The 273590-nt window shown below is 42.9% G+C and overlaps 5 protein-coding genes across 6 annotated transcripts; 4 read left to right on the top strand and 1 right to left on the bottom strand.

Annotated features, from left to right (window-relative positions):
• Positions 1-20287: 20287 nt before the first annotated feature.
• Positions 20288-22300, top strand: LOC147881554 (uncharacterized). Of its 2 annotated transcripts, none has more exons than XM_087369837.1 (2): positions 20288-21833; positions 21943-22300. In XM_087369837.1, the coding sequence occupies exon 1, from the start codon at positions 20956-20958 to the stop codon at positions 21826-21828; it is 873 nt and encodes a 290-aa protein (XP_087225963.1). In that variant the 5' UTR covers positions 20288-20955; the 3' UTR covers positions 21829-21833; positions 21943-22300. The 2 variants fall into 2 exon arrangements, with proteins under 2 accessions (XP_087225963.1, XP_087225962.1); XM_087369836.1 differs by having other exon boundaries at positions 20290-21833; positions 21946-22300.
• A 15537-nt stretch (positions 22301-37837) lies between these two features.
• Positions 37838-38537, top strand: MBF1C (multiprotein bridging factor 1C). Its single transcript, XM_087369816.1, has one exon. The coding sequence runs from the start codon at positions 37942-37944 to the stop codon at positions 38371-38373; it is 432 nt and encodes a 143-aa protein (XP_087225942.1). The 5' UTR covers positions 37838-37941; the 3' UTR covers positions 38374-38537.
• Positions 38538-46474: 7937 nt separating this feature from the next.
• On the bottom strand, positions 46475-180635 carry LOC147881552 (lon protease homolog, mitochondrial-like). Its single transcript, XM_087402221.1, has 24 exons — positions 179463-180635; positions 157502-157567; positions 155370-155567; positions 114757-114834; positions 114501-114542; positions 114122-114244; positions 113875-113973; positions 107287-107352; positions 107047-107133; positions 87742-87781; positions 87440-87611; positions 87148-87272; positions 69936-70066; positions 69659-69763; positions 69461-69574; positions 61513-61680; positions 61297-61398; positions 60859-61176; positions 48999-49055; positions 48651-48710; positions 48428-48481; positions 48239-48325; positions 47615-48136; positions 46475-47447 (listed from the first exon to the last, which is right to left on the bottom strand). The coding sequence occupies exons 1-24, from the start codon at positions 180120-180122 to the stop codon at positions 47217-47219; spliced, it is 3705 nt and encodes a 1234-aa protein (XP_087258347.1). The 5' UTR covers positions 180123-180635; the 3' UTR covers positions 46475-47216.
• Positions 180636-222767: 42132 nt separating this feature from the next.
• On the top strand, positions 222768-223711 carry LOC147881551 (uncharacterized). Its single transcript, XM_087370195.1, has 2 exons — positions 222768-223130; positions 223233-223711. Exons 1-2 carry the CDS (start codon positions 223002-223004, stop codon positions 223401-223403), a joined length of 300 nt encoding a protein of 99 aa, XP_087226321.1. The 5' UTR covers positions 222768-223001; the 3' UTR covers positions 223404-223711.
• A 29882-nt stretch (positions 223712-253593) lies between these two features.
• LOC147881550 (uncharacterized) lies at positions 253594-254330 on the top strand. The gene is made up of 2 exons (XM_087370248.1): positions 253594-253754; positions 253857-254330. The coding sequence occupies exons 1-2, from the start codon at positions 253626-253628 to the stop codon at positions 254025-254027; spliced, it is 300 nt and encodes a 99-aa protein (XP_087226374.1). The 5' UTR covers positions 253594-253625; the 3' UTR covers positions 254028-254330.
• Positions 254331-273590: the final 19260 nt, after the last annotated feature.

Raw genomic sequence — 273590 nt, 5'->3', positions numbered from 1 at the left:
ATCTGTGTCATTGGCGGCCATGATGAAAACAGTTGCATCTTCAACATGTGCAACAACCCGCCTTGACCTCAACAATACCAAGTGGCACCCATGCCAGTGTACAAGCAACCGACACTTGCATAAGCACCCCTAGCTCCAAGGCTAAATCCTATTCCCATTCGGACACAAGTCTTACAACTACTCAGGAATCCGAATCCATGACCATATCCAAGAGCACCAAATCTAGCACCTCAGGCAATTCCAATACATCAATTACAAGCCAAGGAAGTAGACTCGTCATTTGAGTATGAAATAGAGTACCAAGTGTACTATGTAGAAGGTGCAGAGGGTCTAATACCAATTTATGCAAATCAAGTACGTCCCAACACATATCAAGCACTAATCAAGTGCTACGGTTGTAGCTAAAATCACCAGATCGCAGAGTGCCCTCATCGTGGTAGCCCAGCTATTTTCCAACCACTTTCTACAGATTGTGGCATAGGACATGCCTGTATGGATTGTCCCATGAAAACTAAAGTCCCACAATAAACAAAGGTTAACCCTGACGTCCCAATCGGCATCATTGGGGTGGAGCATCAAAGTCTAGCTCTGGCAAGTATAATATCACAATCTGTAAATGTAATTACACGCCAACAGAAAGAGGCCACCAAGGACCCTAACATTCCATCCAACCAAAGCGACTTCTTAAAAAGAAAGCACAAGAGCCTCCACCTTCGCCAAGCAATGAGTAGCCGACCTCATCCACATCAACTCTCGAGCCTCAAATAAAAGAAGCTCCATACCCAAATGCAGAGGTGGAGAAGGCTCGTTTTTAGGCACTTCAACAATGGGTACAAAAGGAACAAGCTCAATTTGAGGCTGAGAAAGAAGCTCAATTTGAGGCTGAGAAACAAGCTCAAGACCCAATCCATGACTTGGCCCCACAAAGTATTGATACTATACTTGAGCCTCTGTTCCAATAACAGACTCCACAACATCATGTACTGCCACGTCAACTTGAAGGAGCCACACTCTCTAGCATCCTAAGTTGCCCTGTGTCAATTCTTATCGAAATCCTCCTATGAAATTGTTCCAATCTCTGGGAGAGTTTCAAAGGATGGATTGAACTCGCAAATCCCCCTCCACCTATGGATGACATCAAAGATATCCTTGTGCGGATGGGTGAGAGAGATGACATATGCAACATTACTATGCCTTTGATCCATAATGAAGTCTAAGCCATAGTAGATGGTGGAGCAGGTGTAAATGTCCTATCAAAGGAGCTCTACAAAGAATGGGGTCTCCCACCAATGCAAAAGGCTAATTTCAACATATGCCTTGCCGATGATTCACGAGCTAAACCCTTGGGAATAGTGAATGGTGTGTCGACAAAGGTCGCAGGAGTTTGCTTTTCCCTTCAATTCACAATCTTGGATCTCCCCAAAAAATCCTATCAAATCTTACTAAGACGTCCTTGGTTACGGGAAGCATCAGTCCTCCATGAATAGGGAATTGATAGACTGACAATCTAGAATCGCGACACCGCCAGTCAGGGTGAATGAGGGGACAGGCGCTATAAAACCAATTGTGCCTAGAGTGTTGGATGACACATCTTCAACGACAATCTCAAGCAAATCAGCTTCCTTGCAACAACATGCCATAGTGGGCGATTCACAAAGCAATGTTAATAACTGGATACAAACATTGGCAACCATCGACAACTTGCATTCATTAGACCCCATCTTCTCATAGATAGATGCTAAGGTGCTACAGGTAGATCCTCCACTCACACATGAAGAACCAATCGATCTAGAGATGCCATTCTTTATGGTTGACCTCGAGTGGGATAATGAACTTGAAGAAGGTACCCATACCAATGATTACTCAGATTTTCCTTGGGACCTTGAAACACAGGCTAAGAATGCTGAAATTGAAGATCAAATCTTTGATAATGGCTTAGCCATTCTACATGCCCTAATGGTAGCAGTCGAGCTCCCAAAAGTTGAACCTCCAAAGTTGAATAATAGTAGAAGATCTTACAAGAAAGCTGAAGGAGGAAATCACAGAAAAGCCAAGGTCGAACACTTCAATGAATTCGAATGAGTCCCAAACAAGGATCATCGAATTGTACCTTCCAAAGCTAGCTCCCTCAAAATCAGAACCACTACCTCTTAAATGGTCCCCTGAGGGACTGGAAGGAGTATGTGCAGCAAATGAACCCCTACTGGAAACACCTTACCAGTGGAAAAGTTACCCCACAGTTTGCAACATAAGAAGTTTCGAAAATATAAGCCACATGTGCGGATGGATCAAGAGACTTTAGAAAAAGAAAGTCAAGGAGAGCCTAACAAATTGGTAAATGCAACTCTGCCACCCAGTGCACATGGCACATGTCAGGCTAGTTCAACACCATTAGAGGCTGATCTTTGAGAAGTGTCGAAATACTTCAAGAATTACACAAGTGGCAGTGCGCCAATAGCAATGCCAAGACCACTAAGAGAATTTGAACTCCAATCTATGAGGGACCAGCAAAAACATGCATAATAACCCTCACTGTTGAAGCGGAGGAAGAAAAACAGGTTTTCATTGGGAAACAACTTCGACAAGAAGATGAAACCACACTCAAAGCACTCCTAATGGAATACCGTGATTGCCTAGCATGGTCATACAAAAAGATGAAAGGAATTTTCCCAAACATGGTAGTACACATGATGATACCTATAAAGGAAGGTGCTCACCCTAAGGTATGTGGACCTTATCGCACAAATCCTAAGTATGGCACCATGGTTTATGATGACGAGCTGGAAAAACTCCTAGATACCTGATTCATCTACAAGATAGGGCACACTGATTGGGTTTCACCCATCATCATTGTGCCTAAATGCAACAAGAAGCTCAGAATATGCGTAAACTTAAAAAATGTGAATGCTGCCACAATTAGGGATCACTATCCCCTACCCTTAATAGAAACAGTGTTGGAAAAGGTGGTAGGCTCCGAAATATATAGCTTCTTGGATGGCTTCACTGGCTATAACCAAGTGTAGATTGCTCCTAAAGACCAATCTAAAACAACATTTGCTACAAAATGGGGTATTTTTGTATATAGTCATGCCATTTGGCCTTTGTAATGCCTCGACCACATTCCAACGAGTCATGTTCATAGCTTTCAAGTCATTTCTGAATAAGTTTTTATAGGTGTTCTTGGATGATTTGTGCATCCATTGAAACAAAAAAGACCACTTCAAATGTCTTGAAGTAGTACTAATCAAATGCAGGGAGTATGGCATCTCCCTAAATCTAACAAAATGCTAGTTCATGGTCACCCACGGAGTTGTTTTAGAACACATCATCTCTCAACATGGGATTGCAACAACTGACATGGACAAAATCAAAATCATCATGGAATTGCCTCCTCCTACAAATTCCAAAGGTGTACAGGACTTTATGGGACATGCTGGCTATTATAGAAGATTTATATTATGATATGCCATGATAGCTAGACCACTTTACAAATTATTAGTGGAATTCTTATGGACCGAAGAGTGCGACCAAGCCTTTGAGCTTTTAAAGTGGTGCCTAATCACAACACCCATCCTTATATCTCCCAATTGGGATATTGATTTTCATGTTTATACTGATGGATCCAAGTATGCAATTGGGAGTAACCTGGTGAACATAAGAAATACTACCCATTCTACTTCGCCAGTTGACAACTCAATGATGTAGAGATCAACTATACCACCACAGAAAGAGAAGCCCTAGCAATGGTGTATAGTGTAAAAAAATTTCGGCACTATCTACTGGCAAATGATTTTGTCTTCTACACTGACCATCAAGCATTGCTTTATCTTGTGAACCGTCCGTGTACAACAAGAAGAATAACTAGATGGCTCCTTTTGCTTCAAGAATTCAACTTCAAAATAGTGGTCCGCAAAGGTGCCCAACACTACATTGCTGATCACGTCTCGTGTCAAGTCAGGAGAAGAAGCCACTAGTGTTGGATAGAGGCACACATTTTGTCAATGAGGTAATCCAAGAACTCTTGTCTGGCTTTATGGTCATCCATAGAAAAAGCACACCCTACTACCCCCAAGGGAATGGATGGGCCGAATCCACCAACAAAATATTATGCATTATCCTCACCAAGGTAGTAGAACCACAGCGTTCTGATTGGGCAGAGAAATTGAATGTAGCCTTATGGGCATACAGAACCACACTCAAGGTCAGTATAGGGAACACACCTTTTCAATTGGTGTACAGCCTTGAAGCTGTGGTCCCACTAGAATTTGTAATACCAAGCCTATGCATAGCAATACAAGAATGCATGGGAGACCATGAATCCTTGAAAGAAAGACTCTATTAGTTGGAGAAACATACAAAAACAAGACTAGTCACCTACCATGCCATGACAACAGAAAAACACAGAAGAAAGGCATGGTTTGACATAAATCTTAAAGCTAAAGACATCAAGGAAGGTGACTTGGTCCTGCTATACAATGCCAAAGTACACAAGGGGAAACTGAAGTATCTAGGTCAAGGACCCTACTAAGTAAGAAAGATGAATCCCAGTGGAGCTATACTGCTAGAAACATTGGATGGAGTCCAATTCAACACAACAATAAACAGGAGCTGACTGAAGTGCTACTACTTCAACACGCAAGCCACCCCTGACAAAAGTGAAGATTTGGGAAACCAAGTCTTCCTTAGTTAGGATTAGATTGTAACACAAGCACTCACTAACATATGCACATTTTCGTACATATAGTTTGCACTAGATTGTCACCATGTGGAGGGAAAGAGGGGGTGTGTGTGTGTGTGTTCAACCTATATTTCAACTACTATTCTAATCATTCCTATAAACTTATTATTGCAATAATTCAGAATCCATTTCTATATGCCCTCAAATAATTTCCTGCAAAGTTTTTTCTTAAATATCAATTCACTCTTCCTAACTCCAATAGTCACCTTTTCATTTTCTGTAGTTCCTTCCTGAAATTCACCTCATATTTTCACTACTTATCCCAATAATAACAAATCTAGATGTGTATCTCAAAACCATAGTAGACTTATCACTGTGACATCCAAGAAACTAGTGGAGTAAGCATCCATAGATTAGTTGGCATATGGACGTTTTTGCACATTTTGGAAGACCTAATCAATTTTGTATTAGGAATGATTGAGTCTTAGTTTCCCTATTAATTCCCACAAATAAGCATATAGTTGGAAACATCACATGACACACGATTTTGCATAGGCACATAATAGATTGCACCAATAATTAATAGTATCACACACTTTCATTCCATACTCTCAAAGCATGCAATGAATTCACAAGCAGGACAAGAAGCTATCCCAAAACTCAAGATGAATTGGCAAAAGAGTCTGTAGCCTCAGCAACAAGACCCCCGCCAAACATCATAGCCGTCTCCTATATGCAAAAATATTAGACTTGCATACAAACTTATCTACAAGCTTAATGATTCGAGTGCAATCGCATCCAACATGTATGCAAGATAGCAAGAAATGCCAGCCTCAACAATGAGACCCCCGCCAAACCTCTTCCCAAGAAGATTCGATGGTAGAGTCCGCAACCTCAGCAATGAGATCTCCTCTGAAATTCATAGCCATCTACCACTCCTTAAGAGGAGCTAAGCTTTCTGACTATAGACCATAAATTGTATGGTGCAAAAGCATTACAGCAGGAACAACTCACATGCCACAAGCTCAACAGCCACTGGGTTACGCATATGGCATCCCAACTCCAAAATCAAAATAAGACATAACTCGAGGACGGGTAATAAAATGGATCCGGGAGTATGTTGTCTCTGTGACAACATGGACTTAGCTGGAACATAATGTGTGTGCAGGGTAGTGGCAAAGCTCCGCTTGTACTTGCATAAGCCGAGAAATAATCCCTCTTAGAAATCCAACTTACATGTTCTACATGCAAGTTCTACATATGATTTCTACATGCAAGTTCTACATGCGATTTCTACATGCAACACCTACATGCGAGTTCTACATGCAACTCCTACATGCGAGTTCTACATGCGAGTTCTACATGCAACTCCTACATGCGAGTTCTACATGCGAGTTCTACATGCAACTCCTACATGCGAGTTCTACATGTGACTCATACATGCGAGTTCTACATGCGAGTTCTACATGCAACTCCTACATGCAACTCCTACATGCGAGTTCTACATGCAACTTCTACATGCAACTCCTACATGCAACTTCTATATGCAAGTTCTACATGAAGAAAGAGAATGACTTACAATTCCTACATGCAGAGAGAGAGCTCCTTGTATAAATACCCCATAATAGAATAAAGCCCACACTCTTTGGGGCATTGTGTTGAGTTCTACTTTAGTATTCCAAGCAATTGTCTCAAGTGTCCATGATTCCTTGCACTCCACGTCCAAAAGCATGTCCTAACCTTGCAACTCCTCCTCCCCTCTCCTCCAACCTTGTAACCCATCCTCTCCCTCTCCTCCTCCCTCCTCCTCCTCCCTTCTCCTCCTCTATCTTTCTCCTCATCCTCCCTCCTCCTCCTCCTCCTCCCTCTTCCTCCTCCTCCTCTCTCCATCTCCCTTCTCCTCCTCCCTCACCCTCCTCCTCCTCCTCCTCCCTCCTCTCTCTTCTTTCCCCCATGCTCTTACACCTTCTTCCTCTCCCACTCCTATGCTCCCCCTAAACCCTTAGTTCCTCAACCCTTAATCTCCATGATCTACAAGGGAGACGAGTTCTCCACCATGTACTCTACTCTAATCCTTGGAACCTCTTCTAAACTCTGGAACCTCCTTCTAAACCTTGGAACCTCCTTCTAAACCTTAAAGCTCCTTCTAACCTCGGAACCTCTTCTAAACCCTGAACCTCTTTCTAAACCTTGGAACCTCCTTCTAAACCCTGAAACTCCCTCTAACCCTTGAACTCCTCCTAAACCCTACAATCCCCAATGAAGATGAAAGCCTTCATCACCTCAACCATGATGATAACTTTCCTTTTACACATGCATGCACTATGTTTGCTTACCATACTTAAGCCTACGTCTCTCACCGGAACATGACTTGAGGTCCTAAGCTACACGTATACTATAAACGGCAACCTCGATATATCTGTAGGTGACAAAAAGCTGGGGAACCATGCATACTGAGTATACCTTTCTCTTCTTGTGGAAGCCATGGGAAAGAGCCAACATACATGCATTGGCAATGATTGATAACTACAAGACAACACATCCAATGTTGTCAGATGTGGATGCATAGATGATACAGCTAGAACCACCAATCTAGGATGCAGAATTTGAAGTAGTGGAAATACTGATCTTGGCACATGTAGAATGGGATAGTGATCTTAAAGCTACCATAAATGAAGGCTAAAATTTATAGCGATCTTGAAGAGCACATAATAGAAGGCTATGGTGCAGACTTAGATTGGGCCCTTGAACGAAAGCTGAGCCACATTATAAAGTCAAGTCTTTGATAATGATTTGGCAATCCTTCAAGCATAAATGGTAGTGGAGTACCCCGAGCTAGAACCTCTAGTAGTAGCAAATAGTAGATGATCACAAAAAAAGAAGAATGTTGTAAGATGCTAGAAAGATAAAGTGGAAATCACTTCAATGAATATGAAAGAATATAAGCTAGAGTAGTGGAGTTGTACCTAACAAATACCACACAAGAACTTAAGCCACCAAATTTTGAATGGGTTCCAAAGGGATTTGAAGGTTGCATGCACGGTCAAAGAACCACTACTTGGGAACAAAAAGCCTGTTGAAAATCTATCAGCAATCTCACAAAGTGAGAAGTTTCATAATTTTAAACACAATGTGAGAATGAAGATTGAAATAGAGAATAAAATAAAAAAACAAAGCATGGTAACATCCAAGCAATGGATGAATTATCTTCCATAACAATCAATAGTAATAGTAGTCAAGCAAGAACCTGACAGTATTGTGAGGCAGCCTAAGAGAAGCTCCTGACTATTTCAAAAACTATACGAGGGGAGATGTAGCAATAGCAATGCCTATACTAAAAAGATAGTAAAAATTCAAGAAAAAAATATCATAGGGGTAACCCCAATGTATGAGGGGCCATCCAAGACAAGAAAATTGAACCTTTCTTTGTATGAAGAAGAAGGAAAACCTTTGTACATCTATGAACAAATCACACAAGAGGAAGAAAAATAATTGGAAGCATTATTGTTGGAATATAGGGATTTTATGGATTGGCACTACAAAGAAATAGAAGGGACTTCCCCCAAACTTCTAGTGCATACCATAGCTATTATGAAAGGTTCTAAACCTAATATATAGAACAAATCCAAAGTATGTTATCCATACTTATGACGAAATGGACGCCAGTTTCATTTATGAAACCAAGCACACCAAATGGGTGTGATCAATTGTGATTGTGCCAAAGAAGAGAAGCTCAGAATATGTGTGAATCTCAAAGATGTCAATGCATATACAATCAGAGATCACTACCCAATGAATCTTCTAGAGTATCCCCCATGGCACATGAATAATTAGACACACTTGGAATTTTATGGAGGTGGTAGTTCTATTATTATCTTTATCTTATCCATGAAAGTAGCAATCCCATGTCTAGAGACTATGTGTCCAAAGACTACTCCATGTGTGACCAAGAATTGGCATTTAATAGGGTTAAAGGAGATGCCACATTCTCTACATTCTTTTAGTATATCTTTATTTGGACACTTGAAGTGATCTAATTTTTTTAATGGATACACAAGTCATCTAGGAAGACTTTAATTTGTTGAGGAGTGCCTTGAAGGGAGTGTACATGACCCTTTGAAATGTGGTTAGGGCATTACATAGTCCAAATGGCATGAATTTGTATGCAAAAAATTTCCATTCTGTGGAAAAGGCTATCTTTAACTGATCTTTAGGAGCAATTTGTACTTGGTTGTACCTACTGAATCCATCCAAGAAGCTATACTTCTAACCTGATTACCTATTCCCCAACTATTTTTGTCAATGGTAGGGGGTAGTGATCTATGATTTTATATGCATTGACATCTTTACTAACATCACCACCATTCACTATCTAACTTCCACTCATCCTCTTTCCTTTATTTTGCTTTTCTTTCAGTTCTAGCTTAAAATCCTTTCCTAGAATCCCTATTCTATAAACCTCTTCAACATATTCTTCATTTTAGGAGTTTGTATAACATATAATCGCATTCCTCTAGAGGGATGTGATGACTCAAACAAGAGTGCTCCAAATGGCACCAAAAGCTTATTGGGCTCAAACAAACTTCAAATAGAGGCCACAATGCTATGTAATCAATCAAAAGGACTCAAAAAGGGGCTCCTATATAGCTCACAAGAACAAGATGGCATGTCAAAAACATAGTCTGATTAGAATCCAATATAGGTTCCTCTCAAATCAAATATGGAAGTTGCACACGAACATGGTAATACATTGATACTTATTTTGCTAATGCTAACACCCCTAGGATTTTACCTCAACCCCTACTAACCACTCTTTCTTAATAAGTTCACACTTAGATTTTTCTTTTTCCTACTTTTTTTCTTATTCTTCTTTCTTTGAATGGTCACAAGTACTCGGCTTAGATCACTCCACTAAAAGTCTAGCCACTGTAGCCTCTGTAATTGCTCTACCCTAAGGTACCAATGCAACAGATTCACTTTTCAATTCTTCCAACAATACTTCAACAACAAAGGATCAACTACAACCCTATGTAGTAATGTATCCAAGGAAGATTTGCACAAGAGCACAAAAGGAACTCTTTTTCCACATGATCATCATCGACAACATTGCAACCACTAGGACCTTTGCACGATCAAGGGACTGGATCAAGAATTAGAGGGGGGCATGTTAACCAAATAGGTTAACAATGTCACTTGATGGATGATGGCAAGTCTGTGGAGCCAGGATTGTGTCTTGGAGCTAGATGGGGGCCCAAGAGGATGGTAAAATAATGGGGGGAGAGAGTGGTAGAGAGAGATTAGGGTTGGCCCTCCCTTCAAAAGGTGACTTGTATAAAATGCCCAGTTGTTGACTTTGGTCTTCATTATTGGATGCACAAGTTTGGAATACAAGCTGCCTCTTTCCTTCCAAGAGTGTTTTTGGGTGTTCTCTTGTCTCCTTTGTAGTGCCTTTGTGTTTGCCACTCCATCCCCATTCATTTTCCTCTTCTCCTCACCTTCTCCCTCTCTTCTCCCATCTTCCCTTTCCCTCTTCCTCTCATGGTGGAAACACATTGCCACAATTTGGGAGCCGCTTGAGTGACACTTGTAGCAACAAACAGCTTATGCTTTGCATTGCTCTCATAAGGAGTAGCTTGGAGCAGAGGCTCCATTGGCATTCTTTCAAGATCCCCATGACTCGTGAGTCACCATCAAGACTACACACTCTCTCAATGCTATCCCCCTTCTGAACATTGCAACCCCCTTTTGCCCTGTGAACTCCTATGAAGGCAAGAGCCTCCATCCATGATTGTGATCAAGCCCTCTTTCTCACCCATGCATGCATGAGATCTAATTTCCATGCTTTAGCCTACACCTTTGTCTAGAATATGATCCAAGTTCCTATGCTACACTTGTGAACACGTATGCTACAATAAGAAATGACATGGTTGTAGGTGACCAACACCCTCGGAACCTGAACTGGGAGAGAAAATGACAGTAGCAACTCAAAGTTAAACAACAATCTGCAAGCCAAATCAGCCAAGTGAGGATAATGAATAATCACTGAGTTTCATCAATTGGCAAAATCAAAATGGGGATGAGCAAGGAACCTAAGATGATTTGGATAAACAAAGAACTTGTGGCTAAATTCTTCATAGTAACAGAGGTAATCTTCCAAGAGTACAGAGATGTATTTCTTGGGAATACACAGCTTGAAAGCAGTTCCACCAAGATTAATCTAACATTGAATCCCACTCATCCCTAATGTGAAACCCATTCGATGACGATGATAACAAATGAAATGCAACTATGCTAAATTGGTGAAGGTGGAGATAGAATAGGTGCTCAAGGTAGGGTTATATATCAAGTAGACTGAAGTAATTGGTTATTTCCAATCACTATCATGCCCAAGAAAAAATACCATGCAATGAATCTGTGTCAGCCATAGGTGGCTCAACAAGCAAATAATCAAAGACCCATTCTCACTCATATTCATGGATACAATCTTGGACAATATGGCTAGGCACAAAATATATTCGTTCATGGATTGATACTAGTAGATTGCATTGGCTAAAGAAGACTAGGAAAAGATGACATTTATCAATGAATGGTGGCATACTCAAGCAAAGTCATGCCTTTTGTATTGAAGAGAGTGTCAGCAACATTTTAGTGGTTCATAGTGGAGGCATTCTAAGAATGCATTGACGAATTCCTATCAATTTTGCGAGACGACTTCTCAATCTATGGAATGAAACAAGCACACTTGGAGCTCCTACAAAAAATATTCCAAAAATGTATGGAAACAAGGATTTTAGTTAACCCATACAAATGTGTTTTTGTTTTTTCTTAGGAGTATTGTTGGGGCACACAATTTTCAGTGAAGGCATCATGATGAAAAATCCAAGATAGAAGCTATCCAAGAAGATGAAGGATCCATAATGTCAAGCAAATGTGCTCATTTACGAGAGACATAGTCTTTTGATGTTTCATCAAGGAGATTGCAAGGGTTGCAAAACCACTACACTAGTTGACAAGAGTAGACATGAAGTTTGAACAGAGTAGTGAACAAGATGAAGCATTCAAGAAGCTATAAGAAATAGCGGTCAAGGTACTAATCTAGTGAAATCTTGATTGGAACATAAATTTTTATGTGCATATTGAATAATTTCAAAATGGTGATTGTTTCCATTTTGGCTCAACTCGAGGGAGATTGGTTTTGCCCATTTAGAATATGCTCATTAGTAGTAGTAGAAGGTCAAGAGTGAACTAGCCAGACAAGAAGCTCAATACCAATTCTAGCTAAAGGAACTGGTGAGAGGGAGAAGTGCTACCACCCAAAGCATCTTGGAGAAACACCAAAGAAAAGAGCTTCTCACCCATTGACTCGGGCTAAAAGGCAAATTAATTGAGTTAAGTGATGATGAACCAAGAGCACCACCCTCGCCAAGGAGAATGCAACTAACAAGCCCAATGAAAAATGCAAGGGAGGCTGATTACCATTACATCACCCTCTCTCTATCAATCCCCATAAATGCAAAGCAAGTGTTGAGACATGCAATAAAAAAATGGTTTGACAAAGCATGGAAGATTAAAGAGGTGGCCAATAACAATTGACTAGCACTATGGGAGATAATACACACATGCAGTAGGCATTCATCTAATCTCACAATGAAAGAGTCTACATCCTTGAAACACAAAAGCAATGCTAATCTAGGATGGTCATAATATCCATAGTTGAGTCTGATAAAATTTTTAGACTATTGGGCAAACCCAAGGACCCACCGGACAAGGAAGATAGCCACTCATTTCCGTAAACAAATCTCGAAGGTTGAATCCATGAGGATGTAGCTAGAAATAGATTTGGGTGTTGAACCCCAAGGTTCAACTAAAGCCAAAGGAAAAGTCAATTTCCCTAGTCACAAACGAAGACTTGAAGGATGAAGTAATGCCAGGGCAAAGTGACCAATTCATGCTTTTGGCTCACAACATCTTGGAACAAGTGGCTATAGGACTTCGTAAATGTACCAGCATGATGAGCCCTCCTATCAACCTCACCTTTAGGATCCCACTCAAGTAGCAATAAATATGCAAGATGGTGGAAGGGATAAGTCAATGCACAATGGCAGTATGTCAAAGCTAAGTAAAGGGCATGACATAGTAGATAGGTGAATCTCAAAATCCTTGAACTTCTGTGAAGGTGGTGCTTGCCACCTATATGAGAGTCATGATGTTAGAAAGAGGAAGTGAGGTCTAGAAGTTAGGTTTCGACATTCTGAGAGATATGTAAGGCATGCTTTGAGTGTAGCCCTGTGTTGGTGTATCTAGCTGATTGGCCATATGTAATAGAATCTCCTCTTTAAAGCAAACTTTGTATATGTCTTAGTCTTCATTCCTTCCTTCTTTTGTGCAAGTGATCTTTCTAGTCATTGCACTCATGTTGCATTTTCTCAACAAGAGCACTACTCAACCAGTTATGTGGAAATGGCAATCGCTCCATCACCTAGAAGACAAAGGGGCCATGAGACGATACAGTGAGCCCCAGCAAGCATCCACTCTTTTTGGTATTGATAGAAACTACTCTTGTGCAACTTTTCTGCAAGAAAATTTGCATTAGAAGAGTTACAAAGGATGATTTTGAGGTCAAATGCCTAGGTATTTAGAGTAAGATAAGGCCTAGTAATCATAACCATATTCTTCTAGAGTTTTCTTGCATCCTTTGACAAGATCATTAGAGTTTGATACCCATGGTTAAATAGGATAGCCATTTGTAATCTAGGATACCAAAGAGCTTAATTGGACTATCATATGACTACATACATATGACTACATACTAGAGCATTTGGGCAACGATGAAAGACAAAGTGGTTCATAAAATTCATGAACATGCCCAAAAGTGTAAATGATGAAGAACTACCACAAATGCAAACAATATCCTTTAAAGAAAATCCTTGAAGATAATACATTGCCACAATCTCATCTTCAATAAACAATGCTCGATGAAATTCTATTATGCCAACATCATCGCCCTTTGGAATGACAAAGAAGGTTGTGCTAGAAACTATTAATAAACTTAGACAAGATAAAGAAGAAAGCATAATTTCAAGGTCAACCTTATATAAATTTGGCATGGACAATTTTGCAATGTTAAAACATTGTGAAAGTAAAGGACATCAAAATGCAAGATTGTGATGAATTGGAAAATGCCATTGAACATAGTAAATGAAAGCAACTTTGAGGAAGGTATAACCCATTTACATCATGTGCAAGATGCTAGCATGTTGTATTTGAACCCGAGGAAGGAAGCTATTTCAAACATCGATAAGTCCATTTACATTACCATTGATGGTATGGATTAAGACATAGTCACATTGCCAAGGTACAAGCACACCCCACCTCAAATGGAGGTTAAACATGGACTAATAACATACTTTTCTGGAGTATTAGTACATGAATACTGACATTTTGTGATCTATGAATTGATAGCTTGCATGAACCCAATAGTAACCAAGTGTAAACATCATCATGAAGGTAGTATAGAATGTTAAAGATGCACGTGGATTTTTACGTTGCATCTTATATATACAAGTTGATGATTGCTAGAGAGAGAACAAGAATAGATACATGTTTGGTTTGTGCTCTATGCTGGTCAGTTTGAAGAGTGGCACTTCTTTTGGGAATACACATGAAGAAATAGATCAAATATTTAGTGTTATCCCTAAAGGGTTAAAGTAAAGGGATGTTTTGATTTTGGAGTATATGCTAGTTCAAATTACCAAAAAAAAAAAAGGGTTCTCAAAAGGAATAATCAAAAGTGACTACCTTAGAGACAATGGTAAATTGGGGAGCATTCATATTGTTGCATTCAAAGCAAGGAGATGATGTGTTAATAGGCCACAAAAGGCCACACTACTTTTGATTTAACATCAATTATTCCAGTTTAGATGATGCATTAATATGACACATAAAGTCACACTAATTCTCATTTCATCTCTGACAATAGTCTATGCTACAATGGATGCACTATTCTAAGGATGGAGATCATTTATGGAGTGATCCATATGCTATATCAACTCCTCACAAAAGACAAATCCCTTGAGACATATCAATAAAAAACTTTCAAACATCTATTTCACATGTTATGAGTATGATGCAAAAGTATCCTAAGCAGTCACATAAAAATATGGAGATAATCAAGTCACATAAGGCCCTTTATGAATATCTAAAAGGATAAGGAAATTAATGAGTATTGAATACTCTGAATCCTTTTTACTGCAACAAGATGAGTCATAAGGATCTAAATTTGATAGAATTACAACAATAGATATGGAAGAAGCATCGAAATATCTTTTACCTTGAAGATTTTGTGGTAAAAATTTTGACAAGCTATTACTAGATTTCATACCATCTAACAAAATTCAAGAGGGCATATTGTTATAGTGGTCACCTGACCTAGAATCAAACTTGGATGACCAAGGTGGCCCAATTTATGTGGCAAAGATTATTCAGATAGTAAAGGATGAATCCTTGATAGTAGCCAGACATATATTACATATTCATTTGAGTAGAAGCAGAGAGCAAGTTGAGTATCTCCTTATGTTTGCGAGTTGTGTTGTTTATTTTAGAGTTATGGGGAAAAGAATGCATTTTAAAACTCCTACAAAAAAGAGACAGGGAAGGGGCAGGAGAAGCCAAAATGCAATAATAGAATGTGATGACTCCAAACCAACATTGGCTAACTTATTTAATGCCTCGTTCCAAGGAAATGTTATAGCTTTATACTATCTAGTATATGTTTCATGAGGGCTACTTGCAAAGAGATGTGAATGGATTCCAAACCAAGAGGCTTTGATAGAGGTGGAAGTGAGTAGCATTATTCATTACTAGAAATGAAGTCTTAGAAAGAAGCATACCTATGATGCTAAAAAATATATCACAATCCCTGATAGTAGCTACACACATACTTATTTGAGTAGACTCAATCCATGAAGCCAAAATGATACCAAAATTTGATGACTCCAAACAAGATTTGAAACCATGGAATAACATATTCTATGAGTTATTCCAAGCAAATTATGTATCTTTACGCCACATAATATATGTTTGAAACAAATGGTGTATATTAATTCCACCTATATGTTGAATTCAACAACCTTTTTAATTCCATCATTTAAGTCATCATTATAACTCTATGCAAATTTATCATATTTCCACTATCAAATAGTAAAGAAAGGTGTAGAGTTGACTTGCATAGTGTTATAATTGAACTAAACTATGGAGTTTACTAGATTATATTGAGTGGAGGTCACCGCTTATAACTTTTCTGAATTTTTAGTTTTATTAGGCCATAGTAGTGTTGAGGTGACCTAGTTAATGTTGCGAATTCACCCAATTCAAAGTTCACCAACTGACCATTGAGTAGAGGTAACCATTTTGAAAAATGTATGAATGAAGAGAGAAAGTTCAAAATATTGAATAGTGTGTTCATGATAAACTTCCAACTTCCTTCAAATCTAATATTATCCTCCATTAATCACCCCACTAGTTTATCTTAACCACTCCATTTATCAATCCAGATTCTCTTTGTCTTTCGAAATTAGCATTGTCTTCACTAGCACATTTTATTTAGCATATTCTCCCCATGTTCCTGCTAGAGATGGAGGAGTTGCTGAGTCTAGTAGATCAACCATGAGAGTACATCCCCACACTTGGTTGCCTAGCGGCTGAACATTGTGCTAACTTGCAAGACCTATCAAGACTTGTTTGTTTGGCTTTGGTTGACAAATAAAGCTCATGATCAAGGGAGAATGTAGCCTGCATTTGACATGGTGATCGGTTCTTCCATTCGTGTGGTCAAATGCTAGGCTAGAATCCCATCTTTTGTCAACTCTGGGCTAGCATTCAATTGCTAGGGAGCCCAGCTGAGCCAGCTCTCATCCTCCATGGGGACTCTCCAATCACCTGCTAATATTGTTGGGTCAACACCATTAAAGTTTCACCGCGTTAGACATTTGTATGCACGTATTGCCTTAGCTCTACTGTGCACACATTGAGGGTGTGAACTTACGTTTTGTTGTGTACACTTTATGGGTTTGGCCCATTTCATAGCACTTTGTTGCTTTACATACCTTTCTCTGTATATCACTCAATTTGCATTTAACAGTATGCCTTCCTTTTCATTCAGTTCGTCGCAGTTCAACTCCAGACTTTCAAAATAAGTCCCTAGGCTTTCCAAACTACACATGTGACCTTCAACATAATCCTATGGGAAAGTTCGAGCTGAAATTAAAGCCTAATTAAAGGAACATGTGGACTAGTCATAAAATAAGAGCAATGATATATACGAAGTATATGGATATAAAATGAAGCCATCTTCTTTACTAAACACCTTTTGTGTACTAATTTGTGGGAAAAGCTATATGAAATTGTAGATATTGTCCTCTATTTGAATTGCTTGCTTGGGGTCCATTCAAATTCTATAGAATGGAGGTCTCAAATACTTGACTATAATGTCTTATAGGTCCTGTACAATGGTATACTCCTTCCCCTTTTCTTTCCATGGGTTCCAACCCAATGGACAAGCTTGCTTGAACACCCAACGATCAAGCCAGATGCGTAGTGCATTGCCTGCCCACTCCACCATGCCTCCACATGGAGTGTCTCTGCCATTATTGACTCCACATTTGGTAGGCCTTCCACGAATGCCCGTAATGGACCTGAACACTGACTCCCAGGACCTGGCTTTGGCCAAATATCGATGTGGTGCCCTGATCACAACACACAGTATTGGAGATTCCAACTCACAATGTAGCAAATCTTATACCACCACCCGCTTCTATGACATCCTCTACTAACATTGAGAGTCAAAGAGGATAGCCTAGCAGAGGCAAAGGTCAAGCACCAAGGCCTAATAAGGCAGCAATTCTTGATCATGGAGATGGTAAAATGACATGGACCATGGCAGCTATTAGTACACTGTGTATATGCAAGTTTCTATTTGACAAGCGTCACAAAGAGGGAGGGCTCATGCAAAAAATTAAGACTGTTGAGGCACAATGGTAGAGAATTTCTCGAGATTGCAACGAGGCCAGCTTGATAGTAACCAGGGAACAAGCCCGTGACAAACATTCCAAAATATGGTCACAATATCAATGGGTTTGTGACTATGAGGCAAACATCCCTTTAGGAAAATCCTCATACTGCACACTAACCCCAAAGCAACGAGTTACTGAGGGATTGAAGGTTTTGATGATTCACACACGAGCTATGGGATGTCATGCATCCCATGTTCCATAAAGAGCGGTGTGTGGATCTAACTGTTGATGTGTTCGACTCTTCCACATCTAGTATGAGCTCGTTTTTTTACCTAAAATAGCTAGGCATATCTCTCCCCAAACTCTCCAATAAGTTTCAGATATTTGCATGCAGGCCCCGAGGAGTGAACACCACCAAGGTCTCATCCAGATGTGCCCACCTTTGAGGTTGATGATGACCTCGATGCAGAAGGGTACCTCATGGGCTAGGCAAAATCCTTATCCACCACTGGTTTAAGGAAGAAGATAAAGAGACACATGCTTGAGCAATAAATTCAAGAGGGAAATGTGAACGTCAAGAACTCCTTCAAAGAAATGGAGAGTGGATGCAGTAAATGGCATAAGAAGGCAATAGAAGTAAATAAGGAGAGCGTGAGTGTCAATTTACGAATTGGCACTATGTTTACAGGTGCAATGGAGAGGCTTGCAGTAGTTGTAGAGAAGTTTGCCAAGAAGAAATAGCTTGTTGAGGCTTGATTCTTCTAGGATTCTTCTATGTATTGTGCATGCAGAGTCTATATTGAGACATGATTCTTTGATGTTGCCTTGTGTGTATTGCATATACGGTTTTTTATATTCGAAACATTTTTATATATCGTTCGCTCTCCTTTGTATATAAGGTTTTGCATATTAGTAAATATTTTTTATAGTCATGATAAGGTTTTTTATAATGTGCTTGAGTAAAGGTTTTGCATATTCATAAGGTCTTTTATAATGTTGAGCACATGCGGATTGGGATAGGACTAATAAGCTATTGTTAACGCATGCAGGATACTTATGGAAGCAGAAATAGACATGGGAGAGGCTCCATCGATGAAACTAGTTAGGAGCTCATTTTGACTACCATACCATTTGTGTTGTCAAGCTATTGGAACATGTGGGGACTACTCAATCACAGAATCAAATTGAGCAGGAGGATGATGCCATGGAGGAAATGGCTTTGCTCCACCAACAACACATGAGGCAAGTACTAGGCTAGCTTTCCTTGATCCGCCAACTCAATGACCCGACTACGGGGGCATGGTACATCAAACCTCAGTCAACTCATTGATGGAATCACTAGATCTTCTTTGTCCATGCTGATGATTGAGCCTTCCCGTTGGGCTATTTACCAGCCTTTGTGATATGTCATGAGATGATCTCGAACAAGGTCCAATTCCTTCTAGCTTGCAAGATGTAACTGGGCGACTGTTTTCTGTGGAGAGGAAAGTTGCAATTTGCATGCTACGTTTGGCGTCTGGCCATGAGAACAAGTACATATCCGAGCGATTTGGATGTGGAAGGTCTACTGCTTGCCAAATTATCTGGAAGTTCATCAAAGCCTTAAGAGTTTGAGCAACCCATTTATTGTGTTGGCCAGAGACACAGTCAGAGATGGACGAGGTGAAGGAAGGGTTTCTGTGCTCTTTGCAGGTTTCCAAATTATTGCGGGTTAATGAATTGTACACACATCCTTTTAGATCTACCGGCGAAGGAGAATAGTACACATTTGTACGATAAAGACAAGAACTAGGCAAACTACAATAGTACACATTTGTAGGATAAGACAAGAATTATAGTGGATTCAAACATGAGGTTCATGGGCATCATAGCAGGATGGCCAAGTTGTAATAATGACAAGCATGTCTTGGGCAATAGCACGGGCGGGCAAGTATGTAAACACTCTTTTAAGTAGAAGCAGCTGTGTGAGAGCTCTGAAGCCTCTAAAACTATCCTTCGTGAAGCGTTATAGTAAGCAGTAACTATTTTTATACGTCCTTGGTGTGTCACCAAATCTCTACAGATATTCTAAAAAGCGCAGCCATACGTCCTTCCTGTGTCACCAAAGCATGCCCTCTGCATTGACGCCCTCACTTAAGTATTCAAGGCTGTCACCTACCAGTCCTGTAAAATTCGTCACGATATGCTATCGCCCAGCAACTACGTTTGTATCTATAGGCGTGGCAATGTTCAACACCATGCTCTGGTGACCTGTCTTTCTCTTGCTCTGGTGATTTGTCTCTCTCATAGAGTTTTATTTGAGAAGCCATTTGTGGTTGCTGAAAGTTGGGTCCTCTAATGGATGTGGTTCTGTAAAAGGTTCGTCCTTGCTGAGAACTGGGTCCTCTTCCCGTCTCGGCTTGCGTATGGTATAGTATATCCGTTTGTAAAAGGTTCGTCCTTGCTAAGAACTGGGTCCCCTGTCCGTCTCGGCTTACCTATGGTATAGTTTATCCGTTCGTAATAAGATGCAATGTGCAGCTTGAATCAAGATTTAACGTCACAATGATATCCGTGACAGATACAAACAAGCAATGGCGAAGATCAGGCTAGTTTATACATATATATATATATATATATATATATGTATGTGCATTTATATATGGTGTAGGATCTGTGACTTTACTGCAGCTGCCCAACAGAGGTTTCGGTCAAGGAGAGATAGTCGGAGGCAGGGAGATACCTTCAAAATATCTTAGAGCTCTTCAGGAGTGGACGCAGTCGAGCGTGGGTACTATGACTTTTCGTGGCTCCTCTCAGAACGCACAGAGGTTATGACAGATATTTTGTGGAATGACTGCAAGTGTTATGTAAAATCCATTGAGTTTGTCTCACAGTCTCCTTGGGAGCACCAACAAATGCTCCTACGGAAGAGAAGGCGATCCGAGTGCGCGGGCTCATTGCCTTCAATCGAATGGAGCTATCGGGTAAGCTAGGTCCTGACTTGTTGCGGTCCATCAGACTGCAATCGTGTTCATGATTCCATTGCTTTTCACCTGGACAGCACTAGAGTCGTGTTGATGAGCAGGAGAAAGAAGCTCATCCTTAATTTTTAAGGAGTCGCGAGTGCTGAGGTCCGTGACTCTTGCTCTCATGAAGTCGCGTGCATTCCGGGCACTGTGTAGCAATGAGCGCCATCAAATGTCACTATGAAGTGGGTACAGGGTGTCGCCTCACATAGTTTAAGATTGCTCTCAGCAGATAAGAAGATCCATTGCATTTCAATCGATGGAGAGCGTTGAAGTGCTACATCTTGTATTCTCTCGTCTCGACGGCCGTGAATTAGCATTGGCCTGCTGCTGCAACAAACTATGGCGCGACGTCGGAAGCAGCGATCATTTGTGGAAGTCTCTTTGTCGAGAGGCGTGGCCTGGCTGCGAGAAGGTAAATGCGCAAAAGGTGATCCGAGCTATGGGAGGCTTCCGAGTCTTCTTCATGCGCAGGGCTTCAGTGATGAGTTGCCCCGCGAAGCAGTTGCCACCCAGGCCATGGTTGCGCTTGGATCACCTCACATTCTTCGTCGACTTGACATACAAGGGTAGTCCAGTCATCTCAGAAGCTCTCCCTGGAAGAGTAATCGGGCAAGCGCCGTGTTTCGGCGTGCGGATCGACCCTAGTGTGATGACGGATGCGGTGCTCCCGAGGCAGGCCCTCACACCGTTGTTCTATCAAGGCCAGCTCTACTATGAAAAGCCATTTCAAGTGGTACACGCCTCCGAGTACTGGCTGAACTGGAGCGTGGTAAGAAGCACCGACAGCAAAATGGCGTGCCTCTTGCACACTGCTCCAGTTACCGACGGGGAACTACCGTGGGAGCAAGACGGAGAGGATGAGGGAGACGAGTTTTGCTTACCGCTGCTCTTCCAGACGGAGCTGGTCGGAGGAGAAGCGAATTGTGGTTCTTCTTCTGGGCTGTTGAAGCGGTCACCAATGTTGGCATTTGCTTGTCTCGACTGCAGGCCTGTGTGGGGCGACAGCTTGAGCCAGCCCATGCATTTCAGGCTGGTGGAGCTACAGCTGGGAATCTGGAAGCGCAGCGAAAGCTTTGCTCCTCCACTGGACAGCGTCATGTTAGCTCTGCAGCAGTTGGATTGGAAATGAACAAGGTCTCTTCTTCAACTAGCATTTCTTTAACCAGCTCGCTTCGTCCTTTACTGCAACTTTGAACTTGTTTAAATTAAGTACCCTTCAGTCTTTTTCGTCCTCTTTATGTAGCAGAGAACGGCGGGCTTGATCGGTTCACAGTGTTATTCGCGAAATATGATGGTGAATTATGCTACCTGCAAACCAGATATTATGGTGGTGAATTTCTTTCGGCTCTTGTATTAAGGTGACAGAAAGATTGATTTTCTATCACGATCGTGGATGAAGAATGAGGTGTGCACGCACAGAGTCCCTACCACAGAGACACAGAGAGAGAGAGAGAGAGACAGAGAGAGAGAATTGGAGATACAGGCAGCTTAGAGACAGAGAAACAGATGGGTTTTATAATGATCCAAAATTCGGCATTCCTCATCTTAGCTTCAGATAGCCTAGTACGAATCGATTCTTATCACCTGAGTTCCGCTGTCTTATTGTCAAGTAAAGCTCATCTAGCTGGTTTGATAGTGTCAATTTTTCTTTGCAATGTCGTAACTTCCCATGTTTTAAGCATTCCCAATGACGTACTAGATCCCTCTTGGCCATTTAGACTAAAGGGTAGTGCTACTTTTCAAGTAACCCTCAGCTCTTTAGTTCTAATTCTAGCTTTTGTCACAGTTGTCACCGTGGGAGAAACTCAGTACAAAGAACTTTGTATAAACGAATGCTCAATTGTGTGAAGGTTTGAGAGCACGATTTTGTTATGTGGTCTACTACCATTGTTGGGCACTAATGACATCGGTAAGGATATCAAAGAAGGTGCTATTGATTATTGAGTTAATGGTTTTTAACTTTATGGGTGACTGTCGTCAGGTTGAAACTGCACTATTTTGTGCTTAAAGGTGATGACTTTCGGCATAACTGAGAGATGATGACTTTTGACATGGTCCTCTCTCTCTCTCTCTCTATATATATATATATATGGCCGTGGGATGAGGTGAAATGTTTAAACACTCTCTCTCTCTCTCTATATATATATATGGCAGTGGGATTAGGTGAAATGTTTAAGAAAATCCTTTTGATAGATAGTACGACACCCTTCTTTTGTTCATAATAGCAGGGATTTTGAAAATGACCATTTATGTTACAACATTGAAGCCAATTAGAGTTTCCCAGGTTAACTTGATAAAACTTGTGCGTTAGAATCATGTAGCCTTATCACAGGCCTGTGGGGTAATAGTGGTTTTGATAAAAACATGTCTCTATCTCTCTCTCCATCTATAATATATTAAGGATGCGGATCAGTTAGTACCATGGAATCAATAATGGCCCTCTCTCTCTCCATCTATAATATATTAAGGATGCTGATCAGTTAGTACCATGGAATCAATATGGGCCATTAGATTTAAATGGATGCCCTTGGATGCAAATTAGTTATTGACACGTTCTCTATTAAGGAAGCGTGTCGATTGGCTTTTTACAAACAGAGAGTATGTTCTCTTCAAAAAAAAGAAAGTTACCTTGCTTATTACTCATCGCTTGTTTGAACCTCAATCCTTGGAAGGGAAAAGGGGAAACATAGATATAGAGGAAGAGTAAGCACACAGAGCCTCTGGGGTTGCATTGGATATAGATTGATCCTTGACACTAAGAGATGAGAAAGAGAGAGGCTGGGACTCTTGATTTTTTGATCTATCAGTCGCATGAAATAAAAATAAAGAACAATTTGACATTTGTACCTTCATGGAAAATAAGCATTTTGTAGTGGTTTATATAGGCTTTGATATAGCGACCTTTGTACCCTAGTTCTATACCCAATTGAGAAGCTTTCACATTATTCATTCTGGAGAGCTTGTTAGCATCTCTTAAATGTCTTCTTTGTGATGCATTGAGTTCAGGCACCTGGTCATCATCGCCATGGGTTTTTGGTATCGGCGATACACCCTTCTCTTTTATATTATCATGTACATTCCTCTATCTTAGTTGGTCTGCAGGAGGAAGCTTTCTTGTTTTGTATTCCCTTATTGACCATTCATCACTTTGCCTCTCTCTATTCATAACGAACTTTTTGGACCTTGATTAAGTGAGTTGCAAAAGAGAGAGGCAAAGTTCATTACGTAGAGAGATAGGAGGAGAGCTAGGGACATAGGATGAGAGAACAGTCCGTTCGAATTAGAAGAGGAACTGGTTTCTTGTGATGAGAGTGGGAGAGAAAGAAGGAGTCTTACTTGCAGCTTCCTTACATTCACAATGGGGGAATATACACAAAGGGAGGTTGAAAACAGTTTTTCTCTTCTTAGTTGTGAAAGCCAAAAAACTTAGTACAAAAAAATAGGTGAATCTTATATGTGGGTCTCAAACCAAACTCAGCTAACTAAGGTGGCACACTAACTGAGCCACTAACTAGAGTATGTAAAGATAGTTATCATCCAGCTATTATTTATGGGCGATGTACCAATCGCATCTATAGCTTACAAGTCGGTGACAAATGCACAATGGTTAACCTAGCATATCACGAATGGAGCTCGATATCTCAACACTCTCCCTTGAGCTTAGTCCCAATTCTTGTACACCAAGTAACTGAGCCACTAACTAGAGTACATAAAGATAAATGTCATCCAACTATTATTCATGGGCGATGTACCAACTGCATCTACAGCTAACAAGTCAGCGACATAAATGCACAACGGTCACCTTGGCATATCACGTATGGAGCTCTATATTGCAACACTCTCCATCGTGCTCAATCCCAATTCTTGCACACCAAGTAGGTCTCTAAACTTGCGCAGCTTCTTTGTACCCAATGCCTTCGTGAATATGTAAGCTACCTGATTCTCTGTGCTGATATAAACTAGATCAATAAAACTTACTAGAATCTTCTCTCGCACATAGTGATAATGCACCTCAATGTGCCTTGTTTTAGCATGATAGATTGGGTTATTTGTCGATTGTATACTGTCCATATTGTCACAATAAATGACAACTGGACCATTTGTAGACTGATGCATATCATAAAGTAGCTTATGCAACCAAGCTACCTCACATGCAACCATTGCTGTATCCCTGTACTCAACCTTTGTGCTCAACCAGGTAACTACAGGTTGTTTCTTGCTACTCCAAGTGATTGCAGCAGTCCCAAAAGAGAACACATCCACTGGTAGATCGTCTATCAGAAATATTACTAGCCCAATCAGCATCAGTGAATCCATGCAACCGTAATTGAACCCCCGTCTCATAAAATAGTCCATACTGCAATGTGGACTTCACATACCTCAGTATGCATCTAGTTGCATCCAAATGCAGTTTCCTTAGAGCCTGCATAAACTGACTTATCAAATCAACACCATAGCTCAAATCTGGTCTGGTAATAGTCATATAAATTAAACTTCCTACTATGCATCTGTACAGAGTAGGGTCTTCCAGAAGCTCACGTGCATCTGCGCTCAGCTTCACATTTTGCTTCAAAGAAACTGAAATAGGCTTACAGCTTGTCATCCCATATTTGGACAGCATGTTCAATCCATACTGCCTCCGCAAGATTCATATCCCACTTGTGGATTTAGTCACCTTAATGCCCAAGAAGTAACTCAGCTCTCCCAAATCCTTCATCTCAAACTTCTGCTTCAATAGCATTTTCACATGAAGGATATCTTCATTACTATCACCTGTGATGATCAAATCAACATAAATGACAACCATCATAATACCTTTTTCTGTTTTTCTCACATAAATTGAGAAATTTGCCTTGAAAATTTGAAGGTCAATAGTGAGAAGATATTGTCCTATCTTGTCAGACCATGCTCTAGGTGCTTGCTTCAAGCCATACAAGGCTTTCTTCACCCTGCAAACAAACTCAGGATGAACAGCATAAACATAACCTGGTGGCTGCTCCATATAGATCTCTTCTTACAAATCACCATGTAAGAAAGCATTCTTTACATCCATCTAATGTAAAGACCATCCCTTTGATGTAGCCATAGCAATGACTGCTCTTACAGTTGCCATCCTTGCAATCGGACTGAATGTTTCTTCATAATCAATGCCATATGTCTGTGCATACCCCTTGACAACTAATCTTGCCTTGTATCTGTTCACAGAACCATCTGCATTGTGCTTCACCTTATAAACCCACTTGTAGCCAATTGCATTCTTGTCTTTAGGCAAAGGCACTAATTTCCCTGTAGCATTTGCTTCCAAGGCATTCATTTTTTCATCCATGGCTTTCTCCCATTTTTCTTTTCCCATGGCTTGCTCAAAAGAAGTGGGTTTTGGTTCATGTATCATTTTGACCATATAGGCATAGTGAATGGCTGTAAATCCATCATATTTCAGCCTATCCACAGTGTACCTACCTCTGGTAGACATGCATAAAATAGGCTCACTACCAAGTGCTCTCAACACCTCCCTTGTCTTCCTTACTTCAGGTGTAACAACAAAAGGAATACCCAACTCGTCATCAAGGCTCTGTTGTGAGCCATTGGATTCACCATCCACATAAGAGTGACCTGCATTCACATCAACTATGGGCTGATCTACTTTCTCTTTTTCTTTTCATGATACTTGCCCACCACTATCTGCATTGCTTTGAGAAGATCCTCCTAATCTCAATCTGCGTGTCCATGGCGAAGTATGTGAACCACTGCTAGAGGACACTACAGGTCCACTAATATTTTGTGATTGCTGCTGTGAATTCTGTGCAGCATTACCATTTTGTGCATCGACATCATCAATCACATTTACTAGCTTATACCAGTTGCTCATCTCATCAAAAACATCTTTGCTCATTGTAAACTTACGAGTAGAAGGGTTATAGCATCTATATCCTTTCTACTGCAGAGCATAACCAATAAAGATGCACTTCTCAGCTTTTGGATCCAACTTGGATCTCAACTCATCTAGCACATGAACATAGGCAATGCAATCAAAAACTTTCAAATGAGAAATATCTAGTTTCCTACTAGTATATCTCTCCTCTGGTGTCATGCCATATATTGCTGATGTGGGAGTCATGTTCATTATGTAGATTGCTGCAGTAACTACTTCAGCCCAATAATAATATGGCAAGTCTTTTTCGTTAAGCATGGCATGAGATACCTCTTCAATATGCTTGTTTTTTCTTTCTGCAAGTCCATTTTGTTATGGGGTATGACTGCATGAATATTGCTGCTTTATGCCATGCTCCTGTAGGAAGCTTGCAAACTCATTATAGAGATACTCTCGCCTTCCATCTAACCTTAGGCATTTTATTTGCATGCCTGTTTCTTTTTCAACCATAGCTTTAAAAGCTTTGAAATGTCCAAACACTTCACTTTTCTTTTTCATAAAATACAACCAAACTTTTCTGCTGTAGTCATCAATGAAAGTGACAAAATAATGACAGCCTCCAATAGATGCAGCTTTAGTAGTTCACACATAAGAGTGGATTAATTCCAATGGTCTCTGACTCTCTTGAACATGTCTAGGAAATGGTTTCCTTGCTTGTTTTTCAAATCGATTGGCTTCACATACCTTATGCATTTTCGCAACCTTGAACTTAGGCAATCCTACAATAATATTTTTGGCTTACATTAATTTAAGTCGCTGTACATTAACATGACCAATGCGTTTATGCCAGATATCAAAATCTGCAACTATACCGGTCCCATGTGCAAATATTGCTGTACTCAATTCAACCCTTTTTCCCTTTTGCTATCAAGCGACCTTTATTTTTCATATCCTCAACAATGCACCATGAGGATTAAATCTGACCTGCAAGCCCTACTCTACCATTTGACCACCGAAGTATGTTAAATAGTGTTGAATAGCACTAAATGATAAATACTACTAAATGCAAAATAGTGTTAAATGCTAAATAGTGCTAAAACATAGAGTACTAGCAGTGCTAGATAGTGCTAAATAGTACTAAAAGCTAAATGGTTCTATTGAATGCTAAATAGTGCTGAATACTACTGAATGCTAAATAGTGCTAAATAGTACTAAAGTCTAGACAGTGCAAAATGTTAAACATTGCTAAATGCCAAATAGTTCTAAATCCTAAATATTGCTAAATCACATAAATAGTACTATTTAGTACTAAATAACTGACTTTAAATGTTCAACATGTACAATATTATATTACTCTATTGAGTGCAAGCATGGTGCAAAAAGCACATCAATAGTTTTTTGAGAAAATCCAAGCCCACAGAAAACACACCTGCATATTTATTGAAAGGGTAAGTACACACTACTTGTAAGAGGACCCAACTCTAAAAACTAAAACATCGATTTGTACATGAAAGTTAAGAATTTCACCATTCAATATTCACGTTCATAGTCATTGCTGCAGAGCCTGTGGGATGGTGAGTTGGTGCTGGATTCAGAACTCCAGGACCCTAACTTGGAAGCTTCTCAATCAGATGCAGCACATTGCTCAAAAAACTTGAGCTTGCTTTGTAGTGCTCTCCAATGCTGATTCGCACATTCTTTTGTTTTCCTTTTGCTCTCTTTTGAGCTTGTAGCAATCCTTTTTCATGTGGCCTTGCTTGCCACTGAATGTTCTATGCCCTGGATTTGCTAGGAGACTTAACTCTTTCTTGGGACTTCCCCCTAAACTGTGATCTTCCCCTTTGCACATTTAAGGCTACATCCTTCTTGTTTCCATCTATAGACTTTTGTCTAATCTCCTCGACCAACAAGCTACCCACAACATCATCAAACTTACTGCCATGTATTAAATTATCTACTTTACTATGCACCCAACTAAGTGTATGTACAATTGATTCAACTTTTGTGAGGGCTTCGCCCTCAGTTGCAGTAGCAGCCTCAAAATCTGCATATGCAATCTTGCATTCTCCTTTGATACTATACCCTTCCATTCATGCAGTACACTTTCTTGCTCCACGCTAAACTTCCATTGATCCTATAAACTTACAAGCTCTCGTTTTGCTATAGACGTGCCTACATCACTTCGTGCTTGATACACGTGCTATCCAAGCTAGCCGAGCACAGATTCACATCTCTATGTTGGGCAAAGTCATCCCAATCTACATCTACTCCATGAGTAGATGCAACGAATGCTCGCGCCAACACTATACCAACTTCATTGTTTGTGACTGTTTTCGAATTGTAAATCCTATAGTAAATCTTCATAAAATTATTCAGTAATGATTTCTTCAGTCGACCTGTATGAAAGCCACATTGGCTCTCTTTGTCATTGTTTCCCCATATTTCTCGGATCCAAGTGTCCAACTCCATATATGAGTCTGGCTTTGCTCTCAAGAAAAATCTCCATCCAAGACTAACTTCAGTCGGAATTGCTATTGGTTTGCTGTCCTTAGTCTTTAGCTTCTCATTGGTTGGAGTCGGAATAGAAGCCGCTTTGTTGTCTGTAGCCTTTGCCTTCTCTTTGGTTGCAGACTTCCTAGATGGAGTGTTTCTTCTTGGAAAAAGGACATCGGGCTTCTTGGATGCGGGAGATGTGATGCCTTTGGGCTTCCTTGGAGACATGGCGGTCTTCAGCTACTACAAAGAGAGTAACATTTTAGTACTAGGACTCACATTAAGATGAAACAGAGTAAAATAACAAAGAGAGGGAGAGAGAGAGAGAGAGAGAGAGCAACAACAAAAGCAAAAAGTTTGCATGTCAACAAAACGAATGGCAAAAGATAATCGCATGCAGCTCTGAATATTGAATTATTGGGGGAACACATTTAGAGAATGGAGGAAAAGCAAAGAACGAATAGAGAATGGGGGAAAAGAGAAGAACGAATAGAGAGAGAGAGAGAGAGAGAGAGAGAGAGAGAGAGAGAGAGAGAGTACTCATGAGAGAGCGACCCGCGTCAACGTCCTGCCAGAAAATTCGAGGTGGAAACCAGAAGTTCATAAGTTTGAAAGTGGAAGGTGAAAATCAGAAGTTGAGAAGTTTGAAAGTGGAAGTGATAGAGTGCAGGTTCGAAAGTGAAACACCTGTGAGGAGACTCAGTGCATGAAAATGTGTGTATGAGCATGAGAATGCGTACATGAGAATATCTTGTGCATGAGAATCTGTAATCAATAAATATATTACTACACATCAATTTGAGAAATCTCTCCATATCACACACTACTTAGTACTAGTACATACACCATAGCATGCTTTCACCCATCTATTTTTTTTAAAAGGTGGGTACAGTGTTCTATTTTCATGCTATCAACTTAGTAAAATGTACAAGTGTTAGTCGCCCCCCTTTTTTCTAACATGGGTTATGGTTACGGGTTATTTGCACCATAAGGTCATTAATACTTCCCTTACTACTAAGGGATAATTAAACTAATCCATGGTTGAAGCTTGAGTATCTATGTCCATCTAAAAGGATACATGAAGGTGTTTAGATTAGGGACTGTAAAAGTCTAAAGTGGTCTTTCGAAGGCCTAAAGCATGGATGAATCCAAAAGAATAAAGATCCATAGTTAGTCTCATCCCTTATCATCATCCTTTAGTTAGCCTCATCCCTTATCCTCACCGATAATTGAAATACAATACTATTGAGAATAAATGAATTATCACCATCCCTTATCATCATGATGGGTATAGTCTGCCTGTCTTCCATTACTCCCTTCACTATCCAAGGACACCATCATGTTAACACACTGAAGTACAAAGTATTATAGGTAAGGTCATCCATCACAGATGAGACGATCCAAGGGATCTCTTGGGAACATTCACAGTTTTAATCCATATAAATTACCTAACATGTGGTAGAATAATCTGAAGTTATAACTATGTGCCCTAGGTAAGGCCCACAGGTTACCAATTATCGAAGTAATGTACCATGTATTGTATAAATCAAAGTAATGGAAGGATGACCACACTCTTTTCCATGTTTTTCTTTCTATGATTTCCAACTTTCATGATCCAATATGACTTCCTACTTTCATGGCCCATCAGTATGTTGACAAGCCTGAACCACACAAGGGTTCGAAGGGATGTGTGTGTGTGTGAAAATAAAACCTTTTAACAACATGGCACATGAAGGTCAATAAGGGTGGATGAAAAATTTTTCATTATATGGGTGTATATTCAATATTTATAAAATTGGTACAAAAGTGTCGAATCCATCATGTAATTCAGGCTTCGAGGTGAGGGTCCACCTACCTACCACCATCCACATAGACCATATGTTAGAACAATGTAGCTTAATTTTGGAAGACAAGTAATGCCTGTGCTCCCTAGCTTGTTATTGCTTTACCTCTAGGAACAAAGACATCCTTATAGATTTTGAAGAATGACAAAAATAAATAAATTCATAAGGGGGGTAATCCACACCCAAAAGTGAAGGCACATTAAAGAATGAATATATTAATTAAAGCAAAGGGTAATGTGAGGGTAATCTACATCCCTGAATAGTAAATAAGGCCTAAAAGAATTGACAAAAATATCCAATGAAAGTGTAAAACATGGGGGGTATTTCACACCCATGATTAACAAAAATATACAAAGATGGGTCATACATGTATGTATGGTATGGTCAAGAACTTTGCAAAGAAATTGTGATGGCATGCATATACTATAAATGTGTATGTATGCTATAGTCAAGAAACTTTGCAAAGACCTTTCAATGAGTATGTACTCATTTCTAATGACAAATTTTCATAAGGTCTATACATAATTTGTGTGTGGTGGGATATGGACATTTTCAAACATGCACAATGTGTAATTGCAAAAAGTTGTGCATCGGTATGTTGTCTCATATGTAATGTGAGTTTTCTAGTTTTGATGGTAATACAATAATTCACTAATAATTTGGAGTTTTGTTTAGTTCCTAGATAAAGTAATAATAACAAGCTAGGGAGCATAGGCATGACATGTTTACCCAAACCAAGATGGTTTATTTGGATGGCAGCACGTAAGTGAACCCTAACCTTGGAGATCTGTCAACACAAAGGATTTTATGCTTTTATTGCAAATTGGCATTTGATTCACTCATCATAGCTAAACTAACATGAAAATTATTTTGTACCCTTTTAAAAGTCAATTAATGTCTTCTTTTATAATAGGTCTATGTGTGTGGAGTTTTTAAGGGGTTTGAATCTCTCTCTCTCTCTCTCTCTCTCTCACACACACACACACACACACACACACACACACACACACACACACACACACACACACACACACACACATACACACATTTTTTGTTGTTGGTGAAAACCATATGTCATTATATTACAAAAAACTTTGCCAAAGAAAAGGGACAATTTTCTACAAGTGTCAAAAGACCTCATTATATGACAAGAAAGCTGGATAATCTAAGTCCCACGCATGTAGGACCCCCCTCCCCCCCCCAACACACACACACACACACACACACACACACACACACACACACACATGCACACACACACACGCATGCACAATTTTAGAATGGAGGTTTGGTAAATTATTAATTCAGTAAAACAGGCTATAATATGTACAAAGTCTATTGGGTTTGGTTTGCTTGTAAAGGTACATCGCTCAAGGGCCCAAACACTAGGCTAAATATTAGCGATGTAAAAAACTTGATTGAATACCAAGGTATTAGCATGTAGTCAAATAGATCAAGGCTATCATTAAGCTTAAGGAGATTCAATATCAACCTAACTAACTTTAGCAATTCTTTGGTTTAATAAATCATGAAAAGTACTATGAGGTGATCACCTCCACAATCTGCCTTAGCAAATGCAACATCCTTGATTGTAATATATGCACATTCTTGAATATGTCTATGTACATCTTCAAAAATTTATTAATTTACTACAAAACACTAGTGATCACATTTACAAATTCTAGCCATATGTCTCACAATATGTATTCCTAAACTACATGGTGATTCCCCCTAGGACAATACTAGCATAGTTAAACGACAAGATCTGAGGCAATATTTCAAGCCATTCCATGTTCTCCAATTGACTAAGCATTCATGAAGAGGAGTGGGGATTGCCTTTCCTATAGTTTAAGATGAGGCATATTCCATTAGAGACTCCTATTCTCTCTTCTCTCATACTTTATTCTATGAACACAAAGAGAAGACAATAAGAGACTCCTATTCTCTCTTCTCTCATACTTTAGTCTATGAACACAAAGAGAAGACAATAAGTGAGCATTTACTTAGCAAGGAGAAATTACGTTTTTAATATCGTGAACATTTTATTTTAGACAATTAATGTATAACATTAAATAAAAGTGCAACATCACTAGGTAGTAGCATCACATATACGATGGCTCCAATAGTTGACAAGTAGTGCTCCCTGTACCAATTCATCATTGAACAATGGTAGGCTTAAAATTAGCCATGGGTGAAGGTAAGTTGTTGCAAAACATAGGTTTTTTACAGTAATCTAGATCCACCCCAAACCACCCTTAGTGAGCTTAAAGTTGGAACTTGGATAGGGGTGAAGCACAAAAATGGTGGTGCCTTGAAACGTACTTATGTTTTCTATAAAAATAATTCCATTAAAAAATGGTGGAGCCTCTAAACATTTCGAGAACGTGCTTATGGTATCTTGTAGAATTCCTTGGAAATTGCTTCTCAAACTGTTAAAATGGCTCCATAAAAAATGATAAAAAATATACCCTTTGAAAATTGACCAAGAATTGATCCAAGAGTGATTGTTCAAATAGGTTAATAGGATGCAAAGAGTTTATTCAAAATTGTGAATCACATATGGACCAAATTGTTGGGCAAAAAGTAAAAAAACCACTACATTTGATGGCTTATATTTCTCTCCAACCAATAAATAGAAGGCTTGCATGGCTTAACTACATAAAAATCTCTAGATTAGTATAATAATCATTTAATTTTCATATTTATAATCATGTTTTCATGGTATCCTTTTCCTTATTGTGAGAGAACACAAAACACTCTTCAGATCCCATGGCAGTGATTACATCAATTAAAACTATGTGCATGCTTATATTAATCTAATCTCAAAAGAAGCTTTTTGGTGCTCAATCCATCCAATACTTTGGTTCCAGATAAATGGAAGTCCTAGCCATCAAAATTATTGACTTTAACACTTCTCCACTCAACCTTGCCCTAGATCTCTCTCATTTGGGATTAGAATTTTGGAAGTAGTTTTTGCATCCTCTCGCCATATACGCAAGTTGACATTTTAGAGGATCATATATCATATGTTCCATATGGTATTAATATCATATTGCATCATGCTTTAGTGTATATTAAGATATCATATGTTCAACCTCCTTCGGCTTGGCATAATTTTGGGACCCATAGGCTTCACAAAATTGACTTTGCAAAATATGTCCATGTTAGAATCCAAGAGCATGTGCCTAGCGTGCCCCCCGCCAAGACCGCTAGCACCTCACGGAAGTGCACAACCTTCATGGCCACTACGGAGGCTCTGGCATGTGTGTATGGCAGGTCCCCACCCCTGCCATAAGGCACCCTTGCCTAGCCAGCCCTCCAACCTCCACAAAAGGCAAGCTTGGGGGAATTGAAGATAGGAGGGGCAACTTGGACTATTTATGTCCCTTCATCTTCCACACACCTTTGTATGTGGGATAATTCAACCCTTTCTCCTTCTTCTTATCCCCTTTGTCCATGAGAGATTTGCACCTCCAACACCCCCCTCCAATCGATCATGGAGAGAGGTGGCCGGGGATCAGACCCGGGCTCTGATACCATGTTAGAATCCAAGAGCATGTGCCTAGCGTGCCCCCCGCCAAGACCGCTAGCACCTCACGGAAGTGCACAACCTTCATGGCCACTACGGAGGCTCTGGCATGTGTGTATGGCAGGTCCCCACCCCTGCCATAAGGCACCCTTGCCTAGCCAGCCCTCCAACCTCCACAAAAGGCAAGCTTGGGGGAATTGAAGATAGGAGGGGCAACTTGGACTATTTATGTCCCTTCATCTTCCACACACCTTTGTATGTGGGATAATTCAACCCTTTCTCCTTCTTCTTATCCCCTTTGTCCATGAGAGATTTGCACCTCCAACAGTCCAAACACTCCATGTTTATCCGATTAACTTGGTGTCATTGGTCTCTCTTTCTCTACATTCTAAAAAATTTATTAGCCTACAAATTCTAGATAAATAGAAAAGCAAGATAGAGGGTGGAAACCTTGTTTTCTTGAATGAATGGTTCCAAGGTGAGGCCATGGGTAGAGACTTTAACTCTTGCATTCTAGAGGAGGATCCTCATTGCCTTCTAAATTTTAAGGACCAGATCCCTTGACTTTTCCCATTGCACCTTGTCATAAGCTTTGTCAAAATCTACTTTCGTGGAACAAATATCTTGGTGGTTTTTGTTAGCATATTCTAATCCTTCCCACAAGTTAATAATTGCCTCCAAAAGGTATTAGCATCTTTATGAGCCCCTTCTCTTCTTCTCTAATCCGAAATGCCTTAGTAAAGATTTATAAATCTAATCATTATAACTCATAATTCAAAAAATATATGCTCAAGATAAAAGAGACACATATAACCACAAAATCTCAAATTATCTCTTTACCTAAGGAGGATGAAAATAATAATTAATAAAACCCTTGCTTGCATTTAAGAACTATACATCACCAACATCAAATCTTGCAACTATAATCATCAAAGAATGAGTGTATAGGGAATTTTTAAAGTAAGCACGTGTGCATAAGCACGGCATGTGCATAGATGGTGCATCTGTGTATGCATGAGGATGTGGCATGCTTCTTTCATATCTAAGATTAAAGGAGGGACAATCTTCTAACAGATATTCTAGGGAGGATTCTTGGCATAGAAGTTTAACATTTAAAAGAAAATATATCTCTATTTAGAGAGAGAGAGAGAGAGAGAGAGAGAGAGAGAAAGAGAGATGTGGCATGCTTATTTTGTATCTAAGATTAAAGAAGCAAAAATCATCTAAACAAATTCCAAGGAGGATTGATGGCACCGAAGTTCAACATTTCAAAGAAAGCAATCTCTTTAGAAAATGATTGTTAAATGGCTACCTGAGTACCATCTCATTTTTTGAGTGAAAGCACATGCAATGAGATCATTTTAGAGGTAGCACACATGTAATAAGAGAGTAATAAGATGGGTAATTGGGTTGGTCAAACAAGTTATTCTTCAACCAGATCAAAATCTCAACCATGCGATATTTTTGAAAAATGCGGTAAAAGATCTTGAATAGGCAAGGTATAATTGGTAGAAGAGAGGATGCTTTTCGTACGAGAGCCCTATGATAGGAGTTGATGGTACAGGCAACCTTTTGGCCATAATAAACTTTCGGCAAGCACATGAGCTCAATAAACTAAAAATGACGATGTCAACAAGTAACATCCTGGAGCCCCATACTAGATGTAGACAACAAATGAGTGGAGGTAATGCTAAAATGTGGCTATTGAATTATTTGCATGTGCATGACTTTGGAAAAAGAAGGAGACAAGAAGATGCTTCTCGTAGTAGCCCCATACTAGAATGTAGATAACAAATGAGTGGAGGTAATGCTAAATGTGGCTATTGAATTATTTGCATGTGCATGACTTTGGAAAGAACAAGGAGACAAGAAGATGCTTCTCGTAGTAGCCCCATACTAGAACGTAGATAACAAATGAGTGGAGGTAATGCTAAATGTTGCTATTGAATTATTTGCATGTGCATGACTTTGGAAAGAACAAGGAGACAGGAAGTTGCTTCTCTGATGAGTAGGTGGACTTACGTAGAAACATGGCTGCTGATACTTCACTACTATGTGATTGTGAAAGAGGAATGGGGCTTAGAACTTACCACCTCCCCTCTTGCCTTACCTAGAGAGCATATGCTCTCTAAAACTCTACCCTCTCTCTCTACATTTCACCTTCATAAAGTTCTCAAAAATGAGGTTTAAAAAAACTGAAGAAAGTGCAAGTTGCTTGGGAAGTGGAAGGAGAGGCAAATGAACATTTGGTTCCCATCTGGCGATTAAGGGACTAGAGCGGAGAAGGTGGACACACATGTCTATCACTTAGCTATGCACAAAACGAGAGCCTTGACCACTAGGCTAACAAGCCAATAGTGATACTTTCCTCTTCAATGTAAACTATAATCTAAGAACCTTCATTTTGTACCATAATTACAAGGCAAAAACCATGTGCACTCTTCCAAAACCACCTATGCTTCTATCAAGCCATAGCAATGCGTGGGTCCCCAACTAATTATTTATGCGTGTGTCCCCTACTAGTTATTATTTTAAAGAAAAGTTTCCATCATTGTCCTTAAATTGTGCTCCACTTGCTTTCCTTTTGGTCCCACAAAAGGACCATATTGTAGGCAAAACCTTGGAGGGCAAGGCAACTTGAAGTTGGGTCAGAGGGAAAATCTTGGGTCAAAGCTTGGAGGGCAAGGTTAAAAGAAACAAGTTGAACCACGTTGAAGTGGCCTACCGTGAAGAGGACAAGAAATAGTAATTAAGTGGCCAAGAAAAAGGGGGACCGCAATAAAAAAAAGAGAGAAAAGGGGAAGACAAAGGAGCGTGAACAAATCACAAAAAAGGTAGAAATATTCTAAAAATTAGTGAATTTCGCTTCTACAAAAAGTCGTTGCCTAGAAAGGAAAACAAGTTGAATAGGAATCATGAGTGAGGTTGGGGAGAAAATGATGGGACCAAAATAGCAACAAGAGAAAAAGGCATTTTCAAGTCGAATGCCAAGACGTGGAAGATTTAAAAGTTACTCAAAATAGGCTTTTAGCTTCTTACACAAAACCCCATCGCTAAGGCCTACCTAGCCGAGGGGCAGGCCTGAAAGAAAAAAAGAGCTAGAAAACATGAGAAGCTTCTGGATCTCTAGCCTTCCTATATAAGCAAGGAAAGCAACTTATTCTCTTCATTTCTTCCTTCTCCATTTCGATTTCGATCGCTTCTGAACGCCTTGGTATGCTTCAAATCTCCTCGCCTTCTGCAGAATTTCCATCCATTTTCTTCTTCAATGCTTTCGTTGATGAAGTGATCTTCTTTGTTGTCCTCTTGGTTCGCGATTCGTCTTGAGGTTTTCGACGGTGAGCTGCTTTTCTGTGTTTTCTTTTCACAAGAACCCTCCAGGACTTGGCAGCCTCTCATTGTCCTGCTGGCTTTTGTGCGTCTAGGGATCTTCTGTGAGCGCAGTTCGATTCTTCTGTCAGAATTTTTCCTTTGGCGGTTCCGATCTACGACTTCAGCGAAGGAATGCCCACCAGGTCAGCAGGTCCCGTCTCCCAGGACTGGGAGCCCGTCGTTATTCGTGCCAAACCCATAAAGCCGGCAGAGCGACGGGATCCTAAAGCTGTGAACGCTGCCTTGAGAGCGGGTGCCGCGGTGCAGGTGATCAAGAAGCACGATGCGGCTTCGAACAAGAAGGTGGACGTACCTGTGAATACGCGGAAGCTTGACGGAGAAACAGAGCCTGGTACATTAGAGAAGGTGTCAACGGACGTGAGGCAGGCCATGCAGAAAGCCAGGATCGAAAAGAAGTTGACACAGGCGCAGGTAGCTCAAGCGATCAACGAAAGGCCACAGGTGGTTCAAGAGTACGAGGCCGGGAAAGCAATTCCAAACCAGCAAATCCTGGCGAAGATGGAGAGAGTTCTTGGCGTGAAATTGAGGGGCAAGTTGAAATAAGCAGGGAAAGCGAATTGCTTCAAATGTGAATATGGAAGGATCTTGCAAACTCTTAAGTCTTAGAGTATGCCAAATGATCTTGCTAACTCTCAAGTATTGTTTATGTGAATTATGTTTACAGTATGTGGTATTTCAATGTTGATATATGTCTGTCCTCTTGCACAGCGAGCTCCATTTGTAATCATCGTATTTCTTATCATTGTTTATGTCGAAAATGCTATCCAATGTCGTAAAAATTTTGGTTTCCATTATGGAGTAAAACTTATTCTTAATAAAATGCCACTTTCATCACACCCCCAACCCCATGTTGAAAATTCGAAAATTCAATTAATGATGGTTCTAATTCAATTAATTAGTTCAACTCCCTTTGAGGTGTTGGCCTTAATTAACATGATTTAACATAAGATAAAGGTAAATCAGCGCCACTAAAATCATGTTAAAAATAGGTTAAAGGTAAAGGTAAAACATCACCACTAAAAAATTAGAAAATTAACCACGTGAAAAATTAGAAAATTAATCACGTTAAGGTAAAGCAAGGGCGACTAAAAAATTAGAAAATTAAATACGTTAAAATTTTTTTTTGAATTATTTCTTATCGACTAAAAAATTAGGAAATTAGTCACGTTACAAAAGAGGTTTTTTTCTACCATTTCTTATGGTTCTTACTTTGTTAGCTATAGCATCTTGGTCATTGCTTCTCTCTTGAAGTGAATGCATTCTTAATTTATTTGGCACAATTTAGCAAACATCTTAGCCATCACTTCTCTCTTGAAATGATAGCATTCTTGTCTATTTGGCACAATTGACATAAAACACTTGCTCTCTCTTACTCTAGTTCAATAGCATTGTAGCTCTCTCTCTCTCTCTCTCTCTCTCTCTCTATATATATATATATATATATATATATATATATATGCCTTACTACTCTAGTTTAGTAGCATTGTAGGATACAAATATATATGCCTTACTACTCTAGTTTAGTAGCATTGTAGTATACAAAAGTGCCCTTTTGAGGGTATAGAAAAAAGTGCATTGCAATCGCCTTGTTTGAAAACCAAATTGTATTAAATGAAAATGAAAGTACAAAAAGTAAAGATGATTAGCCTCCTTTTTTGTACCAAACAAAGATGAACATATGATTTCTTATTAATCAAAAGTGGTCAATACACTCTCTCGGTCAACACAAGAAATTGGTCTTTTGTATGAAGGTAAGCTTGGTAATGCTTTTTGCAATTCAACGAGAATAGCATTTTTTGGTGCTTGGGCATGCAAGGCACACTTTGCATCGCTACTCTCTTCTGGCACACGGATAGGTATAGTTGTAGGGTCGGGAGAGATGGGGGAGGAGTAGCATCTTCCAGAGGAGCGGAGCTTTCATTCTCTTGGTGTAGCGACTATTACTCTTATTTGCTTCTTTCTCCGCAAGTCATCGTATTTGCTCCAGCAAGCTGTTCTCTCTTGGGCAAGATCATCTACTTTCTTTCTGAGCGAAAGCATGTATCTGTGTCTGAGCTATGAGGATCTTCTGAAGAATGTCAATCTTCTCGTGGTTGCACACACAAATTTAAAAAGACATTAGTAGCATCAATAACATTTGTTGCTTCAGACACCATGAAAACCAAATTGACCAAAGTGCCGAAGCTCGGATGGCATTCCAGTTTGGGGGAGCTCTGCTAGGCATGTCTCCCAGAAGAAGATAAACGTAATTGAGTGGTAGTCTGGCGTGACAAATCTGAGCTGCGGGCCATAAGGTTTAAAGTCTACAATTGAGGAATAGGTGCAGTATATCCTCCTGGGCATTTCTACATCTCTTGCAAATTTTGTCCCCATGTTTGACCCTACGAAATCTTCTAGCTGTCCAGACTCTTTTGTGTAAGATTAGCTAGAGCAGACACGATTGCCTCTCAGAGATATTTTTGTCCCACACCTTTTCAAATCTCTTCACCCAAGTTCCACAAGAGTCAATCCCCTGCCATTTCAGGTTGAGTGACTTTATTATCTCTTCCTACCCTTCCACCCAAATTGGGAATGAAGTTTGTTGGTTTTGCCCAGCCCACCTAAATTCCCTTAGAGATGGTATGAGGGGGCCTCCCATCCACGATAGGCTTTCTCTTCCTTAGAGCACCTGTCTCTCATGTGTTAGTCTTAGATCGAATCTATTGAGTCGATATTTGATTGTCAAGTTTTCGTCTTCCAACCATTTACACGGCTCTCAGTTCCATAAGTCTCCCCAGGTTTGTATCCCCTTCTTGTTGAGTCTGAGAGCTCCTTTCAAGTCCTCATCGCTTATCTATGCATTTGGCCAAATTATTGGGAATCATACTAAATCTGGACTGCAGAAGGTGCCCGTTTTTCTTGAGAAGCCCTTCCACTTGATATATTGTCAAGTTGACTCCCAAGCTTGCCACATTCCCTTCCATAGTTCTGAACCCTTGGCTATACATGTTTCATTACCCAATAGTGCCACCTCAACGGGAATCTGTTTCTAATGTCTATATCTCGAGCTTGAATTTTGTAGATTGCGTAAGATTAGAGTTGCCCAGATTGGATCAGGGTCTAGAAATGGCCTTAGTTATCCATTGGTTCATGAACCTTGACGTCGCCGATCTCTCAATGTTCACTATCCCCAAACCTCCTACATCTTTGGGCATTGTGCACACTTGCCATTTAACCTTGGCCATCTTGTGGTGGTCCGCGTCTTTCCCCCCACAGGAAGGAGCCAAAAAGGCTATTGAGTTTTCCCAAGCTCTTCTTAGTTGGATTCCAGCATGAGATAAAGTATAGAATTGAGGGATAGATGTAGTGATTAAGAACAAAGTTCCTTCTTGCCAGAGTTGGTTGTAGGCCTTGCAACTTATTGAGTTTATCCTTAACTTTATCTATTACCTAGTCCCACCGATCATTTAGTGAGCATCTAAAGCCCATCGGGATTCCAAATAGTCTGAAAATCTCTCCATCCCTTATGACTTTGCATCCATTCACTAAAAGTTTGTCATTGTGTAGAGTCAGGTCGGTATCATCCATAAATTATTGACAAATGATCTGTCTCCCTTCTTTCAGCTGTATTCCTTTCAGGGTTCCACTATCAACCTTGTCCTGGATGAGCCATCCTAGTGAGTCTGGCGCTATTGCAAAAAGAAGGGGAGCTAGTGGGCATCCTTATCTGATAGAGCTCTTTAGTGTGAAGGAAGGAGAACTCTTGCCATTAATCTCAATCTTCCCTCTGGTTTGGGAAAGTAGGAGCTTGGCGTAGGATATGTATCCAGGTCCTATTCCCATATCCTAGAGTGAGGAGAGGATAAAGCCCATTCCACAAAAATACAAAACAATTATATATTAAATTCATTAATTTTGATTTCAATAAAAATATATATACAAACTAATGAAATAAAGATTATGTAAAAACATAAATTATAAACTAAGGTAACATAATTAAATAAAATTATAAACTAACATAAAATAATTAAATTATAAATATAAATCAATTAATAAGCAAGAAATACTGTAAGGAGTAAAGCCTCGATGGTGAAATGGTAGACATCCAAAAAATCCTTCATTCTCTCTCTCTCTCTCTCTTACATACATACACACACACACACACACACACACACACATATAGTGGGCATCCTTGTCTGATAGACCTCTTTAGCATGAGGGAAGGAGAATTCTTGCCATTTATCTCTTTGGCTTGGGAAAGTAAGAGCTCGACGTATGATGTGTTGAGATATCGAGCTCCACTAGTGATATGCCAGGGTGACCATTGTGCATTTATGTTACCGACTTGTTAGCTCCAGATGCGGTTGATACACCGCCCATGAATAATAGCTGGATGACAGGTATCTTTATGCACTCTAGTTAGTGGCTCAGTTAGTATGCCACCTTAGTTAGCTGAGTTTGGTTTGAGACCCACATATAGGGTTCACCTATTCTTTTGTACTTAGAGTTCTTTTGGCTTTCACAACTAAGAAGAGGAAAACTGTTTTCAACCTCCACCTTTGTGTATATTCCCCCATTGTGTATGTGAGAAAGCTGCAAGTGAGACTCCTTCCTTCTCTCCCACTCTCTTCACATGATATATATCGGGGTCCTACTGCCATGTCCTAGAGTGAGGAGAGGATAAAGCCCATTCCATCCTGTCATAAGCTTTGTCAATGTCTACTTTGAGGAAGCAAATATATTGCTTGGTTTCCTCGGCAAGCTCTAATCCTTCCCATAGTGTGAGGATAGCCTCTAGGATGTGCTGTCCCTGGATGAAGCCCTTCTGTTCTTCCCTTATCCACCTTTGCATCTTGATTTTTAACCAGTCAGCTTAAGCCTTGGCAAAAATCTTATAGCTGGTGATCAACATAATCAGTGGCCTCCAGTTTTTTATCTCTTCTTTGGGGCCTCCTTTCGGTATTAGTTTGATCATCCTTGTGTTGACTCTCGAATCTAATGAGCCTTTTCTTCTTTAGTCTTGCCAGAGCTCTAGAAGGTGTGGTCCCACTATGTCCCAGAAGACTTGGTAGAACTCCACTGGGAGTCCATCCTCTCTAGGAGTCTTTCCTTTTGCCATGACGTCAGTTGCTTCTTTTAGCACCTCAAGGATAAGGTCTCTATCTAAATAATGGCAATCAAAATGGGATACCTGCTTAATTCTCGTTTGTCTAAAGCGATCTCTAGCTCTAATTTTTCGGTTGAGAGGATCTCAGTCTCTCCCAGAATAGCTTGGAAGTGGGAGATGACAAGTTCCATAATCTCATTTGGCATGTTTCTTTCAGAGGCTTTTGTACATTTCTTCATTGGCCTTGTCACTTTTTCTTGCCCACCAATCTCGCTCGGGGCTTGAAGACTAACAGGGCCATTCAAGTGCATAATAGGAACATGCAACATGATGGGAGCTTTATTGTCAAGGCCATACCACATTCATCTTTTCCATTTTTGCCTTGCAATCAGCCCTCCAAAAAAGAATGGGATTGAATGGGGGTCTTTGTTTCGATCGCATGCAAACTACAAGATTTAATAAACATTGCCAATTGTAACACTTGACTCCATAAAGAACAAGTAAAATATTAAAAAGAGATTGGGCTCACAAATGTTTTTTGAAATTTTATTTAAACTTAAACAGTACAAAATATGGTGGGATTGCATCCCATAGTTGTCTTTTCATACACAACATGTTTGCTTAACTAGAACTTTACTATTTTTGCAACAATAACTATAAGCAGTCCTACACATTGCGAACTATTACAAATGACATAGAGCAGATAAAAATAATCATGACTACATCAGTACTCACTTATCTATAGATATTCAACACATGCAAGGCAAGCGTAAGGCAATGTGCAAGTAAGGATGTAGAAAAAACACAAACTACAATTCCTATCAAAGAAGATTGACAATAAACAAGCAAGTAGGTGTCATAGATGCACAACGGTGCAGCTCACTCCCTATGCACACAGTAGCAAAATCCCTACTATGCAAAAGACATCAGCACCATATGAAAAGAAATATGCAAGTAACACCTATGATTATGACTCTAGCAAGAAAAGGAGACGCAAATAGTAGCACTCAAAGACAACCACATCAAGTAGAGAGCTGATTCAAGTTAGCCTAATGATCTAAAATAGAGACCCTAACTCAACTAAAGCATCTAGAATAGCCACAGCCAAGAAAGAACAAGCCAACGCCAATGTAAAGCAGCCAAGAAAGGCGTCAAGACTCGACAAAAGACAAAAAACTATGACTACATGCTAGACATAGATGCACAACAGTAGAAACATAAAATGATGTAGAGAAATAAATGAGAAATTCCGATGCCATACAACCACTTCAACGACTTGACGGCATTGAAAATAAAATCCTCCATTTGAGCTCCTGCATAGGCCTCAGGTATGAATCCTCATGGCAGATAGGATACTTCATATTTTAACACCCACCTAGTAGTATAGCTACGCCATCAAGATATGCCCATAGCCACCTCATCAATACCATGTGGTGACAGCCATCTCATCAAGATGTGGTGATAGACACCTCATCAAGATGTGGTGGTTTCCACCTCATCAATGCCATGTGGCACATATAGTGCCACATCAGCACTTGTGCTCCACTAACACACATATTCACAGTAGCATGTACATATAAATTCCACACATCATCATTTTGGCCCTTCTTAATCAAAATTTGGCAATCATAGCCGTACCATTGTATGCAATTAGACATTGTTGATATTGAAGGAATTCAATTGGTAAGGCCTTTGCAATAAATGGCATTAAGCACCTCAACTGTCAATAAGTTCACGAGAGAAGGGTTCTACATTGGGGCTACACAAATGAAGTACATATTAATACACCAAAAGCTATGAAAGAATGTTAAGGAAGAAATAACTAATGTGTCGAGTGAAATTTGGGAGAAAAAAGCTGAACAAGCATTACCACAAACTCTAAGAAACATGCAAAAGATGTATGGGATGAATTAAACACATGGTGTTTGGAGCTAAAGAAAGCAAAGAAGGAAGAAATACATCTCAAGGTTGAGTTCTATGGGCTTTAAATGAGCTTTGATGAATCTTGGCACGATTCGTGGACGACATAAAAAGTATCATGACCCATTTGGATGGCATAGATGTAAAGGTAGGAGAAAGGATGCACTTGCAATTCTCCTAAAGAGTATGCATAAAGAATACATGAGTGACAACAAATTTAAAAAACATTCACGCTCCAACGTTTGAGAAATGTGTGTCATCTCTACTTGAAAAAGAAAGGGATCTAAAGGCAATCACAACAAGTAGCAACAACTATGCAGAACAAGCACTCTTTAACAAGCAACTAAGAAATGTTATGAGTGCAAAAGGATGTGTCATATCAAAGTGAATGAAGATTTAAGAACAAGCTAAAATGTAAAGCATTGCAAGACATCAGGAAGAAGATTGCAAATTCTAGAACCAAAACTACAATTATGCGAAGATTTCATCAAGCAAAGTGGAGAATAGCAACAACAAAATGTTCTAAGAGCCACAAAGACAAACTTTATCACCTTAGGCCATGGTTGTAAGAGGTCACCATATGAGTAGACCTAGTTTTGATTTATCAAACTTGACCACCTTTTCTTTTTTAATTCACATCTTACCACATTGCAAGTAGCCTATATGTTATGGCACCAAGGGGAGGTGTTAAGAGCTGTGGTGCCATGAGCACAGAATAGGAAAAGGTATGACTTCAGCTATGAAGCAAGAGCATGTTGTCACATGGCAAGGAGGCTTTATCCCACATTGAGCAAGCAATGCAAGTATGCAGTCCACTCCTAAAAAAGAAAGTTCACTTTCATGCAATAACATATGCAAGCTCTATCTTGTAATGTAATTGAACCTAAGTCTATGCTTATTTAGACTCTCTTCATCTTGTGTGCAACTAGGATGCATCAATAGTAGATTAGTTCTAGGCACACCATAGACCTTGAGGTACTCATGTTTTCATAACCTTGACCTATCCCACACATTTTGCCAGGGCACCTTGCCACTGCATGTCGTGGATAGTTATGACTATACATTCTACCATTACAATCCAATCATGCATTCATCTTTCGATTCCTCCTAGGGACTATGGTAGCTATGTCCTACCTTTCTTTTTTGGTGCATATACGAGTTAGTGCTGATTAATTTTTTCATCATTGCTAACGATAGTCACTTAACATTTTTGCCTATAAGTTGTACCTTACATTTAACCTTATATATGGCACTTTGCATGCCCGTTGGTTCTCTCATTATAAGTGGTCCATTTGCATCCTATTTATAACTTCATGTATTGTTTTCCATCTTTGAAGGACATAGTAGTAGTCTAGCATGTTTGCACATTTGTCTACAAAGTGTGATGATCCGTTGAACACAAAAATGGGTCTGCTACTACTGTTTAATATCATTATCTCGGATCTTGCACTAACTCTCTATGTAGGGGTTTCTCATATTCCAGCATCAACATTCAAGGTCATCAATTAAACTTTAAAAAGTCAAACTGAGCATATCCAATCCAAAATAGCTCCAAAGTATGTACATGAAAATACGATAATGCCCCCGCCCCCCCCGCCCCCAGGCTGTGGCTTCCTCTTCTCAGTCGCAGCCCTCCCCCTCTCCCTTGCAGGACTGCGCCTCTCCTGAGTCATGCAGCTTGTTCTCTCAGCTTCCAGGTTTGAGGCCTCGCCCTGGGAAACCAATAAATCATGCAAGGCAGTAGAGATTTCAGGCAGCAAACACCTGAGACCATAAGCTTCCCAATCTTCAGTCTTCCGCTTTACCATCTTGTAACATTGACAAAGTTGAGGACACATCAATAATTTGATCATGAATGAAAATGAACGTAGGTATCCTGCTCAACTATAACATTCAAGGTGTACTGTACTGTTGCAGAGTCAAAAAAATCTAGAGAAGATAGAAGCATATCAATAATTTGATCAATATATTTAACGGATTTTGAGTTGAGGAAAGAATACTTCCAAAAGCTTTTGGGACACAAGCATACAAGTGTAAAATCATAGGCCCGGACCTAGACATGAGCCCACATTGCTGGTTAAAATTTTTGATGAAAATCCATCGAGAACCAGCAAATGACCTGGTAAATGTCCACATCCCCCTTTAAATACTACTCTGAAATTTGGGACTTCTAAGACTCCCGCAGAATTATATCAACTCATTCCACTCTATTCTTCAAATGTTATGGTTAATAAATCAGACCATCGAGCTTCCAGTGCCCCCAACAGTGTCCCTTCTGCAACTCTGAAAATTGAAGTCTTCAGATTCAACCAGATGAGAGAAATCATCGTTCCTCTCTATTCTGCTGGAAGGGTTCCAGCTGAAGCTGAAATGGCCAGAATCATGTTTGCACCGTAGTAAGTGGTACCTCATCTGTAGTTCTAATTGATTCATTCGACTCTGGTTCTTCACCAAAAGCTATTTTGAAAATCTCCATATAATCTTCTACAAAATGCACTTCGAGGCCCTCTTTTATGTATGGTAGAAGTTCATCATAATCAGGCTTGTTTGCCTTGGGGAACACTAGAATTTTTACACCACTTCTCCTAGCAGCAATTGTCTTCTCCTTAACCTGCACAGGCAGAAAATAATGTTCAGAATCCTGATGTCAAGTAGTCAGAATATACAGAGTGAAAACATTGAAATAACAATCATAGATGGGATCTGTCCAGAAGGGATGAAATTTATGGGCACAAAATTCAAACATTAATATAAAGAAGTAAGGCTCCATACTCTTACCCCGCCAATTGCAAGAATACGGCCAGTCAAGGTTATTTCCCCAGTCATTGCCACATCCTTTTCTACATGCTTGTTCATAGCAACTGAAAGCAAGGATGTAATCATTGTGCAGCCTGCACTTGGCCCATCTTTGGGTGTGGCTCCAGCAGGCACATGCAGATGTAGTCTTGAATTTGAAAAGAACAAATTGGAAGGATCCTTTCCTCGCAATATTGCCCTTGCAACCGTGTGGGCAATGGAGGCACTTTCCTTCATTACATCACCAAGCTGGCCAGTCAACTGGAGGGCTCCTTTACCATTCTCTTGCTCTATAAGGGTAGTTTCCACATACAGAGTTGAACCTCCCATGGCAGTCCAAGCCAAGCCCATAACCACTCCAACAGGAGTTTGATCATAAATACGGTCACTTTGAAAAACTGCGTTTCCAACATACTCTGCTAAGTTTGAATCATCCACAACAACTTTCTCAACACCTTCAAGAATTTTCTCCATTGAAGGCTCCGCAGTCTTTTCGTCAGTCACCTGTAAACAAATTCTGCTTGAGTTTGAAATCAATTGATAGATAAGACCGCTCTATACATAAGCATCTCCCCTGATTCATACTAAAACGTCAAACCTGGTTACCTTCTCTTCAGTCTTCTCTGTTTGCTCTCCAGAAGACTCCGCTGGTTTTTCCGAATCCCCTTGTTCAAAATTACATTTAGCATCGGTCTGATTAACACATTTAGACACACTAACTATCAGAGAACGACAAGATAAAATATCCAAAATACATCCAGACCATTACAAGTATGATGTATCCAACTCTACTACCTCCTCTCTATTCTCTACTACTATAGAAGGGTCTGCCAATACTTCCTCGCTTATCTGCAAGGGAAAATAGTCCAAGAATATCAGGCCTCAAACTTCTCAGAACTAATGAAAACATCAAAAGCTGAAAAAGGATCAGTTCGCATATCATCCTATAGATCCAATGAGGCTTCCTTTCATCTAGAGCACATATAGACGAAATTTAGCAGAAGGTTGATGCGACTACCTGCTCTGGGCTCCTTTCCAGATGTTCAGTTAATGGCACCACAAGAACTTCCTCCACCGCCTGTAAAAGGGTCCTCGTAAGAGATGCAAATACAGAGCCATGATTTTAGCAAAACTAATCCCCTGATTTTTTTCAGTTTATTATATATATTTTTGCAAAACCAGAATATACCAAATCGTACAAATCCTCACAATGTAAAAGGGTCCTCATAAGAGATGCAAATACACAGCCATAATTTCAACAAAATTGATCCCCTGATCTTTTTCAGTTCATTATTTCAGTTTTAGTTTAACAAATGAGCAAATAGCAGTGGCAGCTTGCAAGAAGCTCAAATCGAACCACAACTACCTGCTCTGGATCTTTTATGTGCTCCAGTGAAGGTTCTACGAGATTATCTTCTGGCACCTGTACCACGAAAATCCCTCACAATTAAATCCTTTTCTATAAACATATAGCTGGAGACATTATTATTTCCAAGCATAATCCCAAAATCCTGAAACTCTCTCAAAGAAGTATATAGCAGCTGCCAAGTTTCACAAAAATTAACCCATACAAAAGATGCAGGCTTCAAGAAAACTGCAGACACATGACTGAGGGGTCAAAAGGGCCCCCCATCCATAACAGAATCTAATAAGATACAAATCACCTTACACAATGTAAAGAAACATTATCTGAAATTGGATACAAGGATCTGGAACTAAGAGAATAGTCTAAAACAATTTCTAGACATACAAACAAATGTAACATAACGGCCTCTTTGCTTTAATCCTTTTTCATAAAGTATGATGAGCTTTGAATTCCATGCACACACATTCTTGACCTTCAACTCACCTCCACAGAAGTTGGACATTCTTGGCCACTAAGAGAATAGTCTAAAACAATTTCTAGACATACAAACAAATGTAACATAACGGCCTCTTTGCTTTAATCCTTTTACATAAAGTATGATGAGCTTTGAATTCCATGCACACACATTCTTGACCTTCAACTCACCTCCACAGAAGTTGGACATTGTAGGCATGTGACAATTTGCGATGCACAACTTGTGATGACATCGCAAATTGTCGCATGCCTACATTCAGATGAAACTCTAACCTTCTCTCCAATAACAATGAGTTGCACCAACAGTATCTTTGCATCAGATATGCCAGAAATCTCATGTAATGTTTTTTCCATTGGAATTTGGAAACGAGGACACTAGGAGAGTAAACAGATGCAATACACTTACTCTTCAAACGGCAATTGGGGGTGAACACATGCAATACATATACTCTTCAAATTCCAATTGGAGGGTTACCATTTTGGACCTTGAACCATAGGTATAGCTGAGTTGGACAACAGCCCTAGGGACTTTTCTTTCTTCAAGGCAGCCTCATGGTGGGGAGTGGGAGGATGGAACTCATTGACATCAACTCAGCATACTATTCATTTCCCACTTTTCATATGATCCCTTCTATCAAGCACAGAAGAAAATTAATGTCTCTGTTCCATGCGTACATATCAATTTGCACCCATGTACAATACATTGACCCTCTCTACGCCCTTGTGCATCTCTATTGTAGACTACCATGTCTTTCTTATAGAAATCTCAGCAAACATGCTTGATGTGGACCATTAAGTCCCATTGCCATTCTTGAAAGCAACAATCCCAGCATCGATGGTCCCATACGCTATGTCTAGGGGCTGGTAACATACTATCTCAGGCGCAGTGAACCTGCTCCTACATGAAGCGTGTCAGCTCCATCTCGCGCTCACGGATATTGGGTACCTCCATCAGCAAGTTCTCCCAAGCCTCTGATGGGTCAGCTCGTCCGTGTCCTGGCTGAAACTGGAAGGGCTGTGGCATAAAAGTGTGAGGATGAGGCTCGAGGCTGGGTGGTGACTGGGTGAGCTGGGTATGATATGGAGATGACAGTGACATGGATGAGGCGATCCCACACGGTGTGGGAGCGTAGGCTGACTGAGAGGCAGAGGGGAGAGAAAGGTTGAGGCGTTATGCAGAGCAGTGTATGACACCTCCGAAGTAGGTGTCATAAGCGGTGAGAGAGCTGTAGCCGGAGAGGGAGGGAGGGAAGCAGCCGACGTCATGGGTATGGGTATGTCACTGGCAGTGGCTGTAGCTGTAGCTGGGGATGTAGAGGCTGTAGATGGACCTGAAGCTGAAACTAAGGCTGAAGTGGAAGCTGAAACTGAAGGTGAGGATGAAGCTGAAGAGGTAGTAGAAACACCCTCGGATCTCATAGTAAACAAGACACCCGAAGATGAAGTGCTCCTTCGTCTCAACCTCCTATATGTCTTTAATGTGCATATGCGCGCACACACACACACACAAAAACACAAACACACACACACAGAGAAAGAGAGAGAGAGAGCGAGAGAGAGAGAGAGAGAGAGAGAGAGAGAGAGAGAGAGAATTTGCCATACAAGTGCAAAGTACATCGTGCGATCTGTTGGACATAGATGAATTCGGTCGTATGATTTGACTGTACAAATTTTCATTTAGTGGAATCTACCGTACGACTGCCGTTTGAACATTGCACACAACTTCATTTCAAATCTGGATCAGTACTTGTCAAACTTCACACAATTTAGGGCATTCTATGTACATTGACAAAATTGCATCACATGCTGCCACTGCAGCCACTTCTGCCATTTCTGGTTCATCTACCACTACTCCCACAGTGCCTGCCACTGCAAACCCTCCAACAACTGAATAGATTCGTTGGGACCAGAGAGATGCTCAGGCACATGCAATGATTGCTCTGAATAGCAAGAGGGATGTTATACATCACACTCGGTCTTGCAAGACAACCAAGGATGCATGGGATACTTTATCAGATTCACAATGAGGCCCGGATTGCCTATTACACACACAACTAGATAATGTTAAGATGAACGAAGGGGATTAAGGATGCCTATCTCACCAAGATTAAGGATATTAGAGAGCAGCTCATCAATCTTGATGAGATTGTGCCAGGGACCCTATAGAAGGTGATTGCCAGCAAAAACGAGCTGTTCTACAACACTATTTCGTGATAAAACTTGTGTTCTTCATAATAGAATTGATCCCCAAGCGTGTGTGAATTGAGGGGATGAGCGTGGGAGCAAGAATAGCATGCTCTGATACCAAATGTGAGTTTGAGTGAACATAAAGCTGAAGGGAGCTGAAATGAGATTGCAGCAACAAGAATGAAGTACAACACTACGGTAGTCATAGAGACAATGCCCTAGGATGGAATCTAACTAGGGTCAAAACATGTGTAGTCATCCAGAAAATCAACCTCTAATTGAGGTAGCAGGGAGAAACCTTATAAAGGGAAAAAGTGCTCCTAGCCCCTTATTACATTGACCACTACCTTAGAGATTAATATTTCTGACAATTTTTCATGACGTGTGCTTCAATGTGGCTGTCTAGTCTCTCCACACATACTATGAGGCATTCTTTCATTTTTGTACCAAAGCCTCAAGTAGAGCTACAAGGGCATCCACTATAGGTAATTTCTTGAACCATTTTCCATACCCTCATAATTTCACCATAGCTTGTTTGTACCAGGTTTTTCACAATCTCATAGACCCATTGGTCTTCCGAAGACTTTAATAAACTTTCTTTCTTTCTTTCTTTCTCCTAGATATACAAGACAAAAACAAACTAGACCAACCAAAACTTCAATAAAAATTCACAAATCCACCCAATTTTGTGTAGAATTTGAAAGTTCAAAGGGTTGGGTTGACAAAGAATCCACCGTCTAACCCAATTTGATAACAATTGTTGCCCTCTTTTGTGTCAAATTTGTGGTGGTTTGATCTGCCTATTCAAGGGTTAGAAAACCCCTTTTTCTTAGGGTGGAGGATCTTGGATTTCGTAGGGGATTGGGGTGATATTTTATGTAGGGACTATATGAGGGAGAAATTTGAGGAATTTAGGGAGTTTTTAAAGAGCATTGGGGCTCGAGGAGTTGACAAAGGGATTGAAGGGTCTGCTACCGGGCGTGAGTGAAAAGAACACTCCTCAATGTTCCCAATCTCTCATAAAAGCAGCTCTCCTAGATCAAGCAAAGCAGGATGAGCCCAAAATCTTTCTCCAAGTAACCATGAGAGTGTGTACAATGTCATGCCATATGATGCAACCAGACTAAGATGGATTTTTCTAGGAGCCCTCCATGGCCTATACATCTGGATCACCAAATTTGCAAGGCTCTCAAACTAGCAATAGTCTCCCATCTTGAGCCTATGAAGAAAGGATGACACCTAAACGGAGAAGAGGCACTGCATCTAGGCAAGTGACCTAGGGGTCTATCATAAGAGCAACTGACCTAGGGGTTTCTACCCCTTCATATACATATGTGGTCCAGACTATATAAGCTAGGCAATTGATCCCCAAGTGACAAATTGCCTCTATTAACGAATCGACCATACAAATCAGCAATCCAAAGGGCACTGGATCATGCGGAAAAGAAAAAACACATAACTGGCTATCATCAAAGACCTACCTCTTTCTAGAGAACCCGGCTCACTACCTAGAGAATCTTTGGAACAGGGGCTAACAACCAGGATGGAGGTCTATACATCAAGCGAATACCTCTCGCGGTGATGACACAAAAAAATACATGCAGGCCCAACCTTGCAAAACACTCCTACCTTTTGGTGGTCTCTCTAGAAACTGAAGTCCCGCGCTCCCAAATGGCAGGCAAGGTATTGATAATATCCTACGAAATGGCGACAAGGGTGGTTGTCGAGGGAGCATGCTGGCCTCCATCACAAAACTACAGCAGGCAACCCAGATGTTCCAAGCAACAATGTTGGACACCGTCTCCCAAACACTGTCCTTTGTCGACGGAGGATGCGGGTAAGGAGGAGGAATCGCATCATATGCCTCTATCCTGAAAATACACTGTCCCTAGGCTAGAGAGGCTTGGTCAATGGCGAAAGCATGGCCTCCCTCCATTAGTCACGCAACCATCCCGCACGTGAAGTCTATATATCTAGATGAATCCGGGAACATGCCCAAACTCATCCTTTAAAAATACAACACGAGTGCATTTTCAATCTCATAATAGTCACTCGTAAGGTTGAAAACCATAAACTCCATCATGCATAGCAAGGGCTAGCTACTATGGCATCCCACATACTTGAGCATCCATTAATACAAAGGTCTTCGTACCGAGTTTCTATCGTCACTCCGGAGGTGAAGGGCAGAGTCAGCCTTGACAAACGCTAGCACTAAAGGAGAAGTCTAATCAAATTGTAATCCACATTCTCTTCAATCGAGCTACACCATCCCCCAAATGAAGTCTCATTGCATCTCTACGTGCTGACCATGATCCGAAGGGCTCCCACCATCAAGATCCTCTATGGTGACGAGCAATCCCAAAGACAATGCAAAATCATCTAGAAAACTTTATACACGCGCCAAAGGGATCTACCATCCACCCACATCTACTCCAACCAAGGGCCAATGAAAAGCCTCCATGCATTACCATCCAGAACAAATACAATATCTTTTGAGATCTGGGATGAGAGGTCCCGCCTACACAGTAGGCACTTGGAAATCTTTTATCAGGCTACCTGAGGATCAAAGACTGCAGTCCGTGAGTCACCTCAGAGGGGTAGCACACAGGATTCAGCAGATAGATGCAGCCATCCCGGTGGAATGGACAGTTGAGCTGCCTATTACTTCCACCACTTGGATGGGGGCTTTTTCGAGGACATTAGTTCCTTTACAGGTGATCGCTCTCCGAGGTCTCGGGGAAGACGCACTGGTCTTTGATGTTGGGGATGGAGGTTTACTTTCTACTTCCAAGGATGGCATTCTTCTTGAGGTTGCCTTTTAGCCTGTCAGGATTGCTGGTTTTGTGGACCATGGAGCGGGCTTGCAGTGGTACTTAGACCCCGACCCTCTGCTTTTGACCTTGGGATCCTGGGGGTTGTGGTTATATGGAGGTGCACCTATCAGGTGCTTGCAGTGGGACCCAGGAGAGTGGGAGTGGATAGATCATGGACACCGAGAGAGGGGGATTTCCTTCTTTTGTTTCACGGTTGGTAATGCCAGGAGGTTTCAGCCGAATAGTAGGGGTTGGATCCCCTCCAAAGCCCCCCATTGGGAAAGCTTCTTCATCACCGTAGATTTGCGTAGAAATTTCTGGAGGAGGCTTTGGAAATCCCTCAGAAATAGAAAGATCACTCTTTTCTTTTGGCTTTCTATTCATGGAGGGATTGCAGTGAACCTGTGGAGATCAAGGTTTGGGGCTGATCCCACTTGTCCTCGATGTCATTTTGCAGAGGAGTCAGTGCGACATTGCCTTTGGGACTGCAGTCAGGCGAGGACTGTTTGGAAAGGGGTTGCTCATATACTCAGCATCTTTCACACTTCCCCTTTCTTCATGACTCGGGGCTCGGTTGCATGGTTATCTATTACCGGGCCCCAGGTGTTTTATGAGGGTGAGCCTTCTTCTTGGGCACTCTCGGTCCGCCGGCAAGTGATAGAGCCCTGCTCTCTGCAGGATGTGCCACTTACACCCTTTAGAGCTTCTGAAGTTTCAGTGGACACCTCTTGGGAGATTTTGGCTAGCATTTCCTCTTGGCACATTTGGAGAGCCAGCTGTACTGAGGCCTTGGATGGCACCTAGATACACCCATCACAGGTGTTCACGGGTATTTGGACCGACACGGTTCATACTTTGATAGCCATATGGGCTAGCATGGAGGGCCCCTCACGGGCAGCCTCTTCTAGAAGGACTATATTTCTTCGAGTTTGGAGGGGTTCTCCCTTTTTCTCGAAGGGTTCTAATGGATTGAGATGGCACTATCAGCCTCAATCCTTTCTTTTTGGCTCTTGAGCTTTTCGTGCATTGCATGATGTATCCCATATGGAGCTTGCTCTAACGGTTTTTCTTTTATACTTAATAGAAGTCTCTTTTTGCAAAAAAGAAACGGTTGGAGGCCTTGGCGCGTGTGGATTACATGTGGCAGATTAGAGGAATTGATCCCATAAGCAATTGTGTGATAAAACGAACCTTGGATATAAAGAGGGGAAGAATCCCTCCCCTTCTTCCCAGCCAGCTCTTTTTGGGTGAAGGGGAGGCTATAGGTGGGGATTGGGACCCGAGACCTGGCGCATCCCTCGGTGACATGTGGTGCTCTGCCATGTTTCCCAACATGGTATCCAAGAAGGGTGGCCCTGCGGGACTGTGCAAATGGTGACACGTGTTCTCTGACATGCGGTGCATCTATGTGGCAACTGCTGTCCTTTTTAGCTACATTTGCTCTTGACTGTGCGTGCTGTGGGATGTGGCAACTCGTGCACGCTTTGACTGGCAGTACGGACTCTGTGGCTTTGTGACTGGACAAGGTGTCTGCACATTTTGTGGGAGGTGATTGCCCACGTGAGTGCTCTGTCTGCAGCATTTGTGTTCAATGAAATTGACAGCCACCTGCTGTTGTTGATTGTGTGACCTGTATACCTGTATGGTACATGTTTGAGTGATCTGGCTCTAGCTCTAGTGAAGTATGAGTATGGTGAGTGGTAATTGGCTGATTTGATCCTTGTGGATGTTTAGCATTTTTTGGCGCTGTGGTTTGGTCTAGTTGACAACTCCTGGTGTTTGGACCATGGAATATGGGGCCTTGGGGTTCTTGTGTGTGTGTGGTCCCAGCCCCCTCGCGGCATCTAGCAAAAACATATGCGGTTAATGGAAATGGAAAGGCTTGAAGGCCCTTGGTGCGTGCGAATGACATGTGGTTGATTGGGGGAATCGACCCCATAAGCAATTGTGTGATATTGGATATAAAGAGAGGAAGAACCCCTCCCCTTCATCCCAATAGGTTCTTTTTAAGTGAAGGGGAGGCTCTATGTGGTTATGGGGTGGAGATTGGGACCCCCACATGTGGTGCATCCCTTGGCAGCGCGCGGCGCTCTGCCACCTTTTCCAACAATCTCAACAACCCACAAAGGTCCCTCGTGGCACATTCACATACTTGGCTGCAACGGTTTTTTTTTCAGCCATATTATGTGTAATTACCTTTGGATGTTACTGATCACAAGAGCCACTCCTGGTATTGATATACTTGGTATTTACTCGTCGTATTGATCTATGTGGTCATACTCAATAGTAGTCTTTTTTATGGGAGAAAATCGGATGTTTCTTGATGTTTGGGGCCAGAAATGATTTGAAAAAGTTTCCAAAACACGCTACTGACCTTGACGTTCCTAAGCTCCATGCAAAATGGGAAAAGATTTTGAACTGTGAAACCAGATAAGACCTCACAGCAGCCTGTGTGTTGGAAATTCCTTACCCCTATTTTCAATAATTGGGCGGGCTCACGATAGACATGGACCATATAGAAGCAGAAAAGGGGAGAAAACAGCCGGTTTTCATTGATATACTTACATCGGGAGTGGGATAGCATGTGCAATATCTGTGAGAAAGACAAAACAAGACAAAACTAATGCCTTATAATTGCAAAGTTTGGTTTCCACAACTCTATATGAGGTGTGGCATGGCAATCTGGAAATTTTTATTTGTCGATGTTCAAATAGCTGCCCTAGCTGAGCATAACCAATGTCAGAATTCAAAAATGACCATTGATTGATTCAGAAAAGACTAAGTAGTACAAAGGTAACACAACTTTTACTACTCTCGCCCATAGACATGACCTAATCCAGGAGATAACTGGCTCTTATGTGTCTCGGTGTATACTACAAGATTTTTCCCTCAAATAGTCTAGCCAAAGTAGCTAGATGAGCACCATAAGGTCATGTTACTGTTCAAGAAAGCAAAGGACAAAACACTAGTGGTCCCCCAGGCTATGTAACCCTATTTGGGATGGAGTGGACAATGGGGGCACCCGTTCTTGAATGATGACTCTGCCGTCCCCATACATGCTCATTTGTTCTTTTCCATTGCCTCCATCACCTTTTCATGCCCTCTTTTTGCTGCTCGATTTGCTTCCCCATACACGCTCATTTGTTCTTTTCCATTGCCTCCATCACCTCTTCATGCCCTCTTTTTGCTGCTTGATTTGCGTTAAGTGTGAAATCTTATTGATTAAGATTTGGGTCCCTTTCACACGTGCCTTCTTAGGCATGTTTTAAACTTTATGATCTGTGTGTTTTTCTTCCCCATCCTTCTCATTCATGTATGTCTTGGCTGTCCCCAAAGGACTTACTCAATTTTCTCTAGCCCCTATTTCTAAGATTAAAAGGCTTATTTTGTAACCTACTTCCTTCACCCAGAGTTTCCTCAATGACTTTATAGGGCTTGTGTTCTTTCAATACTTGTGTCCATAATTGAGCATCCTTCTCCGTTCCTCCCTCTATTATTTCCTCTTCTTCCTCCCCTCTCTTTTCCTCTCTTTTGCGTATGCTTATGCATGAGCTCTCATAAGCATATGCTTATGCTTATGCATCAGCATATGCTCATATGCTTATTCTTATACATGAGCTCATAAGCATATGCTCATATGCTTATGCTTATGCAAGAGCTTATGCTCATCTGATTCTCTTTTCTAATCTTCCTTCTCTTCCTTCTCTTCCTTTTCCCTCTCTTTTCCCCTCTTCCTTCTCCTCTTTTCCTTCTCTTGCATTTACATATGCTTATGCTCATATGCCCATGCATAAGCATAAGCATATGCTTTGTCTCTTCCTCTCTTTTCCTTCTACTCTTTCATCCTCTCTTCTCTCTTCCTCTCTTTCAATCGCTTCCTTCTGTTCTTTTTCCCTCTCTTTTCCCCTCTCTTTCATCTCTTTTTCTCTCTTTTCATAAGCATATGCTTATATGCCAATATGCTCATCCATAAGCATAAGCATATGCTTTCTCTCTTTTCCACTCTTTTCTTATTTTTCCCTCTCCTTTTTCCTTCTCTTTTCCCCTCTTCCTTCTCTCTTCCCCTCTCTTTTTTTCCTCTCTTTTCTTATTTTCCCCTCTTCTTTTCCCCTCTCTTTTTCCCTCTCTTTCCATGTGCAAGCTACATGGTCCCTCTCTTTCCATGTGCAAGCTACATGGCTGGCTATATAGGGGCCTTTCACAGTTGCACATCAAACATGTGTCGGAGAAGCAAAGGGTCTCCAGGAGGACTGTGTAACACCACAAATGGCTAAGATGGAGGAGACATTTTGAATCAAAGTGCTCATTCACGGCAACCCATGCAGGTAAGTAACCTATCCATATCTTTTTCAGAAATGCACATCCAAAGGGCAGACATTTCCAAATGAATGTCAACATTTCAAGATGAAAGGAATGTGTTTGAGTGCAACACTAATCTCCTCCCAGATCTAATAATTGGGAAATGGGACAAATCTTGGATGCAAAGTAGAGAACCCATCGAGGTAACTAAGCTCTTCCATGCATTGGAATGGAGGAGCTAATGCTACCAAAAAAAACTGCATCTAAGATTCAAGTCCCAAAGCCAGACCTCCAAACCATTAGCTTCACCAATAAGGCCTTGTGTTGTTGTACGTCAATCATGTAATCAGTCATTGGGGAGGACTAGGTGAGGCCACAGATCCGTGGCTGCTGGTAATAAGATCGAGGACACGTTTGGAGGGGAGTGATGCTTGCTTGATGGCAACGCCTACAAGCAGATACCCTAACCCTACACAAAAACTGTTTTCGATAATGTGCCTTCCAAGATTGAAGTCCCAAAGTCGAAACTCCAAACTATCAGTTTAGCCAATAAGGCCTTGCTCTATAACTCTAGGTCTAAAATCTGCAAGCAATCAAGCCTCGAGAGAGTCAAGCCATTCAGTGCCACTTTTTCTTTGGAGATATGGCAGCCACCCCTGCCACTGAAGAAGAAGTTCTGCAATAGTCTACATCTCTTAGATGCTAGATGAGTCAAAATGGAGCAACAGATACCACATAATGGCAAGAAGAACTTGGTGAAGAGAAAAAGAAGAATAGCCTATGAGGCCCTTGGCAGTGTGCCTCCATGCATTAAATGTGTCGAATATCTGCAGACCTCCATCAAGCCTAGTATTCCATGCCGCTTTGGCTTTTACTTTGTGGCAGCCATCCCTTTCCCAGTGAAGAAGAAATACCAAAATAGTCTACATGTCTCTAAAGTGCTATACTCATAAAACATGGAGCAAGATACTACATAACATACAGTGGCAACACATAATTCATTTAAGAACAAAGATGTACACTAGAAGGCTAGCTTCCCCATGATACTCTTGAGAATTAGGGTAAACTAGCCCCACTCTGATTCTCCCTACCCCACTCCCTCACCAAGAAACCACGAAACCTTTAGGTAGAGCATGGAGGGACCTTTGAGGACTCACGACTCCAATGGTATGCACGTATCCCTGGTGCTACATAAGTTACATTGAGTGAGATAATCAAAACACGAAGATTTATAAACAAATCAAGAACACACGTAGCACATGAAGGTTGAGATAATGTGTAGAAGCAATCTCTCTCAAAACACTCTTGGTAGAATAGCACACTCTGCGAGTGTCTTGCTGTAGTCTAGCTAAGCATGCTAATCATAGGGATCCATGCATAATGATTGATAGACAAATAACTGAGGGTCCGGCCACTTATATTGCCTCGGCCCTACAGTTAAATTTGGCGGGCCTAAGGGGCTAGTTAATGGTATACACCCATCAAAAACTTGATTGATATATGATCCTAGACAGGTATTCCAATCACAATGATAGAAGATGCCCGTATCTAAGAGCAAAATGACAATAAACTAGAACAGGAAAGCTTTCTCTTTTCTCTAAATAGTTTCATTTTAAACAAATTTATGCTTCATTCCACAAACAAGCTTGCAAAGGTGAATTTAACAATGCTGCACTTGTACTTTGAAAGGAAGGATCGACACAGACTTCCATATCCTGATCAGATGAACTTTCACAAATTTTAAAATTAAGGCTCAATTTCCTCCCATTAGAATTATCCACATAGGTCCCCATGATGAGAATTACGATGAAAATAATATTTTGAAGCTATCCAAAAACAACAACGTCCACAACTCCAAACTGAGAGAAAAAAAAGCTTCTATCTCACATAACCAGAGCTCCTTTATTATGATTAATTGTGTTAGTAGGAAAGTAAGGTTTTGTAACACATATTATATCACAATACTACATGCCAGGGATTCTCGTAAAAGGGACAACATATGACACCGTGGATTCCACTAGAATCTTTCAACAAGAAAGCCATAATGATAACTTCATTGTGTAAGAATAAGTTATGCCTGATTGTACCTCTTCTGCTAGCACTTCATCTTTTGAGCTTTTATGCTGTGTATCCACTATTGCATTGGAGCTGCTTGTTTTCTCTACACAGTCATTTTCCAGCACCTCCTCAAAAACAACATCAATGGGCTCTGCAGACTGAGTTGATTCTTGGCTTTTCTCTTCAATAACCATCAACTCGGAGGGTTTCTTTACTAGGTTATCACAGCCATTGTGAATGTCTGTTTCCACGTGGGTTTCTATTTGTCCATCCAACTCTGTGGGTACATCAACAACCTTCATCTTTTCCCGAATTTCTGCATCTTTAAGGACTAGCTTCAGGGCAATCTGCACGCCATACAACTCTTAAGAAATCACAATCCCACACATTAATTTCACTTTGCATTGATTTAAATGAACATAAATCTACTTTGCATGTGGCTCCGTTGGGCATGGAAGATCGATAACCTTGCGGTATATCTTCTCGATGTGCTTTTGAAGGTTTCGAACTCCCGCTTCACGACAATAGGTCTCGATCAACATATGTAAAGCGCCATCTGTGATTGTAGCCTGTAGGGCAAGTCATAAATTGCAATGACTTCAAGTTATCACTGACAAAAGACACATCCCCAGTATATTTCAAATCAAGCCATGTATATTCCTCATTGGTATACAAGTATATACCTGTTCTGGCTTGACACCACAATTCTGACGTGCAGCAGGCACCAAGTAATCTTGTGCAATGTGCATCTTTTCATCACTAATATAGCCAACTAGCCTGATGATTTCCATACGGTCTAAAAGCGGTCCTGGAATTGTGTCCACCACATTTGCTGTGCAAACAAATAAAACCTGATGCAACCAATCTATATATTATGTATCTCTGCATCCAAGTGGACGCTAGGAAACACGCAAAAGTTACAACCAAAGCTGGCAAAGCATTCGAACATTTTGATGCTGGCTGACCATCTTGAAATATGTAGCTCCACATGAATAGCTGTGAAAATTAAATGTCCCACACACCAACAATACATATACAATACTGTAATGAAAAAATGTTATCCATTCATGTTTCAACATCAGTTATCATTCTGTATGAAAACATCCAATGCTCAATGTTTCACATTGAATAATGACGCACAACTCCAATTCCACATCCGAAAAGTGTTTGGAAATAAAATTTATGGATTCACTAATCAAAACTGCATCAGATTTTATAGCAAGTTAATGAATATGCTAGATGCGATGAGAACAATACACATCATACATGCTGAATGCCATGAGCCCAGCACAAAGAAATAGACACTCTACATGCTCTGAAGTTCAAAGCATGGAAGCAAAAGTCGTGAAAGGAAAACATTCATCTTTCTGATTCTACAGCTGCTGCTGCTGCTCCGCCCTGCCATCCCCTTCATCTCACCCTTCCTGCAGGCTGCTCCCGATCCCTTCCATCTTAGCCACCTGTTGCTGGTCGTGATTCTGCAGGTCATCATTCCAGGACACCTTCCTGCAGGTCGTCCATTTGGTGGCCATTGTCCTTGCTTTAGCCCACCTTCCTGCTGCACTACGACTCCATTTCTCCGTTAGCTTCTGCTTCAAGCCGCCCTTTCCTGCTACATTCACTATGCCCTCCATTCGGCCCTTTCCTGCTGCCCTCCATTGCCCTTTACTGCTCCTTTCCTGCTGCAGGTTTCCCCTTCTTCTGGTGCACCCCGTTCCTGCTTCAAAAACAGGCAGTTTGGATGCAGTTTGTTTGCAGGTAGACGTGAGATTTTCACATGCTGCAAGCTTTTCATTTCATGCTGCGGTATCGCAATTTTGGGCAGACGATTGTAGGCTGAAGACTCTTCGATTGCTGATTGTTGCACACGGTTGCAACTGAAGAGTTCATCTCTTGGAAACCCACGCAGTGCTTGAAGGTCTACATCAGCTCGTGGTAACCTGAGTTTGGGGCTTGTAAATTGTGGGGCAGCAGGGTCAATTATGCAGTAGGCGGAGCATGCAGAAGAGAGTGGTGGCATGTTGTGAGGTCCCTTATGGAGGAGGCGGCAAGTCATTATTTAAGGTCGTCAAGCAAGCGGTCGCACCTCTATGTTGGCAGCAGGTGAGTTGTTGAGCTGTTCACGAAGGCATTACTCTTCATATCTTTTTCCATCTGTTCCCAGCATGAGCTTCTCACTTCAGGTCAGCTTCTGGTTTAATAAGATAATTTTGGATTCTTTTGTTTTTCTTCTGGATATCCTTTCTTTTGCTTTTAATTGGCACACAGCACTGACTCTCTCTTGAGCCTGCTCCACCCAGCCTAAAGATACATGTCCCTGTTGCCACATTCCATGGTATGAGCCTTGTGGGCTAGTTAGGACCAATTAGTACTAGCTCTAGTTAAGATACTTAGGACATTTAGTCCTAAGTTGGGCCATATAGGCGACACTTTTACTTTCAGTTCATTATCCATTTTCAAGTACACTCCATTATTTGGTTTGAGGGGGGCTGGGCGGTGCTGGGGGGCTGCAGACCAAGAGATCGCAACCAAGATCCGTTTCTATCGCGACCACTTCTTGATAGTATCACAAGATGGACTCATCATCAGACCCCAGTTCCTCGAGGATAGAGGAGTCTCACATGGTTTGAGGATTGCTGTTGGACAGATGCGGGTCTCCTCCCATCAGCTGAGCATTGAGACAAGGAGGGCTGTAGGTATACCCAAAGAGCAACGGATCGGCAAATTATGCACACTCTGTCTCGAGGTCCAAGATTCTCGCCTCATTGTCAAGCTCATAGATATCCCTCAATGTCGTCCAAGCCTCGAAAGAACTGTCCACCACCTGAATATGTGGCAGCACCATATCCGTCGCCGTACCCACAATGATAGCCAAGGTTTAGGTCCCCTGTTGAGATAGTTTCATCATACACTTATCTTGGGGTCGTCTTTTTCGGACCCATCTTCACTATGAGACCCGCGATGCATGCACGCCTGAGCTAGGAAATGCTTCATTGGCTAGACTAGAGAGGTAGTGCTTTCGCTCTCAATTTCAAGATCCACGGACCGAAGGGTTGCTTTTTGACTCCTTGGTCTGCCTAGCAGGGATGTATGGCAGCCCATGCTGGGGGCCAGACTTGTCGGATACAGAGTGGGCCAGGGTGGAGCAGCTACAGGATCTCATGTTATCACGGATGATCCATGGTAAGCCATCTGTTCCTCAGCAGATCATTCGGGCGGAGTTGATCACCCCCATTACAGCTAGATGCTGCATTTCAGGTCATTACGTATCCATACCGAGTCAGGGACTATGGGGATTACACCTATGGGCATAGCAGGATACCATGGCTAGCACTGTCCTCTTCTATGGCACTTGCAGCAAGGGGAGACCAGAGTTGCTGGTATGCACGCACAGAGAGATGGTTTGCGGGACTAGGGCTCCACATGGACAGACTACCTCCATTCCAGTACAACATGGATGCTCTGTTCTCTCCCCTCCTATCACATGAGGCCAACCAGGTTATCCGTGAGGATCTACTATAGCTACACACATTCTGGACCTGGTTGGGCCTGAGTGATCTTCTTCCAGTGAAGTTGTGCTTCTACAGAGATCACTTCTTACATATCACAGCGGAGGGTTTCATTGATCCACCAGGATACATGCAAATTCACCTACCCCACTCGATGAGGATCTCTCTTGGGCAGAGATCCTCAAGAGCGGCATAGCAGAGCGGTTACCCAGGGAGAGGTGCATATGCACACTGTGTGACATGCAGAAGGTTGAGACAGAGGAGCATTTCATCTTCAGATGTCCCGTTTACTATGAGATCAGAGCTTGCCTTCAAGCTCCAATTCCCGAGAACTTCCGTCAAGGCTCTGATATCATGTTGGAAAACTGAAATCCCACCAAAGGGTATCCCGCAGCAGCAGAAGACTGATAGATAACCCAAGAATTACACACGGAAGTGTTTCACTGTGGAATTAAGCTTCATAAAGAGTGTATACTTCACAACCATTCATGTGTGTTTGAAGTAGCAAATAGACTGTGCTCAGAGAAAAATATAGAAGCAAGTCTTTTATATTTCCGCTCGTCCACAAACTAGACAAGATACCATACCAAAAGGTTCTCCTACTATAGGCATGGCACCTCTAGATCTCTGAGCCCCCATGCTCCAGTGAGCATATGTAGACTCTATGTCCAAAGGATCCCTTCCATCTTACTGTCTAGAAACAAACCTAGCTGGGCTGCCACTCTAGCTCAGTCTACATGTCTTCTTCCAAATCGGTTCACCTCCTAGTTACAGGCCCAATTGATGCTGATCTTCCTGCTCCTGTCTGCTCTTTGAGGGCTGCTAAGTGATGCTGTAATGAGGCCAAATGCCTCCTCTTTATAGGCCCCAGGGACGCTGAAATGGACGGACCCCGAGGGCAAAATGGCCGACCCTAGGGGCCGACTTTGCTGCCCACTCCTGGCCGACTTGGTTGGCCAGGAGAGGAATTGTTTGCTGCCCATGTGGCAGCTCCACAATTCCTCTCTTGTTGTCTAAATGGTACCCACATGGCATCCATAATTCTGCCCATGTGCCATTCTCTCAAACCCTAGGTTCGCCCCCCCCCCCCCCGCCCCCCCCAAAAAAAAAGCTCTCCTTATATGGGGGCTTACAGAGGGGGAGGTGATCTTCCATATTCCAAAAGGGAGTACCCATAGACAGTTGACAGCACTCTCAAACCCTAGGTTCGCCCCCCCCCCCCCCCCCCAAAAAAGCTCTCCTTATATGGGGGCTTACAGAGGGGGAGGTGACCTTCCATATTCCAAAAGGGAGTACCCACAGACAGTCGACAGCACTCTATCTCTGATTTCATGTTAATTTTCCACCGTCCTTGAGGGAGGAGGGCTACAGCTGTGATATTGGACCAAATGTAGCCTTATACTCTGATGGCATATGATGGTAGCGATGACGGATATGGCCATATTGATGTTGATATGATGTTACCATTGATGTTTTTTATGACTACGTGGCATTTAGCTATTAGTATGGGTCTTGATGCTTGTTTAGTAGCTCCGCCCTTTCAGCTTGCTTGTATCAAGTTTCTCATAGTCTCATAGACCCATCGGTCTTCCAAAGACTTTAATGAAATTTCATTCTTTCTTTCTTTCTCCACACACACACGCATGCACACACAACAAATAGTCCTCTTGAGTTTGGAGCATCCCCACCACAGCTTGATGCAATGTTCCAGGTTATCACATACGTCTACCCACATCAGGGAGAATGGCCATGCAGAAGAATATTCACAACTTTGTCACCAAATGCCTTACACGCCAGAAGGTTCAATATGACCGACAAAAGACACCTTGTCTTTTATTGCCTCTTAGGCTCTTCCTATGCCACAAGTGCCATGGGAAAGCACAACAATGGATTTTATTTTTTATCTTCCCCGATCAAAGACAAGGAATGATGGGATTTGGAACATCACTTATTCCTTCAACAAGCACTTCTATTTCATTCCCGTAAGGAAGACAATTAAGGCTCATCATATGGCCAAGATCTTTATGGCACAGATTTTTAAACAACATGGATTACCTAAGTCCATAGTCAATGACTGAGATCCCCGAATGACCAATTTATTCTGAAGAGTCCTATTTGACAATATGGGAACAAAACTGATTTTTTCTTCATCCTTTCATCCCCAAGGAAGCTTACCATCAATGCTTTAGATTCAAAAGATGTATTGATTGCCAGAGGGTCCACACTTGAGGTGGCGCCGAATAAATAAGGTGGGGGAAAAGAGTTCTCCATGAGATGTCTGGTGGGTGCATGCCCAACACAGCAAAGCCGGCCTCAACACAAAACAAAAGTTCAAAAGATGTGGAGGATTCACAATGCTTTTGATGTGTATCTGCTCAAAAGATATCAAGGGCCTGAACCTACAAATCCTATTTTGGAAGAGCCACCAGAGGTGGATGAGAATCCAACCAGAGCCGGATCCTATTTTGGGAGCGCCACCAAAGGTGGATGAGATGGAAGAGAGACTCCAATCAGAGCAGATTGTACACCATACAGTCGGGAAGGCAAGGTTACCTACAGACTTCTTGTGAAATTCAAGAATTATTCTCCATTAAATGCCAAGTGGATGGATGAAAACCTTCTCTGACTATCCACAACTTTTGGATGTGTACAAATAGGCTTTTCAGTTGAGGTCAAGAGATTAGAAGCCGAGGGGATGTCACCAAATGTCACCATTTTGTAATTATAAAAGAGGATTCTTCATGAGTTGACTATGGTCAAAGTGTTGCACTATGGTCAAAGAGTCAAAGGCTTTTATTTGACCTTGGCCAAAGCATTGACTAATGGTCAAAGAGACTTGGCCATGGCCACGAGACTTGACTTCGATCAAAGAAGGTTGACTATGATCAACCAGAGAACCACGGAGCTGACTTCGGTCAAAGAGACCTGACTATGGTCAGGGAGACTTGACTACGGTCAAGAGGGTTGACCTCGGTCAACCAGAGAATCTTTTTTATTTATGCATGGTTTGGCATGGTGAGAACACCCACGTAGACAAGGATTAGTCGAAGTATTCAATATGCATGCAAAAGACTAACAATTAATGGGTGACATGATTGTGTGCTTGCATTTAACTGTAGCAAGTGTAGAAGAAGGATTAATTGCCCCTACTTTTAAAAGGTTTCTGCTGCCTACAAGGAGGGGATTCACCCTCACGTGTAACCATGGCTTCAGAAGGCTACAGCAACTGCCAACTCATGGCATGAAGAATGTAACGTTTTTGGAAACTATGGGACAGCAAGGGGAGTGCCAAATTTGGGCACCCTGCTGCTCCCACGCTTGTAACCAGCTCTGAGAAATGTTCAGAGGCAGCTCAATTGAGCACCCTGCTACTGAATTCTGTTGTACTCAGTTTTCTTGAAGAGGGAAGGGGGGGCAGAATTGTGTTTCCCCAGCCGATGTTCTGGGCCCTAGTGTTGTATGTTCTGTGCATGCTTTCTCTCTCTCCCGCTCTCCAGTAATCGGTCATCAGTTGGTTTACATTAGGATTAGTCTCAGTATTTTATTTTCTGTTCAAAACGCTAACGATTAATGGGTGCTATGGTTGTTTACTTTCAGTTAATTGTTGCAGGTTTCGAGAGAGGTCTATTGCTCCAATTTCGAGGGGTCTGTGCCATCTCACTTAGCTGCTCACAGCCACTAGAAGTCACCTACTCATGGCATGTAGTTAAGACAACTTTAGAAAGTGTTGGAAAGTATGCAGCTGCCAATAGGGAGCACTACATTTCACCACTCTTGTAACAAGTTTCTGGATTTGACAGGCAGCTCACCAATAGGGAGCACTGCCTTTCACCACTCTTGTAACAAGTTTTTGGATTCTGACGGGCAGCTCAGGGCTGTGAAAAATTTTTTACTCAGATTTACTCATGAAATAAAGTTACCTTCGGGGGGGGGGGGGGGGGCAGCCCGTTTGGTTCTGAGCGCTAATGTTGTGTGCCCTGCTCTTCTTCTCTATCCCCCTTCCCTGTGTTGCATGCTACAGAGCCCTTTATGTCTCTGGATTGTGTGCATCTCTGGTTTGCCGCTTAACAAGAACAGAACACAAAAGAGTGAAATCCACGAAGTGAAGTTGCAAGAATGCAAAGTGAAAGAGTACCAGAGTTTTCAACACCCAGGGCAACCCAAACTACGGTTAGGACCACACCCCCTAAACTCAAGCAGTAATGGTGGTTAGGGGGGGAAACCTTAGATAAGGAGAAAGTGCCCCTAACTCTTCTAACTAATTATTACATTGGCATTGCCTGAATAAACTTAAACTTCCAACAATCTGTATGCCCATAAAATGGCATCTTCTAGAGAAATAGGTTTCATATTATGACCAATCCGGCTAAAGATAAGAACCTTGGATTGCTAGCAATTCAACACACAAAAACTAAATCCAATTTCCCATAGAGCTGCCCACATAATCCTTCTGCATTCTCCTAAACTATGAAATTCAACCGGACCTACATCCAACTAGAATGTGTCCTCTAATATAGGAAAGCCATATTAGTACAACTCGCTACAACAAATAACCTTACATGAATAAATTCAATATTCAAGGTAGAACAAAGAGTAGCATGTGTTTTCAACACTCAAACAAACACTTTAACTTTATTTTAAAATGTATGATAGTGAACATTATGCAGGAATGTTACCTTGATGCAAGAGAAATCAAATCTTTGCAAATCACATTGCAACACTAGAAAAATAACGTAGAATGAAATTGCCAACCCAGAGTATCCACAGCATCGCAAAGAATGCATCAATGCTCTATATTAAACCCAACGACCCATGAATACCTCCATAACATAAACTAATTTTACATATCAAAGAGCTAGGAAACAATGTGTTAAAACCGAGGGTCCAAAGTTATACATGCAACTGTAAATAAGACATAACAAGCCCTCACATGCATGAGCATCATACGCTGCAGGACTCCCATCACTAAGTATCAGAAAACAATATCCCGAGAAATAGAAAAAAGAAAGCATCCACTCCTTAGAACAGTGACCATCCCTACAGCATGATTTTACTTCTCATGGCATCAAAAGTAACCTACAAAGTTCCAAGATGATTTAGCAAGAAACAGCCAACCTCTTACCTTAGACAAATCTATTGGAACATCCAAATAGTGATCCAAGAAGTTGGCATTTTGTTCTGGATCCAGGAGCTCTAGAAGGGCACTAGCAGGATCACCAGCATGCCCACGTCCCAACTGCAGGCATTAAACACATGTATACTTAGAACATACAGAATGCCATGACATTCATACATTAGACTGTACAGTTAGCAACCTGACCTTGTCAATCTCGTCAATAAGTACAAGAGGATTGGCTGTGCCAGTTGTTTTCAGGCACTGCACCATCTTCCCAGGCATAGCTCCCACATAGGTCCTTCGATGGCCCTGCAGCAGAGAGAAATTACACATGCTAAAGAAATACAAGAACCGAAAACAATAGACACAACAAATAAAACTGTCAGAAAAAAATATATACCTACTTATAAGCTGAAGTCATATTATTTGGGCTTACTAGGATTTTAAAACGTCCACAGTATATGACCCAAACTTTCCATACCTTGATTTCTGCAACATCACTTAGGCCCCCAACAGAAAAACGAAAAAATTTGCGGTTGAGTGCATTGGCTATAGACCGCCCAATACTTGTTTTCCCCACACCAGGAGGGCCAGAAAGGCAAATGATCTTACCTGCAGACATTTATAACAATTAGCTTGTTTTAGATTTAAATAATCTTACCTGCCACCAGAGAGGTAGAAAATGAGCAGATGTACATCTAAGGTGTCGAGCCTATGCACACATGAGGGAAAGCTATGGGACAACAGAAGCAACCTGAAAAACCTGTTGGAGCAGCCAGCCAAAAATCTAGGAAGCTACTTAAAAGAAGTCTTGGAACACCCCAACAAGATACACGGACTAGCACACAAGCTAGCTCAGCAAGTCCTCCCTATAGAGCAAGTTTGTAATATTTCCTTTCACTAAAAGCAAAAGATCACTATTTGTTAATGATGATCGCTAGTCCCATAGATCCTAAAGTGTCTCACGGGAACTTTCCTGTCATATCATATAATCTCTCTCTCTCTCTCTCTCCCCCCCCCTTCCTTCAAAATCTCTGGGGAACTTTCATACAATCATATCATATAATCTCTCTCTCTTGTTGGGTGCAGGAAGCAATGGAACGAGAGTGGAGTGCGGGAAACGTAGTACTCCTCAAATGGATAAGAGGAAAATACAAAGGGTGGCCTATATGGCCCCCAAGTCAACCATATGGTTGATCAAAGAAGTCAACTCATAGAGTTGACCTGACCTACAAGGCTCATACCAAGGCTAAGTGCTAACAAACCCCCTCCATGGTATGGCTGAAGGATCTTGGAAATATCTAAGGAATACTTGGAAACTACATCATGGTTGCACATATTCGTCCCAGAGGGATATAGCAACCTATGATATGTACAGAGTGATCCCTCACGTAACAAAAGGAGCCAAGTGTAAAGCATCTCGAAATGCCTCAAACTTGGGTTGCGGTAAAGATTTCGTGAAAAGATCTGCCGAGTTGTCCTCGGTGGGAACATAGGACAACTGGATGTCTCCACCAGACAGCCGCTCTCGAACATAGTGATAGTGGACTTTAATATGTGCATGAAACACTGGGTTTCTAGCAACCGCCAAAGCACTCTGGTTGTCGGTGTAGATCGTAGTAGAGTCAAGCTGAATGATATCAAGAAGCCAAACGCACTCTACTGTAGCTGTGAAAATCTTGGCACAAGCGAGCTGTGAGGGTTGAGCTACTAAACGAGCATCCACACCAATGCATAATGCAAAAAAAATGCAGAATGGTAGTACTAAGTACTAAGTACAACATAGTTATGTTGGTGGTCGACTACATATCAGTCACATCATCATCATCATCATCATCATCAAGACATCAGGGGTGGATGAGGCACTAGAAGCATGAAATCAGCGATAGAGTGTTGTCGACCACTCGAGGGTGCAGCCTTGTGAAACGAAAGCTAGGCTCCAATGGAGTAGAAACTGGCTTGCAATCCTCGAACTGGCAGCGATCAAGAAGCTGTCCAATATACTTGGACTGACTCATCATTATACCCCCCTCAACATATGCAAACTGTATGCCCAAATAATAGTGCAACCGGCCCATATCTGTCATGGCAAAATACCGTTGTAAATCAGCCTTGAAATCTGCAATTTGTTCCATATCTGGCTCAATGATAAGCATGTCATCCACATATAAAATCAGAATTAAAAATTGTATGCCCAAATAATAGTGCAACTGGCCCATATCTGTCATGGCAAAATACTGTTGTAAATCAGCCTTGATATCTGCAATTTGTTCCATATCTGGCTCAGTGATAAGCATGTCATCCACATATAAAATCAGAATTAAAAATTCTGATGCACTCTTTCGGACATAAAGAGTGGCCTCGATTGGGCTTTTTTTTTTTTTCAAGAAAAGTACTTCATTAAGTATGAATAAAAACCGCAGAGCAAGCTCAAGTGCGGGAGTACATCATGTCAAGCATGAGAAAAAATAGCTCAGAATGAGCAAACAAAAATCCCAGGTGGCGGCTGAAAATGCCACCTCATCCCTAAAGGAGAGTCAGAGAAGAAAGGAGAATCCCTCCAGAGTTCGAGAAAAGCAACCCTCCTAGCAGTAGCAGTCCTGGAGATTCCTTGTATGTTTGCCCAAATGGCCATCAAAGTGTGTATAGTATTATCTGCCCAGATACTGGCCATAGTCTGAGAAGGGTGAACCTGGGAGTCCTCCAAAGCCTCTGTACATCCGGCTCTCCAAATATGCCATGCTGTAATACTAGCCAGAATCTCCCAAGATGTGTCTACAAAAGCGTGGGGAGCTCTAAATAGAGTAAATGGAACATCCTGGAGGGAGCATGACTCCACAAGGTGTCGTCGAACAAAGAAAGCTGTGTCGGTGTCATGTCCCTCGAAGAAAGCCTATGGACCAGTGAGTGACAACCAAGCAACTGATCCCCAGGTCAAGAAGAAGGGTGCTCTATGAAAAATGCAAAGTATCCTAGCAACACCCTTCCAGATCGTCCTCGCCTGAGTGCACTCCCAACGGAGCTGGAATCTCCTGGCATTTCTGACCGTGTAACGAAAGAAGGGGATGCTCTTCTCTCGGTACCCTTCATCTATCCACTCCCATTCCCCTAGATCCCACTGCAAGAATCTAATAGGGGAACCTCCATACAACCAAAGCCTCCAAGATCCAAGAGCCAAGAGAACGGGGTCTGGATCAAGATACCACTGTGAGTCTCTACCCATCTCTGGTTGGGCTATTTTGAAAGCCACGGACTGTCAAAAATGCATGTATCTTCGCATACCATGCCCGGGTGCTTGCTTCAAGCCATAGAGGGCTTTTCTGAGCCGGCAAACCATATTTTCAGAACCTAATTATTCAAAACCAGGTGGCTGAGTGACATAGACCTCTTCCTGAAGATCACCATGAAGGAAGGCTGTCTTGATGTCCAGCTAATGAACCTCCCAGTGCCGATGAGATGCCATAGCAATAACACACCTAATAGTAGTAATACATGAGGTGGGAGCGAAGGTCTCCTGAGTCAATGCCGTGCTACTGTGCATATCCCTTTGCAACCAAGCAGGCTTTGAGGCGGTCAACACTGCCATCAGCTTTCCTTTTCACCTTGTAGACCCGCTTTGTGCCAATGGCACTCTTGCCTGTTGGCAAGTCACGCAACTCCGAAGTGTTGTTTGCATGAATGGATTCAAGCTCAGCCTTCATGGCATCCATCCATTCCTTGCTGTCAAAGGCATCCTTGTGACATAAAGGTTCCTCATTCAAAGCAGTAGCAGCCAAAGCTACAGCGAAATAGTTGCCATGCAGCTATTTATGCACACCTCTAGTGCGGGCTGGCAAAGGCTCAGCTTGTTTGCTGTCCCCGAGTGTGTCCAAAAGCCATCTCAGGACTGATTTTTGCTGTTTAATTACAGCACTCTCCTGTTCAAGTGCTTGCTCAATAGCATGATCATCAACTAAAGGCATATCAGGCTGAGCAGGAACTATTGGAGGAGGATGTGCACTGGTAGAAGTGTATGGCACAACACTCTGCACTGGCTACTCTGGATCTGTGGGCGACTGAAAGAGAGGCAACAATGTATCAGAGACATTTGAGGAATCAACAGTAAGCTTTTTTTGGCATTCCAACCAAGGTAAAGGCACATTTTCAGCGAATACAACATCCCTACTAACAATGACCTTTCCCGTGATGGGCTGATACAACCTGTATCCCTTGCTCTCTGTGCTATAACCAATGAATATGCATTTTTTTAAATTAAAAGAGTGATATATTCCATTCAAAACAAATCATACAACAGGTGGGAGAGAAAGTACTCTATCCCTAGCCTCAACAATGTGGCAAAAAAGCCATGGTGGTGGTCTAAAATGCCACGACATCCCAAAAGGGGTCAAATGAAAAAACAAGGAGCAATCCCATGTCCTCATGAAGGATATAAGTCTCCCACGAGCTGCCGAAGAGGTGCCTGTACACCGCTCCCACTGACTCCTGAGAGTGAAGATAATCTCCGCCCAAATGGAAGCGAGAGTGTCAGCCTCAGTGCATAAATGGCCCCCAAGGACAAAAGAACATCACGAACACCATATCCGCCATAGGGTAATGCTGGAAATGACCTCCTATGCTGACCCTGCAGCTGAAGTAGGCAGGGAATCCTGAGCTGGTACGGTTATCCTATGGTTCCATGATGCTGGCCTCTGTGGGACCCCGTCTCTGGCAACGCTGCATGAAGAAACCGTGGTCTCCTGGCTCTGACTCAAAGAGAGTAAAGGCTCCAGATCCTCTCCCCCAAAGGGCAGGGCCCCATGTCATCAGAAAGGACTCGGATGTAACATGTGAGAACCACCTAAAGATACATGTCCAGACCACTCTAGAGCTGGGGTAGGGTAGCTCCATAAACAATGCTTGCTAGATTCCTCTGCAAGCTGACAACGCATACACAAGGAGGGTCTACCCATCTGCTGAAGCCAAGTACCCATAGGTATGCCTCTATGTATAGTGAGCCAAAGAAAGTAAGAGACTTTCCTGGCTCTACTGATGCCCCAAAAGTAAGTCCAGTAGCTCAGCAAGAGCTCTGCAGTAAGTCCCTGTGCGTACCAATGCTGGGAGGCAGATGGTAGGTGATGAGAGTCTCTCTGCTGAAGCCTGTAACCTGCTCTCGTCGAAAACTGGAAAAAGGAAAGAGGACGATCGCCTGCCACCGGAGCAGGCCATGCCCACTCACCTGGGTCTCAGTCAAGCTCCGCAAGAGGTCGACCCTGAAAAATCCAAAGTCTCCATCTAGTATCCTCTGCAATGGTCAACCTGGAAGGATCTATGGCCCATTCCTTACCCAGGCAACCAATGACCCTGACTCTCTGCCAAAGGAGCTCCTGCCGATCCAGGGGCTGAGTGGGATACAATCTGTGAGAGGAGTCCGCCTCAAAATAAATAAACGGTGCCGGTCCTAAACGAACTCCGATGCATAGTCCAGCCTCACTAAAACAACCTGACCAAGTAGAGATGGGGTGAACATAGGCTGGATCTGTGAGTATATCCCTCCACTGCTGAGGAATAGCTCTCATGATCAGTAATCTGGTGGCAGCAATTTGTCGAAGTGGCCCGAGTCTATCTCTGATCATCTCCTCTAACATCTCCACACCTCCCCTGAACCAATCTCCGACTGTCACAACCCCCTGAGCGTGCCATCTGGCCAAGGGAGACTTAAGTTCTGTTGTTCCCATGCTTCAGACATTGGCTTGCCATGGCTGAAAATGAATCAGGGAACAAGCTCCTTACTCTACGCATTGACAGGGGGGGAGAGTACATGTCCCGTGAATTCTCTGATTTTTTGACAGCTCGGAGTATTATTCATCAATGTACAGTGCCTTATACTCCGCGGCAGAACGAGCTGGTAGAGAGGAAAAATTTGTCAGAGATGGAAATGGGCAGGTGCATGCTCAAAGGAAAGTCTTTGCCAAATAAGTTTTGGTTGGATGGTGTCGTGCTCCAACTATATGCTCAATTGAGCATCCATAAAGGCATTGAAGACTATCACACCTTACGATGCATGGCACGGTCGCAAACCTGAAATTTCTCATATGCGGGTGTTTGGGTCATTGGCTTATAACGAGCATAAAATGCAGTTCCTACTGCATGGGATTCACTAGTGCACCCCCAGAGCAGCAGGCCAGTGGGCAGGTAGAGTCAGTTGGATCTTCCTGGCGGACCAGCATTCTCAGCCTTCCTCACCACTGGTAAAAAGGCTTATTCAGATCTGGGATCATTTTCGACAGCACTTCATCAGAGCAATTCCCTCCTCCAGAGAGGAAATTGCCCGACAGCCACTTTACCATAACCCCCTGGTTCGGTATCAGGGATCTTCCCCTGGTCATCAAATTTGGCCTTCATGCCATATATCCAAGCAAATCTGATGTAGTCATCCACAAAGGTAGAAAAGTAAAGGTATCCCCCAAGAGATGATGTCCGCATCGGCCCGCACACATCACTATGCATAAGGTGAAGATTCCTGGATGCACCAACTATCCCATCCTTTGGAAATGAGAAACGGTGCATTTTGCCTAACAAGCATCCCTCACAAACATGTTTAACCGGTGCAAGCATGGGTGGAAGAGCAACCACCATGTTTTGTGAGGGGACTCAACCTTGCAGATTCAGCCACCAAATTTGCCTCTATAGCAAGCTATTTGTCATAAACATCAAGATGATATAGCCCATAAAAAATGACCCAATAAGTACTATGATGTCATCGTACCGGTTGTCTGATCAATTGAGCTGTAAATGTCCCAGATGAAGGCTATGTGCCTCAAATCTGACAAGACAACAAGCCCAAATCAAGGGACAAATGCTCGAAGTCAACTTCTGACAAGTCCTACGGATTCCTCGTAGCATTGTGCACCTGTTCGTACAGGTCCGTACGGCCGTGTGGACATCTATACAACTGTACCAACCAAAAAAAAAAAATCAACCGAAATGGTGTGAAAAAGGGTTGTATGCGGGCAGCTCAGAAATTTCAAAAAACGTTGAAATCGGACCTCAAAAGACCAAAAATTTGTCGCTCCTCTAAAAACAGGTTTATGGCGATGAAATGAGACACCGAACTGAGCTAGAGTAAAGTGGCAGGTACGAGTGATGGCAGAGTAAGAGGGAAGGCAGGTAGGAGCAAGAGAACCTGCTCTGATACCACTGCTGGGTGCATGAAGCAATGGGACGGGAGTAGAGTGCGAGAAGCAAACAACAAGCTAGGGCAAAACGTAGTACTGCTCAAATGGATAAGAGGAAAATACAAAGGGCGGCCTATTTGGGCCCCAAGTCAACCATATGGTTGACCAAACAAGTCAACTCATAGCGTTGACCTGACCTGCAAGGCTCATACCACTAACATCTCTCTCTCTCTCTCTCTCTCTCTCTCTCTCTCTGTGTGCAGGCCAGACGGAGTAGGGGATACGCCTCACTGGCTCAGCTAGAGAGACAATGCTTCCACTCCCACTTCCAGGACCCTGGGACCAAGGCTCTTCTCTTCGACTCCTTGGTCTGATCAGCCGGTATGTATGGCAGCCCTTGTTGGGGGCCTGACATGTCATAGATAGAGTGGACATGGGTGGAGCACCTGTAGATCCTCATGCTCTCACGGATGATCGGGGGGAAACCATCTGTACCACATCACATCATTCAAGCCGAGTTTGGTGCTTCTCCACTCCAACTAGATGCAGCCTTTCAGACCATCACATATCTACACCAAGTTAGATCATATGGGGACTGCACATCAGGGAGACAGAGGTTGCCATGGTTGGCTCTCGATTCCTCCATGAGGTTGGCAGCAAAGGGAGACGAGTGATGCTGGTCTGCACAGACTCACAGATGGTTTGTGAGACTAGGGTTTCACATCGATAGGATACCTCCTTTTCAATACAGTTTAGATGCTCCTCCAGTACTCCCACCCACCATCCCGATCGGGCCCCACACCAACCAGGTCATTCGAGAGAATCTCCTGCAGCTACACACCTTTAGTCGGCTTTACGTCGTAAGTCATCCTTACTAGACCAGCCAATAATCTCCATGGACGAGGACCTCACTCCACTACAGGTTGAGGAGAGGCGTTTCCTGCTGCAACAGCGGGATCAAGCAAGCAGGCTGCTACATAGGCAGTGTGAAAGGGCTCAGCCCATCAATGTGGAGAGAGAGAGAGTGTGTCTGTGATAGTACGATGCTAGAGACATGCTTTCTTCAACCTTTTCCATCTTCCATAGTTTCTTGTTCACGACTTCTCTTTTTTTCACATACACACATACTAGTATCTCACACCCTTATCTTGTCAAGGGTACACTCATATATCATAACTCCCCCTCAAGCTCAGAATGAGCTTGCATATGATGTATACCCAACGCTTCTTAGAAGTATTCGAACTTCACATACTCCAAGTGCATCTCTCCACCAATGATTTTCTGTCGATTGAAGTGATATTGCACTTAAATATGGTTTGCCCCGGCATGAAATCTCAGTGGAGCAAAGAGATCCACACTCCAAGTTTCTCTGGATTCGGATCCGGTACATGGATAGCCGAGATTTGTTTATCGCAGTTTGCTACTCCCCCCCCCCCCCCCGAGACCTCCTGCTTTGCCAGAGATATTCAAGGGGAGGATGAGACATCCCCATTTGCTGCTCTGTATCAGTCCATCCTTGACTTCTCTAGCCACAAGGAAGTCCTCTTAGTTGGGGACTTCAACGCGAGAACAGGCGCTCGTCAGGCACCACTCCTCGACTTCAGGGATGATTCCACTCTACTGCCAGACATTGATCTTTGCTACGAGTTTCGGCTCACAGACGAGGACCGCTCACATCTATTGGCAGGCCCTATTAGACCTCGGCAGGATGCATGATCTCATTATTTATGTCCTCTTCTATGGCACTTGCAGCAGGGGGAGATCAGAGGTGTTGGTATGCACGCATACAGAGATGGTTTGCAAGACTAGGGCTCCACATGGACAGACTACCTCCTTTCCAGTACAGCATGGACACTCCTTTCTCTCCCCTCCTATCACACGAGGTCAACCAGGTTATCCGTGAGGATCTACTACAGCTAGACACATTCGGGACTTGGTTAGGCCCGAGTGATCTTCCAGTGAAGATGAACTTCTACAGAGATCACTTCCTACATATCACATTGGAGGGTTTCATTGATCCACCAAGATACACGCAGATTCACCTACCCCACTCGCTGAGGATCTCCCTTGGGCAGTTCTGGGTCTCCTCACACAGACTTCATATCGAGAGCGGCCGAGTAGAGTGGTTACCTAGGGAGAGGCGCATATGCACAGTGTGTGACATACAAGAGGTTGAGACAGAGGAGCACTTTATCTTCACATGTCCTATTTACTATGAGATCCGAGGGCGTTTCTACTGCCTCTTCAGAGATAGTTATGGGATGTTGGTCCATGTCCTCTCCTACCCAGACCAGCGATGCTTGGCTAGTTTCATTCATGAGATGCTCACACACCGCGATAGGATACTCCGAGCACGGAGACAGGAGCGACTGATACCTCTCAGAGCTCTATCACGGAGTTCTTTCAGCCAGATCACATAGACTCCCTCAAGGCCAGACCCCGACACGACCATGACCCGGAGCCTGTGACCCAGCAGCTCAGACAGAGGGTTGACTCACAGATCACACTTGGGGACATCCCCTCCTTGTTTAGAGTCGGAGCCCGACCGACGGGGGTCACAGTGGCCTTGGTTAGACACAGAGCTATGACCAGGAAATGTACCAAGATTGCACCCTTGAGGGGGCGACAGCGTTCTATTACTGACCTCATGCCTCCACTTCCACATCCTCATACATCCTGATGTCCTATTGCTGACAATGATGATGATGGTTATGGTGATGCCAACGATGATGTTGAGATTGATATATATATATATATATATAGTCGGGATATGACTACGTTGTACTTAGGACTTAGTACTGCCATTTTGCATTTTTTTGCATTCTACATTGGTATGGATGCTCGTTTAGTAGCTCCACTACCACAGCTCATTGTATCAGGTTTTTCACAGTCTCATAGACCCATCGGTCTTCCGAAGACTTTAATAAACTTTCTTTCTTTCTTTTCTTTCTCAGTCAGCCTACGCTCCCACATTGTGTTGGGATCGCCTCATCCATGCCACTGTCATCTCCATACCTTACCCAACTCACCTAGTCACCGCCCAACTTCCGTCCTCATCCTCATACTTTTATGTCACAGCCATTCCAGTTTCAGCTAGGACATGAACGAGCTGACACACCAAAGGCCTGGGAGACCTTGCTCGGAGGTGCGCATTATCCATGAGCGCGAGATGGAGCTGACACGCTTCGCACAGGAGCAGGACCGCTTCAATCAGGAGCAGAGCCGCGTCATACAGAAACAAGCTCGTGCCATTCAGGAGCAGGCTGATCTCAACAGGGACTTAGACAAGATATCTTGCAGCTCCCACAAGTCGTCACTCACAGCCATACACATGGTCCCAAGGAGCACCCCAATTGTTGAGACACAAATTGTGAGCATGCAATCCGTAATTGAGGAGACTTCCAGATGGGTTGACGTGGCCAAATGGGAACTTGCAAGGGTAACCGTTTCGGCTACCCTCATGGAGCAGCAGCAGAGAGCCAGTAAGGCTCTCAACATCAAAGTCCGTGGAATCCCGCGCCAGATGCGATGGCTTTCGTGGCCACTACTCTGGGTGTAGCTGAGCATAGGATCGAGAGGGCATCACGGGTGGGGAGAGACCCCAACCAAGAGAAGCTCCTGATCATACGATTCCATGACACTCAGGCACGACTTTCGACTTTACGATGCAGGTCAGTCCTACGAGGTCAACCAGCGATCTCCATGGATGAGGACGTCACCCCCCTATAGGTTGAGGAGAGGCGCTCCCTATTGAAACGCAAGGATGAGAACTGGGCAGTGGTATGAGATGGACGACTTCTTATAGGCCTCCGTTGGCCACCAGCCCCCTCCCCTACATAGGGAGACCAGGTCTATGAGACTCGGATCTCCAAGATTCTATCTTGCACCATTTGGAACTATAATGGTACCTTATGGTCAAAACCAGGGAACTTCTCTGAAATGAAAGTCTGCTTACAAAGATGAGAAGAGGGATACCGAGGAGTACGAGGGTCAAGAGGTGCAGCAATCCTTTACAGATCCACCTTTTTGGGGACCATTTCAGTAGAGCAGAGAGATGCACATTCCAAGTTTCTTTGGATTTGGATCCCGACACATAACCAGTCGGGATCTGTTTGTTGCATTTGCTACTTCCCCCCTGAGTCCTCCCACTTTGCTACAGATACTCGAGATGAGGATGAAACATCTCCATTTGCAGCCCTTTATCAGTCCATTGTTGACTTCTCTAGCCACGGAAAAGTCCTCCTAGTTGGGCGAGGACAAGGGCCCGTCAAGTATCACTCCTTGACTTTAGGTATGATTCCATTCTACTACCAGACACTAACCTTGAGGATGCGGTATGCTATGGGTTTCGGCTGACAGACGAGATCCGGTCACATCTTATGGATATGCCCTATTAGACCTCGACAGGATGCATGCTCTCATTATTTATAATGGTCTTGAGAGATGGCCCTCCTCAAATGGTTTCACATGCTTTCCACATGAGGGAGATTCTAGCGTTGTTGATTACATCATGGGATCCCCTGCCTTCACATCTCGCATCAATGATTTCACTGCAGCACCTCTTTCCCAAGGCAATAATCATACCTACCTATTCTTTCAATCTCATGATAGTCACTCATAAGGTTGAAAACCATAAACTCCATCACATATAGCAGGGAATAGCTACTATGACATCATTAGCGCCCAACACTATAAACATATGCTCTCACACATACAAATCCAAACGCCAACACATACTTGAGCATCCACTTATACAAAGTCTTCGTATTGAGTTTTTGTCGGCACTCCGAAGATAAAGGGAAGACTGAGCCATTACAAAGAACAGCACTGAAGGAAAGCTAATCAAAAAGTAGTACAAAATATCTTCCTTCAAGCTACAATTGCTTGTGAAGACTCAATGATTTCATTTTAGTCTCTCCAAGACGAGCATCTAAATCGAGCTGATAGGGCAATGCATACCTAGCAAGCAAAGCAACACTTATGTCGTCATCAATGGCCAAGCATAAGCAGCTGTACTCGGTTTCTAAAGACCCGTAGAGTCTCTTGGGCAAACCCAATGCTTACTAAAATACATCAAGTACATTCTCAATTTTGTCCACATCCAAAAAGCTACCTAATATATCACCACTGAGTTGGAAACCTTGTAACATTTTGATCAAGTTTGTGCTTGGCCATAAGCATGCACTCTGTTTATATGTGCACATATAACATCTCATGCTGACGTTAGAAAATGCATGTTTAACATGATTTTCGTGTATGTGCCTCTTGAGTTATATATTCTCTTTCAAGTTTCAATCCTCTATAACCAAACCTACAAGACTCTCACCAATGACATTGGACTAACACAAGCTCCCACATCATAAATATATTTCTTAATCCAGGAAGAGATCTAAACAAGAGTTTACACATCTAGTACAAAACTTATACAGACTCTGTTATCTGTGAGCGTATAACATCTGCTTTGGTGTTGTGCCTCTTGAATCATCTATTGGTCTAAAACTATACAGCGAAACTGTTGGGTGTAGGAAGCAATGGAAGCTCAAAAATGAAAGTAGGGAGAAAAACGAGATGCTGTAATAGATTGCTACAAAACTAAGAGTGGAGGCTCAAGGGAGAAAGAAAGAAAGAAAGTTTATTAAAGTCTTCGGAAGACCGATGCGTCTATGAGACTGTGAAAATCCTAATACAACGAGCTGTGGTAGTGGAGCTACTAAACGAGCGTCCATACTAATGCAAAATGCAAAAAATGCAGAATGGTAGTACTAAGTCCTAAGTACAACATAGTCATGTCGATGGTCGACTATATATCAATCTCAGCATCATCATCAATATCATCATAGTCATGTCGATGGTCGACTATATATCAATCTCAGCATCATCATCATCCCCAGCAACAGCAAGATATCAGGATGGATGAGGCACTGGAGGCATGAAGTCGGCAATAGAGTGTTGTCGGCCACTCAGAGGTGCAGTCCTGGCATGTCTCTTGGTCGTAGCTCTACGTCTAACCAGGACTACTGTGACCCCCGTCGGTCGGGCTCCAACTCTAAACAAGGAGGGGATGTCTCCAAGTGTGATCTGTGTGTCGACCCTCTGTCTAAGCTGTCAGGTCACGGGCTCCGGGTCACGGTCATGTCGAGGCCTCGTCTCGTTGGGGTCCATGTGATCTAGCTAAAAGAACTCCGTGATAGAGCTCTGAGAGGGATAAACCGAGGAAGAAGTTTGCTCCTGTCTCCGTGCTTGGAGTATCCTCTCGCAGTGTCTAAGTGCCTCATGAATGAAACCTGCCAAACACCGTTGGTCTGGGTAGGAGAGGAAATGGGCTAAAATCCCATAACTATCTCTGAAGAGACAGTGGCAACGTCCTCGGATCTCATAGTACACAGGACACCTGAAGATGAAATGCTCCTCTGTCTCAACCTCCTGTATGTCACATAGTGTACATATGCGTCGCTCCCTGGGTAGTCGCTCTGCTCTGCCGCTCTCGATGCGAAGTCTGTGTGAAGAGACCCGGAACTACCCAAGAGAGGTCCTCATCGAGTGGGGTAGGTGAATCTGTGTGTATCTTGGTGGGTCAATGAAACCCTCCGCTGTGATATGTAAGAAGTAATCTCTGTAGAAGCTAAGCTTCATTGGGAGTTCACTCGGTTCCAACCACGTCCGAAAAGTGTGTAGCTGTAGTAGATCCTCACGGATAACCTGGTTGACCTCGTGTGATAAGAGGGGAGAGAACGGAGCATCCATGGTATACTGGAAAGGTAGTCTATCCATGTGGAGCCCCAGTCGCTCAAACCATCTCTCAGTACGTGCATACCAGCACCTCTGATCTCCTCCTGCTGCAAGTGCCATAGAAGAGGATAGAGCTATCCATGGTAGCCAACATAACAAAACCCTAGGGCTAACTGTCCTAACTGGACTAAGTGTCCTAACTGACCTAGGTGGTACATGTACTGACTGTACCAATAGTCCTAATTGACTATAACTAGGCCTACAAGGCAAATACCAAGGAATAAGTGGCATCTATGGATAGCCCATAAGATGGCCTACAAACTCTCTTCCATGGTATGGGCTGAAGTATCCTGGACATGGCTAAGGATACCTAAATACCTAATGTCATGGTTGCACATGTTCGTTCCGTAGCGAAATAGCAACCTATGACTGTACAAAGTACAACAGATCAAGTTACAAAAGGTACTAAGCTTAATGCTTGCCGAAAAGCCTCAAACTGAGGTCAAAGTAGAGCCTTCGTAAAAAGATCTGTCAAGTTGTCTTCAGTGGAAACATAAGACAACTCAATATCACCTACTGATAATCCCTCTCTCACATAGTGATAGTAAACCTCAATATGCTTTGTGCGAGCATGGAAAACACGATTCCGTGCAACAGCCAAAGCACTCTGACTATCAGTGTAGATGATGGTGGGAGCAATTTGGCATGTACAAAGATCTGCAAGTAGCTTCCGAAGCCAAACCCACTCCACTGTAGTTGTAAAAGCTGCTCTGCACTCAGCTTCATAGCTAGAAGTAGCAACTGTACTCTCCTTCTTGCTGAACCAAGAAACACATGATTTACCAAGCATAAAACAGTTGCCAGTGTGTGACACACGAGTGTCCGAACAACCAGCCCAATCACTATCAGTGAATCCATGCATCACAAGTGAAGTTTAAGCCCCATAAAGAAGGCCTAAATGCTGAGTGCCTTTGAGATATCTGAAAACATGCTTCACGGCATGCCAATGGTGCATAGATGGGTTGTGCATATATCTGCTCAACTATGAGACAGCATACTGTAGATCAGGTCTCGTATGGCATAGGTAAAAAAACAACCAATTGCCTGCTGATAGAGAGTGACATCACATGTACCGTTGCCATCCTCAGAAGAGAAGTGAAAACCAGGTTCTAATGTTGTGGACACTGACTTGCAATCCTCAAACTAAAAACGCTGCAAAAGCTGTCCAATGTACTTGGATTGTGACATCAAAATGCCCCCCTCACTCCTAGCAAATTGGATGCCCAGATAGTAGTGCAAAAGACCAAGATCAGATATAGCAAGTCTGCTACAAATCAAGTTTAAAATCTGCAATTTGATGAGCATGTGTCCCAGTCACAAGCATATCATCCACATAAAGGACTAAAATCAGCAAATCTGTCCCACGCTTGCAGATGTAAAGCGTAGCCTCTGTAGGGCTGTTCTGAAAGCCAGGTGAGCAAATGAGTATGAATCCTCGAATACCAAGTCCGAGATGCCTACTTCAATCTATAGAGGGCCTTTTTCAAGAGGCATACCTTGCTTTCAGAACCATCAACATCAAAGCCAGGAGGTTGGGAAACATAGACCTCTTCCTGTAAATGCCCATGAAGCAAAGCTATCTTGATATCAAGCTGATGTATCTCCCAATGAAAGTGGGCAGCAAAGGCAATAACAATGCCAATAGTAGTGATCTTGGAAGTGGGAGCAAAAGTCTCCTCAAAGTCAATGCCATGCTGCTGAGCATAGCCCTTAGCAACAAGACGAGCTTTGTAACGGTCCACTAAAACCATCAGCTTTCCGTTTGATTTTGTAAACCCCCTTAGTTCCAATGGCATTCTTGCCAGGAGGCAAATCACACAACTCCCAAGTGTTATTCTGATGGATAGAATCCAATTCAGCTTGCATGGCCTTCATCCAACGATCATTCTGAAAAGCATCTTGATAGCATAAGGGTTCCTCATTGCATGCTGTAGCAATCAAAGCATAAGCAGCAAAACTAGCATGCTCTTTCCAGACAAATGCTCTCGTACGGGCTGGCAGAGGAGTGTGGGACCGACCTCCTTCGCCTACAGCACGACTTTGGGCAGGCGAGTTCTTGGGAGGATGCAGAGTCGCCCCCCCACCCAGCGGCCTAGCTGGTATGCACAGGGTATCTCCAGATTCTTTTTGCAGGCCTTCTGGAAGGCCTTGTGGGAGAGCTGGCGGCCGCAGAAGATCTCCTACTTCCTGTGGCTTCTCGCCCACAAAGGTCTTCCGGTGGGGAGCTGGTTGAGACAGATAGGCCAGGACGGACGATGTCAGATCTGCCGTGTGGTTGAGGAGTCACCAAAGCACTGCCTGTGGAGCTGCACTCGCGCCCAGGAAGTGTGGAGGTGGACTTTCGGGATTCACTCGCGCAGCACCAGAGCTAGGCTTGATCACGTGGGGCGCGTTCTGTTGGTGCAGCACCGCACCTGGTCTACATCACTTCTTCGAGGCATGCCAGCAGGACCCCACTTTCCTTATCACGCAGGGTACATGGGGGCTGCTCGAGGGTATCCCGCAGCACCTAGCAGAGGCGGATACAGGAGTTCAGGAGAGGCAGCCAGTCTGGGAGATTATCAGCAACATAGCAGGGTGGCACATTTGGACCTCGCGTTGCGCGCAAATCCTCGGTGGCACCTCCTTATCGACTGCCCAGGTCATGACTGATATTTGGTGCGAGATTATTCATACCCTCAGAGGCAAGTGGGACCAGATTCAGGGAGATTCCCGGTCCGGTCAAGAGAAGCGGAGACGCTTCCTTCGGGCTTGGAACACTCAGGGCCTCTTCTTCGAGCAGACCTCGCAGGGCCTTCGGTGGTGCTACTCACCACCCCGATGGCTGTTCATTCACACTCGCCTTATCCCGACGTGAGAGAGTGATTTATTGTGTTACCTTTTAGGGCTGTGTCCCCTTTTAGGGCTATGTCCGATTTGTGTACGCAGCCCATCAGCTACAAGCTGACTTTTTGTATCTTGTTCTCGAAGTAATATAATTAGCACTGTTTTTTCGATAAAAAAAAGAATCAGGCAACCCATCAAGGGTATTAAAAACAAGCTGAGAATCAAGCATAATCTCATCGATGTTGGCCAACTGCTCCTTCAAATCCTTCACATAAGTGAGATAGGCATCCATGTTACCACCCTCATCAAGCTTTAAATCTTTCAACTGCTTGCGAAGATAGGCAACCCTCGCCTCATTCCGCACTTGATACATAGATGCAAGCTGATCCCATGCTTGCTTAGCTGTCTTGCAAGACCGAATATGAGGGATAATAACCCGTTTCACTGAAAGAGCAATCAAGGCATGTGCTTTGGCATCACGACAACCCACTAAATCTGCTCCTGTGTAGGAGACAAAGCACCTGTAGCAGGAGGTGCAGGTGTCCTAGAAGGCCTCAGAACTTGAAACAATATGCCATAGATTCTTGGCAACCAAAACATGTCCCATCATGTATGACCACATGGGATAATTGGTGCCATCAATCTTGTCATCAGCCCCAAACTGGACTAAGTGTCCTAACTAACCTAGGTGATACATGTACTAACTGTACCAATAGTCCTAACTAACTATAACTAGGCCTACAAGGCACATACCAAGGAATAAGTGGCCTCTATGGATAGCCCATAAGATGGCCTACAGAAACCTCTGAGGCGCTCACCAGCACCATTGGAACAATTGAGACTCCCATTTCATAAATGTATTTCTTAATCGACGAAACGATCTAATCCGGAGTGTACAATGCTAGTACAAAATCTTATGCATACCTTGAACAGTCCCCCTGAGCTTTCCAACAGCGATGAACTCCAAAATTCTTTCCTTAATATCAGATAACCCATAGTGATCTTCATCTAGAACCTTTTGTGCGCGTTTCACATCAAAGTTTTCCTCACTGCCCACAGTACAAGGAGCTGAGCTGATTAATAAATATCCCGTATGGAGCTTGCTCTAACGGTTTTCTTTAATACTTAATAGAAGTCTCTTTTTGGGGAAAAAAAAAAATCTGTATCATCTTCTAGCAGTAGGGACAAGCTAACACAATGTATAGTGCATACAAACCTGTATTGACCCCAAGGTATTGAGGTGAGCCAATCCAGGTAGTTTCTCGTAACATTAAATTCACTAGAACTGGCCTCCAAAAGTTGGAGCTTGGTTAATTCCTCCTCAATAACTTGCAAGACATGGGCAGGGCATCCATCTCTATAAAGGTGTAGCCTTTCTCTAAATTTAGCTGGGTCACACAACAAACAGTCAAGAGTCAAGGCTATGAAAGTTCAATGCAATGGGTTCTATCTCTACTTCATACTAACAGTTAGTAAATCATATAAAAGAAAATATCAAAAGCAGTACTTTGTACTGACCACTTAGAGCTGTTTTATCATCAGTCTCCAAACCTAATTCCTGAAAAAGCCCACTTCCATGAAGTCAATGACAAGACAAAAAACGTTATTTTTTACGAATATCTAATTATCGTCACTAATAGCAACAGCTTTAAAAATGTGCTTCCATTATCAACATGCAATCCAAGGCTTAAGTCCCCCCAATTAATCATGGACATGCAAAGAAATTTTCTGGAAGAGGAACTGTAAACAGACGCACCTGATAGAAGATGCCAACCCGACCGATCTGCCTTTTGGCAGATTTTCCTAGCCTATAAATAGGACCCATAGCAGCCATACAGTGGCTGCCATGTGCAATCAATAGATCGATTAATCAGCCCTTATAGCTGAGCATTTCTCACCCCTTTAGTCCTACACATACTACCTCAGTCTACGGCCAGCTCGCAGGTGGTGCAGCGAGTCCCAACACCCACAGCTTGTCCTAGGGACAGACACTGGTAATAAAAACCAATCTGATGTACTCCAAGGTCTTTGAGCTACGGATAATAGTATAGAAAGCCGTGTCTTTCCGCCTCGTTCGCCAAAACAAAAACTTATCCAAATCTACATCCGTAGCTATAACTCCATGATGAGTAGCAAAAAGAGAGTATTGCCATTCTTCAAGCACTTTTCATCGCATATTCTGAGTATTACACAGCTTACCCTATAATATATAGATTGCCATCACAATATAGAAGTCTGTGGCTGTCCTCTTGCTTTCTAATGCTCCATCTGGATGACGAATCAGAATCAGTCTAAAAGGATTGAAAGAGCGAACTCATCGTAATAAGAATGTAGCAGCGTTGAGCATAGGTACCACGTTATTAATACAAATAACTTACCTTAAAGTCTGGTGAGTGTGCGAAGTTTTTGAGGTGTTGTGGACCATTCACAATACTTTTTTGAGGATTGCAACAAATTTTCTCTAGCAGATTTATGTAGACTGCATCCAATGTTTTATGCTAGTCTGTTCAAAAAGCGATTACTTGAAAATGACGAGTTGCAAGAATTGGAGATTCTCTGAGACTTGATTGAACCTCTAGTATTCCAGACGGAATTCCTGATGTGACAGAAAAACGTACATGGTTCAGAATACAATACTACGTGGGAAAGTGCAAAAAACTTCCTAATATTGTTGCCCAAGCCGTCGAAGGGGTGGGAGATCCAGGCATATTGAGATCGATGCCCCAAACCATGAGCATGGGCTTAATATAGCCCCAGCTCCTATGGCTTTAATTAGTTTAGCTCTAAACTAACCTGTGACCTTCACATTACATCTCCTAACTCCCTGGCCCTTTGGGATTCATTATTTTAACCAGTAGCCATTATCCTAGGAGCTTTCTTACCTGGGCTAGGTACGGACTAACCATAGTCAGCTTGGGATGTAGCATCATCCCCCCTTAAGAAACATTTATGTCATCTTAAATGAAAGGTGGCAAATCACTTTTCAACACTATCAAAGATCGTCCAAGAATCATTATTCTCAGGTTTGCCTTTCCATCTAATAAAAATTTCGCTAGATTTTGAATGTTGAGTTCTCTGATCCATAATTTGATTTCAGGTCCTATAGAACATATGCAATAAAGTCCTCCATCCGGACTAGCTCTTCATTTTACACTAAGCTGTCATTTTTTTGAAGCCTTTCATTGAAATGACTCATATGAAAAACACGATGCATCTTGATTCTTTCAGGAAGTTCTAATTTAAAAGGTGTATTTTACATAGTCCACATCATCTTGATGACAGCTTATTGTACTCCTTTCGGTATTTAACCCATACCCACATGCTTTCTTGCAGAATTCGTGGAGTATTGCCATGATTAGAGTTGTACCGTGCCCCGTCTTGAGCACTTCTAAGATTCTCTTTAGCTTGCTGAAGCATATCTTGCATATCTAAATCTCCCTCTATGTTCACAATGATTATTTGAGCTGATCAACTAGAGAAAAAGGACCTGCTCCTGTGAGCTTCCCCTCCCTACCGCCGCTCGCTCTACCTCCCCTTAGCTCCTCCCCCCGCCGCGACCACCTCCGCTCCCTTCCCTCCCCCTCCGCCCTCGCCCCCCGCCCCCCCTCCCCCTCACCCGCCGGCCACCTCGCTGCGCCCCTCCCCTCGCCTCGCCTCGCTCTCGCCCCCCCCCCTCGCTGTTCTCTCTCGCCCGCCGCTCCGCTCCATTCCGCCCCCCTCACTGTTCTCCCGCCCCGCCCCGCAGCGCCGCTCCATCTCCCCTCACCCCCGCCGCCCCCTCCCTTCGCCTCTACTCCCCCCTTCTCCCCCGCTCCTTCTCACCTCACCCTCGCCGCCCCCTCCTTACGCCTCCACCCCCCCCCTTCCCCTCGTCTCAGCCACCCTCTCACCCCCCCTCCGCTCTCATCCACTCCGCCCCACCTCGCTTCACCCCTCCCCCCCCCTCGCTTCGCCTCACCCCCTCCCTCCCCCGCTCTTCACCCGCCGTCCCCTCTCACCTCACCCGCCCCCCCCGCCTCCATTCCGCTCTCCCCGCCCCCCGCTTTACCTCTCCGCCCCCGCCACCCCCCCCCCGCCCTCCCGCGCCCCCCTGTTTTCCCCGCACCCCGATCCCTTCACCCCGCCCTCCGCTCCAACCCCCCCGCCCCCTCACCCCGCCTCGCCCGCCTCACCCCCAGGCTCCACCTCCCGCTTCGTCCCCCCTTTTTGGGGTGGCAGCCTGTTCATACTCCCCATCGGAAGCTTGCAGTTAGTCTTGGTGGTATGGCGGCCCCCTGCCCGGATCCGGAGGCCCAGTCGGACCCTCCCTCTCCAGATGCCTACCGTGTTATCCTGACAGAGCGACAGTCATCTCGTGTTCAGGAGGTTGCCATTGACTTTGCGCGTACCTCTGTTTACGGTAGAGTCATTGGTCACTCCCCCTCCAGGTTAGCCATCAGGGACTGGCTCCAGTCCACTCTCCTGCTAGAGGATGGCCATATTGAGGAGGTGGCCCTTATGGGAAGGGGCATCTTCTGGCTCAAACTCTCCACTGAGAAAGCTGCGAGCAACCTGATTGCCAGTTCCCCCACCTCGGTGGATGGGAAGATTATCATGATAGTCCCGTGGTACCGTGGATTCAGCGCAGCGGAGTTCGATGCTCGGTTCCGCATACCTCGACACCCAGTGACACTTGTTTTTCCAGGGCTTGCTGCAGAGTTGCGCCCGATTGTCAGGGACTTGGGCTCCCATTTTGGTTGGGTTATGCACGACACCTTTGCCGACGCGGTGACCACGGCAGGAGCCCCCCGAGTCCGAGTGGCGGTGGCGGATCCTGCGACTCTCCCTGCTGTGATCGAGATTGTGACAGGTGCCGGCAGTATCACCCAGAGCATGATAGTCACCGGACAGCCAGGCCAGTGCCTGCGGTGCCACGGCTTTGGGCACTTGGCGGCTGCTTGTCCACGTTTCGCCAGCTCGTCTCGACCTCCCCCGCCCCCGACTCCTCCGCCCCCACCCCCACCCCCTGGACAGCCACGTCAGGAGGAGCCGAGACAGCAGGAGTCGGGTCCAGAGGTAGTGGGCGGTTGGACCGAGGTTAAAAGGAAAAGGGGAAAGAACAAGAAGACTTCGGATAAAGGCAAGGAGGCAGAGGTTACCCTTCCTGCAGCAGCACCCCAGAGACCTGTCAGGCAGCCGCCCCAGGGGTCTGGGAGAGCTTCTTCTTCGACGGCAGCCCGCCCTCCACAGCCTCAGCTCCCCCTCTCTCCCGTTCCCCCGCCCCTTTCCTCCCCGCCCCAGCCCCCTCCCCAGTCTCCCCCCCCCCCCCCCCCCGTCGCCCGACCCGCAGTTTCAGCCCCCGCCTCCTCTTCCTCAGTCTTCTCTTCCTCCCTCTCAGCCCCAGCTCCAGCTGCACCCCCATCCCCCCCCCCCCCTGGTCCCCCTCGCCTCTCCCTCAGAGTTAGCTGCACCACCGGCTTCCCAGCCGTGTGCAGCCCCTGCTCCACCTCCTCCACCTCCTCCGCCAGTCGCCTCCGTGGAGTCAGAGCTGCCTATCCCTCAGCCTCCTCCCCCTCCCCCCTCGCTGGCAGGACACCCGGAGTCTACACCACCAGTGGAGCAGGCTTCCCTTCCCGCTAGCCCCTCAGTGGTAGACTCAGTTGGGTCTCAGCTCCATGAGAGAGAGCTTCCGCGAGACTTCTACAGATCTGGCCCCTGGGACTACCTGGATGTGGCCGACCTTGGGACCTTCCCGGCTTGTCTCGACATCAGTATTTTCCTGCTCCGCAAAGGGGCGGATGGGAGGATTGGTGCCTTGGCTCCCAGGGATGGCCCTAGCTTCGCTTTCACGTTCCTCAGTGATGGCACCGAGACCTGGACAGACGACTCAGTTTGGGAGGCTCTCAGAGAGCAGACGCACGCCCAGGTGTGTTCCTGGATAGGCCCGTCCGGTGGGCAGCTCCTCGAGACTCAGTGGTCCGAGGGCGACGTGCGCTTGCGGTGGCGTTGCGCCGCCAAACGCTTCCGACTGATAGTGATCCTCCGACCTCCCCTGTCATGGCCTCTCCCCCAGGATGTCAGAGCTTGGTCCCAGCAGAAACTCCGAACCTTCTACGGGATGACCTCTTCAGAGATCTCGAGCTGGCTCGAGAAAGCATTTGCTCATGGCACCAAAGGCCTCTCGCCTTTGCTGAAGGTGTTGAAGAACGGGCAGGACGACCCCGTCTCCCCCTCCAAACCTTCTCATAAGCGGCAGCGCCTCCATTCCGATACGTCTGGTTCTTCTTCGACTTCGACCGCGAGCAGACAGTTGTTCGCAGCCCCCCTTCCCTCTCCATGAGCTTACACCTCGTATCCTGGAATGTGAACGGGTTTCACTCCTCTGGCACCCGTGGTCCCAGGAAGCTCATTTTGCGGCAGGAACTTCAGCCTGCAGTGATTGGTCGTTTGGATGTACTTCTGCTCCAGGAGCACAAGCTTTCTGTGGCTCATTCCCGTAGCTGCGGGAAGATTCTCCCTGGACGGTCCTACACTTATTGGGAGCCCTCGATCGGCGCTCAGGGGAGGAGTGGGGGTGTCTGTACTTCCGTGTGCGAGCAGTTAGCCCAGGGAGTTTTTGGTCACGGCACGTTGATTCCTGGCCGAGCCCTTTGGGTAGGCCTGGACTTGGAGGGATCCAAAATAGGCATCCTCAACATTTATGCCCCCACAGACCTCCGTTGCAGAGCCACCTTCTGGAGGACACTTACAGGGATTCTTCCAGACATGGATTCCTGGATTGTTGGAGAAGACTTCAACAACCTGGAGACCCTGGAGGACCAGCAGGGCAGAGGCCCGGAGTTCACAGGTATGGCCCAGGCAGAGCAGTCAGCTTGGGACTCTTTCATCTTCGAGACGGGAGGGAGGGACAGTTGGAGAGACCCGTCCTTCCGGCGTTGGCACGGGAGCCTGGACTTCTCTTGGGGCTTCCGCAGGGAAGGAGGCAGACTCCTGGAGAGGCTTGATAGATTTTATGTCAGTGACTGGGCCATCAGCAGAGGCGGTCAGGCGGGTATAGTTCCAGGGACGACACTCTCCGATCATGTGCCTGTGCTCCTTTCCTTAGATTCGGCAGCCCAGACCCTCCCCTCCCGATCATGCAGGATTCCCGACTCCATCTTCTCGAGGGTGGACGTGCGCAGCAGCATATGCAGTCTTTGGGACAGAGATTGGGGGGAGGGCGTGGATCTGGTAGACTCAGTCGCACAGGCTCTGCAGGAGTCTAGCCAGATCTGCCAGCTCGCAGCTTTACAGGTTCGACAGGATTGGTGGGGCAGAGAGAGAGCTCTTCGGAGGGACCTCGCCTCCATTCAGCGACTCCAGCAGGCTTCCCCGGGTTCGGAGGAGCTGCGGATCCAGGCCCTTCGAGCCAGAGCCCTCTTGGAGGAGACATTCCAGCGTCGGTCCGAGTTTTCCTTTCACGCCTCTCGCTCCTTTTGGGCCCGAAAGGGTGACCGGATGTGCAGGGAGTTCTTTAGGACGCATGGCCAGAGAGCTGCAGGTGATCAGCTTCGGAGTCTCAGGACAGCGGAGGGTCACATCGTTACGGATCTAGGGGAGGTCCTGGGGTTGGCCACGGACTTTTACAGGACCCTCTTCCAGCAGGAGCCGCTTGCCCCTCGTGCCAGTCGTGCACGTGAGGAGGTGTGGAGGCACATTCCATCCCTGGTCCAGCCTAGCATGCAGGCGACGTTGTTGGCGCCTTTTACCTCGGATGAGATGTTGGAGGCCTTGATGGCTATTGATGGTCAGAAGTGCCCAGGTGAGGATGGGCTATCCCGAGCTTTCTTCACCTCCTTCTGGGACCAGATCCATCAGCCTCTCCTTGCAGCTCTGCAGGGGATTTTCAGCAGCGGTCGGATGCCAGAGAGCCTCTCCTCGGGACTGATTTGCCTCATCCCGAAGGGAGGAGATAGACAGGAGATTCGCCAGTGGCGTCCGATCACTCTCCTTACCTCTGCCTACAAAATCCTCGCCAAGATGATCAGTGCCAGAGTTCGGCCTCTACTTTCAGACCTCGTCCATGACACTCAGACAGGCTTTGTCCAGGATCGCAGTATCCTGGATAACGTCTTCACCTTTTCAGAGGCGGCGGAGTGGGCTCAGCACAGCGGATCACACCTTGCCATTCTACTTCTCGATTTCGAGAAGGCCTACGATCGCGTGGATTGGTCCTTTTTGGAGGGGACTCTGGAGCGGCTAGGTTTCCCGGCAGGTTGGATTCAGGGTATCTCAGCTTTGTACAGGACAGCGTCTAGCAGAGTCATCATTGGAGGCAGGTTGGGCGAGCGCTTTAGCTTGGAGAGATCAGTACGTCAGGGCTGCCCCCTGGCTCCTTACTTGTTTCTCTTCTTCGCCGAGGCCATGACTTACTACCTTCGGGCGAGGTCCACAGGGCTCAGGGGTATTCGCCTTCCACTCCGGGAGGACACGGAGCTCTTGGACTCGGAGTACGCAGATGATACAGCCCTTTATGTCCAGGACGACGAGCGGATGCTAGAGAGGGTGCGGATGGCCCTGGAGGTTTTCTGCTCGGCCGCTGGGGCGAAAATCAATTGGAACAAATCCGTTGGTTTTCTCACAGACCCTGGGGCGTGTTCTCAGTGGGGGCGATTTTTGGGCTTCAGATGGATTCCACGTGGACAGACAGCTAGATACCTTGGCTTCCAGGTTGGCCTAGACATCACACCAGCTCAGCAGTTTCTCCCGGTGCTAGATTCCATCCGACGGAAGCTGGCTTTCTGGAGCACTGCTAAGCTCTCTCTTGCAGGTCGTGCCTTGGTAGTCAACCAGGTCCTCCTAGCCACGGCTTGGTATGTGGCTTCCTGCTGGTGCTTCTCGAGATCCAGCGTGGCACAGCTCAGGAGGTTGGTTCGGAACTTCCTTTGGTCTGGGGAGGATGGTCATAGAGATATCAGAGCCAGGGTTGCGTGGCAGACAGTCATTCTTCCGCAGGCTGAGGGTGGCCTGGGGGTCATTGATCCAGAGCTTCAGAGTCAGGCCTTGTTAGGCAAGCTTGTCATTCGCGGTTTGACCCCAGGGGGGCAGACGTGGAAGATGCTACTTCAGCAGGGAGTCGGCTCTTGTGTCCCGCGCCGAGGTGGAGATTGGCTACCGTCCTTCAGGTGGATCTTCACCTCCGCCCCGCTCACTCAGCCCCGTTCCCCTCTAGTTCGTAGCCTCCTCATGGTCTGGAGGCGGCTCCGTCTCAGTCTCATTCAGTCCCCTGCCAGCTGTCAGGAGGAGATCGATCGCCAGCCGCTTATCTGGAACAGTCAGGTCAGAGATGCCGAGGGCCTTCAGTTGGGGGAGAGATCACATATCAGGTGGGACGGTTGGATGAGGGGCCCAGCCCGATCCCTGCGTGTTTGGAGGGATACGTACAGACATCTAGAGATGACAGATCTTGCAGACGCAGCTGGAGGTGCACGTGGAGCTCAGGCGAGACGCATGGAGATCGACGGAGCGATCCCAGCGGCTTGGTTGGCCCCACCTGAGCCCCAGATCATCATGCCTGGTGACACCCGATGGCTGGGACAGTTCACCCCCCGTGGCATTCCACTGGTGGTCGCAGGACGTTTGGATGACTCTTCTATTTCCTTCTTCGCGGTTTCTGGGGAGGGACGACTCAGGACAGAGGGTGCGCTCATCGACCCCCTACTCCCGTGGCAGAGGGTTCGGGTCGTAGGCCTCTTGGGGAAGGTCTGGCATACCGACCCTAGCATCGAGCAGGACCAGGTGCAGCTCTGGCGTCTTTGGCTTTGGGAGGGGCGGGCCTTGGCAGAGCTTGATTGGGATCCAGGAGAGTGGTGGTGGCCAGAGATTGTGACAGGTCAGGGGCCGACCTCTTTCTTCGCCTACAGTACGACTTTGGGCAGGCGAGTTCTCGGGAGGATGCAGAGCCGCCCCCCCACCCAGCGACCCAGCTGGTACGCACAGGGTCTTTCCAGGTTCTTTTTACAGGCATTCTGGAAGGCCTTGTGGGAGAGTTGGCGGCCACGGAAGATCTCATACTTCCTGTGGCTTCTTGCCCACAAAGGTCTTCCAGTGGGGAGCTGGCTGAGGCAGATAGGCCAGGACGGATGTTGCCAGATTTGCCATGCGGATGAGGAGACACCAAAGCACTGCCTGTGGAGCTGCACTCGCGCCCAGGAAGTGTGGAGGTGGACTTTTGGGATTCTTACTCGCGCAGCACCAGAGCTAGGATTGATCACTTGGGGCGCGTTCTGTTGGTGCAGCACCGCACCTGGTCTTCATCACTTTTTTGAGGCATGTCAGCAGGACCCCACTTTCCTTGTCACACAGGGCACGTGGGGACCGCTCGAGGGTATCCCACAGCACCTAGCAGAGGCTGACACAGGAGTCCGGGAGAGGCAGCCAGTATGGGAGATTATTAGCAGCATTACAGGGTGGCACATCTGGACCTCGCGCTGCGCGCAGATCCTCGGTGGCACCTCCTTATCGACTGCCCAGATCATGGCGGAGATTTGGAGTGAGATTATCCATACCCTCAGAGGCCAGTGGGACCAGATTCAAGGAGACTCCCGGGCCGGTCAGGAGAAGCGGAGACGCTTCCTCCGGACTTGGGACACACAGGGCCTCTTCTTCGAGCAGACTACGCAGGGCCTTCGGTGGCACTACTCACCACCCCGATGGCTGTTCGTTCATACTCGTTTTCTCCCTCCGTGAGAGGATGGTTTTCTATTTTGCTACCTTTTAGGGCTGTGTCCGATTTGTGACCGCAGCCGTCAGCTATAAGCTGACCCCTTGTATCTTGTTCTCAAAGTAATATAATTAGCACTGTTTTTTCGGAAAAAAAAAAAAAAAATCTTGCATATCTTGCAAGAAATCAGCAGCTGCCTTTGCTTTAACCTCTCCAAGCTAACCACAATAGGGGATCAGTATAAGCTGTAAGCATAAAGAGGCTGAAACTTGTGGCTGAATGCTTATTGCTATTCTAAGAGAACTCTATGAGTGGATGATACCTTTCCCACTCAAATTATCTTTTGGGAACATATACTGTCAGAATATCCTCAATCGTCTGATTAGTTCGCTCAATCTGATCATACTCATGGTTGTTTTGAATTTTTGAAACATCGATCCCTATCATTGACTTATCCCTTCGAACAACTATTCCGCAAATACATGACCCAACTCTGAACCTATTAACATTTGACCAGGTACAAATAGATCATGCTAATTTAGTGAGTCTATCAATACCACCCAAATTGCATCATGTGCTTTTCTGGTCTGTGGTGAACAAGCCACAAAGTCCCTAGCAATACATTCCCATTTACCATCGGAAATCTCCAAAAGGCATCAACATTTTTATAGCCTTATGGTACTTTGCCTAATTTAGTTAGCACTGTTGACATTCAAGGACTTAATCCTCTGCATCAATTTTCATTTTGGCCAACAAAAGTATCTTGTAACAGAATCTGAAGTCCTATGTGTACAGCATGACTTTAAATAATAATTGGCACCAAATGTCATCATTCTCTGGTACAACAACTGAAATATTGTTGGGTTATCTTTCCGTTCACTTCACCCATTTGATTTACTGGTATAACCAACATTAGGTGATCTGTTAGCTTTGGACCTCTCGCCAAATCTTACCGAAGTGCCTATTCATTTGTCAATGCCCACTAGGGGAAAGATGGAAATCAAATGAGATGAGTTGAGCTTATTGTTAACAGATTTCTCTTTTTCCTTAATCTACAGTTCCTGACTGTGTATTGAACCTGCGCACTAACTCATCACGATCACGGGCGATGGCAATTGTTTATACCTCCCAGCCAATTCTCAAGGACTGCATACGTATTTTTTTCACCCACATAACTACGTTATTTCCCTCATACTTATCCTTGAGACCCACATCTCCCTAGATAGTTCCTGGCCACATGTTTACATTTTAGGCCCTTACTTAGATGCATCCTTTTTCACCCCTCTCTTGGAGTTCCTTTAAAACCAATTGCCCCTTAGCAATTTTCACATTTAGATGCACCTAGGCCCAAGCCCTATTAGAACTACCTAGTCAATGCCATTACGCCCTCACCTAGGACCTTGGCAGTTACTTCTCTTGACCATTTAATTACGCACATTAATTATTACAAAAGTTGGTCATCTTAGAGAAAATGCCCACCGATCTATCCGAGGTCATGCTATCTCGGCTAGAGCATAACATTCCTTCCCTCTTCAAGCATCAGCGTCCTCGATGATGAAATCAACCTGACATCTCTCTCTGACACTATGGATCTAGGTAATCCATGCAGACGAAATATATGTCTAATAAACAAATCCGCTACTTGCGGGGCACTAACAGACTCTCTAGTCGGAATGAAGTGAGCCATCTTGGTTAGACGATCAACCACCACAAGGATAGAATTATACCCTCCTTGCGTTGCAGGTAGTCCTACAATAAAATCCATGGAAATGCTCTCCCACTTACTTAGTGGTATTTCCAAGGGCTGTAAAAGTCCGGGTGGCTTCACCCGCTCGGCCTTACTTACTTGACACGAGAAACACTGTGTCACATATTCATGAATATGCTTTTTCATCTTTGGCCAAAAGAAATCTCGCTTCACGAGATCATATGTCTTCTCGACTCCTGGATGTCCCGCACACGGGCTATCATGGCATTGTCGAATGACTCTCTGCCTGAGATCATTCTGACCAGGTACTACAACCTTGCCATTTCTAACTAGCATACCATCCCTTATGGTATATCTTGCATAAGTTTGGCCTTTTCTGGATGCCAGGTCATCCTTTTCATTTTCCTCGGGTTTTAACACATGAGCCTTAGGCCATAAGCTCTGGACAAACTCGTCCACCTTCTGAGTTTCTCTGATCTCGGTCATTAGAGCACTCTCTAATACCGTGAAACTCAAGTTGTGCATAATGCGAGACAACGCATCAGCTACCTTATTGTCTTTTCCTCTTCGGTACCGAATCGTTAGATTAAACTCCTGCATGAGCTCTGCCCACCTAGCCTGGCGGCCCCTCAAGTCAGGTTGTTTACAAAAATGTTTCAGAGTATCATGATCTACATCCACATAAAACTCTGAACCATACAGATAATGCCTCCATGTTTTCAAAGCATGGATAACCGCATACAACTCCAATTCATGAGTTGGCCAATTCCTTTGAGAGGGAGAAAGCTTCTTGCTTTCAAAGGCTACTGGCCTTCCCTCTTGAAGGAGGACTGCTCCTACCGCAATGCCGCTTGCATCGGTTTCTAGGAACAACGGTTTCTGGGGATCAACTATTTTTAACACCGGTCCTGAGACCACTGCTTGTTTTATGGTGTTAAAACTTTCCTGTTGATTCTGTCCCCAAATAAAAGGTACTTTATCCGAGGTCAGATCAGTCAATGGCAATACTATTTCGGAATATCCTTTGATATGCCTTCTATAAAACTGGACAAATCCCAAGAATGATCGCAACGCGGTCAGACTCTGAGGGATTGGCCAAGTTAGTATCGCAGCCACTTTCTTCGGATCCATTTCTACCCCCTGTGGAGTAATTATGAACCCTAAGTACTCAAGCCTAACCATACACAGTATAGTTTTCTTTTTATTCACGTAAAGACTGGCTTTCCTCAAAGTACTGAACACTATCCTTAAGTGTTCACAATGCTCAGTAACACTCTTACTGAATATCAAGATATCGTCAATAAAATGTACTACGAACTTTCCGATATACGGACGTAGTAAATCGTTCATAAGCATGACGAAGGTCGCTGGAGCATTGGTAAGTCCGAAAGGCATTACCAAAAACTCATAATGACCAAACCTGCTTCTAAAAGCGGTTTTATGCACATCCTCGGCTCTAATCCCGATCTGATGATAGCCGCACTTAAGATCTATCTTGCTGAAAATCACGGCTCCATGTAATGCATCTAGCAAATCATCAATCCGAGCCATCGGATACCTGTGCTTAACAGTGATATTATTCAATGCTCTGTAATCTATACAGAGGCGAAACGTATCATCCTTTTTCCTCTTTAATATCACTGGTGAAGCAAAAGGTGAGAAACTTGGTTGAATCTGCCCCAACTTGAGGTATTCTTCCAGTTGCCTACGCACCTCCGCTTCTTCAGTAAAACTCATTCTATAGGGAGGTCTATTTACAGGTTCTGCCCCCCGGGATCAGTTCAATCTTATGCTGAACTTTCCGCTCTGGAGGTAACCCATAAGGTAGTTCATCCCTAAAACATTCAGAGAACTCCTCTGTTATAAGATTAGCCAGCTTGGCCATCTCACCACTTTGCGCAACATCAGTGCTAGTCGAAGAATCATCCACCGACTCTACCGATGCTGTGCAAAGGTATAAAAACTCTACTTGAGCTTTTCTGATTTCCATCACGGAAACCAACGGTCCCTGAGGTATCTCTTTTTCACCTCGCAAGACATAAAGCACATCATTCATCTTGAATTGATATACGTGCTTTTTCCAATCAATGGCTGGATTCTTCCTAGAATGCCATGCCATTCCCAGGGCTATATCTGCATGAGCAAGCTTGGTCATTTCAAAATCAAGCTTCTCAGCATAGTCCTGAATCCGAAGCTCCAACTGGGTAACCCTTTGGTCCCATACTTCAGTTGAACTTCCGTTTGCCATCCTGACTGTGTACGCATAGTTAGATGGACTTGTCTTTAATTTCAGCCTCTTCACGAGCTTGGAGTTAATCACATTGTGAGTTGACGCTGAGTCAAACAACACAATGACATCATGACTGGCCACTTGCCCTTTCATTTTGATCAACTCCGTATCGTTGAAGGCTGTATACCCCGTTGCTGCAGGCTTAGATAGGATGTTATCAGGTGCACTCGTCACTAACTTAGCAACAGATACACATAACAAACAAGGTACTAACCTCTGAGAAGGTCCCGCCAGTTGCATCTGCATATGTTCCGTACTGGGACTCTCCTGCATTTCTACGTCGCATTCAGATATTATCATATTAGCCGTGCGACGATCTTTGTTCAGTGGACAATCCTTCCACTGATGTCGCTGAAGGCAGCCGAAGCACAATCCTTCTTTCCTAGCTTTCTCTTTTTGTTCAGGGGTCAACGAGGACTTTGACCAAGCCCGGGCTGCCATTGGAGTTATTTTCCTTTTCACCCCAACGGTCGTACTTGTTTTTACTGGTCCCTCAACCGGCTTCACCTGCTTGGTTTGGCCACTTGGCTGCGAGACACTTGTCTTTGAAACCCATTTCCTCTGAAATCCCCCTTTTCTCGGGTGCTCATACTGAGTCCCTGCCTGCACAAATCCACCAGACCTGCCTCTGGCATCCTCATAGTTCAGGGCTACTGCTATAGATTCATCTAGTGTAGTCACATATTTAGCCCGAACTTCCATTTTTATTTTGTCGTTCAGTCCATAGATATAGTCTTTTAACTGAACCGACATAGGGAGAGGGTCTGTTATTTTCATAACACATTCTCTGAATTTGTCAGTGTACTCTGCCACTGACAAGCTCCTCTGACGAAGATTTCTATAAGCATCCCAAGCTCGGGATTCTTCATCAGGTGGGAGAAAGTGTTTCTTGAATTCAGCTTTGAACCCTTCCCAGGTGGTTGGAGCAACTTGATCCTTCTGTTGCTTTATCCACCATCTGTCCGCTGCCTCAATAAACAGGTGTGTGGCCTCGCGGATTTTCTTTAGATCGGATCTAATCTCACAAATGGCGAAGGCTTCTTCCCACTTGTGCAACCAAACCTCGATCACATCAGAGCTGCGCTCGGTCATCCGACCAGCGTACTTCTCCGGTCTATAATTAGCAATATTAGGTACTTTGACCCTTGCGCGCTCTAAGGAATGTACACTGGGCTCTGGCTCTGCTGGAGCTTTGCCCTTATCAATCCTAGACGGTCTAGCCGACAAGGCTTGCACCATCTCCCTGATCTCATTTTGACCAGCATTCACCTGAAGCTGCTGGTTCATAATCTGCTGTAAAGCATCCTCTAATATTGAAATCCTACCAATCAATGTAGGTGCTGCGTGATGTGACATCTGTTGTGTAGATTGAGCTCTAGACTCACTAGGATTCACCCTTGAACTCTGCCCTTCTGGTTCCATTTTGTTGAAAGGGAAAAAAAAAATTTTTAATTTTTTATTTATTTATTTATTTTCTTTCTTTCTTTTTTCGCGGAAACTCCAAAAGTACGGCACTTCAAATCCCTTTCTGTACCAGACGACTACTGCAGACTGAAAACTCGAAATATATGTAATAAAGGAAAGAGACGCCCCCTGGATATCCTCGAAGTTCGCAAATAACTCCGCCTTGTTAGATACACGAGGTGCAATCTTCACCAACTCTCTTGACGCATTTCCATTACCAGGTGTCTTTTCTATTGATATATCTCTTTTTTTTTTTTTCAGATTTCTGCCGCTTCTGTTTCGGTATGGAAGTTCTTATCGTCACTTGCGTGGAGATAACGACGAGCAGGGTTACGAAATTGCTCCCTCAATCGTTCCTAAACAGCTCCTTCACGTACCACCTTCACAACCCACGGTGGTATCAAACTCCGTCGCTCGCGATGCGTCAAACGATCTTCGAACCTAGAATTCGACGAGCGGCTGCGACAGTCCTTCCGTTCAGCATGAATATATAATCTCCCGCTCAGCGCAGCGTCACAACGTCACCACGCTCCACACCTTCCCTTTCGTAAAGCTGATCCTGGGACCTGTGCGCTCTGATCGACAACACTCTCTGCCTTACGTTAATCTGCATCTCCTACTCGTCGATCTCTATCGTGCTGCGCGTCGACTCTCCCTTGCTGCCCGTCGACTCTCCCTTGCTGCGCTCTGATACCAAGTGTTAACAGATTTCTCTTTTTCCTTAATCTACAGTTCCTGACTGTGTATTGAACCTGCGCACTAACTCATCACGATCACGGGCGATGGCAATTGTTTATACCTCCCAGCCAATTCTCAAGGACTGCATACGTATTTTTTTCACCCACATAACTACGTTATTTCCCTCATACTTATCCTTGAGACCCACATCTCCCTAGATAGTTCCTGGCCACATGTTTACATTTTAGGCCCTTACTTAGATGCATCCTTTTTCACCCCTCTCTTGGAGTTCCTTTAAAACCAATTGCCCCTTAGCAATTTTCACATTTAGATGCACCTAGGCCCAAGCCCTATTAGAACTACCTAGTCAATGCCATTACGCCCTCACCTAGGACCTTGGCAGTTACTTCTCTTGACCATTTAATTACGCACATTAATTATTACAAAAGTTGGTCATCTTAGAGAAAATGCCCACCGATCTATCCGAGGTCATGCTATCTCGGCTAGAGCATAACACTTATGCAGGAGTTTGACTTCAAAATTCATTACCTAATAGGGTTGTTGATGCCCTTAGTAGAAATTCGAAAGTAAATGAGATTTGCTTCACCCATTTGATTTACTGGTATAACCAACATTAGGCGATCTACTAGCTTTGACCTCTCGCCAAATCTTACCGAAGTGCCTATTCATTCGTCAATGCCCACTAGGGGAAAGATGGAAATCGAATGACATTTCCTTTAATGAAATCTCATTTACTTTCGAATTTCTACTAAGGGCATCAACAACCCTATTAGGTAATGAATTTTGAAGTCAAACTCCTGCATAAGCTCGACTCATCTCATTTGAGTTTCATCCAAGAATTTTCTTACTCCGAAATGCTACAGGTATTCCATCCGAAAACAATGCTTTTCCAATGGCATAATTACTTGCATCTATTTCTACCACAAATGGTTTACTCCCTTTCTTGCTTAACCTTGGCATTATCTTTAATGAACTTATGAAAAAAACCAATGAATCTAAAAAATCTCTTCATGCGTCAAACAGTGACAGGAGTTGGCCATTCAGGAACTCGAATTTTCTCTTCATCAATTCGACACTACCTGAGGAGAGGTGAGCTGTCACAAACAAAGAAGGTTGCATTCCATTTTGATTTCTTAGGATAAAACTTTCCTTGTCTTAGAATATCCAAGTCAAGTCTCAGATGTCATTGATGGTCTTCCAATGATTGTAGTATGCCATCCAAGAATGCAACTACAAACTTTCCAAGATATGGATGGAATAAATCATTCATCATTTGTTGAAAAGTTGCTGGGCCATTTGTGAGACCAAATGGCATTACTAGAACTTAAAAATGGAAATATCACCTTTGAAAGCTAGTCTTCGGTACATCCTTTGGTTTAATCCTTATCTGATGATATCTTGAACGTAGATCAATTTTGGTGAACTACCATGTGAATGATCTATTAAATGGGTGCTCAGACTATGGTGAAGATAGATCAAATCTTTCTTGCCAATTTTCACATAACTACTGGCAATGTCTTTTTAGATGCCCGGTCATCATTACTTTGGTTTTCACTACATTAACCTGCATGTTTTCGTATTTGCAGAAATTATATAAGGCATCCAACTGTGCCTGCATATTCCTCTTATCTTTTGTTATCCAATCTTCCAACTTGTCTACGAGACCAAGGAGTGGAGGCAATCCCTAATTTACCCATATATTGCTACTTATGATAACCTTTTCTTTGGAATTGGATCCATCTATAAGTGGCTGTGCTACCCTAGCACAGCCAATACGTTCTCGTATAGTTTGTACGTGGCTTCTTTGAGTTCCAGGGGAGTGAAGCTTTTCTAGTCTCTCCCATTGTTTTTTACATGGTCTTGTGTCAAATGCTTTCTTGAAGTCTACAAAACAGCAATAAATAGCCCCTTTCCTGTTCTTTGCTCCCTCAATTGCTGCTCTTATGGATACTAGATAATCTACCGTCGAGTGCTTGGGATGAAAACCTGCCTATGAAGGTGACATGACCCCTTGTTCCTCCACCCAGCTGCTGATTTTTTTTGTTCAAGAATGATTCCATATAGTTTGGCCATCACCTGGTCACCATGATGGTTCTATAGTTTTTTCCTACCTTGCTATCCGCTCCATTGTGGATTGACACAATCCTATAGTTGCCTAAGCCTCCTTCTAGGGCCTTATTCATGATTATGGAAGCATCCTCTTTGTCTTTGTCCCACCCCATTTAAGCATCGCAGCCACCAAGCCTTGGGAGTCTGGATCCTGGAGTCTGGATCCTTTCCCATTTGCTAGCTCTTTTTGGCCCACTCTCCACTTCTTCTTCCGTTATGACATTGTGCGCTTCTATGGACTATCCTCAAAGGATATGTACGAAATCAACAGAGATGTCAAAATCTTGACCTAAAGATCAACATAAAGATGGAGGAAGGGGATTTTAGATAGGGACCAACTTTTAGTAGTTGGTCAGAAGATAGAATCACCTAGCATGGCCTGGCTTATGACTCGCATGTTTCCTCTAAGCCCCCCTTTTCATCACGACTATTGTGAGAAAGCACACAAAGCCTGTAAGCCGTTGAGGTGTCAAGTGCCAACACTTCTGCAGAAGGGGGGTTATGAGAAGAAGTACGAAGGATCCAAAGGTAGGCCTTCCTTGCGAAAGGGAAAGGCAAGGGCAAGCCCGCCAAAAGGCAAGTCCTAGGATAGCAAGAATTCTAAAGGGGATAAATGAAGACTTTTAGCCATGTTAATAAGCTCTATCAACCAAACTCACCACTTTGTGGGGATTGCAAATAAAACCTTTGAAGACAAAAAAATTTTGACATAAAAATCGTGAGCTTTTGTTGGAATTTACGCAAGGTGTCTCAGCGAGAGAGTTTATAAAAGTCTTCGAAAAATCAAAGGGTCTATGAGACAAAAAGAAGTTCGTACAATGAGCTGAATGGGTACATAAAATGTATGAGCCCATGGGGAGGATGGAAACTGTGGTATGGCATCACAGTGATGATCCTCTGGAGGTTGTCAAGCCCAAGGGAGAGCCAGGCGGTGTGTATGCTACGGTCGCATAAAACCTGTGATAGAGTGCTAGCGACGTTAGTATGTGTGGTCCACTGTGGTCTCCTAGCTGTGGCCCTGTGTTAGACAAGTGCCACAAACACCCCCATTGGTATGTTAGACAAGTGCCACTGTCAGCCCCATCGGTCGTGCCTCCTATCTGGTGAACATGGAGAGAAGGTCCCCAAGCTTGATCTGTGCATCAACCAACTAGCGAGTCTATCGTGTCTATTGCTCTGGACCTCAACGAGGCCGTCTCCCTAGGCTTGCCGGTCCGTGCTGTTTGGCCGAAAAACTCAATGATCATGCTCTGAATGGAGTCCGACTGTACATCCTCATCCCGCTATGTGTCCTGAGCAAATGCTCTCTATGTCGAGCGGCCTCATGGATGAAAGACAGTAGGCATCTCTGTGATCTGGGTAAAACAAGAAAAAGCAATCCCTAAAGAGACAATGGTAACGACCTCGAATCTCATAGTACATATGGCATCTAAAAGCGAATTGCTCCTCCAACTCGATCTCCTGCCAATCACATAGAGTACATTTGCCGCCCTCTCTAGGTATGCCCTCTGGACACATACGAGATCAAGAATGATACCCAAGACAGTTGCTCAACATAAAGATGTAGGAAGGAAATTTTAGTTAGGGACCAGCTTTCAGCACTTATTCAGAAGATGGAATCACCTCGCATGGCTAGGCTCATGCTTGGCATGTTTGTATAATAACTTGCTTAGAATGCTCTATCAAAGGAAATTGATTAACATCTTGATGATCTCTACGCAGCTTTAACAATGAACAATTTCAAAAGAGTCATTTGCCTAAAGAAAAAAAGGTGCACAAATTGCTCAAGTAAAAAGCAATGCACAAATACATAGCTCAAAATGAATCCTAGAAACTTCACCACTACCATGAGTCGACTTGTTACAAAAATACCTTCTTGATGGCTTTTAGTTGCTCCATTAGAAGAAACCGCCGTTGCTCCCCACTTATCTTCTCCTCGATAGCTTTTGCAATGGATGCCTGAGTTTGGAACAACATGGCAATAATCACTCTTACTCACATCTTTATAAATACACAAAAAAAATTCATGTAGTGCGCAAGTCACTGAAAATAAATACTAGCTAACCAAAACTTCCAAAATTACAAACTTATAGCAACAAGCTTCTCTTGCACCTGTAGCTTGTAGATGTCCAAATCTTTCTTCAAAAGAGTCAACGCCATATTCAAACGTTTCAGAACCTAATGCCAAAAATGAAGGGGTAAGCATAAAGCGAATTATTGCACTCAATAATATGGCTGCAAACAAAGAAAGGGTTTCATGGACAAAGGACCAAAAACTTCAAGGATAACTATTAAATTAAGAAAACACAACGTACAACCTTCAAGGATAGCCAATAAGTTAAGAAAACACAACTTACAACCTTCTTTTAACAAATTACTTGGAACATAGTTTTTTCAAGTCATAAAAGACATAAAATAGCTTGTAAAGTAAACCTTCTAAAAGCTCCTTGAACATGGTAAGATCGAAATTCTATTACTTCTTTAATGACTCCTTTAACTCATGTTGTGATACACGAAGAAACTTTGTAGCACCTTCACTATTGTTCACTTGAAAACCCAAATTTCTAAAAGACTGCGCATACTTATTTGAACAAAAAAACTCGTAAGATAACAAACCCATTCAAAGCAGTGTGTACCAAGTCCTTTCTTGCTCTCCCACCTAATGTACTTCACCTTATTTGTCATGTTCATGTTGAGTTTTACTTCCCCCATACTGTTTGAGATAAAACCATATGAGACTTGCTCATCGACTCATTTTTATACTTTGATTTTATTGTAGCTTGTCTATGTTTTGGGCCTATAAAAATGTTCAGCTTGCCATGTATAGAGACATGTCAAGGCTGCAAGATATAAAATTAAGGGAGTCTGTTAGAGATTAATGCTCAATTTCTTAGACTTCAAATTACATTTTTGGAAGAACAAGTGGTCCCTTTTCAACTCTTAGATCAATAAAGCTCAACTAGGGTAGCTTATCAATGTATTCGTACAATTAATTGCCAATAAACTTAGTCTGAAGACCTCCATCCAAACACTTCAAGGGGCCACTGTGCTAAGGATACAAAGGAAGGATCGTAACAGTATCAAGGCATAGTCTGGGGATTCAATAGAATTCAACACTCAGCTCCATTTGGCCACCACACTCACTCCCGGCCACAATTCAATTCAAGATGGGTGGCTTTTCTATAAGAACACACTTTGTATGCTTAAAGACATGATGCTCACAACTCCCTTGCGGGTGGCCAATTGAAACATCAACAGTACCTTGGAGAAGTTGAAACGTTTCTTTTATTGGCCCAAAATGCGGAAGGATGTTTATAGCTATGTTCAGAGCTATCAAATCTGGAAAAAGGTAAAAGTTTCACACAAAAAGGCAGCTAGATTACTTCTACCATTGCTTATTCCAAAGGTCCTTTCCAAGACATAGCCATGGATTTTGTGGGATCCCTTCCGGCATCCGCAAGCACACGCAATAGTTAGTGCTTAAACATTATTAATCGTTTTTAGTAAATTTTGCATGCTTGTACCTTGTAAACAGAAAGCCAGTGCAAAGGACATAGCATCCGGCATTGGTATGACATTGAAGGGAAAATGGAAATGGAAATGGAAACGTTCAAGATTTCTGGGAGGGCTGAAACGGGGAAACGCCACGCCAGCAAGGGGGTTTAGAAAAGGGCTGAAAGAGAGGGTTGAAGGAGAGGGCTATAGGAGTGGAGGCTGAGGTTTGAAGGAGGGCTGAAGAGGAGTGGATGATGGAGGACTGAAGCAGCCTACAGGAGTGAAAGGACTTCAAAGGAGTCAATGGGGCTCAAGGAGGGCTGGAAAACCCTCAGGATAGGCTGAAGGAGCAAAGGGAGTGCAAGGCTGAAAGTGGAGGCAAAAAAATAGTAGAAAGAATGGGTGAGGTCGTTGTCTGAAACGTCACATTTCAGACGTCTGAAACGTGTTTCAGCCGGGCTGAATCGTTTCAGGCAACCGTTTGAAACATTTCAGACCTGAAAAGGTGTTTCAGGCCTAGGACTTCTCTGAAACGGCGTTTCAGGACAGGCTGGGCCCTGAAATGCATTTCAGAGTAACTACGATTCAAAGTTTACCTCTCAATTTTGATGGGCCCTGCTCTATAATTTCAGCGCCAAATTACAGTTATCCAGCGCATTTCATCCGTAGCCAGATGGATAGACAAAGACATACAATCAGTTGGCGTTTGACGTGCTCAAGGCGTATTATCATGATACTCGGTCCAAGCCACTTTCGCACCGTAGAGCGGTTCGCAATCAACGCAAGACTCCTCTGGAGCAAATCGCAGTACCCGGGGCAGGATGCTTGGAGCTGGAAGTTCCGTACACTCCTTGGAAAACATGTTGAAGCTGTGGAAATCAAATCGCCAATGAGATAGAGTGTTGGAAGAGAAGAATAAGGGGAAAAAACACAGCACTAGGGCCCAGAAATAAGGGTTGGACCCCTAGAAGGTCTTTGTTGCAACAGGAATAAGTGTTTTGTACAACTGGGTCTCACAAGAGCATGGACTGAGTACAATCTCCGTGTTCTACAGCTCTGAGGCTCTTCTTTTATAGACTTAGCCTCCAACCCGAAAGCAAGAGATTTCTAATAAGTTGGGGCTAGCTTTTAGCTTCTTCCTAAGCCTAAATTAGGCATCTAGCTTTTAGCTTTTTCCTAAGCCTAAATTAGGCATACTTTGCTTAAAAAACTGAGCTTTTCCTAAAATCAGCTTTAGGGGGCTTTTCTTGGAAATTGGGCTGGAATTCTTGCTGATTTGGCCTTGTGGGATCCTCCATAAAGTAGGCTCCCACATCTTGGTGCTTTTTGCCTAGTAGAACCTACTTTTTGCACTTTTCCCTTAATTCTAGGACCTTTTTGCACTCCTCTTGGTCCTACACATTGCCACAAACAAAAAACAACACTTTAACCCGTTGAGGGTTAGACTAATGCATGCATTCTAGTTCTTGGTCCCTTGCGGGCGTCCCCAGAGTTCTCTTTTGACCTATGCAAGGAAAAAGTAAAAACAATCAAACTTATTCTTGGTTAACCAACTTCACCATTCTTGGATCGAAGTCAATTCTAATAAAGATAACTCTTTATTTTCTTAGGAGAAGTCCCAAATGGTGACATCCCCTCGGCTTCTAAACAGTTGTCCTCAACGGAAAAGCTTCTTGATACAACTCTAGACCTTGAAAATACTCTATTAAGAATTCCTCATCTACCCACTTGCCATCAAGTGCCGAATAATTCTTAAACTTGACAAAGTATCTACGGATAACCTTGCCTCTGGGTCCTTTCTTCTCTATACGATATACAATTTGTTTTGGCTGGAGAATCTCCTCCATCTCTTCCACCTCAGGTTGCTCTTCTTGAACTGGTTCAATCGATTCTGGTCCTTGATACATCTTTAGAAGACTTACATGAAAAGCTTTGTAAATCTTCCAAGTCTCGAACAACTCTAGTTGAAAAGCGACTTCATTTATGGACTCGCTAACTTTGAATGGTCCATAATACTTGGGAGACAACTTTGGGTATACTTTCTCTTTTCCTTTATCTTTCTGAGCCATGCTTTTCCAAACTTTAGTAACACCCAGTCCCCTTATTGGAGATTCATCTCCCTCCAGTACTTGTCTGCTGCCTACTTTTACTTTTGTTGAGATCTTTCAATTGCTACCTGAACTTGAGAGAAAGGTGTATCTAAGTCTCGGATATACTGTTCGGCTCCAAATATCTCGTCCATTGTTCTGAGAATAGGTGGCAGAATAAATAACTTCAAATGGGACTTTTCCTGTGGAGCTATGAACAGTGTTATCGTATGCAAATTCCACGAGAGAAAGACACTTTCCCATTCGACCTTCTGCTTGGATGCATAACACTTGAGAAGATCCAATACCATAGAATTGGCATTCTCACCTTGTCCGTCTAACTGAGGATTAAAAGTCAAATTTCCTCCCCATATTATCAAATAATGCTCTCCAGGATAAACTAGTCATCCTAGGGTCTCGATCACTAACAATTGACTTAGGCATCCCATGGTGCTTGAAGATCTATGCGAAAAACAATCTGGCCATGTGGTCTGCCTTAATAGGTTTTCTTACTAGAATGAAATGGGCATGCCTGTTGAACCTATCAATGATGGTCCATATCCCATCATTTTTGTATCTCAATCTAGGAAGATCAAAGATGAAATCCATCGCAATACTTTCCCATGGTCCCTGTGGTATGGGCAACGGCGTGAGAAGTGTTGGGGTCTTGTGCCTATCATACTTTACCTTTTGGCACATAAGACATTCAGTTACAAACTTGTGAATGTCTTTACGCGTCCCTAGCCAAAGGAAATATCTCACAATGGCATGTGTAGTAGACAAAACAAGCACTGGCACTATTTGTCAAGTGAAGACTTACAATCTTTAACTTGGACTTCTCGCGATAGTGCCATGTTTTGAAGGCTATATCAAACGAATGAACTGCAAAGCATTTTCAGTGGTCCATACTTTCCATTAAAAGTAGTGAACTTGACCGATTTACCACCTTCCTTGAAGTCTCTGCTTCGAGATCTGGATCTCCCTCTTCTGCACTTATGATGAGAGCGTCCTCGGGATACTGAAGAAGATGAGTAAGAGAAAGATGATGATGAAGAAGAAGAAGAGGAAGAACTAGAAGAAGATGGGCTTGAATTGGGAGATCTCCTTCCATGCTTTCGGCTTCGTCTCCTATGAGCCTTCAAGCTCCTCCCTCTTTTCTTGAAGTATGACGCTTCTAGTGCGATGCAGGACTCCGGGATCACTTCCTTGAAGTTCCTTGAAGTATGTGAATGTCAAATTTGAATGCTTATACAAGGGTTTTGATGGAGAATTAAGAGAAAGTTTTTTATCTCCCTTTTCTTTTGGCGACGTTGAAACTTCCTTGGTCATCATCTCCTTGAATAGATAGGCTTCGCTTCAGAGACTGAAACTCCTTGATCTTTTCTTTCACAACTCCTTCGCTAAGGTCGTCTTCAGATCCCTTAGAATGCTTCTTACTAGATCGTCTAGAGGCTGAACTGGGCCTTTCGGTAGTTGAACTCCCGTGCTCCGAAACCATGATGTGGGAGATGGAAAATTGAACCCACCGAATCAGCTTGATTGGGCCTAAAGCAATCATCTGCAAAGTCCCTACTCAAGGAGGTAAACGCTTACGGGAGAAGACGAGAGCCGGCCCGATGCGTGATGAAGTATGGGTGGGTGTGGCTCTTGGTTGTAGGGTTCAACCACTAGTCGGGGGTAAGGGGAAATTTTAGAAACAATCTAGCGATTTTTGTTATCCCCCACAGTTCGCATGCGTGCGTCTGCAAGCCCGCTGAGTGCCCTACGCCTAGCGGATGTCACCGAGGTCACCGAGGTGAAACAACATAGCGATTTCTATTATCCCCCACGGTTCGCATGCGTGCGTCTGCAAGCCCACTGAGTGCCTGGCACCTAACAGATGTCACCGAGGTCTCTTGACTGACGGATATGCGCCCAATGGACCCGATATGCGTCTGACGCGGACGGATGTCTTGATCGAGATAGCCCGATATGCGCCTGACAGATGTCTTTGCCCAAATCTTTGGACAGTTGCTATCAAGGAAAGTAGCAAAACCACGCTCTGATACCAATGAAACCCAAATCGCAAGTCACTTTCACACCGTCGAACAGTTCGCAATCAACGTGGGACTCCTCTCGAGCAAATCATGGTACTTGAGGCAGGATGCCTGGCACTAGAAGTTCAGTACACTCCTCGGGAAACATGCTGAAGTTGTGGAAATTAAATCGCCAATAAGATAGAGTGCTGGGAGAGAAGAGTAAGGAGAAAAAAACAGCACTAGGGTCCAGAAATAAGGGCTGGACCCCCCCAAAGGTCTTTATTGCAATAGAATAAGTGCTTTGTACAACTGGCTCTCACAAGACCATGGACTGAGTACAATCTCTGTGTTCTACAGCTCTGAGGCTCTTCTTTTATAGACTTAGCCTCCAATCCGAAAGCAAGAGATTTCTAATAAGCTAGGGCTACCTTTTAGCTTTTTCCTAAGCCTAAAATAGGCATACTTTTCTTTAGAAAGCTGAGCTTTCCCTAAAATCAGCTTTAGGGGACTTTTCTTGGAAATTGCACTGGAATTCTTGCTGATTTGGCCTTGTGGGGTCCTCCATAAAGTAGGCGCCCACATCTTGGTGCTTTTTTCCTTGTAGGACCTGCTTTTTGCGCGCTTTCCTTAATTCTAGGGCCTTTTTGCACTCCTCTTGGTCCTACACATTGTCACAAACAAAAACCAACACTTTAACCCGTTAAAGGTTAGACTAACGCATGCATTCTAGTTCTTGGACTATTTCCAGTCCTTGTGGGCGTCCCCACAGTTCTCTTTTTACCGATGCAAGGCAAAAGTAAAAACAATAAAACTTATTCTTGGTTAACCAACTTCACCATTCTTTGACCTAATAAAGATTACTCTTTATTTTCTTAGGAAAAGTCCCAAATGGTGACATTAGACCCTTCCCTATCATTAAGAAGATCAATAACATCTCAATGAAGTTGCGCTTACCAGCTAGTTGGACCATATAATGCGTTATGCTGAAGTTGCAGAGATAAACAAACAAAGTAGCATGTAAATTATGCTACATTTACTTACTGACGAATGTGACACATTTCACAAGAAAAGCATACTGATTGTGCACCATAAGCACTTACGTCCAATTCTTCCAGGCCCTGCTGCTGTGTGGCTCCATCAGCCGTAGACAAGCCAATCCCACAATCACCTACTTGAGCAGGATACAAAGAGCCTCCAGTCTGCCACATAAGCACAAGACAAGACAATATTGCATCATGTCCATTTACATCTCTTTTTAGAAAAACACTTTTAGTGGCAGGTTGAGATATATTTTACCAAAACAAAATAACAGTACCTTTTCGTGTGTCTGAAGAGAAATGCAGTTACCTGTAGGAATTGACTGATTCCCTCTCGAAAGAAAGGACTTAACATCATTAGACTTTGCATTGTACTGATTGCTTCTAACAGAGTGGCTTTCAGAACATCATTGTCTGGCTCAAAAGGTTTGTCCTGTGCACATGCAGCAGCATTGTTAGGACCAATACATTGGCTCCCTGAAACTGCTTTACAGCTACAGAATTGTAACTCCAGAAGGAAAGAATCAACCTCGGCTGCTCAAACAATAAATTGACAGATTTCGCAAAGTTATTTGCCTAAAGCAAGTGAACAGACCTGACTAAAACTTAAGCCGAACAGCCAATCCTGTGATTTGTAGAATAAAGTTTTCAACAGACAAAATAAGCAAAATTCAAGAAAACATACTGACCTTGACCCATTCTACAGATGCAATCAAAGGATCCTCTGAAATCTGCAGATTCAATTGCACAACCATCTCAGAACAAACCACTGCCCTCACCATATACTCATCGCATGGGCAGAACTACTGAATCTAAACAAGGATGTTTTTGACAGAAACAGTCCCTTTAAGGTGCATAGCGCTATGCTGGATATTACAACAGTGATTACTCAAACCTCACACCCCCTTTAAGATCTGAGCACTTCATTGGTGTAGATAATCTTACCATGCCTGTCAAGCGCAGTCGAACGTGGCCTTGTAGGACCACTTGCGGTGGATTGAACATTCTGGTCACATTTTTAACCTGCCAGACAGCCACCCAAGCATTTAGGAAAATATCAACACACCTATCAAAACAGAATGCATTTAGATCTGGCTAAAGTTACCCTGTATCAGGCAATGACTATCAAAATACTGATATAATCAGAGTATAGGTACATCCTCCCGATGCCCACATGTTATCCACACAATGCTGGAAAATGAGAGCTTCAATTTTATAACCTCCAGAAGTTGCCTGAAACTATCATTTCTGATATATCAGTAGTTGTCACTCAATGTAAGAAACTTGGAGAAATTGTCATGCACTGTCAACCAAAAAAAAGTAGAACATGCGAAAGGCGTGAAGCTTCATGCTTGTTAAGGCTGCTGTATAAAAGAGGGGTGTACGGTGGCGGAACGAAGATGTGAGGAAAGAGGAAGAAGGGAGAGGGAGATGAAAAAGAGCTAAGAGAGAGAGAGAGAGAGAGAGAAATGAAATGAAAGGAAATGCTTGTATCAAAGTTCTCGAGAAAGAAAGAAAGAAAGAAAGGCTATTAACGTCCACTGGAGACCAAAAGGTCTATGGGACAGCAAGAAACCCTCTAGTACATCTGCTTTAGGGAGGGCACATGGCAACTCCCAAGGAGTGCAAAAAGCAACCCCAATTATTTAGAGTACCTACATGATATTCTGGAAGAGTAAACAGCCATACATCAGTTTAAGACTGAGAGTCTTTTGGTTTTGATTTAAACTCTCTGATTAGTGCTACCCCTTCACGATAAACTGCCCATTTTCCATCCTTTCTGACAGCCCTGACTTTTAGCTAATTCAGTTGCCTTAATCTTGAGTTGAGTTTGTGTAAGCTCCTCTGCATGACCTCTATAGTGCAAAATAGAAGCTGGCCTGGAATCGTCATCATCTTGCCCATTCGATGTTGGGCAAACTTGATTTGATCTTTGTCAATATTTCACTATATGTATCCTCCTCTTTGTACCAATCTTTTGGGAGCCCCCCTATTCTAATCTCACATCTAGCTTCGTGTTCTTTAATCTCTGCTTGGATATCAGACTTACTTGCTTTGTTGTCCACTTCCACAAACACTTCCTTCCTAGCAGTTTACATATGCACACACATAAAATACAAGTTGATACGTACGAAGTCAATGGAATGTGAAAAAGATGGAGAGGCAAAGGAAATTCATTTTGTGAAAAAGAAAGACAAATCAACAAGAAGGAATTCAAAGTAGGTAAATGCAAAAAGTGAATTCAAATGTAACCAAATGCATCTTGCATTGTCATGCCCTTACTTTAGGAGCTCGAACATCTCTATAAGAAGTGTGGCATGGCTCCAACCTATCCCTAGCTAGGCAACATCTAGGCGATGAAAAATTTTCTTTGATTATTCAAGTTTTCACCTACAAAGCATTTAAAATAAATGAGTAAAATGATAATCTACCATATGGGAGACACGAAATCAACGAATCTTTGGTGATGAGGACAACTTCCCCGGTAGAGTTGAGTGTTGCTAGAACTAAAGCCAACCTCAAGGATTTTGGCGGCTTAATAGAGGATATCTAATGTGTTTTGATGATCGGTGCTAGTCTTTTACCTAGATATTCTTGCTTTCAGCATGGGCCGGGGATGTTCACCCATAAATTTTTTTTTTTTTTTGCCCTTTTTTGTAAGGTCTTTTTGACTAGGGACTGACCCCCCTTTATAAATAGATCCAGCCTGTTTCTTTTAAAAAAAAGAAAAAAAAGGTCACAATATGATTTAATTTTGATTTTAAAAAATTGTATATAGGATGCACAACTTAATATACATCAAATTTTAAAAAGCCAGCACTAGATTTAATTAAAAGTAGCTGATGCTTATCGCACTAATTATAGTCATTATAGCCCCATGTGCCTAGCCATGAAGAATTTGGTGACAGATTTCAACTTAAACTCTTTCTAAGCAAGAATGAAATTTTGAAATCTATTTTTAGCATGTGCGCACAAACAAGGTGAAGACCCTTAGGATGAAACAAATCTTTCATAAAAGTTTTGAAGTAAGTTAACCATCATTTTCAAAGGACAATTTTCTTTCTACATCTCTTTGGATAAATTGATGTGGGTTGCCTTTTAGGGGCACATGTTGGGCTTCATTTGCACAAGTAGCCAAAAATCAGCAAGGCCATGTGATAGATTAGCCATGGAGCTCTTTCCTAGCTTGTGACTTGCCTCTCTCTGTTCCTCTGTGGTCTCGAAAACAACCCTAAAAGCAAATTTTGCCTTTTCTACTTGCTTTCCAAGCCAAATAGCCAAACGTGGCTCCTGGAGCTATTTTTAGTGAAAGGGATTTTTACACCTCTCTAACCTTTAGTCCCTTGCCTTGGCCCATGGAATTAATTGCACCAAAGTGTCCTTTGAACTGTTTTAATCAGTTGGAGGCTAGGGTAGTCATCGTAAATTCCTAAAGCTTAGAAATTCACGTCCCCGTGACAAGGACCAAAATTCATATTATATTTCATTGTGCTTCAAATATGTGGTCAAAGGAATCAATGTCAAGGTCCTTGATGAGGGCGAAATGGTGCAAACTAGGTGGTTCTAAGGCTAAGGGCTTAGGTGCACCAAATATGTGTAAAAGCCAAGGGGCAAGTGTATTTAATGTACTCCAAAAGAGAGGTAAAATGGTGTACCAAGAATGAGTCTCAAAATGATTACGTGGCAAGTAGAACCATCTAGGGAGCTATGGGCTCTGGTGTATGCATGTAGGAAGAGAGAGTCGTTAGATCGAATGTTCATGCTATGCAGAGGTTGGCTGGGTGGTACATTTATGCACCATCGCCCGTGATGTGAGAATTCAGTTAGAATCTATAGGTTTATAGGTTTTTCGTTCTACATCTTAAGTGGTGCGTTGCCTTATTAGCTAGATTTAGATGCTCGTCTGGGAGAGGCTAAAGTGAATTGTTTAGTCTTCACAAATGAAGATATTTTGGACTATTTTTTTATTAGCCTTCTCCTTTAGTGTTTGCCTTCGTCATGGCTGCTTCTCCTCTTCACCTCCAGAGTGCTGATAGAAACTCAATACGAAGACTTTGTATAAATGGATGCTCAAGTATGTGTGGGTGAGTGGATTTGTATGTGTGAGAGCATATCGTTATACTGTGACATTGGGCATTGATGACGTCAGTGGGGATGTCATAGTAGCTAGTCCCTGCTCTGCGTGATGGAGTTTATGGTTCAACCTTATGAGAGACTATCATGAGATTGAAACTGCACTATGTTGTGATTTTAGAGAATGAGTTTGGGCATGTTCGTGGATTCATCTAAGTATATGCTTCTATTGTATTAACAGACCTGCTTCCCAAACAAGAAAGGCTTGGTAAAATCTGCGAGGACATTTTGATCGAGGACCGCGGCATCACTTTATATGGCAGTGTTAGGGATGCTCTGCGATCAGATCAACTAGGATAAGTAGACATGATCTAGATGGTGACGCGTAGGAAGACACTCCTAGCATCTAGGGATGCATGACATCCCATAGCTCACGTGTGAATCTCAAAACCTTCATTCCCTCAGCAACTCGTTGCTTTGGGGTCAGTGCCCAATCTGCCCCCTCTAAGCTCTTCTGGAACAGCAGCAGCATCCTCTCTCCTTCTCCTAGCCTGGAGCAGCCACAGCCCCTTTCTCTCTCCTGCTGCAGTATTTCTCTCTCTACTGCAGAATTTCTCTCCCTACTGTTCCAGCCCATTCCCCTTGCAGAAATATGCCTTTCTGTGCACCTCTGGAACAGCAGCAGCTCCTCTCTTACATCCCCTCCCTTGGGATCAGCATTGGCACTCTCTCTCTACAGTTATCACTCCATAAAGGCTTTCTCTCTCTAGCCTACAAGCTGTTTTTTCTAAGCTGTTTTCATTCCAGCCCCATTTCCACACTCTCCTCACCCAAGGTAGCTTCAGAGGCATCAAGGAATTCATCTACAAAAGGGTCAAGTCACGAAGGGAGCCTGTATTGTCAAGTCTATCTCATTTACAACACTATTTCATGTTGTTTCTACTATCTTTCTAGAAACTAGTGCTTGCCTCTAATGTTGGATGTAAGTGGTGATTGTTGCAGGCTTCTTCCTTGTGGATTGGGCAAGCCAAGAGTTGAAACTTGAGCTTGAAGTCCTCCTTTTTGTTGTCTACCTTGTACATATGCTCTCGAGTCTTGTATCTAGGTCCTAGGCTTTCATTGAGTTCATCAGTTTGGAAGGTGCATTGCACCTTGGTCTTGTATCTCCATTTCCAAGAATAAAGTGAGCCTGGATAAGGGAGGGGCCCCGTCTTGGCCTCTCAATCATATTGCAATTTCCAATGATGTCACTTTGTGTTTAAGCTGTATAAGTCTTAATTCCAGCTTAATTGCAATCTCTTAAGTTCCAGTATATGTGTTTGGCAACTCGCAATCATTTCATTCAAATGCCTCTGCAAAATCCGTTGTCTGAATTGATATAAAGCACCGAGTAGTTTACAGTGATCGGATTATTTAGTTGGTTGTCTGTGGGTTGATGCACGTGGTGGTATTCTTGTATTTGAATGCCTTCTGAATAAAAGATAAAGAAATACCGAAAGGGGCGCTAAGTTTAGGGCCAATCTGGTGTTTGGTGCAAATAGGGGCAAACTAGCTCCTGGTTTTGGTTTCTGTTATTTATTTGGTTAGCTTAGTAATTCTCTAAGTGGCTCTAGTCATGGTATTTGCTGGTTATTAACTGCTCACCGCCGTTTGGAGATCCCAAAGGCCCGTTACAGTGGTTCCATTGCCGGGACATCACCAACTTTCTCAAGGGAGTGAGATCTGCGGTTGTTTTGGATGATGTTAGGATCAGGAATATCACCTCTCTCTCAAGAGGCATGTGGTTGCTAAGAGAATTCAGCCAAGATGTTGTGCATCATTCCCTCACACCCTAACCTAGTGCATTTTACGTATCCGCTCGAGGAGACGAGAGAACTATGGATCAGCAGTGAGATCCGTCACCATGATACGGCTGGACGAGAGACGCGGAGACCACACATGACACGTGGGGCAACCAGAGCATGCATGATTGAGGTCCGACCTATCTCAGCCCTCCTCAGAGGGGACCGCCAGAGACGAGGCATTGCTCTCGATGTAGCAACCGGATACAGAGATCTAGGAGAGCATGCCCCCCGCTACCGCGGGAGACAGCCCGACGGACACAGATACGTGAGCTCTTTGCATCACATCAGAGGGCCATCACGGAGCCAGGTTATATGGAGCCTGCACATGTACTTCTCTGAGCAGTACTTGATTGCTCTTTTTCCTACTATATACCTAGATGATTGCTCTTTTTCCTACTATTTTGTATTAGCTTTTTGATTCTTAGCACTTAGTACTCAGCAAGGGCCTTAATGTGCCCTTTGCTTTCAGCCCACAGTGGCTTGTATGGGTTACATATATTTTGTACTGTCTCATAGACCCGCGAGGTCTCCCGAAGACGTTAATACACCTTTTCTTTCTCTTCACCATGTTTCTAACATGGTATCAAAGCAGGTCAGTCCTACCCTACCCCGCCCTGCCACGTAATCTCTTGGAGCTGTCCTTGAGTGCTCTACCTCCCTTGGCGGCCTCCTAGCTTGCTGGTCGGCACACTGTTGAAGGCACGCCTGCACGTGTGGACCTTTGAAGATGTTTTGGAGCTTTTTCATCGCCAATTTTAGGGTTTGCACGACACTGCAGCAGAAACCAACCACCTGTGCACATTGGTTCAGAAGTTTGAAGGCTTTTCCGACCTACTTGAGGCATCTCCGAGCTGTTTTGGTGCTACTGCTGCACAGCCGCCTCCACCAAAGTCATCTACGAGCAGCTTCTTGATCTCTACGGCATCTAGAACAGCTGTTTTTCAGAAGAGTGTTCTGCTATATCATTTCGGAGCTGTTCCAGGGAGCCGCTTTTCACTTTGGAGCTGTTCTGAGGCTTCCAGCATATCTACATCAGCCATTTTTCAGTGTGGTGACCTGTGCAGCACTTCTGAGCACCTACAGCCACCTATATCTGCCCACTTGCACACGTGGAGTCTACTATTGCATTTTGGGAGTTCTAGACCAGCTGCCATACTTCCTCGTTCTTCATTTGGTGCTGCGAATTTGTTACCTCAGTTTGCTACTATGGAGCCTCGTCCTCGTGGTGAAGACCCATCAGCACAACTCCCAGCTTCGGATGAGAAGAATGACAAGGCACTTGTGCTTGAGACTAGCTTACAAACTACTTCATCATCTTGACCTCACTACTTCAGCCAAGGAGGCACTGGACAAGCTCGAGAATATATACGCCACATCTACTAGACCTGAGGAGCAAGCTTAATCTGCTATATTACATGATCTATCCCTCTCTGAGGTGGTCAATGATCATCAGTGATGCTATGTGTGTTTGTGTTGAGTCAAATAAAGGTTCTCAGCCTTGAGTTGTCCCTCTAAATTGAATGTATTTGGAATCACTAAGAGGTACTCTGCCCTGGGTTGTCCCCCAAAAATGAATGTATTGTCTTTTCCTCTGGTTGATGGTATTGACCACCCAGTTCAGAGTAAGGAGGGATGACGAGTGATGGTTTGCCCTTGCCAGTCGCAAGCTAACTGAGAAGTCACTATCACACGGGAGGTGTTGGATAGTTGGACTTGCTCTTTGTAGTATTGCGGTGGAAGGGGGATCGGTCTACTCTTTGCGTGTTGGGTCTCACACTCTTTGCTCTGAAGGGGGGTGTTGGAGATATCATAGTCAAAGAGTGTGTTGGTGTGTAGTACTAGGTGATCTAGTACTAGTCTATGTGTGTGAGTCATATGTGAGTGCCACCTGTCATCATGTGTAATCCTCCTCATAAAAGCCAGCAGAAACACTCTCATTTCTCTCCCTCTCTCAACAGATATACTAGGGCCCAGGACAATCGTCGAGCTGGACCCCCCCAAAGGATTTTATTACTTGAGAGAAGGAGGAATACATGAGTTCAGCGTGGAAGCTGTTCATACAAAAATCCAAACGTGAATAAATATTACATGAGCTCTGAGGCTCCCTTTCTTGGCAACAAGCCACTTGTCAAATTCTACATTACTTTCCTAATTACATGCCACTAAGGGCAACTCTGGAGTCTTCGAAGCACTTGGTCACGCGAACCGCCTCCTAGACTCTTGTTAGGCTCCCATAGCGCTTAGGAAAATAACTCTTCCTAGTACCTGCAACAATTAATTAAAGCACACCACCATGGCACCCATTAATTGTTAGCACTTTGCATGCAAATAACACACTGTGGACTAATTCTAGTCACGGTGGGCGTCCCCACTGAACACATTTGCACACATAACAAATATAAAATATGTATATATTTATTCTCTGGTTGACCGAAGTCAACACTCTTGATCATAATTAAGGAGCTTTGACCAAGGCTCGAGGCGCCTTAATTATAGTCAAGTCTCTCCAACCGAAGTTGGCACATCTTGGTTAACCATAGTTAACCCTCTTGGCGCATGCCAAGTCTCGTTGACAGAAGTCAACACTCTCTGACCATAGTCAGCTCTGTGGTTCTCTGGTTAACCGCAGTTAACCCTCTTGGTAATAAACCAAGTCTCCCCGACCGAAGTCAGGTTTACTTGACCAGAGTCAAGTATCTTTGACCGTAGTCAATTCTTTGACCATTAAAAGAACTCTTTGACCATAATTAACACATATCAAAACTCTTTAATTATGATTAAATAAATGGCCAATTGTACTTTGACTTAGGATATTTACATGATAGTGACATCATGGGACTTATCCTATATGCACTAGGTGTGACACGACCCCTACACTCCTGAAATCCCTGATCTGCAAGCAAACACAAGAACACACCAAACGTGAGGAAACTGAGCAGGCTGCTCACCACCCAACCATGACATCTACGGGATGCGATCTCGAATCAAGAGATGTCCCCTCCGAGCCACGAGCTGAGCTACTGGCACGAACTCCCAACCAGATCCTAACCAGCCTAGTGTCCCATACCACCAGGTGGCGCTGTGAAACCTAGGATCTGCTGATGGGCCTTCGGCTATGCTATGATGCAGGCGCGGGTCTGCGACTCAATCCAGGATCCGACCTAGCACCTGGGAATGAGACTTGCTCCCATCGGCTCACTAAGAACTGAACCTCTGGGCCCCTTATATAGACTCAGGCTTCAAGCGCCAAAAATAGCAAAGACCTCTAACTGGTTCGTACCCTTGTCTCTCGACCCAAGAATCAAGCTTGCTTAGCCCTAAGCCTCCCCAGGCTACCTGAGCTAGTCTTGTGTACCCAGTACACGTCAGATACCAATCCGTGCACATGACATACTTTCCCTCCTCTAAGAACTTACTCCTGAGTTCGCTAAAAAACCTGGAAATGTCCTCTCGAGGTTTTGTAATGTCTCCCATGTTGCATCCTCCTCAACACGATCCTTCCACTTGATCTTGTATTCCGTGATAGTTCTATTACGAATCTATCTTTCACGAAATTCAAGAATACTCTCAGGCTCGTGTCGAATAAAAGTCAAATCTGTAACTTCTATTATTTCTTGAGAAGAAGCAAGTTGATCATCCGCACCCAATAACTCTTTCAGTCTACTCACATGAAATATTGGATGTACGCGTGATAGTTCTATTACGAATCTATCTTTCACGAAATTCAAGAATACTCTCAGGCTCGTGTAAAATAAAAGTCAAATCTGTAACTTCTATTATTTCTTGAGGAGAAACAAGTTGATCATCCGCACCCAGTAACTCTTTCAGTCTACTCACATGAAATACTGGATGTACTCTAACATCAGGAGGCAATTCTAGTTTATATGCAACTGGTCCAATTCTTTTAATAGCCTTGAACGGACCACAGTATCTGGGGGATAACTTTGGAACCAAATCAGTACTTAGGCTCTTGGATTCCTTGGGAATACGCAAATATACCATCCTTCCTTCAAATAACTTTCTAGGTGAACGATGTCTATTAGCATAAATTATGTCCTAATCTTGGTAATAGACTCCTTGGCAAACTGCAACATTTCTTGCATGTCTTGCAAGAATGTCTTTGCAGCATCATTTTGGATTCCCTTTAACCCAACCATAACTGGTGACTTAGGTTGAAACCCGTACATAAGCATAAAAGGACTGTAACCAGTACTCGAATGCTTTGCACTGTTATAAGCAAATTCTATCATAGGTAGATAATCTTCCCATGAAGACTGTCTCTTAGAAACATAGGCCCAAAGCATATCTTCAACCAAATGGTTGACCTTCTCTGTACTGTCATCAGATTGTACATGATCTAAGGAACTCATACTTAGAGTAGTTTCCAACTTCTCAAAAACAAGTGTCCAAAAGCTACTTGTAAACTTCGAGTCCCTGTCGCTAACTATGTCAGACGGCAAACCATACAGCCTGACCCTTCAGATTCTTTTGCTTTGCGCAGCTGGCCCTTCTATTTGCCAGGAACAACCAGGTGTGGTTGTTTTGCTAGCTAGGACTCCCTTGACGGGTATTCGGAGCTACCAAAATAGATTGAGTTGTTTTGCTGGCCTCTGTCTTGCTAGGACTCCCTTTATGGGTATCCAGAGCTACCAAGACAAATTGGGCTGGTTTCTCTCCTGCCAAGACTCTTCCCTAGTGGGTATCAGAGCTGCCAGGTTAGAACCCTCAGCCAGAATCAAAAGAAAGGGCTGCCATGGAGTGTTGCACTGGACTGGGATGCCTTTTTCGTGATCGCATAGCTGACGGAAGTGCCTGTGATCGGATTATTCAGTTGGTTGTCTACTGTGAGCTGATGCATTGCGGTGCTATTCTTGTATTTGAATGCCTTCTGAATAAAAGATAAAGAAATACCGAAAGGGACGCTAGGTTTAGGACCAATCTGGTGTCTAGTGCAAACATGGGCAAGCACCTGATTTTGGCTTTTGTTATTTATTTGTTGGCTGTTGTTATTTTCTGGTTGGCTGTAATAGTTCTCTAAGCGGATGAAATCATGGTTTTTGGTGGTAGATAATTCTCCACCGCCCTTTGGAGATCCCGAAGGCCAATTTCACCTCTAAAGGAAAATGTCCACTGACCCTTTCGAGGTTATGTTATCTCAGCTTGAGCATAACACTCCTTCCCTCTTCAAGTATCAGTGTCCTCCATGATAAAATCTGGGAATGCTCTCCGCATCTGGTACACGGATTCCCAAGTAGCCCAAGATAGAGGTAGACCGTGCCATGCAACCAACACCGTGGGTATTTTCCGACTGCGTACTTGCATTGTTCCTTGGTCCAAAATTCTTGTTGGTTTGCATCTTGCATTATCCTCTATCTCCTGAAACAAAACGATACCCTCGATTAGTCAGTCACCTGGGTGCAAAAACTTCTTTAAATGAGAAACATGAAACACTAGATGCACCTTATAACTCTATGGTAATTCGAATTTATAGGCCACCTTGCCTTTTCTTTTTAGAATTAACCACGGCCCACAATATCGAGGTGATAACTTAGCACTCTCTCTTGCAATCAAAGAGTTAGCCTCTGAAGGAATTCTGAGAAAAACTTTTTCTCCTTCCTTTAATTCCCTAATGGACCTATTTTCATCCGCATATGCCTTAGTGCTATTCATAGCCTAGTGGAAGTTAGCTCTCGCAAGTGCTAGCATCTTCCGCATCTCAACCACATAGTTCGCAGCACTAGGCACTTTCTAAGGTATTCCAACCGTAGTTGGATGTGTTGGTCTATAACCATAGTTCAGCTCGAACTGACTCATTCCTTTAGAGGAATGTTTTCTATCATTATAGGCAAATTCTAGCAATGGCAACCACTTTTACCACGTATCTTGCCTCAACAAAACATATGCTTAAGGCGTATCCTCTAAAGTCCGGTTGACTATTTCCGTCCAATCAACCGTTTCTAGATGATCCCCACTACTCATTCCCAACTCAGTCCTTAGTGCCTCAAACACTGGAGTCCAAATATGACTGGTAAATTTAACATCCATGTCTGGCACTATGGATCTGAGCAATCCATGCAGACGAAACATATGTTTAATAAACAAATCTACCACTTGCAAGGCACTAACAAACTCTCTAGTTGGAATGAAGTGAGCCATCTTGGTAAGAGAATCAACCACCACAAGGATAGAATCATATAAACCTTGTGTCATAGCCAAACCGACAATAAAATCTATGGAAATGCTCTCCCTACCTAGTGGTATTTCCAAGCGCTGTAAAAGTCCGGGTGGCTTCACCCGAAGCCACCCGCTCTGCCTTACTCACTTTACACGAAAAGCAACGCGTCATATTCATGAATATGTTTTTTCATTTTTTACCAAAAGAAATCTCGCCTTACGAGACCATGTCTTCTCGACGCCTAGATGTCCCGCGCACGGGCTATCATGGCATTGTTAAATGACTCTTTGCCTGAGATCATTCTGACTAGGTACTACTACCTTGCCACTTTGTTTCAGCATATCCTCCACTATGGTATATATCGCATAAGTTTGGCCTTTTCTGGATGCCAGGTCACCCTTTTCCTCGAGTTTAAGCACATAAGCCTTAGGCCAAAGGCTCTAGACGAACTCGTCCACCTTTTGAGTTTCCCTAATCTCGGCCATTAGAGCACTCTCTAATACCGTGGAACTCATATTATGCATAATGCATGACAACACATCAACAACTTTATTTTCCTTCCCTCTTCATCATGTTAAACTCTTGCATGAGTTTTGCCCACCTAGCTTGGTAGCCTCTCAAGTCAGGTTGTTTACAGAAATGTTTTAGAGTATCATGATCAACATCAACACAAAACTTTGACCCATACAAACAATGTCTCCATGTCTTATCGTTTTTCTTTTTCTTCAATATCACTGGCGAAGCAAAAGGTAAGAAACTGGGCTGAATTGCCCAAGCTTGAGGTATTCCTCCAGTTGTCTTCACACCTCTGCTTCTTCAGTAAAACTTAACCTATAGAGAGGCCTATTTACAGATCCTGCCCCCGGGATAGGTTTAATCTTATACTGAACATTCCGCTCTGGATGTAATCCATAAGGCACCTCATCCTTAAAACAGTCAGAGAACTCCTCTGCTATCTGATCAGCCAATTTGGCCATCTCCCCATCTTGGGTAACATCAGTGCTAGCCGATGGACCAACACTCGGTTCTACCGATGCTGTACAAAGAAACAAAACTCTTCTTTAGTTTTTGAACTTCCATTACGGAAACTAACGATCCCTAAGGCAAATCCTTTTCACCTCGCAAAACATACAGCAAATCATTCACTTAGGAAGAGGTTCATAAACCTTCATTACACATTCTCTAAATTTATCAGTGTATTGAGCCACTGATAAATTCATTGACGAAGGTTTCTATACTGATCCCAAGCTCAGGATGATTCGTCAGGAGGCAAGCAGTGTTTTCTAAATTCTTTCTTGAACCTCTCCTAAGTAGTGGATGCCACTCCCTCCCTCTATTGTTTTATCCACCATCTATCCGCAACCTTATTAAACATGTGGGTGGCCTCACGGATTGTCTTCATGTCATTCCTAATTTCACAAATGGTGAAAGCCTCTTCCCATTTGTACAACCAGGTTTCTATTACATCAGAACTACAGTCAAACATCCGACTAGAAGACTTTTCTAGCCTATAATTGGCAATATTAGGCACCTTAGACCTTCTAGGCTCGACCATATGCACACTAGTTTCAGGCTCCATTGGAGCTTTACCTTTTCCTCACGAGATGGTCTAGTAGACAAACTGTGAACCATTTGTCTGAGCTCAATTTGCCCTACATTTGCTTGCACTTGCTGATCCAGAATCTATTGTAAGGCATCCTCTAATAACGCTCTACCAGACAGTGTATGGGCCGCTAGGCAGGACACCTACAAGGGAGGAGCTTGAGCAAAATTAGGGTTAGGGTTAGGACAGAGATGACTTGGCAACTATGGCAAGGTTAACCTGCTCCCATACCATGTTAGAAACATGGTCACACACACACAAAGGCTTGGGAGTGAAGAAGTGGTACACAAATTTAGAAACTATGAAGGCTTTTAGTGTGGATGTGTGGATTTGTATATGTGAGAGGATATGCTTATACTTTGGTCTAAACCCACTGTTGGGCACTGATGATGTTAGTGGGGATGTCATAGTAGCTAGTCCCTGCTATGCGTGATGGAATTTATGGTTTCCAACCTTATGAGTGACTATCATGAGATTGAAATTGCACCATGTTGTGTTTTTAGAGAATGAGTTTGGGCATGTTCCTAGATTCATCTAGATATTTGCTTCTGTCGTATTAGCGGACATGCAAATTTCACCTTGTGATGTTTTCGTCCATGTTGTGGCTTGTTGGTATTGCAATAATTTTTTCTATCTTATGTTATGCTCAAGCTGAGATAGCATGACCTCAGAAGGGTTAGGGGACATTTTCCTTTAGAGGACCAACTTTTATATTATATTTCATTGTGCTTCAATTATGTGGTCAAAGGAATCAATGTCAAGGTCCTTGATGAGGGCGAAGGTGCAGAGTCGGTGATTCTAAGGCTAAGGGATTAGGTGCACCAAATATGTGTAAAAGCCAAGGGGCAAGTGTATTTGATGTACTCCAAGAGAGGGGTAAAATGGTGTACCAAGAATGGGCCACAAAATGATTACGTGTGGCAAGTAGAACCATCTAGGGAACTGTAGGCTCTGGTGTCGCATGTAGGAAGAGAAAGTTGTTGGATTGAATGTTCATTCTATGCAGAGGTTGCCTAGGTGGTACAATTATGCACCATCGCCCGTGATGTGAGAATTGAGTTGGAATCTTCGTTTTACAATTGGTATCAAAGAGCAAGCAGTCGAGGAAGTTGTGTTGGGCTTGCTTTGGTCTGTCGTTACGGGACTAGCGTGAATACTATGTGTCTCGTTGTCTGCATGCAATCTCAAGGCTTCAAAGTCTATGCTGTGGCAAATCCGTATCCGAAAGATTGAATTGACGTTCTAAAGTAATGTAGCAAAAGCTCAATTGGTGCAACGTCTACAAAGAGGCGAACCGGTATGAAATATCCTCAGCTACACCTATGAAGTGGCAACAATTACGATGAGCATGCGTCGTGTGCGTAGGACGACGACGACTTCTTTGCGGTGTACCAACATAGGAGGATTGCGACCAATCCACGCATAGAAGCTAAAAATCTTAATTTGACAGACCGTGGGCGGAGATTGCGATCCGTCTTGTAGAGGGTTTATAGGCTGATCAAAAAAAGCTTCGTCACTTGCACAAGGATTGAGCAGAATCGTCACTCAGATTTCTCAACATACACAGCAAGTTTTCTATGTTCATGATTAATAACGATGATGTACGTCGTAGCAAGATATCAGCTCACAACGACTGGTTCCAAAGGCTAAAATCGAACTCAAGGGTGTCATATAAGGATTTGGTATCTGACTGAAATCAACTCTAAGGTGTACGGGCAACCGAGTGAAGACTAGCGTGAACTGGTAGCCCAATCATCAAAACATTCATCTCATTGTCAAATCGTTAGAATAAGAGGTCCTGATCAAGACAAAATGACTAGGGGGTTTCCTTTCTTTATCTGAGTCTCAGCTTGTTGTGTTAAAGAAAAATTCCGAGTTTTCTTAACTGCAGCAGTAGTTGTTTCTATTTCCTCCAGATTACAGGAATTTCCCTAGCACAGGGAAAAGCCATTTTGGTTTGCACTTGCCTATATGCCTGATTTGCCGTAATTTTTGAAGTGAGTAGTTGTAGATACAGTTTCGGGTATTTGAAGTTTACAGTTTATACTTGGAGGTTTGAATTTCGAGTGGTAATACAGTTTCAGGTGGTCTTCCTCCTAGCTTGCTGGTCGGCACCAATTCACGGCACACCTGCACGTGTGGATATTCGAAGCTGTCTTGGAGCTTTTCAACGCCTATTCTAGGGTTTCCAGGTCGCTGCAGCAGAGCTGTCCATCTACGCGTAGGCTTTTGGAGGCTGTTTCGACCTAGTATTGCTGCTGCTTTTACATTTTCGAGTTGTTTTGAGGTTTGTTGCTGCAGAACCACCTTCAACAGAGCCATTTTCAGGGCTGTTCCTAGGCTCCAGCTCATCTAGAATAGCCGATTCTTGGACTGGTGCCCTGCTGGTGCAGTTTTGGTACATCTACGCATCTACTACAGCATCTCACTGTAGGTTGGAGCTGTTTTGCTGATCTGCCTCACAAATTTCAAGCTATACTTTTGCATTTGGCACCTCTACAGCTACGTCCTTGAGGATTTCCGACCTGCTACAGCACCTTGAGTGGTCATCACACCCACGAGTGCACATCTCTTGGCTCATTTTTGCATTCTGGGGCATCTACTTGCTGCTCTTTGATTTCAGTTCACTCAGTTCTACATTTCAAGGTGTATTCTTGCTACTTTTCATTAGGGTTTGCATTTTGGAGTCTCCAAGGTCATCCACCAGCAGCTAGCTGGACACGTTTATTCACGCATTTCTAAAGCTGCTAATTCATTTCGGAGACCTAGACCAGCCCCTTTATTGGCTGGTTATCCATTTCAGCTTGCTGGCTTTGCTACCTCAGATTGATACTATGGAGCCTTGTCCTCGTGGTGAAGGCTCATCCGCACCACTTTCAAGTAAGCATGACAAAGCAATGGCACTTATTGGTGTGAGGTTAGCCAACAAATTGCTTCATCAACTTGACCTCACTACTTCAGCCAAGGAGACCCAGGACAAGCTCAAGAATACTTATGCCACATCTACTGGACCTGCGCAGCAAGCTTTATCTGCTATATTCAATGCTCTATCCTTCCCTAAGGTGGTAGATGATGATCAGTGATGCTATGTGTTTTTATGTTGAGTCAATAAAGGTTCTCAGCCTTCAGTTGTCCCTCTAAACTAAATGTATTTGGAATCAATAAGAGGTACTCTGCCCTGGGTTGTCTCCCAAATATGAATGCATTGTCTTTTACTTTGGCTTGATGGTATGACCACCCAATTTAGAGTAAGGGGAGTTGACGAGTGATGGTTTTCTCTTGCCGATCACAAGCTAACTGAGAAGTCACTATCACCCGGGAGGTGTTGGATAGTTGGACTTGCTCTTTGCAGTATTGCGGTGGAGGGGGGATCAGTCTTCTCTTTGCGTGTTGCGTCTCACACTCTTTGCTTTGAAGGGGAGTGTTGGAGATAACATACCCAAAGAGTGTGTGATTGTTGGTGTGTAGTACTAGGAGATCTAGTACTAGTCATAGTGTGAGTCATGTGTGAGTGCCACGTGTCACTATCCGACTTATCACATATGCACTTGGTGCAAGTGTGTGTGTGTGTGTGTGTGTGTATACAGCTTATACTGAGATCTTTTGTTGAGTAGTAGCTACTTCGTTTTGAATCAGCTATGAATGTAATTATTTCATCAAAATAAAAGATTTCTTCTCACAAAAAAGTGTGTGTGTAGCCTATAAGGCATGTATTTCACTTGCCTCATGTAGTGATGATGATGAATGAATGAAAGCCTTCATGGTTTCTACATTTGTGTACCACTTCTTCACTTCCTAGCCTCTCTCATAATGGCTAAGCAAAAGATCATGAGGGCCTATGCACTGCATTCATTGCATATGGGATTAATCTCCTAGCCCGATCTTAGCAAAGCTCTTTAATGAAGCTGTTTATTTTGGGTTTCCACTCACCTGGACTGTCAACACTATCTCACCCATCCATGAGCCCGGAGAACTACAAGACCATTATGATCGGACATGTCATGTCCAAGATTTACGCATCAGTGCTTGGTTCTGAGGTTAGTCGATTCACAGAGTGCCGGGGACTTAGAGCAACCCAATACGTTGGATTCCGACACGATCATGGGACCATGGATCACATTCTCACACTCACATGTATCATCGAGGAGGCGTAGTCACGAAAGCAGAGGGCATATTGTTGCTTTGTGGATTTCCGCAAAGCCTTTGATACGGTTCCGAGAGCCCGCCTCCTCCGACACCTACAGGATTTGGGGTATGACCAAGAGATCATTTGGGTCATCATGTCACTTTACGAGGGAGTCTCAGGTAGAGTCTGGGCAGGGTCGGGTTGGACAAAGGAGATCATGAGCACTATTGGGGTCAAACAAGGGTGTCATTTATCACCTATATTATTTGGCCTCTACATTGACGAGCTTGAGACAGTGATGCAGACACTGGCGGGGGATGGGTGCACCGCAAAGCTTTTGACACAGTGCCGAGAGCATAACTCATCAGATGTCTACAGGAGTAGAGCTATGACCAAGAGATAATTATGGCACTTTATGAGAGAATCTCGAGTAGGGTTTGGACAGGTGCAAGGTGGGGTGGACAGAGGAGATTATGAGCACTGTTGGGGTCAAACAAGGTTGTCCGTTATCACCAACCCTGTTTAGCCTCTACATAGATTATTTGAGACTTTCATTGAGACCCTGGTGGGGGTTGGCTACTCTCTGGCTAGATCGTTACTCCTGATTCTTCTATATGCAGATGGCATGGTCCTACTCTCTTCCTTAGCAAAGGGCCTTCGGCAACACTTAGACGCGGTACGTTCTGTGAGACACGTGAGTTGAAGGTCAATCTTGGTAAAACCAAGATTATTATCTTCAATACATCCCAAGTAGCCATGCACAGAGAACATTTCACTTTGGATGGGTCACCGATTGAGGTTGTTGCATCCTACACGTACCTTGGGGTCCTTTCCTCCGACCCGATCTTCGCAATGCGACCAATCCTACAAGCCCGACTGAGCAAAGGATAGACTGCAGTTGTCGGACTCGAGCTACAGTGCTTCCACTCCCACTTCCAGGATCCCCGGAGCAAGACTCTTCTCTTTGACTCTTTGGTTCGACTAGCAAGTATGTATGGCAGCCTTGTTGGGGGCCAGAGCTATCATAGACAGATTGGGCTTGAGTTGAGAAGCTTCAGGTTCTCATGGTTTCACGGATGATTCGCAGTAATCCTTCAGTCCCGCATCAAATCTGAGCATCCCCTCTACAGCTCGACAGTAGCATTTCAAGTTATCTTGTACCTATACCACATTAGACAGCATGGCTCCTGCACCTCAAGGCAACGTAGGCTTCCTTGGTTGGCCTTTATGGCACTGGCAGTTGAGGGTGACCAAAGGTGTTGCTATGAACATACATGCAAATGGTTTGAGAGCCTCCGGCTCCCCATAGACACGCTACCTCCCTTCCAATACAACGTTGAGGTGCCCTCCATCCCGCTCACATATCACGAGGTGAACCAAGTCATCCAAGAGGATCTCTTACAATTACACACATTCAAGACTTAGTTGGCACCTAGGAGCTCCCTATGAAGCTCAGCTTTTACAGAGACCACTGATCGATAAAGCCCTTTGCTGAAATCCATAGGCCACATGGATCCACCTCCCCCACTCCTTGAGGATATTGATAGGGCACTTCCGCGTCTCATCACACCGACTTTGTATCAAGAAAGAAAGAAAGAAATATGTATTAACGTATGTAGGAGGCCTCATCCGCGTCTCATCACACCGACTTTGTATCAAGAAAGAAAGAAAGAAATATGTATTAACGTATGTAGGAGGCCTCATGGGCCTATGGGACAAAGTACGGAATCAAGTAACTCATACAGACCACTATGGGCCAAGGGAAAAGGACTCACTAAGGCCCTTGCTAAGTACTAAAATGCTATACTAGTACAAAATAGCAAAAAAGTAGCAAAATAGCTGAGTGGCATGAAAATATCAAGTGCCCAGAGCTAGAGTCCCAAGTGCATGAACTGGCTCCACATATCTAGGCTCCATGATCGCTCTCTGATGAGATGCAAAGAGCTCACATATCTGCATCTGTCAGGATGTCTCCATGGTGGTGGAGGGTGTGGTCTCCTCAATCTCTGGATTCGATGGGCTATGTCAAGGCTGCTGCCTCGCCTCGGTCGATCTCCCCTAAGGAGAGCTGAAATAGGTGGAACCTCAATCGTGTGTGCTCTGGTCACCTGTCGCGCCGTGTACGATCTTTGTGTCCCTCGCCTGGCAGTGTTGTGTCGGCTCCCTCCACTGATCCATATATCTCTCATGTCGGCTAGCTCATCCTCCTCTATCCCAGAGTGCCTTGGGGTTGAGTCAAATGCATAGAAATCCGTGACCTGTCTCTGCGCTCGGTCTACCTCGGTACCCTGTGGTGCGGTGGTCCCATCCTCCCACTCTTTGATATGTCGTAGTAGTGTCTCCCTGTGTCACCGCATCTCCATCAGGTAGAGCCCAATACAAACCTGGTCCTAGAAGTGGATCAGTCGTGAGAGTGGGCCAAAGCCGTACCCCTCCTGAAAAAGGCAGTGGTAGCACCCTCGGATCTCATAGTAGGCTGGGTAGACACATAGAAAGTGCTCCTCTGTCTCGACCGCCCCCATCGTGCACAACCTACAAGTCCATTGCTCTCTGGGTATGCGTCCAGCTCTCCCTATCTCGATCCTCAACTGATGGGACAAGACCCGCATTTGTTCGATGGCAATCCTCAGCGCGTGTAAGACTCCTCTGTCCTCGAGATACTGAGGTCTGATGATGAGCCCATCTTCCGATACTCTCAGAAAGTGGTCATAGTAGAGTTGGGTCTTGGTAGGGAACTCCTGGTCCCCCCCCCAAGTGCGAGATGTGTGGAGCTAGAGGAGATCTAACCGTATGATGCGGTTAATCTCATCTCGTGGGATCGACTCGGGCGGTGCATCCATGCTATACTGAAACGGGGGAAGCCGATCCATCTAAATGCCGTGATTGGCAAACCATGCGGTGACGCATGCAAACCATGCTGTACCTACCCCACTCTCAGCTAGTTGTATGGAGGACTCTAGTGTCAGCCTCGGAAGTCTCTCGCGAGGTAGGTCCCAAACTCTGTGGAGGAAAGTCACTGTCTGAAAAAAAGAATCAACCTGGAGAGGGGTCATGGCAAACGCCTGTACTATCTAATGGGGGACCGAGGGCTTACTCCGAATCATCCTAGAGCCCATAATCACATGTAGCCGCTCAAACCTCTTCCATTCTGCTGCTGAAATATCACACCCCCAAAAAGGTGCCCCATACATGGCAGTCCGCCTCACTAGAGTGTCGAAAAGCCAACACTCCGTAAATGGATCCTGGAAGTCCGTCTAGAAGCACTGTCGCTCTAGTCAGGCCAAGGCACCATGCCCTCGTGTGAGTCATGCTCTGGCTGCGTGGGTCATCGTGAAAACTGGCCGTGTGAAAACTGCACCCAAGTATGTGTAGGACTGCACAACCTCCACTGGTTGACTCTGGTATGTAAAACTATGTCGGTGAAGCACTATGTAAGAGGTGTTGAAGATCATGACCTTGGTCTTCCCAAGATTAACCATCAGGTGCTCTCTCTACAGAACACCTCTAGGGAGGCGGAAGTTCTCCGCAAGCACTAAGAAAAAGGCCCTGTTTTTGCTGTGCGACCACTGCTCTGCACTAGATGTCTTTGTAGTCCCTCTGCCGAAGATGATAGGAGAACTCTGTCATCCGTGTATAGTAGAATCTAAATCATCAAGTCTGCTAGTGGTGCTCCCTCGCCTCCTAGGCCTGTCAGAATTATTGTTATAATTTAGCAGTGACCAATGTAATGTAATAAGTAGGTTAGGGGCACTTTTCCCTCATTTAACCATAGTTAGTTCACTAACTACGGTTAGTGAAGGATAAGGTTTTGTCACTTAGACAAAACCTATCCCACTCTTCAGTTGAATCACACTCTTCTATTGCAACTATTGCTTTCAGCTCTCACTCTCCTACACTCTTGCTCTCCTGCTCTCACACTTTGCTCTCTCTCTTCAACTCACATTTAAAATCAGAGCAGGTTGACCCTGCTCCCTGCTTCCTTGCTCACAAGCTCCTTGCTCCAAGCTCAATAGCTCGCTGCCCGTCCGTACAAGCCCGTCGTCCGTACAGTCCTCCGTACAATATGTACGGACTGTACTTCATGCGCCGTACAACTCTAGCGTTGCAGCTGATGGGCTGCGTTCACAAATTGGACGCAGCCCAAAAGGTAACAAAAAAGTAAAGGTTTACACATACGTACAAAAATCTGCACTGTGCCGTACGCCCGTACACAGGAGGGTATCCGTCCGTACAGCAAGGGAGCTCCGTCCGTACATCGTTGTACAACTCGTCGTCAGATCCGTACATCCGTACAGATCCGTACAAAAATCTGCACTATGTCGTACGCCCGTACATAGGAGGGTACCCGTCCGTACAGCAAGGAAGCTATTGGTTGGTAAATCAAATTCGAGGCATATTTTTGATTTGCAGGCCATTTTGTGGGCAGATTTGGACACATTTTGTGTATTGGGAATTTTGTCAAATTTGGGGCTTTTGCATTTGTTGCAAAGAATTGCAAAAATTTGGGGCTTTTGCAATCACACTGCAATTTTGCAGTGAAATTTGGGGCTTTTGCAGACAGAGTGCAATTTGTGCAACATTTGGGGCTTTTAGACCATTTGCCCCTTTCTGGTTGCAATTTCAAGCCACAAATTGGGGTTTTTGTGTTGGGAGAGCAATTTTGCAGGTTTCAGTTCACACTGCCATTCTGTAAGTGTTTTGAAGCACTTTTTGCAGGTTTTGGGAGAGATTGGATGCTCTGGCAGATTTTTGACAGAGACATTATTTATCTAACTTCTCCCTCATCTTTGTATGTTATTCAATTTCATTCTATAATTGCTCTTTCAATCTGGAGATTTTGGCTATCTGCTATGTTTTTGTATTCACCTCTTGCTCGTATAAAGACTTATACATGTGTGCAACTTGACACTGAGCCATGATGTATTCATGCATACCTTTCGTTCCATTGCCCATAAATTCCATCAATGTTCACAACAACACAATGCATATATAGACGCGCTTGATAGATGCGCAAAATAGTGGGCACGTCTATAAGCGTTGATAAACTTAATGAAAATACGGGCGCATCTATTGGCACAGAGATTTGAGTTGCATTTTCAGCCAGTGTTTGGCTGTATTTTTTGGGGATTGTGCACTCCATTCCCAGCAAGGGAATTCAAATTTGCATTTGATGTATTTTCTTTCTCAGACATGGCCCAGCAAAATCAGAATGATTTCCAGTTCAGTGGTCTCTCACAAGAGGATAAGCTGGATGGTACCAACTACTCCCTCTGGAGTTTTATGGTACGCAACATTCTGATTTCCCGTAATTTGTGAAACTATGTAAATGGGGATGAGATCCGGCCAGCAAATGTGGCACCTAATACCCCTCCCCAGCAAGGAGGAGACTCAGGTCGTGCAGAGGGTACAGCTGCATGACAAGTTATTGGTGCAGTTATACCTACTACTCCAGAGCAAAAGAGATGGGATTCACGTGATGCTTTAGCTTTGTCGTATATTTCTCTTTCAGTGAAAAGATTCATCATTCCGCATATCCGATCGTGTAAGACCTCAAAGGCAGCATGGGATATTTTGGAGAGCATGTATGCAGCTCGGAATGATGCCAGGGTGTCTTTTTTGAAAAGAAAATTGTCTCATACACATATGGAAGAGGGTGACTCCATGTCAGTGCACCTCACAAAGCTACAGGATTTATGAGAGCAATTGCTGAATATTGATGAGATCATTCCTGATTCAGAGATGATTACCACTACTCTTAATTCTCTTCCTCAGTCTTATCTCAGCTTTCATACCTCGCTGAATTTGTCATTGAGGGGGGGTGCAAATCCTCTCAATTTTCACGAGTTGATAGGACTTCTATTGCAGGAAGAGCAGACCAGGAAAAACATGGCTTCACGAGCAAGTGAGCATGCCAGGCTTTCAAAATTCAAGCCTAAAGTAAAGGGACAAGCAAAGACATCAGCAAATCAGCCTTCTAGTGGTTCAGGACAGCCTTCTCAAAAGGCTAAGGGTGATGCAGGTAAGCCCAAGAAGAAGGGAATATGTCATTACTACAAAAAGCCAGGTCACTAAATTGGAGAATGCAAGAAGAGGCTTGCAAAAGAAAAGAAAAACAGCTCCGGTATGGCTGTTTCAGATTCAGCTCCTCATGCATCTGACAATGAGCAAGCTACAACCAACTTTGTGGAGCACGACTATGCCTTCTTGTCTTGCATTTCAGACTCTCAGTTGGCTGCTCTGGATACTACAGCCACTTGTAATGATGACTCTTGTGCTTTTCTGACATGCAGTTATGATTCTTCCAAGGATGCATCAGCTTTCAGTGTTAATGAGACACAAAATACATGGTATTTTGATAGTGGTGGCTCAAAGCATATCACTTCCACGAAGTGTCTTTTCACATCTCTGCATCCACCTCCCGTTGGTAAAAAGGTCACATGTGCCAACAACTCCTTCTATTCAGTTCGTGGTACATGAGAAGTTGAACTTACAGCCATTGATGGCTCAACATTCAAAATTTATGATGTCTTGTATGTGCCTGGTATCACAAAAAATCTACTTTTAGTGTCCACTCTTAACAGAGCTAGATTTCGGGTCATTTTTTAAGATGACAAGTGTGCAGTCCGTGACAGAGAGAATGACTATGCCTTGAGATTGTCTGACACTTTGTTACGTGGTCTTTTTCAGCTTGACATGTATGAGAAAAGACCATCACATGCTCTTGCAGTTTCCACTCCTACTACTGCTATGCAGAATGCAAAGTTATGGCATGCCAGATATGGACACATGCATTATGGCAGCTTGATGACACTTCAAAAACATGCTATGGTTGATGCATTGCCTCCTCTTGAAACACCTTCTCCACATGCCTGTGAAGGGTGCATTCTTGGTAAAATGCATAGATTTCCCTTCAAGAAGGATGGATCAGTAAAAGCTGTTCGAAAATTACAACTTATTCATAGTGATGTCTGTGGTCCCATGAGGACTCCATCATTGGGTGGTCATCTTTACTTTGTCACTTTTATAGATGACTACTCCAACTACACTTGGGTTTATGGGCTGAAACGCAAATCAGAAGTGTTTATGATTTTCAAACACTTTACAGCCATGGTTGAAAATGAATCAGGACTCAAGATACAGACATTACGCATAGATAGAGGAGGGAAGTATTTGTCTGCAAATTTTGATGCATTTTTAAAAGACAAGGGCATTGCACATCAGCTTACAGTGAGGCTAACCCCTCAGCAAAATGGCAAAGCTGAGAGGAAAAATCGTACTCTTATGGAGATGGATAGATGCATGCTAAAAAGCAAAAGATTGCCTCATAAATTTTAGCTTGAAGGTCTCATGTGTGCCAATTATGTTTTGAATCGGGCTTCCACAAAAGCTTTGAAGACCAAGACTCCCTATGAAGTTTGGCAAGGGAGAAAGCCTTCTGTGGATCATTTTGGATGCCTTGCATATGCTCATGTGCCCGTTGAGTTTCGGCATAAGTTGTATGATAAGGCAATCAAATGCATTTTTGTTGGGTACAGTGCAGAGAGCAAGGGCTACCGTCTCTACAATCCTGTCACACGCAAGATTATTGTCAGTAGAGATGTTATATTTTCAGAAAATTCAGCTCACACTCAAGCTGAATTTGATTTGCCTACTTCTTCCGATGATGTCTTTGAGGGATTACTACCCATTGCCTTGGGTTCCCCTGCTGATATATCTGATGCAAATCAAAATTTTCAGATACCTCCACATGCTCCGATTCAGCCACAGGATATCTTACCACCTCCACAAGCAGTGGAAAAGGTTGTTCAGCAAGAAATTGCAGATATACATGCAGCAAAAACAGTTCCAAATTGGCTCTTACAAACTCTCAGGGAGAGTAAAATTGATGCTCCATTACCTGGCAGAACTCGGAGTGCAGTAAGGCATGGGGGGGGGAGCTCTTTCAGTTGAATCAGCTTATGCAGGTACTCTTCTTGATGAGGAGGAGCCTGAGACATTTGAAGAAGCACGAGATAATGTGCATTGGATGAATGCCATGCACGATGAATTGCAGTCCATTCAGAAAAATCAGACATGGGAAGTTGTCGATTTGCCACCAGGCAAACATGCCATAGGTACACGGTGGGTTTTCAAAGTCAAACGAAAGCCAGATGGGTCCGTTGATCGGTACGAGGCAAGGTTGGTTGCAAAAGGATATGCTCAGAAAAAGGGCATAGACTATGAGGAGACTTTTGCTCCTACATCCAGAATGACAACCATCTGGTCAATTATAGCCATGGCTGCAAACTTTGAATGGAATGTTCATCAGTTGGACATTAAAACAGCTTTCCTTAATGGAGACTTGTTGGACCGGTCAATTATAGCCATGGCTGCAAACTTTGAATGGAATGTTCATCAGTTGGACATTAAAACAGCTTTCCTTAATGGAGACTTGTTGGAAGAGGTTTATGTCAAACAACCTCCGAGCTTTGAAATTTCAAGAAATGCACTTCAAGTATGCAAGCTGAATAAAGCTTTGTATGGGCTGAAACAAGCCCCACGTGCATGGTATGCCAAAATTCATGCCTTTTTTACCAACAAGGGGCTGCACAATAGTCCAACTGAGAGCACCCTCTACATCAAGAAGGATGGGGGGGATATTTTAGTCATCATTCTTTATGTAGATGACTTACTGCTCACAGGGTCAAATGAGGATAATATTGCAGATTTTAAAGCTGAATTGCAGACCACTTTTGTCATGTCAGATTTGGGGCTGCTACACTTTTATTTGGGGATCCAGTTCACTCAAGAGAAAAGTGACATCGTTATGTCTCAATCCAAGTATATGCAGAAACTCTTGGACAGATTCAACATGCAGGATTGTAAGCCCATAGCTACTCCCATGGAGCCGGGGCTGAAGCTTGCAATGCATGATGCAGGTGAATCAATTGATGTCACACTCTACACTCAGGCTGTTGGATGCCTCATTTATCTCTGCAATACACGACCTGATATTCAGTTTGCAGTTTCTCAGGTGAGCAGATATATGCACAGCCCAAAGACTATGCATTGGCAGGCTGTAAAACGCATCTTCCGTTATTTGCAAGGTACAAAGTCTTTTGGCTTGATGTTTCTCAGGTGGGGTGACTTGCAGATGCATGCCTACAGTGACTCAGATTGGGCTGGAGACTATGACACTAGGTAGTCCACAAGTGGCAATTGTTTCTTTTTGGGCAAAGCTTGTATTTCTTGGTTAAGCCAGAAACAATCTATAGTGGCTACCTCCTCATGTGAAGCTGAGTACAGGGCAGCTTTCGCAGCGACAGTTGAATGTGTTTGGCTGCGTCGTTTATTTGCTGATCTTCATCTTTCATTGGAGGGTCCGTCTCCAATTCTCACTGATAGTCAGAGTGCTATTGCAGTGGCAAAGAATCCTGTGTTTCATGCTCGCACGAAGCACATTCAGGTTCACTATCACTACGTCAGAGAGAAGTTGCATGCAGGAGAGATCAGTATGATCTATGTGTCAACACATGACAATGTTGCAGACATTTTCACCAAAGCACTTCCACGTGAAAAGTTTGAGGCATTTCACAGTGCCCTGAACTTATCTCCTTTTGGTGATTGATCATTTCCTTGTACATGACATTGGCACTGCAGGGGGGTGTTAGAATTATTGTTATAATTTAGCAGTGACCAATGTAATGTAATAAGTAGGTTAGGGGCACTTTTCCCTCATTTTAGAAGTTTTTCCCCCTAACCACAGTTAGTTCACTAACTACAGTTAGTGAAGGATAGGTTTTGTCACTTAGACAAAACCTATCCCAGTCTTCAGTTGTATCACACTCTTCTATTGCCACTATTGCTTTCAGCTCTCACTCTCCTACACTCTTGCTCTCCTGCTCTCACACTTCGCTCTCTCTCTTCAACTCACAAGGCGGTCTATGAAAGATGTAATCTCATCAATGTAGAGCCCGAAGAGAGTCGCTGAGAGAGGGCATTCCTGATTTACTCCGATTGTGCTCTCAACCTAGCCTGATAGGCCTCCTGGGACACGAACTCTCCCTCTAACGGACTCGTATAGGCTCACCACTCCCCATATCAGAACCTCTGGAATCTCCATATCCTATAGTCTCCAAATCATGCGGGATTGCAGGACAGTGTCAAAGACCTTCCGAAAGTCTACAAAACAAGCGCAGACTTTCTAGCGTCTCAACCTCGCCTCCTCAATGATAGCCCTCAGGGTGAAGATGTGGTCTAGAGTGGAGTGATGTCTCCGGAAACTTGTTTGCCCTAGAGCACGCTACCCATGTCATAGATCTTGGCCGTCGTGTGGCCAATCATGAGAGTGCGACAGTTCCCAGTATCTATGGGGTCGCCTGCCTTGTGCATCGGTACTATGGTGGTAGTAACTCCATGAGGGTGGGAAGCTGTGGCATATGGCATGGTTGAACACCTGTGCTACTACCGGAGCCAAAACGTCCTGTCCATGATCGAAATGCTCAGTCTGTAGCCCCTCATGGTCATGTGCTCTACAGTTATGAGGCCGGCTAAGTGCAGCCCACACATTCTGTGCAGTGAACAAATGGCAAGTGGTGGGCCGAGGCATAGTGGACATATTAGGTGGTGCCTGCATCGGGATATCATAAAGAGAGCATGCATAAGTCACAAGTGTGCCAAACACCTGGGTCTGTGATGGGAATAGGTGGCTTCCCCACCGATAGAAACCCCCAGCCAATGGTGGGATCTCCCCCTTGAAATGAACTAATCACCTCGTCCATTCTATGGGTGAGGAAGGCCCGCCGCTTACGATGTGTCAGTCGCCATGAAATCCGCTGTGCCTCGGGTGATGTCAAGTGGTCAAGGGCTCGCTCGCATGTGAGGTGAGCTCTCATCTCTCTGCACTGATCATCATACCAAGGATTCTGCAGCATCTTCCCTAGTGAGACAAGTGCAAATCGAGTCGTGGGGAAAGACCTGATGGCTGCGTCCATGACTACTGTGGAAAGGGTGTCTAAGGCAGTGGCGAGGTCTACAACATCTCCAAGCAGTAGGGCTGGAAGTCCCTTCGCAAAGTTGCTCACATAGATGGAATCCAGGGCACAATCAAAGTGAACCTGCACACGAGTGGGCGTGGGGGGGACCCTCCCTGTGGCTGGCATAGTGGTTGAGATACAAAAGGCTAAGTACGAGTAATCAGCACCGAGTGGGGGAGGGGACACAATAAAGTCGTATATCCGTGAGGTAAAGGCCAAGGGACCCAGTAGGTAGTCCACTGTGCTTGTCCCTCCGCCATGTGGGAAACAAGTGAGACCACCGGATGATGGCCATCTTTGTAGACCATTGTAAATGATCAAATCATGAACAGTCCCTAGCTCAAGTAGATGTCGTCCATACTCTTTCACTTGTGGTGCATCTACAAAGTGTCTCACTATCCCGAGCTCAGCTGCATCTAGTTCTGGTACTATGAGGGAATCCAATGCAAAGTCCAATAGGCCCACCTGCTATTCCCGGTGCGTGCATTGAAGTCACCAAGAAGAAGGATGTCCCCCTGCCTGGAGAATTCAGTGATATCATCCTAAATCGACTCATATGGGCTGTGCCCTTCTGTGGTGACCTCACGTGCATAGGATGAAGTATCTGGAGGGAAATAACACACTGCTATGAGAATCGATCGTGCGTCTGGTAGCTGGACTCCTATCCACATGTGTCGTGCATGCTCCTCTCTCCATGCCACTGATATGAGAGGTCTCATGTGTGATCTAAAGAGGATAGCCACTCCCCCCGAACCCCGCACACAAGTGTCTCTTCTCCTTCCTATGAGATGACTTCCATGTATATCCTGTCACAGTGGGCAATCCTCTCTCGGAGCTCTCATGTGTCTCAATATAGAAGACCATGTCTCTCTCAATGTATGTCTCCGAGAAACCACCTGGATCAGACTAGAGTGTGCCATTGCAATTCCACACTGCAATTCTCAGTCTACTTTGTGTCCCTTTGGCCTGACACTGTCATAATTCACCCTCTTCTTTCTCTTCCTTTTCTTCCTTCTCCTCTCTCTCGGATGATCACCCTACCATCTCTGTATGCAGCCCATTTCCCTGCTTCTCATTGCCATGACGTGTACCATACCTTCCCTCTGATGTTCCTGCTGTAGGAGGGTGAGGTCATCGTCCAGGTAGATCCGGGTTCCTTTCAAGGTCACCCTTGTGCTCATGAGGATCTTCCTATCCATCGCTGTTCGGAACTTCATCACAAGTGGCCTTGTCGGTGCATCGGGCTTGCCAACTCTCCAAGCTGTCTCACATGTCAGGTTCACACCCATTTTGGTGAACAAAGCATTTGCATCTGCCATAGGAGTATCTCCTACTATGAGGCCTCGGACTAAGACATTTAGGGCTTTACTGTTTCTCTTTTTATTCTCCTTTTAGCTACACACTTTTCGGACCTGGTTGGAACCGAGTGAACTCCCAGTGAAGCTTAGCTTCTACAGAGATCACTTCTTACAACCCCACTCGATGAGGATCTCTCTTGGGCAGTTCCGGGTCTCTTCACATAGACTTCCCATCGAGAGCGGCAGAGCAGAGCGACTACCCAGGGAGTGGCGCATATGCACACTATGTGACGTACAGGAGGTTGAGACAGAGGAGCATTTCATCTTCAAGTGTCATGTGTACTATGAGATCCGAGGACATTTCCACTGCCTCTTCAGAGATAGTTATGGGATTTTAGCCCATTTCCTCTCCTACCCAGACCAGCGGTGTTTGGCAGGTTTCATTCATGAGGCACTTAGACACCACGAGAGGATACTCCGAGCACGGAGACAGGAGCAGACTTCTTCCTCGATTGATCCCTCTCAAAGCTCTATCACGGAGTTCTTTCAGCTAGATCACATGGACCCCAACGAGACGAGGCCTCGACATGACCATGACCCGCAGCCTGTGACTCGACAGCTCAGACACAGGGTCGACACACAGATCACACTTGGAGACATCCCCTCCTTGTCTAGAGTTGGAGCCCGACCGACGGGGGTCACAGTAGCCCTGGTTAGACGCAGAGCTACGACCAAGAGACGTGCCAGGACCGCACCTCTGAGTGGTCGACAGCACTCTATTGCCGACTTCATGCCTCCACTGCCTCATCCATCCTCATATCTTGCTGTTGCTGGGGATGATGATGATATTGATGATGATGCTGAGATTGATATATAGTCGACCATCGACATGACTATGTTGTACTTAGGACTTAGTACTGCCATTCTGCATTTTTTGCATTTTTTGCATTTTTGCATTTTGCATTGGTACGGACGCTCGTTTAGTAGCTCCACTACCACAGCTCGTTGTATCAGGATTTTCACATTCTCATAGACCCATCAGTCTTCCGAAGACTTTAATAAACTTTCTTTCTTTCTTTCTTCCTTTCCTCTAGAGCATCTGAAATGAACTCTTTCTTGGGGATAGCCGTGCCTTTCTTGACCACATCGCTCTATTCCAAGATTGCAGCCTCTCCTTTCTTGATTTTCTGGGTGAATTCAGCAAGTTTACCCTTCATACTGTTTGCAAGAATGCCAAGTCTTTTCTGAGTTTTTCATTCTCAGATTTCAGTTCATTTATGATCTTGCATCCTTCTTCTGAAGTCCCCTTTGCCCCTTTGAGCTGCTTCATTTGTTCCCTAATGATGTTCAGCTCCTCATGTAGGGATGGCTGAAGTTCCCCTTCATCTCCATGTATGTTTGCTTTCAATTTTGCATTCTCGTTTTGAAGACTAATCACCTGAGCTTCCAAGTTCTCTATCTTGGATGTATACAACCGTAACTGACGCAACAGCTATGGCCTCATACAACAGAAACTGACGAAACAGCTTTGGCTTTATTTCTACGACGGAAATTAACTCTCCAAAGGCTCTCCCTCACTCCCTCTCTCTGAACATACACTAGGGCCCAGGACAAATTGTCGGGCTGGACCCCCCCGAAGGTCTTTATTCATTTCAGAAAATCTATTACAGAAATTCAGCTTCAGCTTAGAGCTGTCTCGTAAGTCTCCCTTCAACGTGAAAAGAAAAAATCCTTCTTTTACAAGAGCTTCAAGCCCCATTCAAATTGGCAACCTGCCACTTGTCTAAAATCTAGACTAAAACCTATTACAAGCCTCTAAGGGCTATTCTGGAGTCTTCAAAGCTCTCGGTCACACGAACTGCCTCCTAGATGCTTGTCAGGCTCCCATTTCGCTTAGGAAAAATAATCCTTCCTAGTACCTGCAACAATTAATTAAAGCGCACCACCATGGTACCCATTAATTGTTAGCGCTTTGCATGCAAATAACACACTGTGGACTAATCCTAGTCACGGTGGGCGTCCCCACTAAACACATGTGCACATCTAAACAAATATATATACAATTAAATATATATATATTTTCTCTGGTTGACCGGAGTCAACACTCTTGATTATAATTAAAGAGCTTTGACTAAGGGTCAAGGCGCCTTAATTATAGCCAAGTCTCTCCAACCGGAGTTGGCACATCTTGGTTAACCGGGGTTAACCCTCTTGGCGCATGCCAAGTCTTGTTGACCGAAGTCAACACTCTCTGACCGCAGTCAGATTTACTTGACTGGAGTCAATACTTCGACCATTAAAATAACTCTTTGACCGTAATTAACACATATAAAAACTCTTTAATTATGATCAAATAAATGGTCAGCTGTACTTTGACTTAGGATATTTGCATTGTGGTGACATCCCCTCGGCTTCTATTCAGTTGACCTCAACTGAAAAGCTTCCTTGTAAACATCCAAAAGCTGTGGATGATCGGATAACATGTCTTCGTCCATCCACTTGGCATCTAATGCCGTATAATTCTTGAATTTTACAAGATACCTGCAAAATTCCTTACCCTGAGGGCCTTTACGTACAGTATGGTACACAATTTGCTCTGGCTGAAGGACTTCCTCCAGCTCATCCACTTCTGGTGGATCTTCAGATACTGGTTCTGTAGGCTCTGGTCCCAGGAATTTCTTTAGAAGACTCACATGGAATGCATTGTGAATCCTCCAATGCTCTGGCAATGCTAATCTGTATGCAACCTCATTTATTCTTTCTGTAACCCTAAAAGGGCCATAATATCTGGGAGATAACTTTGCATACACTTTCTGTTTGCCTTTAAACTTGCGGAGCCTAGCGTTTTCAAACCTCAAAAGTATCTAGTCCCCTTCCTTGAGATCTAGCTGTCTCCTATGTTTATCTGCAGCCCTTTTATGTTTCTCTTGAGACCTTTCAATTGCTGTCCGGACTTGGCTATAAGCTGTCTGGAGGTCTCTTACAAACTGATCAGCTGCAAATATTTCATCTTTAGTCCTCAATATAGGTGGCAAAATCACCTTCCCATATATGACTTCAAAAGGGGCTTTCCCTGTAGAGCTATGTACTGTATTATTGTAAGCAAACTCTACTAAGGGTAGGTACTTTTCCCAGTCTGAACTCTGGTCACCCACGTAGCATTTCAGCATATCCAAAATGGTAGAATTTGCTACTTCACTTTGACCATTTGTCTGGGGATGGAAAGAAGAAGAGAAATTCAGATTCGTCCCCATGTTATCAAATAAAGCTCTCCAAAATAGACTGGTCATTCTGGGATCTCGATCACTAACAATGGACTTAGGCATACCATGATGTTTAAAGATCTGTGCCATGAACAGCTTAGCCATATGATCTGCCTTTATGGTTTTGCGAACCGGAATGAAATGAGCTTGCTTGCTGAATCTATCAATGATAGTCCAAATCCCATCATTCCTTGACTTTGATCTCGGCAAATCAAAAATAAAGTCCATTGTAATACTTTCCCATGGTGCCTGAGGCACGGGAAGAGGCATAAGTAAGCCAGGTGCCTTCTGTCTATCATATTTCATTTTCTGACACGTAAGGCATTCAGTAACAAACTGATGTATATCTTTCCGCATTCCTGGCCAAAAGAAATACCTCTCTAGGGCTAGAGTTGTTGCTGTAATTCCTCTGTGTCCAGCATAGGGAGGTGCATGGCATTCTCCCAAAATCTTTTTCCTCATCTCCTGGGTGATGCATAGGCAATCGTCTTTCATTAAATACCCATCTTTTAGGGAATAGTGACTGGTAGATTGCCCTTCTTGTATTTGCTGTAAAATTTCACCAAAATCAGAATCATGAGCATATTGCTCCCTCATACTTTCCAGGTCCTGATGATAAGCAATAGTTACATTATTGACCTGGGGTCTTCGGGACAAGGCATCTGCCACTCTGTTCCGAATTCCTGGGGTATGGACAATCTGAAAATGATACATTGACAGCATGTTTGCCCATTTCATAGGCTTCTCTGAAAGCTTGGTCTGAGTCAAAAAGTATTTCAGACTTTGGTGATCTGTTTTGACAGTAAAATCTGCACCCAAAAGATAATGTTTCCATGTATGGATGGCATGAATTACAGCCAATAACTCTTTCTCATAGATTCCTAAATATCTTTCCGCATCCCGAAGTCGCCTGCTTTCATAGGCTACTACATGACCATTCTGATGCAACGCAGCCCCAACACATTCTCCACAAGCATCGCAATCCACATCAAAAGACTGATACAGATCCGGAACTACCAGAATAGGTTCTGTAGTCAACTTTTCCTTGAGTGTATTGAATGCTTTCTTCTGTGATAATCCCCATGTGAAGGCTGCATTTTTCTTAGTGAGGTCATGTAATGGAGCTGCGATATCAGCAAAATGTTTGATAAACCTTCTATAGTAAGAACACAAGCCTAAAAAGCTTCGAACTTCATGCACAGTTTTCAGCTCTGGCCATTCCTGAATGGCATGGATCTTCGCTGGATCCATTTGTATCCCATTCTTGGATATTATATGCCCCAGATAGTGGATTTCTTCCAGGAAGAATTCACTTTTCTTGCTATTTGCATAGAGCTGATGATTTCTCAGCTCTTGAAACACTATAGCAAGATGTTCTCTGTGCTCTTCCTCTGTCTTAGAAAAAACTAAGATATCATCAAAGAAAGTACCGGTAAAATGCCTGTACTTCCGGAAGATGCGATCCATCATTCTGTTGAATGTGGCTGGAGCATTTGTCAATCCAAAAGGCATCACTAAGTATTCATACAACCCGAATGTTGTGCGGAATGCTGTCTTATACACATCCTGAGGCTGTATCCTCACTTGGTGGTAGCCACTCTTCGAGTCTATCCTGCTGAAAACTGAAGCTCCATTTAACTGATCCAGGACATCATCAATACGCGGAATAGGGAATCTATTCTTGATGGTCATTTTGTTCAGTGCGCGATAATCGACGCACATACGGAATGAACCATCTTTCTTCTGTACTAACAGTACAGGGGAACAAAAAGGAGACGAGCTGGGCTGAATCAACCCTTTGGACAGCAAGTCCTGTACCTGAGCCATAATCTCCTCTCTCTGAGTCGCACTGACTCTATAAGGGGGTCTGTTTGGTGGCTCACTACCAGGCATTAACTCTATCTGATGATCTTCTGGTCTCTTTGGGGGTAACTCCCCTGGCAAAACATCAGAAAAGCAATCTTTAAAGTTTACAAGAAACTGGAACTTATTTTTGTCTGCATCATTCATTTCAGCATGCATATCATTCTCTTTTTCTTTTACAAAAACCATGTACGCAGAAATTGCAGACTTTATTGCTTTACCGCATGAAACATCAGATACAATGGGGATAGTATCCCCTTTATTCCTGACAATCAAACGCTGATTTTTCCCCCTATGTACAAACTCCAACACTCTTTCAGGAAGAGTCAACTTCACTGCCTTGCGGTGAAACCAAGGCATCCCCAAAACTACATCATAATGTTTCAGTGGAGAAATGAAGAAGTCTTCCTGATCCACATAACTCTGAATATGAAGACGGAGCTTCCCTATCAAGGGAGTAACTGGCACAGGATTCCCACAAAACATTTGATCGGCATCCAAAGCCCTGCCTAACTCTTCCGTCTTTATTCCCAGCCTCAGGGCTAGATCCTCTGATATGAAATTATCAGTAGCCCCTGGATCAAATAAAATTAGCACTTGCTGGTCTCTAACTTTGCCCCATGATAGCAGCAATTCCCGTTCTTCTGGGTTCAAAGCATGACCCAGTATATCAGGAATTCCCCCCGCCATTGGCTTTTGCGGTCCTCGTGGCTTCTCTGCCTCTTTTCCCTTCGATGTTGAAGGCTTTTCTGGGCACTGGGCAGCCACATGCCCCTCTTTACCGCACCTGAAGCATTTCCCATCTCTACGGAATTCCGCTATCTGTTCAGGGGTGAATAGAGATTTGCCCTTATAGGTCTTTGAGAACTGAGTACCCCTCGGCTTCTGAGGCTGAAACCCTTTCTTTTCAGCCTTAGGGGACTCTTTCTTTTCTGATTTTTGAAAATCAGTTTTCTTTTTATCAGCACGTCCTGCATGCAAGGATGGCACTGTAGATGGATCTTGTAGCGGCACAAGACTCGCTACTGAGGCTGAATGCATAAGATCTTGAATATTCTTTGCCCCCAAAGCATTCACTACTGCCTGAATTCTTGGAGTGAGACCTGCTCTGTACTTTCTCATCTGGGTACCTTTGGAGATCTTTTTGAACGGTGCAACCTGCAAATAAGCATCCCAGAACTTTTGGTTGTACCCATCCACTGTATCTCCTGCATCCATGTGCAAGCTGTCCCAATCTTGAAGAACATGGTCTCTAAACTGCTTAGGCATGAACTGCTGGTAGAAGGCTTTCTTGAAGCCCTTCCACTTTCTTGGGGCTGATCCATCTGTGGTCAGTGCACTCCACCATGCACTAGCCGTTGCTGTTAAGAGTAGGCTGACCATTCTTAACTTGGAGGATTCTGAAAATTTCTCAGTACCGAATGCAGCATCAAACTGTCTGATAAACTGCAATGCTTTGTCTGTATGACCATACTGTCCATTGTAGGTCATAAACTTAACAGATTTTCCTCCCTCTTTAAATTCCCTGGTCGCTTTGGAAGACTTTCTCTTCCCAGACTTCTCGTGTTTCCTTCTTTTCCTGGATGGTTTATCTGATAAGGAAGAAGAAGACACAGAAGTCGAACTCGAGGTAGACGGTGATGGACTAGGAGATCGGTGATGACGCCTCGATCTCTTTTTACTATGGGACCGTCTCCTATGAGATCTATGAGATCTCTCTCTCTCAGACTGTACACGAGAGTGTGCCTCTGGCATTGGCACGTCATATACTGGATTAGGCATAGCTTCTGCTGGAAACAAATGCTGAGCCCTGGGATCCCTTTTAAGATTTTCCAGCTCTTGTATACGAGTGCGTACCATTTGTTCAAATTCTTGTTGAGTTTGTGGCACATTCCTCTGTCTTGGATGCACATCCCTATCTTGAGAATCCCACTGGTGATTGATCCATATTCTGAGATCTGCAGATTTCTCACACAGTGCGGGTAACTGATGCACACTACTTTTGCTTTTGCAACAGAAAAAAAAAGTACCTCAACAAGAGGTGTTTTGCATTCACAATCTATGCCAGTACTGGCTGTCAGTTCAAGGCATATACCCACACAGTTGCCAAAGCATCAAGAACTATATTGCCCTTTCCTGGCTGCTGCAGATGGCTTCAAAAGGCATCTGTTTTTCCCTCTTTTTACTGCTCAAAGGCATGCATACTCTTTTTTTCTGCAAATCTCTGTTTTCTCTGCTTTTCTCTGGTTTTCTGCTACTTTTCTGACAGTAAAAGTCTGACAGGCAGGAGAAAATTGATAGCCAAAACTGTCTCTGCAACTGTCTTTTTTTTTTTTTTTTTGAAAGAACAGTAACCAGATGGAGTAACTGCTAGTTAGTCTAACCAGACTAACTGGTTCTGGTCTGGTTAGTCTGTGACTGGATAGTTACTGTCTGGTCAAACTGACCAGACTGGTTCTGCTCTGGTCTGGTTTGGTTGGGCCAACTAACTGGACATCTGATCAAAGTCCAGCTAACCAGACTTACACTAACCACAGTTTTACCACCTGTCTGCCACGTGTCAGTGCTATGTCAGCATCTGAGCTGACTGCCACCTGTACTGCCACGTCAGGAATCCACACGTGTCTGCCACGTCACCTGCCACGTGTCAGATTACACACGTGTGCCACATCAGCACCTTGCAAGACCTCTGCCACGTGTCCCGTGCCACGTCAGCGCCTGCAAACCTGCCCAAACTTTGGTCATGGTCTGTTCGTCGTCGCGCGTCGCGCCTTGGTGACCGTCAGTCTTAAGTTTGCACAGGAGCGGTGCTTTACAACTACCTCCACGCCTCTTTTCGCAACCCACGCTACAGCGCCTTCGTCACCTGCGAAAATCTCCACGGCACCCTGCGTGGGCTTTCCACTAGATATCTTTAGCCTCTTTATGCATCACTTCACGCATAGTTATTTGCTTCTCGTTAGCTCTGCGTCAGAACCATCATTTCTTCTATGGTCGACTAAAAGATCCCTTGCTCTACAATTTGCGCCTGCAGCGCCTGCACGTCACGCTTACCCCGACACTATACAAGGGGGCGATGAATCTATACTTTCTTTCACTCCTTGTCTCTTGGCTCGTCACAGTTTAAGAAAACTGTGAAGCCCTGCTCTGATACCAATACAACCGTAACTGACGCAACCGCTATGGCCTCATACAACAGAAACTGACGAAACAGCTTTGGCTTTATTTCTACGACGGAAATTAACTCTCCAAAGGCTCTCCCTCACTCCCTCTCTCTGAACATACACTAGGGCCCAGGACAAATTGTCGGGCTGGACCCCCCCGAAGGTCTTTATTCATTTCAGAAAATCTATTACAGAAATTCAGCTTCAGCTTAGAGCTGTCTCGTAAGTCTCCCTTCAACGTGAAAAGAAAAAATCCTTCTTTTACAAGAGCTTCAAGCCCCATTCAAATTGGCAACCTGCCACTTGTCTAAAATCTAGACTAAAACCTATTACAAGCCTCTAAGGGCTATTCTGGAGTCTTCAAAGCTCTCGGTCACACGAACCGCCTCCTAGATGCTTGTCAGGCTCCCATTTCGCTTAGGAAAAATAATCCTTCCTAGTACCTGCAACAATTAATTAAAGCGCACCACCATGGTACCCATTAATTGTTAGCGCTTTGCATGCAAATAACACACTGTGGACTAATCCTAGTCACGGTGGGCGTCCCCACTAAACACATGTGCACATCTAAACAAATATATATACAATTAAATATATATATATTTTCTCTGGTTGACCGGAGTCAACACTCTTGATTATAATTAAAGAGCTTTGACTAAGGGTCAAGGCGCCTTAATTATAGCCAAGTCTCTCCAACCGGAGTTGGCACATCTTGGTTAACCGGGGTTAACCCTCTTGGCGCATGCCAAGTCTTGTTGACCGAAGTCAACACTCTCTGACCGCAGTCAGATTTACTTGACTGGAGTCGATACTTCGACCATTAAAATAACTCTTTGACCGTAATTAACACATATAAAAACTCTTTAATTATGATCAAATAAATGGTCAGCTGTACTTTGACTTAGGATATTTGCATTGTGGTGACAATGTAAGAAGACAGTTTTTCACGTCCATATCCCGCATCATATCCATCTGCATTTTCCCAATTTGTTTTGCTTATTTTGCCTGCATTTCTTCTTGCCATCCCTTCATGTCATCATTCATTTGAGCACGTATGTTTGAAAGCTCATCCTTCTTGTATTCTTCCAGTTTCTTTTGTAAGCATTCAATTTCAGCATCTTTAACTTACATACCTCTTTGATAGTAGATAGGCAGGCTTTGACATTCCCATCCTCTACTTTCTGCCCTTTGGTCCAAATTACGCTGTATTTTTTGTCCTTGTCCCGTCTGATTTTCTAATCGGGTGAGCTTTCCATGGCCTCTCTTTTTTCTCTAATTTTTACTGATTTTTCTAGTCTTTGGACTGCCCACCACCTAAGGGCTGCCCATAGCAAGATTTGATTCTTGATTTTTGCAGGTCAGGAGCTGGTTGGAGCAGAGGTATAGGGCTGGAGTCGAGGCATGAGGGCTGTAACTGTGAAACCTGTCTTGGTCAGAGACCTTGTCTTGGCTAGACAGGGACTGGTGGCAGCCCCTTGAATTTGGTGGGCCTGGAGCAGCCTTGAGCTAGAACAATAGGTTGGGGGGGGGGGGGGGGGGGGGGGGCTAGTAGCCCATGCGGCCTGTGCAGGTCGTTGTGGCCTGCATTGCTGTAGCTGACAGATGGCGGGGGTGGCGCGATAGAGAGGTGTAGCAGATGGCGGGGGTAGCGCAACAGGTGGCAGGGGGTGGCGCAGCAGCTTCAGGTGGCCCGATGGCCTGTTACCAGCTGCCCAAGCAGCAGGGAGCCCACGCGGGGGCTAGGGGCAGCCCATGGGGGCTGAGATTGATCGCACAGGCCCGATGGCCTGTTAACAGTCGCGCAGCAGCAGGGAGCCCACGCGGGGGGATAGGAGGCATCCCATGCGGGCCGAGGTTGATCACACAGGGTAGGAGGCAGCCCGCGGGAGCCTAGAGGGGCACACACACAGAGAGAGAGAGAGAGAGAGAGAGAGAGAGAGAGAAGAAGAAGAAGAAGAAGAAGAATGTATTACCATCCTCTGGGGGCTGAAATACCAACCCATGGGACCCATAAAAGTCATGATACAAGTGTCTCCTTCCTTTTATGGAAGGGGGGGAGAACAATTATTTTGAAATACATTGAGTAATACAACATTCACGATATTTAAGAACCTTGGCAATATAGTTACCCAGAGTGGCTATATGGCTATGTGAGAGCAAGCTTGCTAGAGAGAGAAGAAGAAGAAGAAGAAGAATATATTATCGTCCTCTGAAGACCAAAACCGGCCTATGGGACCTGAGCAATACAATATCACAAGTACATGAAAGCTCCTCCCGAAGATGGGAGGGTGGAAAGAGAAACCACCTTCTAGGATTCAGGTGGATTCCTATGCTTGAAGAGCTTATACACAAATGTTCCTAAAGCTGAAGGTGACCCTTTATGCAGCAAATCAGCCAGTTTGTTATGTCCCTCAAGGAGGTGATTGAACTCTTCCCTAATGTGTGCATAGTGAGGGCATATCAGTACCATGTGTTCTTCTGTTTCAACCATACCTTGATCACATAGTTTTTACAGCCAAACAACTCCAATCATCAGGGCTCACGGGGGCGGCAGCTGCGAGGACCCAAGCCAAAAGATATGTCAGACTCACAGAGGCTGAGGCACATATCACATTAGGGGACCTTCTATCTAGAGCATTTTGCGAAAGACTTTGACTCACATCAGCAGCACTCAGCTGACATCAGCAGAAGACCAACCAAATCTAGGACAAAATGGCTCTCAATCGGCTTAGTCAAGGAGGGCGGGCAGCCTAAAACCCTCCCACCTCCTCAGTCTCTTTGTCAGCAGCAGCATTTGCTTGAAAGTATGTGGCTCAGGTGGTGGCTTAGGCTGATTCTTGGGGGCTGGACGGTCATGTGTTGGGGGAGCGGTCATGGTTAGCATGGTTGAGTGCATAAAAATAGAACTATCAATATTACAAAATGGATGTCTTTGTGTTAGTATTGAAAAAAGGAACGATGACACCCAGTCAAAACAATTTAAAAAGCATAGAAGACCTTGTCAAATTATAACTGTGCTGATTTTTACTCTGAGCAGAATCTCAAACTCACATTGCATATGAACAATCTCAAAATCCATCTGCTGAATCAATCAACTCATGACTGGGACAGGAGATAAAGCAAGTGTGTATACCTTGCATAGAGTGCCGTATTCATATAACTGCTTGTACAAAGCTGCCCCTTTCAACTTATCTTCTTCCTTGGTTTCTCCCTCGCTTACCCAAGATGAAGGCACTCCTGAACGCTGTGAGGAGTCCTTGATCAGAAAAGCCCCCACAAATCGCTTATCCACTGCCTTATCCTCCAAAATACGATCAAGTAACTTGGAGTCCTAACTTGCACAAAAACATTTGGTTAGAATACCGAAGCTTTGAGAAGCATCTTTGATCAATCCACTAGAAAATTTTCTATAAATGCATGGCCTAGATTGAAATCCAACACCTCTTTTGATCACTAAGCCAGCCCACACAAGAATGAAAAATGCAGGCCCCTTCAAAATCGTAACATTTTCTGCTACTGTCTCAAAAAAAATATTGTTAGTCCACAAATTTGAACAACTGATACTTGTGGACTTAATCATATACAATAGGTGTTTTGACTTTTTGTTGCTTACAATTTTAGGCTGCTTGACCTTACAAACTCAAGAAGGATGAATGTTTTGCACAATGATCCCTAAGAAAAGGTAACCCCAGTTTAACATAGCTAGTTAAGGCAAAAGGAAGTGAAGATACTAGTCTAAATATACCACCACACCGGAGGTTTTAGGAAAGAGTGAGGGGTAGAGTCTAGATCTGCAGGAAAACCTTGATATGCTTACAAGCTCAGAGCATAGACATAGCTACCTACCCCTGATAAAGGTAAATCCAGCGGTTGCTGAGATCCACATTGCAGCGTGAAGATCTACTATTTCAAGTTTGATTGTTCAATAAGGTCTGGCAAGGTAGTCCTAGTCATAACCTTGGCTGGATTGAAAGTTCCAGACACCACCCGGCCTTTAGATATTGCCAAAACAACCTGAAATTTAACAAGTTGGAGCAGCAGCCAAACCCTGTCTACTACTGAAAGATTTCAATGCAAACTGTGCATATCATGACACTGCGAAAGGTGTCAAGCTATCCAATAGTGGAGGGTACAATTGAACTAGAAGGTGAACCTTAATCCATCAAGACGTAAAAGATGAAAAAATAAGGTAAGGGTCAATCCACACCATAAAAATTGTCAGATCCGGTATAGACACCTTTAAAGAATGCAACAATATATCCAGAAAGATTGTGTACAACAGCAACTTCCTGAGCACAATAGTCAGATGTCATCAGCCCTCGAAAAAAAAATTGGCCATTTTCGAGAGTCGTAGTGGAGTCAAAAGCAAAACTGCAAAAAAAAAAGAACTAAAGCTTCCTTCAAGCAAGGCAATCTTGGTTACAAGGCAATTTAATCACAGCCTTTGGGCCCTGCTTCCAGTTGAGGCATCTATCTAACATTGCAACACACTGTCTCTCCATTGTTCCTCAAAACGACAGTGTATACCTTGACAGAATTAATGTCATCTCTAGCTCCCTAGGTTTCCCAAGGTGGCCATGATACTTTGGAATTTAAGAAGAGACAGCATAAGAGCATAAGACTACCATCCAAGTTCTTTTACAATATTGTCAGAAAAATTATGGACAAATGTATTATCCAACATTAAGAATATTCCTGCTTAAAAACAGCATCCAACCAAGCCTTAACACCACAAACACCATGGTCTTAAAATACAGCAAAATTCTCCAAAAAATGCCTCCTAGATAACAAAGAACCTACAAGCTTCTTGCAAACTTAGTATGACCCAAGGTTTGCCAAAAATCGCAATATAGACATATCTATGGAATTCACATAAGGACAGCAATAAGAAAGAGCATATCCACATAGCAAACCCACATCCTTCAGCTATCCAAATCAAGTATGAAATCAACAAATGAGACTCTAGCATTGTCACAAAAGTCACTAATCATATACATTATTCTTGACATCCTTAAAGTCCAACAACTCCAGAATGTGTGGAATTTGCTGCAAGCTATCACCCATCAGTAGCGCATGTGAAGTATAGACTCTTATATCTCCTCACATATTGGTACATACAGGCATCAACGAACAGATAAATTTTCAAATCTGTTTCTAGAGGTATTGGAAAGCATTAAGCAAGGGACATTGACAGTGAAGAGAATACACATAAATTTCAGATATGCTAGAGGAGGAACAAAATAAGTGCGAGTTCTAGTCCCTTACCGTAATTGTGGGTGCCCTATAGAGACCTGGGAAAGCAGGTTTCTCTGTCAAGGGAACAATGAGAACCTGCATTTCACATCAAAAGCAACTTGTCAAAGAGCACACTTTGAAAAGAACATATGTATGCATCAGAGAGGAAAACCCTTTGCGGATGAAAACAAGAAATGGCCCTTTATGGCTTACCAAACAAGACAAACATAGCAGAGATGGCAAACAACTTCTGCACACTAAATACATGTGTCCATGTAGACATGCAAATACTTATTAATCAGAATTTCTAAGGGGATGAATAAGGGACCCCATAAAATTACAGGGTGACAGTATCTTTCTCAATAGTTTTCCTACATCCAGTAAGGTTTGTGGAGCATATGGATGCATGAAGATGGAGAAATTCAACAGTCAAATGTACAAGTGTCTGTGGAAGATACAAACAAGAATTGACAAGCCTAGACCTATCTAGAGCCAAATTAAGGTTTTGCAACCCTAAATGACATATGGCAAGCCCAAAAATTACACATATTTTTCCTTACATGATGAGTTGCCCTAGTTGAGCTAAATTAATGTCGGAGATAGAGAGAAATTTTTTGAAGCCTTTGGCTCTGATACCCTGTCAGAAAATGACCCACAGACCTACTATTTTGCAACGGAAGAAGACAATCAAATGTACAAGAAAGTGTTCCAATCACATCAAATAAAGTGCACAAATAGACAAACTGAAATCTGTCCAACAATAGCAGAGAATTACAATAAACATGGAGCTCAAAAGATGCCATCAAATGTGGACTATGCAAGGTAAAATTTCAGCGAGTCCATCGGATAAAACACAACTACAGCTGCTGCTCTCCTCCTCTTCCTGCGTTGCCCCCTACCTGGCCAACCAATATGCTAGCCCACCAGCCATTCTACTCTAATTGTGAGGCCCAATAGGCGAACTGGCTGACTGCTCATTGGGCTCTAAATGGTGGCCCTTGCCAATCCAGTGCGTGCAAACCATAGCAGGCCGGTAAGCTAACATCTTCTCTAACAAACCTGTCCATTCTAGCTGATTGAGGTCTAAGGGTAAAGACTGGCTTATTCTTCCTCTCATCATTAAAAGCTACATTTATTTTTTCAAATACTCGATGTGTACAATGTGCTGCTAGAAATGTCGAAGAATGGTCAAAGAAGCACCTTCAATTTTTCATCTCCCACAACTTGATCACAAGATGGCAAGCTAATAAGCAATTCAAGGAATGTTTGGGAAATTTCCTTTAATGATGTTATCTCAGTGCTTAATTTTGCGAAGAACTATCACTTTAAGGAGCAAAATGGAACATAATCAGTGCATTGTAGTATAATTGTGTCACCCACATACTCAACCACATGATGTATCTAAAAAGGCTCTGATTCAGGCCTATGGTTACACTAAAGGGCAGCAGTTCATTGCCCTATTCAATATGGGGAGTTCGGAGGACACCATCTCCCCACAACTGGCCAATAAAATGGCTTGCATTCTTATGCCTCATCAGCTGGCCATCGACAGTTTCACACCAGGTTTAAGCACTCGAATCACGCACAAGGCCACACAGTTTTCTTTTTCTGTTCAAAAGGCCTCTGTTACGCCAGATTTCATCTTTACACCTTTGCTCAGATGGGACATGCTATTAGGTATTTCAATGGTTCCGAGATCATTCACCCCTTCTCGATTGGCAACAAGATACCTTCACTATCCTGGAGGGTCTTCCGGATCCAGCCATCATTCATGGAGATAGAAGCATTCCCGTTATCCCACTAATCTCGCATATACATGCTCGTCGATCCATTCGCAAAGGTGCAATGTGCACACTTACTTATGTCCGCCGCCAACAAGCCGTTGTATGGACAGTTCCACCTCTAGGATAGAGTATGGTTGATCTTCTAAGAATTCCAAGATATCATGCTGCAAGACAATCTCCCACCCTAGCTTCCGCCCAGTAGACCTAAGAATCACCACATTGAATTAGTCCCAGACTCATCTCCACCAATAAATTCCCCTATAGGATTTCAAAATCCATGAAGGGTGAGTTGGAGCAGCAATAATCCCAGTTATTATGCAAAGGATTTATTTGCCCTTCTTGCTTACCATTTGTAGCTCCTATCCTTTTTGTCCAAAAGAAGGATAAGTCAACACTTCTTTGTGTTGACTATCAGGCTCTAAACAAGTTGACCGTGAGCAAGAAGTTTCCTATGCCTCACATCAAATACATGTTAGAAAGGCTTAATGGTGCAAAGTATTTCTCTAAGATTGATATGAAGAGTGACTACGACCATGTCCGCATCTTTGACGCCAACATTCTACAGACAGCTTTCCAAGCTAAAACATGGTCAATATGACCTCGTGGTGATGCCTTTCAGCCTAAAAATGCACCGCCCACTTTTAACAAGATGATGTAGAGGATCTTCGCAAAGTATATAGGTGTGTGTCTCTTTATCTTCTCGAATGACATTTTAATCTTTTCGGCAATTACTGAACAACAAGCACGAAGTGAACAATGCTCTTCAGGTTTTGGCGATAATCAGCTCTACATTAATGCAAAGACAAGTGAATTTGGGCCGTTAGAAATATAGTATTTGGGATACATCGTCAATATGAAAGGTATTCGCTTGAACTTAGAAAAAATTCAAGCCATTTTAGATGCGCCTGTTCCCACGAATGCATAAGACATCACATCCTTTGTTGTCCTCAGTCAGGCCTACAATAGACATATGGACAGTTTTTCAAACATTTGCAACACCTCTCACTGATTTACTGAAGGGGGTGAAGACCCGCCGGCAAAAGACCTCAATTACGGGCCCAACTCTATAGGCCTTTCATAATTTGCAACATTTAGCCTCAATAGCACCAGTTCTTAAGCTAGCATCTTGGGACGATCCGTTTCTAGTCATCATTGATGCAAGCAATCTAGCCATTCTTGCAGTTCTACAGCAAGAAGACCGGCCAGTGGCTTATTACAGCCGCAAATTAAATGCCGCCAAAAAGAACAACTCAGTCTACGATAGGGAATGACTCAGTGTTATTCAAGCATTAAAGCTTTGGAAGCCTGCCTTTATGGTGGGACCTTCACAGTCAAAACAGATCATCAAGACCTTGTTGGAATGGTCACCTCCCCATCTGTAAGCCCCCAAATGAGGAGAGCGTGGGGGAGGGAGACCTAGGGCAGGATGTGCCCAAGAGAAAAAGAAGAGAGGGGGCTGCCACATGGGCAGCACCTCACATCAAAGAACATGGAAGGTACCCGGAGCTAGGATGGATCTGCAGCAGCAAAAGGCGAAGCAGTAGCCAGCACAAGGGACCCAGAATAGGAGGCGATCACATGGCGCTGACATCTGCAGGGTGTACGGCTCTGTACACTGCTGTAGAAGGGCCTGGCAGAGGCGCAATGATGGCAGGATGTGCAGGATGGATAAGCTATGCATCTGTACACAATGACATCTTTAAGAAGCTCCCCTTTTTCTGCACTGAGCTTCATATTCTACTCCAATGGAACATAGATGGGCTTACAACCTGTCATCCCATACCTGGACAACATATCCAAGCCACATTGCCTCTAAACCAGCTATATCCCACTAGGGGATCTAGTAACTTTAATGCCTAGGAAGTAACGTAGCTCTCTCAAATCCTTTATTTCAAATTTCTACTTCAAAAGCAGCTTCACTTCATCAATGTCTGCATCACTATCACTTGTAACAATTAAGTCTTCCACATAGATGACTACCAACACAATCCCTCTGTCTGTCCTTTTCACATAAAGTGAAAATCCTACGTTGAAAATCTCAAATCCAATTGTGACAAGATACTGGCCTATCTTGTATGACCATGCCCTGGGTGCATATGTTTCAAGCGATACAAGGCTTTATGCAACCTACAAACAAAATGGGGATGTACATCATCTTGGTAACCTTCTAGCTACATCACATAAACCTCTTCTTGCAAATCACCATGCAAGAAGGCATTCTTTACATCCATTTGATGCAAAGACCATCATTTTGTAGTAGCCATAGCAATAATTGCTCTCACAGTTGCCATCCTTTTCTGGACTGAAGGTTTTTTCATAGTCAATGCCATATGTCTGTGCATATCCTTTGGTAGCTAACCTTGCCTTATACTATGTGGAGCAGGTTTTGGGCCTGTTTGGAGGCCCTGGTTTAGGGCTGGAGAGTGGGCACCCAAGTGTCCAGAAGCAGCAGCAAGGAGGGCGGCAAGGGACTGACCCTGGGGGGCATATTTATAGCCCACACAGGTTGGCCAGGCAGGGTTATATAGGGCTGGGCCCTTGCCTAGATTTGAGGGCCAAAGGCCCTAGAAGTGTGGGCCCAAAAAGCCCCGGGTTGTGAGCCCTTATAGGGCTGGACCAGCCACAGACTGGTTGGCCAGTCTGGTCGGCCAGTTTGCTGCAGGCTGGTCGGTATTTTTGCCAGCCCTTGGGGCCCTATAAAAGGAGGTCTTTGAGGACTTGCAGCAGCAAACAGCCAGCAGATAGGAGCAGCAAAGGAGCTTCCCTTGGGCCTATGTTCAGGAGGTGAAGGGAGCACAAGGAGCTGCAGACTAAGAGCTGGGAGAGCTGCCCACCTAGGCTGGTGCAAAGACAGCAAGGTGGAAGGGATCTGGACAGATAGTCTACAGAAGCTCGAGGTGGAGCACGCAGACTCAAGTCTAGAGATAACTGGCTGATAGGAGAAGGACCTTGTGGTAAGATCAGAGGACCACACCATTGGTGGGACTCTGGATCTATATCTTTTGTATTGTGTCCGTAGTTTTGGACGGAAATATATTTTGGTGGTTTCTCTATCTGGCTAGTTCATTGTCTATTGATGAGTCTGCACATCTAATCTATGTGACGCACATTAAGTAAAGAAGTTTGTGATTCCACACCCCACACACACACTGTGTGAGCTCCTAGGCATTACTATAAGTCTTCCGCTATGCCTACCCTCTGTTGGGTCATTTCTATCAGACCTGAAGAGGCTCCAGACCATCTCCAAAAAGAAATCAGCAAATGACACAACCCTAGAGATCCTGAAATGCCGAACCTACAAAACAAGCACAAAGAAAATAACCATAAAAACAACATATAATTGTGCAGGCTAGCTCACCACCCAACCATGACATCCGTGAGGAAAGGACTCGACAACCCAGAACATCCCCGAGCCACAAGCTGAGCTGATGGCACATCTCCCAACCATTTCCCAACCAGACTGGCGTCCCATACCACGAGAGCCTTGGAACTGCTATTGGGTTGTAGGCTATGCTAGGAAGCATGCGCACGTCCGCGACATGATCCAGGATCCAAACCGGCAAGACTTGCTCTAGCTTGCGCTGCTGAAAAGTGACCCTTGGGCTCCTTACAAGTACACCTAAAATAGTGAAAACCCTATTCGAAACCCTAAGCCCTCATCGGGTGTCTTCCGTTGCGACTATACACACTTCGGTAATGGGTTGTTTCCCCCTGCTGCTCTGCTAGAGGACTGCTCCCACATCTATCTCGAATGGGACCACGCATCCAAGAACTTCTGCTCCTCGTCGTCATCTAGGTGTGCCCATCCAACTCAACCCGAGAATTGTATGCCTAGCCTCCCTAGGCTTCCTGTGCTAGTTTTGTGCTCCGCTAAGAACACACTCCTAAGTTCATAAGGAATTCTTGGAACTCTCTTTGAAGGTTAGTTAAGATCTCCCAGGTACAATCCTCCTCAACACAATCCTTCCACTTAATCCTATATTCCGTAATTGTACCTATTTCTGACCTGACGTTCATGAAATCCAAGAATACTTTCAGGTTCATGTGGTACGAAGTCTAAGTCATTAACCTCTATAAGTTCTTGAGGAGTTACCAACTGATCCTCAGCACTTAGTTTTAAAAAACAGTAAATCCTAGGTAAGAACGAAGTTGTTTCATAGCCTGAGGTATAGGCCAATCCAAAACCTTAGATCAATGGTAACACTTTCCCTTGAACTCATCTTGGCATACAATTGATTTTGTCTTAGTAAAACTAAGACAATCCGGAGATGACCAATATGATTCTCTAACGTCTTGCTGTAAACCAAGATGTCATCCAAGAACACCACGACAAACTTGCCCAAATACTCTCAAAACAAGTCATTCATCATTTATTGGAAGGTTGCGGGAGCATTGGTCAATCCAAAAGATAATATGAGAAACTCATAATGACCAAATGCGTATCTAGTTATATCTAGTACGCAAATCAATATTAGTGAAATACTTTGCTCCTTCCAATCTATCTATTAAGTCGTCAAATCTAGGGAGAGGATACTATTATTTGTCACCTTGTTCAATCGTTTATAATCAACACGCATTCCCATGTATTATCCTTTTTCTTTCTTAACAACACGAGGGCACCCCAAGGTGATGTACTTGGGCGTTCATAATCATCTTCAAGTAGTCCTGAAGTTGCCTAGCCAACTCATCCTCCTCTAGCTGGCTCATCCTATAAGGTGGAATGCTTATAGGCTGAGTGGCAGGGACTGATCAACTATCCATTTTGGAGGTAACCTTCCGGCGGGTTGTTGTTGTTAGGGGCACAATGGGGGTACTAAGCTTCCCCAACTTAAACGACAAGGCTAGGGTAAAGCATGACATAGTGGGGCTAGGGTAGGAGGGAGATGCCCATGATACCATTTGCCACTTTCTTTTGCAACAAACAAGCCCATACAAATCTTGTGGCCACATACATTGCCTAGGTCATGAGGCTAAGAAACAAATCCTCAACTAATTTGATGGCAGCACAGAAGCCACTACCAAAAACTAATAGAGCTGCTGTTACATCACAAATCATTTTTTATTTGTATCCGTCTTTTCATTCTATACTATTTACTGTTGTCATTGGTCCCTGTTGGGAAAAGTCGCCTCCCCATCTCTAAGCCCTCATATGAGGAGAGCATGGGGAAGGTGGACTTGGGTATGTTAAGGCTGCCACATGGACAGCACATTGGCTGCCATGTGGGCAGCATACAAGCAAAGAAAAGAGAAGGCATGGGGCTGCCACACGGGCAGCACATAGGCTGCTATGTGGGCAGCACATTCAGATCAACATGGAAAGAGAACCATATCTGGATGCCATTGGATGCTGTGTTTGGACCAGATCTAATGGGTAGAGGGGAGCTCTGCATAGGCGGAGTCTTCTCGACAGGCTCGAGGTCTTCTAGGTCAGCCTTGGTGGCATGCATAAGGTCGCCTAGAGAAGGAGATCAAGCAGAAACAGTTCAGAATGATTGCACCATGTGGACGGTGGCGCCAACAACACGAGCTGTACGAACAGGTACAGAGAGTGACAGCAGCCTATACCAAGAGCAGATTTTGGGTCAGAGATGTGTTAGAAAATGAAATCCTCAATAGAGGGTATCCTGCAGCGAAAGACTGATAGATAAGCCCAGGAATAACACATGGAAGTGTTTCACTATGGGATCAAGCTTCATTAACAAGTAAATAGACTGTGCATCAAGACAAATATAGAAGCAACACTTATATATTTCCGTCCGTCCACAAACTGGACTCAATACGATACCAAGATGTTCCCTGGCACCTGTAGATCTCTAAGCCCGCCTACTCCACTGACTCTCTGTCCAAAGATTCCTTCCACCTTGCTGTCTGGAAACCAGCCTAGGTGGGCTGCCACTCTGAGCTAAGTCTGTAGCACTTGTAGGTCTCCTTCACCTCTTGGATGTAGACCCACGGAAGCCCTCCTTCCTGCTCCTTCCTGCTCCTAGATTGGCTGGTCCAAGTGATCCGGAATGGAGGCCAAGTGATTGGGAATGGAGGCCCAAACGTCCCCTTTATAGGGCTCAACCCTACGAGCTGGCTCAGCCTGCCTCTACAACCGAGTGAAGGGTGTCATGGCAAGAGAAATCACTAATCCATGATTAGTAGACATTCGAACATTATTATATATTATACGCCAATGGTGTAACATGTATTTGTATTTATGATGGACACTGACCGAATTGTTATGGCGATGAATCATCTGAGTAGATAGGACTAGTCGAGCTGGATCCACTGCTTCCAACGGCATCAAATTTGGACATGTGACACTAATTCTATCAATCCGTCCCCCCCTCCCCCTCTCGCAGCCGCTCCCCGCTCCCCGCTCTCCCTCCCCCTCTCGCAGCCTCTCCCCGCTCCCCCTCTCTCCGCTCTGCCCCCCCTACCGTAGCCTCTCCGCTCTGCCCCCCCCCCCCTAAGCCTCTGCGCCACCCCCCCCTCTCGTAGCCTCTCCGCCCCGCTCCCCCTCTCGCAGCCTCGGTAGGGACCTGCTGCCTACTCTCGCTTGCACTTGGCCTGCTGCCCCCTGGTCTGAGGGCCCTTGTCAGCTGCAAGCCTTGGCTTGCCACTGGCCCTGCGCAGGCCTGCGCACCCCTACAGCAATGCTGAACAAGATCTGCCTCTGCAGGAAATCGTGCACCTGAACAAGTCCTACAATGGCCCACAAACCCAAACAGTCTCCGAAGCCAATTGTGGGAGAGATCACAAAGCGCATCTCCAAGAGTGGATTAGCAATTGACAGCCAACCAGTCCTGAAAACATCGGGTGCAATGGGCACCAATGCAGTTCTTTCTCCCGCAGCCATCATCTCTACTCCGACCATTGCCTCCCCCACCAGTGTACCACTCAGCCTGTCCCCCACAGGAAAGGGTCACAGTTCCTCACCCCCCACACAGCTCTCTTCTGTCTCCACCACTCTTATGTCCCCCCTTCCCCTCACCCAGCAGCCTTTCTCCACTCCCCTGCCATATACAGCCAGCCTATCTCCCTCGCCCCCTCAGCCATACGCCATGTCCCAGTTCGCACCCCCCCGGGTCCCACCTAAGACGATAGATTACATCTTTACGGAGCTACATCGACTACGGGATCATACCATAGCACTTATTCACAGCATGCGCCAGGAGATCACTCACCTCCATCAGGAGGTTGTCTCTCTCACTACTACAGTCACAGCAGCCCCGCGCACTACACCAGAGGTGGAGGAGCGGATCGCTACCATCCAGACTGCTATTGCGGAGACTACCAGATGGGTGGACGTTGCGAGACGGGCACCCAAAGCAGCAGTCTCAGCCACCATCGCCGAGCAGGAACAGAGGCTCTCAACATCCGAGTACGAGGTATCCCCCGTGCAGATTCACTCACCCCCTTAGCGGACGCAAATGCTTTCGTGACCTCTACCCTCGGCCTCGTCGAGCATGGGATCGAGCATGCATGGCGCACAGGACAGGCCCCACGCGCCCACAGCCACTCATCATCCGATTCAGGGATACTCAGGCTCGACTTGCAGCACTCAGCAGCGTGCTACACTACGGGACCACCCTACTATCTTCATGGATGAGGATCTCACACCTATGCAAGTGGAAGAGCGGCACACCTTGCTTCAGCAGCGAGATGTAGCCCGTCAGGAGGGGAACATGGTCTATGAGATTCAGACTCAGCACACAGTACCCTTGGCATGCACCATATGGAACTGTAATGGTACCCTATGGTCTGACCCTCGGAACTTCTCAAAGTCATACAATGGACACGACATCGTTTTCTATACAGAGACACATCAGAGCCCCGAGCGCCCTCTCCCCTCAGTCAGTGGCTATACCTGGGAGTCAGTATTCCGTGAGGAGACCAGATATACTGGGGGGTTCCGAGGATCAGGCGGAGTTGCAGTACTCCTTCGTTCAGCGCTCACGAGCTTGATATCTGTGGTTAGACGGGATGTCCATGCCCGTTACCTATGGCTCCCCTCCATACGCGACCTCTTTATTGCAGTCTGCTACTTTCCTCCTGAGACGTCACACTTCGCACGGATGCTACGTGAGGATACGGGGGTATCCCCCTATCTAGATCTCTACTCAGACATTGTGGAGTTCTCCAGACGCGGAGAGGTCCTCCTAGTTGGGGATTTCAACGCAAGGACAGGTGCACATCAGACATCACTCCTGGACTTCCACTCAGATCCGGTCCTATTACCTGAGATGGACACAAAGGACTCGGGCTTCCCCCGCTCCTCGGCTGACAGTCGCGCTCCCGTTACTTCGTATGGGCAGGCTCTTTTGGACCTTGGACGTATACATGATTTGGTCATCTACAATGGACTAGACCGGTGGCCTGCCTCCTCTGGTTTCACATGTTTCCCACATGGCGGAGGAGCCAGTGTCGTCGACTACATTCTGGGATCTCCTGCTTTAGCCCCACAGATCATTGACTTCCGCACTGCACCCTTACCCCCAGGAGCCGACCACACTTACCTGTTCTTTCATATCCTTGCGCCCCGAGCCCCTCCCAGCCACACCCCGCACTACACTACCTATCATGATATACACTTTGATCATAACCTCTCACCTGATTACTCAGCCCACCTAGCCTCCCTCCTCAGACACATAGACACCATACCCTCTCTAGATCACCGAGCCACCCTTATCACCCACTCCCTTCACAATGCAGCCCGCCACATTTTTCCTTCCACTACTCGGTCCACCCGCCCTCCACCCGCTGGCTCCACCCCTTGCAATAGCTGGTATGATGACGAGTGTAAAGCATTACGCCGCACACTCCGACTCACGACCCAGCGAAACGCTAGGGCCAACCCACATCTCACTAGGGATTATCGTCGACTAGTCCGTCGCAAGAAGCTAGCCTTCCTGCACCAGAATGAGGATACACTACTGAACATTCTGTTCAGTAGCAACTCCAAGGATTTCTGGAGGAAATTCCTAGAATGCCGATCCCCCTCCCCCCTCACAGACACCTCCCTCTGGCACTCCTACGCATGTACACTCTATGATATCCCTGATCAGCCTCCTCCAGACCTCTCAGCCACCCCCCGCCCCACTTCTTGCACCCTCTTTGCAACCCAGGGAGTCACCCACGCAGTGCTTAAGCTTCACAACGGCTGAGCTAAGGATCATGAGGGCCTATGCACAGAGTTTGTTGCCTATGGCATCAAAACTCTAGCCCCCATCCTGGCAACGCTGTTCAATGAAGCTGTCTGCCACGGGTTCCCTAGAGCCTAGACCCTGAATACTATCACACCCATCCACAAAGCACGAGATCCCATGGATCCAAGGAATTACAGGACCATCATGATTGGACATGTTATGTCCAAGATCTATGCATCAGTGTTAGATGGCGAGGTCAGTGCTCGCGCAGAGATACAGGGGCTCAGGGCATCCGAACAGGCCGGCTTCAGGGCGGATCACTCGACTTACGATCACATTTTTACACTTAGAGGGATCATTGAGGAGGCCAGACACAGGAGACAAAGAGTATATTGTTGCTTTGTGGATTTCCGCAAGGCATTCGACACCGTTCCCCACGCCCGACTCGTTAGACGCCTGCAGGAGTTAGGCTACGACTCAGAGGTTATCTGGGCAGTAGTAGCTCTCTATAAGCGGGTGACGGGCCAGGTCAGGATTGGCACCAGCTGGACCCCAGAGATCACGAGCACAATCGGAGTCAAACAAGGATGTCCCTTGTCACCGACTCTATTTGGCCTCTACATCGACGAGCTCGAGACCACCATCAGGACACTCGAAGGTGCAGGCTGCTCTCTTGCGGAAGCTATCATCCAGATTCTCCTATACGCGGACGATGTAGTACTACTATCCTCTTCTGCTACTGGTCTTCAGCGACACCTGGATGGACTTCAGGTCTTCTGTGATACACATGACTTGAAGGTCAACCTTGGGAAAACCAAGGTGATGATCTTCAACACTTCCAGACCCGCTATAAACCGAGAGCAGTTTCTCTTCGCCGGCGACCCTGTTGAGATAGTTGACTCTTACATATACTTGGGCGTTATCTTCTCACGCCCGATCTTCACGATGCACCCGACCATGCAGGCCAGGATCAGCCGGGGCTACGCCGCTCTTGCCAAGCTGGAGCAACAGTGCTACCACTCCCACTTCCAGGACCCGCGGACCAAGTCTCTCCTTTTTTATTCTTTGGTCCGCCCAACAGGCATGTATGGTAGCCTGTGGTGGGGAGCCGACCTTTCAGACACAAAATGGGCTCGAGTCAAGCACCTACAGATACTGATGTTTGCTCGGATGTTCGGCGCCTCACCCCTACAGCTTGATGGGGCTTTCCAGGCTATCACTTATCTCCACAGAGTCAGGGATTCCAGCTCCTCTGCCAACGGTCGCCTCCGCCTACCTTGGCTAGCCCTATCCTCCTCTATGGCCTTATCTGTTGATGGGGACCAGCGATGCTGGTATAGTCGTCTTTCCAGTTGGTTCACCCGACTGGGCCTCGACTTAGACCGGTTGCCTCCTTTTCAGTACAGCCTTGACGCTCCACCATCTCCCCTCTTCCCCACTAACCAGCAAGTCAACCGGCTCATTTGAGCGGATCTGCTCCAACTCCACACCTGGCGGACTTGGTTTCTTCACTCCGAACTTCCTGTGAAGCTCGACTTCTACCGCCGACACTGCCTCCAGATCTCACAGGAGGGCTTCATCACACCTCTGGGTTACACACAGCTTCATCTACCACATGCGCTCCGGATCTCCCTCGGTCAGTTTAGGGTTTCGTCACACCGATTACGGATCGAGAGCGGACGCGCAGAGGGTATCCCACGAGAGGGCCGCCTTTGCCCACTTTGTGACTTGCAAGAGATCGAGTCCGAGGAGCACTTTGCTTTCAGATGTCCTATCTATTATGCCATTCGAGGCCGGTACCACTACCGCTTCCGCGACGGATTCGGCCCCCTCCCACACATGCTGCAGTTCCTGGACCAACGATGCCTAGCCGCTTTCTTACATGAGATGACTTGCCATCGAGATACCTCTCTCCGAGCACGGCGACACGCGCAACACACACAGCATGAGGACACCCAACAGCCCATCACTAATTTCTTCCAGTCACTGGATACCTCTCCTCAGTCTAGCCGACGACACGGATGTGAGCGAGAGCCAGAGCCACGACAACTGCGCCAGCGGACAGACTCACACATCCGGGTCCATGACATCTGGTCTCTGCTCTCTGCCCACCCCACCAGGGTTACCGTTGCCCTCATTCACAGGGCCACCCGCCGCCCCCAACGACCGAGCTCGACTAGGCCGCGTGACGTCAGAGGCCAATCATCTATCGCAGGGTTTTTTCCGGCCTCCCATTTGACGGCCCCTCTATGATTGATCTCTGACGATCACCACCTGCACATATATATTGTATCTCCCCCCTCTGCCCCATTTTTGGTGCCCCCCCCCCTCTTTTTTGTATCATCTGGAGGTAGACACATATTTTTTGTATCAGGACTAGACACACCGTCCTTCATAACCTCTTTTTTATAGAAACGGTTGGCTGGCCCGTTTTGAGACCGCCACCGTTATGCTCATTGTATCAGTTATGTATCAATTATCTTTAGTCTCATAGACCTTCACGGTCTCCCGAAGACTTTACTAAACTTTCTTTCTTTCTTTCTTTCTAGGTCCTAGGGGCAATAGGAAGGGAAGGGTGCATTAAGGTGCATTGAATGGTAGATGCATGGGTCATAGGCTAAGGGTAGGTGTAAATGGGAAGATGGAACTTGAGTGATCTCAAGGAACATTAATGAAGGGGTATCACCCTTCATTGTGAATCTCATGTAGCATTCTATCTATTCACCTTGCATTCATGCGCCATCTCTCTCCCACCTTGCCTATAGGTCGAAAGAGAAACAAATACTCTCATGAGGGCGATCTTTCCCCATTGGAGGGCCAATTGGCATTCAAATTAGCATTGCACTTGAGAAACCTGATTCTTGGACCGACACAGAGGTTGAAAGAGAACAAATACTCTCACGAGGGCGATCTTTCCCCATTGGAGGGCCAATTGGCATTCAAATTATGCATGCATTGCACTTGAGAAACCTGATTCTTGGACCGACACAGTACACACTCTGATGGCCATCTGGGCGAGCATGCAAGGATCCTCCAGAGCAGCCACTGCAAGAAGAGTTACTTTTTTCAGAGTTTGGAGAGGATCTCCTTTCTTCTAGGAGTCTCCCACTTTCTACCACTGGTACCGGGGAGTCGAAGTCTATAGACGACGCCTCCAAGAAACATTTGACTCAGGCAAACAATGGTCGTGCCCGTTTCCTTCATACCTTGAAGCTAAAGAAAGAGGGAGATTTCTTCATCTGCGAGGAGCAAGGCCACACTAGGAATGATTGTCCTAAGCGCAAGAACCAAAAGCAAGCGCCGGGACCGAAGCTACAAGCGGGTCCAAGTACCAAAGCTAAGGGAGCTAATCAAGTTTCGGTGACATGTATTTCTGTAAATGTCATTACCTGCCCACTTTCTTGTAATTGCACTTTGTTCCCATGATCTTTTCCGAGTTTATGGAGAAGTTAGGGACCAAAGAGTTCACATTCTCTTTGACCCGGGCAACTCTCACAACTTTGTTAATTACAAACTTGTGTAGAAGATGGGGCTGTCCACGATACCTAGCGATCACACCTATGAGGTGCAACTTCCAACTGGGAAGCAGTTTTGGGATCGCAAGATTGAAGCGCTTTCTATCCGGATTCAAGAATACACAGCCACTCTTACGTGCTATGTCATGCACTTAGAGCATGTGGACTTGTTAATCAGAATAGAGTGGTTTAAAACCCACGATATTCGGATTGGATGGAAGGAACATACACTTTCTTTTTTGGATAAGGACACCCAATTTTGTATTCAGTGTGATAATATTCCCTCTTCTCAAAGACCTATTGTATCTGCGATGCAACTTCAGAATATATTAAACACTTCTCATTATGATGTCTATCTGTGTGTTTTAATTCCGCTTTCTTCATTTGTTGTCTCTATTAATCACAAGAATGATTTAAGTGTGTTTGAACACCGTGAATTGAGAACGTTGTTAGATGATTTCATGGATGTGTTCCCTGCTCAACTGCCGGAAGATTTACCTCCAGAACGGGCAGTAGATCATCGCATAGACTTAGTACCTGGGGCTCAACCTATTAGTGTTCCACCTTATAGGATGAGCCAGCTTGAGGAGGATGAGTTAGCTTCACAGCTACAGGATTATTTGAATATGGGCTATATTCACCCAAGTAAATCACCTTGGGGAGCCCCTGTCCTCTTAAGAAAGAAGAAAGATACTTCATGGAGAATGTGTATAGATTATAAACGATTGAATAAAGTGACAATTAAGAATCGATACCCTCTACCTCGTTCCGATGATCTAATAGACCGTTTGGCCGGAGCGAAGTATTTCACTAAGATTGATTTGCGTACAGGTTATCACCAAATCCGTATCTATGCTAAACACATAGATAGAACCGCATTCCAAACTAGGTATGGCCACTATGAGTTTCTTGTATTACCTTTTGGTTTGACCAATGCTCCTGCCACCTTCCAGCAAATGATGAACGATTTGTTCCGAGATTTTCTGGGCAAATTCGTTGTAGTGTTCTTAGATGACATCTTGATATATAGCCGAACGCTAGAGGATCACATAGGACACCTCCAGATTGTCTTAGTTATTCTAAGACAGCATAAGCTCTATGCCAAGATGAGTAAATGTGACTTCTTTATGAAGGAGATCATTTACTTAGGACACAAGATTTCTTCTGAAGGTATTAGCATTGATCTGGATCGTATCCAGAAGGTTTTAAAATGGCCTATCCCTCAGACTATGAAACAACTTCGTTCTTTCCTAGGTTTTACGATATTTCTACGAAAGTCTGTGCGTGATTATTCACACATCACGGCACCCCTGACAAACATATTGAAAGGTCATGGACATAGGTCTACCCAACCGATCTCTTGGAATGATGCATTGAACAAGGCTTTTGAAACCTTGAGGTTAACTATCAAGGAAGCACCCGTTCTTGCATTACCCGATCCTACCCAGCCTTATGTTTTAGAGGCCGATGCGAGTGATTTTGCGATTGGGACAGCTTTATTCCAAGAGGGCAGTCGCTTTTGAGAGTAAGAAGCTAGACGACACCCAATATCGTTGGCCCACACTAGAAAAAAAACTCTATGCAGTCGTGTATGCACTGAAGGTTTGGAGACACTACTTGTATGGTTCGAAGTTTCTTGTATTGACCGATCATCAGTCAATCAAGTATGTGTGTGATGGGTCTGAATTGAGGGGACGAAAAGCTAGATGGGCAGAATTAATGCAAGATTTTGATTTTGAAATACGTTATCGGAAGGGTTCGTTGAATAGTGTGGCGGATGCCTTAAGTCGAATCAAGTTTGTAAATGCTATGTCATTTACGGAAATATCCTTAGACCTATTTCAATCCTTGAGAGGGCTTTGCGCAACTGATAGTCATTTCAGTTCTTATTGGCAGAAAGTCCATAATGGGAGCTCCATGGTTGGCCAAAACTCAGGGATTGTGCCTCCTACAATACAGGTAGCGGGAGGTCAGTGGATGATTAGGAACGGCTTGCTGTTCCGGAATGGAAAGATTTGTGTGCCAGATGTTTTGGAACTTCGATCCAAGATTCTCTGGGAGTGTCATGATGCTCCTAGTGCTGGACATCCGGGTATACATCGGACTCTGTCTCTTGTGAAGCATACCTTTTATTGGCCTAAGATGCGTGCATTTATTGAAAACTATGTGATAGGTTGTCAAGTTTGTCAGGTTACTAAGGCAGAACGCCTTAGAAGTGCGGGTTTATTACAGCCATTACAAATTCCAGGTAATAAATGGGAAAGTATTTCCATGGATTTTATTACTGGTTTGCCTCGAACGCACAAGGGTCATGACTCCATTTGGTCATAGTCGACCGTCTGACAAAAATGGCTCGATTCTTACCTACTAGAACAACTATTTCACCTGTTCAGCTGGCTCACGAGTTTGTGGACCACTTGTTTAAGTTGTATGGTTTGCCCTCTGACATAGTCAGTGACAGGGACTTGAAGTTTACAAGTAACTTTTGGACACTTGTTTTTTAGAAGTTAGAAACTACTCTAAGTATGAGTTCCTCAGATCATGCACAATCCGATGGCAGTACAAAGAAGGTCAACCAATTGGTTGAAGATATGCTTCGGGCATATGTTTCTAACAGACAGTCTTCATGGGAAGATTATCTACCTATGATAGAATTTGCTTATAACAGTGCAAAGCATTCGAGTACTGGTTACAGTCCTTTTATGCTTATGTACGGGTTTCAACCTAAGTCACCAGTTATGGTTGGGTTAAAGGGAATCCAAAATGATGCTGCAAAGACCTTCTTGCTAGACATGCAGGAAATGTTGCAGTTTGCCAAGGAGTCTATTAGAAGTGCCTAAGATCGGGACAGATTTTATGCTAATAGAAATCGTTCACCTAGAGAGTTCTCTGAAGGAACAATGGTATATTTGCGAATTCCCAAGGAATCCAAGAGCCTAAGTACTGCTTTGGTTTCGAAGCTATCCCCCAGATACTGTGGTCCGTTCAAGGTTATTAAAAGAATTGGACCACTTGCATATAGACTAGAATTGCCTCTTGATGTTAAAGTACATCTAGTATTTCAAGTCAGTAGACTGAAAGAAGTATTGGGTGCGGATGATCAACTTGTTCCTCCCCAAGAGATAATAGAAGTTACAAATTTAACTTTTATTCCACACGAACCTGAGACTATTCTTGAATTTCATGAAAGACACTTTCGTAATAAAACTATCACGGAATACAAGATCAAGTGGAAGGATCATGTTGAGGAGGATGCAACATGGGAGACATTACAGAACCTCCAGAGGACATTCCCGGTGTTTTAGCGAACTCAAGAGTGAGTTCTTAGAGAAGGGGAAGTATGTCATGTGCACGGATTGGTATCCGACATGTACTGGGTACACAAAACTAGCTCAGGTAGCCTGGGGAGACTTAGAGCTAGGCAGGCTTGATTCTCGGGTTGAGTGGCAAGGGTACGAACCAATTAGAGGTCTTCGCTATTTTTGGCGCTTGGGGCCCGAGTCTATATAAGGGGCCCAAAGGTTCAGTTCTCAGGAGAGCCGATGGGAGCAAGTTTCGTTCCCAGGTGTAGGTCTGATCTTGGATTGAGTCGCAGACACGCGCCTGCATCATAGCGTAGCCCAAGGACCAGCAGCAGATCCCAGGCTTCACAGCGCCACCTGGTGGTACCACCTGGTGGTATGTTAGGATCTGGTTGGGAGTTCATGCCAGTAGCTCAGCTCGTGGCTCAGAGGGAACATCTCCTGATTCGGGATCACATCTTGTAGATGTCATGGTTGGGTGGTGAGCAGCCTGCTCAGTTTCCTCACATTGGTGTGTTCTTGTGTTTGCTTGCAGATCAGAGGTTTCAGGAGTGCTGGGGTTGTGTCAGGCGTGGGGGGAGCTCTCCCTGTGGCTGGCATGGTGGTGGAAATACGGAAGGCCAAGTATGTGTGTGTGTGTGTGTGTGTGTGTGTTGGGGGGGGGAGGGAGAGAGAGAGAGAGAGAGAGAGCACGCCTCACACAAACCACACTGAGAGGGAGAGAAAGACACGAGAAGTGCAAGTGATCTCTGGCAAAATTCCCACTACAACTGGGGGGAAACCTCTGCACAACAGGCTGCTCAAGAGCTGCACGAGACGGCTCAACCACTGGATGCACACCCGGGTGGAACAACTGCTCCAGAACACGCACAACTGGGCTGGATTTACTGCTCCAGCAAGTGCACTACAGGCTGGAAGTACTGCTCCAAGTGATGATACAAACAAGGAGGCATGGGGGGCCTATATATAGGCAGCCTCCCCCTAGTCGGTTGATGTAGGAAGGGGGCCGACCCCTTTCTGTAGGGGCCGACCAGCCTAGGTGGGCCAACCTACATCTAGGGCTGCCCACAGCCCTATAAGAAGGGCTCGCCCCCACTATGGGGGGCTGCACTCCAGCCATGGTAGCCGACCTGCAGGTCAGCCCACCCCCTGCTCCACAGCCCATAACTAGGGCCCATATGAGGCGCCTACAAGGGCTGTCCGTGGCAGCACAACAGGGCTGACATGCCCGCACATATCCACGCCCCTTCCGGGATCCTCCTTGGCCATCGTGTCGGCACATGGCCAGCAAGAGGCACCGGAAAGCCACACAGTCCTGCCCTCTACCCTACTCTGCCCTCACGGGGGGTGGGCACACCTACGACAAGGCCCTCTCTCCAGACTGACCTATCCTCACACTGGACAGGCACACCCACAAGCAAGGCCTCTCTCTCTAGGTGACATCAGGAGATGTTGACCAACAGTAATGCCCCCTTGTTCTCATTCTATACTTGGCAAATATCAAAGTCCTACTCACTAGGATCCTACAATCCTCATGCCCAGATGTTTCCACTAAAAAAATTATGCGACAATCACCCACTGTCACTTCTAGGATACCCTCTAAATATTCCAAAGTTTAATCCCTCCCTCTTGGCTACCGTATACCACGACTCCCCAATCTCTCATTGCTAAAGCCCTCCTCCTCTAATCTTGCCTTTTCTATATAAGCTCTTCTCAGAACTTTGTCAGGTCTGTTAGACCTTTAAAGAATTCAATACTAAGCCCATACACTCCAAATATGCTTCAGCCTTCCTGCCATCACAGAGAGGGTAAATCTATGAGTATGAGAAGGGAAATGACAGTGAAGTGCTCCCTCCACTAAAGATTACACAACTTGTGCCCGATCTCAGACTGCTTTTTTAAGACCTTCTAATATAAAGGATGTCTATTCAAATGGGCTTTGCATCCCCTCGTGCATGTCAGTCCTGTCCCAAGAGATCACACATTAATAGTGTTCCACACCTAGTTGAGTGTGACCCATTTGAATAAGGAGTAAGATTTAAAACAAGTTTTGGTCAAATTTGAGAAGGATTGAGGCATTGCGTTATGTAGCTATGATACCTATGATAACAAGTGTATTTATTAATCTTTATGCCTTTAAAACTCATAGATATTCCTTATATGTATCGAGTTTGTTCACTCAATGGACAAGCTTGACTTTGAATATCATGCACAAGTTTGACTTTGGAAGGGCTATCTGAAGGAAGGGAGCAATTGAGTGGAACTCGAACCATCCGACAGCCTGTGGGGAGACAGAGGATGCAGAAGAGAGGGGGACATCACAAAATGAAGAGCTGCCGGTGCAGTTGAAGCCGTCTCCAACGTGCAGTGCCCTCCATAGTCGGCAGCCCTGGGGGAAGATTGGTGAGAACGAGAGAAGGTTTTTTTTCAGGGAAAAGAGGAGGGGGTGGTGGGGGGGGGGGGGGGGGGGCCTGAGCAGGTGGTCCACCCCAGCTTGAATGGCAAGGTGAGGGTGCAGCGCAACAGAGCAGGGATAGGGTAGCAGGGAGACGCACATGATATCATTTCCCACGTTCTTTTGCAGCAAGGCCATACAAATCTTGTGGCCACATACATTCCCTAGGAAACAAATCCTTACGGCAGCACAGACACCACCAGTAACCAGTAGAGACGCTTTCACATCACAAATCAGTTTTGATCCCATATGTCATATTTTAAGCTTTAATGGATGTGACTTCAATCATCATCATCATACTACATGGGCACATATGGTTGCTACACACTGCTTGGAGACCCGCACCAATGAGGAATGGGTGGTATGGTGGTTCTCTTCAATTCACCCCTCTAGGCACACATCATGGTCATAGGCACAGATGACCATGCCCTGAATCCAACTTATGACGAACCATTCACAAATATATACATTGCAGCATGCTACTTTCCATCACAAACAACTAATTATGCCAGGACTGGGACAGGTTTCACATGTTTGGCACTATATGAGGACATCCAGAGGTACATGCAGCTGGGGGAGGTCCTACTCACTGGGGACTCAATGCCAAGACCAGAGGTACATCCAGGCAAGATCCTAGATTTCCATGAGGATGCCATCATACTCCCATCTACATAGGGAGAGTTCAGGCACAGATCTAAGGATATACATACTCGGTTTAAACAATATGGGAGATTTTAACTGGATATGCACACCACTCATGAGTCATGAGTTGCTCAGTTACAAAGATGACCAAGGTCACAGAGATATACATGCACCCCTGGCACATACCAAAGTCCTATTCCCTACCATATACCACAACTCCCCAATCTCTGTTTGTAGTAGATTTTCGATCCTCTGCTTTGCAGATATACGGTTCCTGCTCATGGCTAAGGCCCTCCTCTCATCTTGCCTTTTAAGCTCTTCTAAGAACTCTGTCGTGTCCGTTGGACCCTACTTTTCCTTTGAAGAAATTAATACTGAGCCTATACACTCCAAATAGGACTCCAAATAGGCTTCATCTTTTCAGTCATCAGAGAGGGTAAATCTACAAGCATCGAAGAGGGATGACAGTGAAGTGCTCCCTCCACTAAAGCTTACATAACTTGTGCCAGATCTGAGAAAGCTCTTTTAAGACCTTTGAATATAACTGATGTCTCTTCTAATGCACTTTGCATCCCCTAATAGAGATCAATTAATACAGTGTTCCACCTCTAGTTGAGGAGTAAGATTTAAAGCAAGTTGACCATTTGGCCAATTTTGAGACGGATTGAGTCATTGAGTGGTGCAGTTATGACACCCTTGCTATGAACCTATGATAAAAAATCATATTTCTTATTCTTCATGCCTTTAAAATCTCATAGATATGTATCGAACAACTCATTCACAAGCTTGACTTTGAATGGGCTACCATCCTCTCGCACAAGTTTGACTTTGGAAGGGCTATCTGAAGGAAGGGAGTGCTGCCTGCAGCTGACGGTCTCCACTCTGCTACACTGAATACAACAACTATCATGCCACATAATAATCAAACTCCTTAAAGAATAACTGCTCCAAAGGTAACAGTCACTGCACCCTGCCTTAACAATCATTTGGGTACGGTATTACGTAAACAAGCAGCTAGTGCAGGTCATGATTGCCTCAGACCTATGCTCAAAGCGACTATCAATAAGGAACTTGGAAACAAGATACATGTCTGTCACATTGTCTGCTTGCAGAGCAAATATTTAAAGCACATAAGAAGAAAGAGTTGTAAAAGTTGTACCTCTCGGACTTTTTCGTAGCGAACCACCGTTGGGACGATTGCATCTGTTTTCTTCTCCGGTTCCTGAGCAGTTGCAGGGGGTGTAGCGTTCTCGTTAGGTTCCTTGGGTTCTTTCGGTTCCTTCGGTTCTTTGGGTTCCTTAGGTCCCTTCGGTTCCTTTGGATCCTTGGGATCCTTGAGTTCCTTAAATTCCTTAGGTTCCTTCGATTCCTTCTTCAGTAGAAACCTTTTTAGAATACCAGGCAATTTTGTCTTGCCTGTATCTTCATCTCCTTTGTTGCCGGTCCCTTTAGCTTCAGTGGGATCCTTCACTTTACCTTCTCTAGGATCGTTTCCCCTACCTTCGATGATAGCATCCGTCGCCTTTCCGTCAGCGGAGGCTTCCTCTGCAGGAGAAACAATTGCTGCATCAGTCTCATGAGCTGTGGAGTTACCGGAATCGTCATCTCCACCACGTTTGCCGTCAGAGGAATAAAGTCGCAGTGCAAAGGGTTGCTGCCCATTCTCTGACTGGTCACGTAGGAAATTCCAGAAGCGAAGAAGGAAAGGCGGCTCTACACCGTGAGAATAGCATGATATGACAGGTGAATAAGCTGGAGCGGGGAATTTTCTGCAAGCATGTGAACCACGGAGGGCCGAAGCAGCGATCGATAGAAGCATAGGTGACAATGTGGGGGATCTCAAGGTTTGAGTTTAGCTGCCCAAACAAGACGGGAATCAAGGTTCTTCAATCTCTGAGTCGCCTCTCCATACGTGAAGCTGAAATGGTAACTGCGCGGAGCACCGTCTCAAAATAACCCACGACATGAATTGTGAAAGCTACCCACAAGCGTGCGTGTCTGCAGCGAGCAAAGCTACTTCTAGACCATAGGAAAGCAGGGACAAGGAGATCAACAAGATGGAGCTGATTGGTGATGGAAAATTCTTCTCTGTCTCTCTCTCTCTCTCTCTCTCTCTCTCTCTCTGTGTCTCTCTTTCCCCTCCCTCTCAAATTTTTCCTCTTTTCCAGCCCAAATCAAAGCTTTGTAGTGGTGCTCTGTGTAAGCTCGTCCGTTGGCCTGTTGTTTTTCAAAGCCTGAATGAAGACCATTCGTAGACCTCCAGCAGAAGCACAGAGAACATTCGCTCTCTTGCCTGGCCTCGACAAATCAAGCAAAAACCCTGTCCCCTACCACCTTGCTTGCACCACACACAACTTGTATCCCGCCCAACCCTGGTTTCATCAACCTGCCTCTAATCACGTTTTCATCTATATGGCTCTTCCACCCTCAGCCTTGGTGTCATGCACTCCTTCACAATGGTTCCCACGTACTACAGTCATCGCTTGTGTCTGCAAAGAAACCTGCACAACAGCACAGTAATGAAGCTGCGAGAACATGCAGGCTGGCCCTGAAATGCCCGCGTGGAGAGAACTTTCCCGTGCCTACTTCTAGCCCGTTGGTAATCAAACCAACCTTGCAAGCTTTCAAAAATATTGCTACTACGGAAGCTAAGCGAGAACGAGCTCTAAAGTCCATTGGTGTGTGGTGCTCATATCCCCTCAACACAAGGAAGGCCATTGTCAGAGCATCCGTAGAAGTGGTAGGCCTTTTGGGGTAATGTCATCATCGTCGTGATCTTTGGCCATCTAACCAACACTTGCTTACTTCATCAGCTTCTGTTGATACACATATTTCCTCGCAGGCTAGCCTCGAAATGCCCGCATGGAGAGAACTTTCCCGTGCCTACTTCTGGCCCGTTGGTAATTTGAGCAACCTTGCAAGCTTTCAAAAATATTGCTACTACAGAAGCTGAGTGAGAATGAGCTCTAAAGTCCATTGGTGTGAGGTGCTCATAGCCCCTCAACACAAGGAAGGCCATTGTCAGAGCATCAGTAGAAGTGGTAGGCCTTTTGGGGTAATGTCATCATCATCGTGATCTTTGGCCATCTAACCAACGTTTGCTTAAAGTTGTGTTAAACACACTATGGAGGGACAAGATGGAGGCGCTCCTAGATTGCAGTAGGAGCCTCTATGCCTGCATTGTCAAGGCCTTATTTGTCCCTCTAGTGCGACTACATAAACAGTTGATACGCATAGTAGGCTAGTAAAGAGGTTGGGTCACCCATGGACACAAACCCCCACAAGAACCTGGTATGCAAAAGGGTGAGCTCCCCTCCCACATGACACTTAGTTTCATTGGACCACGAGCCATTCCTCTGCCTTCTAAGGTCTCAAAATATCATGTAAGTCTCTTTAAGACAACGTTAGGAGAGGTGGGCCCCCCTCCTCCGATGGCTTCGTCTGATCGTGCATTCAATCCATGGACTAGAATCTAGGATCTGACCCACATGATTCTTGATCATGCATGGCTCCATTTGGTGAGTGAATGCGCATAGTTGCTTTCAATTGAGTGTGTAATCTTCATCTATAATCCTTACTAGTAGGGGACCCACGTGTTGTTGCGGCACAACATGAGTGTGCCAAGTGGCAAGTGGAGTTCCTAGAAGCAACACGCTTCCTAACTGGAATCTTGATCCATTTGCCTATTGGTATCTTAAGCCCACCTCAAGGTTTGGACACTCGTTTGGCCCTTCAATCAAAGCCTGCTTTGAACTTATGTGAGCAGTCGTCGATGCTTCTCTTATTTTGCATTGTTGACTGCCATATTCGATTCTTCGGATAACTGATTAAATCGTCCCTTTGTAGCTCTCCTAATAACTTTCGCTTTGAGTAGAGAAGTGTGTTTGAACCTTTGCGCTGCTTCTTTCGTTGTTTCTTCATTTTATATCCGCATAGTGTTTGAACCTTTGCGCTGCTTCTTTCGTTGTTTCTTCATTTTATATATGCATAGAAAAACACTAGCATCGGAACAAAATACTCACATCACTCTGATCCATTCCCTCACTCACTTTCGCCAGTAATTGACTCCATGTGATGGCCATACTCTAGCATCACATATACAAGCATTCACCGTAAACCTGTGGTAGGGTGAAACCTATAATACCCATACAAAATTATCAAATTATGGCTAGTGTTTCATATGGATATAAGTAGCATGCCCTTTCTTTGGAGCTATCTCTTGGAAGTTTATGGAATCATAGCATCATTCATTAAAATTCTTTTCTTTTCTTTTTTGAGCATCTATGTGTCCTTTATTAGAATTTGAATTTTTTGGGTCTGCCACATTGATAGTTATAGTGCCATGAGAGCCAAGTTATGAAGCAAAAGCATGTTGCTACATGGCACAGAGGCTTTATCCCACGTGTGAGCAAGAAATGCAAGGATGTACTTCACTCCTATAGAAGGAGGTCACTTTCATGCAATAACGCTCTCCTTCTCTCTATGCATATAGGTCTCATCTTGTAACCATAGGCCCAAGGAATTCATGGTTTCACATGGTATTAGAGCCTCTTTCTTGCTTAAACTCTATGGTGGGTAATACTTGTGAGCATTGTGAGTTGTGAGATAGCCCTGGCTCGTTAGTGTGGTGATCGTGTGACTAGCTAGGTGGCTAGCATGGTGGGCTATGTGAGGCTTTGCAACAAGATAGTGTATTAATACCAAATCGTGGTATTGTGCTTCGATGCCTAAGTTTGTCCTACCACCTTCAATTCACTCCAAGAGTGCGGGCCAATGTGCCTTTTCTAGATAATCAGTGAAGCATTAGCTTCATAGCAACCAATGAATGAGTGCAAAGGCTATGTGTGCAGTGTATGAGAGTCACATAGGGAGCAACAGGGAAGCACATAACTAAAAAATGAATCACAAGAGAGAAAGAGAGAGGTCGAGTGGTTGCTCACTCTAACTAGTTGGCTGATTCGTCAAACATCTATTCAAGAATGTTTGTCATTAGGTGTGGTGATGGGGGGTTTGGATCTCTTTACCACTTTGTACCAAAAGGCACAAGTGTGGCTTGACCTCTCATCCCTTCTCTTAAAAGTTCCATTTGTTTGTCAAGTTGCCATCATCAGAAATTGTGTGTCCCAGCAAGACTTCTAATTAGAACACATAAAACACAAATATGGATTGAGCAAAATCTGTCTCCTTGTGTTTCTATAATACCTTTTGTTGCAGGCATTCCAAGTGTATTTGCTTCGTGCTATAGATTGAGAAATCATCCAAGAAAAGAATTTGTCAATGTATTCTTGGAAGTTTTCCACCACGAAGCACTGAAACATGGTCGGTGCATTCTTCAACACATCACTTTACTTGAATATTCCCACCCATTTGAAGATGAACATTGTCTTTTCTTGATCTTCTTTGGCTAATTATACCCGTTATATTCATCCATGAATGAGTACATCTCATGCCCTACTACCTTGTCCAAGATGATGTCTATGGGTGGACAATGGGAATGCATCTGATGGTGTGCTCATTTAGCTTTTGGTAGTCAATATAGTATGGCAACCTGCCATTCTTCTTAAGGGCGAGAGTGGTTGGAAAAACCAAAAGCTCCTCTTGACTTGATATATGAATCTTGCCTTGATCAGTTGGCCTTCGCCAACTGAGAATAGTTGGGGTTCATTCAATACCTCTACTGCTAAATGGATTTTGCATTTGGAATGAGGGGGATTTGTTGTTTAATCAAAGCTGTGGTAACCCTTCAAATCTGCATACTCCCAGGAAAACACATCCTTGTTCTCCATGAAGAGGACTTAATTTGTCTCGATGAATTTTTCGGGAAGAGCTTTGTTGATTTGAATCAACTTTGGTGCCTCTCTCGAACCCATGTTGACTTCTCTAATTGCCAGGCCTTCGGTGATTTGCCTATCATTGTTGATTTGGGTGATTCAATTGGTCAACTCTTCTTGGTCTTCTCTTTGTCCTTCTTCATATGTGATGAGCATTTTGGGAAGGCCATGTGGAGCTCTTCATCTTCCACCACCCTTTTGGTTGCTACCACCTTGTGTCGGTTGTTGTGATTGACTCAATGTTTAGGCTTAAGTAGTTTTTCCTCAATGTCTAAGGTGTATCCTTGTTTGCTCTTCATTTTGACCACGAGGGACGTGAGCATGACATAGGCTCCACTGATCTTGATGTATATGCCCTTGAGAATGTCCACTGGAATCACCAATCTGTAGTCTACCATATATAAATTTTGAATGGTGAAGGCCTCAAGTTTTTCAAATTAAGCCTCTTCTAGACTTCTATAGGAATGATGTTTACTCTTAAGCCTCAAATCAATAAGCACCACTTTGTGGTTCTGAATTTTGACATCGATCATGGATACTTCTTCATTTGACCAACCACCATTTTTGTCTACATTCCCTTTCTCGACAACAATCGCTCTATAGAGCAAATTGTAATATGTCCTCATTGGGTAGTTCATCTCCATGTTGCACAACTCTACACCGTTAGGGACGTTGCTCATCAACCAAGACTACAATGTCGTTTTGTCTCACACATTGTTCAATTGATTAGTTACCACCCTCATTTGTGTTGCAAAGTGATATGTCAATTTGGCCACCCATTGATTTAGTTGGTTGAGCTTTAGCGATACATCTTCTTGGATGTATTTATGTTGGAACCTCTCAATAATGTAGCTTTCAACTCATCCTTTGTGGCAAATTGCTCTTCAGGTGTGCTGGTATACCAATCAATGGCTTTGTGCACAAGTGTGGTGGGGGAAGTAATATAATTACTCTTCCTCTGTGTTGACTTTTACAATTGTTGCCATTTGCAAAAAACCCTATTGATGAGATCAGGGATTATCTCCCTCTTGTCCCATGTATTTTGGGAAATTCATTTGTCATTTTCCTGCCTCAACAGACCTTGATAGACTCAGTGTGGGCTAGCTCCAAACATGTCCATTGTGGCTTGTGATAGTAGTTTGGTCTTTTCCCTTGTAATAGTTGTGAGGATCTACTTCCTTGTTTTTCATGAATTCACCTAAATTTGTTGGAGGTTGGGATCCTTGAATGTCTTGGTTGTTCCCTTCTTCCTCTAACTATTTAGCCTACTCACGTCAAGGTTCCTTCTTAGGTAACTGTCTAGCAACCTCTTGCTTGAGCTTCAATTCCAATGGTCCACTCTTCTCTTTGTCCATGTCATGTTTTGCATTTTTTGTCTTTGAAATTCATTGCAAGTTGGTTCACACTGCTCTCACAACTAGCTTTCCCAATGCAAACCACTTTGCTTCCCTAGCTAAACCACTAAGTGCTAAGGCGCACTCTATGCACACATGCCTTGGAAACAACCCAAACTCTTAGTGGAGACGTGTTTGTGTTTTTCACTTGTCCGAAGACACTATGAACACTATTGGCGATCCTATCAGCGTTCCTACTCAGAATTGCCAATTTTCGCTCACAGCAAAACAAGCGACATTGTCGATTATGACATGATACAACAACAGAGAAACATACAAATCACAACTTCGAAAACATCAAAGCTTCCAACAGTGTCATAGGATCACACCTGCATGCACAAAGCTGGCTAATACACTAATGATTACAAACGACATCGTAAACCGCATACGGTACCTAGTGTCGAAAAGCAGTAGTACTTGAGCAACGCTCAAACACTAGGAAGGAAATCATTAAGCAACTCACACATCGCCCAAAACTCTAGCCTAATGAATACACTAGTAGAGGAAGACCTCACAGTGACAATTTAGCAATACGTGCACATCTGTATTGTAAAGCAATACTCCACCAAAGCAAGCTTTGATGAGGCTCAATATAGTTGTCACTAAGCATCAACTGTAGGAGCAATCATTTCAATCCAGCAAGGCTCAAAGCTTCAAGTTGCAACTTACAAAGAAAGACCTCGACAAAAGAAACAACAAGCAAAGATAGTTGATAGTCGGAATCCTATTGGAATAGCGATGTACAATAGCAACATCAACAAGACACCAAAACAAGCATAGTACATCAAGGTCAGCAAAGAAGATCACAGCAACGACATCATAATTTCACTGTGAAAGCAGCATGCAAAGCTTAGTTGACAACAGTGCATTCCGACCACCTGGTAAGCTACTATAATCACACCTCTCTCCTTTCCTTTCATGGCACGACTAGCTCATGTCGGATAGCTTTGGAGAGGAAACGTCACCTCGCCATACTAGTATTGCATATTTTACCAGAAATAGAGCTCGGGTAGAGGTTGCTTCCCAAACAGATGATCCAGAGGATATCTTTCACGACCCTAATTATATCCCTAGTGGGACAAGTTTCTCTGATAATTCCCTACATAGCCAAGAGGTACAAGAGGCAAAAATTGAGCTAGCAAGGTTAATGCTACCCACTCTAACACAGAAATTACTACAAAGAACACTTGCCACTAATATTGCAGCCAGTGTCTTTGTGACTACAACAAGGAAACAACTGAATTTCAATCCCCTCCCACCACCTCCAAAGAAGAAGAAGCCTATCAAAGTCCAAGCTCCAGCAACAGCTCAGCAAAAAATGGAGAACCCATTGGTCAAAGCTGCAAAGTTTACTAGCAAGAAAAGTCAAGATCCTGATAGCCATGTTGGGCAATTTGAGACAAGGTGGACAGATAATGGATTTGGACAACTGCCAGATGATATCAAGAAGGAGCAATTTGCAGCAACATGATATGGTAAAGCAATGAATTGGTTTACGTAGTATGGTGTTGCACATTTTGCCACTTATGATGCTTTAAAGATTGCTTTCTTAAGTCGTTTTAGGAAAGAACAGAGGACATCTTGAAAAAACTAAGAACGATGAAACAAAAAGACCTCATGGTTGAGGACTATTCACAGATATTTAGAAACCTCAACAGAAGGCTAATAGCAAACCAAAGACCCACCCAGGAGCAACTAGGAGACTATTTTTTAAAGAAGAAACTGAGAACTGCAATAGCTGGTAGGGACCAGTTTGGAGGAGCAAATGATTTTAACAATATGGTGGAAGCTGCCCAGAAGGTAGAGAGAAGACTTGGTACAGCATCAAGATCCAAGAAGACAAAAAAGAAAAGACATTCAGATTCAGAAATAGACTCAGAGACAGACACAGATAGTGAAGCAGAAGAAGATACTGAAGATGAGGAAGATGACTCATCAAAAAATGATGAGGATGATGAGGAACACTCCAAGAAAAGAAGAAAGAGAAAAAGCAAAAGCTGAAAGAAAAACCCACATTAAAAAAGAAAACAGACAAAATCTCCAAGTTGGAGAAGATGATTAAAGACCAGCTGCTGCAAAGTTTAAAGCCACCCCACTTCCATGTGAATTCTGCAAAAAGGACAATCATGACAAAGAGAGATGTTGGTACAACCCCAATTACAGAGGGAGAGTACCACCTTACATGTAGCAACAACAGAATCAAGCACCAGCGATACTTGCTAATCAAATAGCAATACCAGCAACAGAGGCAAATGCAAGACCAAGCTTGCACCTATTGTGGTATTGATGGCCATAGGCAAGGTCTACCATGTGAGCTTTGGTGCAAGCACAGGGAGGAAAGAGGTATACCCATTGTTCAATACAATGAAAGGACCAATCAAAATCACCAACAATAGCCTCCTCTAGGAGTACATATGGTCTATCCAGAACCCATCAATCAGGAATACAACCACAACAATCAATGCAATCAAAGAAAAATTCAGGCTTTGGCAATTACAAGGTCCATGAATACAAAGCCATTACCAGGGTTAGGAGATGACCCAAGGGAAACATCTGAGCCAATGAACTGGCCAAATCAAACTGAGACCAGGAACAAAGCATTGCAACAAGTGCTAGAGAACAATACCTCATAAGATGTTAGAAAAGAACAACAAATAGAGCTGATTGTAGTTCGAAGACAGTCCACCTGCACAACAACACCACAAAAATAGAGCTATTGCTTTACAGGGCAGTAGCCATACATCGACACAGATTCCAGGGAAGAGCCAACATACAGAAAGTGTTACTCAAGTCAAAATATGACTCCAAATAGAAACGAACTCTCAAGTTGAGTCGGAGTTCCTAGAATTACAGAATACGACTACACAGACAAAATCATGGACTATGATACATGCCAAAATAACTCTAGGAAGTGAGGATACTACGACAAGGGCCCAAGAGATGCAACAAGACAAGCATGCAAAATGAAGACAACACACTCTTTTTCCAAGAGTTAATGGACTCCAAGGTACAAATTACTCTTGATCAACTACCAAACTTAGTTCCAGCTTTCAAACAACAAATTTGTAAGAGATTGCATCCAGAAGAGTCACATCCAACAAAAGATCAACAACCTAGTAATGATGAGGAGGAAACTCCAGATATTTACACATCAACAATTGAAGATGTGGACTACCAAGTACCACTCATTGATGTAGACTACAAAAGGTAGAGGATTCCAGAAGTTTTGGTTGATGGAGGCTCAGGTGTCAATATCCTATTAGAGGATATATTCAAAAAAATTTGCTGCAATGAATTGGTTCCACTACCATTCTAGGTAAGGATGGCTGACCAAAGGAGAATTCAACCTCTTGGAATACTGAGAGGGCAAGAGATTACAATCATGGGACTAACATTCACAATCAGATTTGTAATGCTCAAAATGGAGGAAAAGGATTTTCCTTACTCAATGCTATTGGGATAGGCCATGGTTAAGAGCTGCCAAGGTCAAGCAAGACTGGGGTTCATAGAGAATCACTATCAGGAAAGGGAAAAAGATAGTCAAGGTCAACCTATCCTCTAGAAGGTGTTTTCCAAGAAAAATGCAGCCACTTCAAGCAGAGGGAATCAATATGATTCCAGATTTTGATGAAGATGAGGAATCAATTTTCCTAAGAAGAAACCCCACTATATTTCCTATTTTTGAGATTGATGTTATTAAGATTATTGATCAATATACAAGTCCAAATCAGCAGATACAACATTTCGACATAGATCCGACTGCTGCTAAACAGAACAAAGTCGGATCAGGTTTTCACAGAAAAATATACAACAGAGGCTACTAATGCAAGAAAAGATGATGCACCAGGGGATATCACTTCTAAATCAATAGATGAGGCAATCATGGAAGCAAAAATACAATTTGAAGAACATATGCAAAAAAGTGTCACAGTCAGGCAGGATGACTTGGAGGAGATGAACTTGGGAAACGTGACAACCCACAACCAGTTATGGTAAGCACAAATCTCTCTCCACCTTTTAAAATGGCACTCAAAGAATTATTGATGCAGTACAAATATATTTTTGCATGGCACTACACTGATATGAAGGGGGTAGATCCTAAATTCTGCCAACATAGAATCAATCTGAAAACTGATGCAGTACCAATCATACAAAGTAGATATAGAATGAATCCAAATTATGCCAAGCTCGTCAAAGAGGAGATTGACAAGTTATTAAGAGTTGGTTTCATATATACCCTGACACATGTCACATGGTTATCTCCTATTGTCATTGTTCTAAAGAAAAATGGCAAACTGATAATCTGTGTAGACTACATAAAATCAAATGCAGCCACTATCACTAATCCATTCCCACTACCATTTTGTGATTCATTGCTTGATGTTGTAGCTGGACATGAAATTTATAGTTTTTTGGATGGCTTCAATGGGTACAACCAAATCAGAATGACTCTAGAAGACATGGATAAAACTGCTTTTGTCACAAAATGGGGTGTGTTTGCATCACAAGCTAAGCAACAAGAGGCACACGTGCCTATAGCAATGCCTCCATAACTGCTGTTGTTCCGCTTTCAAAGGGCGTGAAAAATCGTAAGTTTGTAGTAGCTAGAGTTGTGCCCCGAATGGGGCAGTGCTACTAAACTGTAATTACGGTAACATAAATATAAGCTATAGGATAGAGAATGATTCAAAGATTTATAGGCCAAATCAAATGGCATTGTAGATTTCTAAGATACCTTGCAGATATTTGTTATCCTCTCACAAAGCTGACTAGAGATATAGAACCATTCATCTGGGAAAATCCTTAAGAATATGCATTCTGCATTTTAAAAAAGATGCTTATGGTGGTACCTATCCTACAACCCCCTGATTGGTCTCTTCCTTTTGAAGTATTTGTGAATGCTTCAGATTCAGCAATTGGTGCAGTCCGAATGCAACAAAAAACACCAAAATGGTTCAAAACTGTCTACTATGCAAGCAAGATATTAATCAAACATGAGAGAAACTATGCAGTCACAGAAAAAGAGGCACTTGGTATGATTTATGCATTACATAGGTTTGTTGAGAGATATGGTGCCATGAGCACATAGATTAAAGGGCTAAGGTATGGTATAGGAAAGAATTAAAGTAGCCACCCTAAGATGTGGACTACATGATGTGGAGATGTGGATTGAGGATATCCACAAGGAGAAATGTGGATGAGAGGATCCCACATGTGTTGACTATTCAAAGGGCACTCTCTATATAAGAGGCCTATCATGTATTGTTGAGAATACACATTATAAGAGATATAGATTTGCTATCTCCCTCTCATGTCTTATTTAGTGTGCTTTGAGCCTCCTTAGTTCTTCTGCTGATCTTGTGTGCACTAGGCTATTACGATCCGCACTTTGTCATGGTATCAGAGCTTAGGTCTAGCTCTCCTTGAGTTGTAGGCACACCTTAGGTACTCATGGTTTCTCTTGGCTAAATATTGAAACTCCATTTAGAGATTTGAGTTTCCTCTAGAGTGAACTTCACTTCCATTCCAAGAGAGAGCAATTTCTTCTTGAGAGATTTCAGTTGAGAGAAAGAGATCTTTGTAGGGTTCGTTGAGAGGAAAAGAGAGAGATCCTCATTGAGATTGCTTGAGTATTCAGAGATGCGAGAGAGAAAGATATAGCTATACTGAGATTTATTTGTAAGGGAGAGACCCTGAGATCACTCGCCTTGCCTAAAGCTCTGCAAGCAACAGCATCAAGGTAGCAAGCCCTACAACCAACTCCATCACATCCAAAGCTCTCGGCTTCTCCAACTACTCTCATGGGCTCCCTATGGCAACTACAAAGAAGCAAGGCACATCCAACAACGATGTTCACAGCCTCTCTATAGCAAAGGATTGACCAACAGCTCCGAGCTCCCTACGCGCACACAGACATCGCCAACTAGAAGCCTCAGAGCGTACCAGCTACCTCCATCTCCAGCGACGCCTATTCTCTCTACGACCGAGCTTTGCCCAGCAGCTTCTACCCTTGCAATGTCGATAGCTCCATGGGAAAGCAGTCGCTATTCACGACGCCCTCCATTCTGCGCCTCCAACCGCTCTTCGTCGCTCCAAGCTTCCATGCACTCCAGCGCAGGCTCTCTGCAACCAGCCTTCCAATCGGCATCTCGAACAAAGCCTTCTACAAGGCTCCAATGACTACTCTGCATAGGCTACCTAGACTGCAGCCAGCAGACTCAACTTCTCCTACGCATGCGAACCACTCAGCGGCAGAGGCGCTTCCACAGCTCCTGCCATCGCCAGCCCGCCTTGAATGTAGCTTGTCGAATGGGATTGTGAGTCCTTCAAATCTCCAACACGCTCGGCTCCAAAGCTCGTCGCGCCATCGCCTCTGTCCACGCATTCGTCGTTGCATCCCTGCTGCAAACAAAGGTTCTTTCAAAGGTTGACTTGACACATGGTAGATAAGGTTGGTTAGATAAATCATGCTGGATTTGGTCAGTGGTCAATGGAAAAGCCACGTGGCAGATAGGATCCATGGTTCAGTTTAGCTAACTCCTCCTTGGTTTAGTGGTCTTTGGTTAGCAGAGTGCCAGGTGGCAGATAAGACTTAACTCTAGTAAGGTCAAACATAGCTATGGTTAAGTTATGTGGTTAGTTAAAAGTTCCACCTAAGCACACAGCTTCTTTCTAAGCACAGTGTGAGTGTAGCATGTGAATCCCTGTGCCACATCATCAAAGGCCCTCTTCTTCACAAAAGCTTCAACAAGCCATAACTTCCAATCCAGGAAGAATTTGCACACGCTCCAAAAAGGAAAAGTGATCGTCTTTTCAAGCTCTACGCGCCTGTCAGATCAAAAGCTTTGTTAGCAATTAGACACTGCCATTGAAGCAAAAATAAAGCTCATGGCAAGACCTTTGCAACAAATGACAAATCAAAGCATGAATGCACACATCATTGTCATAAGCATGCCAAAAGCACAAGTGCATGAGATGACCATAGCAGAAAGCATGGCATCCACACATAAAGCATCAAGGCACATGGAAGAACAAAGCATCATGCAGGTAGCTACACCAAGCAAAGAAGCAAACGACATCGTCATCAAGCCATGAGCCAAAAGGTGACATCAATGAAATGTAATGAAAAGCCAAAAACCTTGCCAACCTTGCCTATGTTTTGTAAATCAAGCCTGACCACCTGAGAGTAGCTATGAAAGCACCCAGGGGAGGTATTGACATATAAAAAGCCACACTTGACCACCTTAAGTAGCAATGCAAGCACTAAGGGGAGGTGATGGAATGTAACTCACATCTGACCACCTTGCAGTAGCCAAAGGATCATGGCACCAAGGGGAGGTGTTGAGAGATATGGTGCCATGAGCACATAGATTAAAGGGCTAAGGTATGGTATAGGAAAGAATTAAAGTAGCCACCCTAAGATGTGGACTACATGATGTGGAGATGTGGATTGAGGATATCCACAAGGAGAAATGTGGATGAGAGGATCCCACATGTGTTGACTATTCAAAGGGCACTCTCTATATAAGAGGCCTATCATGTATTGTTGAGAACACACATTATAAGAGATATAGATTTGCTATCTTCCTCTCATGTCTTATTTAGTGTGCTTTGAGCCTCCTTAGTTCTTCTGCTGATCTTGTGTGCACTAGGCTATTACGATCCGCACTTTGTCAAGGTTTAGGCATTATTTAAAGCTAATAAGGTAAATTTTCATGTTGACCACCAGGCTTTGATTTATTTGGTCAATAAACAGCAACTAACAGGAAGGCTTGTAAGATGGATGCTTTTGTTACAAGAGTTTGATTAAACTGTGGTACATAGACCAGGAAAACTTCATGTCATAGCTAATTATTTGAGCAGACTACAGTCAGGAGAAGCTCCGACTGGCATCCCAAATGAACTCCCTGATGCATGTATATTTATGGTAAGGATAGAAGAACAAATAAACTAGTATGACAAGATGTTTTTTCCTTACTGATGGACTAATCCTAGAAACATTGAATAGGGATCAAAGAAAGAAATTAGTATTGCAAAGTAGACCTTTCCTTATTATTGCTCGAGTGTTGTACAGAAGAGGCATTGACTAGGTCATTAGAAGGTGTGTCCAAGACCATGAGCAAAAAGCTGTGTTAGTAGAGGCACATGGAGGGCCAGCAGGAGGCCACTTCTCAGGTGATATCACGGGTAAGAAAATCTTGTAGGCTGGATTATGGTGGCCCATGGTATTAAAAGATGCACACAATTATGCCAAATCATGCTTGTCATGTCAAAGGGATAACAGACCAATGGACAGTGACATAATGCCACATCAGCCTATTCTTCCATTTTCTTCCATTGGGACCTTTTCAAAGTGGGGATTGGACTTTATTGGACCAATCAAACATGCAGCCAAATTCTCAGATAATCAATATATTCTTGGTGTTACTGATTATTGCACTAAATGGGTTGAGGCTATAGCATTGAAGAGATGCAAAGCTAGAACAGTTGCACATTTTTTGTATCACAATATTGTAACCAAATTTGGTGTTCCCATTGAGATTGTATCTGACAGGGGAACCCATTTCATAAACAAAACCATAAAAAAAATGACCAAGATGCACATGATGTTGCACAAAAAATCCATAGCATATTACCCACAAGCCAATGGATTGGCTGAAAGTTCTAACAAGCTAATGAAAAAGGTTTACAGAAGAACAATTGCTGATCACCCAGAGGATTGGGATCAACATTTAGACTTAGTGCTTTGGGCACTAAGGACAGCACACAAGGTAGCCACAGGATTGACACCTTTCAGGCTAGTGTATGGTTGTGATGCAATAGTACCCATGGAGTTTGTTGCAGGAAGTCTCAGGGTAGCAATTGATAACAAACTTTCCCCAGAAGACTCCATCAATGCAAGGTTGGAGCAACTTTTACAATTGGATAAGGATAGATTGGCTAGCTCCCATACAGCTGACATTATCCAGAAGAGGAGGGCAGCATGGATCAATAGAAATATAAAGTTCAAGCTTTTCAAAAAAGGAGACTTTGTGTTGATGTTCAACACTAAACTGGGCAAATTGCCAGGTAAATTCAAACTAAGGTATGATGGTCCATTCAAGGTGATTGATACATATGAGCAAGGGAGATGGCAACTCGGTTTTAGACTTAAGCCTTACATTGGTCTTGGTCCCACACAGGCTAAGATCAACACAATTTCACTACAAGACCCTTCTGAGGTACACAGTTATGCAGTCTCTATTTCAACCAATCAGCTAACTAATGGGGTATCATGCAGCATTTCAAAGAAGACTTATATCTTGAAAAGAAGCAACTATCATAAAGATATATCCCTACCGAAGCTTCGAGGGATCTCCATCTTAATTCAACAACAGGACCAAGATAACATAGAAGACAGCACACCTAGTACCCACAGTTGCGAGATAACACTTCTATTGACAAAGATCAACAAAGAGGCTTTTCAGAAATCAGCACAAATACAACGGGAGTTCCACAACAGCCGAGCTTCTCCCCATACATCCACAAGTGGCGCATGACAAATACGGCATCCAAGTGAGAACGCATTCAAAGAGAAATCCAAGGGAGCTTAGTGACAGCTCTACACAACATCATAGCAAGCAATCACATAAAAAGTGGCTACAATTACATTTTGTGCAGATTCCAACAACACAGCAATGATGTTGCCGCACTTCCCATCCGGTCCAGAGGGTGAAGAGCGGGGGGGGGAGGGGTAGCGAAGGGGGGGAAGGGTGAAGAGGGGGGGGGGCTGGCGGCCGCGGCCGCCAGCCCGGGGAGGGGTTGGGTGGGAGGAAAGGGGGTGAGAGGAGGGGGGGGGCTGGCGGCCGCGGTCGCCAGCCCAGGGCAAGGGGGGGTGGGAAAGGGTGAAGGAGCGGGGTGGGTGGGGGGCTGGCGGCCGCGGCCGCCAGCCCGGGGGAAGGGGGGTGTGGGGAAGAGGGAGGGGGAGGGCTGGGGGGTAGCGAAGGGGGGGGAGGGTGAAGAGGGGGGGGGGCTGGCGGCCGCGGTCGCCAGCCCGGGGAGGGGTTGGGTGGGAGGAAAGGGGGTGAGAGGAGGGGGGGGCTGGCGGCCGCGGCCGCCATCCCGGGGAGGGGGTTGGGTGGGAGGAAAGGGGGTGGGAGGGGGGGGGCTGGCGGCCGTGGCCGCCAGCTCGGGGGCGGGGAGGGGGGTGGGTGGGGGGTGGTGGGAGGGGTTGAGAAGGGGGGGGGGCTAGCGGCGGTGGCGGCCAGCCCGGTATGCTCAACTTACTCTACAATAAACAAAAGTGATTATGCAGGTGAGAGGAGGCAACAACAAGATGACGCCGTGATGAGCTCCGCTCCAACAATGGTCCAACGGTATTCTGCCAGAAGTCCAAACAGTCCGACAGAAGTCCAAACAGTCCGACAAAACCGACTGAGAACTCCGCCAAGGTTCTGACGGGGACCAAACTAAACAAATCTGACTATGGTTCGCCTCACATGCACCGCACGTGTCTTTTTTGACTTACGAATTTTGACTAAGGTCTGATGCCTTGTTTGCATATTCAATCTTGTGTTCGATCTGCCCACTCAAGTCCGACTTTTGTCCGACTCTAGTGTCCGGCCCATGATCCGGACCATTCAGTCTGACTCCGATCCTCCAAATGAATTGCAACAAACTCTGCCTATGCACAAGCAATCCAATGACCTTCCGCCTATCTAACCTCATTCCGCCCACAGTCAGCTGACTCATAGAAAACTGGGCGAAGGACCCAAAGGATACTGGATTCACCGTACTGACTCATTAGCGCCTGTATGTACACAAATTCCATGGGATTGCAAAGAAGGATTTGACTACCTCTAATGCACATTCCAAGATTGCATCCTTCATTGTAGCGTTGTTTGAATTTACAGCGCATAGCAAATAAGAGATGCCAAATGTGCTTATACAATACCGAGAGGATCGAAGAAAACAAATGCATGATAGAATAGAGCAACATGATAGCAAAGAATCGGACCAATTGAAGGATGCAATAGCGCAAGACTTGCAAGAGGCATAGTATTCTCGAGATGAAGCATTGCAAGTAGTATATGGTAAGTCCTTAGCAGACACACTTTGGGACATGCCACTAGCCAAGGAGGAGATTCCTCCTCAGCAAGCATAATAGAAATCGGCCAAAAAGATCAAGCTTAACCAACGAGCTAAAGCGATGATGCCAAAGGAAACATCGCTGAAGCCTGAGGACGACATGGCCCGGTTATTCCTCAACTCACCCCCCAAGACTCCATTTGAAAATTTGTCCCCAATCCATAAGCTATAGACTTGCAGGGAACTCCTGTCAAGGAAACACAAGCATTGGGAACATCGGCAGAAGTGTCAAGCATGCAGCTGCTCATACTCCAATAATACTTTGAACACCAAAAGAACAAACAAGCAAAGCTGCAACAACAGGTCCAACAGTTGCAGAAAGACAAAGAGGCAGTACATGAATTCATGCTCAAACAGTTTGAAATGCAACAACAGCTTGCCACTACACATGCCAAACTTGCAACACTTGAGAAAGAATATGCAACGTCTAAGGAGCAGCAGAACAAACATATTGCAAAGCTAACAGCCCAGGTTAAGGTACAACAAGACTGCATGCCTATTGTAATAGGATGGCTCTAAGAAATGAAGGACGAATTCTTTGTCCAGCTCGATCGTATGTGAGGAGATTACCGTGACCTTCAAATCGAGAATACTTTGATTGAGTTAAAGAATCAACTGGTTAGGACATCCCAGGAGATGTGGAATCACTTGAAAGGAAAACTCTTTACTATTGCCAAGCGACCATACAATGCTTTCGCATTAGCTGCATACGCCTATGAGGCCATGGCCTATGAGCTAGAGACTCTGAGGGCAAGAACAAAGGATGCCCAGAGGAAGCAGATGCCATTGGATGACACTCTCACACTCTTTGAAACATGAAAAGTAGAGACTCCTGCAAATTGCAATATGCCTGCAGAATTCATGACACAGGATGCTCAGCATACAGGAGTACTGCCTAAAGAAGATGCCAGCACTAAAGTCAAGACAAATGTGCAAGTCCCAGCAGAACAAATGAGGAGCTAGAATCAGCTGCAACAACAGAAGAGACTCAAGGAAAGAAAGAGGAAACCGACACTACAGATCCAGTTGTCACCCGGGGGACAATGATTGACCTCAGTACTTCACATACCTTTAAGGTTCACTTGAAGGAGTATTTCCAGTAGAAAGGGGTTCGTGTCCCCAACTTTTTGTAAAAAAGCCTCTCTATCTGAAGTGCCAGGTGTTGAAGGCATAGCCTCCACCCATGTGGACACTTACCATGGGATATGATAAATACACCTCTGGTAAGAGGGAGTTACTAGAACAAAGTAGTTGGATCATTTTGTAATTGTAGGGACAATTGTAACTGTCCCTAACAGCACTCCTTAGTGGCTTGATCTACCACATAATGTTTTGGACTATGACTGTTACATTTTGAAACTTAGTGTTGCCTTACAACAGTCGGATTGATCTCGGATGGCTATATAAACCTTGTATCAGCTCCTGTTGAAGAGAGAGTTGTTGAGTTGATGTATTCTCTGCTAAAACATAATATACAAGAAACATACTACCTTTGCAAGGTTTCCTTTCTGTTCTTTTTATACATCTCATGATAGCTTTGTAGTTCGATTTCTTTTCGATTATACTTCGACTGCTGGCACCTTGTTGTCAAGAGTGGAGACGTGTTTGTGTTTTTCACTTGTCTGAAGACACTCTAAACACTTCCCTCCTTTGTCGTGCCTTTGTGTTTGCCACTCCATCCCCATTCATTCTCCTCTTCTCCTCCCCTCCTCCCTCTCTTCTCCCATCCCCCCTTTTCCTCTTTCTCTTGTGGAAACACATTGCAACAATCCGAGAGCCGCTGAGTGACACTTGCGGGACAGTTCGTGCTTTGCATTGCTCTCACAAGGAGTAGCTTGGAGTGGAGGCTCCATCAGCATTCCTTCAAGATCCCCACGGCATGTGAGTCACCGTCGAGACCACATGCCTGTACCTACATTTAAGGAATCGTTTGTAGCTTTAGACCTTGTCACTCTATCGGCTTGATAAAATTTTCATGAATAACAGCGGGCTCCTAGTCTTGGGAGATGGGGACCTCTTGATTAAGAGGTTTTTTATGTAGTTGGTGTTTGCATTGTTTTGCTAAGTTCAAACTATATTTAAAAACATCAAGCTTGGAAACATGTGGCAATTCATTCTTCTGCAACATGCAATGAGAAAATGGAGTTAATTTTTTGTATGGATGTACTTGAGGCCTTCTTGCTGCTCTTGTAATGTGTTGTAAGGGAGAAAGTCCTTTTTTTGTTGCAATACAAGTTGGTTCTTTTGTTGGGTTTTCCCAAAAGGTGGCTTGCCAAGATTGTTAGTAATGGTGATCGACTTCATTGGGACTGGTTTCCTTATTAAGTTGCTTGAACATGAACCCATAGGACCAGCAAATGAGCTAGGAAAAGCTAGGGTCTTTAAAGTGAATATGCACAATAGTGACAACCGGCTTGCCCTTGGACTTATTGCTCTCATCTTAGATCAACAAGTTACAATAATGACAAGGGGCTTGAACATTAATCTTTGCTTTACCTCTAGGCTCTTGCGCTTATTGTAATTGTAAGATCTCTCTTTCTCTTCTTTCTCCCCACCTCGTGCTCTCTCTGAAACTTGCTTTGCGCGAACGATAACTTACACATAGATGTCTAGATCACTTAATATTTCAAGCCCTAATTGCTGGTCGCTTGAATTGCCCTCAAGGTGTCTGGCATTATGTCTCCCTACTCAACTTTTATTCAAATTCACATTAGTTAGTTCCCAAAGCAAAAATTAATCTAAGTTTAATGGCAGATTGTCCTCATTCCCTAAGTTAAATGCCAAAAATTCCTCATTGCCTCTCTAATTCCCCCCTCAACATCCTCTTCCCCTCCCCTCGAAGTCGAATTGATGACAAAGTCATGACGACAACAACGGCATGAAGTGACCTCATTGGTGAAGCGCTTTGGGGGGAGTCCAATCGAAGACAAAGTCATGACACACACACACTCTCTCTCTCTCTCTCTCTCTTTCAAGCCCTAATCCATAGCGTTATAGCCAACCCCTAAATTCATCTTCTTAAACCCTAGAGTCTATCAAGGATGCATTCAGTCATCGTTGTGTGATGAGGGAGTGTTGTGGGCAGCGTTTTCTCGCTCCTCTAGTTTCGGGGCGGAGCATCCTAAAATGTCTGTGCATTTGCGCGGCAGCTTTCAGGTATCTTGGCGAGCACTGTGATGATCGATTTACATGGACGAGGCTTAGCCCATGAAATTCTAATATCCTCCTACTCATTCTGAGTGCTCTGCTTCTGAAAACAGCTGCGCAAGCGAATTCGTTCACTTGCACCTTTTTTTGCGTATTTCGTTCCTCCACCTTTTGATAGGTCTTCATTTGTTCCTTTTTTAAATACTCAGACTCCGGAAGTAGACAGATCGGAACGTAGCAGCTTTCTGGTGGGCGCGTTGTGCGTCTCGTGTTGCGTTTGTGGCGTAATTTCCCAGCGCACATTGACGTGGTCGTGTGTGTGGGAAGAGGAGGCTAAATATATAGGTGGGGAACATCATTTCTGAGCGTCGCATGGTCGCCCGACATTAGAGCCATACTTTGTGCATCTAGGTTGAGAGTGAACGAAATTTGACAGCGAAGTGTAGTTCCACCTTTCTGTTGATGGTCAGGAATAGATTTGCTATGAAGACATTCTGCTTCGTAAATCTTCTCAAAGCTATGCAACTCAACCCCCTCTCTTGAAGATTTACTCACACATTTTGTTATTCCCTGTTTCAATTTGGTGCAGGTGACCTGTCTTGTTTATTTGAAGACTCCCATCTTTTATAATTCTAAGCCGCTTGTATGCTGGATCAAACTCGCATAGGAGGTATCTGCCATGATAAAGCTCACATGAAAGTCCACTCTTTCGTTGCTCTCGATTAGATGTTTTGCTGCTCTGTCAAAATTAGATGTAGTTTTGGTGCCCATCACGTTTTGCTCCGAGCTTTTGCTTCCTCAAAGCAACTCAAACGTTTACTTGCTCGCACCTCTTCAATACTGGGCCAAGCTCGCCTCCTTTAAAAAGCCACACCCCTTTATCCCAACTGCCAAGCTAGCATTGTTAGCAAATTTTTTCTTTGTCCCGGCCTCATTGTTTAACATTCGAAAAGTTGATTTTCTCAATTAGTATTTTTTAATGTTCCATGAGGCAACTCACATGCTTGTAAATAACTATGTTTTCAGCTCACTATACGTGGTTGTAGCTTTGATAAAGGTTTCAAGGTCAATATCAATTATCCGTCTTCAATCTCAATATCTAGGTATGGGCTTAGTCTCAATATCTAGATATGGGCTTTGTATGTAGTTGAGGTTTGTTATAAGAGTTAAAGGTGCCACTATTAATAGTGGTGGAATATAGCGAAGTGATGATATCATAGTTAGTATTGATCATGATTTTGGTGTTTAAGTTGTATTCCCTTATTTCTACCATTCCAAATAGAGGATAGATATGTTACCTCACCTGAAGCTTATAATTGCATTGTCTTTAGGTATGACAACTCATTTATGTATCTACTTGAGACAACTAATTATTTCTAAGACTTTTTCTTCATGTAAAAATTGGGTATGGTTATAAAATAAAAAAACTTGTGACAAAGAGCTCTATGGAGGAAATGATAAGAATTGCTCAAGTTTCTTTTGTGTTATCTCTTCTTTAGTGTTTTTCATACTTGTAATAGTACAACAATATATATTTCTTGATGAAGATGTGCGTTGTTTCTTCTCCAACACTCATAGCAACATATATTTCTTGATGAAGGTGTGTGTCGTTTTCTCTTGAACACTCACAAGTGTTCTAGGATAAAAATGGAAGGACAAACTATCCATAGTTCTTTTGTAATGACTTTTCGAAGCTAATAATTATGAGTAGTTCTAAAATCTAGAAGTTTGGAGGAAATGATATGACTGGGCCGAATTTTCACGCATGATGATTGCAATATTTTACATGTTTTGTCAAGTGTATTGAAATTTACCTCAATCATTTTATCTCTTGGGGAATAGACATGTCAACTTTGATGTCCTTCTTTTGAATTGGCTGTACTAAGTAAAAATTCTTTGGATCTTGTATACGTGATAATGTTGTGTATGTTAGGGCGTGTGATTTTATTCTTGTGGGATCAAAACCTAATGTATTCATTGAGGGTCCTTGTGAGCGATGAATTGTTCTAGTAGCAGTAGGTTGTATTGGGAATTGCTGGCGGCATATACTATGGAGAAAGTTCTGGCCCACTTGAAACTCTCTAGTAATTTGCAAAATAGATGGCCATGAAAGACTTTTCTTTGTTTGTGTACAATGTAGAGTTTGCATTTTGTGTCTTTGAACCTATCCTTGTATTGCAACTATATTATGGCTCATAAAAATAGCATTTGTTCCATTAACCAAGCTGTTTGAAATGTGAAGATTTCTTGAACATAGTTCGACTATCATTCTAGGCTTGAGCTTCAATTGTGCATGCAATCCTCCAATACTTTTTGGTTCGAATGGTATGTTGATTGTTTTGCTGCATGTTTTGTGCCTAATATCAGTTGAGACAAGCAAATGTGCTTGTGTATTCAACATAGAGAAAACCTCATCATTGTGTGTCTTTAGCGTTGTTTGTAAAATGAAATTACGGTGTTTGGGTTTTTTCTTTTGAATGTCGATGGTAATGGTAGATAAAGTAGTCGATATCCAACAAAGTTTGAGTATATAGTTGAATGCGATTTAAGATTTTTAAAAACTCATTGTCATTTTGTCGCATTGGTGTGTTGAGCTCATAGTACATTACTTTGTCTTTCCAGAATGATGGTAGCATTGATAACATTGTTGGCTTGTCTGAAAATATCCATGCATCCTTTGTTGGGCTTGCTTGGCAAAGATCTCCACAAAATATGACATCCAAAAATAAAACATCAATATAAAGGGCATACATTTTTCGTAGCTTATGTTTTCTGTAGGGATGAGTTTGACGTACGGTTAGAGTACACTGTCTTTGTTGCGGCCTCAAGTGCTTTTTTCAAAGACTCTTTCGTTGATTTGTGGATTGCTGATTGTTTCACAAACATATTGTCTATGGGCGGTTTTCCAATACCGCTCAAGAGCACAGGGGTAGTAGGAGAAATTGCGCAGGAGACATGTCTAGCGTTAACCTTCGTTAAAGTTGCCGAATCTGAAAGGGACAAAATGATGGTCAGAAATCATTATCTGATGAGAGCGTCATAGGCGTGGCATGCGAGAAAGAGTCTTTGTTGCAGTAGGTCAGAAAAGACTGATGGCAACTTTAGGCTTGCAGAATACTGCACGGAAGAAAGGGCAAAGGCACAGTATGCAAAACAAAATTGCCATAGAAAGGGCATCGAAAAGAGACGAGTTGGGTGCAGAGTCCAGAGATCAATAGAAATACAATCACGTGATTGACGATTGCTTCAAACACACAAAGCATTCAAATCATTCGAATCACAAAGCGTTCTGAAGCAAGAGGTATTGCAGAGTGTGAACCAGATAGAGATTCTCCAATTTCGTCTCCTCCTTCAAGAACGTCTTTTCCATAGCGTGCAGCCAGCTCTGCATGCAAACTAACAGTTAGAATCTGGAACCTTGAGACATCGAGCATGCAAATTAATAGTTAGCTTTAGCCATCTCTTCTACTTGCAATGTTGAGCTATCTCGCATGCAAGTTAATGGTTAGAACCGACAACGCTTACCCATCGCTGTTCTTGCACACAGCTCTCAACATCTTTGATGTGCTCTTCCAATTCAACCTGTAGCTGAGAAATCTGGTCATTAAAGTTATGCATATCTTGATCCAACAAGTATTTAGCTTGGTCCATAGAAAATAGGAATCAGTTACCAAGTGGTGTGTGTGTGTGTTGTCCAAACTTTTCTAGATGTTTTCCATGAGGTTATCCCTCCAAGATGTTTTGGAAACCTTGAGAGAGTTTAGACCTTGTGGCCAAATCTTTGTGTGTCGTCCTAACCTATGCTTGCATGATAAGCTCATGAACAAGAGCTTTCCCAACACAATTAAAAATCCTATAGAAATTTTGACCCGGTGATCACATCTTTTCTTTGTGTTTGTGTTTGTGTTTGTGTTTGTGTTTGTGTTTGTGTGTGTGTGTGTGTGTGTGTGTGTGTGTGTGTGTGTGTGTGCATGTGCACATGCGTGCAAGCATGCATGCGCATGTATGTGCATGTGCGTGCACGAGCTTCTCTTTATGTGTGTGTGTGTGTGCACGCGTGTGTGTGGACTGAACATAACATCGCATATCTGCACAGACAGTTTACTCAGCCATATTAATTTTTTAGAGCCATATCAAATTTTTAGAGCCTCCTTGAGATAATTTGTTTATGATTCTTGTCAGGAGAGTGATCTTCATAGCTCTTGCTTAGAGATTGTTTTCTTGTGTTTTCGATGTGCAGGAGATTCTACTCTTTCGAGAATCTCTTTGTAAAATATTGAAACATGGTTTCACTGAGTTGTGGGATTGGCATGGCTTGTTTTGCTAGAGGTCTATTTGCTTTTGGAGTGGAAAGGAGTTTTTGTCATGTCGCTTCTTTTGGCTATCTTGTTATGATCAAGACTGGCTATGATACCACACTTTGTATTGTCACATTGTAATTTTCCACACTTATCATCCCGAGGGGTACATTAGGTTTTACTTCCTTGGTTGGTGGTGGCTTTGCTCTTAACAGGAAGTCCATGCAAGCATGCCCAACTCCGCATTCCCTGCACACAGTTCTTTCCATACCAATTCATGAATAATTGTTCAGCACAAATGTACTCATCATTAAACTAAAATGCATTCTTGGCAATCCAAATGAACCAAAGTGCATGTGCTCTGATGCTGACCTATGTGGCATAAGGTAACTTGAGTGCATCTCCCAGTAAAAGTGATTTCCAATTGATTGGTTTCCCTAGCAATAATTGGATCACCTTTTAGACTTTTCTAGCCCTGAGGCAGTAAATAAAGAGGTGGAAACTGTCTTCTTTTATCCTAAAATAAGATTTGCACATTCCATATCCCTTGCTTATACTCAAGCTCCCAGATAGCTTTATGGAGAATTAACCACAAGAGAGTGGACATTTTTTCTGGAATCTTTTTGTCCCAGATCAAAGAGAACTTAACATCCCATTTCTTCTCTTTATCAAAGAGTTTACACCTAGAGTTGAGAATGGTTACCATCTCTTCTATGCCCTTAGATGGAGTGGGTATGGGTAATAAGGAGGAGCTATCAACCCAACTAAATTCTTTGGTGTTAGATTCAAACAGTGCCCCCTTCCAAGTAGTGTCACCCTCACACAGTTGAATTCTACTCATAACTAGCTCTTGATCTGCATTATTAAGCCTGAATTCCTGTCTGATATCCAACCATGCCTTCCATTTAAAGTTGGTCTTGTCCCTCAGATCTCACCAATTGTTTAACCCTTTCTTTGATAATTGCCAGGCTTTTAGGAAATCCTCATCACTTAACTAATATTTGGTGAAGAAAATAGACACCCAGATTGAGTCCAAAGCCATGAAGCTCCCTTTACCAGAGAAAGGACTATTTTGCTCTTGATTTGTTCAAAAGCACCCCATAGAGTATTCCAAAGTTGGCTTCCCTTAGTCATACAAGGCTCAGGGTTGCCAATAATAGAGAGAAGAGGGAAATTTTTTCACCTAGGGGCCCTGTAAGGTGTAACAAACTTAAAATTTTTAAGTGAAATGTTGGCCTAGTCACTTTCTGGAAAGGTGATAGCTTTTATAATCCAAGTGGCACCAAGTTTGTAAGCAACCAATTGAATATTGACTACTCCCAAACCCCTTCCTTTCTAGGTTTGATGCAAAAGGAAATTTTAACTTTTGAAATTCTTCTTTTTGTATCACTTATCTCCCATAGGAAACATCTGCAAATTTTGATGATTTTTTCTAAAAGGGCACCAACAAGAGAGTTAAAAAATAGAAATTAGGTAGATACAATGATTTAAGACAACTCTTCTCCCTACAAGATTGGCTTGTAACCCTCTGAGGCTATCTATTTTTTTCCTAAATCTGTCTAAAAACCACTCCCATCTATCCTTCATTTTAACTTTAAATCCCATAGAAAAGCCCAGCAACTTAAAAATTTATCCATGTTGGATTTTTTTGCATCCCATTTAGTCCAAAAGCATCTGAGAGCCACCTGAGAGCTGGGCATAACCTGTTTTGGTGTGATTTATCTTAGATCTTGATGCCAAGCAAAATATATCCATACACTTCATTGCTCCTTGAATGTCTACATCTGTGTAGGCTTATAGTTAATGTTGTATCATATGCAAATTATTGACTAACTAGATGTTTTCCTGAGGGAGGCTCAATTGCTCTAACTGAATTCATGGACACTTGGTCTTTTATTAACCACCCCAAAGCATCAGCTACAATGGCAAATAACAAAGGGGCCAAAGGGCACCCTTGTCTTTTTTATCTCTTCAAGGAGAAATTTTGACTCATCTCTCCATTTACACAGACCTTTGCTAAGGTATTGGAAAGCAACAAAGCAAAAAATGATGTGAACTTTTCCCCTAGCCCCAATTCTTGAGGGATTGCAAGAGAAAATCCTAGTTAAGTCTATCATAAGCTTTATCAAAATCAATTTTTATAAAGCATACATCTTGCTTGGTTTCTTTAGCTTGTGTGCATCCCTCCCATAAATTTATAATTGCCTCTAACAAATGTCTGCCTTTGATAAACCCTTTCTGTTCCTACAGAATTCAATTATCCATCTTATTTCTCATCCTTAATGCTAGGGCTTTGGCAAAGATCTTGTAGGAGCAGTTTAACATAGTTAGAGGTCTCCAGTTTTTTAACAATGCCTTATGCCCATCTTTTGGAATAAGTTTGATAACCCCTCCATTTAGGTGATTGGGCAAGAATCCCTGCTCAGAGCTCTCTTTCGACAGTGCCATTAGAGAAGGGCCAACTGTGTCCCAGAAAGACTTATAAAACTCTATTGGAAGACCATCCTCCCTTGGATTTTTGCCATTAGCCATAGAGAAAGCAGCCTCTTTAAGTTCTTGAATGGGAAGATCATTTTCCAGCTGTTGCTGCTGTAGCCTGTCCAAATTAGACACCATAAGCTGCTGTTTGACTTGTTGGCATCTCAACCTAGCATATGTAACTTGTTCATCATTTGGGTCTACTGTACTGAGTGATTCCTTGAAATGACCAACATTGATCTCCATATCTTCTTCCTCTTTTTTGAGAAGAGAGCCATCATTCTTCTGCAAAAGAGGAATTTCCTCTTGGTCTCTCTCTTTTCTAATCCTCACAAAGTTTTCTTTAGTTGCCTGTCCACTTTTCCTGCCCACCACTGATCTTTGAAATAGGTTTTAGCATTCTGAATCTTGATATGTTCCTGGATTCTGATTTCCTTTTTTTTGTCTAGCAATTGTTGTTGGACAATACTGTCCTGTAATCTTGCCTTATGCTCTAGTTGTTTAAGTTCATCCTTTAACTTATCCATTCTCCTAGCTCTGATGGCAGCTCTGCTTTTTCTAGCTTCTTTTAGCACACTGAGCACAACATTTTGCCATCCCTGAGAGCAAGAATCTGCAGGGAAAAAAGCCATGTTCCGTCTTTCAATGACATGTTTCTATATAGATTGAAATTTGAATAAGGAGTGGTCTGCTTTAAACCAGGAGTTGCATTTCCTACCATTTCCCATATCTATCTAGGTTGGGACAGGTTTATGATCTGATAAAGTGAGGGAGGAGAAGGTTCTTTGCTTGACTCTTAAGGCTTGATCTAGAAGAGATTGTGCAACATAAACTTAGTCTAGTCATGCCTCTATTCTTAGCTCCCCTGTCTGTCTGTTGCACCAAGTATATAATTGTAGGTTTTCCTTAAGGTCTTCCCAGATTTGTAGCTCAGGGCCTCTAAGCTTAGACCCTTTCTATAACCACTTATCCTGTGGACCCTCAACCATATTAAAGTCTCCTAGCATCACACAATCACTACCCAAGTCCATCATTGCATCCCAAGTGGCTCTTCTAGCCATTGTTCTAGTTGGGGCATAGACTAAGACCACAGTAAAAGTTATCCTTTTTAGCTTGCATTTGAGAGAAACCCGTTTGTGATTTAAATCTTGTTGAATATCGGTCACACAGTCTTTATAGTGAGATAAGACTCCTATTGCAGTCCCCCCTCTACCCTCTTCATGAGAAGTAAAATACTAGACTCTTCTGCTATTAATACTTTGGAGTTTATTTAGCAAGACATCATTGATTACTTTGACTTCTTGCAGTGCAAGAAAAGTTGGGGTCAGTCAATCCATACACATTTAATGTGAGGAATGAAAATGGGCTACTTACCATTCCTGTTTTTCCTCTTTTTGGCCTTGGGGGGTAGGGCTTTTGGGAGGGGCACTCTGGCCTTTGACTTGAGAACTTGGTTCCAAGTTGACAAAGCTAGGTGAAGCCTTGATGAGCAAGACCAACCTTAAGACAAGACAACCCGATGGCTCGAGCTCTTAAATGACCCAGGCATGGAAAGCATTCCAAAACATGAAGGTAAGCCTAAAAATGGCCAAGCTTTTGCAATTGGCTCCATCCTGTCGTGACTTTCTTATTATGCAGCTTAAAGGAGGGCATAAGCCTACAACAATCATAGATTCTCTAGTTACCATTCCAATCATTGATACCCCTATAGTTAAAAAGGCAGCCCCAATGATTATTGCCAAAATTAAGAAATAGAAAATGCCAGGTGGATTTGTGGATGCTGGCAATATTATCTCAAAAACCGTGGTCTCTCTGATATGGTCATCAAGAGTGGAGGAGCTCACTATACTATAAGTCTAATCCTGATTGCCATGGAAATGAGTGCCTATCGATAATCGTTAGGAAGACCATGGTTAAAAAGCGCAAGAGTGTTGCATGATTGGGATTTGAGATGACGGCCATCAAAACTCGGGATACTGAGGTCATATATTTGACCAATCCAAGCATGGTGCTGAGCAATGGTTGATCCAAAGACTTAGAGGTTGATGACTAGTTTTTGCAAGATGTCGAGTCCAGACTAGTGAAGATGCACAACTTGCTTGTTGGTGAAATATGTCTTTTCTAGGTGGGAGACAAAATTGAATAGATCATTCAAGGAGAAAAGCTGGAAGAATAGAAGCATGTGTTTCTTGAGTGTTTCATTGAAATGTCATTAGGAAATTAGAACGTAGAGTCCAAGACAACTATCACGCTGCTTCGTTCTGAGAGCTTGGTCAATCTAAGACTTAAACTTCGAAACCACAAAGGAACCATTCATAAACTTGGAAATTTTTTTTGATGATCAACTCCATCTAGTTAAGAGTCGCTTTATGCAGTATAAAGATGTGTTTGCTTCTAGCTACACCAATTTTCGGGATGCTCCACCAAAAATATACCAACATCAAATTGTGTGAACACCCAATGCCAAACCGGTTTAACAATGGTACATGATGAATATAAACTATGCCATATGGGTTAAGACGTGATTGGCTATTTCCAATCATGGTGGTGCCCAAGAAGAGTGGCAAGCTTCGAGTATGAATTGATAACCAGAAGGTTATCAATGCTCGCACAGTGTTAGATCCATTTCCAATTCCTTTCAAATGATGGCATTCTAGACCAAGTTGTAGGACATGAGATGTACTCGTTCATGGATGGATACACTGGGTACAATCAAATTTGCCTAGCACTTGAGGACTAGAACAAGATTGTATTCATTACCGAGTGGGGTGTGTATGCCTACAAAGTTATGTTGTTTGGCTTGTGAAATGCACCATCAATATTCCAGAGATTCATGGTCGTGACCTTAAAAAGAATTTAACCGAGTTCATTGCCATTCATTTGGATGACTTTTGTGTTTACTTCGTAGTCTTTGTACTTCTTACTTGTCTTGAGAAAGTTTTTGGGCCAGGTGTAAACAAGTGGGGACCGCCTTGAATCTGGCCAAGTGTATCTTTTGTGTTAGGATTGGCATATTTCTTGGTCATGTTGTTTCGTGAGATCCAAGCAATCGAGCAGATGTCAAGACCCAATAATCTAACACAACTCAAATCAGTTGTTGATTCATCAATTTCTACAAGAGGTTTGTTGTAAAAGAATTCACCAAAATTGCAATGCCCCTTTATGTTCTCACCAAGAAAGACACCAAATTCTAGTGGGATGAAGAGTTTTCAATAGCTTTTCATGCACTTAAGCAATGAGCAACTGAGATACCAATTCTAAGGCAAGCCAAGTGAGATGTAATTTTCCATGTTCATGTGGATGCATCAGGGTATGATGTTGGTTTGCTCTTGAGATGGTTTACAGTGTTTGTTCTAGCTAAAGTTGATGCATCACTATTTGCTTGGTAATCCTTTCATCTTCTATGTTGATCACCAGACTTTATTACACTTAATTAACAAAATAGTGATGCACGGATGGCTAGTATGTTACATGTTTCTATTGCAAGAATTCAACTTCAAAATCATTCATAAACTCGGGAAGTCACATTCGGACGCAGATCTGAGAGTATTTTTCACATCTGCCTAAAATCCCACATCCAAGCTCCTAGATGCTCAGTTGTTTGTTGTGGATGTTTCTAAACCTGAGTATGATGAGATGCTCCAATATCTATTAGGCAGTTAGCTATATCTTAATTGTAGGACAAGTTTATTGCTAAGGAGTAGATGGGGTCTTTGTCTTTGGCCCTTCGTTGATGAGCAATTATGCTAAATGAGGCACACACTAGGTGCGTTAGAAGTCATTTTAGTGGAGCAATCATAGCTCAGAAGGTTTTTAAAGCAAGATTATGGTGGGTTACCCTGTTCTAGGATGCCCATGCTCATTGTGGGGAATGTGATGTTTGCCAGAGAATAGGATGCTCCCTCCCACAACATCATATGCCCCTTCAACTAAGTTAGTCTTGGGAAGCATTTCAACGATGGGGATTGGATTATATTGATCCTTTCAAGAATCTTACTAGTACACACAAAATAAATACATGATTGCGGCCATAGATTATGCAACCAAGTGTGGGCAAAAGCTAAGTCATCAAGAGACAACTCAGTTTGGAGTATGGCCAAGTTCATTTATGACTACATTATCTCTAGCTATGGTTGTCTAATTGAATTTGTTAGTGACCAAAGAACACATTTTATGAATGAAGTCTTCACAACTTTGATAATCGAGTTCATGGTCATACATTAAGCAACAACCACCTATTATCATTAGTATAATGACCAAGTTGAGTCAACCAACAAGATACTCAAGTCCATACTTACAAAGGCAATCAACCCGCATCATTGAGAGGCATATTGCACAGCGTACAAAGTGACCACGAGTTGACTACATTTTGCAGGGCATTTGGTTTGGAAGGTATGGTTCTTTGGGATTTTCTTCTTCCAAGCCTCTAGATAGCTACCAAGATTCAGCTCAAAGAGCTAGAAGCATTTAAAAAGCTCCTACAACAACTCTCTAAGCATCAAATTAGATATCCAAAACTAGTTAAATAGTGCATGCAATAACGAAATTGAATGAGGTTAGAATATGAGTAGCTTGGTCTGGAGAGCTCATTCAATGGAGAAGGAAAGCTTGGCACGATGGGCAAGACAAGTGCGTGGGGAAGGCAAACTTAGGGTTAGGGTTGTCACATGGGCAACACTCTAGCTATCATGTGGGTAGCAAACCCAAAGGTAATAGAGTAGAGAGGGGGCTGCCACATGGGTAGCAAATAGGATGCCATGTAGACAACATACCTTAGAGCATACATGGCATGTTAGAAGCTTTCTAGAGGACTATATCTGGACTAATTAGAGGGGAAACGATTTACAAGAGACACACAGTAGGTAAAGGACCAAATTCGAGGCTCACAAGTGTCTAGACAAAGTGCAGGATAGGCGAGTATGGTAGGGATGGAATCAACAAGCATTACAAAAGGCTATATGGATATGTGCAGAGGATTTGTGGGTTGGAAGAAGCCTGATAAGATGGGAAATTGGTAGGGTTGGAAGGCACCTTAGTTAGGTAGGGTTATGGCCTACAAGAGACCCCAAATGGGTGCTGGAAATAGGCTGGAGGTGCTTGGTCGACTAGCTTCTTGCCATGTGGACAGGCTAGGCTAACAAAGTCCATCTATAGGGCTAGAGGCAACCAACCAAGCTGGCCCACAGGTTAGCTAGTTAGGGTCCGTAGGTTAGCCAGTTGGGGGCATATTGGGTCAACTAACAGACCCCTACTAGGTTAGTTTACTAGGAGGGGGATCCCCTTATAAAAGAAAGGGCCTTGGGGCCTCACAAGTCACTCACTAGGAGTCCAATAAGGGAGTAGCTGAGAGTTTCAGGGAGCCTACCCCAAGGACCTTGATATGGACAAGGGAGTTGGCTACCATCAGTAGTAGATAGCAGGCTCATGAGGATGAGGCCTTGGCTGGCCTTCAAGGTAGCATGGATATTAGGAGTTAGAAGAGCCATTTGGGCATCTAGAGGTACAGACATCAGAGTGCATATTGGAGTAGGGTTGAGCTAACCTGCATGGCTTGCACAAGGTGGAGGGATGTGGCAAGGACTTGCAGAGACAAAGAGCTAGGAAGAGCTGTACGAGGATCAAGGCAGTAGACTGGAGCAACATGGCCTACATCCAGGAGGACCAAGGGAGTTGTGTACTATAGACAACACTCAAGGAAGGTTTGGATCCTTGGCTATCATTAGGACAATAAGGTACAGGGAACATGATACAGGAGAAGCTTGGGCCTCACCATTGGGTGCACAGCAAGACAACAAGAAGGTCAACTCTTCTAGGCATCAACTGCCTCATAGGTAGCTATTTGGAAGGATAGCTTGGAGGTTTTTTTATTAGAACAGGGTGACAAAGTCTACAGAAGCTCAAGGAGGAGCACACAAGATTAGGATCTAGAAGTGCCACGAAGGTAGTAGGACAACATTTTGCTAGGGACAGAGGACCATAGATTGGTGGGACTCTAGACCTCTTGTGTATTATATCTGGTTGTGGACAAAAATATATTTTGTTGATTTTATATCTCTTGACCACTGTTTATTTCCTAGTTTACACATATGCACATATGGTTGTTTGAGTACACAAAAGAAATAACTTTTGGATTCCATAGTCAAATACTTCTACGTGTAATTCCTAGGATGCCCTATTAGTCTTTTGCTATGGAATACCCTCTGTAGAGGGATTTATTTCTAAAATGGTATCAGAGCCCTAATGGAATTTCATGGGAAGTGGAGCTTGAAGGCAAGGATCTTGCTAAAGGATGACCCTGATTCATTGCTCGGGGGAATATACTTCAATGCCTGAAGGATTGTACCCATCTAGGAGGCTCAGGTGTAGACAAGTGTCTAAAGAATTGTAGCCAGGTGGGAGGCTTAGGCTAAGAAAGGTGTAGCGAAATTGATATTTGGTTATAGACCTTGCTAGATGGAGGGCACGTCAAAACAAACCGTGAGAGCATAGTGCTTGCAAGACCTTAGGCTAGCCACCAATCGGGTCGGTTGGAGGACACTGATACCTGGATTGCTTGAAGTTCAAAGGTGTGTAGTGATTGAGGGTGGTGGTGCCATCAGGCGCTCCCTGTGTACTAGGGTGATTTGTTTGGATGGGACCCTAAGGTTTCTTTACATTTCAAGTACTTTGTGATAATGTAATCGAAGAAGACGTTAATGTTTTTTTCATTGTTTTAATTGTGTGCATCGTTCGGGCAACATGGTTCTTTCTTACTCTTTGTTGGTGTTGACGTAAATGAAGTCCCTGGTGGATCTGGTGAGTGAGAGTGATAACGATAGGTAAATAACTTGTTGTGCACTGATGTGTTATGTATTCAATATGGCATTCCCTACTTTTCTTATCCGTTCATTTGCTGGTGCATTTGTTTGCAAGTTTTATGTTAGGGTAATCTTCACCGCAATGTTTGTTTCTTTGTCAATTTTGTAATGTAGGATGTGCAATATGAAGCCACACCATGTGAATTTAGCATGAATCAATGTCTGTAATGGCTTCCCATAGTTTAGATAATATTGGATTGAAGTTGTTTGTGTATATGTCTTTGGGCTACCTTTGCAAGAAAATAGTTCGTTGTGCGATGTTGCTTCGAAGTGCGAGTATGTAATCATTTTTAGACATTCCAATCTCATTGAAAAATTTCTATATTTCCAATGAGTTTGTGCTATCTTTTCTAAGAAAGGTGTAATTTTCTTGGCTTTATGATGGTGTGTGGGTTCGGCGGTGACTCATGTGTCATGGGGATGTTGAAGAGATGCCGATGGAGCCTCCACTCCAAGCTACTCCTTGTGAGAGCAATGCAAGGCACGAGCTATCCGCAAGTGTTACTCAAGCGGCCTCTAGATTGTTGCAATGTGTTTCCACATGAGAAAGAGAAAAGGGAAGAGGGGAGAAGAGAGGGGAGAAGGGAGAGAGAAGGAGGAGGAGGGAAAAGGAGAGTGAAGGGGGATGGAGTGGCAAACACAAGGGCACTACAATGGAAACAAGAGAACACCCAAAACACTCTCTTGGAAGAGAAGAGAGAGCTTGTATTCAAACTTGTGCAAACAACAATGAAGACCAAAGTCAACACTTTGGCCTTTTATACAAGTCACCTTTTGAAGGGAGGGCCAACCCTTTTTCCTTTTGGCACTCGCCTTCTCTTTACAACCAAAGGCTCTTGGGCTCGTAGGGTGCCAAGGCATATTGCTATTGTTTCCATCTCTCCCGACTAGTAGAAATAGCACTTGTGTTAACCATATTAGAGTGCTTGGGACAAACCTGGAATTAGGAGGTGATCCTAACCGGTTCCCGAATAGTGCTTGTGCTAGCCTCGCGCCTCCAAGGCTCAGGTGATTTGGGGCTCAAACCCCCTAAGTGCCCTCATGCCTTAAGTCATTTGGGGTTCGAAGCCCACGAACGAGGCTCAAAACTTGGAGTGGTGAGGCTTAACTTCCGCGAGACACTCAACAACAGCTTGCAGCTAGAACATACAACCTATGCATGTTGCCTGGATGCTTTAGCCTTTGGGTATTTGGGGATCAAACTCCCTGAGTGTGAGCTGTACTCCTTTCATGTGCACGTTGACGTAGATCTTAAATGTGCACGTTGCTTGCAGTCTTTGGCCTTGGGGTGTTAGCTGGAAGCTACAATCTATGCATGTTGCCTCAAATCCAACTGGCCTTTTGGTATTTGGGGATCAAACTCCCTGAGCTTGTCCATTGAAGTATATCATGAAGCCTAATCACATCTAATCAGTGATTACCTTGCATTCGGTGACTGTACTTTGTGGATGTTAAGATGGTCCTTGTGTGTGTTACTTGGAAGTGGCTCCAACACCATTGTTTTGAGCATAGGTGGTCGGGGGAAGCTGAATCTGTTGTGCCCAACTCTTTTTTGACAAGTTTTTGTCTATTTGTGAGATTGTAATTCCTTGTGTGGTAGGTTGAGATTCGTGATATTTGTGGTTATATACTTATTTATGTTTGCTTCTATGCTCCCACTATTCCACCGCCCATACGCTAGAGCTTCTTTAGCCTAGACCAAACCATGATTATGCTAGCTACCCCTATTCTAGAGTAAACTGTGATCATGCCCACAATTTTGCCAAAAATGATGATGCCATTTCTTAATAGAGGTTTCATCGCTTGGAATCTAGTATTAACACAGCAAAATTCACAGTAGCAACAAAAATCTAGATAGAGAATAATATTTATGACACCAAGCCTTTTGTTATGAATGTCTTTTTCCATGTTTGTAGAGATCTACATGGCTAGTGTATGCAAGATATTATTTTCTTGAGCTTCAATATGAATAGAAGTATTGATATTCAAGTAATATGCTAGTATCTTATCTAATCATAAGACTTATTCATGATGCTACTCGATGCTAATAGTTTTGGTGTTCTCAATCTTGATGTATGGTGAAGGGCCCGTTCCCTCAGATTATAATTCTTTAGTGAAGGAAGCATGCCACCTCCCTATCCACACTATGTGTGATTATAATAATATATCATGTATTACTATAAGAATAATTATGTCTATATTATATCATATATTAGTATAATAGAAACATATAATATTATATCTTATATTACTATAATAGAAACATTCCTCTCTTTTGATGCATGTTCTTGATGCGAGGGAAGATTCAGAATCAACAAAAAACATAACTAGATACAAGATCAAAGGATGACAATTCATATGGTTATAGTCTATGTCACAATATTATATAGGTTACAACCAAGGATGAATTATGAGCTCTTGTGAGCATAGCCTTTTTCATGTATTTTTTGGGCTTCAATTCCCAAAAGGCTCAAATATTTGCACATTACAAAGTCAGTAATAAACACCACCCCTGACATTTGTAGGAAGGATTGGTTCCTAATGGACCCTATGTCATGTCTCATGTCTATATTTTTACTCATTCTTTTTTTCCCTTTAACAAACATTCATTAAAAGGTAGGATTCAAATGCAATCTCAAGTCAGTAGTTACGTGCTCCATAACAAAAATGACACTCTAAAGTATAGAGAGCAAGTAATGAATGAATGAATGCTAAGGAATGTGCAATATAGGTAGTGATCAATGAAAGAATGAATGCTAAGATGAATAAGGGAAGGAATGATAAGCAGATTTAATTTATGACCGTCTCTTAGTGCATTGTGCTACTCATAAAGCCATTTAAAGAGCCATAATCTTCTAGTTTTTTGTGATATGTTATCATCTATTCTTTTTTCGTGGTTGTGCTTTATTGATGGCAAAATTAGTCTTCTACTCTAGTCTAAAGGTGGCCAACCCAATGTAGTTAATTTATTTTATTTTCTTGCTCTATTTTAAGTTATTTATTTGTCTAATGTTTTTATATACCTTTAGTTTCATATGATTAGATTATGTCTTTCTTTAATTAATTTTTGCTTTTCAGCTCCCTATCTTAACCTAGAGTTTCCGCTTGTGTTACTTCTATCTCCAAGTAATTTGGTCGTCCTTGAACTTTCACCCTTTGTGTAGTTTTCACTGGGTTCACCCTTTATTGTTTTTAATTGGTTAATTAGCACCCCCCTTGATTGATCTTGTCACAAAAGTGTTAGATATCAATGCTCCACTCTCATGTAACTACGTGGGAGCTAGCTAACTCTACTTGTAAGCCCCCCATATGAGGAGAAGGCATTTGAGTAGCTCGGTTATCCGGTAGGTCCTGGTTTGGACACCAGATGGGGGCCATGTGTGGCCTGATGGCTGGACGGCTTCAGATAGAGGCACACTGCCAACTAGGCTATATGCAAGTGTAGGAAGGCATCCCATGACTGACCGCACTGAGGGTAGATGGAGCATTTCTCGGGGCAGCCCACTCTCGGGTTGGGGGGCCCGTTTGGAGTCCCAGATGATCCCAGATGGCTCTGGGTCGAACGGTGACCGTAGGTCAGTTGCTCTATTTTGTGCCACGGTTCTATCGTGTGGTCAGTGGCCTATTTTGGCTGACCTCCAGTCGGCCGTTTTGGGTGGACTGGGTCGGTCACCCAATTGGGTATAACCGACTACGACTAGTGGCTATATAAGAGCAAGCCTGTGAAGCCCATTTCATCACTGATTACAGCAACCCTGATTCCTTAACATCCAACCTCCGTCCTCTATTGTTTCCAGCGTGCCATCGAAGCTTCTCTCACAGGAGCGCATAGCTGGGAGGCAGTGCCATCTATTGTATCAATTCTACAGTAATCAAAATTTTGATTCTCCATACTATCTATTTTCTCTCTTGCATATGAGATCCTGTTATCTGTTGATCACATACATTGTATTGTTTTCTTACATGGTATCAGAGCTTGGGCTCTAGCAAGAAGATTTGGTAGTGTGTTTCTGTTTGCGAGCAGATTGTGAGAGATGGCCGAGCCCGCAAGACTGCGAATCCCACCGTTCGGTGAAAGCAGAAAGTTGGATGGCACTAACTATCCACTCTGGAAGTTCAAGATGAAGACCATCCTAAGCGCATACGAGCTTTGGGATACTGCTACTGGGGTGGATGTGAAGCCGGGACCGGATCTAGCCAATGCAGGACAATAGATAGTACCAACTGTGGATGAGATTCTCGCATGGATAAGAAGACATGCAGATGTGTTGTGTTCTATTGTCTACAGTGTAAGTGATTCCATCATGGCGTTAATTCAACATGTCACCACAGCGGAGGAGGCATGGACGGTCTTGAAAAATCAGTACGAGACCACGAATCAGACGCGGATTCAGAATCTGGAGACTCAACTCGCGAACGAGAAACTGTCTGATTCTGAAGCGGCAGAGAAGTTCATCACCAGGGTGAAGAATCTACGCGATCATATGACTGCGATTGGCATCACCATCACCAACGAGAATCTAGCACAAAGGTGCATACAGATTCTCCCACCAAAGTATGACGGTCTTGTTATGGCACTGAATACGCATAATAGAAATCCACCCCTCAACTTTGAGGATTTCAACGCAATGCTTCTGGAGGAGGAGATGCGTTAAAAGATGAGGACTGCTGGAGAAGATTCGGCTTTCTATGCTGGATTAAAGAAAGGTAAGGGTAAGGACTCTGGTAACCCATCTTCTTCTGATGATAAAAAGAGAAAGAAGAAGATCAAGTACTTCTATTGCAACAAGGTAGAGCACAAGCAGAATGAGTGCTGGAAGAAGATTGTAGATGAGAAGAACGGAGTAAAGAAAGAGTCCAGCAACAGCATGTAGGCAGTACCAGTAGAGCTATTCTTAGCAATTTAGGAGATTTGCATGGAGGCAGTTCATGTACCTGCGGAAGAACCATGGATTATTGACAGTGGTGCATCGTGCCACATGACCAGTCTGAAGGATTGGTATACCTCTCTACATCTGGTAGGGAATGACATCCTGGTAGCAGTCGGCAATGATGCAAAATGTTCAGCAAAAGGAAAAGGTACGATGGAGTTATAAAACAATTGTTCGATGTTCTTTATGTGCCAAATATCAAGAGGAACTTGTTGTCCGTTTCTGCGATCACGGATCGGGATATTAAAGTTCAATTCAATAAGAATGGTGCACAGATTTTGGATCTTCAAGGAAAGGTCGTTGGTAAAGGTACAGGGTGCAACAACATCTACAATCTCTCAGCTTTCAGTGCTTGAGCTGATGTGAAGAACACTAAGCTGTGGCATGAGAGGTTTGGTCATCTAAACCTTAGTTCTTTAAACAAGATGCATAAAAGTGGAATGATTGCAAACCTACCAAAAATTATAGATCTGCTCGATGTATGTGAAGCTTGCATGATGGGCAAGCAGCTTGGGTAGCCCTTTCCTAAAGAGGCCAGTAGGGCAAAGGCTCCTCTAGAGCTCGTTCACATGGACCTATGTGGAAAGATAGAGACGGAAGCTTTGGGTGGTTCCTACTACTTCATGATGCTAATCGATGACTACAGTAGAAGGATATGGATATACTTCCTGAAGACTAAAGATTAGGCTTTTAGTAAGTTCAAAGAATGGCATGTAATGGTCGAGAAAGAAATGGGGAGGAAGGTGAAGAAGTTGAGATCAGACAGAGGTGGTGAGTTCACATCAAGTAAATTCGAAAGTTACTGCAAGAGTCACGGGATCAAGAGGCAGAAACCCCCGCCACATACACCACAGCAAAATGGAGTAGCAGAGTGCAAGATGCGCGTCATCTGCAAAATGGGCAGGAGTATGATGAAAGGGAAAGATTTGCCAAAGACTTTCTGGGCTGAAGCATGTAACACAGCAGTTTACATTCTAAATCATAGCTACACGAAGGCTATGAATGGGATGACTCCACTGCAGGCCTTTTCTAGTAAGAAACCTTCAGCTGCACATTTCAGAGTTTTTGGATTTGACTGTTTTGTGCATGTCCCTGATGCTAACAAGACCAAATGGAAACTGAAGAGCCGAAAGTGTATTTTCTTGGGCTACAGTGAAGAGGCGAAGGGTTACCATCTCTATAATCCTGTTACCAAGAAGGTAATGGTAAGTCGCGATGTGGTCTTCTCAGAATAGCTGCATCAATTGGAGGAGGATGCTTCCTTCCTAGACAACTAGGACCAGGATATCCATCCAGTACAACCACCAACAATAGACCGAACTCCCCCAACGATGCTTAGGAGGATCCAAGATAAAGAAGAGGAAGAAGAGCCTGCGGAACCACAACGGCAACGGCCATTCCTGAAGTGGGTAAAGCAGCTTTTGGATGGTAGAGAACCTCCAGCCATTGAGGAGGAACCATCCGAACACCATCGGTCCAAGAGTTTAGAGGAGCAAAGAAGGGCATAGGAACACTTGGTCAACTACGCTTTGATGACAGAGGTGATCCGTGTTGACGAACCCAAGTGTCTTGAAGAGGCACAGGGTGATGATAGGTGGATGGAGGCTATGCAGTTGGAGTATGGCTCCATAATGAAGAACACTTGGCACCTTGTGGATTGACCACCAAAACACAAGGTCATCAGCACCAAGTGGGTGTACAAGACCAAGTACAAGTCCGATGGCACGTTGGATAAGTACAAGGCTTGGCTCATGGCAAAAGGATTCGCACAGATACATGGTTTTGATTATCAGGATACTTTTGCTCCCACAGCTTGACTAACCACAATTCGTAGTGTTTTGGCTTTAGCTGCCCAGGGAAGTTGGCTCGTATTTCAGATGGATGTAAAATCCACCTTTTTGAATGGAGATCTCAAGGAGGAGGTATACATGGAAAAACCACTAGGTTTTGTGATCCGCGGTTCAGAAGGTAAAGTCTGTAAACTAAAGAAGGCGCTTTACGGGCTAAAATAGGCCCCACGAGCATGGTACCAATGGATTGATGCCTACTTTCTGTAAAACGGGTTCAGGAGGAGCCCATCTGATGCAAATTTGTATATCTACAAAGAAGGAGGCAGATGTATGATCGTGGTCCTTTATGTGGACGACCTTGTCATAACAGGGAACCATGAAGAGAAGATCTCGCAAACAAAGCATTTGCTAGGAAGAGAGTTTGAAATGACAGACCTTGGACTGATGCATTTCTGTTTGGGGATTGAAGTTTGGCAAGAGCCAAAATAGATCTTCATTTCATAGCTGAAGTATGCACTGGAGAGATACTGAAGGCATTTGGCATGGCTGAGTGCAAGATAGTTGGCACCCCTATGGAGGTTGACGTGAAGCTCTCAAACAAGGATTCATCACCACTGCTGGACGAAGTGAAGTACAGAAGGCTTATGGGCAGTTTGATTTACTTGTGCAACACGTGGCCGGACATCAGCTTTGCGACTGGTGTACTAAGTAGGTTTTCCAATAAGCCCTGGGAGAACCATTGGAGGGCAGGGATGCGTGTGCTGAAATACATCAAAGGCACACTTGATTATGGCATCACCTATACCAAGGGCAACATCTTGATCAGATTCTGTGACTCGGATTGGGCAGGAGACGTGGACAGCAGGAGATCAATGACAGGTTACTATTTCTCACTTGGATCTGGAGCTGTGTCATGGGTCAGCAAGAAGCAACCTACAGTTGCTCTTTCTTCTACCGAGGCTGAGTACAAATCAACATGTTTTGCTTCTTGTGAGGCAGTGTGGTTGAGGAGGATTTTAGGGGACATGGGTGCAGTGCAGAACAAGCCTACGCAGTTATCATGTGACAATCAGAGTTGCATGGCGATTGCAAAGAACCCTGTGTTCCACGCTCGCACAAAACAAATTAAGATTCAATATCACTTTGTACACGAGCTCATCATGGATGGAGAGGTCGACTTGCTGTACTGTCTGACTACAGAGAATGCTGCGGACATCTTCACGAAGGCTCTTGGAAGAGACTTGCTAGAGAGGCATCTTCATCGACTTGGCATTGGGCCGAAAAAGTAAGTTCACTTGCGGGTGGACATTGAGGGGGGGTGTTAGATATCAATGCTCCACTCTCGTGTAACTACGTGGGAACTAGCTAACTCTACTTGTAAGCCCCCATATGAGGAGAAGGAATTTGAGTAGCTCGCTTATCCGGTAGATCCTGGTTTGGACACCAGATGGGGGCCATGTGTGGCCTGATGGCTGGACGACTTCAGATAGAGTTGGCACACTGCCAACTAGGCTACATGCAAGTGCGGAAGGCATCCCATGACTGACCGCACTGAGGGTAGAGGGAGGATTTCTCGGGGCAGCCCACTCTCGGGTTACAGGGCCCGTTTGGAGCCCCAGATGATCCCGGATGGCTCTAGGCCGAACAATAACTATAGGTCAGTTGCTCTATTTTGTGCCACGGTTCTATCTTGTGTTCGGTGGCCTATTTCGAGACTGACCCCCAGTTGGCCGTTTTGGGCGGACTAGGTCGGTCACCCAATTGGGTCTAACGGTGGCTATATAAGACCAAGTCTGTGAAGCCCATTTCATCACTGGCTACAACAACCTTGATTCCTTAGCATCCAGCCTCCGTCCTCTACTATTTCCAGCATGCCATTGAAGCTTCTCTCACAGGAGCGCACGGCTGGGAGGCAGTGCAATCAAAATTTTGATTCTCCATACTATCTGTTTTCTCTCTTGCATACAAGATCCTGTTATCTGTTGAGCACAGATGTTGTATTGTTTTCTTACAAAAAGGATGGTCTTTTAAGGGTGTGGACCACCCCACAGGTTTTTTTTCACTTAAGAGGGTGGTTTTTCCCTTCTTATGGTTTTCAATATTGGGTGTGGCCTACCCCCTTATTGTTTCTCACTCTTTGGTTTTGGAAAAACCCACTTTTGATGCTTTAAGATAAATAAAATCTATTGGTGGTGACGTGGTGTCTTTGAAGTTTATACTGTGGAATCTAGTTGGATGTCTAGTTCTTCAGTGAAGCAATAACAAGCCAGGGAAAACATGCATTACCTATCTACCCAAACGAAACTATGATGTTCTAACACTCAATATTGATTGGATGTTGGTAGATAATTAGACCTCGACATCGGAGCTAGGGCTACTTAACAGATTTGACATTTTATTTTACCAAACTTGTGCTCAATCTTTGTAACCTAAATGACCTCCTAAGAAAGTAAGCTTGCCCGTTGCACCAAAAAACCAGGCCAAAACCACGTAGAGTCTTATTAGACCACGCTTTGCAATAAGGGATTTTTGTATGATTGATGGCAGCTAAAACGAGGACCATGATTCGTGAGCGACGGGCGTTTTCCCTTTCCGAGTGACGAAGAAGAAGTCTTTGGATTGGGGTGCTGCTCACGAAACTGAGCTCGCTGTCACAAAGCGTGTGCCATAACCGACTTTCCGCTCCTCACGCGCATTCCGATTGCTGCATATAAACATCGTCTTCACTCTCTCAAGCCCATCATCGTCCTTCCCATTCTTGCATTAATCCAATCTCCGCCCTTCTCCGCTCATTCTTCGCACCCTCATTTCCCCCTACCGGCTTATTGCGTTTGTTGCAGAGCGAATGGCCTCCCATCACCACACCACCGATCCAGCGCAAAAGATGCATGCGGCCCAGAAAGAGGCGAAGGAGCACAAGCACCGCCAACACATGGCAGACGCCTGCGCGGTAGCCGCAGGTGTATTTGCTGTGGTAAGGACGAAACACCGATTGGGTGTTACTTAGTAGCGTCGTATGACTTGATTTTTTGAGCGTTGTAGTGACTCTTGCTCTTTGTTGTTCGATTTTGTGCAGCATGAGCGACATGAGGCAAAGAAGCATCCAGAGGAGCGTCACGCGCACAAGGTGCGAGAGCATGTCGCTGGGGCGATTGCGATCGGAGCTGGTGCGATGGCAATTCATGAGAAGCATGAGAGGAAGGAAGCCAAAAAGGAGGCCAAGCATTCTCGTCACCACCACCATTAGACGCAGAAATGCCACTTTCTTGTCTTTTGGATTGAATTTTCCTTCAAAGATCTTTCCATCATTTTACTCGATGGCAGCTACTTTCAACACGATTATTTGAAATATTTCTCAAGGGCCCTCGAAACCATCATGTGATCACATGAATGAATTTTTTGCTACATCTAAAATTTTCCAAACTTCTTAAAGAGCCACAAATGACGTCAACCTTAGGCCAAGAGTTGTGTTGACGTTTGTGGTAGAATAAAATCCTATTAAAATCAAGTTCTTTTATTTGCACCTATGAATACCACTAAGCTTTGAATAGAAAACTCTCTAAGCTTTGGGCCCTATTTCTCTGGCTTTTTATACATTTAATCAACAATCGAGGGGGAAAATCTCTGGAGACAAAATATTCATAATCTACACATTTTTTTGTAGTTTGATTTTGTAGATTTGCTATTTGTTTTTATGATTAATGAAAAGAAGGAGGAGGGGATTAGGAGAGGAGGAGCAGGGAAGCCATGGAGGGAGTAGTATGGAGCCAATGGAATAAGACAAAAAAGGAAAAAAAGGGAGTTCATAGACAAACATATATTGAATATATATTGAATGCATGTGGATAGGGAAAATGGATGTTGGAGTCATGTGTGATGAGTTAATGCACTCAGAGAGCCTTTTATGTAGACCATTTATCATTGAATCACTCACATGGCTGGTTCTAGTACCTTACTCACTGTGGAGGCTTTGTCTAAAATCATCCATTGGTCACAATATGAGGTTAGGATCCATCTCTCAAAAACTATATCTCTTCTCAATATGGGAAGGTACACTACACCCTAGGGATTCACTAGGTAGAAGCCCTATATAGCATGTGCCTTCAAGGGCCCAATATAAATACACTTAATTTACATAGATACTTTCTCCATATACTTTTATTCTTTTTCTAAAATCCCTTCTAAAAGTATGATTTCATAAAAAATATGTAAATTGTTTAACTAATTAACCCCCTTCTAAAGACTGTACATGCTATCTTACATACTCGGGGGGGGGGTCCGCCTTGTCTAAGCCATATGTAGAATGTGGATTCAAAAGGTATTTAAAAAAACCCTCTGTAACCCCCGTTGCCCTATTTATGCCCCTTCTATAAATGCTCTATAAATGTGAAATTTAAAAAGCCCATATTTTTTACCTCCTTTTGTATATTTAAGTGAAAGTTGAAGTAGGCACTACCTATGAGATGCGACGAAGTGCAAAAATTTATTTTATGTAACAGGCATGCACTCTTTACACACACAGTGCCCAATAGAGCATATTCTCACCTTCACATCTACTAACCCCCAAACATTAGAGCTCTATTTGTTCATCCATTTATATTTGAATGCTCCCAAACTTGTCAGCAAGTACCAAAGTTTTGCTTGAAATAACTTGAGTTGGACCATGGATAGAATCACATAAACATCTAAAAAGATGGCCCAAATTAATCGCTTGAATCTTATGTTGATTCTGTCAGAGTGTTTATATCCCATATAATGTTGTAGTAGCATTGTGTTGCTTTATGTGGCACTTTTATTACTATTAGAAAAGATTATTGTCTATCAACTGATTAGAATGGCATCAGACTTGATAATACAAAGTGCACATATTCACTTAGGTTACTATCAATCATCACCTTGTTTCAATCTATCTTCCTTCATTTGTCTTCAAGTTTCTAGCTTCATATTTATGTAATTACATCACTTCTTTTATAATTTTTTGATTTTTCTTCAGTTACATATTTCATATTTATGTAATTACATTAATTACTTTTTTTTCTAATTTTTCAAGGATCCTAACTTCCAAGACATACTTTAGCTTTGCGCATTCTGATCGTCTTCCCTGTTGTCCAAATGGGAATGGAGGAGGCATCAGTCCCTGCAAACCTACCTTTGTGTGGAAGTTCTCATAACAAAGATGGTCCAAAGTCCAGCAATTTACTCAAGGAAAGGGGTTTCTAGGTAGCTGCTTTAGCCATATCGAAGAGGCTTATTGACTTTGTTGACATTGTAGATGATACAGATGATGTAGTGACTGTCTTTGCAAGGAGACGCAAGCCAACAAGGTTTATATCTAGGATAGTACATACATGGTGGATTATGACACTTAGCTCGACCAAAGTCTATTACCATGGATTGAGAACCTGAATAGTAACAACCTCTTATAGGCTCGAATTTCCCAGATCTAAGCTATGCAACAAGTGAAAGAGATCCTGAGGCATTATAAGGGAAACCTTAACCTTAAATTTTCACCCACCTATGGAAAATTGCCAAGGATGGATGACATGGAACAATGTTTTTACTATATCAATAGTATGAAATACAACAAACACTATATTAGAGAATTTGGGAAAATCCCAATTCCCAGGATATAAAATATAGTCACTTCAAAAGTGAAATTTGATATTTTTTATTAAAACATTAGCTCCATTGAGGACCCAAGTTTCAGTTATGTTGGGGGAGACTAGACCATGCACAATACTTTCCCAATTCCTAGAACCCAAGCAACAAGCTTTCGTATGTTGCTCTGGCAAAAGGTCTTAATAGACGAGAACATGGTCCCATGGCCAAAACATTTGTTGATTTGCTAGTGAAAGAAAGATGTTTGTTGTTTCATATACATTAGAACCACAAACAAAAGCCAATTTATAGATGTTGCGTTAGGAAGATTCATTGGAGTAAATTAAATTGCAGTATTGATATATGCAATAGGATTGTTATAGAGCTTTGACATCCATCATATAAATGTGGTATTCAAAAACAAAATTAAACTTGCAACAACTATCAATTTTTATTTGGTATATTAGATGTATCAAATTAATGCCAAATGCATATGTTTCTATGTTGATAAATTGCAGTATTGACATATGCAATAGGATTATGGCAGAGCTTTGACATCCATTATATAAACGTGGTGTTCAAAAACACCGTTCCATCACAATAGAGCTCGTGAAACTCTCCATCACAATAGAGCTCATGAAACTCAGAGACATGGCCTTGATAAAAACCTTTTTTTAAATTGCTTTCTTGTGCTAAATATAATCAAAACCATTAACACAGCCAAATTTGCAACTAAATTTTGCATCACATCGTTTAACACAATCATTAACAATTCCATACTAGTATTCATACTCACAAAGTAGCTCATCTCTGAAGGAGATATCCTTTATGGTTTGCACAGTAATGTAGCCATGGGCACTCAAATCTCCTTGTGACGTTTGAGCCCAAGGTGGTAGCTTAGGGATGTATACAAATATAACATTTGTTCTTTCTTTATAATACATTGAGCTATTTATATATCCAGCAATGTTTCCATACAATACATCTCCCACAATACATTTCACATCTGTCAATGGCTCAATGAATGGATCTTCAAACATTCCATAAGTCTTCATCCTTGGGAAAAACTTGAGGAGAGATCTCCAAGTATCATAATCATACTTTGGACCATTATATACCATCAAATCTTGTTTCTTCTTGATGCTCATATGTACAAAAAGACCATATCCTACCGCAGGTATTGTTGATTTCTTTACTTCATAATGGATGCCATTCATTTTGAACACATGCTCAATGGGTATGGGCAATTCATGTTTCCATAAACCATTGGACGCAGGATCAAAATTTGTAATAAGATAGCTCTTTAACTTTTTAGGACAATCTGCAACACCTATCATATGATGAAAATCAAAGAATCATTCTTTTAGTGGAGGAATACAAACTCACATCACAAAGCACAGAGCATTTTTTGCACAAGGTACTAACTCAATGCCTATTAATTCTTTCACAAAACAAATTGAAACATAATGTTTTGGAAATCGAATCTAACCAAATAGTATCCAAATATAAATCAGAATGTAGGTACAAATGTTTTAGTTGAGCATTTGTGTCTGCAACTCTAATTAACAAGACCACCCAGATTCACTGAGGGTTGTCTATGCAATAAAATTGAATCAAGTTGGCTAAGAATGCCCTTGCAGCATTAGCAGTCATTCCCCTTTCCTTGCATCCAAGAACCATAGCAAAGCGTTTTGCCTCACTATCTTTCAACGGCCCCATTTTGGCAATTTTTCCTAGCATGCATTCTTCCTCTTCATTCAATGTAACATGTTGAGCGTACACCATACTTCTTGTAGTAGGACAAGTCCCTCTCACTAGTTTTGGTTATAAGTGAAGCAATACCTTTCTCTGTGTCTTTTTTTGAACTACGAGTAGACATATGAGATTCGACATTCATCCTTTCGAGCACTTCTTTGTTTTTTTCTTTGAATTCAAGGATCACCAGTTGAAAATAATAGAACATATCATGCCCTTCGCGACAATCGGAGCTTGACCAAATCTGTTAGAAGAGATGATACTGCGCACATCTACTGTATCATCTAGCATCTGTAGGTATGGCAATAACTCATGAAGCAAAATAGAATCACCACAATCTAAATCAAATTTTGTAGGGAAAATGCAATTTTCTGCTGGATTAACACAACCCGTGTAAGGGGAAACGTCAATGAACACTGTTCTTGCTAGTTTGCATTCCTCTTTGAAACAACACCACACTCTCATTAATGGTTTAAACTCCGCTTCCACATTCATCCTATCTGGTCGAATGATTCTACTCTTTGTATGCTTGTGGCATGTCATTGCATCCCAAACCATGAAGAAATGTAACTTTCTCTTAACATGATGCTCCAAAGTGTCTAGCATGTGTTGCACCATGCCCTTTCCTCCTCCAGTGGACCAAATGCCAACATGGTAGTGATCGAGCAACCATTGTAGAAACTCTAAACACCCAGGATGGAGAACAAGCCAATGCTTCCCATTGTGCAAGCTCATATGTTTGTTTGACTTCGAAAAACAACGCTCAAGCAATAACCCTTTCAAATATATTATCACTGCTAGTCTTATTTTTGTTATCACCTCTTTTGACATTATTTCTGAGGGTGACATTATGTCTTCTCCTTTACCTTCTAAGATTTCTTCCTGCACCTTGGCTTCATACAATGACATTGCATCTTCTCCTTTACCTTCTAAGCTTGCATCCGCATTTGTCAATGGAACATTAACTCCAGACATTGCATCCTCAACATTTTCAATCAACCATGTTGAGCTTGGAACTTGCATGGTAATGTTCAAATTAGGCACATAACGAATCATTGGATCAGGTGTCACATATATAAGCAATGCTTCTAGTGATGTGAAATTGAGATGGCCAAGATTAGTTGATAAACAAGGAAATGAAATTCAAAAGTAGAAACAAACTGAAGATTGAGTTGGAAAACCAAATTGTCAAACTTTAGGTTGTGTGCTCTCTATGAAATTTGTTTGAGTGAAAGCAATCATGTTTTTCTTTTTCAAAACAAAATTGGATTACTAAAAAAAAGAAAGCATTCATGTTCATATGCATAGTATACCCCCTAAAGTTGTTGAATCTATACCCTTTGAAGTTATTTTAATCCCCAAAACTACATATCCTTACAATGCTAAAAACCTTTGCATAATAGATAGAGTGGAGTCCAACACTATCTAGCATTGCCCAAGTGTTCCCACTAAGAAAAGATTTGGCCAAGCGGCCAAAACATATTTGAGCATTCATATGAAGTGAATAAGGATAGAAACAATAATTTACTCTAATTCATTCATCACGAAACATATTCAAGAATACATATGTTCATGTTTGAATTATGGCAATGAGATAGAAGAAATTTCCAAGTAATATTAAAAGATCCTTGGAACGAAATTAATACATCATATAGAGAATATAGCAAGATAACATATGGAAAGCATGAACACCATATAAAAGGACAATTTCAAGGACCTGTTGCTTCCTCTTCTGTTTCCCAAAACTTTGAAGCATGTTCTTGTAAATGCTCACGCTGCTCTTCATTGAAGAGTTAAAGCTCTTTTTGTCTTGGTATGGTATCAATTTCTTTATCCCCTCCACCTTCAGTTGTATCATCTTCTTTTGGTACCTCCTCTATTGCCAATATTGGTTCTTGCAAGCCAGCCCATTGTCGAATTTCATGATTACTGTAAGCATACGTGCAACAAATACTTTCCACCTTTGCCAACTCCTCATAAGTCTCAACAACTGAAACAACACACCTCTTACAAGAAAGAGACTCTATTGCAGTAAGCCCCTGAGAGAACAAGTCCAATACATACTCATCTTCTCAACAGAAACCCATGATCATGTCTTTCATGATACTTGAACGTTTTCTTTTCAAGGACAATTCAATGTCAAATTCATCATCATCATCCTCGTCACCTGATTCTTCTGCACCACTTGATTTTTCATATTTTTCATCTGCAACATATATTGATGGCTTACATTGTGCATTGGTATAGCGCTCAATATCATTGAAATGCTTTTCCTTGCTTACCAGTACATAGGCAATTAAGCCATCCATAGATCCAGTGACAAATATATCTGCAGTTTCAAAATTAAGGCAATCAAAGTGTATTTTATATTGTCTGCATGTCTTATTTAATGCATTCTTCAAACATGATACATGATCCATGGTCAAGAACACCACAAGAAGGAATTGCACTGCGGGAGAAGCGATTGTCATCGAGCTTTTGAACAAACACTCAAAGCGATCCTCGTTCTAATTTCTACTTCTGCTTGGTCCATACATTACATCCAAAAAAGCAACCTCTATTGCCATTGGCTCTTGTTACACATTATGTATAAATTCCATTCCCTCCATGTTTGAACCGACTGTGTAGAACCTCCAAGGCCGGGTGGAATTCGGTCCATGACTTGAACCTTCACTTTGTCCCATAATCCACCTCAGATACCCCTTTGCAGCATCAGGCAATGGTGGAGTTTCCTTGCCCTATTGAAGCTTCAGTTTTAACCATGAATCAAAGCAACCACGAATCCGATGATACAATTCCGGAGTAATTTTAAAATGTTATCTGCACTCATCCCACTTTTTTAACATTAAAGAAGGCCGTTCTGCCGATATAAACATATAAAGTTCTTCTTGTAGTGCAGCATCTCTCTTGATCTGCATAGCTCGTCATTCAATATCAAGAATCATGGCATCAGTCTTTGTTTTAGTTATGACTACTCTACCTTCATTAATGTCATTTTGAATTTGACCAATTTGATCATCACTTAATCCACGCAAGCATCTAAACATTGAGACTATGGGTTGCCTACGGCATTTTCCATCTTGTGAATATGTGCCTGCAATGTAATCTTCAAGGATGGAGATCCAACCATCATAAATGGCATCGCTTGTAATTATCATATGTACATCCTTTGTGGCAAAGCTATTGCCCAATGGTACCTTGCCATTGTCAATGAAAGCCTACAAAATATATGAATCCATTAGAATGCAATAATTAAGAAAACATTCTTGTAAAAAATGATTCATAACTAAAATATGTACTTACATCCCAATTCTCATGATCTGGATGTCCTTTTGCAAGCCCTTGTTGTGCTTTCTTGAGTTTGTTAAAGAGAATCCATTGTCCCCTCACTTGCTTAAGTATATCAATATATGGAGATTGTCTCAAGATATTTTGAGACTCCAGGTTTGCCATCTTTGATATCTCCACACAAAAGTGTGCGGGACAATTCACTACAATCCTCACTTGACAGGTGCGGTAGTAGTTCTTTCTTTGGGCCGTGCTGTTATCATCATTAGATGTGAATATTTTAGCAGCATATATTGCATGTTGTCCAGATAGTATCCAGTAGTGGCACTTGGTTAAATCCTTTTTATCTACCCTTTCTAGGGGCTACTTTGGTTCATGATTGAAAGGCATTAAATCTGCTACAGCAGCAGGAGGCCTAGAGTTATAATCGAAGTCTGCAGCAAGCTTCTCCACATGCTCTTTGTTCAACCCTCTATATACATAGCTTGGAGGAGCTTTTTGACATCTTGCAACTAGAATTGGAAATGTTGCATGCAACCCGAATGGGTAGTATTTTTCATATTCCACCAAGCCTAATGGTTTCTTTTCCCCTTTTGACCTATGACTGTTCCACTTGGCTCCAAATCACTACCATTGCTTCTTTCCACAACTACTAGCATACCCTCTAGAGGTGCTCCTTCCTCTGGTACATCAATTATAGTGAGCTTTCCTTTCTTTGCCCCTTCTCCACTACCACCTGGTGCTTGAACCATAGTCAACTTTCCTTTCTTTGTTCCTTTCCCACTATATTCCCCACTCTTGCGCTTCTTAAATGTTGCTGAAACTTTGCGATATGATTCAATGATTGTTGTCATTGTGTCAATTTCATTTCCATCATTTGATTCAACACTTATCCAGCCTCTTGAGTGCATGTTGTCATCTACATCGGACTTCATACGAGATGCTTCATAATCGCTAGGATCCAAGAGAAATTTCTTATTTTGATTTATAATGATTAACAATCCAATATCTCCCTCTTTTCCAACCACATCTTTTGTGATTTGATGTACCGATCCAACACAAGTGGTCAAAGTACCAAGGTATGCTTTTTTCTCCAAATCCACTTACAACTTTCTCAACCTTCTTCACATTTGTGTCTTTCCTGTAAAAAAATCCACGCAATATACAAACTATCATCTTTATAATCTTTAATGTTAGACAAAACACATTATCAATAAACATATCTGAAATAGAATCAAGAATTAATAGCAAACATAGTGGTAGATTTGAGAAAGCACCAGGGTCTAGGGAGATTTGGCCGTGTGGCCAAATCTTATGTGCTTCTTTTAAAGCACCGGAAGGGGAGGTTTGGATGTGTGGCAAAATCTTATGGGTTTCTTTCAAAGCACCAAAGTTTGGGGAGATTTAGCCTTGTGGCCAGATCTTGTGGGCTTCTTTCAAAGCACTAGGGTCTGGAGAGATTTGGCCGTGCAGCCAAATCTTGCTAGCTTCTTTCAAATCGGTCAAATCTTTGTAGCTTCTTTTAAATCACCTGGGTCTAAGGAGATTTAGCCATGTGGCTAAAGCTTGCTAGCTTCTTTCTAATCACGAGGGTCTATGGAGATTTGGTCGTGTAGCCAAATCTTTTCAAAGCAGCAGGGTTTGGGGAGATTTGGCCGTGTAGCCAAATCTTTTCAAAGCACTAAGGTTTGGGGAGATTTGGCTGTGCGGCCAAATCTTGCTAAATTCTTTCTAATCAAGAGGGTCTAGGGAGATTTGGCCATGCGGCCAAATATTTTCAAAGCAGCAAGGTTTGGGGAGTTTTGGTTGTGCGGCCAATTCTTGCTAGCTTGTTTCTAATCACGAGTGTCTAGGGAGATTTGGCTCTGTGGCCAAATATTTTTAAAGTAGCAAGGTTTAGGAAGATTTAGCTGTGGTGCCAAATCTTCCTAGCTTCTTTCAAATCACCAAGGTCTAGGGAGATTTGGCCGTGCGGCCAAATCTTGTATGTTTTAAAAGAAGCTAGGAAGATTTGGCCGCATGGCCAAATCTCCCCATTTAAAAATCAAAATTCAAATCTTACGATTCAAAATTCAAAATTCAAAATTCAAAATTCAAAATCTTAGATTCAAAATTTAAAATTCAAAATTCAAAATTGAAATTCTGAATCTTAGATACAAAATTCAAAATTCAAATTTCAAGATCTGAAAGTCAAATCATATACTCAAGACCTTACTTTCAAATCACACTTCAAGATTCGTACTTTTACAAGACTTGCTTTCAAATCGTGGTAATTCGAAATGGAAAAGATGGAGAACATGCAAGAATCAGGTACACTTTCGATTTCTTTTGTCTTCTTACTTGGATGATTGATTAGCCATTGTTGTTCGTGAGCTTGTGCTCTTTGGATGCGAAGGAGTTTTGGGGCTAGAGTTCTAGGCCACGGAGCGTCACAGGTAGGCAGGAGCAAGGTAGCCCGGAAGAGGCTACGAGGATTTGGTTCACATGGAGTTTTGACCTCGAGCACGAAATTGGAAGGGAGGAAAGAGGAGAGGCCGCACCAAACTGTTGAGGGAGGAGAGGCCGCACGGAACTATTGAGGGAGGAGAGACCTCGAGCACAGAACTGTTGAGGGAGGAGAGGCTGCACGGAAGGCGAGGGTCAAGGTAGAGAAGAGGGTAGCACAGCGTGGAAGAAGAGGGTAGCGATAGAGGGAAAGGAGCGATGGAAAACAGTGGGGGAAGGGAAGGATGGAGGAAAAGGGAAGCTTGGAGGGAAGGCAATGTCCACAAAAAGCATGCTCCCTCCAATCCCCCAAAAAAGGGTGTAGAGCAAAAAAAAAGAAAAAGAAAAAGAAAGACCTCTTTCTAATGCAACTATTGAGTGTGGAACCTATGGAAAGTTTAATTGGTAATGGAAGTTTAAAATCTATATAGTTAAGTGCACATTGTTAGGACAAATCTGGGATGGGGAGCTTCCTGAGACCTCTCATTTTGACATAGTTTTGAACTTTTTTTCTTGCAATTATCTAACCAAGGGTGGAGGAGTGTTTTCCAGGAACTACCCCATCTAAGACATGGTCCTAAGGCTCTCAAACCACCCTAGTTATACATTTGAGATCTAGGAAGGGAGAGAACAAGGTGAGCCTAGCACTTGATCCCCCATGAAGATGAATTCAATTCCTTCTCATAGTTTTACTTTTTATGCTTGGTTTAAAAGGTTTGTTTAGCTTTGCCTTTTAAAGTTTTGGTTTTTTAATAGTTTTAGATTTTTAGGTTTGCTTTTAAAGTAAAAGTATTAATTTAAATTATTGTAATAGCGTGAATCATGAAAAGCACCAACGTCTGAGTAGATTTGGCCATGTGGCCAAATCTTATTGCTTCTTTCAAAGCACTAGTGTCGTAGGAGATTTGGCCATGTGGCCAACTCTTGTTGGCTCCTTTCAAAGGACCAGGGTATGGGGAGATTTGACCATGTGGCCAAATCTTGTGGGCTTCTTTGAAAGCACCAGGGTATGTGGAGATTTGGCTCCTTTCAAACCATTCTCTGTTTTTCTCACATAAAGTGAGAAATCTGCCTTGGAAATCTGAAAGCCAATAGTGACAAGATAGTGTCCTATCTTGTAAGACCATGCTCTAGGTGCTTGCTTCAAGCCATACAAGGATTTCTTCAACCTGCAAACAAACTCAGGATGAGCAGCATGAACATAACCTGGTGGCTGCTCCATGAAGACCTCTTCTTGCAAATCACCATGCAAGAAGGCATTCTTTACATCCATCTGACGTAAAGACCATCCCTTTGATGCAGCCATAGCAATGATTGCTCTTACAGTTGCCATCCTTGCAACCGGACTGAATGTTTCTTCATAATCAATGCCATATGTCTGTGCATATCCCTTGACAACTAATCTTGCCTTGTATCTGTTCACAGAACCATCTGCATTGTGTTTGACCTTATGAACCCACTTACAGCCAATTGCATTCTTGTCTTTAGGCAAAGGCACCAATTTCCATGTAGCATTTGCTTCCAAGGCATCCATTTCTTCATCCATGGCTTTCTCCCATTTTTCTTTTCCCATGGCTTGCTCAAAAGAAGTGGGTTCTGATTCCTGTATCACTTTGACCATATAGGCATAGTGAATGGCTATAAATCCATAATATTTCAGCCTATCCACAGGATATCTAGCTCTGGTCGACCTGCACAAAATAGGCTCACTTCCAGGTGCTCTCAAAACATCCCTGGTCTTCCTTACTCCAGGTGTAACAACAGAAGGAATACCCAACTCATCATCAATGCTCTGTTCTGAGCCACTGGATTCACCATCCACATAAGAGTGACCTACATTCACATCAAACATGGGCTGATCTACCTTCTCTTTTCCTTTTCATGATACCTGCATACCACTATCTGCATTGCTTTGAGGAGATTCTCCTGATCTCAATTTGCCTGTCCATGGTAAAGTATGTGAACCACTGCTAGAGGACACTACAGGTCCACTAATATTTTGTGATTGCTGCTGTGAATTCTTTGCAGCATTACCATTTTGTGCATCTACATCAATCATCACATTTACTGGTTTATACTAGCTGCTCATCTCATCAAAGACATCTCTGCTCACTGTAAACTTACAAGTAGAAGGGTTATAGCATCTATACCCTTTCTGCTGCAGAGAACAACCAATAAAGATGCATTTCTCAGCTTTTGGATCCAACTTGGACCTCAACTCATCTAGCACATGAACATAGGCAATGCAGCAAAAAATTTTCAAATGAGAAATATCTGGTTTCCTACCAGTATACATCTCCTCTATCGTCATGCCATGTATTGCTGCAGTGGAAGTCCTGTTCATTATGTAAACTGCTGTAGCAACTGCTTCAGCCCAATAATAATCTGGTAGATCTTTTTCATTTAGCATGGCCCGAGATACCTCTCTAATATGCCTGTTTTTCCTTTCTGCAAGTCCATTTTGCTATGGGGTATGACTGCATGAATATTGCTGCATTATGCCATGCTCCTGCAGGAACCTTGCAAACTCATTTGAGAGGTACTCTCCCCCTCCATCTGACCTTAGGCATTTTATTTGCGGGCCTGTTTCTTTTTCAACCATAGCTTTAAAAGCTTTGAAGTGCCCAAACACTTCACTTTTCTTTTTCATAAAATACACCCACTCTCGTGTAACTACGTGGGAACCAGCTAACTCTACTTGTAAACCCCCCATATGAGGAGAAGGAATTTCAGTAGCTTGGTTATTCGGTAGATCCTGGTTTGGACACCAGATGGGGGCCATGTGTGGCCTGATGGCTAGACGACTTCAGTTAGAGTTGGCACACTACCAACTAGGCTACATGCAAGTGTGGGAAGGCATCCCATGATTGACCGCACTGAGGGTAGAGGGAGCATTTCTCGGGCAGCCCACTCTCGGGTTGCGGGGCCCGTTTGGAGCCCCAAATGATCCCGGATGGCTCTGGGCTGAACAGTAACTGTAGGTCAGTTGCTCTATTTTGTGCCACGGTTCTATCGTGTGGTCGGTGGCCTATTTCAAGACTGATCCCTAGTCGGCCGTTTTGGGCGGACTAGGTCGGTCACCCAATTGGGTCTAACCGACTACAAGTGGTGGCTATATAAGAGCAAGTCTGTGAAGCCCATTTCATCACTAGCTATAGCAACCCTGATTCCTTAGCATCCAGCCTTCATCCTCTATTCTAGCATGCCATCGAAGCTTCTCTCAGTGGAGCGCACGGCTGGGAGGCAGTGCCATCTATTGTATCCGTTCTACAGTAATCAAAATTTTGATTCTCCATACTATCTGTTTTCTATCTTGCATACGAGATCCTGTTATCTGTTGACCACAGATGTTGTATTGTTTTCTTACAAAAAGGATGGTCTTTTAAGGGTGTGGACCACCCCACTTGGGTTTTTTTTCACTTAAGAGGGCGGTTTTTCCCTTCTTATGGTTTGTAATATTGGGTGTGGCCTACCCCCTTATTGTTTCTCACTCTTTGGTTTTGGAGAAACCCACTTTTGATGCTTTAAGATAAATAAAATCTATTGGTGGTGACATGGTGTCTTTGAAGTTTATACTGTGGAATCTAGATGGATGTCTAGTTCTTCAGTGAAGTAATAACAAGCCAGGGAAAACATGCATTACCTATCTACCCAAACGAAACTATGATGTTCTAACACTCAATATTGATTGGATGCTGGTAGATAATTGGACCTCGACATCGGAGCTAGGGCTACTTAACAGATTTGACATTTTATTTTACCAAACTTGTGCTCAATTTTTGTAACCTAAATATGATTTTAAAAAAAAATGCAAAACTATCTTCCATTTTTTTGAGCTTCAGGTGCTAGGGTCTTTTTATTTGGACACACACACCCAAATCTTATTAACTTTTGGTTGGATTAAGCATGTGCCTTGATGTTCTCTAACCTCTTTTAGGGTTGTATAGAAAGGCTGGAACAAGGTTATTGCATAGTGTGGATTCAAAAATGGCTTATGCCTTCCAACAATTTTGGTTTTTCATATACCCCTAGCATTCCTAAATGGCTCTATCTTCCATTTGTTGCATTTAACAGTTCTTTAGACACTTCTGGCATTTGCATGCAAAGCAAATGCTATGTGCCTCTCTCGACTATCGGATTATTACTTCTTTTCTCTTATCACTACTTTCTATGGAACAAGATACCACATGATGGGGAAAAAAAAACACACACACACACACACACATTACCCTCGCCCCCCCTCCCTCCTCCCCAATGCACACTACACACACACACACACACACACACACACACATATAGTCACACACATACATATACATATACATATACGATCGCCCACCATGTCATTGGCAACCGCCTCCTCCTTCTATTTTGGCCATACCACTTGGGCATGCTCACAGCCCTATCTTTGTCGCATGTATGAAAACTATGGCACCACATGTTGAAACCCTATAGCCACCATGTGTCCTTGCTGTGAAACCACCACCACACATACTCTCGATCTTGCCATGTGTCACTCGACCGTTATTGATGTGGCATGCTATGTATACCACCCTTGCTAATGTGGCATGCTGATGTGTCACACACCCATTGCTGATGTGGCACAATAATGTATAACATAAACCCTTCTTGATGTGGTGCTTATGTGGCACTTGATGACATGGTCACTCGCATGTGTTGATGTGGCATTGTGTTGCTCTTTCTAGGATTTGAACTTGTGACCTGCCATTTAAAATTTTTTTGGGTATCACTAAGCCAAGTAGATTTTCATATGATGGAATGGGATACTTTGGACATATTATAATCTTACGTGAAAGAATGTCAAAAACCATATCTTCCAATTGAGGAGGAATTTCACTATGCTATAAAAAGAAAAAGTGTGTAGCTTCCTACGCTCTACAACTATGTCACATCTAACTCAAAAAATATATTATTCTTGGTACTACCTGAGGTCAAATTGGCATACGCCAATTAGCACTATAAGGTAAAAAATTTGGTCTAACTTTGGTTCACGACTTCTGCTCAAGGTGCTGTAAAAAGGGGGCAAAACTAATAGTTTGTGGACCATACCAAATGTTTGAGCATGTGTAGCTTGTGTTTTGGTGGTCCATAAAGCAGGATCCTAGCATGCATTCTTCCTCTTCATTCAATGTAACATGTTGAGCATGCACGCTACTTCTTGTAGTAGGACAAGTCCCTCTCACTAGTTTTGGTTATAGGTGAAGCAATACCTTTCTCTGTGTCTTTTTTTGAACTACGAGTAGACATATGAGATTCGACATTCATCCTTTCGAGCACTTCTTTGTTTTTTTCTTTGAATTCAAGGATCACTAGTTGAAAATAATAGAACATATCATGCCCTTCGACAATCGGAGCTTGACCAAATCTGTTAGAAGAGATGGTACTGCGCACATCTATTGCATCATCTAGCATCTGTAGGTATGGCAATAACTCATGAAGCAAAATAGAATCACCACAATCTATATCAAATTTTGTAGGGAAAATGCAATTTTCTGCTGGATTAACACAACCCGTGTAAGGGGAAACGTCAATGAACACTGTTCTTGCTGGTTTGCATTCCTCTTTGAAACAACACCACACTCTCATTAATGGTTTAAACTCTGCTTCCACATTCATCCTATCTGGTCGAATGATTCTACTCTTTGTATGCTTGTGGCATGTCATTGCACCCCAAACCATGAAGAAATGTAACTTTCTGTTAACATGATGCTCCAAAGTGTCTAGCATGTGTTGCACCATGCCCTTTTCTCCTCCAGTGGACCAAATGCCAACATGGTAGTGATCGAGCAACCATTGTAGAAACTCTAAACACCCAGGATGGAGAACAAGCCAATGCTTTCCATTGTGCAAGCTCATATGTTTGTTTGACTTCAAAAAACAATGCTCAAGCAATAACCCTTTCAAATCTATTATCACTGTTAGTCTTATTTTTGTTATCACCTCTTTTGACATTATTTCTGAGGGTGACATTATGTCTTCTCCTTTACCTTCTAAGATTTCTTCTTGCACCTTGGCTTCATACAATGACATTGCATCTTCTCCTTTACCTTCTAAGCTTGCATCCGCATTTGTCAATGGAACATTAACTCCCATTGCATCCTCAACATTTTCAATCAACCATGTTGAGCTTGGAACTTGCATGCTAATGTTCAAATTAGGCACATAACGAATCATTGGATTAGGTGTCACATATACAGGCAATGCTTCTAGTGATGTGAAATTGAGATGGCCAAGTTCTGTTGATAAACAAGGAAATGAAATTCATAAGTAGAAACAAACTGAAGATTGAGTTGGAAAACCAAATTGTCAAACTTTAGGTTGTGTGCTCTCAATGAAATTTGTTTGAGTGAAAGCATTCATGTTTTTCTTTTTCAAAACAAAATTGGATTACTAGAAAAAAGAAAGCATTCATGTTCATATGCATAGTATACCCCCTAAAGTTGTTGAATCTATACCCTTTGAAGTTATTTTAATCCCCAAAACTACATATCCTTACAATGCCAAAAACCTTTGCATAATAGATAGAGTGGAGTCCAACACTATCTAGCATTGCCCAAGTGTTCCCACTAAGAAAAGATTTGGCCAAGCGGCCAAAACATATTTGAGCATTCATATGAAGTGAATAAGGATAGAAACAACAATTTACACTAATTCATTCATCACGAAACATATTCAAGAATACATATGTTCATGTTTGAATTATGGAAATGAGATAGAAGAAATTTCCAAGTAATATTAAAAGATCCTTGGAACGTACATCATATGGAGAATATAGCAAGATAACATATGGAAAACATGAACACCATATAAAAGGACAATTTCAAGGACCTGTTGCTTCCTCTTCTGTTTCCCAAAACTTTGAAGCATGTTTTTGTAAATGCTCACGCTGCTCTTCATTGAAGAGTTGAAGCTCTTTTTGTCTTGGTATGGTATCAATTTCTTTATCCCCTCCACCTTCAGTTGTATCATCTTCTTTTGGTACCTCCTCTATTGCCAATATTGGTTCTTGTAAGCCAGCCCATTGTCGAATTTCATGATTATTGTAAGCATACGTGCAAAAAATACTTTCCACCTTTGCCAACTCCTCATAAGTCTCAACAACTGAAACAACATGCCTCTTACAAGAAAGAGACTCTATTGCAGCAAGCCCCTCAGAGAACAAGTCCAATACATACTTATCTTCTCAACAGAAACCCATGATCATGTCTTTCATGATACTTGAATGTTTTCTTCTCAAGGACAATTCAATGTCAAATTCATCATCATCATCCTCGTCACCTGATTCTTCTGCACCACTTGATTTTTCATATTTTTCATCTGCAACATATATTGATGGCTTACATTGTGCATTGGTATAGCACTCAATATCATTGAAATGCTTTTCCTTGCTTACTAGTACATAGGCAATTAAGCCATCCATAGATCCAGTGACAAATATATCTGCAGTTTCAAAATTAAGGCAACCAAAGTGTATTTTATATTGTCCGCATGTCTTATTTAATGCATTCTTCAAACATGATACATGATCCATGGTCAAGAACACCACAAGAAGGAATTGCACTGTGGGAGAAGCGATTGTCATCAAGCTTTTCAACAAACACTCAAAGCGATCCTCGTTCCAATTTCTACTTTTGCTTGGTCCATACATTACATCCAAAAAAGCAACCCCTATTGCCATTGGCTCTTGGTACACATTATGTATAAATTCCATTCCCTTCATATTTGAACCGACTGTGTAGAACCTCCAAGGCCGGGTGGAATTCGGTCCATGACTTGAACCTTCACTTTGTCCCATAATCCACCTCAGATACCCCTTTGCAGCATCAGGCAATGGTGGAGTTTCCTTGCCCTATTGAAGCTTCAGTTTTAACCATGAATCAGAGCAACCACGAATCCGATGATACAATTCTAGAGTAATTTTAAAATGTAATCTGCACTCATCCCACTTTTTTAACATTAAAGAAGGCCGTTCTGCCGATATAAACATATAAAGTTCTTCTTGTAGTGCAGCATCTCTCTTGATCTGCATAACTCGTCCTTCAATATCAAGAATCATGGCATTAGTCTTTGTTTTAGTTATGACTACTCTACCTTCCTTAATGTCATTTTGAATTTGACTAATTTGATCATCACTCAATCCACGCAAGCGTCTAAACATTGAGACTGTGGGTTGCCTATGGCATTTTCCATCTTGTGAATATTTGCCTACAATGTAATCCTCAAGGATGGAGATCCAACCATCATAAATGGCATCGCTTGTAATTATCATATGTACATCCTTTGTGGTAAAGCTATTGCCCAATGTTACCTTGCCAGTGTCAATGAAAGCCTACAAAATATATGAATCCATTAGAATGCAATAATTAAGAAAACATTCTTGTAAAAATGATTCATAGCTAAAATATGTACTTACATCCCAATTCTCACGATCTAGATGTCCTTTTGCAAGCCCTTGTTGTGCTTTCTTGAGTTTGTTAAAGAGAATCCATTGTCCCCTGACCTGCTTAAGTATATCAATGTATGGAGATTGTCTCAAGATATTTTGAGACTCCAGGTTTTCTATCTTTGATATCTCGACACAAAAGCGTGCGGGACAATTCACTACAATCCTCACCTGATGGGTGCGGTAGTAGTTCTTTCTTTGGGCCGTGCTGTTATCATCATTAGATGTGAATATTTTAGCAGCATATATTGAATGTTGTCTAGATAGTATCTAGTAGTGGCACTTGGTTTAATCCTTTTTATCTACCCTTTCTAGGGGCTACTTTGTTTCAGGATTGAAAGGCATTAAATCCGCTACAGCAGCAGGAGGCCTAGAGTTATAACCGAAGTCTGTAGCGAGCTTCTCCACATGCTCTTTGTTCAACCCTCTATATACATAGCTTGGAGGAGCTTTTTGACATCTTGCAACTAGAATTGGAAATGTTGCATGCAACCTGAATGGGTAGTATTTTTCATATTCCACCAAGCCTGATGGTTTCTTTTGCCCTTTTTTTCCTATGACCTTTCCACTTGGCTCCAATTCACTACCACTGCTTCTTTCCACAACTGCTAGCATACCCTCTGGAGGTGCTCCTTCCTCTGGTACATCAATTATAGTGAGCTTTCCTTTCTTTGCCCCTTCTCCACTACCACCTGGTGCTTGAACCATAGTCAACTTTCCTTTCTTTGTTCCTTCCCCACTATCTTCCCCACTCTTGCGCTTCTTAAATGTTGCTGAAACTTTGCGATATGATTCAATGATTATTGTCACTGTGTCAATTTCATTTCCATCATTTGATTCAACACTTATCCAGCCTCTTGAGTGCATGTTGTCATCTACATCAGACTTCATACGAGATGCTTCATAATCGCTAAGATCCAAGAGAAATTTCTTATTTTGATTTATAATGATTAACAATCCAATATCTCCCTCTTTTCCAACCACATCTTTTGTGATTTGATGTACCGATCCAACACAAGTGGTCAAAGTACCAAGGTATGCTTTTTTCTCCAAATCCACTTACAACTTTCTCAACCTTCTGCACATTTGTGTCTTTCCTATAAAAAATCCAAGCAATGTACAAACTATCATCTTTATAATCTTTAATGTTAGACAAAACACATTATCAATAAACATATCTGAAATAGAATCGAGAATTAATACCAAACATAGTGGTAGATTTGAGAAAGCACCAGGGTCTAGGGAGATTTGGCCGTGTGGCCAAATCTTATGGGCTTCTTTTAAAGCACCGGAAGGGGAAGTTTGGATGTGTGGCAAAATCTTATGGGCTTCTTTCAAAGCACCAAAGTTTTGGGAGATTTAGCCTTATGGCCAGATCTTGTGGGCTTCTTTCAAAGCACTATCTGGAGTGCAGCCAAATCTTGCTAGCTTCTTTCAAATCGGTCAAATCTTTCTAGCTTCTTTTAAATCACCTGGGTCTAAAGAGATTTGGCCATGTGGCCAAATCTTGCTAGCTTCTTTGCAATCACGAGGGTCTATGGAGATTTGGCCGTGCGGCCAAATCTTTTCAAAGCAGCAGGGTTTGGGGAGATTTGGCTGTGGAGCCAAATCTTTTCAAAGCACTAAGGTTTGGGGAGATTTGGCTGTGTGGCCAAATCTTGCTAAATTCTTTCTAATCAGGAGGGTCTCGGGAGATTTGGCCATAAGGCCAAATCTTTTCAAAGCAGCAAGGTTTGGGGAGTTTTGGCTGTGTGGCCAAATCTTGCTAGCTTGTTTCTAATCACGAGTGTCTAGGGAGATTTGGCTGTGTGGCCAAATATTTTTAAAGCAACAAGGTTTAGGGAGATTTAGCTGTGGTGCCAAATCTTCCTAGCTTCTTTCAAATCACCAAGGTCTAGGGAGATTTGGCCGTGCGGCCAAATCTTGTATGTTTTAAAAGAAGCTAGGAAGATTTGGCCGCATGGCCAAATCTCCCCATTTAAAATTCAAAATTCAAATCTTAAGATTCAAATTTCACAATTCAAAATTCAAAATTCAAAATCTTAGATTCAAAATTTAAAATTCAAAATTCAAAATTGAAATTCTGAATCTTAGATACAAAATTCAAAATTCAAATTTCAAGATCTGAAAGTCAAATCATATACTCAAGACCTTACTTTCAAATCACACTTCAAGATTCGTACTTTTACAAGACTTGCTTTCAAATCGTGGTGTTTCGAAATGGAAAAGATGGAGAACATGCAAGAATCAGGTACACTTTTGATTTCTTTTGTCTTCTCACTTGGATGATTGAGTAGGCATTGTTGTTCATGAGCTTGTGCTCTTTAGATGTGAAGGAGTTTTAGGGCCAGAGTTCTGGGCCACGGAGCGTCACAGGTAGGCAGGAGCAAGGTAGGCCGGAAGAGGCTACGAGGATTTGGTTCACATGGAGTTTTGACCTCGAGCATGAAACTGGAAGGGAGGAGAGAGGAGAGGCCGCATGGAACTGTTGAGGGAGGAGAAGCCGCACGGAACTATTGAGGGAGGAGAGACCTCGAGCATAGAACTGTTGAGGGAGGAGAGGCCACACGGAAGGCGAGGGCGCAAGGTGGAGAAGAGGGTAGCGCAGCGTGGAAGAAGAGGGTAGCGATGGAGGGGAAGGAGCGATGGAAAACAGTGGGGGAAGGGAAGGATGGAGGAAAAGGGAAGCTTGGAGGGAAGGCAATGTCCACAAAAAGCATGCTCCCTCCAGTCCCCCAAAAAAGGGTGTAGAGCAAAAAAAAAGAAAAAGAAAAAGAAAGACCTCTTTCTAATCCAACTATTGAGTGTGGAACCCATGGAAAGTTTAATTGGTAATGGAAGTTTAAAATCTACATAGTTAAGTGCACATTGTTAGGACAAATCTAGGAAGGGGAGCCTCCTGAGACCTCTCATTTTGACATAGTTTTGAACTTTTTTGCTTGCAATTAGCTAACCAAGGGTGGAGGAGTGTTTCCCAAGAACTACCCCGTCTAAGACATGGTCCTAAGGCTCTCAAACCACCCTAGTTACACATTTGAGATCTAGGAAGGGAGAGAATAAGGTGAGCCTAGCACTTGATCCCCCATGAAGATGAATTCAATTCCTTCTCATAGTTTTACTTTTTATGCTTGGTTTAAAAGGTTTGTTTAGCTTTGCCAGCCCAAGTGGTATGGCCAAAATAGAAGGAGGAGGCGGTAGCCAATGACGTGGTGGGCGATCGTATATGTATATGTATATGTATGTGTGTGAGTATATGTGTGTGTGTGTGTGTGTGTGCATTGGGGAGGAGGGAGGGGGGGCGAGGGTAATGTGTGTGTGTGTGTGTGTTTTTTTTTACCCATCATGTGGTATCTTATTCCACAGAAAGTAGTAATAAGAGAAAAGAAGTAATAATCCGATAGTCGAGACAGGCACATAGCATTTGCTTTGCATGCAAATGCCAAAAGTGTTTAAAGAACTATTAAATGCAACAAATGGAAGATAGAGCCATTTAGGAATGCTAGGGGTATATGAAAAACCAAAATTGTTGGAAGGAATAAGCCATTTTTGAATCCACACTATGTAATAACCTCGCAATAACCTTGTTCCAGCCTTTCTATACAACCCTAAAAGAGGTTAGAGAACATCAAGGCACATGGTTAATCCAACCAAGAGTTAACAAGATTTGGGTGTGTGTGTTTAAATGAAAAGACCCTAGCACTTGAAGCTCAAAAAAATGGAAGATAGTTTTGTGTTTTTTTTTTAAAATCATATTTAGGTTACAAAGATTGAGCACAAGTTTGGTAAAATAAAATGTCAAATCTGTTAAGTAGCCCTAGCTCCGATGTCGAGGTCCAATTATCTACCAGCATCCAATCAATATTGAGTGTTAGAACATCATAGTTTCGTTTGGGTAGATAGGTAATGCATGTTTTCCCTGGCTTGTTATTGCTTCACTGAAGAACTAGACATCCATCTAGATTCCACAGTATAAACTGGAAAGACACCATGTCACCACCAATAGATTTTATTTATCTTAAAGCATCAAAAGTGGGTTTTTCCAAAATCAAAGAGTGAGAAACAATAAGGGGGTAGGCCACACCCAATATTGAAAACCATAAGAAGGGAAAAACCGCCCTCTTAAGTGAAAAAAAACCCAAGTGGGGTGGTCCACACCCTTAAAAGGCCATCCTTTTTGTAAGAAAACAATACAACATCTGTGCTCAACAGATAACAGGATCTCGTATGCAAGAGAGAGAACAAATAGTATGGCGAATCAAAATCCTGATTACTGTAGAACTGATACAATAGATGGCACTGCCTCCCAGCCGTGTGCTCCTGTGAGAGAAGCTTCAATGGCATGCTGGAAATAGTAGAGGACGGAGGCTGGATGCTAAGGAATCAGGGTTGTTGTAGCCAGTGATGAAATGGGCTTCACAGACTTGCTCTTATATAGCCACCACTTGTAGTCGGTTAGACCCAATTGGGTGACCGACCCAGTCCGCCCAAAACGGCCGACTAGGGGTCAGTCTCGAAATAGGCCATTGACCATACGATAGAACCGTGGCACAAAATAGAGCAACTGACCTATAGTTATTGTTCGGCTTAGAGCCATCCGAGATCATCTGGGGCTCCAAACGGGCCCCGCAACCCGAGAGTGGGCTGCCTCGAGAAATGCTCCCTCTACCCTCAGTGCGGTCAGTCATGGGATGCCTTCCGCACTTGCATGTAGCCTAGTTGGCAGTGTGCAAACTCTATCTGAAAATATGATGGATTTACAGCCATTCACTTATGCCTATATGGTCAAAGTGATACAGGAATCAGAACCCACTTTTTTTGAGCAAGCCATGGGAAAAGAAAAATGGGAGAAAGCCATGGATGAAGAAATGGATGCCTTGGAAGCAAATGCTACATGGGAATTGGTGCCTTTGCCTAAAGACAAGAATGCAATTGGCTGTAAGTGGGTTTATAGGGTCAAACACAATGCAGATGGTTCTGTGAACAGATACAAGGCAAGATTAGTTGTCAAGGGGTATGCACAGACATATGGCATTGATTATGAAGAAACATTCAGTCCGGTTGCAAGGATGGCAACTGTAAGAGCAGTCATTGCTATGGCTACATCAAAGGGATGGTCTTTATGTCAGATGGATGTAAAGAATGCCTTCTTGCATGGTGATTTGCAAGAAGAGGTCTTTATGGAGCAGCCACCAGGTTATGTTCATGTTGCTCATCCTGAGTTTGTTTGCAGGTTGAAGAAAGCCTTGTATGGCTTGAAGCAAGCACCTAGAGCATGGTCTTACAAGATAGGATAGTATTTTGTCACTATTGCCTTTCAGATTTCCAAGGCAAATTTCTCACTTTATGTGAGAAAAATAGAGACAGGTATTATGCTGCTTGTCATTTATGTTGATGATTTGATCATCACAGGTGATAGTGATGAAGATATCCTTCATGTGAAAATGCTATTGAAGCAGAAGTTTGAGATGAAGTATTTGGGAGAGCTGCGTTATTTCTTGGGCATTGAGGTGATTAGATCACCAAGTGGGATATAGCTCTTCCAGAGGTAGTATGGATTGGACATGCTGTCCAAATATGGGATGCCTTGCTATAAGCCTATTTCAATTCCTTTGGAGTAGAATGTGAAGCTGAGCGCACATGCAGATCAGCTTCTAGAAGACCCTACTATGTACAGACGCATAGTAGGAAGTTTGATTTATATGACTATTACCAGGCCAGATTTGAGCTATGCTGTTGGATTGGTAAGTCAGTTTATGCAGGCTCCAAGGAAACCACATTTGGATGTGACTAGACACATACTCAGGTATGTGAATTCCACATTGCAGTATGGACTATTTTATGAGGCTGGGATTCAGATACAGTTGCATGGATACACTGATGCTGATTGGGCTGGTAGTATTTCTGATAGATGATCTACCAGTGGATATGTGTTCTCTTTTGGGAGTGCTGCAATTACTTGGAGCAGCAAGAAATAGCCTACAAGTGCCTTGTCGAGCACAGAGGCTGAGTACAGGGGTGTAGCAATGGCTGCATGTGAGTCTACAGATGGGCCAGTTGTCATTTATTGTGACAACATGAGTAGTATACACTTGGCAAATAACCCAGTCTATCATGCTAGAACAAAGCACATTGAGGTCATTATCACTATGTGCAAGAGAAGGTGTTACTAGGTCTTATTGATCTAGTTTATGTTAGCACAGAGGATTAGGTAGCTGACATATTCATGAAGGCATAGGGCACAGAGAAACTGCACAAGTTCAGAGACCTACTTGGTGTGTAGGAATTGGGATTGAGCTCGAGGGGGAGTGTTGAGATATCGAGCTCCACTCATGATATGCCAGGGTGACCGTTGTGCATTTATGTCACCGACTTGTTAGCTGCAGATGCGGTTGGTACACCGCCCACGAATAATAGCTGGATGACAGCTATCCCTATGTACTCTAGTTCGTGGCTCAGTTAGTATGCCACCTTAGTTAGCTGAGTTTGGATTGAGACCCAGATATAGGGTTCTTCTATTTCTTTGTACTAGAGTTCTTTTGGCTTTCACAACTAAGAAGAGGAAAACTATTTTCAGCCTCCACCTTTGTGTGTATTCCCCCATTGTGTATGTGAGAAAGCTGCAAGTGAGACTCCTTCCTTCTCTCCCACTATCTTCACATCACTATGATACTTTTCAATTCCCACACCTAGATTACCTTCACCAAGCATCCCAAAATTTATAGGTTCAAATGGGTGGACATACAAAACAACACCCTCAACAATGCTCTTCGTTTTCTGCTCATCCCATATCAAAACTTTCTTGTCCTTCCATGATTCTCGAATGGAAAACTCATCATATTCACATAGAGGTTCAACATCAATGGTATCTGATGTTATATCATTCATTGGTACAATAGCTCCATTGACATTGTCCACACAACTCATTGATCGTGCTTTCCAACGAACAACACTACCCAAAGCCTCATAGACTAAGAATGCATCCATCGTAGGAAATGGAAGAAGTGCACTTTCATCCATACAAATATCGAACGCCACTGATACATTGTTTTCTCCCAAGGGCACATCTTGGCACATGTCATCATGTGATGTAGAGAATATTGTCCCAATGGCAACAATCTTTCCACTGATAAGCAAGTTGACTTTAACCCCCACTTTCAATGTGGCACCTACATACATAACATTTGTTATAGTTCAATATTGATATCTGATGGTGTGACTTAGGAAGAAAATGCTTTACAAGATTTCACTGCACGACCAAATCTTCCTAAACCTTGGTGCTTTGAATTTTAGCCAGCAAAATCTGGCTACATGGCCAAATCTTCACAGACCATGGTGCTTTGAAAGGGAGATAGCAAGATTTGTCCACACAACCAAATCTCTCGAGACGTTGGTGCTTTCAAGAAACCATCAAGATTTATCCACACAACCAAATCTACTTAGACCTTGGTGGTTTGAAAGAAGCCAAATCTCCACATACCCTGGTGCTTTCAAAGAAGCCCACAAGATTTGGCCACATGGTCAAATCTCCCCATACCCTAGTGCTTTGAAAGGAGCCAACAAGAGTTGGCCACATGGCCAAATCTCCTAAGACACACTAGTGCTTTGAAAGAAGCAATAAGGTTGGCCAAATCTACTCAGACGTTGGTGCTTTCAAAGAAGCTAGCAAGATTTGGATGCACGGCCAAATCCTTCGAGATCTTGGTGACTTCTTTCAAAGCACTGAGAAGATTTGGTTGTGGCGTTCTTTCAAACTTGGGGAGATTTGGTCATGTGGCCAAATCTTGTAGGCTTCTTTCAAAGCACTAGGGTATGGGGAGTTTTGGCCGTGCAACCAAATCTTGCATGCTTCTTTTAAATCACCAGGTTCTAGGAGATTTGGCCGTGTAGCCAAATCTTTCAAAGCACCAGGGTTTGGGAAAATTTTGCCGTGCTGCCAAATGTTGCTAGCTTCTTTCAAATCAGTAGGAAGATTTGGCCACATGGCCAAATCTTCAAACATTCAAACGTTAAATTTAAAAATTGAAAATTCAGATTTTAAAATTTAAAATTTAAAGTTCGAAATTCAAAATCCAAATTTTAAAATTTAAAATTCAAATTTCAAATTTCAAATTTCAAGTTTCAAATTTTGGAATTAGGATCTAGAGATCCTACTTTCAAAAACATCGTACATGCTTTTCATGATTCATGCTATTACACTTTAAAATCATACTTTTACTTTAAAAGCAAACCTAAAAATCTAAAACTATTAAAAAACCAAAACTTTAAAACCACCACCACACATACTCTCGATCTTGCCATGTGTCACTCGACCCTTATTGATGTGGCATGCTATGTGTACCACCCTTGCTAATGTGGCATGTTGACGTGTCACCCACCCCTTGCTGATGTGGCACAACAATGTATAACATAAACCCTTCTTGATGTGGTGCTTATGTGGCACTTGATGACATGGTGACTCGCATGTGTTGATGTGGCATTGTGTTGCTCTTTCTAGGATTTGAACTTGTGACCTGCCATTTAAAATATTTTTGGGTATCACTAAGCCAAGTAGATTTTCATATGATGGAATGGGATACTTTGGACATATTATAATCTTACGTGAAAGAATGTCAAAAACCATATCTTTCAATTGAGGAGGAATTTCACTATGTTATAAAAAGAAAAAGTGTGTAGCTTCCTAAGCTCTACAACTATGTCATATCAAACTCAAAAAATAGATTATTCTTGGTGCTACCTGAGGTCAAATTGGCATACGCCAATTAGCACTATAAGGTAAAAAATTTGGTGTAACTTTGGTTCACGACTTCTGCTCAAGGTGCTGTAAAAAGGGGGCAAAACTAATAGTCTCTGGACCATACCAAATGTTTGAGCATGTGTAGCTTGTGTTTTGGTGGTCCATAAAGCAGGAACCAATACCCCGCCAATGGAGGAAAATGGTCTGCATGTTGGCCATCATGTGTAAAGAGTGTGGGGGATGTGGCCACCAATAGACTAATTACATTGAGTATCTCATACGTGTCATTTGTCTTGAGTTATCATCAGGAAAGTTCTCTTGAGAGCTACCCAAGAAAAACTAAAATGCTGGATGTAATCCATTAGTAGAAATCACCTGGAGGTTGCAAGGACTTAAGGAAGAAGAAGGAGATGTATAGGTCTTGCATCTCCTTACCTTTGTCATGGACTTTCTTTTCGTATTGATGAAAAACCTTATGCAGTGACGTGTACCATGTCAGTAATCTACCTTGTTTGGTGACCTGCCCTTCTCTCCCCTTTACTTTCATTTCTCGTTCTATAATGGCGGATATGTTGGAAATGATGTCATTGCTCACCTCATCACACACCTCTAAATCGTTTAGAAGACATCTAGTTCATACTATCCTCGAGCCAATGGCTTGGCTAAGAGCTCCCAATAGGACCATGTCTCATATTGTGGCTCGTTTATGTTTTCATTCCTTGGCGGATTGGGATCTTCTACTACCAGCCGCTCTTTTTGCTTAGAAGATAGCATATAAGGTTTGCACTAGATACTCACCATTCCAACTAGTTTACCACACCTACTATACACATCTTAGACAAATAGAAAGGAAACCACACTTCTAGATTGAAGAAGTTGATACAACCAAGCTACCTCGGCTTGTAATGCACACTCAGTCAAGCTTCCTAATCTAGAAAGCCAAGTGAGAGGGAGAGAGTGGAAACACTATCACTCTCTCTTCCCTTCTCCCTATTACAATGCTTTTCTAAACTACCGCAAAACTGCCTTTTAAAGTTGGTACACTCGGCTTGCTATAGCACTGCTCGCCATTGGTTGACTGCCCTTAATCATCTGCTTCAACAGGATCACCGCAATTTGCTTCCAATACTCTCCATTTAGAAGTTAAGGTTGCATTGCCTATGACTACTTGCTAGCCAATGATATGTTTTGATACCACTTACAGGTATCGTGCTCACTCTTGTATTGGTAAGTTCCTTTGCTAGTAGCCTTAAACTGAGGGTCCAAAACCTGCGGGCAAATCCTTGGTTCATCATTCTTGCTTCACCTTTGACTCACAGGTAGATCTTCCTTTGTTCCCTGGTTTGAGACATGTCTTGTCTTTGTGCTAGTTTCTTGTCTTCTAGTGCAAAGATCCACACTCATGGATCTGTCCATCGGCATACTTGTTGGGTTCCTTAGAATACAGACTATCTATTGATGGCTCAGAATCTTGTTGCCAGAACCTAAAATTTGCTTCTTTGTTGAAGGTCTTAGGTCGTTTGGGATGCAAATTCAAAACTGGTTTACTACCAATATCAACTGTGAGTGACTTTTCACTGCATGACAAGCTGATACGGTGACCTACACTGCAAAGAAAAAAGGTTGAGGCACAACTGCAACAAGATGCTCCTCCTAGAAGCAACATCAAAAGTTGAATGTTGAGCTCGTGGAGATGGGGAAGACCGGTTGAGCTTGAAAGGAGGAAAATTCAAAATCAAATGAAAAAGAGTGGTTCAGTCAGACATTCTTGTCCAGCAACAGTGATCCTAACCAATGCAGGGGCAGTGATTGCAATGTAGACACAGAGGCAAGTACAAAACTAAAATAAGATCCAAACCAGTCTTCTAGAGGCGGTGCCAATCACACACAATACTCTCGATTCTCCGATGCTACCTCATTATGATTCCACCATTCATCCATTACTAGCTCAAAATTCATTGCAACCTCTTGATTATCCAAATTTTGCAAACCTCTTCTACCTCGGTGCAGGTGCTCTTTCTCCTTGCTGCATATGTTTGTCTCCTCACTAGACATGTTTTAGATATTGTTTAGTGCCTAGATGATGCAAAGGGCTACCTGGGAACAATCTTCAGTCTAGATACCAGTTGTCAAACACATTTGCGAGACTCTAAAATTGTTGGACAATACTTAGAGATGTCTTTTGAAATAACTCACTAATTCAAGAAACTGTTGTAGTTCTACTTAGGTTAGCATATGCTACTATTGTGAAATCTTTGCACATGATTCTACAAACCACTATGCTCAATCCACTCAATTCCCCACTCAACCCTTCAGCACATCTTTCCTTAGGAGGATCGCCAAATGTTGATAGTATTTTTCTCATCCCTTAGTTTGATTAATAACCTCGTGCCCAACTTGGTGTAAGTGTGTGCTCGACTCTATAGGAACATGCTCTCTCTTGCAATCCTGACATTTCTTTTTTGGGCTTCCTAACTCACTCGAGATGCAAAAAACAAAAAACACTAAGAGATGGGGTTTGTGTTGTGTGGGAAAACCATATGAAGACGGGTAAATAATACTTGAGTGGAATACAAGTAATGCATAGAAAAACAAGGAGTAACAACTCAGATTTGCAACACATTGTATTAACTATGGAGTCTATTTGTATCAAAAATGTGTCATAAATATAGAACTAGAACTCAAACACTCTGAAGACTCTCACTCCTACTTGCCTTGACTTGAGGCTCCAAGACTTGGACAAGGATGCCCTTTAGTTCCGTCACTATTTTCTATTGCCCTTGTTACATCTTATCAAGAAGTGTGTACTTGAGGGTGCTATCAAAGGGTTGCTATTGCCATCAAGGAGTCATATATGCCCTCACATATATGCTGATGACATGGTTTTCCCTTTCCGAGTGACGAAGAAGAAGTCTTTGGATTGGGGTGCTGCTCACGAAACTGAGCTCGCTGTCACAAAGCGTGTGCCATAACGGACTTTCCGCTCCTCACGCGCATTCCGATTGCTGCATATAAGCATCGTCTTCACTCTCTCAAGCCCATCATCGTCCTTCCCATTCTTGCATTAATCCAATCTCCGCCCTTCTCCGCTCATTCTTCGCACCCGCATTTCCCCCTACCGGCTTATTGCGTTTGTTGCAGAGCGAATGGCCTCCCATCACCACACCACCGATCCAGCGCAAAAGATGCATGCGGCCCAGAAAGAGGCGAAGGAGCACAAGCACCGCCAACACATGGCAGACGCCTGCGCGGTAGCCGCAGGTGTATTTGCTGTGGTAAGGACGAAACACCGATTGGGTGTTACTTAGTAGCGTCGTATGACTTGATTTTTTGAGCGTTGTAGTGACTCTTGCTCTTTGTTGTTCGATTTTGTGCAGCATGAGCGACATGAGGCAAAGAAGCATCCAGAGGAGCGTCACGCGCACAAGGTGCGAGAGCATGTCGCTGGGGCGATTGCGATCGGAGCTGGTGCGATGGCAATTCATGAGAAGCATGAGAGGAAGGAAGCCAAAAAGGAGGCCAAGCATTCTCGTCACCACCACCATTAGACGCAGAAATGCCACTTTCTTGTCTTTTGGATTGAATTTTCCTTCAAAGATCTTTCCATCATTTTACTCGATGGCAGCTACTTTCAACACGATTATTTGAAATATTTCTCAAGGGCCCTCGAAACCATCATGTGATCACATGAATGAATTTTTTGCTACATCTAAAATTTTCCAAACTTCTTAAAGAGCCACAAATGACGTCAACCTTAGGCCAAGAGTTGTGTTGACGTTTGTGGTAGAATAAAATCCTATTAAAATCAAGTTCTTTTATTTGCACCTATGAATACCACTAAGCTTTGAATAGAAAACTCTCTAAGCTTTGGGCCCTATTTCTCTGGCTTTTTATACATTTAATCAACAATCGAGGGGGAAAATCTCTGGAGACAAAATATTCATAATCTACACATTTTTTTGTAGTTTGATTTTGTAGATTTGCTATTTGTTTTTATGATTAATGAAAAGAAGGAGGAGGGGATTAGGAGAGGAGGAGCAGGGAAGCCATGGAGGGAGTAGTATGGAGCCAATGGAATAAGACAAAAAAGGAAAAAAAGGGAGTTCATAGACAAACATATATTGAATATATATTGAATAGGAATGCATGTGGATAGGGAAAATGGATGTTGGAGTCATGTGTGATGAGTTAATGCACTCAGAGAGCCTTTTATCTAGACCATTTATCATTGAATCACTCACATGGCTGGTTCTAGTACCTTACTCACTGTGGAGGCTTTCTCTAAAATCATCCATTGGTCACAATATGAGGTTAGGATCCATCTCTCAAAAACTACAGACTTGATAATACAAAGTGCACATATTCACTAAGGTTACTATCACAATCATCACCTTGTTTCAATCTATCTTCCTTCATTTGTCTTCAAGTTTCTAGTTTCATATTTATGTAATTACATCACTTCTTTTATAATTTTTTGATTTTTCTTCAGTTACATATTTCATATTTATGTAATTACATTAAGTACTTTTTTTCCTAATTTTTCAAGGATCCTAACTTCCAAGACATACTTTAGCTTTGCGCATTTTGATCGTCTTCCCTGTTGTCCAAATGGGAACGGAGGAGGCATCGGTCCCTGCAAACCTACCTTCGTGTGGAAGTTCTCATAACAAAGATGGTCTAAAGTCCAGCAATTTACTCAAGGAAAGGGGTTTCTAGGTAGCTGCTTTAGCCATGTCGAAGAGGCTTATTGACTTTGTTGACATTGCAGATGATACGGATGATGCAGTGACTGTGTTTGCAAGGAGACGCAAGCCAACAAAGTTTATATCTAGGATAGTACACACATGGTGGATTATGACACTTAGCTTGACCAAAGTCTATTACCATGGATTGAGAACCTGAATAGTAACAACCTCTTATAGGCTCGAATTTCCCAGATCTAAGCTATGCAACAAGTGAAAGAGATCCTGAGGCATTATAAGGGAAACCTTATCCTTGAATTTTCATCCACCTATGGAAAATTGCCAAGGATGGATGACATGGAACAGAAGTTCGATGGTCATGTATGGACTAAACCTTTCACAACAAATATACATATCACATGTATTGTGAGGTTAAGCTAACATCGTGGGAGCCTTGGAGTGCCACTGGAACAAATCTTCTTACTATATCAATAGTATTAAATACAATAAACACTATATTAGAGAATTAGAGAAAATCCCAATTCCCACGAAATAAAATATAGTCACTTCAAAAGTAAAATTTGATATTTTTTATTGAAACATTAGCTCCATTGAGGACCCAAGTTTCAGTTGTGTTGGGGGAGACTAGACCATGCACAATATTTTCCCAATTCCTAGAACCCAAGCAACAAGCTTCTGTATGTTGCTCTGGCAAAAGGCCTTAATAGACGTGAACATGGTCCCATGGCCAAAACATTTGTTGATTTGCTAGTGAAAGAAAGATGTTTGTTGTTTCATATACATCAAAACCACAAACAAAAGCCAATTTATAGATGTTGCGTTAGGAAGATTCATTGGAGTAAATTAAATTGGAGTATTGATATATGCAATAGGATTGTTATAGAGCTTTGACATCCATCATATAAATGTGGTGTTCAAAAACAAAATAAAACTTGCAACAACTATCAATTTTTATTTGGTATATTAGATGTATCAAATTAATGCCAAATGCATATGTTTCTATGTTGATAAATTGCAGTATTGACATATGCACAATAGGATTATGGTAGAGCTTTGACATCCATCATATAAACGTGGTGTTCAAAAACACCGTTCCATCACAATAGAGCTCGTGAAACTCTCCATCACAATAGAGCTCATGAAACTCAGAGACATGGTCTTGATAAAAACCTTTTTTTTAATTGCTTTCTTGTGCTAAATATAATCAAAACCATTGACATAGCCAAATTTGCAACTAAATTTTGCATCACATCGTTTAACACAATCATTAACAATTCCATACTAGTATTCATACTCACAAAGTAGCTCATCTCCGAAGGAGATATCCTTTATGGTTTGCACAGTAATGTAGCCATGGGCACTCAAATCTTCTTGTGACTTTTGAGCCCAAGGTGGTAGCTTAGGGATGTATACAAATATAACATTTGTTCTTTCTTTATAGTACATTGAGCTATTTATATATCTAGCAATGTTTCCATACAATACATCTCCCATAATACATTTCACATCTGTCAATGGCTCAATGAATGGATCTTCAAACATTCCATAAGTCTTCATCCTTGGGAAAAACTTGAGGAGAGATCTCCAAGTATCATAATCATACTTTGGACCATTATATACCATCAAATCTTGTTTCTTCTTGATGCTCGTATGTACAAAAAGCCCGAGGGATTCACTCTTCATTACAGGGGGACATCACCTGCGTGCATGAACTTCAAGAAAACCCCCTATTTAAGATCCATGTAGGATGATAAAACACCCCTATTTAAGCTTATAAGATACCACCAAATTTCTATTATGTCCCCCCCTTTCCTTAAGTCTACGTTCTTTCTCAAGTATTTGGACTACACAATAAGCAAATTTAGATTACTTTCCCTATGACTATTTAAAACCATATACAAAACCAAACTTGTTTGGACTAGTTACCCAAGGTAGCCTATACTATGTCCCCCGCTCATAAATATGGCATGGCGGCCCCTTAACTTAAATTCAATATTGGGAAAAAATAAAAAGGGCCCCCACCCCTAATTTATAAGCTTATGCCTCATTTCAAAAAACCCCCCTATTGTACACTCACGTGATATCATAAGTTTCCTCCTATGAATCCCCCGGGACAAAAAGACCATATCCTGCCCCAGGTATTGTTGATTTCTTTACTTCATAATGGATGCCATTCATTTCGAACACATGCTCAATGGGTATGGGCAATTCATGTTTCCATAAACCATTGGATGCAGGATCAAAATTTGTAATAAGATAGTTCATCAACTTTTTAGGACAATCTGCAACACCTATCATATGTTTAAAATCAAAGAATCATTCTTTTAGTGGAGGAATACAAACTCACATCACAAAGCACAGAGCATTTTTTGCACAACTCAATGTCTATTAATTCTTTCACAAAACAAACTGAAACATAATGTTTTGCAAATCGAATCTAACCAAATGGTATCCAAATATAAATCAAAATGTAGGTACAAATGTTTTAGTTGAGCATTTGTGTCTGCAACTCTAATTAACAAGATCACCCAGATTCACTAAGGGTTGTCTATGCAGTAAAATTGAATCAAGTTGGCTAAGAATGCCCTTGCAGCATTAGCAGTGATTCCCCCTTCCTTGCATCCAAGAACCATAGCAAAGTGTTTTGCCTCACTATATTTCAACGGCCCCATTTTGGCAATTTTTCCTAGCATGCATTCTTCCTCTTCATTCAATGTAACATGTTGAGCATGCACCATACTTGTTGTGGTAGCACAAGTCCCTCTCACTCTAGTTTTGGTTAAAGGTGAAGCAATACCTTTCTCTGTGTCTTTTTTTGAACTACGAGTAGACATATGAGATTCGACATTCATCCTTTCGAGCACTTCTTTGTTTTTTTCTTTGAATTCAAGGATCACTGGTTGAAAATAATAGAACATATCATGCCCTTCAACAATCGAAGCTTGACCAAATCTGTTAGAAGAGATGGCACTGCGCACATCTACTACATCATCTAGCATCTGTAGGTATGGTAGTAACTCATGAAGCAAAATAGAATCACCACAATCTATATCAAATTTTGTAGGGAAAATGCAATTTTCTGCTGGATTAACACAACTCGTGTAAGGGGAAACATCAATGAACACTGTTCTTGCTGGTTTGCATTCCTCTTTGAAACAACACCACACTCTCATTAATGGTTTAAACTCTGCTTCCACATTCATCCTATCTGGTCGAATGATTCTACTCTTTGTATGCTTGTGGCATGCCATCGCACCCCAAACCATGAAGAAATGTAACTTTCTGTTAACATGATGCTCCAAAGTGTCCAGCATGTATTGCACCATGCCCTTTTCTCCTCCAGTGGACCAAATGCCAACATGGTAGTGATCGAGCAACCATTGTAGAAACTCTAAACACCCAGGACGGAGAACAAGCCAATGCTTCCCATTGTGCAAGCTCATATGTTTGTTTGACTTCGAAAAACAACGCTCAAGCAATAACCCTTTCAAATCTATTATCACTACTAGTCTTATTTTTGTTATCACCTCTTTTGACATTATTTCTGAGGGTAACATTATGTCTTCTCCTTTACCTTCTAAGATTTCTTCCTACACCTTGGCTTCATACAATGACATTGCATCTTCTCCTTTACCTTCTAAGCTTGCATCCGCATTTGTCAATGGAACATTAACTCCAGACATTGCATCCTCAACATTTTCAATCAACCATGTTGAGCTTGGAACTTGCATGCTAATGTTCAAATTAGGCACATAACGAATCATTGGATCAGGTGTAACATATACAGGCAATGCTTCTAGCGATGTGAAATTGAGATGGCCAAGATCTGTTGATAAACAAGGAAATGAAATTCATAAGTAGAAACAAACTGAAGATTGAGTTGGAAAACCAAATTGTCAAACTTTAGGTTGTGTGCTCTCAATGAAATTTGTTTGAGTGAAAGCATTCATGTTTTTCTTTTTCAAAACAGAATTGGATTACTAAAAAAAAGAAAGCATTCATGTTTATATGCATAGTATACCCCCTAAAGTTGTTGAATCTATACCCTTTCAAGTTATTTTAATCCCCAAAACTACATATCCTTACAATGCCCAAAACCTTTGCATATAATAGATAGAGTGGAGTCCAACACTATCTAGCATTGCCCAAGTGTTCCCACTAAGAAAAGATTTGGCCAAGTGGCCAAAACGTATTTGAGCATTCATATGAAGTGAATAAGGATAGAAACAACAATTTACACTAATTCATTCATCACGAAACATATTCAAGAATACATATGTTCATGTTTGAATTATGGCAATGAGATAGAAGAAATTTCCAAGTAATATTAAAAGATCCTTGGAACGAAATTAATACATCATATGGAGAATATAGCAAGATAACATATGGAAAACATGAACACCATATAAAAGGACAATTTCAAGGACCTGTTGCTTCCTCTTCTGTTTCCCAAAACTTTGAAGCATGTTTTAGTAAATGCTCACACTGCTCTTCATTGAAGAGTTGAAGCTCTTTTTGTCCTGGTATGGTATCAATTTCTTTATCCCCTCCACCTTCAGTTGTATCATCTTCTTTTGGTACCCCCTCTATTCCCAATATTGGTTCTTGCAAGCCAGCCCATTATCGAATTTCATGATTACTGTAAGCATACGTGCAACAAATACTTTCACCTTTGCCAAACTCATAAGTCTCAACAACTGAAACAACATGCCTCTTACAAGAAAGAGACTCTATTGCAGCAAGCCCCTCAGAGAACAAGTCCAATACATACTCATCTTCTCGACAGAAACCCATGATCATGTCTTTCATGATACTTGAACGTTTTCTTTTCAAGGACAATTCAATGTCAAAAATCATCATCATCATCCTCGTCACCTGATTCTTTTGCACCACTTGATTTTTCATATTTTTCATCTGCAACATATATTGATGGCTTACATTGTGCATTGGTATAGAGCTCAATATCATTGAAATGCTTTTCCTTGCTTACCAGTACATAGGCAATTAAGCCATCCATAGATCCAGTGACAAATATATCTGCAGTTTCAAAATTAAGGCAACCAAAGTGTATTTTATATTGTCCGCATGTCTTATTTAATGCATTCTTCAAACATGATACATGATCCATGGTCAAGAACACCACAAGAAGGAATTGCACTGTGGGAGAAGCGATTGTCATCAAGCTTTTCAACAAACACTCAAAGCGATCCTCGTTCTAATTTCTACTTCTGCTTGGTCCATACATTACATCCAAAAAAGCAACCCCTATTGCCATTGGCTCTTGGTACACATTATGTATAAATTCCATTCCCTCCATGTTTGAACCGACTGTGTAGAACCTCCAAGGGCAGGTGGAATTCGGTCCATGACTTGAACCTTCACTTTGTCCCATAATCCACCTCAGATACCCCTTTACAGCATCAGGCAATGGTGGAGTTTCCTTGCTCTATTGAAGCTTCAGTTTTAACCATGAATCAGAGCAACCACGAATCTGATGATACAATTTTGGAGTAATTTTAAAATGTAATCTGCACTCATCCCACTTTTTTAACATTAAAGAAGGCTGTTCTGCCGATATAAACATATAAAGTTCTTTTTGTATGCAGCATCTCTCTTGATCTGCATAGCTCGTCCTTCAATATCAAGAATCATGGCATCAGTCTTTGTTTAAGTTATGACTACTCTACCATCCTTAATGTCATTTTGAACTTGACCAATTTGATCATCACTCAATCCACGCAAGCATCTAAACATTGAGACTGTGGGTTGCCTACGGCATTTTCCATCTTGTGAATATTTTCCTGAATGTAATCCTCAAGGATGGAGATCCAACCATCATAAATGGCATCGCTTGTAATTATCATATGTACATCCTTTGTGGCAAAGCTATTGCCTAATGTTACCTTGCCAGTGTCAATGAAAGCCTACAAAATATATGAATCCATTAGAATGCAATAATTAAGAAAACATTCTTGTAAAAAATGATTCATAACTAAAATATGTACTTACATCCCAATTCTCACGATCTGGATGTCCTTTTGCAAGCCCTTGTTGTGCTTTCTTGGGTTTGTTAAAGAGAATCCATTGTCCCCTCACCTGCTTAAGTATATCAATGTATGGAGATTGTCTCAAGATATTTTGAGACTCCAGGTTTGCTATCTTTGATATCTCCACACAAAAGCGTGCAGGACAATTCACTACAATCCTCGCCTGATGGGTGCGGTAGTAGTTCTTTCTTTGGGCCATGCTGTTATCATCATTAGATGTGAATATTTTAGCAGCATATATTGAATGTTGTCTAGATAGTATCTAGTAGTGGCACTTGGTTAAATCCTTCCTTTCTAGGGGTTGCTTTGTTTCAGGATTGAAAGGCATTAAATCCGCTCCAGCAGCTGGAGGCCTAGAGTTATAACCGAAGTCTGCAGCAAGCTTCTCCACATGCTCTTTGTTCAACCCTCTATATACATAGCTTGGAGGAGCTTTTTGACATCTTGCAACTAGAATTGGAAATGTTGCATGCAACCCGAATGGGTAGTATTTTTCATATTCCACCAAGCCTGATGGTTTCTTTTGCCCTTTTTTTCCTATGACCTTTCCACTTGGCTCCAATTCACTACCACTGCTTCTTTCCACAACTGCTAGCATACCCTCTGGAGGTGCTCCTTCCTTTGGTACATCAATTATAGTGAGCTTTCCTTTCTTTGCTCCTTCTCCACTACCACCTGGTGCTTGAACCATAGTCAACTTTCCTTTCTTTGTTCCTTCCCCACTATCTTCCCCACTCTTGTGCTTCTTTAATGTTGCTGAAACTTTGCGATATGATTCAATGATTGTTGTCACTGTGTCAATTTCATTTCCATCATTTGATTCAACACTTATCCAGCCTCTTAAGTGCATGTTGTCATCTACATCAGACTTCATACGAGATGCTTCATAATCGTTAGGATCCAAGAGAAATTTCTTATTTTGATTTATAATGATTAACAATCCAATATCTCCCTCTTTTCCAACCACATCTTCTGTGATTTGATGTACCGATCCAACACAAGTGGTCAAAGTACCAAGGTATGCTTTTTTCTCCAAATCCACTTACAACTTTCTCAACCTTCTTCACATTTGTGTCTTTCCTGTAAAAAATCCAAGCAATATACGAACTATCATCTTTATAATCTTTAATGTTAGACAAAACACATTATCAATAAACATATCTGAAATAGAATCGAGAATTAACAGCAAACATAGTGGTAGATTTGAGAAAGCACTAGGGTCTAGGGAGATTTGGCCGTGTGGCCAAATCTTATGGGCTTCTTTTAAAGCACTGGAAGGGGAGGTTTGGATGTGTGGCAAAATCTTATGGGCTTCTTTCAAAGCACCAAAGTTTGGTGAGATTTAGCCTTGTGGCCAGATCTTGTGGGCTTCTTTCAAAGCACTAGGGTCTGGAGAGATTTGGCCATGTAGCCAAATCTTGCTAGCTTCTTTCAAATCGGTCAAATCTTTCTAGCTTCTTTTAAATCACCTGGGTCTAAGGAGATTTGGCCGTGTGGCCAAATCTTGCTAGCTTCTTTCTAATCACGAGGGTCTATGGAGATTTGGCCGTGCGGCCAAATCTTTTCAAAGCAGCAGGGTTTGGGGAGATTTGGCCATGCAGCCAAATCTTTTCAAAGCACTAAGGTTTGGGGAGATTTGGCTGTGCGGCCAAGTCTTGCTAAATTCTTTCTAATCAGGAGGGTCTAGGGAGATTTGGCCATGCGGCCAAATCTTTTCAAAGCAGCAAGGTTTGGGGAGTTTTGGCTGTGTGGCCAAATCTTGCTAGCTTGTTTCTAATCACGAGTGTCTAGGGAGATTTGGCTGTGTGGCCAAATATTTTTAAAGCAGCAAGGTTTAGGGAGATTTAGCTGTGGTGCCAAATCTTCCTAGCTTCTTTCAAATCACCAAGGTCTAGGGAGATTTTGCCGTGCGGCCAAATCTTGTATGTTTTGAAAGAAGCTAGGAAGATTTGGCTGCATGGCCAAATCTCCCCATTTAAAATTCAAAATTCAAATTTAAAAATTCAAAATTTAAAATTCAAAATTCAAAATCTTAGATTCAAAATTTAAAATTCAAAATTCAAAATTGAAATTCTGAATCTTAGATACAAAATTCAAATTTCAAATTTCAAGATCTGAAAGTCAAATCATATACTCAAGACCTTACTTTCAAATCACACTTCAAGATTCGTACTTTTACAAGACTTGCTTTCAAATCGTGGTGTTTCGAAATGGAAAAGATGGAGAACATGCAAGAATCAGGTACACTTTAGATTTCTTTTGTATTCTTACTTGGATGATTGAGTAGCCTTTGTTGTTCGTGATCTTGTGCTCTTTGGATGCGGAGGAGTTTTGGGGCCGAAGTTTTGGGCCACGGAGCGTCACAGGTAGGCAGGAGCAAGGTAGGCCAGAAGAGGCTACAAGGATTTGGTTCGCATGGAGTTTTGACCTCGAGCACGGAACTGGAAGGGAGGAGAGAGGAGAGGCCACATGGAACTGTTGAGGGAGGAGAGGCCGCACGGAACTGTTGAGGGAGGAGAGGCCGCACGGAACTGTTGAGGGAGGAGAGGCCTCGAGCACAGAACTATTGAGGGAGGAGAGGCCGTACGGAAGGCGAGGACGCAAGGTGGAGAAGAGGGTAGCGCAGCGTGGAAGAAGAGGGTAGCGATGGAGGGGAAGGAGCGATGGAAAACAGTGGGGGAAGGGAAGGATGGAGGAAAAGGGAAGCTTGGAGGGAAGGCAATGTCCACAAAAAGCATGCTCCCTCCAATCCCCCAAAAAAGGGTGTAGAGCAAAAAAAAAAGAAAAAGAAAAAGAAAGACCTCTTTCTAATCCAACTATTGAGTGTGGAACCTATGGAAATTTGAATTGGTAATGGAAGTTTAAAATCTACATAGTTAAGTGCACATTGTTGGGACAAATCTAGGATGGGGAGCCTCTCGGGACCTCTCATTTTAATATAGTTTTGAACTTTTTTGCTTGCAATTAGCTAACCAAGGGTGGAGGAGTGTTTTCCAAGAACTACCCCATCTAAGACATGGTCCTAAGGCTCTCAAACCACCCTAGTTACACATTTGAGATCTAGGAAGGGAGAGAACAAGGTGAGCCTAGCACTTGATCCCCCATGAAGATGAATTCAATTCCTTCTCATAGTTTTACTTTTTATGCTTGATTTAAAAGGTTTGTTTAGCTTTGCCTTTTAAAGTTTTGGTTTTTTAATGGGGGAAACCTTTTGGCGAGCTTTTTAATGTGAGCTTTTTTACCATTTCCTTTGTTTTTGCGAGCTTTTTTTAGAAATCCATACATGTTTTTGTTATAAGAAAGATGGGGAGGTTAGAAAGAGGGGGAGAGAATATAGGATATGTTCATTTTCATAGCATGTGGGAGGGGTGGAAGATGTATACTATGCACAAGGGGGGGGAGGATATGAGTGGCAGTAGGAGGCAAAAAATTATGGAAGATATGTCCATATTCAAAGTAGAAGGGAGGAACTATGGGAGATATGTACATTTTAAAAGTGTATAATTTGAAACTTTTTGAGTACCAACATGACCATATTCTGATAAAAATTGGAAAAATGGTGTTTTTGTCATTTTGGCCTGTCTGGGGCCTGTTCAGACTCAAAACAGGCCCCAGACAGGCCAAAATGACAAAAACACCATTTTTCCAATTTTTATCAGAATATGGTCATGTTGGTACTCAAAATGACCGGAATTCGACGAGGAATCCAAATATGAGGTCAAATCTGTCAAATTATACACTTTGAAAATAAACAAATTTCCCACATGCTCTCCCTTTCCCTTTACATTTAGTAGATGAACATAACTTTCACATTCCTCATCGTCTCTCTCCTCCTTGAACTCCTCTTTGCATACCTTATAAGTTCCCCCTCTACGTTCTCCACTATGATAATGAATATATGTTCCAACTCCCCTCCCCTCCCTTCTCCATGCCACCTTACCCATGCGCCCGTCCCTTCCCCTTTCCTTTATCTCCCCTCCCCCCCCTCTCTCCTCTTAACTGCAACCACAACCCAAACTTTCAACCCACCCCACTCCATGAGAGGATTACCAAAAAGTGAGCGGAGAAAAGCGAGCAGCCCCAAATAAGCGAGTAAGATTAAATAGGTTTCAAGCGAGCGAGAACCTCATCCAGCATCTTATTCCCCTCAATATCATTGGAACAATTGATGTGATCATAAGCAAATTAAACATATTCCAACAATGAAGGCATGCCTGAAACTCACAATTAACTTCTCTTTCATCCCCATACTATCAATTTGAGTCGTTATGGAGAGGTAGAGACATAAGAATACATAAAATTTGCGATAAAAAAAGCAAACACTACTTAGATTGAACATCCACACAGCAAGATAATGATAGATCACAAGGTAGAATATATGACTGAAAATATGTAAACATGATCATGTGCTACATATACATATCATGTCTTTTATGCTTGCAGAAGATCATCCATACATTCGATCCAAAAACATGGAAACAGAACTAACTATGTCAAAAGAAAAAAAACACATTTTCATCATAAGCATTAATTTTGCTTAGTGAAAATACCTATGTAATCTGGACAATACCATGCTTTAAAAAACTTAGGGAGCCAAAAAAGGATTTTAGCCCTCCATACTTCTATTATGACCAATGTCTGAATGATAGTTCTATCGGAACTAGAAATGAATGCATCCAACCACTATGTTGAGTGCTCATCCAATATCTTGTAGACTATTATGTTAAACTCAATACGTGACCATAAACGCAAGCATAAGAGGAGCATGATTCAAGTGAAATAATTGGCCGACACTCTGTAACTAGTATCCTACTGCATCTAACGAAAAATATGCACCAGGTGTTAACAAGCTTCTATTTCCACCCCTATAAGCAAACTCGTATCCTGTAGTATGAAAAACTTTAAGGAAAACATTACACTTAATGCATCAATTAAGCCAGTGACTACTCATGATGCACAATCGAACAATCATCAAGGAAAGTCTAGTCAAGCAAGTTGAAGCAAAAAACCAAATATCTATTTGGATCTATGCCGTGGTGTATCCGCCGACCATGAGTAGCAAAAAAACCTATGAAAAAAGCAAAATAGGGATTATGCCACTCTACCATGATCACTTCCATGCTACAAATAAGGGAATACATAGTCGTTTTAGGGTACTTTTAGGGTTCATTCCCAACCACTAAAAAGAGAGCCAATGCTATCTATTTGTATTCATAAAATCTTTATGAACATTATCATGTTCAATATAAGGATAGGAGCCAGCTCAATGGGTAGTCTTAAACAAATATAAATACTATTCGAATTATAACCTTATGCAAAAGCTTTTTTTTAAACACAAAGTAAAACTTGATTATACATATAGATGGGAATCAGGTCACCATTGTAAGTATGTATTTAGTAATTAAGTTGAAAATATTCCCTTAGAAAAATAGCTCAATCAACATAGTACCCATATTATATATCCAAAATTTATAAGATCTCACTCATACCATTAGATTGTTTTCATCACTTGTCATGAGTACTAACCTCAATTGGCATTATGTATTTGGGTCAAAATAGTTTTTAGTATAGGATATAATGGAGCAATACATTTATGTAATATCTAGTGATCATAATTTTTAATATAGGATAAAATGGAGCATAGAGTAATCTTGTCATTCAAAAATGATAATATACCTTCCTTGACCATATACAAGTATCATGCATTCATAAAAAAAGTTAGTCATAAACTACAATATAATGTGCCCATAATGCATGTACATTAAATCTTCACATGTTAGAATGTGAGAAAGGGAATAATTTAACTATGAAATCAGGGATCAATGTAGGAAATGGTCTTCTATGCACACATATATGCTAAGGGTCCATCTAATACAATATTGGAAATTGATGTGAGTATAGGTGTATGCATCCATCGGTGATGTATATGAGTGTATGCATCCATTTGTGATGTATATTGTTGTACTAATCCATGGTGCTTTACCGCTTGAGTTGTTTGTAGCCCAATTAATCACAACAATGTTGTATTTTTTAAAAGAAAAATGCCATAAAAATTTCATGATGCAAAACACACAAAAAAAAAAGGCATTTGTAGCATTAATCCAAGCATTTCCTACAAGCAATCTCCATCCCTCCCTTTCCTGCATACTCTTTTGGCCACCTCCACCCTCTTGTTGCCCTTCAAGTCTGCCTCTTGCCTCCTCGCCTCCTTGCTTCCTCACATCCTCACCTCCTTGCTTCTTTGCCTTCTCACCTCCTTGCATCATGCTTGTTGCTGGCAATTCCAAGGCTGTCCCTCCCCTCATTGGCCAGCTCCTCTACTCCTCATGTCATCCTTCTCCTCATTTTGGTGTCTCTAATGAATAGCTTGGGGATCTTGTTTTTGGAGGGGGGAAGCATAAGAATGGCAACACCTTAATGCGCTGTCATTTTTCGTGCTTTTGCCACCCAAAAACAAGACCTGCAAATCCCTTGCTTAAGCTTGAATGAGCCTCTTGATTTTGGGCGTGTTAAGCCATTTTCGACCATCATACCCCCAAAATCAAGAGGCTCAAGCTTAAGCAAGGGCTTTGCAAGCATTGCAAGTCCTGTAAATGAAATCAATTAGATTAGGAATTGGCAAACTCAATTTGGGAATGGTCAGAAATACTTTGTCTTTGAATAATGCCTTGGATCATGGGATGGGGTCCCATGAACTTGCTGCCTGTGATGACGAATGGTTCTGCCCTCGACTAAAGGTGATGTGTGTAGTAGTAAAAGGATAGCCCTCATGGAATCTCTAAGGGGTCTTGATTTTGGCCATGATTTGCACATTCTAGCACTTGAGCCATACATCAATATCCAACACTTGAGGCATATAGTGGCTTTGCCCACACAACGTTTCCAACTGCAATCCAAGCATCAAGCAATCTCATATTCTATATCCAGAGACATCATGAGGGGTAGAGCCTCTTTTTGGTAGTCTCACTAGCAATATGTATTGAAAAAAAAATGTATTCAATTATTATATTCTTCCTTGCTATATGAATGCTCTTAATGCATCCAAATTGTAGAACTACTTCAATACTACTTCTTAGTTATATTGTAAAGTAACCTCCATATGTATGCTCGTGAGACAACAAAAAGAGACCTGGCAACCCAAAAATGATAGCGCATTGATGCGCTGCCATTTTTGGGCTACCAGGCCTCTCTTTTAATGTCTCTTGAACATAAGAACAAGCACTTGTGTTCCTTACCTTTCTTTCCAATGGGGGTCTGGATTTTGGGGGTGTATGCCAAAAATTGATAAACAACATTATTTGATGCATATAGCTTTATTAAATCGATAAAATAGGCATGAAAACATCTAAATTGGCTCTTGCCATTTGATTTGATGTATGACATGAGCCCATTTGGATTTGTAATTCCAAAGATACGGGGTCTTACTTTTAGGGCTTGAATGCCTGAAATAGGCAGCGTGTCAATGCGCTACCTATTTCATACATTTAGGCCTCAAAAGTAGGACCCCATGTAGGACCAAATGAGGTCCTACTTTTGAGGCCTAAATACATGAAATGGGTAGCACATTGACAAGCTACCTATTTTAGGAATTCAGGCCCTAAAAGTAGGACCCCGTATCTTTGGACTTACAAATTCCAATGGGATCATGTCCTATATCAAATCGAACGGCAAGAGCCAATTTAGATGGTTTTCATGCCTATTTTCTCCATCAATAAAAACTGTATGAATAAATATATACATCAAGATATGCATCAATATATGCATCAATATATACATATGTATGTATGTATGTATGTATGTATATATATATACATACATACATACATACATACATGTGTGTGTGTATACACACAAACACACACACACACACACATATATATACACATATAGATATATATGTATGTATATACATATAACAAAATGGGGGTCTTGATTTTGGGGGGGGGTATGCCAAAAATTGATAAACAACATTATTTGATGAATATAGTTTTAGTTGATGGAGAAAATGGACATGAAAACCATCTAAATTGGATCTTGCCATTCGATTTGATATATGACATGACCCCACTCGGATATACAAGTCCAAAGATACAGGGTGCTACTTTTAGGGTCTGAATGCCTAAAATAGGCAGCGCGTTAACGCGCTACCTATTTCATGCATTTACGCCTCAAAAGTAGGACCCCATTGGCAACTTTTAGGCATTCAGTCCCTAAAAGTAGGACCTCGTATCTTTGGACTTACAAATCTAAATGGGGTCATGTCATATATCAAATCAAACGACAAGAGCCAATTTAGATGATTTTCATGTCCATTTTCTCCATATATCAAAACTTTATGCATCAATATATACATCAATATATACATATATGCATCAACATATACATACATACATACACACACACACACACACACACACACACACACACACACATATATATATATATATATGTATATGTATGTATGTATGTATGTATGTATGTACATGCATATATATACATACATACATACATACAAACATCAAAAGTAAGACCCCATTGGTTTCCCATGTCATGCATTTTGTTGTCTCATGAGCATAAGAACAAGCACTTGTGTTCTTTATCTTTCTTTGCAATGGGGGTCTTGATTTTGGGGGGGTATGCCAAAAATTGATCAATAACATTATTTGATGAATATAGTTTTAGTTGATGGAGAAAATGGACATGAAAACCATCTAAAGTGGATCTTGCCGTTCGATTTGATATATGACATGACCCCATTTGGATATGCAAGTCCAAAGATACGGGGTACTACTTTTAGGGCCTGAATGTCTAAAATAGGCAGCGCATTAACGCGCTCCCTATTTCATGCATTTAGGCCTCAAAAGTAGGACCCCATTGTGTTGCCAATGGGGTCCTACTTTTGAGGCCTAAATGCATGAAATAGGCAGCGCGTTAACGCGCTGCCTATTTCAGGCATTAACGCGCTGCCTATTTCAGGCATTTAGGCCCTAAAAGTAGGACCCTGTATCTTTGGACTTACAAATCCTAATGGGGTCATGTTATATATCAAATCAAATGGCAAGAGTCAGTTTAGATGATTTTCATGTCCATTTTCTCCATATATCAAAATTGTATGCATCAATATATATATATATATATATATATATATATGCATCAACATATACATACATACATATATATATATATATATATATAGATGTATGTATGTACGTACATGCATATACATACATACATACAAACATCAAAAGTAAGACCCCATTGGTTTCGAATGTCATGCATTTTGTTGTCTCATGAGCATAAGAACAAGCACTTGTGTTCTTTACCTTTCTTTGCAATGGGGGTCTTGATTTTGGGGGGGTATGCTAAAAATTGATCAATAACATTATTTGATGAATATAGTTTTAGTTGATGGAGAAAATGGACATGAAAACCATCTAAAGTGGATCTTGCCGTTCGATTTGATATATGACATGACCCCATTTGGATATGCAAGTCCAAAGATACGGGGTACTACTTTTAGGGCCTGAATGCCTAAAATAGGCAGCGCGTTAACGCGCTCCCTATTTCATGCATTTAGGCCTCAAAAGTAGGACCCCATTGTGTTGCCAATGGGGTCCTACTTTTGAGGCCTAAATGCATGAAATAGGCAGCGCGTTAACGCGCTGCCTATTTCAGGCATTCAGGCCCTAAAAGTAGGACCTCGTATCTTTGGACTTACAAATCCAAATGGGGTCATGTTATATATCAAATCAAATGGCAAGAGTCAGTTTAGATGATTTTCATGTCCATTTTCTCCATATATCAAAATTGTATGCATCAATATATATATATATATATATATATATATATATATATATGCATCAACATATACATACATACATATATATATATATATATATATATATATATATATAGATGTATGTATGTACGTACATGCATATACATACATACATACATACATCAAAAGTAAGACCCCATTGGTTTCCCATGTCATGCATTTTGTTGTCTCATGAGCATAAGAACAAGCACTTGTGTTCTTTACCTTTCTTTGCAATGGGGGTCTTGATTTTGGGGGGGTATGCCAAAAATTGATCAATAACATTATTTGATGAATATAGTTTTAGTTGATGGAGAAAATGGACATGAAAACCATTTAAAGTGGATCTTGCCGTTCGATTTGATATATGACATGACCCCATTTGGATATGCAAGTCCAAAGATACGGGGTACTACTTTTAGGGCCTGAATGCCTAAAATAGGCAGTGCGTTAACGCGCTCCCTATTTCATGCATTTAGGCCTGAAAAGTAGGACCCCATTGTGTTGCCAATGGGGTCCTACTTTTGAGGCCTAAATGCATGAAATAGGCAGCACGTTAACGCGCTGCCTATTTCAGGCATTCAGGCCCTAAAAGTAGGACCCCGTATCTTTGGACTTACAAATCCAAATGGGGTCATGTTATATATCAAATCAAATGGCAAGAGCCAGTTTAGATGATTTTTATGTCCATTTTCTCCATATATCAAAATTGTATGCATCAATATATATATATATATATATATATACATATGCATCAACATATACATACATACATATATATATATATATATATATATAGATGTATGTATGTACGTACATGCATATACATACATACATACAAACATCAAAAGTAAGACCCCATTGGTTTCCCATGTCATGCATTTTGTTGTCTCATGAGCATAAGAACAAGCACTTGTGTTCTTTACCTTTCTTTGCAATGGGGGTCTTGATTTTGGGAGGGTATGCCAAAAATTGATCAATAACATTATTTGATGAATATAGTTTTAGTTGATGGAGAAAATGGACATCAAAACCATCTAAAATGGATCTTGCCGTTCGATTTTGATGTATGACATGACCCCATTTGGATATGCAAGTCCAAAGATACGGGGTACTACTTTTAGGGCCTGAATGCCTAAAATAGGCAGCGTGTTAACGTGCTCCCTATTTCATGCATTTAGGCCTCAAAAGTAGGACCCCATTGTGTTGCCAATGGGGTCCTACTTTTGAGGCCTAAATGCATGAAATAGGCAGCGCGTTAACGCGCTGCCTATTTCAGGCACACCTGAATGCCTAAAATAGGCAGCGCGTTAACGCGCTCCCTATTTCATGCATTTAGGCCTCAAAAGTAGGACCCCATTGTGTTGCCAATGGGGTCCTACTTTTGAGGCCTAAATGCATGAAATAGGCAGCGCGTTAACGCGCTGCCTATTTCAGGCATTCAGGCCCTAAAAGTAGGACCCCGTATCTTTGGACTTACTAATCCAAATGGGGTCATGTTATATATCAAATCAAACAGCAAGAGCCAGTTTAGATTATTTTCATGTCCATTTTCTCCATTTATCAAAATTGTATGCATCAATATATACATATATGCATCAACATATACATACATATATATATATATATATATATATATATATATATAGATGTATGTATGTATGTACATGCATATACATACATACATACATACATACATAAAAATTAGGACCCCATTGGTTTCCCATGTCATGCATTTTGTTGTCTCATGAGCATAAGGACAAGCACTTGTGTTCCTTACCTTTCTTTGCAATGGGGGTCTTGATTTTGGGGGAGGTATGCCAAAAATTGATAAACACCATTATTTGATGAATATAGTTTTAGTCGATGGAGAAAATGGACATGAAAACCATCTAAATTGGACCTTGCCATTCGATTTGATATATGACATGACCCCATTCGGATATGCAAGTCCAAATATGCAGGGTGCTACTTTTAGGGCCTAAATGCCTAAAATAGGCAGCGCGTTAATGCACTCCCTATTTCATGCATTTAGGCCTCAAAAGTAGGACCCCATTGTGTTGCCAATGGGGTCCTACTTTTGAGGCCTAAATGCATGAAATAGGCAGCACGTTAACGCGCTGCCTATTTCAAGCATTTAGGCCCTAAAAGTAGGACCTCGTATCTTTGGACTTACAAATTCAAATGGGGTCATGTCATATATCAAATCAAACGGCAAGAGCCAATTTAGATGATTTTCATGTCAATTTTCTCCATATATCAAAATTGTATGCATCAATATATACATATATGCATCAACATATACACACACACACACACACACACACACACACACACACACATATATATAGATGTATGTATGTATGTACATGCATATATATACATACATACATACATACAAACATCAAAAGTAAGACCCCATTGGTTTCCCATGTCATGCATTTTGTTGTCTCATGAGCATAAGAACAAGCACTTGTGTTCTTTACCTTTCTTTGCAATGGGGGTCTTGATTTTCAGGGGGTATGCATACATATATGTGTGTGT

This window comes from Dipteris shenzhenensis, chromosome 31 (assembly GCF_047967505.1).
Source record: "Dipteris shenzhenensis isolate YYH24624 ecotype China chromosome 31, Dip_SZ_1.0, whole genome shotgun sequence".
Classification (NCBI taxonomy): Eukaryota; Viridiplantae; Streptophyta; class Polypodiopsida; order Gleicheniales; family Dipteridaceae; genus Dipteris; species Dipteris shenzhenensis.
Note: the sequence above shows the minus strand (reverse complement) of the source record. Positions and strands in the feature narration are given on the sequence as shown.

What these genes read in the sequence shown, in the direction of transcription:
- LOC147881552 (XM_087402221.1), bottom strand. Translation starts at nt 180,122, where the DNA reads ATGCTTCTATCGATCGCTGCTTCGGCCCTCCGTGGTTCACATGCTTGC. An exon ending in AATACGGCACTCTATGCAAG is followed by an intron (nt 114,835 to 155,369) that starts GTATACACACTT and finishes GCTGTCTGGCAG; the next exon opens with GTTAAAAATGTGACCAGAAT. An exon ending in TGGAAAGGAGCCCAGAGCAG is followed by an intron (nt 48,482 to 48,650) that starts GTAGTCGCATCA and finishes TTTCCCTTGCAG; the next exon opens with ATAAGCGAGGAAGTATTGGC.
- LOC147881554 (XM_087369837.1), top strand. Translation starts at nt 20,956, where the DNA reads ATGGAGAGCGTTGAAGTGCTACATCTTGTATTCTCTCGTCTCGACGGC.
- LOC147881550 (XM_087370248.1), top strand. Translation starts at nt 253,626, where the DNA reads ATGGCCTCCCATCACCACACCACCGATCCAGCGCAAAAGATGCATGCG. An exon ending in CCGCAGGTGTATTTGCTGTG is followed by an intron (nt 253,755 to 253,856) that starts GTAAGGACGAAA and finishes GATTTTGTGCAG; the next exon opens with CATGAGCGACATGAGGCAAA.
- LOC147881551 (XM_087370195.1), top strand. Translation starts at nt 223,002, where the DNA reads ATGGCCTCCCATCACCACACCACCGATCCAGCGCAAAAGATGCATGCG. An exon ending in CCGCAGGTGTATTTGCTGTG is followed by an intron (nt 223,131 to 223,232) that starts GTAAGGACGAAA and finishes GATTTTGTGCAG; the next exon opens with CATGAGCGACATGAGGCAAA.
- MBF1C (XM_087369816.1), top strand. Translation starts at nt 37,942, where the DNA reads ATGCCCACCAGGTCAGCAGGTCCCGTCTCCCAGGACTGGGAGCCCGTC.